Below are 221,789 nucleotides of genomic sequence, written 5' to 3'. Positions count from 1 at the left end.
TGAGGTGGGTCACAAGATCACTGCTCACTACTCAGAAGCACAATTGTGTTGCAAGTAGATATTCATTTGTTTCGAGGTTCACAAGCTAAAAAGGTTGAGAACAATGTATATATCCGGTTACCTAGCATGAAGGCCACAGATGACCCCTACTGGTTAGAATTCATTATTGCAACACCGCCACCATCTCCTTCATTCTGTAATCTATAATGTCACTTCTTTCATTCTCCTCAAATGACCCCGACCCTCGGACTGTCTGAAATCATCATCATCATCATCATCATCATCATCATCAATAAAACCGTCTAGATGTTCACTGTGTGTGTCAGCTGTGAGTGCACTTCAACACTACGCATGAGTCATCATCCCCTTTTTTTAAATTACTGTATTTGTTTTGTAAATAAATGTCACTCATGCCGAAAGGCACGTCATATCTTTTTTTTTCACCAGGGTGCAAAGCATTTACAAATCCGAGGTGAACTCGGGAAATAACAAGTCACCACATATCACCTCTGCTTTGAATCAAATGACAACTTAGCAGTTAGTGGCATGAATGCAACGTGTGTGTGTGTGTTTTCCCATGTCATTCCCACAGTCCCATCCCCCCAACAGGAACCATAGTCTCCCCTTATCCCATTAAGACAATTGCCAAGACTGGCATTCAAACGTGCACGTGTGTGTGTGCGTGTCTTTGTGCGTGAGTGTGTGTATGTGTGTGTGTGTGTGTGTGTGTGTCCATGCGTGCAAGCGCACACATACAAACCCATCCTTTTCGGACAAATGCACACAAATATACCAACCCATATACACACTGGGCAGGGAAGGAGTAATTTCAAAATCAATCCTTTTGGAGGAAAAGAGTGAGAGAGAAAAAAAAGAAGAGACCCCCAGAAACCTCCACCAGTGTTGGCTGATTGTAAAGGACTGTCAGTTACCGCGGCCTTCTATTGGGCCAAAGGGAAGCAGCAGGATTCAACTTGGGGCCGAATAAAGGGCTATTCTTCCTGGAAATCGGCCCTCGCACATGGACTTGAATGCACTCGGGTGCTAATCTTCCGAGCGGTGGGAGCCCACACTATATTCACAGGCTGTGCCACCCCGGCAGGCACGGCCGCGCATGCATAACTAGTTTCAAGGGTCAGGTCTTACAAATTAGAAAGATGAAAACATGAAAAATAAAAGCCTCATTTGTCCATAATTTCCTCAGATCCAAATAATCAGTATTCAAATTAAAATGATTATTATTGTTATTATATGAAGATTGTTTTTGATTTTTTGGCATTAATACCATCTAACAGCACTTGCACCGGGGCATGTGACGAAGTTACAGGAAGAAAAAAAAGCTGGCAAGAAGTCCCCCCCCCCCCCCCCCCGAAAAAAAAAGTCCAATATTTGTTTGGTCAGGCAAAGCTTTCGCCTGGAGCCTAGTATCTTGATGGAAACCTGACGGAGACTAAATATACACCCTAACAACCATCACACGTGTTTTTAACATGTGCTGATGGAACCGACACAATAGTGATGAGAGGTGCAAAAAAAAAGGCCAATAGCCATTTTGCCATTTCAGCCTCGGCTATTTAGCCAATAGTTCAGCTTTTGGAACGGCAATATCAGTCGGTGGGTCCACCAAATATCGCAAATGTTAGAAAAAACCTTTGCATGCCATAATGCTAAATCAGGATGTTATGGCAACTTTTTTAATTGGGAAGGTTGTTATCAGTTAGGAAACTTTTTGCATCATTAGGACGATTTCCACCTATGAAAAGTTTTTATTCCAGAACTAGAGGTTGGATGGAAAGACGTGAGGCCAAGACATGATGTGGAAACAGAAAGACCAACAGCTGCGGAGATGCTACAATGGGCCTAACTACTGTGATGAGCTGTGACAGCCACAACATTTGTCTGATAATCATCCAATTTCCAAGTTTTCTTCAGTGTCAAAGTAATCTAGTGTTGGTTCATGGATACGCTGCAGACAGACACGTCAGAGGTAATCTCAGACCCAAGGACACCGGCACACACACAGCGACCTTCCGGTTTGTGGACGACCTCTCTACCTACTGAGCCACAGCCGCCCAACATCTGTTCACCATGAGCAAAAACTAATGTAACATTATCCAAAAGCAAAGCATTTACATCCCGATCCAGTACTGATGGTGCGGGTCCTTACGTCTGGTGAGTGATCGTCATGGCCATTTATGGACTTGCAGACAAACACCGTTCGTTGTCGTTGTCCTCTGAGCCCGTTTTGCTTCATTAGCGACGATCTGAGCCACAATCCATTTCCGCTCAATGTGTGTTTAACCAGGCGGCAGCCGATAAATCATCCACTTCTTACTTTACACCGATGGCACTGCAGATACAAAGCCTGCATCCCCCCCCCCCCTTAACTATGGCATTCAAGACCTTGATCAACGTTAATGAAGCATAACATAGCTTTCATTTAAAAAACTAACCTGTCTTTTTGATCAAAGACATGAATTATATAGCCTAGAGTCAATTGATTATGCACTGATCATGTTTTTTCACCATCGACTGTTCCCAGTCCACAGCGATAACTCACCTCCCTCTGCAACTCTGATTTTCAACCCAACTTTCCCCGTTTCGTTTTCAAATTCATCGCGCTCATCAACGCCATTCTCACCAGCCGCAGCAAAACACCCAGCAGCTAAACATCTGACAGACGGAGTTAGAAAGTACCTGGTGAACTTTGGGAGGTTCCATTCATCAGGTAACTCCCATTGCCTTCCCTGCTCCTCTGTGGAAGAATCTGGAGTTGTCTGGATCACAATGACCTTTGTCTTGTTATAACGCGACCTTGATGCTGAAGAGACTCTGGTGAAACACTGCCCTCCAGTGGACTTTCAAATATCCATCAAACTTCTTCTCTGACCTTTCTGTTATACAACAAGCCTCATAATCACCCACACCACCAAGTTACTGGTGTCTGACCGACGTGGTAACTATTCACTACTGCAGGAGGAGTGATTGATTAACATAACAAAATTACAAAGCATGCATTGATATCTTCGCCCCAGTGTGACACACAATGACCCTCGGTCCAACAGTCTGGGCTTGTTCTTATTTTTGGAACAATCCAGTCTGTCCACAGTGTGCAGTGCTTTTCCTTCTATGCTCGGGTCTGAATCGCATCAGTACCTTACTCATACCGGCAGGCGACGTCTCATTTTAAATTGAACGGGAAGATTAAGTCGATGCCGCCGTGCATGATGTTCTTACCGACGCCGTCTCCCCCATTCCCATCTTCGCTGGATGCGATCAGTCCAGTTCAAAGCTACTTCGCCAGTTCTGCAGGCATCACGTCATTGGAAGCGGACGCATTGGACTCAACCACAGCTCTCAGTAATGTCAGAGGAGCTCGCAGACACAGTCGACGACAAGCGCGGCTCAGCGCCAACAGCTCCGGGACGGTGATGCCGCGTCACCTCCAGAGTAATCGCGACTGTGGAGTGAGATGTGAGCACCATAACGGCAACATGCGAGAGAAAACGTTTCGGAGAGATCACGGAGACAAGTGCTCGCCCTTTCGTCACTACACCATGGCTGAGGTGCCCTCGAGCGAGGCCCTTCATCCACGACAGCTCCACGGAGCAGACTGGTGTTGTACTGGGGCAGCTTCTTTGCGTGGATGCGTGCCACTGAGCGAACGTGAAAAGGACGCTTCTAAAACAAAAAGGACGCACTGATCTGAGAAAAAATAATAAAGATAATTTGGCACATCTAAGGATTCGCAAAAGATAAAAGGATAGCAATCATAAGTCAACTTGTCTTTTTTTCTAAGGCTGTTAAATGGAGTGCTGTTTAAATTTGAGTGGTCCATTAGATGAAATCTGAATCTAATGACTTTGCTGATCTTCTGACATTTTCCCTAGCGCCACCTTGAGGTTGACATTGTGTGGTTTAAGAAATGTGTCCAAAAATATCGGACAGGTCGCCCCCGAAGCGTGGCACGGACATTTATGTCGCCCCTCAGGGTGAATTGTAAAAGAACAGTGGCGATCTCCCTTAACTTTCAATCTACAGTGCCGTCGTCTGCACAGGGCAAAACCATTAACACTCCCGTCACACCTCAGCTGTACTTCGCAGTTAGGTCGGAATAAGCAAATGCTGGCATGTTAACGTGTCACACTGAGACGGTGACCAGGGGAAACATTCGGCCTCATAGTCTTCCATTCTGTTTTTCCATTTACGCCACCTATTACGCCATCGGGCCTCCGGAAAAGGTACGGCTCTACGAATGTCAAATACACAAACGGCACAAAGAGACCTTTTGTCTTCCTCCTTGCAAGCATTTTTATGTCTGTGTCAACGAGCTGACAGACAAAGAGAAAGATGGAGGACGACATGCAAACAATGTCCTCACCCGGCTTTGAACCAGGGATGTTGTAATTACTGTACATGGTCTTCGGCTTGAATCCCTGAATTGGAGGGCGCCGCATATTACCTCATTCTAAAGGGGTTATGAGGTCGAACGCGTGGGACCATTCGGTTCGAGGTGTATGACGTCAAGAGCTTCTCGTCACAGTTAAAGTGAAAAATGAGTGGAAAAAATTCAAATAGAATTTTAGTCAGCGGTCGGTGAAGTACAATGAATCATGTCACACGGGGCCAGGACACACCATGCTGGGTCATGCTGCTCGGGGAGATTTATTTAGTGATTTTACTTTCTTTCTTTCTTTTTTTTCTTCCTTTTTTATTATGTCTTTCACTTGCGCTCCTGTCAGGAGTGGAATAAACGGGACAGTCAAGCAGCAAGAGTCACAGTTCATCATCATCATCAACATCATCATCATCACTGACACCACCGCTATTATTATCATCATCATCATCATCACCACCCTCATGATACCATAATAATAATAATAATAATAATCATGATAATTTCCATCATCATTTAACTTTTTCCTCGAGCTAGAAAATAATTTACATCACACTGTTTTTACTGACTTTTGAGACCATACACATTCCAGCAACACGCTCAGGAGTAAGGGTGGGTAACAATCAGAAAAGCATGACTTTTTGCATAGTATTAAATGAACAAAGACATTGAGTTCTTTATTTACAATTATTGTAGAGATAAAAAAAATGTCATAAAAACAAGATGAACACTTAAATCACCCATAAATGGTACGCCAAAGTGTTATCTGTTGGCATTTCTCTTTTGCTTTGTTCCACAAACTGCATGCTGCTAAATTACAGTACATCGAGGCAGGTGAGAGTATATTGCAAAAAGTATCATTGATATCATCGTCGGTGTCATTATGGACATGGTTGCCGGTTGTTACAACACGCGCTATCGTCTGGATGTATAGTCACGAGGTTCTGAACCGCTTTCTGACGGGACCACTGGTCGATTACAGCTGCGTCGGCCGTTTGACTCGTGATGGTGCGTGACGGTCGACGTGGTAACAGGAGGACTTCCGGTTTTCACACTTTCTGTCCGCAGTGGACTCATTGCTGTATTTACAAAGATTATGTTTAAAACTCCACGTAATTGCATCCTCTTAAAGCTGAATGTCCCCTTGGATGTAAAAATGGTTTGAGAATGTTGGTTGTTGGCTTAAGTCTGTTTTTTTTTTCCTTGAGAGTGAAAATGCTGCTGTGGCTGTAGTGATGTTTTTTGTTTGTTTTTGTTTTTGTTTATTGTTTTTTTTTTTTTTTTTTTTTTTTTTTTTTGTACAGACAAATAAACAAATAAATTGTCAAGTTAAAACATTGTAAAGGAAACAAAATAAATCATCAGCTTCTAAGCAGTATATCAGAATCCAGACCGTTATTTTTCCAACTTAAATAAGACAGGTTTTTTTGTTGTTTTTTTTACTTCAAATGGTCCATGTTGCTTTTTCACACGCGCCTGAGCTGACTGGTAAAGCTTGTGCACCCTCTCCAGATGGACTGATCGAATGGTAAATGACAGAGGAGGAGGAGGTTATAAAAAAAGGAAGAAACAAAAAAAAGGTAGAATTGCTCAGATAAATGATTGTACATACTGTAGTAGTATATAGGATACTTTTTTTCAAAGTAGAAAAATTGTCAATTTTTTTCAAGTTGCATAATGAGCCTATCACGTCATGCTTGCCAATGACTTCGGTCAGTACTAGAAATAAGGATAGTACAGGCTAGTTAAGTGGCCTTGTCCTTCTGAGTGCAATACGACTGGGTACATGTGCCTTCTGTATGTAACCTCTCTCTGGTAATGTCTGATTGGTCAAAGCACAATAAATAGTTCACAACTAGTGAGTACAGTTGAGATGCGAGAGTACTTGTATATTCTGTGACGGCAGGAAGACAAGCTCGGTTAAAACACACAAAAGCACATCTAGAATTACACCACAGAAGTTTTTCATTCATAACCAGATAGTGCAGAAAAGGAACGTCTTTTTTTGTATATAGAAAAAGAGTCAAAGCAACATTCCATTTTTGTTGTAATATATTATTTTTTTTTTGTCAGTTTCATAATTTTTTTTTTGAGATGTTAAAAACGCCAAGAGCTCTGTGGGGCTGCACGTGTCTCTCTGCTAGTGGAAAAAAACCCCAAACTGTTTTAAACCCAAATTTAAATAATAACAATAATAAACAGCATAATATATTCCAAATTTTAACAAAAACAAAAGAGAAAAAACGTCCGATTTCCGTGCGATAGAGAGAATCCAAATAGAACTTTGTGAATTTCTATTATGACTCGATTGCAGCCTTGTGATGGACACACATATTTGTAAAACATCAAGTCCTTCGAACAAACAGGTTTATCTAGAAGACATTTCACTGTGAGGGTCCTGATATCAGCCTTCGACTCGAGACCTGAGCCGGGCCAGCGCTGAAGCACAGAAGAAGAAAAAAAAAACACAATTAAAAAAAAGAGAAGAAGAAGAAGAAGTAGAGAAACAAAAGAATTAAATATCCCCCCTCTGTCACAAAGAGGAGGCCTCCGTTTAGAAAAACCGAAGGCAAGCCGCTCCAACTTGATCCCAACAATCATATAGAGTAATACTAAGATTCCACATTTACTACGTATCCCATTATATTTTGGTTTCTTTTTGTTTGTTAATCCTCTAAAAATATCTACAGTATTTGACAAGATAGCAGGCAAATTCCAGCACATGGTTTTTCAGTAATAACACACCAACACAGCTCTGGTCCGTCTGAGCTTCAGCTTCGCTCCCTCCTTCTAGAAACCAGGAAGTTTTATCTCTACGAGGTTGTAAACAAATTACATTCTCTTTAAGACATAAATAAGTCAAAGTATTTCGAGCCATCGAAGCAGGAACAAGGCAACATGCCGACAAACAAAGATAAACTCTCTCTAAATATATTTATATGTATTTATATTTATAGAATATATCCCATAAATGCTATCCTCATCATTATATTGTGTTCCTCTTTTCCAACAGGTGCAAAACTACTGTGCAAGTTGAGCCCCACCACCTGGTTACAGATATCCGTGTATGGATGAAATAAATCGTTACAGGCGGGTACATGTTCATGCCACACAGACGAGGGAGCTTTGCAGGCCGAGGAACTCTTGTCTCTAAAATAGTAGTTCGCCACAAGGCCCGAGCCCACCAGAAGGAACAGATCCCCAATAAAATTAAAAACCCTTTTAAATAAAACGTGGGTAATGTACATTCATGCAGGAGCAACAGTAATAATAACAATAATAATCAGAATCAGAATAATAACAATGCTTTTTCAATTTAATTTAAACTACTATCAGTATCGACAATGTTATTGTTGAGGAGAGGGAGTGTGAGCGGAGTTTCTAAGAGTCTGTCCCGTCTTGCGATGTTCACTCCTCAGCAGTCAGTCTCCTCCTCTCGGTGCCACTGAAGACACAGTTCATACACGCGTGCGGTCAGCGGCACGCTCACACAGAACATGCTCACACGCATATAGTCATACAAACCACCGCTGCTGCCACTGTACACACACAACCATGAAAGCAGGATGGCCGTGTAGGTTTTGTGGCTTTGCCGCGCTTCTTTTGATTGTATGCTAGATCGTTGTTTTGTTTTTTTTCCTTCACCTTACTGCATTACTTTAGATTTTCTCCATTTCGAGAGGAACAGAGAGCTTTAAGAGCTCAAGCTTAAGGGGGGGGGGGGATGTACACATTGCCACAGGGCCGCAGGGGTTTGAGGGGTTTGAGCATAAGAATTCAGCTGGACCAGGGGAAATTTTGGGGTGGACAAGGTGTTGAAAGGTTACAGTTAAGGTCCGGATGGAATCGGAAGAGGCACACCCAGACTTCAAGGACAAGGAGGTCAGAGGTTAGAGCTGAGGTCAGGATCCGGGTTAGAGGCTGGTCTCCAAGCTGTGCAGAGGGCTGGCGGGGCCGGAGGACGCGGCTGATTTACTGGTGTCGATGGTGAGATTAATGCCACTGTCGATGGCGTTGTTGTTCTTGTTGGGGGAGGCCGGCTGGCTGGAGTACATCTTCCTCCTCCGAGCAGAGTCGTCGTCTGTGTCGTCGATGAGGGGCAGGCTGGGCGTGGAGTCTTCTATCCTAAATTCGGGGTGTGTCATGAAGTTGTGGATGGATGTTCTGGAATCGGGTTTTTCCAGGCCTTCATAGAGGGAGCTGCGGAATGCATTCACAACGCGGATCTGTCGTGAAAAGAAACGGGAAGACAGGGAAGAAAAGCCATGAGAGATGCGGCCAGAGGTTGAACCGAAGGGCTGGAGGGACCCTCGCGATGAGAGAGAAGAGGGGAATGAAAGAGATTGGGGACAATGGGGAAGGAGGGGACCTCTCATGTGAGGTTAAAGAGGAGGAGAAGCAGGAGAAGGTGACGCGGGAGTAAAAAGGGACTGCGACTGCAGTCTGTGTTCTGCTTTCACAAGATAACTACAGTTCACAAGTCACTCAGGTTTAGCGTGCACTAAGGAATACCGCAGGGGAAACAATCTTTTTCAAAAGCACGACAAAATCATACATTTCAAGGAAAACAAATCACAAAGCAACACAAACGCTCGTTGTAAGTATACGCTTTAGTCCAATGTGCCGTATACCTAGAAACAAGCCACGTTAATAAATGGAATGAAAAAAAAATCAAAGAATCAAAGAATATCACATGCAAGTTTGAAGAAATCTGGTGGACGAGGTCAGCAAGAAGGAAGGAGGTTAGATCTGAGAGATCCAATCGGGTGCTTTAAAAAACGTCTTGAAGCACCAGAGCACTGTCTGGGACAATATCCACACATGGGACACACACAAACACACAAATAGCACACGGTGGGTAAAGCATGGTCCCGAACAGGGCGGATGGACGGAGTCGAGTCTGCATGGGGAGGGTGGTTCAACACAAGCATAGCAGTGTAAAACTCACAACAAAACAACACATCCCCCCCAAAATATGAATGGCATTAAGACAACAAGCGAATGCAGCAGGCTAAGATATTATGAACAAAGGAGGTAAACGAGAGATACGCACAAATATCATGCAACAAGACAACAGGACGGTGAGGAGGTGGACACCAGCACACGGACTGATGACACAAAACGCATGGCAGTGAATGAGGAAGACAATAGTTTTGGCGCAAGTGGTCTGACGGTCAAAGCATGTTCCAACTCCATGCACGTCTGAGTAAACACTCAAGTATAGGCCCCAAACAACTGGAATATGAATCTTTAGTGAGACTTAACAGTTCATCTTTGTGTCTTTAGGTTGGTAGATTACAGGAGGGTTGTTTTCATCATATCCTGTCTGTGTGAGTGATATCATCCACATGTTGAGGATGTATAGGTATCAAAATTATATTTATCAGAGGAGACTGAATCATCAACACTCTGAGGTAAATGTTGACCTCGATCCATATAAATCCATACAAACATTATGTCATTTATTATTTATTATAGCAACGTTACTAAAATACTTGTTTTAATGAAAACCAATATGCTAGTGGAAGTCATGAATTGCCAATCAAACAATAGTTATTATAGACTACTAATATGAAAATCTAGCAGCAGAAACATATTTTCAGGACTGCGGCATATTGTTATTTTCAATATTTTCACTTTTTTGTGAAAAAGTGCTGTTTATAGTCTCCAAATTCAGACGTCTTCATATTGCTTGTATTCCTCAGCCAGAATAATATTACTACAGTTCTCAGACGATAGACAACAGAATAGCTGCTTCGTCCCCCTATTGTATATAATCACTTAATAACAATATGTTCAACACCCCAGTGTACTGTGAAAATATGACATTATAACAGTACAAAAAAATATATAAAATTTTCGAATGTATGGTGAAACTGTATACGCTCTAGTCACTGCTGCAGAGCAGGTTATTTGGAGAAAAAACAGAACACAAAAATAATAAGAGGAGCCTATCTGGATGAGTTCATGTGACAGGATGTCTGACAAGTAACACTGATGGGATGTCAGAAAAAAGTGTGTGTGGGGAGGTTGTATCGACATTGCTGCTGCTGCTCTGGAGGATCTGTGTCCGTAACTATGGCAACATGACGGTGAACTACACTGACAGTATGAAGAAATGAGACGGGATGAATTATTGGTAGAATACAGTGCTGCTCTGTAGTATCTGTCAAGTCCCCTCAGTCCCTGTTCAACACACCCTCGGCATTGCTTTTTGTGAATTAGATAAATGTTAAATTGAAACAGGAAATGTGTGTGTGCGTGTGTGTGTGTGTGTGTGTGTGTGTGTGAGAAAGAGAGCGGCAGAGTGAGAGAGAAAGACAGAAGAAGATGTAAGTGGACACAAGCTTTAAACAGAGACAGTGTCCCCTTGTGAATATTTAGTAGCAACATTTGGGATCTTTCCATTTCATTTAAAACATTCTCTTGTTTGAAAGTTTGCAAGGTAGAAAACGTAAAGTTCTTTACAGCCTGTCAATTTGGCCCTCAAGACGAGTGACTTGTCACACGCTGAATAAGACAACAATGCAACTTATACTTGAATGTTTACCCGCTCCCTTGGTGAGTTGACTGTTATTAGTTCACGTTAATGTCCGTCAAGACATAGAAATGGGAGGATTGAAGGGTGGGATGGTGGATGAGCAGAGGGAGACAAACTCACAACCTGAAATGTCACGCCGTGGGTATCACCCTTAGTCCTGCGCTCCTAGCACTCTGGGGAAACAAACACACATCCACCGATGAGAGGACAGTACACCCAAGCATGGGAGGAGATATCAAGATGAATTTGAAATCCAGTATGAACAGCAAAAAGACAGAAGGGAGAGAGGAAATGAAAGAAAGCAGATAAAAGAAAGAAAAAAACAAAACAAAAACTCTTCAGAAGTGCCAACCTCAAATGGAGGCCGTTTGTTCTGAATTAATAATAAAAGCAGAACATGTTTAGAGGACAACAGGATGGCACCTCTGAAGCAGAGAGAACAGAGAAGCAGACTGACAGAGTTGTGACTCACGACCAGTAGTGGGAGGAGCAGTAGCAGCAGTAGTGCTTGTAGGAGAGGAAAGGGCATTGGACAAGGACACGTGACTAGGACTAGAAACATTGGTTACATCCTGGGTCTGGCTGGTGGTGGATGATTGGCGCCTCAGAGCCCCCGCCCCCTGAAAGGAGGTGCCACTCTTGAAGGTGTTGACTACGTCAATCTGTGGGAGGAGACCGGGACAGCAGAGGACAAATGGCTGCTCAGAGTGGCACAGACCAAATGGAAACACAGGTTCGACTGGCTGAGAGACTGCGGTGATAAAGGAATCGCCTGAGTCGGGACACGATCAGGGAGGTGAAGTGTCCCCTGAACAAAATGGCGATTTAACTTAACTTGGTCAGTTCGCCCAAATCACAAACAACGATAATTTTAAAAGAACAAGAAAAACATCTTCAACTCTAGTGGGGTTAAGTTTTGGATTTGGTCAATATTCAGGACAAATGTCCCGCTTACTCTGGATAATCAAAGGATGAGACTATGAGTAGTTTTCATGGGAACTACTTTCTAGTAAAGAAACAGTCCCAAGTTTAAATAAAATTTAGTTTTCCTTTCCTACTTAAAAAAAACCTTGTAATTCTCTTCTCTCTTAACCCTGATTGGCTGCTGCTGTAGGACGCTGGTCCACAATACCGTGTTGTGGGACAGCTTCACCCCTGGACCGTCAGTGAGATGAAATCATTGAACACCGAAATGCAACACGCTGGCAAAACTGTCCTGAATATCACAGTGATGTCGGTCGGTAGAGTTCTTAACGGGGACAACATACAGTATCAGTGACTATTTACAGCTGTGTTTCCCTCTGACGCTTTGCCCGTAGAACTTCCACAGGTCCACGCTGGTGTTCACATCGGGGCCAGCGAGAGAAGGCTGCGTCTTCACACACCTAAATCCGTCATCTTGAAATAAAAGTACTTCATGGCTGTTAATGACTAACATGTGCAACATAACGTAACAAGGCTTAGCCTAGGATTTCTTCTCGCAGGTAAGGTAATGTAAGAGGTGTTGCCTACTTGAAACAGTAGTGATTACAAAAGAATAAGGCATGTCAGAAAACATCAGCGGTAAAAATGTAAACTTGCTGGATAAAAAAAAATCACACATTTTATCATAATACGAGGGACCTGTTGTGTTTTTTTCCCTGGAAGAATCAAAACAGCCATACGCTTCTGTGAAGTTAAACAGACAGTCGTGAGATAGGGACCGAAGCTGTGTTCTCACCTGAGTCTGAATGCGATTAAGTCCTCTGAACCAAAGTATCTGTCCCCTCCTCAGCTCCCTCTCTGCGTGGTCAATCTCCTCGTTGTCTTCGTTCGGGTCCTCTTCCGGTGACTCGTCTTTTTTGGTTAACTGGCCGGCCCTCCGCAGGAAGCGCAACCTGCTGTTGGGCACGGAGGCTATGACCTAGCCCACAGAGAGAAGACAGGGCATTGGGTCAAATGGAATGGGCGACACACTTACAGCGGAGATGCACACACGGAGAAGGAAATATGGTGAACAATAAAGAAAACAAGAAAATAAGCACTGCCGAGAAATATGAAGATAGTGAAACAGATGTTTCCGTATGTCTACCTGCCCCCAGACGAGCTCTCCCAGACCGAGGAAAACACACCACATCCACTTTTCCAGGTCCAGAGGTTTACAGCTGAAGGGCTTCCCCCCAAACTGCACAATCAGGATCTACACAAAGCAATGCACAAGTCAGACTCAAACAACACGAGAGACAACGTCATTTGCGCCGTTACCACCAACATTTTCTCTCACTACGTCAGCTTACCTGCACACCAAAGGTGCCTAAAACAATCGAGCAGAAGATGGGGTTCCTGAGGATACCGTGAAACACGTTCCTCTCTCCGTGGATTTTCCGAGCGTTTATCTCATTAAAGAGCTGCATCATGACAAAGGCGTTGAAGATGATGGTGTAGTGCTCGGACGGAGGAGCGTGGAGAGGTGCGTTACGGCCGCTGTCGATGTCGAAGATTTTTTCACCTTCGGGGGGAGGGGGGGGGGGGGGGGGGGGGGGGGGAAAGGGGGAAATTAGATTGTTGTCCTTCCACCATGAGCGAGGTGCAGAAACTGTGATGTGCCACAGAGTAAAATCACGGCCCATACCAGCAAAGAGCAGAGTGAAGATGATGATGAGCTGAAAGATGGCATGTCCGAAGATGTTCTTCGTCATGGTGCTGGAGATGAGAGGCTTGTTGCGACCGTACGGCCTCCTCTTCAGCAAAGACTCTGTGGGAGGCTCTGTTGCCAGGGCCAGGGACGCAAAGGTGTCCATGATCAGGTTCACCCACAACATCTGCACTGCTTTCAGGGGAGAGTCCTGCGGAAATGCAAGAGAGGGTTTAATAAGACTCAACACGTCTTACTTTTGAATCACAGACCAGTTTGCAGCGACGCTGATGTGATCCAATCGAGAAGATATTTCATTTTCACGCCCTCTGTAGTGTCAACAATGGTGAAACTGTTCTGACAGGTAGGAAGTGTGCTTTGAGTTTATATCCACCATGCGGGGGAGTGAAGCACGATCGTTTGGGGTTAATGGTTCATTTTGAAGATAACACGATGCTAAACATATCACATGTCCTCGCTCCTCTCAAGATTCTGCTCCTGGGAAGGACTTCAAGAAATCGTCCGATCCATATTCTGTTATACTCTGGTCGTTTAAGTTACTTTCTGGTCGTCCCCTGTGCTTCCTGTTTTATTTTGTAATCACTTCCCTCGTATGGTTTCTTCCTGTCTTTACCCTGTTTCTCTCCCTTGTCCTGTCCCAAAGGTTTTTCACCTGTGTTCAAGAACCCCTGCCTCCCTTGTGTGTCTTTCATCTCCCTGCTCTCAGTCCTCTGTCAGTTTGCCTGTCCTGTTTCGCCTCTGGCTCCCCGTGTCCATGTCTCCTGTGTTTAAGTTCATCTTCCCCGTTTTCTGCTTATTTTTGCCTTTGGTTTTGGATCATGTTCTTCGTTTTGTGACTGTAACTTTTGGTTATTAAATTCACTTATTTCCTGAAACCTGTCTGTGAATCTGCTTCGGGTCCGGCTCTACAAATCGTGACAGTTCTGGGATTTTTGTGGTACTTTCAGAAACAACATGTTCAACACAACAGGCCACGACTAAATAACTGCAATATTGGATATTTGAATGGTCAAATGCTTAAACAACATTTCCAGGAATTACTTTGTTTGGAGACGAGACTAAGATTCTCATTGTAGAGAGCCTCTTTTCCCCCCTAGCAAAAATATTACCAAGGCAATGGTTTTCAAGGAGCTGGTAGGAGCTGTATATGTACTGACAGGAATGTGATGTTGCGTAACTGTAAATATTAAAGCTGTTCATGATACAGCCACACGCCTACATACACACACACACACACACACACACACACACACACACACACACACACACACACACACACACACACACACTCTCAATCTGACCTGTGTGACGCAGGCGCCAGTGAAGGCCACTATGACAGCCACAACGTTGACAGTGAGCTGGAACTGAAGGAACTTTGAGATGCTGTCGTAGACGTTGCGGCCCCACATCACCGCCTTGACGATGCTGCTGAAGTTGTCGTCAGTCAGGATGATATCTGACGCCTCCTTGGCCACATCTGTGCCGGCAATACCCTGGAAAAGAGCAGACATGGTGGCGTCAGGAGGACAACAGGCTTCTATTACACACCTACTGTGATTCTTAAATGTGCTGATCAGCTATTGCACCATCGTGTGTTATTTCTCAGTATACAATACACACAAATTTAAGAAATTTGTCTCTATGCAATTCGCAGCCACGAAAACTGGAGTCGTCAGCTCTGATGATGGATCATGATGATGCAGATAAATGAAGTCAAATTAATGACAGGATGCATGGGAGGAGCAAGACTTTCTTCCTGATATTCATGTTTTATGAGTCATAGGACGATTGGCAGTTGTATACAGTAAGTGATAAGAAAATTAGATAAGTGGTACATGTGAGGACAAGTTGTGGGCCTGACTCAGAATTGTGTTTATTTGTCGAGGAGGTAAAAACATATATAAAAATATGCGCAGAATGGAAATCAACCTGTGGAGGGGTCGACACAAAGAGATGTTCTCTCAACAAAGCTGATGTATACACACAAAACACAAATAAACTATTTTCACATGGATTACACTGGTGGTTTCACATGGTTGCCCTGGTAACTACTGCCAACTTAAACATTAGTGATTCCCAACCAGGAACCTGGGCTAGAGCTAACTTCTGCAGTTGCCTTTGGCTGTGTGGCAAGATGGATGAGTAGCTCATTGTGAATTATTATTTGTGTTTGTGAAGACAATAAACCCACAACTATAATCATAAACTGCTATGACTACACAGGAAAACGAGTGAAGGTGAAGTGAAAATACTGAGCTAAGAGCAAAAGTTACTAATATTTAAAACATCCAGTATCTGCCACTCCAAGTGGTCGTAGCACAAATGAAAAACAAAAATCAAGCGTAAACATCAACAATTTCAAGAAAAACATATTGAAACAATGTCCACATTAATCAGTTAGCAGTGGTAATGACATCCAGTGAAAAATCATTTCACATTAGTGTATATAGGAAATGATGTGTGGTGTTGATTAACGTCTACTTGAGCTAATGTGACAGGGCTTTGAAGCTCGACACAAACCACTAGAGAACCTCAGCCTAACGCTTTTGGGAGTGAGGAGAAAAATGGTGCTTTGCATGATCAAAGTTAATTAACTGTTGACAATAGTAGGGAAAGAAATCTCGAGCCAAAGAGCAAATACATAAAAAATGTGTGATGAACAGAAAGAACACAATCTGTATTTGGTTTATGGTTTTGGTTTCTTTCTTTTTTTTGATGTGTTGAGTAATCTGCTGCAGGGAAACTGAAGGGTTCAGAAATCCACTAGGGGGAGCTCGTAATCTACACAGCCCGAGGCAGAGTGCCTGGGAAGGAACCCTGAAATGCTGCAGAGGTGAGGAAGACGTCTGCGTATGTTGACTGAAGTCAGTCTCACAAGACAGCTAACAAGAAGAGAGAAAGACACACAAGGACAGGAATCAGAGCGGACGGGTTGCTTACCATGGCGAAGCCCACGTCGGCTTTCTTCAGAGCAGGTCCATCGTTGGTCCCATCTCCTGTCACAGCCACCACCTGCCTCTGCTCTCCAATGGTGCTGTCGATAATTCCTGTCAAGCACACATGCAGCAGAGCATGTACATTTAATACGGCACTGGAAATGACGCGAGGAGACACACTTTGTTTGCAAGACCGGAGTCAAGACAAGTTCAGGGAATCAGAATACGGAAGTGTGCGAACAGGTTACCTTTGACGAGTGTGTGTTTGTCGGTTGGGGAGGATCTGGCCAGGACTCGGAGTTTAGGCCAGACCTTGTCCATACGCTCCTGCTCCACCTGAAATAGGAGAAAAACCACTTGCAGTTTAGTTGTTTTTCTTTGTCAACTCTCTTGTCTCAGCCTCTGTCTTGCTCTCTGGCCCACGCTGACAGCAGTCACTGTACCTCTCCTTTCTCGTTGCGGATCCTCCTGTTGAACTCTTTGCCGTCGATACAGAGGAAGTCCTCTCCTGGGTGAATGATCCCACACTTGATGGCTATGGCCCTGGCCGTGTTTATGTTGTCTCCCGTCACCATGCGCACTGTGATGCCTGCACGCTGGCACTTCTGGATGGCATCGGGCACCTGACAAGTCACAATGAATACATGGCCCCAGAATTCAACTCAACTCTATCATCTTTTAAGTTTACATGAGGAACTTGTTTGCAAAAAGTCGCAGAGGAACAGCAATTTAGAGATGTGATTCCTTTCAGCTCCACATTCAGTTTTTGTTTGCCACCATCTATAGCTGCTAGTGTTTCTTAAAAACGGCTAACTGAAGCTGAAACCAAAATGAGAGTGACGAGACTGAAAGTTACAGGCCCAACAGTTAAATTCATTTTGTTAATATGAATGTATTTATTGTAGAACATACCCATACTGTAGCATCAATCCTCCTAGAGGTGCAAGTGTAGAAAACTAACTCCTTTATATTCTATTTGATCAGGACAGTATCCTTCTGTCTTTGGACCTTTTTGCATTAACCAGATGCATAATGAAGCTCTTATCTGTGCACTTCTCGCGCTAAACGGTAAATTTACTGGAAGATATCGCCGTGTGGAGATTGATCAGTGGTAGAACCAGTGAGCAAAGGCAGAGAGTGAATTCAGATTCTTCATCCTGACAAAGGTCAGCGTGGGCGAGCACTGCGCTCCAAACCCACACATAAACAAATGTGTGCACAACACAAACGGTAAGAGCAACTCACATCCATCCGCACACACACACACACACACACACACAGGCCTGCACTCTCTCTGACACACACACACACACGGAGGCAGGAATATACATATTTTCCAGTCCCCTCCACAGACACTTGGGCATATTACGCATACACATGGGAGCACGCTTGTACTCATAAACACACACCGACACCCAGTGTAAAGCTCAGTAGATTGGGGGGCGAGATGAGTCCACCACCACCACACACACACACACACACACACACACTGATTTGTACATTAAACTGTCAAATCAAGCTGCACATGCACGTGAACATGAGGGATTTATCTCCTTCAGAGGGGGAGGATTACATAGTAAATCTACACGATGTGCGAGGGCAGGTTAAACAAAAAGGATTTTTTAAATATTTCAGCTTTTCATTTTGTATATATAAACACCATGACTTTCTTAGCAGCAGCCTCATTTACCTGATGTTTGCTAAAATGTAATCACCATAAACCATTGGTTGAATCTAACTCTGGGTGTCATTTCCCTTTAAGCCTTTAAGAATCGGTAATGGTGCACGTGCTGAGGCTGAGGAATATGTGACAGTAATAGAAAACACTTACAGATGTAACAAAGAGGACACACCACATGAATCACGTAATGGCCAATTAAAAATAATATGGTCTGACATTGAAAATATAAATATTGTGGAAAGAGGAGCACGTCGTCACACGCTGCCTCCTCGGATCTCACTGAGTCACTTGAATCAAAATATCCTCTTCCCATTCTGCCTGCGTCCTCCTCCCCGCAGTGTGTTTTACTTCTGCTTTCCTTTTGGATTCCCAGCGCTCAAGTTGACTGGTTATCAGAAAAGGAGAGGCGGAGAGAAGAGGGGGAGAGGAGGGGAGTGGGACGCTTATTAAGAGTACAATCTGGTCAGACAGAGGAGGAGGGTGAGAGGCCGGAAGGTGAGACTGAAAAAACAGGCCTCTCCGGTCGCTCGTGTGGATCTGGTTACACTCTCGCTTTCCCTCCGTTCCTCTCCTTACCTGTCTTCCCGTGGTCTCGTCGTGGCCTCTGACATGAGTCTGACTTTGTTTATCTTTCTCAGTCTCTCTCTCTCTCTCTGTTGTCCCCCTTTCTCTCTGTCTTTCCCTACTCTCCTGTCTCTCTGGATGCAGCCCTACAGAGCAGCCGCTCATTAAAAGAAAATTGCGTTCTGGAGGAAGAAATTAGAGACTAATAAACAAACCAAAAACACGCTTGCCACAGTGTGTGACCTTTTAGCGGAGGGAGAAGTCCTCTCATTTCCAGTATTAGCCAGTCTTTTTCACGAACAGACCTGGAAAGACGTTGGTTAGTGGAGTGCAGCGGTGTTTGGTGCACTGCTTTTCCACATTGGTTATTGGAAATGTCAGTTAAGTGTCTCCTTTGGTGGAAGAAATTCTGCAAAGATGAATGTGCAATAGGTTTTTTTTATTCTTCCTGCAATTCTTGCTATTTGGTAGTTTGATTCTTTAGGACAACTCCGGAGTTGGATTAAAAATATGACAACCTTAGATAACAGCGTGATACAACACTGGTAGTTTTTTTTTTTGTTGATCTACCTCTGTTTAGATTGCTTAAATAACTCTGCTTCAGATGCAAAATAGAAGAGAGAAAGGCACAGGGAGAGGGAGAGAAATGAGGGTGCAGAGAAAGTCAAAAGAAAAAAGCGCAACCAGAGAAATGTGAAAGCCAAACCCTCAACACGGGGAGCGGTTGCGAGGAGGACAGATGATGGGGAGAGGGTGAATGAGAGACCTTGTTAGAGAATGAGGAGGGGGGATGGAGAAGAAAAAGATGAAAGGAGGAAGTTGAATAATGCAGTAGTCAGTTAGTTTCCCTGTACCTGCACAGGAGCTGTCAAGTGAGGTCAGTTTTCCTACTGTACGCAGCAGATAGTTTTTTCCACCACACATTCTTCCTCTCAATTATAGTCCTCTTTTATTTGAAGTGAAATTAAACATAAAAAAAACTGTGCGTTGCCAACGGGGGAAAAAAAGGTTGATGAATAACTTCTTCATCAGATTGTTTTTTTCCTTCAACTGTACTGAAGGAAGTACTTCAATTAAAAATAAGCAAAATATGAAGGGGGAAATAATTATTCAATATCTCCCCAAAAACTTAAATAAAAAAATGTACCACAAAATTTTATTTTTCCGCTGACATGGAGAGCTTGTCTGATACCACTATTTAGATAGTTTTATATATATAGTTATATATAATAGTTACTGTATTTCCCATATATGGCCTTTTTTCCCCCAAAAAATTGCTTTTAGTACTTTAGGTCCTCACCTTCCGGCCGAGTATCTCACTATCTGCTCAGTAATGTCGTAAAATTGTCTTAGAAATTATACATTTATACATTAATATATTAAAATGTTATTTACACAATAAAGTATATATATATATATATATATACTGTATTTACAAGTTAAACTGCATGTTATGTCTGAAAAATGAAGCTCATGTCCAGTTAAAGTGAGCTGGCCCAGTCTGAAGTGTGTATTTCAGGAATCAATAATCATTTAGTAGGGCACTCAACAGTGAAGCAATTGATCAAGCAAATACCCAGATGTCAAGCCTTTCAAATGACATTCAATCCCTCTCATTGTACAGGCTGCTGCTGCTTTCTTCACTCTCTGCCTTCACAGCACCACATTTTGATAATCATCTTCACAATCGATACAGAGATATCATGGGTCCTCAAGTCAACAAAAAAAAGAAGTAATGGTAAGAGCAGAAACATTAATAAATGTCCAACTGTAAATAAAAGATCATCCTTAGGGTTAGATTTCAATGTTTAAATTCCATTCAGAAACGTCTGGTGTATATTTAGGTGAGGGTTACTGTGAGTGTGCTTCTCTGATGTGACTACAATCCATGTGAATGTTGATGAATATGAGCTTTTTAAACAGAAATGGATTAACTTAATAAGTGACGGTTTATCAACAATCTCAACAATCAAATCCAGGACAATTCGAAACAAAGAGATGAAAACTGAGGGATGCTCCAGGTTTATGTGTAGAAAACTTCTTTTAACAGTGTAGTAGCTTAATCGCAGTGTAATCGCAGTAAGACACAAATAATCAGTTCATATAAGAACAGTTTACCAAAAGGGAATATAGTATATGTATATTTTGGGAAGTAAGTTTTAAAACATCTATTCTATTGTCATTTTCAAGAGTTTGAATTAATTAATTTTCTACATGCCTCCTCTTTATGAATATCTCCAATAAACTACATTAAAAAGCCATCTCTGAATCATACAACCATACTTATGTGAAATTTAATTATCTGCAGAAATCACTCTCTCAATACAGTTCATGAATTTGTTTGTGTGATTTGATATCAATCTTGTTGAACTTGTGTCTTTTACAGCAAAATAATGTCTATGCTGTCACATAAAACAAACACGCTGTTTTTAAACTGTGTACGTAGGCTGTCGAGTACGCCGCCGTGCTGTGGCTTCCACCGTCATTCATTTGCATCCTTGTCACTTTGATAAGACATACACCTACAGAATAGACTATGTTTGCACACAGCACAATCTCACCGTGTTTGAAACATCCCGGCACAGTGTTCACATACAGGATGTAATTGATTCGGCTGTCTATCATTTGTAGTTTATCTCCCGCTAAATGTTGCAGAACCGCGTGGACACGCGAGACTCATCAGGAAACATCTACTCTTCTCAGTCACACTCTCTTCCTACCTCTGGCCTGACGGGGTCCTCGATCCCGACCACACAGATGGCAGTGAGGTCATTAAGGATGTTGCCCTCGTCGTCCCAGTTTGGCTCAGGGTTGCCGGGGAAGTCCCGGTACGCCACACAGATGGTCCTCAGCCCCTCACATGCCATGGGCTCGATCACCTTCTTCACCATCTCGTCCTTGTCCCGTGGGCGGAAAATCCTGGACTCTCCCACCTCGTTCAGAATATAACTGCATCTGGGTTGAAGGATGGTGAGGAGGGGGTTATTTGAAACTGTTGATTTTGGTACTGTGAGTTTTTGTGCTATGGCAAAATGACTCAAAATGGACAACAGCAAAACGGACAAATGGTGGGCTCAATCATTGTGTTGTTTGCATTTTTAAAAATTGCATTTTGATTGTATGTCAGGATGTCAGTGAGTGAGAAGTAATTCTTTTCTTGTGAAGTAAGCACAAGACTTTTAACCAGATCATACAATGATGATCATATGAAAAGATCAAAAGCCACAGAACAGCTACAAAATGGATCTTGTAAAATTGTGACTGATTTGGATTTGGATGTAAAAAATAAATAAATAACTGAATTAAAAATGAAAATGTAATTTCTCTGGCCATTAAACGTGATAGAAAATAAATACATTGATTTCCTACAAATTGCAGTTAAACCTTTAATAAACCATAAAGATGTGATTATTATGAAAGGTTTTAATATATAATATCTGGGTGAAGGAAGCTTCATAATTGCCTCTCACATGTTTCTCAGAGTTGCTCATTCATTAGTGTTGTTGCTGTAATAAACTGTCAAATGTCACAATTATGTGACCTCGTGGAAACTCAGCCCACTCTCACTGCAATAGGCTGAGCTCTCAAATACATTGAGCTCTTCAAAAATGGATTTCCTACATGTGTCATAAAAGAACTTGATTATATTGTGCTGCTTTTATTATTCTCAGAATCATCTTTTTCTCATAACCACAGAGCAGGCTCACTTTTTCAGGACGATCTCAGAGGCTCCTTTGCTGTACATGCGGAAGTTCCCATCGGGCAATTTGATGACGGTGCTCATGGACTTCCTGACAGAGTTGAAGGTGTAGACTTTGTAGAGCTTCTCCTCTGGTATCTGGTTTCTTACTGTCTGATAATCCCGCTTCAGCTCCAAAACCAATCCCAGCAGGCTGCACTCCGTCTTGTTGCCCACCTGCTTCGGCAGACCGCCTTCCTTATCTGGGGACTGGAGACAGGCAGAGGAGGAGGTTTTCTCAGTGTTCACTTCTATTTTCGGACCAACATTTCCTGCAATGCAGATTAATTCACGCTTCTAATTGGTGTGTGGTTGTTCTTCACTTGAATCCTTTCTTTTTTAAATAACTTTAAAACGGTTTCAGCCTATACATTATTTCAACCCATGCCATCACTTGATTCACTCTAATTATTGAATTCTCTTTTGCATTTACATCAGTGTTTTTTCCTCCCCGTGGATTCTATAGTCGAGCAAAATCCAGGAACAAACATTGCTGTATATTCTGTGACCTCTTCTATTCAACTGGATATAATGTTCCTCTTTTCTTCAGAGCAGAGCGACCGATGTGAGGGTGGAAATAGCTGCCCGAGATAATTAACCAGCTAGCAGGTGAAGGGGCCGCTGTGTGTGGGAGGGTTTCGCGGATGAGATGGATGGAATCAGATTTGGATGTTCTTATTTCAGACTTGCAGCTCAACCCTGTGCAATCTGTAATTGTACATTTGGAGCTGTGATTTTCCACGGCTCAGCAAACATCTCAGTGTGGACGCGTCCACGCGGCTACATGGTGTCGTGAACGTCGCGCACCGCACAACATGTGTCTGGTACCAGGGTTCTGATGTGATCAGTAGTAGTTTGGTTTGTGCTTAAGAGATGCAACTAACATTTAAATTAATCTGCCGAATATTCTCTCCTTTAAGTGAATATTCACAGTATTTTGTCCATAACAGAGATATTTTTATTCAAAGAAAACAAAAACAGGCAGCAAATATTTGCTTTTGAAAAGCTGGAGCCAGAGAATAATTGTAATTTTGCTCGGGGGAAGAAAAACCACATGATTATCAAAATGAATCTGCTAATGACTAATGTGTTTACCATCGAGTAAGAATTAATTATGATGCAGTGTTTTATGACTCTCTGTGCTGAACTGGGTTTATCGCCCGTCAACAGCAGAGCCTTTTATTGTAGGTTATGTACGTGTGATATCTGTTGAAATCTGTGCAGTGTGTTCAGGTGCACACTTACTGTATGTGCAAGAGTGCGAGTGTGTGCATGTGGTCAGCCTGTGGAAGATTCAGTGTTGCCATCGTAACACTGGGCAAAGCACACGGAAGGAGAGGCTTGGGAAAGGAGAGGGTGCTCTCTCTCTCTCTCTCTCTCTCTCAGCCACTTGGGGATTCAGACTCTTTGGCTCTGATTCTCTCACAGGAGGCTCACTCATCTCACTTCACACATCCTTGAATCTGTCTGTCTCTCATTTCATCTTCTCCGGTCCATGTTTATTAGTATTTTCCCAAGCAGCAATCCATTTACCCACTCTTTTCCCCCAAATGTCACAGAAATACAAGCAATAAAGCATTCAACATGTTTGGTTTTGTATTTCAAACCAGTGTGACGATACAAATCTCAATATCCACACACACACACACACACACACACACACACACACACACACACTGACCATTGATACATATGCCTCCTCACATAATATCATTTTTTTCTCATTTCAATGTTCATCATTACTCTTAAGAAATGCTGATCAAGGAAATAGGGGCTACAACTAATAATTAGTTAATCTGCCAATTGATCTCTTGATTAATTGCTTGTCAGGAAGTAACAAAATATGCCCAGTTACGCAGCTCCAAATTCTCCGTTTAGTACAATTTATGCAGATAGAAGTTGGAAATCCTCACATTTGGGAGATCCCTTAAGAAGATGTTTGGCATTTTTGCTGTTTGCAAAATGACTGAAACAATTATCAAAAATAGTTCATTTCTATCCAATCGATTAACTTTGTCAATGTAAATGGGAATGATCACAATTCTTGGCAAAATAAGTTAACAATTTGTTGTGACACCCTGTGAACGACTGTGAGTGAGCGTTGCTGCAGTTGTATTAATGAGTTGAATAAAACTTTGTGCTGTTTTGGTTGAAAATGTTAAACTTGGTTAATTGGGATTCCTGTTAGCTGGGCCTGGGGTGACAGCTAGTCTCACTGTATAGTGCCTACACTACATCTGACACCTACACTCACAGCTTAAGAACAGCTTGTCAGGTACACTCACTTTATCTAACACACAAACACACACACACACACACACACACACACACACACACACACACACACACACACACACACACACACACTGAACATACTGCTGCTGACTTGCCACCAAACAGGCACCTTCAGTCTGTGCTATTTGCCCCCACAATAGACTGACTGCAGGCTTGTTGTTCTGCCTCTAAACAAGCCTCCAACCAAGATTGGATTTAAAAAGGACAGCTTGACATCTTTGACATTTCCAATTTTACTTTCTTGCCTTTTGCTCCTCACTCTGCACTTGCCGCATATGTGTCAGGAAAGCCGGCAGTGTAGTTAATCACATTAGTGGCTTGTGGAAATTGTTGAGCTCACATTCTTTCCCTAATTCTTGTCCAACGGATAACAAGGTTTTGATAATGGACAGCAAACTCTGTTATTGAGTTTTATATTGAAGTCATACTGCATGTGTGTCTGTCCTGGAGGACGGATCCTCTGTTGCTGTGGGCTAAAAGTGTTTTTCTTATCTGAAGGGAGGGAGTTATACTGTACAGACTCTGAGGCCTTTGGAGTAAAAACTAGTGGATTGTGATTCTAGGCTCAATCATTTGAAATTGACTTGACCTAATGCGGCTGTGTTCGTCAGTGCCGGGGTTAACTTTCCACTTCTCGGTTTGGTCGTTTTAGTTTCATAAGTTGAAGCAGGATACCATGGAATACATCCAAGCAATCTGGGAACATTTGGCTGGGCAGTCGAGCGAGCGATGCAGCTACACGATATTTGAACCACAATTTCTTAAAAAAAAAACAATAAATATTGATTTAACGGGCTCGGGCAAAGGGAAACATCTCCCTTCAGCTGCAGCTGCCGTGATCCGGGGGGTTCCGGGCGAGAGGGTTAAAGAGAAAGTCATCTAAAATCTCATTAATCATTAAAACCCAATCAGAGCGCTTGCACATGTTCACCTAGTAATTGGACGTATCTGGTTAATGTTCAGCTGTGTGTCTCACAGACACAGGGAGGAGTATAAATACTTTATACAGAGTTTGTGGTAAATAACAGAATTAATGCCTTTTCCTAATGACCAATGATTACATCAGGAAGACAATGCCTGTCATTGGCTAATGAGGGGATGGAACAAACGACCTCATCTGGATTGTCTGCAACGTGTTTGAGCGAATAGGCCCCCGGCAACGGAACAACAAGAAGATAACCTCACAACCACACAGGGTGTATTATAGTTCAAAATGCATATTTCTTCATAAATTGAAGTTATTAAATGTTTTTTAGTGGTGTTTGCTTGATATAACTTTATAAATGTGTTGCTTATCTTTTCATACTTTCATATTTTGTACGATTTGTCTTCCTACTAACTAGTTTCAATCTTAACAACTCATTTAGAGTTTAAAGAACAGATCATCATTTGTTCGGTTGGTATCAATTATTCCACTTATTCCCATGTACTCAGTTTCTCTTGTTTCATCCAGTTCATACAAATGAGTGTGACGTGTGTGTTTGTTCTGTTTCGATTTTGAGTTGTGTGTCCGACTCAATTTGCTGAGATCGACGTGTCTTTGCTGGTTTTAGACCAGCGCAGGTGTCGGCGCCTGTATTGTTCAAAAAGCAAATTTGCCCCAATGTGAACAGCAGGTTTATTGAATGTTGCATCCAAAACACACCAAGGATACATTAAAAGACTACTGCCACCCTTTGAGCCGTGCCTGACTCATGGCGGACAGCAGCACCACTGCCTCTTAGTGTTTGAGATTCCGCAGAGGTTCCGCTTGACGTGGGTTTCTACGCACAACGACAGTTGCTGGCATTGGATGTGCAGCGTTGGCATGACTCCCCGCTGTTGGCATGTCCTTGCCTGGACGTGGCGAAGGACCAGATGCCCTCTCACTGGTCCTTTGGTGCTCCCACAGGCAAGGACATATGCCAGAGGGAGAGCTGGCAACTTTACTTCCTATTCTGCCCGGGGCTCTCCTTAATCCATCCCTCCTGTTCCTTCCCTTTCTCTTCTCCATCTCTGTTTTCTTCCTTGTCGTTCTTCACACTCCACCCCACCTTTTCCACCACACCACTTACTGTCGCTCATTTTTACATTTTTCTCCCGTCTTACCCTCACTCATTATCCTTCTATTCCTATCTTGAGTTGCTTCCCTCCTTCCTCACTCCAGATGTCTTCCTCCTCTTCCTCAGAATCAGGTTCCCCAGTTACTAACAAGCCCCCTCTGCCTTCCACTTCCCTTCCATTCCCTCGCTGTATGTAGGAGTGGATGATATTCTAGCTCTGCACATGACTGTACCAGCCAACTGGGCTAGGAACTGGAGGCGTGCTGGAGGGCAGTACTACAGTCGTACAGTCCATGATGAGGACACTCGTCACGCGAGTGGGGTTTCTAGCTCCTCTTCTCGTATACTTTTCCCATCTTCTTTCATCATTTTTTGCACTTATCCTTGCTTTGCTTCCCACTCCCTCTCCCGTTTGCTTTCAGCTTCCATCGCAGACTGTTAATTCCCTTTATTTATTTCCTTTTGACTCTTAATGTCCTTTATTTGTCCTTATTTTATTTCTCTCTGACTGTGTCATTTTCCTCTACACAGAGTTTCCTATCAGAGTGAATGGATAATGAAAATAAATCTACAAGATCCAGCATCAAGAATTTATACCTAAATCGGTGGTAACACAAACTGCTTCCCTGTTGCTTTACTTAGTTCAGTTTGATTATCTTGATTTCTTGCTTTTTGTAAATTGTTTTCGTCACAGATGAGCAAAGCTCCAAATATGAAATATTACTTTACCCTGTGGGCATTGCCTTTAGTGCGTGACTGGCAGGATTATATTAGCGTTTAGGCACAGAGAGAATGACTTTAGATTGACTTGATGTCTCATACGTGTTGGTATCCCATCACTATTCAGCATAGATTCACCTTATATTACATTATATGCTGGTACGTTGGGTTGAAGGTGTTTAGGTCAGGTACTTAAAAGCTCATCTGGCAAAAAACATACAGTCCCTTGCTGTGTAATTTCCATATCTTATAAATATATAACTTACAACATGGCTCAAGTATTATATTAAATTGTAAGATTATTAACATATTACATGTACTAATAATACTTTGCTTCTTGATTTCAATCAAGACCCACTGTGCATCATTTCATAAATATTATTTTTATTAATCGATCTACTTTGTTTTTAAATAAGAGTGACTCGAGACTTACTCAAAATATACTCTAATCAAAACATCTTGTTCAAGGCGATGAGACAAATGAGTCAAAATCATGGCCGTAAACAAACAGGAAATCTGTTTAACACTACAAAATGTATTACAAATCAGCAACAAGATGTCCGTCACGTGTGTCGCCGGCTCACTGTATTGATCGATGACATAATCTTGAATGTGATCAGCTCCTCAACCATCCCCTAAACCAACTAAACCACACGGCCCGTGAAAGCATGAAATCGATCGTGTCGCGTGTGAAGAAAATGCCTCGAAAACATCAAAGCACAAAGTCATTCTAATGTGAAGAGGAGAGAAGAGAAGAGAAGTGCCCAAAATATTTCCAAACACGGGGACACTGGGTGCTTCAAGCTAAAGTCATCCAAGACTCATCTCTCCTCCATGTGCGAGCAAGCACACGATGTCCAGATGACAGAAGCCCTCTGAGCCGAAGCCAATTACAACGCAACCCTCACTGCTCGCCAGAGAACAGAAATGAGGCAGTTTGTTTTAATTACAAACCATAAGTTGCTCATTGAAGATCAAAACATGGGATTGTTTTTCCCAACAGAATTTAGTTTTTTCTATAATCAATATTTCAACATCAGACACACCCACAGCATGCACGTAAACTACACAACTGAAGCCTCCAGTGTGTGTGTGTGTGTGTGTGTGTGTGTGTGTGTGTATGGGCGTGTTTGTTATCCGCCTCTCTAACCGGAATAATGACCTGAGCAGGTGGTTGAAGCAACACGAGACTGAGCTCCCGGGACCCTCGCACAGCCATGCTAAACACACACCACTGTGCCGCGAGAACACGCACCTGTGATCTCGAAGCCCCCCTACAGGGTCAGGATGCCAGATATGACAGAAGTGTGTTTGACTGACATTTGTGTGTGAAGTGCAAAGCGCAGACGCAAACACAACACAACCCAATGGACGACATCAATGTGATGACTAAACTAAGAACGAAAGTGAACGCCGACAGAAAAAAGGAAGAAAGAAGAAGCTAATTCTATGGGGCGAGCGTTTGCCGCGGGGCTCTTGCCACTGGCGATGACGCATGTTCCTTTGAAATGACGTCACAGGACGACATGCACATGCTGCTCTGTGGCAATGCGTAATTTGTCTGCGAGAGACATCTAAAGTATCTGCTTGAGTGCTTGTGTGTATGCACGTGTGTGCATATCCTTTACAGGATATATGAATATGTGAATAAGTGGTCACCGTTTAAAGAAAATGTAATCCCTTTACAAACAGCTAGCTTTGACCACGTTATAAACAAGAACATTTGAAAAACTTCCAAAGCCTGACAAACAAAAAAAATGCTCTATGAAATAAGTGCAAATAAATTACAGTATTTGTGTCTAGGCACCCGTGCATGCAAAATACATGTGGGTGTGCACATGCTGTATGTGTGTAGGGTTTGGTAAATGTGTGTGAATTTGTGTGAATTTGTCCCTGGAGCAGGAGGATTCTCCACTGTAGAGTCTGTATGTGCTGCAGAAGAAGCAGGGCTATACCAGTGGCTATATCATGAAGCCAGAGAGGCGGTAGGGGACTGATATAGGTATCAAAGCCTGCCTCTTTGCCTTTGTGCCTTTGTGTGCTGGCCATCAAAGCCTTGCATAGCCGTCTGGGCATCCCACAGGATTGGCCTCTTATATAAAAACACACCAGCCAGCATTACTGCATGAGTGGCACTGAGGGAGGCAGGAAGAGATGTACCAAATATTCTTCAGACATTTTCCCTTTTGCATCTTACTTTTCAAGTTCATTTCATTCCTCAATTATATCTGCCCGTCTCCTTCTTGCTTTTACTTTCTTCCTTTCCTTCATACTGTACTCATAAGAGTCATCTGTAAATGAATAAATCCATGCCAACATGTAACGCGCTATCGACAATGTATGTACATGATGGTATACTTGTATGCATATATGTATGTATATGTATGTAGTCAATTTGGAAGCAAGGTGGTCAGCACAGTACATGCTGTAGATCATTACTGTAGAGTAAGATTATATAATTTCAAGTTTCCCCTAAGTTTAACTTGCACTTTGGTGCACGAGGTAACCGTGCACCAAATGAAGAGATTAAAGCAGACTAAAAGTGCCATTTAATCCACCAAGTGTAAGCTGCACTCTGCAGGTGCTTTAATTCCGTTGAGCTAAGCAGCTACGGAGTTACAATAGTCTGATGTAACGCTGTAAAGCATTCTTCCAGGTTTTCTAAAGATAACATCTTGTTAATGTCTGGGTAGAGGTGTGCTGTGGCAAGGGGGAAAACTGAGGCAACTTCAAAGTAACTGCACTGCCTCAGAGTATCTACTGTGTGTCAAACAAACCCGAGCTAGAATCTGTGGCTCTCCATCTTAAAGAGAGCCAGTGACTAACACTGTCTTCACCAAGATTCTAACACTGCGATTGTGCCTTGAGGGGTAGGCAGTGAAATCCGTGTGATCCCTCTATCGCAGATGTCCCGCCTGCCCGGCTTATTCCCCATGCAAGTACCAAAAGGGCGTCTGTCAGTTGGTCAGCCTTCAATGAGCAGACACCAAAGGGGTTTACAAGGGTAGTGGCACGCAGACAAGCACAAATGTTGTGTGCATGTGCGCACGTGAGTACACGTGGCCATGCCAGGAAAAATAACGACATCTTTATCTTGACAATCTTTGCTTTTCAGGACATGCTTGCAAAATGCTTTATTATGGAAGATACTACTTCCGATCTGTGACCTGAAGAAATAGCCATGAAAACAGATTTTTCAGATTCTGTGATTACAAGACACAACAGTGTGTCCATGTACACACACACAACCTATCTATTTCTTACTACATGCAGGTTTTTTTGGCTCGGGGAAAGCGTCTCTTTGATGCATTCACTGTGAACAAGGGACCATCTTAAGACAGACTGGATTCAATTCCTGTGTGCTACACTCCGAATATGCGCTAAGAAAAAAATTACATAACCGTCTTCAAGGTGACAAGTTGAGTGAATGCTTGGTGAATCTAAAGCAGCAGCCAAGGACATCGACTTGCTGCTTAGCCAAGAAGAAAGCTCTGCAGATCTCACCACACAAACATGCACGTACACACGCACGCACACACACACACACACACACACACACACACACAGACACACACGCACGTGCCCACAGTCTTACCTACATAGGCTTTAGTATAATAACTTCAATATAGTTACATTGGTTCATAGAGAGTGCCACATATGAAATCATAATCACAATGGAATGACTTATTGCGTGTGGTTTTTCAAATTACACATGAAAAACCATAACACTAGATTACCATTTTATATGTGATAAATAAGTGAACATATTTCACGCAACAATATTTTGTCATCTTATTTGCGTTACTTGGCGAAAGGCCTCCACTAGGGGAGAGTTCAACATTGCAGGTATCTTACCAGTATCTTAGTGGTGTAGGCGCTGTTGAGGGAGATGGAATTGACCAGTAAGTCCAGTGATTTGGGCGGCAGAACCCCAGGCTCTGGGACCACTTTATGGTGCACATCTGCGACGTAACACTGCACAACTGTCATGCGGTTGGTAGTTAGCGTGCCTGTCTTGTCGGAGCAGATAGCGGTAGCGTTGCCCATTGTTTCGCACGCATCCAGGTGACGCACCAGGTTGTTGTCTTTCATCATTTTCTGTCAGTAGGAAACAAAATGGTCGACTGTGACACATAACTATGCACGTTCGAACAAAATGCTTATGGAAAAATCCATAACTAATAAATGGATGCACAATATAGTCAAGCATGGACTTGCACTGGTGGAACTTCAGTTGCTATAAAGGCTACCAGTACAAAAAGAGGGAGGTCTGTGCTAACATGTGAAACTGCTTATGTAATATAAATCACAGCAACAGTCAAAGAAACAAAATGCTTCCCACACATTTTCTGCTTATGTCTATATCGATAGATAGATAGATATATAACTATTAAAAAATTCATACACGCCTGCAGTACCTCATTGTATGTACAGTATTTGGCATTGCTCACCTTGACAGAGTATGCCAGGGAAATGGTGACAGCCAGCGGCAGCCCCTCTGGCACGGCCACCACCAACACAGTTACACCGATGATGAAGAACTTGACGAAGAACTGGATGTAAATGGGAGTGCACTCTGGCATCCAGGGTAGCTTCTGCAGCACAAAGTTGTCGATGGCGAAATACAGGACCAGGATGATGACTGTGATGGCCGACATGAGCAAACCTGAAAGAAGAAAGACGTAATACAACAGGCATCAGCTGAGGAGAGGATGAAAAGAAAAAAAACAAAATTTCATTGGAAATTGCCAGTGATCAACAGGCTGAGGGGAGTTTCACTTTATTTTACGCGTAGCATCCAGGGACCAACTCCAGACAACTGGACAAAAGTAAACTGATTTATTGCCGTCTATACAGGGAACGTCCAAGTCTAAACGGACCAGGCTTGCCAAACCTCATTCCAAAAGAATGCAACATCATACAATGAACCGATCTGCTATTCCAAAGGTGCTTCATTTTGGAAGTTGATATCTCGTTATGAAAAACATAAGGCAGATTTACCCTGCCCGGTTTGAGTAGTAGGGACCTTTAGGAGAATTTTCTGCGATGGCCGAGTATTGTTGCTACTGGGACAAAGAATCAACAGACTAGATGAGTAGTGCGGTACTTTGTCCTAATATTTTTTTAGCAATAAAAACTGTAAGAACGGAAATAGAAACCTAACTTCGGTCTACTCATTGCAGGGCTGTTGTATTGGACTGCCTTACTTCCTTAGCGAGGTCTATTTTATTAGCTGGCATGCTAAAGAATACCTGCTTGTGGGTCTTGGTCAAAAAGCCTGGACACACCATAACCAGGTTTTGCTCTTTCCTCCATCGTCAAACGCCCCTGATTCCAGTTTGTGGGATTAACTGTACGTAACTTTGTGCAAATGATAGTTTGTACTTTGCTTTCTGATAGACATTTCCTACATACGTATATTTAGGGTATTTTACTGTATTCCATATCTGATTGCTAATCAGCTCCTGGTGTCAGGTATATGGAGAACAGGTTTGGCTGATTACATCCGATAAGCCACAGTAAAGTGCAGCACATGCAGACCAACAGAGATGCCAGAAGGTCAGGTGTTAGAAGTCCCAATATTTTCTACCAGACCGACAGGAGCTCCGTATGATCAAACGGTGCTGCTTGTACACTAATCCATCCACGGTATTTTATTGTTCTGACACCGCGTCCTCATTCCATCACTCAGGCCAACGGCGCTGATACAACAGCACACTGTAAAAATGAGGACGTCTTTAAAGGGACGCTCTGAAAACGTTTCAAGTTGAAGTGAGCGAAATAAGAATATAGCCGCTTAGAATAATGCCTTGGCGGTCCGGGCTCTTTTAACCCCCTTGACCGCTATCAATGAATATTGTGAGGATTTGTGGGGATTCAGACTTGAAATGATCTTTAATTCTCCCGACTGGTCAGGAAACATTTGCATCGTATTACTTCTATCTGTTCAGCAGTAATCCAACTGTGTTGCTGCCACAGGACACCCACAATGTGGGCACATGTGGCATGTGGGCATGTTACTAAAACTGCTTGCTAGTACAGATCTATTGCAAGTGTGGTCGAACTCAGGGGAACCATGAAATGCTTTAAATTAAATCGAATTATCAACTCGATTTTAAAGTTGCAGAAAGGGAACGAGCAGCATAATAAAGTCTCTCTTGTTCCCACTACAACGATTCAGCGGTTCCCTGGAAGACAGGTCATTTAGAAACAGGCTCTTTACTGTTCCATAATTCTGACGCTTACTCCCTAACTGCTCTAAATGCTATGAGGGACCAAGAAGTGAGTCTCGTCTTTGTGAAATATCTCGCTTTGATGGACAGAACGATGGTTCATTGCCTTTTTGTCCCTGATTTAAATGCCCCGGTGAGCGATGAGCAATTTGCTGTACCTGCTTTGCCGATCTGGACGGCCAGTTTGGTCAACTTCCCTTGCAGCACAGACTTCTCCTTCTTGGAAACGGACGGTTTCTTCCTCTCTTTTTCCTCGGTCTCTCCGCCTTCAGCACTCTTCAGAGGTTGCATCTCCATGGCAGCTGCTCCATCCTGCTTCTTTACTGTAAACACCACAAAAAAACAACAACAAAAAAACAGACAGCAGCAGTGTTAGAAATAGAGATTAAACCAAAGAAATGAGGAAGATCCATGCTAGAGCCGGGCTATAACACCCAGATTTAAAACAAGATGTCCCTTGACAAGATGAGACTTATTGGTACATATAATATTTTATGTATGGAAATTAGGATTGTTTATTTTTGTCCCAGAATTGGCTTTTGGCAAAACCAAATGGACTTTGAACCATTAAGCATTTAAAATCACGGAACTGTAGGTCTTATATGCTGCAGTTAGGGGAAGAGTGTATTTCTTATCAGTCTTCCTATCTTTTTATCACAAACACATTTAAAGTGATGAATAATTCAATGGTCCTACATCCCAGGTGCATGTCATGTGCAGCAGGTAAGACAAAGGAAACGTTATATACAACGAGTGTAGCACATTTCACAAGTTCTTTTTCAATCAATTGAATCAAAAGAGAGAATAAATCAGTTTTTTAGTAATAAAGTAGTCCCAAGACTTCTAGAGGCCAATGTGTAGCATAATAACAACATTAATACAACATTGTTCTGTAGTTAATCTCAGTTGCTGGGTAAGTTATCTGACCTTATATACTTTATCATGTTATAGCTGGACCGCATGAAAAGTTGCACTTCTATTTCAATAATAATGATAAAATGATAATTACTGGAAAGCCCCAAAGAGAGAAAGCACATACATGAATTGTACCTGATCTTATATTTTACTGAGACAGACTATTTAACCAGGATGTAGGCTCAAACTCACAAAACACAATTTCTCTGTAGACAGTTACCTATATTTGTAAATCAAATTGAATCAGACTTCTTCCACTTGTAGAACAGTCCAAATCAAAAGGTCTGCTAAAGATAATTTTGTGAAGCACATATTGATCCATGTTCAAATTAAATAAATGATCAGTCTCCATGTCACTGAGAGAGTAATGGATATTTTTTCTGCTTTACGGTGTAGAAACAAAAGCTTTTGAAAAAATAATAATAATACTGTTCAGGCAGTAATCTCAGGTATCTCACTCTGTCTCCATCCCCCTCCATCTTTTTCCCTCTCTCGATCCCTCTCACACGCACACGCCCAGGCACACGCACAGTGCTGTGCTTCTTTGTAAACGTAGCCCATTACCAAGAATCCTTCCAGTTTCCCAATCACAATGAGCCTCGTGTTTGATGCTTATGAAAAAACTTTTAATGTTGAACATTTGTCACACTCTCTAGCTGTTGCGTTTTGTTTTTTCCTCCTCCGCAACACCAGGCAGACAACATTGTGTGTATCCAGCTGTTTGCAGCAGAAGAGCAAAATCAAAGCGCTCGAATTTAAAGACAAATGTTCATCTTCGGAAAACTGCACTTTGTTCTTCATTGACCCTTTCACTCCTTTTGCTTCTGGGGGAACTGTTTCATCTTTTATCCTATTTAATATTATTGTTTGGGTTTGTCAGACACAATAGGCTATGTTAAGGCATCATTTTGGGAGAACTCGCATTTTGTTTCACTTTTCATAGATTCAACATGATACATTAACAGTGAGAAAAATAAGCATGAGGTGCACCATCGTCTATCGTCTGGGGCAAATTTCATGAGCAAAGGGGGAAAACCAGGTTGTGGTACATAACTTGGGAAAAGTACTAAAAGGACAGTTTGGGGTTTGTTTGTTTGTTGGAGAAGGGTAGCCTGGGTGAGGGGGATACACTAGTACAGGACCAGGCTGCTGTTCTCTTCTAGAGAACAAGACAAGTCAACAACACAACAACAACAACAACAACAACAGAACAACAGACCAGGGACAACACTTCGGTGACAGACAGGGTGGAGAGCAGGGATTTTCTAACCTAACGTGACTGGTGGTAAAACCTGGGTCGAATAAAAGGTGCAAGTCCTTCTGACACTTTGTCGTTTTTGCGATTGTTGGTGGTTGAATGACAGGGGACCGTCAGAGTCCCTTGGAATCCAATCGGAATTAGCACTGCAACAATCCATTTAGACCTCGGTGTTTAGAACACTGTAGGCTGGAATAAATAAAGTAACGGAGGATTTTCCACCTGCATTTGACCCAGAGCTTACATCACACACCATAGAAGGGAAAAGATGATGAGAAGAAGAGCGAGGAGGAGGAGGAGGAGGAGGAGGAGGAGGTAGGAGAGGAGAGGAGAGGAGAGGAGAGGGTGGACGATGTGGTTTGATTACCTTTTATCTGGTTGTTCTCCATATTGCCATCTTGCATTTTACCTATGATGGAGACATACAAGACAGTAACAACAAAAATAACCAAGGCAGACACGTCAACAAATTATCACCACAGAGACAACGAACACAGCGAGGACCAAAAACCACAGACAAGGAGACAGGAGAATGACTTTTAATACAACGTCTCTGCGACAGTCACATAGAAAGGCTTGTGAAATGTAAGTGATGCGATGTAACTAGCAGCTACAATAAAATGTAAGTGCGAGTCAAACCAATAAAGGACAAATACTGTAGTGTGCAGATTTTCTTGTTGTGAAGTGTGAGAAATTTTTTATTTAATAGACTTTATTTTATTCCAAAAGCAAATAATCAGGCAATTAAAACATTTGATGGGTCCTTTCAGAATTAAAAATGTTTGACATCAAGGTGTAGAGAGTGTGATATATTATTATTCTGAATGATGACAAAAAACACTTTTTCCTGATTTTTCCCCCGTCTTTAAACACTGTTACTGTGTTAAAGACGTACTTCACGAGCACAGGTAATTCCCAACACGTTGTCAAATATATACGTGTCAAATTGTCAGGGTATAAAAATGAGATATCAACACATAGATCCAGCATTTACACTGAACACTGACGGTGAGGGAGAGTACACCACGACACAAGAGACAGCATGCATTAGAGAAAAACAGCACATGCAAGATCACACACTCAGAGGGAAGCAGACTGGAGATGTGAACAATAAAGAGACCAGAGACAGAGACAGAGAGAGAGAGAGAGAGAGAGAGAGAGAGAGAGAGAGAGAGAGAGAGAGAGAGAGAGAGAGAGAGAGAGAGAGAGAGAGAGCCTCCCACATGGTGAAGTTATATAAGAACAACTGGAGGCAAGTTGAAAACTGGAGTTTGGGGACAGTGAATATATTATACTGTTGGATTCTGCTCATACAAGGAGTGGACTTAAATCATATTTGCATTTTCAGTCAAACAATATTGTTATGAGTACACATGTAGACGTACACATGCTGCGCACATCCTTTTAAAATCCTAGTCCTATCCTTTCAAAAACAAATGTACACATAACCTTTACAAAATAAGACAGCATTATTAAGAGAGCGTTTATGATATACTGCAGCGTTGATCCCATCATCGTCCCAGGCTCTAATTACAGGGATTTGCACTTTGTCTCAGTGGTAGGCATGAACTGCACAAAATCTGTCTTTCTGTGCTTTATACTTAAATGCCAGTTAGAAAAAATAAGTCAATGAGAGCCAGAAGACTACTTTCACAGAATCGTCTGCATGTGTATGGAGAACAAATTGCTTGTTTCACCCTAACGTCCACATTAGCCAAATTCCCCTAAGTCATAAAAAAAAGAGGAAGCTGGAGATGAAAAAAATCTCCCTGATGCAGCCCAGGACAGCTCAAAGTCACCACTACAGTGCAGATGACGCCCATCCCGCCTTGGGTACAAACACTTTGGGGCTAATCTCCAAGGAGACGAGGATAAGAAAGAACCCATTGCAACAATGAATGAAATTTGTCTTTTTGCATCCCATCCAGCTAACACAGAAATAGAGGATCTGCACAAAGTGATCTCAGGAGACTACCAACTAAAGGGGAGGGCCCTTCAGCAGGACTATTCCATTCTAGTGGCATCTTGTTTACTCTAAGAAATCTAAACCTATACGGCACATTTCACAGTTTTATATTTTTTAAGAAACACCCATATGGATTTTTATATCAGGAGTTAAATGAGAGGGTTGAAACCATTATCACGTCTGTTCAGTCAGTACGAAGCTACAGCCAGCAGCCAGTTAGCTTATCTTTGCACAAAGATTGGAAACGGGAAAACAGTCTGCAGGACGATGTCCAATGAAAACAAAAGCTGCCTACTAGCACGCCTAAAGCTCAGTAATTAAAATGTTATATCTTGTTTGTTCTTAATAAAAACCTGTACACAACCCAACATGTCGGCGTCATACGACAGACGTTTTCTTCTTCCTCTTTTCTAATGCTCAGCAAGAAAGAAAAGTTAATGTATTTCACAAACTGTTTCTTTAAAAGTGACATCATGTTTTCCTTATTCTTTTTTTCATGAACGTATAGAGAAAGGCTTCAATGTTTTCCACAACTTCTATTACTTTCACCAAATAAAGGGATTTATTAATTTAATTTTACTTTGCATTTAAAGATGGAGCAAAACATTTTTTTTTTACGCAACATGATCATAGATTTTGACATCAGTAATAGGATAAAGAGAGGAACACGTTTCCCACGTAAAGATGAAATGTATGGACAGCGAGGACATAAGGGGGTTCCGACACAACTGAGGCGGGAGGTGGAGCAGAGGGTGAGCAGCCATGGTAGGAGGCAACTGGAGAGAGGTGAAGGTACAGAAGGAGTCACCAGGTCACGACAGAAAGACATCAAAGATCAGATGGTTTGTCAACCTACCATTAATTAGGCTGGCACTGCCAATGGCATTAATACCTGCAGCCCCATCCGTGGCTATAGTTGCGATAGGGTGGATAGAGGGATGGGAGCAGTCTAGCCATGATGGTCGAACACGAATGAACAAAACAAACACACGCGCACACACACACACACACACACACACATGTGCACACACAGGACAATGAACAGAAATAACATGGTTATAGCACATTTATTAGATTCAGCATGTGAAGACTGTGTGTGACGGCTAAAATGGAATCAGTGTGAATTATAAATGCATTTATTTGTACATGTACTTATCTTTATGTGAACCTCAGAAGTAAGAGCTTTAGGAAAATGTTAATTAACAAACGTTGGACAGACATGAAACATGAAATCTGAACATATGTGTAAAACAATATAACAAAAGGTGAAACCAGAGCTTCAAAAAAACAAACAAACTACTCTAAGTTGATTTAACAAGACACCTGTTTGTTTCAATGCACCGCATATAATCCTGTATGTGAAGTAATCGGTAGTGCTAATATTGTATTTAACCTCTTTCATATTGTGTCTTGATTGCATACATTGTCATTTCAGCTTTGATTATTGGCAGTGTGAAGTTAATTTAAACCATGTTATTTGTGTCACAGCTTTAAGCATCAAAAAAACACAATTTCAGCAAAAATCCGAAACATATGAGCTAAAAGATGTTATGTAACCAATTTGAAGCTAAACATCTCCAATGTAAAAGTAAATAAAATGTAAAAGGCCTCACATATTAACCAGGGATGTGAAGATTCTCAGATATCCAGGTCAAGTGCTTTGCCTATGAAACTGTACTTGCTTTAGGTTCTCGAAGATATTTCAACATAAAATGACTTTGTTGTACATTAGTTTAGTTATATTAATGCTTTATATATATATTTATTTATATTTAAGTATTGTCAATGCAACTTTAAGTAAAATGAACTTATTTACATTTTACTAACAAATCAAATATTGAGCACAATACGTGGTATTTTTTTGTAAATTGAAAAAAATCAGCTATTTTAAATCGATGATTAAAGATGATTACAGGAGTATTAATGTAAATGACCTGATGTCATTGTTCAATGATAAATTCCCTGGACCCACGTTGCGTGTTACATCAAACTGATCGGATTAATCCATTTTACGCTATGATATGATAGAGTCATATCACAATCATATTGTTGACCAGTAACAGAACAAGTCCAGACGAGAAAACACACCGTGTCAATTTTTGTTTGTGTTAAGATCAGATGAAGGAAGTATCGCCACAGAGGATGACATGTTCACAGTTACCATGTACAGTGAGACAGTACTGGAGCAAAATGCTCAATGTGCTTCATGTAACAGGTAACAGGTAACACTGGCAACAAATTCCTTCTGAGGATAAATGTGCGTAGTGTAAAATGTATTATACGAAAGCTTTTACTTTCTACTTTACTCTCTGCTGCTGGTACATGTGCTGTACATCTGCAAGGCTGTCGCTCTCATGTCATCGTTCTGTTATGAAGCACATAAGACGAGTCTGACAGCCTTGCTCTATTCATGGCATTCAACGCGTCTATGAAGCGGGCCTCGATGTTGAATGCGGGTTAGTTGGTTTGATGAAAGCAGAGCCTGTTATAGGAGGAGAGGATTATGCATTGTGAAATGTGTCATTGAATCTGTCAGCACTTAAAAAGATGCAGTGTTGCGGTGATGAGGCTTCTCTTTTTAAGTGAGGAATTAAGACTGAGGGGAAAAGGTGCTTGGATGCTGGACAGGGGTGAAGAGAGTAACGGTGGTTTATCGGGGAATGTCAGGAGGGGTTACAGATTGAAAGGATCACTCCCAGAGGTCGGAGCAAGGAAATACACTACCTGTGTTCCGGTGTCCGTCTTCCACTGCACGTCGATCACGGCGAATTTTGAAACGAAAAGAGAGAAAGGACAATAATGTGGCTAAATCTGGATACTGCAGCTCACAACTGTTCCACCAACACTCGTTTCACACAAATATATACACATTCGGGTTTGTCAGGTAATGTACAACGAATACCTACAAAAAGGTTGATACAGTTCATGAGAGTTTAAACAAGGTGTCATCTGTTCATTGGAGTTTATCATTTATAACCTTTAACACTTACATTATGAATATACACACATATAGAAAATATCCTCAGTATTACTGAGGCAACTGCAGAAAAAAAACCTCTTACTGGACATGTTTATAAAATGATAAATTCAAGAAAATAATCATCTTACCTTTCTTTTCTTTCTTCTCTTCTTCTTCGGTGTTGGCCCCCAGCAGGGTGAAGATGATTCCAGTCTGAGAGTTGACACCGACGGCGGTCACCACCATGCGCCCTGACCCCTCCATCACATGGGTCCCTGGAGAACAGCAGCAGAGTGTTATAATTATAATAATAATAATAATATGTTACAGCTGGATTATAAATATTTTCTGCATTTGCTTTAAAATTACATTCTTTGTTCATCTGTAATGAACATTTTTGTAAACAAACATTATTGAAGCCAAAATTCTGCACTTTCACCCCATTCACTGTTTTAGTTGAAAATTAATGGGCAGGAGTTGACAGCCACAATCCGTGTGCAAATACTTGCAGGCTGCACTACACTTGAGTGTATGTGAATATGTACAGTTCAGATGGAAAATGATTAACCTTTGCCAGAGTCAGTCGATGAGCGTGAATAAGAGACTAATTAAAGGAGGTGGCAAAAAGGCACAAAGCTAATTATCCACACGAAAGAAAATAGCAAGATTTGAGAACAGATTAACCCACGTTTCTGTTATCAGGGAAGTTCTTCATTTCTAAGCATCATACAGCTGCAAATGCTGGTGTTTCTGCTGCAGCAAAAACTAAACCAATAAAGAGGGAAAACCGGATTAAAAAACTGACCTTTTTGTCCTCCGTCTGAGACACTGCCAGGACTGTGGCTTAATTTGATTTTGTTTAAGATAGATTGTTTAAAAGGAGCTAGACAAACCAAACCTTACAATTAAAAACAACTAAAATTTCTCAGAGGCTTTCAAGGTGACTGTCAACTGAAATTATTATAAAAAAAAAAATTCTGTACAAGGGGAAAAGGTAGAATTTTCTATTTCTGTAATTTATTTAGAGGTGGTGAATGGATAATAAGAGGTTGTGCCGTTCAGCTAGTAGGTATAATAAACCAAACTTTTTTTCTCTGGCTCAGTTCCGATGCAGGGTGACACGTATTTTCTTTTTGCATAAAAAACTTAAAAACAATTATATATCTCTCCATTTATTTTGGTGAAGTGCTGTTATTTCGCGACATCTATTGCACTTCTGTCCGTTCTGGGAGAGGGATGCCTCACTTGTGTCCCTCCTTGAGGATTCTGTGTTTGTTTTCCCCCCTGTTAAAAGGTTTTTCTTTTTTAGCTTTTCCTCAATACAGTCGAGGGTTAAACACAGAGGATGTTGCGCATTGTACAGGCAAATTTTGATTTGTGTTAATGAGAAATACAAATACAATTTGATTGATTGATTTAAGAAATGCAGGTCAGTACAATATAACTGTCTAGTTGAAGGGATAAAAAAATCAAGTCCAAACTCAGTAATGTGATTCACTTTCACAAGGGAGACATTTGAATAAGGGGAAAAGTTTAGAGAGCTAAGTATCAACGTCTAGTCACCAACTCTGCGTTTCACAACATTGCGCGCCGGAAAAGTGTGCATCAACTGGCGTCCTACCAGACAACAGCATGGGGTCCCTGTCTGCCGCCTTCTTGACGTGGTCGGACTCGCCGGTCAGTGATGACTCATCAATCTTCAGGTCATTGCCCTGGATCAACACTCCATCCGCTGGAAGCAGATCGCCTGCAACAACGGAGATGCAAAAGAGTCGCTATCCGCAGTGGATTGACTTACAGTTATGCGTGTGACAGATCCAAAATTTGATGAGAAAATTCATCAGAGAATAACATTCAGGCAAGAGCGTTGTTCAATGCGGTATATGTCTTTTACATGATAGTATTGTGACAGGGTGTGTGTGTTGCTCATTATATGTGTCCGTCTGCAGCTTATTAAATTGCGAAATTTGTCTCCAGCCGCTTCTTTGCATTGACTCTGTATGTGGTCTACTCACTTAAAAATAATTTGAGTTGCTTCCAGTGTCAACGCACCATAATATTGAGGTCGAAATATTCAATGGATTCTGTTTCAAAGCTCTTTGAGCAATGAATTTACACCAAGACAATATTTGCATTTTGAGTTTACTGCCCTTCACTGTGTGGAATAAAGTGAGTAAGCTAACACATCTCCTCACACCTACCGTATTTGATCTGTGCGATATCTCCGACCATGATGTCGGCCACGGGCAGCTGTATCACCTGGCTACCGCGGACCACCTGGAATTTCTGCTCCTGCTCGATGCGGTTCTGCAGCCCACGGAACTGCTTCTCCTTCGACCAGTCGTTGAAGGCCGTGACGAGCACCACACACACCACAGACAACAGGATGGCCACGCCCTCGATCCAGCCGGCTTCCGCCTCGCCATCGTCCTCTACCCCGCCCGCCGCTGCGCCACAGGCTGCGGTTTTCGTGAAAGTTGGGGAGGTGTCATAAATTTACAAGCATTAACTTGTTTTTCATACATGCTTAAACAGTGTACTGAGGTATTCTGGCACAGGTGTAATCAAAGCTCACGCTCAATGAACGGCTGTGACTATGTGGGCAGAGTGTGTGTGAATGTAGGGGGAAAGAAATGTGGATGTGCAATTTCTTTACAAATGTGCAATGAGAGCAATATCAAAGACAGCTCTGTAAAAAAAAAAATGAACTCATGGAATGAGCCTTTTTTTGATTCATTTACTCTACTTCAAATGGAGGCACTGTCGTCCCCTGGCTGTGCACCGACAGACTGGAGCACATTTGAGAATGAAAAAAGGCCTATTCCCAGTCCTCCTCGCCTTGCCTCTTGTAATATCGTGGGAGCAATTGTGCTCTATACTCCTGGCAGGCTGTCCCCAGTGGGGCGATTTACTTTGAACACACACACACACACACACACAAAATGAACAGCTCACAAGAGAGTCCATATTATAAACATAAGATTTTTCTGGGGTCTCATGGAACCAACAACTAGACTGTAGAAGCAATTTGGACTAACTGGTGCACTACAGAGGGGCTCCAATCAATATGCTACACTGCACGCAGTAACAAAATTATTCTCCTTCATCTGTGAGACCACCAGGAACATGCACACATACTGTATGTATTTGAAGTTAATGATTTATCTATTTAAATGTACTGAATATTTTTCCTTTTGTACGCTCGTTCTTTTCACATCCTCTGATGAAAAAAAGGGTCATGTTGTCTGTGGAGATTCTCATTCATCCAGGTCATAGTTATCCAAAAGGGTGTTGAATCAGGAGCAACTGTTCAAGAATGTACAACCAAGTCCAGTTGCTCCTGATTCAACACCCTTGTGGAAAAGTCATGCTACTCCACAGTACGTTTTCTACAGTTCATCTTGGTCTGGGGAAAATGAGCTCCTGGTATTGACACGTAACATGTTAGTATTTTGAAATTCAGAACTATTCTACCTCCTTAAAGATTATTTATCATTCAGACTAACGTGTGTGTGTGTGTGTGTTACTTCATTTGTGTGTGGGAATTTAGAAACAAAGGGCGAGTGTGATCATAGTGTGGTTTTTTTGCTGCGAGACAAAGGTTAAATGTTACCGCCCACATCCCCACACGATAAGTTATGTAAGGATGTATAAGTGAGTAATATATTAAACAGGGCCTTATAATGTAATATATCCCTAGATTCATATAGGATTGCTATTGACTTTAATTTTGTTAATCAATGATCAATCTAGGGATTGTGTCGAAAAACTCTTTCAATTTTAACATCACAGATTTGTAATGCAATATCCATAACAATTTATTTTCAAAGTCTTATTAATGTTAAAACATATATATTTATAGTGAATTGTGGCTCTTATAGTCTTGTTGTCAAATATTAATATAATATATATTGCTGTCATTTATTAAAACAATTTAGATGGATGAGTTCCGTCCGTCACTGCAGCACAGTGTCACAGTATGATAAGTACAATGAGGATAGTAGCTGTCCGTGGTGCTGAAGTGCCAACAAAACACCCAAACACACAAAATAATTTCACATTTGCAGGTGACTGAGAAACTTATGACTGGGTGGAATGTGAATGAATGAATTAAAGTCTGTGAGCTTCAAAGACAGTTTAAATAATTTGTTTGGATTCTTTACCGAACCATGTTGATTTCAGTGTCTCCTGTGTTTTTCACATGTTGCATGTTTTATATTTGATACAGAGCCAATTAAGGACCCGACTCATTTATCTGCAGCCAGGCTTTTTTCAAATGTAAATGAAATTCAAGCCCTCCCACCAACATCTATTTCTGGACCACAGAGCTTCTTTTTTTTTTGAACCTATGAATAGACAAAACGGTAAAAAAAAAGAAAAAAAAAGGCAGTGAGAAATGTGTGCTTGTGTTCGTGGATGTGTGTGGATGGTGTGTGGGCGTCTGGTTGGTCCAAGTTATCTTGGTGTCAACTTTTCCCTGCGTTGGATAAGCCAGACCATCAGAAATCAGTATTATAAGCCAATATTAGTATAGAATCAATATTTTACAAAGATCTGCACATACTGTATATTTTTTATAGGTTCCATCCTTTTTTTTTTTTTTTTTTGCGGATTTTGATTATGATTGTATTATTCTGGTCACCTTTATAGGATTTATCATCACTTTTAGTATATTATAACTGATGATTTCATAGTGATATTTATTCATGGTTCGATTTATTACATCTATTGAAATTTTTATGAGCAGTTTTTCTGTCATTGGGTCAAATTCATAGTATCAGGACATCATCTGATTTTCAAGACAGTCTGCTGCAGATGTTGTTCATCGCTCCTCTGTAACTCACACCTACATTCATTTGATGTTTTTGTGAATACGGTGATGCTAATCTTGCTGAATCACTCTGCTATTCACATCTATTCATATCCCCAGGACATTATGTGCTGATTTAGATTCATATGTATTCATGTATTTCAAATATGAGAAGAGACTTGCATATTGGCACCCTTTTTTTTTTCTTCTTTTTTATTGCCACCAGTTAAAGGGAAGCTTGATTATGTGTCTGCACTGGACGCAGTTATTAGCATAATGATTCCTTTGGTAGTTCTCTGCTTTATTTGGATTCGGTGATGCAAAGAGCTCAATGAAAGAGCAAAGCGGCTAAAAATGGCACACACAAAACAGGAATCTACAAAGAACAAGCACTTTTCTCGATTGACACAATTACAGTCGATCAATAATAACAACTACAAAATCAATTAAAAAGAGAAACAATGATTTGATTGACTAGCCTTGTGCTTCCGCCGCCGCCGTGTTTAAGCCCCGTAAAAATGATGACTGGCCCCTTTGTCTGGGTAACTGAATTCCATTACTGTGATAATGTTGGGAGCAATGACTGATGTCGCTGACTCAGCACCTCATTATGGTCTCTGTCTTCATTTCCTGTTTCACAGCTCACAGGGCTGATGTATGGGCTCAGGGAGCTCAAGGTTATTTTTCTACTCAACACTTCATTAACCTTCCCGGTGCTTTTCATACGCACATTTAACACATTCATAATGTGCACGCGCGCACACACACACACACACACACACACACACACACAAATTAGCCCTATAATCGATGAGTCACTTGACCTCTTCAGGCAGGTCATCAACAAAGTGCGACCTGCCTCACCAATTAAAAAGTGTGTGTGCACAAATGTAGGTGTAAGTGTGTCAGCGAGTGCCGGTAATGTCAGAGGAAGTGATGTCAGCCAGTCAACGCAACTATAGTCGTTTGCTGCTCTGCGCAATAGTGGAGATACCAGAGATTACACAGCGTGTGTGTGTGTGTGTGTGTGTGTGTGTGTGTGTGTGTCTGTGTCTGTCTCAAGACCTCCAAACGAGTGACAGAGAGACATTTTTATTGGAAGTGATACTGCTGGAGCTGCTTCATACTCACACTCTCCGGAGCTGTCTCCGGGTGGGTGGTAGAAGGAGAGGCCCAGGGAGACCAGTGCAGCGACCTCCAGGATGATGAGGGTGACATCCTGCAGGGCCTCCCACACCAGCTGCAGGAAGGTTTTTGGCTTCTTTGGAGGTATCAGGTTTGCCCCAAATATTTCTTTTCTCTTGTCCAGGTCGGCTTGGTCACCTGTGAGGCCTGGGAGAGGAAGAGGGGAGGGGGGGGGGGGAATGAGCGATTCATTGATAGGACGGTACATCACTGCACAATGATTGTAGTTGTTTGTTACTTTTGTGTTGCAGTAGTTTTACACTGCATATATATAGATATATATATATATATATCTATATATAGATATATAAAGACACAGATTTCTGCTTTCTTTTTTATTTGATCCAAGAAAATCGCCATTTTCATCCTCACCACAGTTTAAAACTGCAAATGAAACTGCTGAGTTTTAAAAAAAAAAACTATTTTTAAAATGTTCTTTTCTTTTAAGTGAATAGTTCTGATCTAGAGCCAGTTTTGCGTTTTATTGTTCTTTCTCAGTTTCACAGCACACACACAAGCCGTCTCTAATTACCAGCTTGAGTCATGGTTCCTTATATAATTCTGCTCTCAGAGATGAGGGCCTCATCCACCTCCTCATATACACCATGAACCACTGTACATAAATATCTTTTGTGCTTTTATCTGAAGAAGAAAAAAACCTTCACACTGGCTTGAGGCACAATTTACTTTTAGACTTCTGTTCAGAAATGTATTTGTGTACAGCAGCTCTCAAGTAATGTGGCAAAAGCACATGCAGTACTTTGGCTAGAGGTCATTTGAACTTCATAATCCAAACAGCATCACTACAAATGCTTAGCCTTTTGGGTGCCAGTTTACTTTTTCTTCAAACTTTCCTTTAAAGATGCATTATACAAGTTTAAAATGTGGTTGATTCAGAATCACAGCACACTGAGTGTTTTGTATGTGGTGAATTATCTTTTGTAACGGACCTTAAAAGCAAAGAGCTAAGATCTTCTGACCAACACTCACTAGTAGATCCTAAGTCAAGGCTGGTAACTAAGGGCCAGTTGAAATTATTCATAAAGGATTTCTACTCAGCCACATTGCTGGTTTGCGCCTGGCTGCTTTTTCATTGCAGCTCCGTTCTCCGCATGCTGAGAACAGACACACAGTGCTCGTAGATGGTCTGTCTCTGTGTCTCGCTCTCTCTCTCCCTCAACAACCGCAGACATTACCACAGCATTATGTCATGCGCGGTACGTCACTGGGTCTCCCAGGAGTGGCCCTGGATGGCACCTGATAACATCACCGCCGCATGACACCGCTTCGCATGTGACCACATGTGACTGCGAGATGGCTTATTAACGCCTGCAAAGCGGAACGTGACGATCCGTCTCCGACCGGCGGACGAAGACAGAGGGACAAACGGAGAGGACGACTGAGCTATTGTGTGAAAATTCAGTTTTAAATACGGCAGAAAAAAAAAATGCAAAACAGCAAAAGTAGATCTGTTTCACTTGAAAAAGACAGAAGGAGTTGCAGGAAAAGGGAGGAGAAGGGGAAAGAAGGAGGGCAGGCAGAAAAGAGAACAATTGCCAGCTCCTACATGGGAGAATGCCCTGGTTACAAATAGATCAGTCTTTAAATAGCCTCATTATCTATTCTCTTTTAAATGTCTCAGTGAGAGGACCTAGCATGTTCCTCCATTGATCTCCACAGAACCCTGCTTCACATCACACACAAACATGTCTGTGTGTGTGTGTGTGTGTGTGAGGGAGATAAGGTTCGCCAAGCTTGTCTGCAGTTGCTAGCACTATCGCATTGTAAAACTAGGGCTCACATCAACAGGCTTTAGCCAGTTCCAATTGGTCGCACACACACACACACACACACACACGAGCGGAGACGAACATATTGATACATTCTACATTCAGCGTGTGTATAGACCCCTCCATCTTTTTTAGCTAGGCCAGGTGCACACTGAATACAACATTCATTCATATTTGTATTGAATGCTGCTTTGACCATTTTTTTTTGTCCTGGTGGTAAAAATAACAAATACATATACTAATACACCTAGTCCACATTTCATTCCGTAGGCAGGGGAGCTAGGTGCACTCTGCATAAGGGAAACAATCATTTCATATTAAAACGCAGCGTACTCCTCCATGCGCGACCTCTGCACTGTATGAGATGATGCATTGGTTCAGAATGACATTTAACGTTGTTAGAAACTTTTAACGGTCTTTTCCTTAAATGTCTTTGAGTTTGGGAGCTATGCTGTAATCAATCTCCTCAATCATTCAACACTTTTTGCTTCCTGGAAAATCTTCTTGCTACGTTATCGTTCATTCCTGGGTGGCCGATTGCAGTGTCGCTCACAGCTAAAAGTTGACTGCTGCCAGATTTTGAAATATTCTAGGCTAAATACCATCAGCCCACCTTACTGCTCTAACAGTGGGTTTTAAACGGTGGCGTTACACGGATGAGTCACGACATCCTCAGAAAGGATTAAGAATGATTACAAACAAAACTTGGTGCTATAGTTTACCAGCTACTGAAGTCTGAAAAGATGATAATATACTGGCAAACGACTGTGTACTAAATGTATATGATCAATCGATGGGAATAGATATGAAACTCCAAGTATAATGGGTGATTTATGTTAGTAAAGAGCTATTATTTCTTTTATGAAGGTTTGTATGGTGAATGCCTTTGTGAATCCACATTCAGTATGAAAAATGAAAAACGAGATGGGAGATGATGTTATTAGAATAAGATGCAGTTCCTATTCAGATCATCAGATGATGGATTTAAAACAAACAGTGAGCAACCTGGTGACTCAGCAGATTTAGGCAAAAGTCCATGCATCCTGCCTTTTAATCTTATTTATGAATTTGACTACATGTCCTAAAGTCTTTCTAAAGCCATTTCCAGTTACTTTCCAGAGAATAGTTTTCTAATAAATCATTTTTATACTATAAAAAAACTGCCCATACTTGATTGTGTATGATTACAATTTGTAATTACAATGAGAAATGATATTAATCAAGAAAAATTACAACGCCATAAATTATCGGCACAGGCTTCTCTGGTTCTCTGAGTTCAGGGCCAAGAGAAGCTGAAGCTGCTTCTGTAATGAAAAGACAAATTGGCTCTGAAAGGAGCTTCTGTAGATCATTTAACAAACCCCACCGTGCAGTTTGGCATGGTGACAACACTAATGTAATCATAATAACATACTATGCCATTAAAAATATGATGATGAGACTTGGGCGGCTACTTATAATTGTTTTTTCCATTAAGTTGTAAATTACCTTACCGATTTATCACATATTGTTTAGTCAATGAAACATAAAAAATTGATTGCCAGTTTATAACATTAAGTTTTAAAAAAAATGTATGGTGACATAAAACAGAGAAAGGCATCAAATGTTCACATTGAGAGAAGTAGGAAACGTATATAATTGGCGTTTTTTTTCTTCATATCTGACTTAAATTATCAAAATTACTTTCTGAAACTTTGAAACCATTCTCATTTTATGGCTTTTAATGTACTGATCTGTCAACCGCAGCTGGACCTGTGATTCAAATCCAATTGGACCAAACGCACTATACCTAACATCCTGTTTCCAAATGGAGGGGACAGGGACAAAAAAAAAAAGGAAAAAGAAAAAAGAAACTTTATGCTATCCACTGCATGAGAGGAAGTGGGATTTTTTTTCAGTCAGAGGGAACATTATGGCATATTTTAACAGTTGGCCCTTTTTTGTCAGTGGCTAAAAATAGATCTCCATGGAAACGCTATGCATCCCACTCGTTCAGTGGAAATACCCGCGACTCTGAACCTTGGAGAATGTATGAATTCTGAAGTGCTCCTGAGTGTGTGTGTTTGTCTTTTTTTTTCTGTGACGCATACATACTGTATACATGCACAGTTATGTTAAGACAAAAAAAATGAAGAATGAAAAGGTGCGATGACCTCCAAATGTCCTTGTAAAATAAGCATATCATAGTGCAGCAGCAAAGATACAATTATATAAAAAAATGTTTTTATGCATCATGTCAAACAATTTTTCCCCCTGCATGCCTTCTCTTTCACGTTTTCCTGCCTCTCTGTATCAACTCCCCCCCCCCCCCACGTTCACAATACTCAGAGCCACATTGTCCAATACAAGTCACCATGGCAACAGGGTTGTACGATGATGATGATCACCATCATAACGACGCAAAAATATTGATGCTTTTTTTTTTCCCTGCAGCAAATCAATAGCTTCAACATGTGTTCTCAGCTCTCACCATTTTAAAAAGAGAGGGGGGGGGGGGGGGTGGCAGAGACGGTTGAAGTGTGACTCACACAGCACAAGAGGGTGAGGAAATAAAGAAGAAGAGGGAGACAGGGACCAAAGCACAGAACAAGAGTAGGCTGGATGTAGAGTAACTCTATGAATAATAACCCATCATCGGTAAAAATGTGGATAATTATCATGCTCTTATTAGAAAATGGGAGTGATGGAGAAATGTGTCACAGTGTCCTTGAGAATGACCTCTATAACAATGACACCATTTTATACCATAAAAGAGGAGAGGGACACAAAAGGCACACTACATTAGGAATAGCTGCGAAGGGTGTGAGTTTCTTGAGGACGACATTAAAAAGACGGTGTTGTGTTATGGATCAGTAAATGGCATGGGGGGGGCTGAAAGGAAGGCGGAATGACTCAGAAAACAGGAAGTCGAAACAAAGGTTAGCGAAGACAACAAAATGCAAAAAGAAATATCCTTACTCTCGCTGAGAAGGTGGTGGGCTTATGTACGACAATATGAAAGATATTACATACTGTACTTAATTATTATGTTATGGTGCTGTAGCTCAAGTGATCAATGCACCGGATTGCTTTTACATTTGCCTTCTACTTGTTTTCCGTGTTTGAGCTGCATGTTTCTTCCTTTACATTTGTTCTTAACTCCGTATGTACGTGCACGGATACTTACTGAAAAACCAGAGTCAACTTCCTTGTGTCCTTGGCCAGTCAAGCTGACTGCGATATGATTTTTGTCATTTTTCATGTGTGCAAACAAATGGATCATAGTTTACAGTTTCCAAGGTGATACATTTTCCAAACTATATGACTATACTGTGTTTATATACACACACATATATATATATATATATATATGCATGTAATTTCAAGGCTTTTTAAAAAATTTATATTAAAACCAATTACGAGAGTCGAGAGTATAGCAACAATAATATGTGGGGATAAGTCACACCTGAGAGACAGATGTACTGTAAGCAGGTAAAAACTCAGTGTACAGTATGCACGTTCTTGTAAACTGCATAGGTTAACACTGTGATTAGAACATACAAATGTATCATACACACGTGGAAGCACACTTTATACATGTTTGTGACATTTTCGGTCATTCATTTGGGGCAGAGTCTGAAATTTAAAATAAAAAAAAAGATTGAATCCAAATCACTGAAACCGTCGTGAGGAATGTAAGTGAATTAAACGAATTGTTCTTGTGAGGGCGGCCACGCCCTGCAGCACAGCAGGTCCACCCACTGTTAAATGAAGACGCAATTAAAGAGGAAGACTTTTTTTTTTTTCTTCTTCACTTACAGACAGTGGGGCTGGATGTTTTGGGGGAAACATCAGGGGACCTGTATTAGTGAAGCATTTAAAAACAGCAGCAGCACGCTGTGTTTTTCCGTGTTCACGGAAGGTTTCTCCAGTTTATAGACCTGCTCCGCCTCGGCTTCATCTCGTCTTCGTTGCTCAGATTACAATGTGGTTTTGTGTGCACTGATTTTTTTTGCTGTTCGCTCAACGCCCTGTTGCAATTGCGAGCACAGGGGGGCACAGCGGGAGGCTCGCAAGCTCTCTCTCTTTGCGAGGATGAGAGGATGTGACATGTCAGTGCAGCAACACACATGCAGTCTTGCTCTTTTCTGTACAGACCATTGAACAACTCACATTCTCGCAGGCCAAACACGCAGGCAGACACACTGTACTGTGTGTAAACAAACAACTGAGGGAACACACTCTCTTCTCATTTGATGTGGAGTCACAGGCTGGGTGCACACACACACACACACACACACACACACACACACAAACACACACACACACACACACACACACACACAGATCTATCGTTCATTCCCCTATAGACAGTCCCATCTGAGAGGTAATGGACTGGAAAGTGACACTGAGCAATTTCTGATACCGTGGCTTTCCCATCATGAGTGCACTGTATGCATGTGTGTGTGTTTGTTTTCATACGAGTGTCTAATGACACCACAGTGCGACCTGTTATGGTGGTTTTCTGCATGTGTTGACAAAATAATGTTCATTGCGCAGTAGAGAGCTCAGATGAGGTCTCGTCATGGCGGCTGCTTTTACAGGCAAAAATGCTTTCAAGTTTGCATTTTGGGGGATATGCACTTAATGTATTTGCTTTTTTTTTTCTTTCCTCGCGGAGAGTTGGATGAAAGGATTGAGCCCACTCCCACATCTGCACGGTAAGTACGCAGCTGGGGCCGGCAGCTGTTTAGCCTAGCTTAGCACGAAGACACTAATTCAACACTAATTAACACGTTATATGTTGTTTGTTTAATCCGTGCAAAAAACCACAGAGGGGGATGGGGGGCGCCACGAATTTAAACAGGCATGTAATCCCCAGCGAATTGTTTTCTCTGTTTGAGATATAGAGGGTAATTAGTGAGGTTTGGTGGGCAATTTTTTTTTTGGGAACGTTGTACATATGGGATAGCAGTTTCCACCATTTTCTAAAGGGCTGGCTTCCAGTTATATACACATTTTTTATATTTTATACTAGTTTGAGAGATTGGGGGGAATAAACATAGGAACGAAAATTTGAATGTGGTTAATTACATAGTTTTCATACTATATATTAAATGAAACTTTACAGTATTGAGGCAGTGAACGTCAGACGGACATATGCAGCATACATGTATGGACATAAACACACACACACACCCACACACACACACACACACACACACTAACCCATTAATCCCTAATCATAGGAACCTTGCCCACCTCATGGACCTGGGCATCCCAACCCCCCGGAACTACGAAGAAGAAACTGAATATATTGTTGGACACGACATAGGACAGTGTGGTTTGTAAGGTTCACCCAACAACCAAATTAAATGAATGTTGAAATGCAGAAAATGGAACATTCAATGCGGTGTGTGTGTGTGTGTGTGTGAGTCTGTGGGGGCAGCTGTTAAAGTGGGTGAGTTCTGCTGTCAGGCACTGTGCTCTATGAGTCTGACTCATGCAAGAGATGGTACAATGGAGTGAGAGAACACAGATCACAGATCACAGCTCTCTCTCTCTCTCTCTCTCTCGCTCTCTGTCACAAACATGTATACACACCACTCACTCCACAAGATAACTAATTATTACTCAGGAATCAGATTTTGCTGAATATATCTACATGAGTGTAAGGATGAAGCTGAATGACCAAAGGTGGCACAAAGACCGAATATTGCCTCTTACATTCATTTTAATGCCCCAAAATAAACGGGTTCTCTTGTTTCTATAGCAATAGCTTTTGCACCCCTTTGTTGCTGTTTTAACTTAAAATGTTATGTAAATGTTATTATTATGTAATGTGTGCAAGCAAAACAGGCCTGTGCGACTACAAAACATTAATAGAAAAGACGGTAGCTGTATCTTGGGTGTAATGCTGCTCATATCATAGAATTTGAATCCCCAAAGGTTTAATTTACACCTCTTAGAACGTCTTCTTTGGAGGCCTGGCAAGAAGCACATCATGAGCAGCACGGGGGGGGGACAGAAACAAGCTGACGGTGACTCATGTGGGATGAAGGAATCAGTGCATATGGTCCTTTTCAATTCATGAAACGTATATTATTGTGTGGAAATTTCGGTGCATGCATGGGCGACTCCCAGTTTATATCCTAGATCTGTGGGTCTGTGCATGTGGAAGGAATGATTAATCGTATTAACATTACGCCTATGTTCGATCTCATTCTCGTGCGGTGACGTTTCTGCCATGTTGGCATTGGTGGCGGGTTCCTCTGTGTCACCTGATTTCTCCTAAAGCCGTTTCAACAAATGACACGTCTGTGGGAAGCAGGACAGCCGCGTAAACTAGAATTACCGCCTCGCAGTCGTGTGCCTCCGCCAACCAGATCAGATAAAACATTAACCGGGTTCCCTACATTCTGCTTGTCAATTGTTCTTCCTCTGAGTCGAGGGTCTGAGGATGGAGGATGTCGTCAGATATTGTGAAGCGCCTCCAGGCACAATTTTTCATTTGTGATATGGAGATATATAAAATAGAATTTATTTGACTTGACTTTGTTAAGCTTTGTGCTCTTGCTCTGCTGTGTCTACTCTATTAGTGGGTACGTTCATTGAGAGAAACAAGAGACGGACTCAAATTCCTCGTTTGTGTTCAAATGCTTGGCCCAGTATATCTGATTCAGATCAGGTGGCAACACACCGTGACGTCACCCGTTGGTTTCTCTTTTTGACCAGTGCCGACTTGGTACTACGATGCGTTATCGTCTATTTTACTCTAAAATGAATGTTCTTTTTCGGAAAAAGTTATGATGTCTATGATGTCAATATGGTGAGTTTAGCACATGATAACATATCACAGATGTTGTCACATTATCCTTTTATCTTATTAGACTGAATTTTCTTCATATTTAGCCTTAGAAATCATTACGAGGGGAAAACAAAGTTCTGAGGTCAGAGTGACCTTGATCGTTCACCTTGAGATAGACTGAGGTATCCCTTTCACAAGAATCGGGCCGGACGGATACATGCAGTAATGCCCCCGGCAACAGCCGACGCTGGTGCGAAAGCGTAAAAATGTTGTTCAGGGAATCTTCTGAAAAATATATCTTTTGACCAATTAATGTCTTCATTCAACCTTTTTCAGAGGCTCATAATTGAAAAACAATGGAAATAATACGAGTCTCTTAGTGATTTTATTAGTCATTATGTGTATCTGTTCCACCGTCTGAGCCTCAAACACCGTAATGATAGCTGGACCGACTGCCCTAGATGTGGACACAACATTAATGAGACGTCTGTTTACACCCTCTGTGTGTGTGTGTGTGTGTGTGTGTGTGTGTGAGAAGAGAGAGGAAGAGAGACCTGGAGAGAAAAAGGGATAGTGAGATTGTGGGGGCATTAGAAACAGAAACAGAAACATTAGATGGTTTTTAAAAGCTTTAATGTTGTAGAAGATTTAGAGCTGATTAATTAATTTAAATTCCAATTCACAAACAATAGAGTTCCTAGAGTTAACTAGGAAGATGGTCATGGTCTTCTAATGTATGATTTTGGAGAAATCTAAATGTCTAGGAATGCTTAAGCAAGAGTTTACAGAGTGGGACTGACTCTGTAATTCAGTTTCTGCAGTTTTAGCCAAACATGTTAATTGGGAGCTGTTCTATTTTCCCTCTTGTGCGCACACGCACACACACACGCACACACACACACACACACACACACACAGGAGTGAAAAGGGAGAGCGAGAGGCTGAAAGGGAGAGTGACAGTGGTCTATCTGCCGTCTCCCATCTGGGTGTCAGTCTCTGGTTTCGCCCCGAGGCTCAGATAAGCTCCGGACACAATAGGGACAGCTATTAAAATTCAAACTACCAGAGAGAGTCATGAAATAGTCATGACAGGTAAGCGAAGTCTACATGCTCCTAATGTGCCACCCTTATTGTCAGTTTGCAAGGAACCGCAAGAGAAATACAGAAATGCTGATTGAGTCGAATAAAAAAATATATATACATTTATCAAGATGTTTTAATGGATTACAGCATAAAATAATATATCTTTCAACCAGTGAAGACTCTTGCAATACGAGTTTACACTAACTCTATATGGAAATAACAGTGAAGACTTGAAAGAGTATTAATCCCTGCCCTTGTTATGCAGCTAAAGATTCATTGAATTGTTGCTGTGTTGAGTCTAAAGACCAAACAGGCTCAGTTTCTGTTTCCTCTATGCCAATGGGCAAGGCATACTGAAATCATAAAGGCTCAGGGAAGGTTAAAGTCTAACTCAGGCCAAGAAGGCATCAGAGTTCCGGTTCCTCTTTTAAGCTTGATGGATGGTATTGTATTCTTCTCTACAATGTGTGTAAAAGTTGAGAGATAGCTGCTCTGTGCCCGTCAACAAGGCAGAGCTGGTTCAGGACCAAGACTGTATCTGTCCGTGTGCCCTTGAGAAGGAAACGCCGTCTGTCCGCATTGGCAGCAGGGGTACCACCCTTGTTCTGGCCCACAGCAGGAGAAGAGGGAGGAGAGAGGTCAACTCAGAGAAAGAGCTGACATGGAGAGAAAGAAGCCGTTCATGGCGCTGCATATCGCAGCCAAAAGCCTTGCCACGTCTGTCAGCTCGCTATCCAAACCCCGTACTCCCAGGCCTGCAGCAGTTCAGATTCAGAGTCAGAACCTTTGCGGCGGACGAGAACTGGATGCATATATTGTTTATGACCAACGATATGTCACCTGTTACTTGCAAGACAGGGAAAAAAGACTGTCGACCACAGGGTGTAGTTCATATTCTAAGCATTAAAAGCAATGCAAGAATCAAACATAGTTAGGAGATTTAATTCCCAGCCTTGATAAGGATTCTTACTCCATCATTGTACTGAAGGCAAAAAATAACAAGAACTTTAAATATCATGGGTGAAAGATGAAGACGACAAAAGAAAATTGGGTGACAATAAAATTAGCTTTGATTTGTGGCTGATGCCGTGTATAAGAATTACAATAGGTGATGTGAGATGTAAGCTGGACTATCTGGAACAACTGCTCTAGAGATTTGTACACAGTTCAAAACCTTAGTGTCCACTTTGGGGAAGATGTTTGTTTTACATTAGCTTCTCAAGGGGAATATGCTGTTCTTCCCAGCACTGAGTTGCTTTTAGAGTGAGTCAGTTTTCAAATCTGGAATTTACAATGTCAGCCACGATCAGTCACGTCTACTGTCTACAATCTGTACACTATGGTATACAATCACCCAGACAGTTATACTGTATAGTCCACTGCTGTGAGTCAGCGCCCGGCTCCATGGGAACAGGCCAGTAGTCTGGTTTTTGGCATCTGTCCTCTTAATTCAGTCAGGCATCTCTTGGGACAGCTGACTTCACTGCCAGCCATGTGTATAGTGTTATTGATATTAAGTATATAAGATGTATAAGCACATTAAAATTATTGTTCCTTTGGTTAATTTCACCAATGTCTTTAAAACCAACATAATCCAAAAATATATTATCAAGCCTTTTTTTTATGCAAACCGTGTCACACATGAAATTGCTTTTTAGTTCAGTGGGTCAACCTTCCATTGTAACTGGTGAAATTACTACATTAACCAACACCAGACGCTTTGTCACCTTTGGACCGGCAGAAAGCTGTGGTTTAAAGCTGAAATTCATCTTTTACATTTGAGTGTGCATTATGGAAACCATAAATGTGATTAAAATGTTAGTGATCCACTACAAAGTACAAAAGTAATACGTTTAACACCTAACCGTATTAGCTGACCTGCTCCTGACGGCTGCAGCACATTCCTTTCTCCCAGTAAATCTTCTTAATATTGCACATTGAGAGTGCTAATGCAGAGTGGCTGACCACAGCGCCACGACGCTTACTGCTTCAGTCTACCTCAAGGTCACAGCTACTACACTTGCAGAGCACCTGTGTGAGTAGCGGTGTGTATTTGTGTGAATGTGTGTGTGTGTGTGTGTGTGTGTCTGCCCACGATGTGGTTTTGCTCCCTTACAGAGCAAAATGGCTGTGAATCATTTATAATCTGTCCTCTGAGAGCCGTCTCTCTCTCTCCCTTTCTTCACTGCCTCCTATTTCATTCTCTCTCTCTCTCTTTTTATACCTTTTCTATCCTTTTTACAGAGTCACCAGGGGAGCGGAGGAGAAGGGAGGGCAGAGAGGAGAGGAGCCGAGTGAAGGAGGAGGAGAAGGAGCAGGAGAAACTGTCCTTATTAAAGAGACGGCGGATCCATGTGAGAGATCCCTTGTGGGACAGAGATTAAATAGACTGCGTCAGAGGGGAACGTGCTCGTGGTGCTGCGACTGGAGGACGCGATTAGTATGATCATCAGGGGGGGGGGGGGGTGGATGGATAGAGGGATGGATGGAGGGGAGGTGGCAAAGTAAGACAGCAAAGGAGGAGAGGTGGGATGTGGTTGAAGAAAGGAGGAGAAGGGTTAAGAATAGAAGAGGACAATGTGAGATGCTGAGATGCAGCAGCACCCAGGCTGAACGGTCGGTGGACGTCATTTCAAGGGAGGGATGAATAAAGATTAGTGGGAAAACATGGGAGAAGATGTGTGTGAGAGATGGAAAATGGCCAACTCAGAGAGGAAAGAGGGAGAGTGAGAGAAAAGATAGAGAGACGGGGAGAAGAGGCGGATGACAGATGAGTGGGGAGAAAAGCTTCCTGAGTTATGTATAGAAGTCACAAAGAGCTCATCATGGGAACGGAACGTAGCAAGTGTGATATGTAGGAGGAATAAAAAAGAGCAATAGTAGCACAGCACTCTCTCAATGTTACAGTAAACTATGATGCTAAATATGATGCTACATGGACAACTGTACCTGTCGGAGGAAACGGTATCAGGTAACTGCACATTAGAGGAGAAGAAAAGATGAGAGTTCTTTTTTACACTTCTGACTGTTGTCTCTTCCGCATGGACACAGAGAAATAACCCAGGTTAGAGATCAGCATCAAGACCAATAATGGTGTTGAGTTAATCAGGCTTAAAAAATTAAGAGTTCACCTCAGTGAGTGGACTAGTTACACACGAACCAGGAACAACCTCCTGCCATGAGAAATACAGGCACCATGTATAATGTATCATCTGGCCAACAGCAAGCAATGCAGGGATCTGCTATAAAAACAACTGTCCTCAATCAACTCATAGACACCTGCATTCGCAGCCTTTTTTTTCCTACTTATTAAAACCTACAATGATCTGTAATACGAAAGGTTTTCCACTGACAAGTGCAAACAACAATTTAAATGCCGTAGAAACCGTGGACTACTTTTTTCCCCGGCGCTGTGACGTTGTTACTAACTTAGTTAAAGAGGTGAGAGCAGGATAGAGAGATGATGAAGGTTACAGATGTAGAGCAAAGTCTATTTAGGCTACGCTGTACACCGGCCCACTGGGATATGAGCGACCGACCATGCAGGACACCGAAATAGAAATGGGAGCAGAGAGGAGAGAGAGAAGGGAGGAGGTGGTGAGGTGCGGTGAGAGAGAGAGAGAGAGAGAGAGAGAGAGAGAGAGAGAGAGAGAGAGAGAGAGAGAGAGAGAGAGAGAAAAAATGGGACTAAGAGTGGAAGGGTTGATAATGATGATGAGGAGGTCTGGAGGGTGCAGGGAAGGAGAAAGGTTGGTAGGTAGGAAGATGTAAGAATTAAGATTTACATCAGACGTCACCGATGGAGTTGCGGATTTGGGAGAACATATTTGCATTCTTGCCAAATGATGCCACTTTTATATCTGTACAGCAGCCAGTCAGCTAACCTGGCAAACAGAAACCATTCACCGGCCGCCTCTGAAACTCACTAATGAACACGTCATATATCTCATTTGGTTAATCCCTACCACAAACAAGCTGACTAAACAATAATTTGCCATCCTACAGTGGCTCATGTGCCGGACTGTTTCTTGGGCAGGGGGCAGTTGCCAGGCAACCAGTGGATACTCCAGGAAGTCACTGATCCGGGCCAAGAAGCAGACCTGAAGTGGTTTTGAAGCCTCTCCTCAAACTCTTGGCTCTTAATAAATGCTGAATGATCGCGTTTGATTCAGCGTAGCGTCTTTGCACAAATTATACTTTAATATTATACAACAACAAAAAATCACAGCTACCGGTAATCATCATTAGATTCCACACTGTGAAAGAGATGAGGACGAGAGAAGCAGGAGGCTTGAGGTTCACCATCTTAGTCAGGATATAAATGATTAAAAGGAAGGTATTTTTCATTTGAGGTTAGAGATCATTACATCATAGATGTGGAGTTGGTGTGTTTTCAAGATATTTGATATGGTCTTCATCATAAACCAATTGTGTCTCTGGAGGAAGAGAAAAGATGATCCGAAGGGAGATTTATAGATGGTGGAGGAAGAACATGTGAAACAGGGAACTGGGGGCCAATAAGAGATGGAGAGGAGAAGGTGGTATTAAGGAGACTGAAAGGAAGTGTGGTGATAGAGGGCAAAAAAAACGGAGACCATTTTGCAATAGGATCACACGCTGCAACGACAACCATCAACATGTTGACATTGCGACCTGCGAGTACTCAGTCGTCATCACTACATTATTACATGAGTATTGCTGATCACATATATACACACACACACACAAGATGAAAAATATACCAGCCGCCCTCTCATGGATGGAAAATATTAAAAAGGAAGAGAGGTGATGGTGAGGATATGAATTTAAAGGAATTTGGATGGTTGGATATATAATAAAAAGTCTTATTTCCCGGCTGGGTATAATATAAGTTATTGAAAAAGAAAAAGTGCTGAATTTTATTGTGGGTAAATTGAATTCCGTCCAGCTGTATTAATTAGCATTTAGCACTTATCTCCCCCCGGCGTGACAACACTTCGTCCCATCACTTTGGTGTGAAGTCACAGTGATGTGCAATTCTTCAGCGACTATGGCAGTTACAAACTGTATTTTTTTTTTAAATTCCCAGGACTAATATCCCTCAAAGAAAGAGAAAAAAGACAATAACATAAAGCAATAATATTTAATCCGAAACTGTAGCGATGCACTTTTTAATCATTCACTGCCTCATATCATCTATATCTACGGGCACGTCAACACTGCCTGAAATCAGACTCCTTGCATTTAGCGTTGTTTCCACACGGAACTAGATTTATTTCTCCTTTCCCGCAAGGTTTGGCCGAGTACCCTCCTATCCCCTCCCTTTTCCACAACATCAAAGACTACCAGTGCCCTGAGCACCTCTTCATCCTCCCGACCTCTCGAAGAATGGCTATGCCCCGAGCACTCGAACAGTTCCCTGCTCCCCTGCGCAGGAGGACCTACCGGCTCTTCACCGGTCTCTTGAGGAAAATGGTAGAGTATCGTGAGCACCCACCAACTGTCTTTTATCTCTGTCTCGCGAGAAACAGGCCGCGTCCCGGGCGCCTTCCTGCCATCCCTTCTCGAAAACCGAGCTGTATAGTCTGACATCCCATCTGGCCCCGTAATGACTCATGCCCTTCACTCACTGCCTGCCTCAGGGAAACGCTAGCTTCTTCACCCCACATTCACCTACAAGGCAACAAATAGGTAACTCCATCCTGTGTGCAGGTATGAAAGCGACTGGGAAAACTGAAAGTACATCCATGGTTATGGAGTTACATGTGCCGTCAGCATATATGATAAATATCATAATCACGAACAAAGGTATTTCATGCAATTTTGATTTTAAAAACCAGACAACTGCTTTATATTTCTTTAACTGGAAATGTTGAATTGGTTAGAATCATTTAAAACTTTATGAAAGCAATACCTTCAGGAAGATTCTTTAAGTGTCTGTAAGGTGTAGTGTTAATAACAGAGATATGTTTCCTCAAACTATGGCTAATGTGTATCCTGTGTGAGAGTTACTGTGACAGTCCCTGTAGTCGTTCATATATGCAACTATGCAGTGATCCCCATGTTCTCTAATCCCAAAGCAAAGATAATGTAGATGAATAAATCAACAGGCTCTCAAATGACAGTTGGATCATTATTATTTGTGTCTTTTCCTCTAGATTGTATAGTTTCACGTGCCGAAGAAAACACTGCTGCAGTATCTTAGCGCCAAGTGCATGTGAAGGCAAGTGCACAACCACTTCACTGGTTGCATTTGTATATTCAGAAAGCCATTATGTATTTGCGCTGTATAACGGAGCATGGCCATTCATGAACTGTTAGTATCATGTGAGAGCGCTGGTATAGGCAACAGTACGCGGGGCTAATAGGTCAACCGTGCTCAGGGCCTCTAACCATCAAACGCAGGCCCCCTGGGACACATACACATTACACACACCACACATGACGACAGCGAGCAATACAGAATGCCTTCAAGGATAATTGCCACGATCATATTTCTGAGGTAACATATGTTCCGCGGAGCAACCACACAGCATAAACATGGAAACACCTGGGATCACTAAGGCAAATAGATACAGCAGATACCATTACTCAGTTTCCACTAAGTGGATGCTCGAGCGAGAGTTACAATTATTCATTATTCGCAATTAATAATTATAAGCACTTATGAGCGAAGAGGGGGGCGTCCTGCTTGTTAGTACCGGGCTAAGATTTGAACCAAAACACGTGGATTTGATAAATGGATTTACTGACAAATAAAAACAAGCTCGAGCACAAGCTACACAACATATTCTTCTTAATTTCACAAATGCCACAATTCTGAGAAATAATGAACGGCACATGCACATTGTGATGTTTTAAACAATCCAGACGACATGGCATGACCTCCCCATTTCCTAATGGACAACGAGGGGAAACTAACATTTTTCACTGTAGGCTTGGGAGTTCATATGAAACTGCACTAGCAAATGGCAATGTCTTAAATGAACTATATCACTAGGACTTGGCCATTAACAAAAATTATAAGTATATGTGTGTGTATATACTTATATACATATATATATATATATATATATATATATATATATATATATATATTATCACGTTTACTTTTCTGTAATGCTGTAAGATAATCAAGTGAAAAATGTACTTTCCCCACAGTGCCATTTACTGCTGTAGACGACAGAAGAAATGAAATGCTAGATTGAACAAATCAGATTACCAGTGACAGAAAGCATGTTAATAATCACACTATTCCAATTTCTATTTGAGAATTGTAATTACTTTAATTTTCAGCTTTATTGCAAGTCTGCGGGGCCGTGATTCTGGGTTAGTGTTTAGGGCCCTGACATAATGCAATAGTCAGAATGCTTATGAGAATGGGAAATATTAAATTAGAATTTGATGTCTGTTATGATAATTGTATTGCTAGTTCAAATTCAGTTTAAACTCAGTGTTTCCTGCAGCACTGCGGGCATCGTTTCACTGTGATGGTGCAAATAGGGAGATCAGCAACAGACACTGCCTCCTGTATCTGACTCAGTACTGATCAGAGCTTCTGTTTTACTGTTTGTTCAACTCAGTGACAGGAACGTTTCTCCCAAACCGATCTCATTTACTCTGCTGTTGTCTTGCCGCAGGTATTATCACCCGCTGACCTAGAAGTGGTGCTGTTGGACGAGGAGACCAGGAAACCCAATCTTCTTGGACTATCTGCCTCTAAGGTTACAGGTTACTTCTGATATCACACACGTGACGCTACATGAATACTGATCAATGATCCCGACGTCAAGGGGAGGCGGATGAATTCAACAGAGTTATAAATCTTCACAGCACAGATGGAGCCATGAGAGTGGTTCATCTGTATATGCTCTGAGTATAAATTTAGGGATTAAATAGTGCATGAGTGAATGCAGCTATGTGCTACGTGATCCTCTTTGTAATGAATACAAATACAGAATTTTTACGTAACAATCGCAAACTAGTCTGGATTTTATTTTTTACACTGAAAAAGTAAAGGTAGAAAGGTGATATTTGTACTGCAAAAATGAATTATTTACCATGTTTTCCAAATTATTAAACGGAATACAAATACCTAGGAAACAGGTGTAGTTTTTTTTTGCTTTCTCATTCCACTCACAACATCCCACGTGGCCCAAACCTCTACTGTGTTGCGCGGGTGGGAGAATGACAAGGGAGGGTGGGGGGCTTGTGTGGGAGAGGGGGAGTGACAGGAGCTAAACTGTCCATAGAGATTTCTATGCATACTAAACAGGCTGGCTGAGAAGGATTGTCATTAGTCCCCTCAAACGGGACTCCCTCCCCTGCCTGCTGTTCTGATGCTGTGCTTACGCATTTCTCCAGGTGCTTGACAAGGTTCCTGCATGTCTGTGCCTTTAGTAGTGTCTTTAATATCAAATAAAGAAGGTGTAACAAGTAAATATTGATCCATATCCAAACCAACAGTGAATCTACCATCAATCTTATTATAGGCTCAATATACAGTAGAACACATTCCTCAAGATGAGGTCCTTCGTACAATACACACCAGCGTGCATATTGATATACACACCCACGCGCACACACATACACACACACAGACACACACACACACACACACACACACACACACACACACAAACACAAACACGGGCACTCACCTTCTGTGGGTGAGGTTTGCAGTCGTGAGCACATTCCCTCCACACCCCCGTAGTCCTCCTGGAGCTTGACCACTGCCTCCGTGCCACGCAGCTCCATCAGCGAGCGCAGCTCCATGAGCGAGCAGCCGAAGCCCGCCACCCGGTCGCTCTCATTTATTTGGTTCTTGGCATAAAAATCGCTGTTCGACATGTCCCCCATGATGTCGGCTAGTCAAGTCAGTTAGATAAGTGTTTCTTTATTGCTTATAGATCAATCAAAAAATCTTGCACAGTAGAGAGAGGAGCTCAGGCTCAACCAAAAAAATCCAAAATAGGTATTAAGCAGGCGACAACAACCAAAAAAGGGGGGGAAGGAATGCCACGTGTAATGTAGGCAGACAGAGAGATTAAAAAAGAGGCCGAAAAATCCAAAGGAGATAAATTGATGAGCAGCTTCTCCGTTTCAGGAGAGGCTGTCGGATATCAGCGGACCAAAAACCATCAAAGAGAAGAAACGAGAAGAGGAGAAAGAGCAGCAGAGTGCGAGGAGAGGAGAGGAGGGGACGATGAGACACGAGTGGGGAGCATCCAGGTGAGCGTTGGACAGCCCCGGTGGTCAGGTCCTGAGAAGGGCAGTGATGATGGCCGCAAGTCCCGTCGCTCTCAGGCTCACCACGGCTGCAGTCCAGACCGGCTCCATGTGTGGCTTCCCATTGCTGATATTCTGCTGTTGCCTCCGCCGCCTCTCTGTCTCTACATGGTGGTCTTCCCCATCACTGTTACAGGGAGGGAGAGAGAGAGAGAGAGAGAGAGAGAGCGCACAAGGATGAGCGTGGCGTTCTCAGGGCAGTGCTGAATGCAGCGGTAGGTGGTGCACAGCTGAAGAACAGTCTCTCCTGGCTGCTGCAGTAACTGTGGTTCTACTGTCTCTATCTACTACTGCTGCTGCTGCTGCTGCTACTGGTGCTGCTAACCTCATTGTGAGGACAGAGAGAGAGAGAGAGAGCGGGAGAGAGAGAGGATATGAAAGAGAGGGAGGGCGGAGAGAAGAGGATGCTCCTCTCTGGTGCAGAGTGGAGAGGAGTTGTGCGCGGGTGGGAGGGCTGCCGCTGCTCTGACGACAGAGCAGCGGCAGCACGTAACGATGCACCGTCACAGGGAGGACGGGCTGAGCGGCGGAGCTGCTATCTCACCACCAGTTTCTACACTGAGTGACCTCTTCTATGCCACATCTCCACCATGAGACATTCCTCTCTGCCTCTGTCGCTTTGTAACACGCCTCGTGTTAAAGATTCCACTCCCTTTTTTCTCCCGCCCTCTCAGCATCGTGGAACTGCACTCAGCCAGGGAGAGGAGACTTGTGCGGTGTTTAAGCGGCAGGGGGCAATTTAATCGACTGAAGGTGATTCAAAGTTTGCGACCGACAGCAGAAATTTTGCACAATGCCGTTTTTCAAGAGGTCAATGGCACGGTGGGATCAGCAGCACTTGTAAATGCAATCAGATTTAGTTTTTAGTCTTGATATTTGTTGTCAGGGGAAACAGAATATTGTAGATCTTATCATTTCAATGACTTTAAGATGAGTTTCACACAAACACATTATGTCACAATACAAAGCACAAAACATCGGTGATCCGTCACCAGTGATTGACGAACATGTTTGCGTCCAATGACGCCAGTGACGCGGCATGTCACAAATAATCTAAATAGGCTTTATTATTAATATTGTTTTGAAAATTATTATCCAATGTAAACCTCTGGCTCTGAGCTGCCCTTTATCTCCACCCACCCACTCAGAGGGAGACCTGGAGTCATGGATGCTACAGATCTGTTATTGAGCAGCAGGCCTCTCTGAAGGGACAAAGTAAGACAGCACAGTTGGCATTGACAGGTGTGACCCACTGAGCCTGCTAAACATTTCTGTAAAATCAGATTAAGGAGAGAATTTCTTCCGCTACACATTAATATAATAATTGAACAATGCATATTTCATCTTAGTTGGGTTCTGGGTAGTGTCCATTTCTTGAACAAACAAACAGAAAAGAAGAACAGCACGGGGCAGCACTTCATCTTTCTCTCTGCTTCTTCTCCAACATTTTAAAGCTTCCCCCCTCCTTCGCCTGCCGACCAGGTCCAATCAATGTTGGCGGTACTCTCTGCGTGCGGGAAGACATCTGTGCCTGCCAGATCCTCCAAACCCGTCAAATGAGAGCAAACAAATGCTCTCCGAGGAAATATGTGTTTGTGTGTTTATTCGCGTGCCCGAATCTGTTAATCAAGTGGCTGGCGGAGGAGAGAAAACTAACACCACACAGGTAATTGTCTTTTGCACCAGATGGACCACCTGCAAAAGAGACACACACTGCCACCATCACCACTTGTCCCTGTGTACCTTCACGGTGCTTCCACACCAAGTGTAATGATGTTTGTTTTTTTGTTTTTTTATCCTAGCCTGTCTTTTGCTGCTTATCAGTCAATAAAGGCATGATTCTGGTTCCTATAAATACTAAACTGGCCTTACTGAGCATTAATTCACATTAATTAAAAAGTGGGAGAAAAATAAAATTATATATATATATATATATATATATATATATAAACAGAAACATAAACCTTGTAATTCATACTCAACCATAGACCATATATAAAGGTCCGGAAAGTGAAGCTAATGCAGTGCCTGGAACCCGTATTCTCTCAAATGACCAGTAGAGGCAGCATTGATGTTCAGGTTGTACATGATGGTATCATTTAGAGAACAATGGACGGTTAGAGAACAATGGACGGTTATGCATTGGGGGACGGCTACAGCGTGATTGACAGCTAGTACTGGCCAACGGGTACTGGCCAACAGTTCTCGATTCAAAAGAAAAATCCTGAAAATTAATAGTGGATAGCAATGCAGTAAAACATGACTAATGTCACGCAGGATGTCAGTGCAGCTATCTCCACAACATCTCCATTATCACCGACCACGTAAGGCTGTGTATTTTCAGCTCCATATTATCGCGTCGTTGATGTAAGTGACTGGTGGTGGTGTTAGATTCTGCTGCCACGCAGCTGCCTGTCGTTCAGTTAGGACGGCATGCACAGGAGTGGGAGAGGTGGAGACGTGGGAGGGAGGGACAAGAGGGGAAAGGAGAGAGAGAGAGAGAGAGAGAGAGAGAGAGAGAGAATGCAGAGAGCAAAATATACAGAATTACAGAAATAAGAGGTTAACGCATAGTCGATCGCAGGGTGGAGGGCAAGATAGAGGTGAGGTGCACTGCCGACACCCGAGTAACTTTAGAACAGTTGATGTCCTTCCTTTTCGCCGAATGTTAACACACACACGGACACAGTTACACCACCATGCATACACTTTGTGCACGGATAATTGATTTCCTCTTTCTTAGGAAAAGGAGGGCAGCTGTGAGGGAGAGCTATTGTTGACGTCCACAGATGATGAGGGGAGTGTGTCAAAATGGTTCCTCTTCACTGTTTTTCATATTTTCAACATCAAAGGAGAAAGTGTCTCTTCCCTAAATACTGAGGACATGGAGCTTTTCACGAGTTTTGTCTGAACCTTGCAAAATCCTGCCAACAATTTTTCCTTTTGCCACCATCAATCCGCTCGTCATTCCTGTCCCTTCATATACTGTCCCCTGAATCTTTAAATTGTCCGTCTCTCCGTACAGTACCTGACTCAACACCTCCCTGCTGTGCGGTTCTTCCGTCTACCTCCCTGCCCACTTGCCTGTCTGTCGCCATAATTGTTGGGCAAGCTCACCACCGCTTGACAGTGAATAATGAGCGACATACGATCAAACGCTCAAGAAGAGAGCGCAGCTTTTCTTTTCTTCTTTTTTTTGGTGCAAGAACATCTGATTGGACTTTATGAACCTGAACACCATATGGGATCCGCATTAAAACACAAGGCTCCGTGGCCAGATGCTGAGACCATCTGACCGACATACATGTACAATGTTTGCCTTATGACAATCCACAGACGCATCTATTACCACAAGCCAAACGTCACCAAACAGATATTGTCTATGCAGTCAATAATTATTGTTTGGCTCAAGGTATTAAGCCATTTATTTCCCTTTCTGTCTTTTAAATTATTGCTTTTTTTTCATTTAGATTGCTCATTTTTAGTTAGTGCACATAAAGTAGAGAACACTGTAATTTCACTAAGCATCACTACCTATTCTATTATTGTTGTTGCAAGGCCACTTTATTTCTTTAAGTGCCTTGTAGTCTGCCAGCCTGAATCAATTATTCCATAACATTTTAAGTATATACACTCAAATGGATTACTAAAAGATGGCTTCCTATCTTATCAATATTTTTCCGTTGGTATGGCTATGTAGGATTGAATATGTGATTTTAGGGCATTCAACTAATACTATGAGCATCACTTTGTGGAGCTGTTTTCTACTTTAGTGTTGATTTCCCCTTAATTATGGATTTCTCTCTGTGTCGTGCCCAGCGATTTGTCTGCTCGCTCTGTCATCATAAAGAACAAGTGTTAGCGATGAAACGTTGCTTTTTCGTTGATGAAAAAGTTCCTGGTGTGACGAGCAGCGGGTCATTCGTTGTCCTCCACAGAGGAGCCGTTTGCATTCTCTGTGCGTCTGTCTCAAAATGTCCTTGAGCACAGTGAGGCAGAGCAGAGGTATGAGCTGTGCCCACTGCACCACCACCACTACCAGAAGCCCTGGCACACAACGCCCCCTGCCTGTGACAACAAGTAGTGCAGGGGATGTCACAACGACGAGGATGCTGCTCTGCACACCTACACGTTCAAAAGCATCTCATTGTAATTACACACTGACAGGTTCACAAAAGCTTGTAGGTTTGTGTCATGGCGGGAAGAGATTCCATTCAAAAGCACTGATCAGAAGTGTTTTATTTTTGAATTGAATCAAGGTGACCAGAAGGTACGAAACAACATCGACACCTTACAATGTGAAACAACCGTGACGTGACCAGCTTCAGAGAGGACATGAACACCCCATCTTAACAAAGATAAATATTTAAAATATGAATATAACATGAACACCCCATCTTAACAAAGATAAATACTTGTTGTTCATGATAGTGTTTCCACTTCCTGCACATTTCAACGAATACAGGGACAGGGAGTAGCTGATTAAACACGAGAGTTATCTCATTGGGTCTAGCTTTCTCTGTTCGATTAGATTTAATTTAGTCATGACAACGTGACTATGCAAGCACCCATAACAGTGTTGTCAATGAAACAGAAAAAGCAAATTTACTCTATGCCTCGGTTTTGTACGAGCCACGCTACCACTGTGAGTTTGTGCGGTAAATCAATTGTGAAATTGTCTGAAGTGGGAATCCCCCAACACACGTACATGCGCATGTTACGTAACAGCTGCACTGCAATACTGCACTGCAATATCCAAACACACACACACACAAACAATCAGAGACAACAAAAAGACACGTTAACGGACACCGTCTCAGAGGCGAACTGTTATATAAGAGCCACGCGGCGAGCCTCACTTCAGGCACCATCAGTGCTCTGTAATTGGACTGAAAGCAGCTGCCATGCTAACTAGGCGCAGCAGACGGACGAAGTCTGACGAAGGAAAAGGGCTTATTTTGAGTAACCGGTGCAGGAGATTGCGAGGGAACTGGGGCAGCCTCGACTAACATCATGGTCGGAGAGAAGATGAAGAGGGGGACAGAACGGAGAGGAATGCGAGAGAGGAAGGCGGAGAGGGAGACACACATCTTCCCATGTGCATGTGTGCTACGGCGGATCACAATTCGTGAGGGGGCTTCTGAAGAAAAAAACAGTTGGCCAGGCAACCCCCCCCCCCTCTCAGATAGATAGCTGCAGGGGTTTCTGTGTCACTGCAGAGGCAGAGTGAGAAGCTACAAACTGGTGATGAGATGCTCTAGCTGCGAGAAGACTGGGTTAGAGGACCGAGGACGACACATCGAGTGGTTCGAGCCCTTTGGTCCAAACAGAAGAAGCTCATAGTCGACCATATCATCCACATCTATGACAAACACCTCCCTCCCTCCGCCTCCTCTTCCTCTCAATAATAGGTGAGGTTGTGCCACTGTAGGTTACTGCATCACCCTCACTCTCCTCCTGACTTCCACCTGTCTCTTTTTTTCCCCTTCCCTGGCTCTGCAGCACACGCACTCCCATTTTTGTCTGTTGCACAGATGTCACCTTCCCTCTAGCCTCGGTCCATTCGCCATATTCGACCGCCTGCTCACCCTCTCCCCTTCTCTTCTTTGTGTGCAACATCTTTTCATTAGGATTAACGTTGATTTAAGTTATCGTTTCAAATTGCCTCAGTCTTTGAGCATTCGCGACAAATAACTGCATCTTTTTTTTTTGTCCTGTTCTTCCTTCTGTTCTGCAACTTGAACACTCCTGAAAAAAATACACTGTGGTGCAAACTACTGAAAAACCAGCAAGCCCAAATGTTGTCTGTACATAATTATCTTATGATAAATAGTGGTATATTGTGAGCTTAAAAGTGGAGAGAGTCGCTGTTGTTTTAACAGGCTGTGGTTTTGCCTCTGCAGGAGATCATCCTGTAGAATAGGAGCATGTCGGCTCTCTTCTGATGAATTCTCCAATTAAATGAGACTCCCGGCCCGATTCCTCCAGAGCACGGCGTCTCGCTGTCAATCACTTTGGACAGGAACTCGGGGGAGTGAAACCCTGGTAAATTATAAGGTAGTGGGGAGTGAAGTGGGGAGTGAAGTGTAACGCCGTTTTGCGGTATTTAATGTTTTTTTCTCTGAAGAGAAACCGGTGGTGGTGATAGAATGGCATTAAGAATTAACAGCAATGAGTTGAATTGCAAACGATCTCACAAAACTACAGGCTTCAGAATGTCTTTACTTTCACTCTAGAAATATAATCTTGAACATGCGTTTCTTGACTGAAAAGAAAACAGCTCAGGTGAGTAGTCACCAATCTGAGCCAAGCACATCACATTAACATTATAGTCAAACAAGCGGGATGTTTAACTCCTGTTCAAAGCCTGACAGATCGGAATCTGTGCTGCTTCTTCTAACAGAATGCAAAGTGATCAAATATATATGAAGATGTATTATTAAACGTGGACAAGCCACAGCTACTGCATGTTTTAACAGCCACTCCAGCGGCATTGGCTTTACAAATGGCAACGTCAACTAGTTGGTCCACCGCTTACGTTCTGTCTTACTTCACAACTCTTTGATGGATCGCCATTAACTGTGGTGCAAACGTTCAACTGAGTTTCCCCTGATCCAGTGAAGTAAGTTTCTCAACACCTACTTAGCGGAGTGGTGCACAATTTTGTGTGTTGCGTTGACATTCATGATTACTATCCAATGATATCCTGACTTCTCAATGAGGTCACATTTTTCATTTGTTGGGATACGTTTGTGTCTGGCCATCAAATAACACAGCAAAACTAATTATATTCCATCAGCCACAAAGTGTACTTGTTAATTGACGGTAAATAGCAAAGGCTTGCACGCTAACATGGTTCACATCACCTGCTAATCACAATGACATGGTGATATTAATGTTCTGCTCAAAGCCCTGCTTAAATTAAACTGCCTGATCCGTTCGCGCAGTACGTTACTATGATTTTAAACTGCATTACTAAGAAAAATGTCAACAACCCAATGCATTGAAAACGTAACTTCCCGAACAAACTACGTAGGGAAACTGTACCAGGTTCAACCTTTTCTCGTGTGTACAAATTTCACAGCCGTCTGTATCATAACCTTATCCACTTGAACCTACTCGAACCTAAAAATGAGTCCGTTTATAACCTGTTACTACCATCAGAGAATAATGCATCAAACAAGTGGATGACAAATGGGCTTTTGGGGATTTGACAAATCCTTACACAGTATGACACATGGTGCAGACCACACGTTATACACGATCGCAATGGCCGACACTTGGGCAAGAGGGTAACTAATCAAGAAAGACCCTGCGGAACACACTGAGTCATCATCATTTCCATGGATGAATTTTTAAACTTGTGTATAATGAGAAAAGTTCAGGTTTTGGGTTAAATCCCTAACATACTGTTTTATCTGCCTCTGATTATTCATGTGAGCATGTGCATCGACAGACAGAATCAAAAATGGCGTATTTTTTTTAATCGCTAATGCCACCAAGGCTCGGACAAATAGTCACGTTTGGTTTGTGTCAGAAGTCAATTTTGTTTCAGTCCTATAATTGCTGCCACTGGTTCGTTGTTCAGCTACAGCATGTGCCAGTGAAAGGATCTAATCTCTACATGTCACAGAAAAAGAAATCTCATTCATACATGTCAGCACATTTGCGTACATGTGTGCTTTTTGCGCCCACTTTCAGAAAGGACTATGATGTCAGTTGTCTGAGATTCAATTTTCATTATTATGATATTTGTCGTGTTGTGAGCATTTCTACTCTGACAAATAAGTATAACAGGATTGCTCATACTGTTTCTACCGAAAATTAATTGGAAGAGCAATTATCTGTGTCAACAAAAACCCAGCTGTTAAAAAACTAAAACCTCCATTTGTTCTGTGTGCCCAGGTTTCTGACCTCATATTACTCATCTGTTCCTAGATTTGAGTCTCGTCTTTTCAGATGCACTCCGCTGCTTTTCAGCACAACAAGCTGCTTAATTTGAGTCCACAAAACATCCGGGAATCAAAAAGCATGATACAGCTTCTAACACGAGACCTACACGTGCAGCTGCTGGGCAAGCACTGTGAAATGGCAACTGAGGTAACCATTCATGGCACTTGACTGCTTTGTCATTTCAAGGGTTCTAGGAATAAAATAGTGTGTATTTATTACTATTTTTATAGCTTTAACATACCAGACCACCCAAATACAATTGACGGAAAAGGCTGGATGACAGATATACACAAAGTCTGAATAACACTAAGCTCTCCTTGACTATTATCAGCTATTTGTATGAACTACTGTATGTATAATTGCATCATATGGAGACTTTTTCAGATTAAAGTTGAAAAGATCAAATGTTTGATGTAACGTTGATGGTCTCACATCAATTAGAAAGCAAGTTAATTTAACTGTCCGCCACCATTGAAATCCAAAGTAGGCAATTTCATGTACATTATCTCCAGTCTGATGTTCAGTCCACTCCTATCATCTGTTTACGATTGATATCAGTGTCGGATTATTGTGGTCTCAACCCACTGCCAGACCCATTTAGTATCTTACTTCACAGTACAAGAGGTTTATTTTACTATCCTGAAACAGAAGTGCATGGATCTAGTGAAATGAAGGTTGTGATGGAAACTATCTTGTGAATAATTTGGTGCGCCAACACATTTTACACAAAGTAATCTGACTGTTTCAATAAATAAACCACCTGCTTCCCCTTTGCCCGTTTACCTCCCGTGTGCCTCGTTGCCTATTTCCCCCCTAGCAGTTGATTAAATACATATATATTCTTGCCAGAGTCTTCCTACAGGGGGGACATTTGGAGTCTGTTAGGAACCTATGCTTGGTTAGGAGTGTGCACATGAGGAAATGTTATCTGTAAAACAATCTGTCTGATGGTGCCACCGAGCGTGTAGGACTAAAATCTACAACAATAGCTGGCAAAACATCTGGCCCCGGTGATGCGCTCGTGCCATTGTTTCGGCAGATCGAGCATTGGTGCCGGCACAGGAAGAAAAGGACTGATAACGGCGTTTCAGGTTTCACTGAAAAAATAGGACAACAAGCGTGAGGCCTAGAAAGATAGACTAGAAATCGAAAGAGACGTGGGGATGTTATTGTGGCTTTGAATTGCGCTCTCTACAGCAAGATAAAGAGGAATTGAAATGCACGCAGCAGAGCATGTCTATCTATCTGTTAATAGAACAAAAGAGGGGGCTTGCAGAAGATTCACCGGTAGCCATTTTAGTCCAACAAATCCCATTCATCAAATTTTTTTCTATTGAATGATTAGTAGCAGAACTTAACCAAAACTTTAAAAGGATATTACAGTGCGACACAGTCTGTACATAGTGATTCATGGCTCACTAGATTTACGTCTACGTATTCTGAAGACTGAAAGACAGACGTGATGTAGTTTGTTTGTTTCTGTGATGAACGTGGTATATGCTTAAAGCATATAAATTATTCAAAACATTTCAACCATACATACAATCGTGCATCTATATTTGTTGTTTTCAGAAAGTGAGTTCACAAGTTTTTCAATGCATACAGAATGTGCTACGGGCCGTGTGCACACTCCTATGCATGCACTAACACACATTAGCTTCCTGCTGCAATGGCCCTCTCTTTGCTCCAGATGAGTCTGTAGAAATCATGAGGGAGTTAATGGTCTAATTAAATTCAACACATGCAGGATAAGTGTGCTAGAAGGGGACTAAAAACAGAAGGAGGAGAGGAGAGGAGGGGAGGAAACATACAAAAAAGAATAATTAAAAAGGTGAATTAGCAACAGTAGTCTTGTAGTCCTCCTTACACATAACATTTGTGAAATTGTGGACAGATGAATAGGTTCTTGTCAAAATATTGTTATTTATTCCCCGCTTCATTGAATTGACATAATAAATTGTAACACCAGTCAGACCAAGATTATTGCATGATTTTTTTCCATTGTAACTGTAATTTTTTTTTGTCCAAAATGCCAAATTTTCCTCAGTTTAGTATAAACTGTATGAAATACCGTACAACCACCCTCGGACTGAATTATGAGTAAGAATTAAAACATGTCCTCGGATAGCATGACAGCTCTCCCTCTCTCTCCTCACATCTTTTCTCTCCTCTGTTCTATAAGAATCCTTCCACAGGCTTACAAACACAAAAATGAACTATTTATAAATATAATCTCTAATCTTCTGTCATTTGTTATTACAGAACAGACAATATAAAAGAACACTTGGTAGCACAACGGTGCTTTTTTTTTTGTGGAAAAATTGACTCTTCCTCAGCACCGTGTTTGTCACTGTGCAACGCAGAGGTGATGATGACACAGCAACCTTTAATGCGCTGCGACGCTAACGGATTGAGATATGGCAGAGCAGGTGTGGAGTTTGTTTTTCTTTTAAACATCTGTTGTTCTTCTAAATGGTTGTCAAATCAATATTAAAATAGCATGAAAACTACAAACATGCATATTTCCGTGTAAATGCATAAAGAACCTTTGCATGTTATTTTTTTATGTGAAGGACGTGGTAAATTTCATTATGCAGTATTTATACGAGTTTACTCCTGTACTGATGTGGAATTGGAAATGTAACATCTTTTTAGGCCCTAGTATTTTTCCTTAAGAAAAAAAATGAAGTGGACTATGTCACTGCTTGTTTGCTGTGCAACCATTATTCCACTAACTTCATCAAATGTAAGATACGATTTCACGTCACATGTGGAATGGATGCTTTATGAAGGGAGTTAATAAAGAGAGAGTGTGGGGAAAAGAAAGAGAGAAAGGGACAGACCGAGGAAGGACACTCTGCTCCTGAGCTGTCTGGCTGTCTTGGTGCAGTGGAGCTGATGGTTGAGGTCACACAGTCGACCCAGTCCCGAGTGAGGTACAATCAATTTCCTATGACAGTCTGTGCAACAATGTAGCTGGTTGATTGAATGACTGTCTGAACAACTAACTTGATTACCGAACGACTTGGTGGCTAGACTGGTTGTGACAATTTACTTTCTTTTTCTTCTTTTTGTGCAAACACTTTCTAACTGACCTGACTGACACGTCGAGGAATGAGACAAGAAGACAAGCGAGAAAACAACTAACCAGCTATTGACGTTTCTTATTCATCGACCTGTGACAGGAGTTGGCCACGGAGTCAGAGAGACAGCCGGTCAGGAAAGCAGAAAGCCAACGGATCAAGGAGGAGAGGTGATAATGTTCCCAATTAATTCAGTCACCGTGCCAAAACAGTCAGTTAGCTATTGCAGGGAAGACACGGGCCAGCAAACACACACGAGCAGTTACGGCAGCGAAGCCGGCTGCTGGGACAGAACCAGTCAGTGCGTGTGACAGAGAAGAGAGACTTCATGCTGCTGACAAATGACGAGGTGAGAAATTCAACATTTTCATCCAAGGAAATGACAAGTCAAGAGGATTTTATATACACCCACAAATGTAGATATAATGCACATAGAGGTAGACGAACACTGATTATTAAGGAATTACATTGCCAAATGGGACTTATTTCTACCAGAGTATCCTTCATCTTCATCTCTCCTCTCCATCTGTTACAAATCACCCTCTCCTGGCAAACCACAGACACACTCTTATTCACACATTGCTGCCTCAAAAACATGCAGATGATTTACAGCAACGGCATAAAAAGCGATGAATGAAACCGGCAGACACGAATAAGCGTCCAGACACATTTTAAAGGAGCACATATACTTACATGGCAGCAAGGTTATCACCACCACCATCATCATCATGACGTGAATATCCTACCACCTAAAAAGTGATATTGCGACGGCACATGCAGGAGCGGACCCACCACCACAGTGGCTTTCAGTATGTGTGCGTGTGTGTGTGTGTGTGTGTGTGTGTGTGTGTGTGTATATATGTGTGTGTGTGAGGTGAGTGTAGGTGTGCGTGTGAGTGTGGAGAGTCGCTAAGCTGCACTCTCACTGCTACTGCCTCAGCTGGGGCTGTCTCAATGCACAGCCTGTACCATGTCGGCAGGCAGCAGGGGTGGGCGTGTGTGAGCGCGTGCATGTGTGTGTGTGTGTGTGTGTGTGTGTGTGTGTGTGTGTGAGAGCAGTGCTGCACAGCAGAGAGGCTGTTCTTCACTTGACAAGACTTTTTCTTGACTGATTAGAGGGATCAAGATAGATAACTGGGATGATAAATTGATGAAAATAGAGGGGGGTGGAAGAAGAAGGGAACAGATGTGGCAGTCAGTCCTTGTCTACATGCCTCTGCTTCCCATGCTCCCTCTTACTCCCTGTCTTTGACATTTTGCAGAGGGTCCACTGGAGACACACTTGCGACCTCATTTCAGAAATGACTGAGGGACTGAGAAAAAAAGGGCGGTAGAAAGACAGAGGGAGACAGAGGGAATAGATATACACGACACACAAAAACTTACATACAGCTCACCCCAGTGGACATAGTTGCTTCAGGACATAATGCTTTGTATACCCAAAGAAGGTGAGTGCCCGTGTGTGTGTGTGTGTGTGTGTGTGTGTGTGTGTGTGGCTCATCCACTATCACACACACCTACACACAAACACACCTGTTCTGCCCCAGACATTCATCTGGCTATCCACCAAGCCAGCCACGACAGGAGAGGATAACAGCTTTGTCATGTTGCCGTCACGTCGCTATCCCACATTTCATCTCGTCACAGTTTGTAGGGGGAGAGTGAGGGAGACGGGGGGAAAGCAAGACCTTGCCATGTCTAACTGTTACCCCTCTCTCTCTCTTTCTCTCTTTCTTATTTGTAAAGGTCTGATTTTTTGCCTCTCTCTTTTGTCGGTGTATTTGTCTCACAGTGTAACACAGACTGGTGTATTATTATGATGTTGGACAGCATCAGCATCACTAGTAGCATTCCCAAACTATAGGTTATTGCCATTAGGATGAATACATGTTAAGACAGAGCTGAGCCCCGCACATCCAGGCTAGACTGTGTTGCGCCTCACCATACAGACTCTGACCAGAGAAAGCCCCTTCTCTGAGAAAGCACAGAACATTGTCCGAAATCAGAGGCAAAGACTGCATTACCCATAATGCCCGGGATAGCCGGACTATTCACGTACATATCTACCTCCACAGACCCACTGGAAGCGGATTGTTGTTGTTTGTGTTGATTGTTTGCGTAGTACTAGTATATAATAGAGGTTTATTATCATAAGTGTTGTTGGTTGTAAATTGATTTCACTGTTGTTAATAAATTCTGTTATACTTTAAAGAGAAGTTTCCTTGTGTTATTTACATGTATTTTGTGACGAAGGCTTGTTGACAGAGTCAGTGCTTGAATTCACCGACCTTCCCTCTTCAATCTGGAATATCGATATCATAAATGTTGCTATTTCAGGTGAACACCCTTTTGAGACTGAGATCACAGGTTTGGATAATTAGTCCCTGTTCACAGGGTGGTGCCCCGATTACTGATTTCAGTAATAATTCATTCATCACAGAGTTATTGATAACTTGCTAATTGCCAAAACTGCTCCTATCAATGCACAACAACTGAAACAACTGATACGATTCACAGCATGTGCTGACATACAGTATTGTGTAGCACAACTGCTGCACAATTGTTCCACTTGAGAGGGAGTGTGCCCTCTGTTATCTGACAAGTTCATAAAATGTAGCATTGGGCAACAAAGAGGAAAAAAAGGGGCTATTTTGTGGTATAGTTTCAAAGAAAGAGGATTCTCTCATGGTTACAGTAGCGGGCCTCAACTACTGCTCGCATTGATGTGAGACACCATGTAATGCACTGGACTTTTACTGGAGATAAACTTGCAAACTTTGAGGAAACTTGCAACTTACTGACCCGAGTTGTTAACTGATTATTGTTACAAGTTGACATAGAATTGATTTTCCGTTTTTTGATTTTTGAAGATGTAAGACCTCGAGAACAACTTTATGACCTTGACGAAGGCCACAAGCCAAAATATATTGGTCAGACAACAAAGTTGTTCTACAAGTGTCGCTGCAGTTTTTAGCTCTTCAGACTTCTTGTTGTTCTTTTGTCAAAGAGTTAAATACTGTACATATTGTGTTGTATACAGCATATGATGTGCAGGGGAATTTATCCCATTAAGGACACTGTGCGCATGCCTGGTCTAATCTCATTAGTTGAAAACTCTCATCAGGATCAAATATAGGGGGGCGAGACAAAACAGAGAATTCATCAAAGCAACAGCTTGACGCCAACATGACCAGAGAGCTACTGCAACAGGAGCTGCAGCAATGCAGGTGAAGGAAGGTGGAACAGAATCGAACATAATAAAACAGAACAGAATAGAGTCGGAAATACACCCACATTACTGTGTTGACTGGAAAACTCTATGCAAACTTTCGGTATATTAGTTTAGTTTTCTGAAGGAGAGAGAGAGAGGTGTGAGGGGGAGCGGTGATGGGGATCCGAAACAGGCCCTGAATATCAATGCAGCACGTTTGAGAAAATTCAGGGCTGCAGTGCACCAAAACCTGGGCGTAGGAGCGAGAGAGGACAATGGCATCACAGGCAGCCAGAGCTGCAACATACAAGACCACCCACAGAGAGCTGCTGCCGTCCTGCTCCACCTTCATGAGAGTCCCCCATAGACAGTATATAAACATGGACGTAGCGTCCGTGACGTCACGCATTGGTTTCTGCAGGCCGGTTTTGAAGCCCAAAGTGGGCGGTTCCACAGCGGCTCAGCCGTCGCCATCTTGGCAGGGCCCGACTCCTCCCTTAGCCGGCTAATCCATATATGGTCAAAGAGGTGGGTCTAATGCAGACCGCTGAAACACGCCCACCTACGTCGAAGCTTCCCAGTTAGCTGAGGCTAAGGAGCTAAGCTAATAAGCTAGGCTAAGTGCGAGGCGGCTGGTGCCGCGGCCCCGAGGCTGCACCGGGTCGGTAATGACTGCGGTAACGCGAGCTCTGGTACCGGTCGTTCCAGCCAACGTTACATGTGGTAAGTAATACTGTAACTATAAAACAAGATTTGAAATAAATATTTGTTACTGATATATATTTTGATTCTAATAAATTAAATCAAATAAACGTTAACTAAACAGAAGTTACATTTGATAGAGCCAGGTACCGAGCGCAGACACTGACCCCCGCTAATTACTGCAAACACAGAACAATGCTATCATTTTACTTACCGAAACAACAGGAGCACAAGCTTCTTGGACTTCTGTGTTGGGACAACTGACCGCAGAGCAGGCGTATTATTCATCCGGTAGTAGCTTGAAATGTTCTCCGCAAGGCTCCGACACCGCAGTCGAGAAGTCACGTTCACTGAGCGGGGATTAGCTCAGGTGACACCTAGCGCTGCCAGAGGCTAGCCACCACCGAGCGGCTAACAGACAGCGGCGTCACCTGTCACTCAAGTATCCACGCCCCTAATTATGCCTGCCTTATAGTCTCAGAAATCCCTTAATGAGGGAGAGGGAGTGGATGGTTTCCAGCCCCATTTCAGAGGGGTTTTTTAACTTTTGGGGGGCAAACAATGTTAAACAAAATATTAGGCATAGCTGATTATTTTTGATATCCTTTAAAACATAACTGGAGGGGTTCTTTAAAAGAAATGAATGCCATCCATCTAGATTAAATGACAGTCACTCAAGGAACCTAGTAGACACATTAGTGTAATGGTCCCCATCCTCTTTGACCCACTCTTTATAAATTCCCTCTTCTCTCCTTCCCATAAAAACCTCAGTTTCCATCCAGAAGGGATCCTTTAACCCATAAAGTGCCACGTCTACCTCAGGTCAATCACAGACACAACTCATATCCTGGTTACTAGCCACCAGCCAATAACCATTAGCCTTATTAATTGCGGAAGCTGTGGATGATCTCCTGAGTGCTGTGGTACAGAGACTGTTTGACTGAAAGTCAAACAGTCTCTGTGTTTGTGCAGGCGCACTAGCATGTGCTTAATGAGATGACTCCCAAAGGTCTTTAACCTTTCTCTATGAGAGGTCACCACCACACACACACTTCCTGAAATCTAATATTTTACTCACACGCCGCATGTCTGCACTTTCTTGGTGCAATAGCCTCTGACAGTTGTGAAGAGTGAAAGTAGACCAGTGCCTGTTTAACCAAATCTTCACCATGCAAGCTATAATGGACAACATTAGGTCATTTCTAACTCGATGCGTTTCAATAAACAGGACAAATGGTAAAATAATTAGTACCATATACGAGTGGGCAAGATTGCTAAATGAACTATTACACTAGAATTTTAAAATGCTGAAAGTCAAACAGGCTTTATAAAGGTTAAATGTGTTAGTGTATTAGTCTAAAATATTCAAAAATTAATATAATAAGTCTAACATCTGTAAATGGACTGTATTGATATAGCGCATTTCTACTCATATAGACCACTCAAAGCGCTTAAGAGGAAAGTCACATTCACACACATTCGCACAGCGCTGCTATTTACCGCGCATTTTTCTGTCACATTCATACACATTCATACACTGTCGGAAGAGCCGTCAGAGTGAAGTTAGGACACGACTGCATGTGGACTGGAAGCTGGGATCAAACTGCCAACCTTTGGGTTGGAGGACGAACGACTCTACGTCCTGAGCCACAGCCGCCCTATGTCGTGGATTGGAAACCTTTTTCCTATCAAGGTTAAGTTAAATTTTTACTAAACACATACGATCACACTAACCTGCGTCTCTCTATCGAGGTGTCTGACGTCAAATTGTAGACAATGCCGCTCACAGCTGGTTCTCCAAGTTTGGTTCAGTTGGTCCTCAGTGAAGCCGAGTCTTGTGCTCACAGCAGTACGTTGTCCCAAACAGAGATGACAAATTCAGAGTACCTCTCTTAAGAATGGGAAAATCCGTAAAAGCAATATTCAGAACTTCAGAGCAGAGGGAGGTTGCCGTACCTAGCCTTGAGCCTGTCGTCGCTCTGGCGCTCAATGTTCGTGTGTTGCAGGTTGACTGCGAATCAACCGGTTCCAAACAGCTTAACAAATATGTTCAGTTCCTTTTGTTTGCTTTTCATGTATTGAAACCTTGCAGCAAATGCCTAAAGGAGTTTGGAAAGATTCATCAGCATAATCAGATGTCATAGCAGTCTTTTGTTCTTGCAGTTAGAAAATATGTTAACCCTTTTCCTGCCACAGCGTGCAGCATTTTTAAAAACAGTAATCCCTCCGTCATATCAAACTGGGACAGTAATTCAACACACAAACATTTCTATAGTTGTTTACTCACAGAGGCTCCTTCACAAATTTTGCTTCTGAATTAGTTTTCAGCTACTTAACTGTTGGCTACATAACATTGTCTGTCAGAAAGTGGTTTGCTCGAGACGCTTATTCCTCAAACTAGACTTGTCTTCAACAATAAAAAATACTTTTTTGTCCATTTCTCTTGGAAAGTGCAACATTATACATCTACTTTTCTTTTCAATGATGTACGTATGTCAGTGAAAACATGTGACTGCAACATTCACTTTAACACAGACAGGTAAACAGGGGATCAAACTATTCAAATATTCTATCCCAGGAAAATAAATATTTTTCCAGTAATGAGAATTTTACAAATTTTTGCATTGCTTTTTTGCATTTATCATGTCCAATGGGCCACATAAGCGGGGTAGAGAGGGTCGTGGTTCAATTTTAGGCTCGTCCACTCCACATGTCTTTGGGCGAGACACTGACCAGTGAACGTCAACTGTGCTGTAAGGCGCTTTGAGTGGTCAGTAAGAATAGAAAAGAGCGATATAAATGCAGTCCATTCACCGTATGTCCCAGAGGTCAGATGTCCTTCATCCAGGCCTCTGTAGTGCGTTGAAGAGATATGTACTTAAGAGGTTGGGCCTAACCAGCTAGCCCCAGCTTGCCCCGTCTTGTTATACCACTTGCCAAAAGTGTGTCACTATAAAACATGAGAGGATGGAGAAACAACACCACTCTTTCCTTTTCTTTAACCTCCCCTGTTAATGCTGATCAAGCTGCTCTCCCACTCCCTTGCGTGCCTCGACCTCTTTTGACTGGCCCTCTGTTCCTGCTACAACTACATCTCCCTCGTCTCTGTGGCCGGGCAGACTGGTTGTGAAACTGTTGCCATCAGTCTGACAGTAATTGAAAAAAAAACCTAGCAGTGACATAATCTGATTGCAAGATAAACCTGTGCCGACATTATTCCACCAATCCATGCAGGTTTGGCACCATGTCAACAGCTGCCCTACAGTATGCTGAGGTTAGATTTATTCAAGCTAAGCTCAATGTGAGAAGGGAGTTTGCTTGTGAGGGGCCAGTGAGTACTCGAGTACACACCCTAAATGACAGGAGAGAGAGAGCAAGTATTACCTTCATGGATTTTTTTGATGGTCCACCCACCAAAGTTGGCCCTGGGTAACCGAAGGCCAGTCCAACTGTGACATAGAGGTAGGGGAGGGGGTAGGAAAAAGACCAAAGAGTGCATTTTGTTTATTATAACCATGGTGGACACCTCCAACACTCTCGCAATATGCTTCCCCCAAGCTTAATATTATTTTCAAGAAATTGCCTGTACGTAAACTATACGTACTGAATAACATAATAGAAAGTCTAGTAATCTTACAGTACGCTCCCTCAAATCATAAAGCTGTTCCTGATAATCTTCCTCAACAAGAACCTCCACTACCCAAGGAACAGGAAGCAAACTGTAGTGTGATCCACTAATCCAACCAAATTTTTAACTACCGTTGTCAAATCTGCGAGAGGACCTCATAGTCTGATTTATGTTACACAATCAATGTGTGCCTCCTGTTCTGCTATATTATGCATAAAATAAATGAAAACATAAATATTCCTTACTTATTTACTGTTCAGCAAGACCATATTTAATGTACTTGTCATTATTCTGCCCCTGTGAACTCTTTGGACTCTTGAGAACTTTGTAAAGACTCTTGTGAACTCCTTTGTTTCTTGTGGACTATTTATTCATTGATTTCCTTGTGTGTCTTTGCTTCCTTTACCTTTTGTTATCCCTTGTGTTTATTGAATCTTTAAAGTGTTGTTCTATTTTGACAGTCATTTTCAGTTCTCCTGTCTCTTGTTTTCTGTTGTTTACTTTTCTTGTGTCTCCTAATGTGTCACCTGCTTCTGTCTTTCAACTGTGTTCAATTAGCCATGCCTCCCTTTTGTATATATAGTCTCTGTGATTCCCTTTGTCTTGGTCAGTTCATCTGTTCAGTTATGTCTCCTGTTCTGTCTGCTCTGCGTTGCAAACCGCGTGATTTCACCTGCTCCGCTTTGTGTCCATGTGATGCTCTTTTGTTCAGTTCAGATTTTGCTCCTTGTGTATCCCCATTTGGATTACCTGAGTTGGATTTCGCTTTTGTTTCGCTTCAAGGATTATAAATTTGTTTTTTGTTTGCACTCTGCATTCGGGTCCTGCTTCCTCAAACCTGACAGTTCTACACAAGGCTCTCCCTATTGTGCTGCACCATCATATCACCACCAATCCACCTCCAGATTAGGGCTTTACCTTAATGATTATTTCATTACAGATTTTGGCTTGAATTTAAAAAAAATGAATAATCCAATTTCTGTTGACTTACAAATTAAACAAAAAACTGAATAGACTAAATAGACCAATCATTTCAGCTTAACCCCAAATCAGCATGTTTTAGCAGAAAATATGCAAAATATTTTAGGTAAATATTGGAGACTTCTGTGTCTTCTCACTGTGTTTAAACAGAGAAAATAAAACAAAACATCTGGATATTTAATATGTGGGTTGTTATACTGTCACTCATAAAATGACAACCAATCACAACTGGCAGTGCACTACGAGAGCCTCATCATCCCGTCCTATCTTATACTAATACCTCTCTACACTGCAATGCCCCTTTTCTCTCCTCTCAGTCCTTGTTCTGAGAGTGATGGAGAGCTCCATCTATTTCCCCAAGGACAGTCATAAGCTATAAGACTAATGGACACACGCACACACACACACACACACACAGTCACAGACAATCTAAGACACCTACATCCACGTACACACACCAACAAACTGAGCTAGCCGACAGGGAGACATTGTCCAACAGTTAGTGTGAACTCAAATTCTCTTTAGCGAAGCTTCCTGCATACCACATCTAGGGGGAAGAAGAGGCAGAGGAGAGCAGGGCATTACCCAATGACAGATAGTACAGGCAGTACATAAATGCTTTTACCATTGCTGTCAAATATAGGGAGTTTTGCAGAATGATAAAGTTCGAAATTGTCTGTTTATGTGGGCCAGTAGTCTGCAACTTGTTGTGTAAGCACAAAATCCCTGGTTTGGGGTCCCATGGGACTATTGTCACATCACCCCTCTCCCTCTTCATCGTGTTTGTGTTTGCTCGTCCCTGTGACAGTATCCAATAAAGTCCAACAAAAACAGGTTAATTCATTAGTTTCCTCAAATCGGACTGGCGCATTACTGTATTTCAACATACACAGATAAATTGATTCATTAAGCATCCTAAAGCATTAATGCGTCAATATTTCAATGGCAATACAAACAACATAAAGATTGTCACAGTAGAGCACATTAATTAAAATTACAATGCCAATTCACGAAGACAGATGCTTTGAATGCGCATCCAAATACGCATAAAAAATAAGGATACTTTACAATACGTAAGACCATTGAGCTAAAAGAGCTTCAAGTCTACCATGGAAAACTGAAATCTGTCAGCAAAAAAACATTTGCTAAAGAAACAAGAATGCGATGTACCCAATATATAATTATTTGTATGTACTGTAATGCCTGATCTTATCTCTCCAGCACGGCATTAATCAGGGTGAATACATTAATTGCATTCCACAAAGCTTTGATGGCAATATTGTTAAAAAAAAATTTCATACAAAATCATGAAATGTGGTTTTTCTTTTACACCCGTTTTGAATAAAGATGCGTTTTATATTACTAATGCTATAAGCATGATATACAGTGTATTAAATTTCCAAGTATCATTTACAACCAAACTTCAACCACCACAAGGCCAATTTAGGTATATAAGCACAATAATGCCTTAATCCTTAGATGATACCTTGTTTTATCTTGTTCGCAGCACAGAAACTGTGCCAAAAGTTTGGTGGCTCAAAACTTGTAGCAGCAGGTCCCATGGCTGCATTAACTGCATGTCACCCAACATCTCCTGTCGGTTCAATGTCTAATATTTAGGCGGAAAAAAAATCCTGACTAAGGCCAATGGTTTCACAAAGAAATACTCACATGCTCTGACATAGACACAGGGACGGGTTATCAGAAATAAAGGATAGAAATGTTTGGATTACAACACACACAAATAGTGCTGATATAGTTATGTTAAAATTTTGAAACTGTGATGTATGGCCATATGGTTACATTACGTTACGTAACATTCATTTAGCTGAGACTTCTGTCCAAAGCGACTAACAATCATACATTTTTGACTGGTATTAGAAGTAGACAGGTGAGCAATAAGTGCGGACTACCCCAGCTATACCAGTTGTATGGTCCATTCTCAAAAATGCAGAACATATGATCAAACATGGAGGTGGAGTAATTGTGTGTGGGTCAGTAATTGACTTTCTCCAAAAAAGAGAGCAGTTATGTTTGCACAAAAAAGTAGTAACAGATTAGCCAGCTCTCTACTACAGCTTTTTACAATTTGAATGTTTTCCTAATTTTTGACTGGTCTTGTCATTTGAAAGTAACTGAAGAATAATAATCTACTTTCAATGTACAGTTATTGCAAAATAAAGTAAATATAGTTCCTAATCCAGGCATGGATGAGTCTAATTACAGGCCTGCAATTCTTGCAGAGGAAAGCCCATCACCTTGCTGACCGCGTGGAGCGGAGCTGCATATTGTTGTGCTGATAATCTTACAAAACCGCTTGCTTCTGAAATCTATTGAGCTGGCAAGCGAATCGGTGAGGTACAGATGAGAAAAGATAGGTGTCGAATGCCATTAATACACTCTAGCTCTCCTCTCTCTCTCTCTCTCTGTCTTGACACATACACTCCCTTCTAAACAGCTATATAATCAGTTCTTATTCCCCCATTTCCAGGGGAAATAAATGTCAGGTCGACGTCAGGTGTGAGGATTAAACTGTGGCAGAGGATTAATCAGTCTTGCATGCCTGAACATTCATAAGGATACATATAGTCAATTGCGATTGAATATAGTTCATTCTCAGCTGAATACAATAATCTTCCCAGCAAGATGTACAAGGATTTTTGTTTCATTGCTATTGTAAATTATTTTAGACAAAATTAGTAATCCCACAATTCCATTGTTAATGGATATCAGAACAGGATGTCAGACAAGGAGATCACACCTCACAAAACATTATGACAGGATACAGTATGACTAACAGCCAATATTGTTTCAACGTGCTGTCAGTTTAGCTGGAGGCAAGGAACATTCACTGAGCAAATATGAGGCAGAATAAATTCCAAAAAGCCCTCATAGGAAGATAAAACCAATGCAAAGACAATAAGTAAATACTTGTTTGAGTGCGAAATTTAAACTATCCATTTTTTAAATAATATATAGAGCTATAAGGTGGTAGAACATCCTTTAACTGTCAGACAGTGTTCAATCCCCACATCCATCAAAATGAAGCACACATTTAAACAAAATGTTGATAGATATGCCCATTAAGTACAATTATGAAGAAATTGTGAATTTCTTTAAGTTTCTGTCCACTACTGTTAAGAATATTCGGAGATGGTTCATCAAGAGCTGGAGGCACTAATTCTCATGAAGCCATCGCATATTAAGAGGCGCTTGTTGAGAATTTCAAGATGTTTTTGTTTAATTTACTTTTTTCAAATTACAGCACTTCCAATCTGACCACCTTTATTGCAGGGAAAGAATATGTTGAAATTGACTAGATACATATATCAGCACATATCTGTGTTTCCCAAACAGTGTATAGTACTGACTTTGGTGCTCCTCTGAGAAGGCTTTCCAATGCATTGTCATGAAATTTGGTAAAGATGCTCAAGCACCTTGTTTAATGAATTGTTCACTTAATTTCTTTATGTGCCACCATCGGTCCATTTGGTAATCTGTGCAGTACTTGGGTAATGAAAGATAAAAGCTTAATTAATGACACCACCGTCCACCTCAGCTGTGTTCAGTGCAATTAGCAAACATGAGCAGGCTAAGCTAAGACAATGTACAATGTAAAGCTCAAAGCATCACATCACAAAGTAAACCCGCAGAGCCACCTTCGCTGGGCCTTAAACAATAGGCTTTGACCATTGAACTGCACTGAGTCTACTTTTCAGCGCTTGATAGTCTCAACTATTGACATAAACTTTAGCCTAACTTCGTCATCCGTAAAACAACAACCCTATTCCCCCTGTGCTGGGATCAAGGACAATGGCAGACAACTGTTTGGATGCTTTATTTACATGGTGATGTATCTTGAATACAATGCTGAATGCATTCAAGTTAGCAGCCATTGTTTAATTGACAACAGTGTAGTTGGGGTTTGTTTAAATAGGAGCAGCATTTATTTTCAAACCCATCTTTAGAGTGTTCTAATGGTGCACATATGTGAAAGCAGGAAGGTTTGAAAGAGTGTGCATCAGTACAGAGTACAACACTCGTACTCCTGCACTCTGCCTCAGCACACTGAGCTCACTGTGCCGCAAAACAAAAATGCACTTTCACTCTTCAAACTCCTTCTAAAATTAGTAGCTTTAAAGTGAGGGGAACTTTTCAAGGACCATGTTTTTTTTTTTGTTTTTTGTTATTTTAAAGCAGGCACTTAATTAGAGCAAAGTCGTTATAATGAATTGCCAACAAATGGATGGAACAGCAGAAACAAGAGGAAGAGGGGAAGAAGAGAAAACCAGAGATGAGTGCTGACAGAGAGGCAACACTGTCTTCTCCGTCTCTGACCTTGAACGAGAAGGAAGCTGGAGATGGATTATCTGACTGCCTGAAGAAGTCCAACACACCCAGCGCCTGTCTATGATGCCTACTGTATTGTCTATGATTCGACTGGTTGATGTCCATTGCTGTGCCTGAGCCAAATGACCTCACTCTCAGAAACCATCAAATATTTTTTGCCATCAATTGAAGTTTCATTAAATTTAAAGAATAAATCAAAAAGGAAATCAAAGTCAAGACAAATTCTATCATAATGTCCCATTCTGGAATAATGGATTTACCCCTCAGCTCATGATGCACAGTGGTAAACATTTTTTCCCCAGAAATGATGCAGATGTTTAGTGGGAGAGAAAGAGTTGCAATCTGATGTTTCTCAATTAGCATGGTCAGGACAGGGGATGAAGAGATCCGGTTCACTGGTTTCCTACTTGGGATGTACTGTAATGATGTTGATGATAATAATAACCTTGAGCGTGATTTTGAAATTTACACATTCAATTTTGGATCTGATCAGTAGCATCCAACATATTGAATACAATATATAGACAATTAAAATAAAATTGCAGTGTCCCCTTAGACCAGGGGTCTGCAACCTTTACTATCAAAAGAGCCATTTTTGGCCATTCTCCCACCATATGGAATTCATCTGGAGCCGCAAAATCTATTTGACCCTTAAAAATGAAGATCACACAGCTTATAAGGTTTTATATATAGAGTGAGGACATTACATATCCATACATTTCATTTTATTTGAAATCAACTTTCATGACTCAGGGTTTCAAGCAACAGCTCTTGTACAGAAGTAGCAGAATAATGACAAGATAGCCCTATTTAAGCTGCTGTGCCGCATCAAGCAGCTGACCAAAGAGACGTGCTGCTGACAGTGAAAGTATGTCCTATACCCCAGAACTCTTTCTCCCCGTTTTCCTGAACGTTTAAATTCAAATTAAACATCTGAGTAACGTAGACGAACATTACAAAATCAACATGAAATCCTGGTGCAAGGGGCAACCGCAGTAGAATAGTGAATATGTCAAAGAATTAACGTCGTTGTGACAAGTTTCCATGGACAAAGGAAGAGTGAATTGGGGTAGGGAAAGGTTGTGAGACAGACAAAAAAGATATTTCACTTTTTTTTTTTAAATTAAAATCAGCAACACCAACTCACAACTAATGTCAGCAACCTTTTGAGCAACACAAAAAAAGTCATTTCTGAAAAGGACAAGATAGAAAGAGAAACAGGGAAAGTGCTTTCATGACTGACTTAACTTACAGGCATAATTAAGTAAATACTGGGCTAGTGATCTAATCCTACCAGTTTAATGGTTCTCAAACCACACACTGCTGGCAACACCCATTTTGATCCCCCCCAATGGCATGATGGAAATTAGCCTCCAGTCGTGTTTGATGTATTTACAGTAGATATGTAAAGCAGGTTTTCTTCCACATCCTACTAAAGGCCCTGAACAATGCAAATGAAAGACAGGAGAAAGTGGCAAGCTCTCCAGTGTCATTTAGCATCACTAGTTACAACTGGTCAATCTCACTAATGAACAGTAAAGGGAGTGAGAATTAGAGGAGGGAGGTCATCTCCTGCAAAGGAGCAAGCTTGTTTTACTAGACCCCTGGCACCATAAAAAAAACAAACCCATACACGCATGCACACCATTCACACACAACACGAGTCCTGCTGATAAGCACTCTACAGTCATTAATTCCACTTCTCACGACCATCACTTCTGAAGCCGAGCAGCACAGAACATCACAAGTCTTGTTTGTATACCTGGCATTAACATTTGGTGATCCGATCACAAGTGAACAGCTGTCAGTACATGGGTTCACACCTGGCAATAAATTGTGTCTCAACTGTGATCAAGTTCATGTATGCCGATTTATGCTTATTTAACGTGAACATGGTTATTTGGGTGTGTGCACAGTACAATGTGTCTTTCTGTTCTTGTGCTCGACACATTCCACTAGTGAAAGATTTCCTGACCTCAAAAAGTTCTTGTTGCTATGCAACAAATCTGCCTGGCACTGAGAATAATGCTAGCTTACATGGGCGCACACGCACACCCACACACCCACACACACACACACCAAACAGCTCTTGGCCTGCATCATGTACTTGTCAAAATGATTGTGCTGTTAATCTAGCATGAACACAACATCTTTAATCTGTGTTGTTTTTAACTAAATGAGCTTTTTGCATCACAGCTACTTTCACTCTCTCCTGCTGTAACATTTAGACGAGGGGGGCGCATAATCTTGAATGACACCTTCAAGGAAGTAATCAGACAAGAGCCCCAATCCTTTTAAGTAATTAAACGTCTCCTGTCATTAGCCATTTCTATTCTAATTGAAGTCCACGGAATGAGAGACTGCACCTAAAGAGGACTGTCCTTGATACAACACCTCGATATAGGTGAAATCTGTCTTCCTATTTCTATTCCTTACATCCGGCAATTTTAATACTACTATTACTACAAGTCAAAAATGGCCTTAAATTATTTGCAGTTGACATTGGCTCAAGGAAGTGATTGCAAATGAATCAAGATTCAGCCTCAAACTCCCTCCGAGGGCGGAGAAGAGTGTCCGATTAGATGACCAGGGAGTGTGTCATGAAGAGTGATGGAGGAAAGACAAGAGACAAGGCTGGTTAGGGACTGTTGGGCTTCAGAGCACAGACAGTCTGGGCGGAATGTTAACCAGAGCTGCCTGGTTTGACTGAGTGGCATTATGCAAATAACACAAACTGGCGCTACCCAGGACACACACACACACACACAAACACACACGCGCATAAACACAGTAGAGAGGACTTGCTCACTCACTGACTGGCTTGCAACTGCAGCTTCAGCCTATCATGCTCATGGTCACACCAAGGGCATCCCCTCCCTCGAAACAGTACAGCACAGAGGGGAGGAGAGGAGAGGAGAGGATAGGAAGAGGAAGAGGAGGAGGTCCCATTTACTGACAATGATCAAATGCTTAAGGAGAATACCATAAAATGACAGATGGATTAAATGGCAGAAAACTGGGCGAGCAATGAAAACTGGACATGCTATAAGGATTGGAGTAAGGAGGGAAAGGTGCAGGCAGAGGAAGGCGGGAAAAGAGGGAAAGGAAGGTGGTAAAAAGCAGAGACTCTCTCAGGATGATGGGTAATGGAGATGAGATGTTAATGTGCCTGTTCGTGATGCACTGCAGTAAACTGAAGGAAGAGGAGAAAAAGAAAAACAAGGAAGAGGAGGTGGTAGAGGACTGTTATATAATTTCCATAATCATTTGAAACTCAAATACACATACATAATGAATGTATGAGTTACGCCTCACACCCCATGTATTATGTCATCAGCATGACTCCAGACAGTACACGGTTCCTTTTTCCATCATTCCTGTCCAATGTCTAATTATACAAACAATCTTTAGACAGGCCTTCTAAATAAGCACATATCTGATGTTACAATTTACTGCTGTACCTGCAGAGCAGCAAATTATCAACTTGGTCTAAAGATTGATGAAAAAAGAAAGATAAATAAAAGACAGACCAATTTTATTAAAAGATGGAACTAACAAAAAAAGCACATGAGAGGGAAAATGAAAAATATAACCATAGCCATGGGGCAAAACACCTCTAAAGAATCTGCCATGTGACAGCAGAATTCACACAAAGAGACAAAAAGACAAACAATATGACAACCCCTGTTTCTCACCGGGGAATATGAAAGATCCCCAAAAAGCAATCCAGTTTCATTAATTGTTTCATCTCTTTCATGAAAAGTCAGCATGGAGCCCAGTCTGTTGGGCTCAGTGTGTTACCCTATGTATTACAAGTATTTTGAAGTATCTGAAGAAGAAGAGAAGAAAGAGCTACAACTGGAAAAACAAAAATCACTACAAACATCAGAGGTAAACCGTCTAATTTGTTAGGGCAAGACAGTCTTGACCAATACTTCTGTAGAGATTGTTTTAACGGTTGTCAAATGCAGCTTCCTTCTGTTTTATCTCTGCCAAATTTACGGGAGTCCGTGGCCACCAGCCCTGAGCCTTCACTGGGGAATTGGATAGATGTGTCAGTGAGTGGGTGTTTTTTCAGCAACACCCACTGACATTTCCTTCAGACCAAATCAAGGGTTACATTACGTCGTGGGTTTGTTGAGAGAGACAACTTTGGCCTGGGCAGAGGTGGTGTCTGAACCTCTAGATTCTGTGTCCTATGAAGGAAGACGTTGTCTCTAATATGAAATAAGTTTTTGATAATTCTGATTACTGAGGCACTGCCTCCAAATGACTGTAGAAGCTGAAGGGTGGCAAATTATTCAAAAGAGTTTTGGACATTGGCTGCGGACGCAAGATGGAATGAGGAAACCTGACAAGGAATGTTTGTGACCGGTTTGAATGAACTATCAAAGATGAACTAGCCTCTCAAGATGAACTAGCTAATCTAAGTTCTCTCTAGCTGTTTGATTGGACAATTACCTGCATTAAAAAAAACACTGCAAAGATCTGCATGTTCACAACAGGCAGACAATTTTAACCCCCACCAACAACTCTCACATGAGTTAGTACCCAACATGTCTCCAATTCCTTCCCCAAGGCCAACAAAGAATCTTTGGAGGATGAACTTGTGTTATTAGGCCGAGCTCGGCTGCCTCCTGTGGAACATCCATACAGGATCCTGGCTGGTGAGGGTTAGGTTGTTTTCTTCCCTATCCTTGGGATGTCATGGTGCATACGTACAATAATAAGTTTTATTTCAATTTTTGTTTAAAGAATTTAATCATTGTTTTCTTTTTTTCTTAGAATTGGCATTGTTTGCACTCTCATTTTATCCTTACTTAAACTCTGGGTGTAGTTTTTCCAGTCTTTAAGGCAAAGTAAGTTAAACACCTCCAAGCTCCAGCTCTGTACAAATAGAAACTGGACTGATGTCATTGCTTCGTATTTGACTGTGGGTATGTACATATATATTTCATAAGTATTCCTTCATGTTCCTTGTATTCACAAGCTTCATACTACTGTAGAACGAAGGCATTACATGATAAGAAACATATAGAGGACATTGATGAGAGAATGGATTGATGTATGAAAGACCACAGATGTAAAATAAGCAATATAAGAAAGGCCAGATGAAGAAATATTGAGCAGGAATAGATATCAGATGAATGGATGAAAGGAAGTGCAGAGGGAAGGCATTTCTGTTTCTAGTCTCTTTTTTATATATAATAATGAGAATAATAATGGAGAACACATTTGAAATGTGTGTGTTAATTAAGAATCCTGTTGACATTGAGATACTAATCACAGGCACAATCCTTTGTTAACATTGGTGTACAGTAACAGTGGATCATTCATGAAAACTAATTGATCCCAAATTTCTAATTTATTCACCAAACAAAGGCTCAGAAAGAAAACCAGTATTTTTAACTTCTTGAAGATTGGATTAGCAGCGAGTAGGTATGTGTGAAAGTCATAGCCCCTGCACAACAGAGGTGCAACACTGGTGCATGAAGAAACTGGGCAGGGATCCAGTACTACCTCTGCAGCAGAATCGGTGAAACATAACTCTCTCTTTCTCTTTCACAAACACACAGGCGTCAAAAACAAGCAATTTCTTACTATTAACAGTCCAGGCTTCGAAGAAAAATTTGCATGGCCCAAGTTCATATTACATGGCCATTTTATGGCCACAGGTGCACAGCACAGTTAGAAACAAGGTCAGACTAGGAGGATTACATCAGTATGTGATTGGATTTTTTTTCTTCTCTTTTTCCTTCAAAATGAGAGTGCATTTCACTGTGGTGCGGTGGCAAATTGATTATAGAAGAGAACAGTACACGGGAAAAGAAAACAACTCTTAAAGGAATAAACTGTCTGAATCACCACCACAGTCAGATGCTGAGCGACATGATGATCACCTTGCTTGCTAAGAAAATGCACATTGAATAAATGTGTTACTATGCAAGATCAGGTTTGGTTAAATATTCGGCTATAACTGAATAAATAAATGAATAGAAGTAACAAAGCTCACTATTGTATTTATGAACATGTATACTAGTTTAGTTTCACATTATTGACTTTATTTAATGCCACTTGTTTATGTTATGTTTGTTTAGCAGAAATTTCCTCAGGGACCTGATCCACTTCATTCACACTTTATATTCAAATGATGTTACAGGTCCAAATTAATTGCAGGGTTCATTTGGGAATATGATCCTGCAGTATCTCTAATACCCTCTTTACTACATCTGTACAGAAGGATTTCACTGCTGCTGCTGCTGCTATAGACAGTGCAACACTTGTCACCACGTCAACACAATGAACCCCATACTGAAACAATGTCTTTTCCACTTAAATGAAGTTGTAAGGCAGAGACAAGAATAATACTGTCATGACAAATATACATACAGTATGTTACAGGTCATAATGTTAACAATTATCAAGTAATCTCTATTTACATCATCTTACAATTAATTACTACCCAAAATAACTGACCAGTGATTTACACCATGGCTCAAACAGAAGGCCTCCCAGCCGAGCTATCCAAATGACAAATCTAAGATAATTAAAAATTCAAGGTTTAAATGGGAAAATATGCATTAATCATTGTTTGGGGTTCATCTATGTTTGTAATTACATGACATTGTACAACAATTAAAATAAATAATTGTCAGCTCCCCATTAACAGTAGTTACTGTTCAGTATAATTGTATAGAACAATAACATCTTAAGTGGTGTCAAGATTAATGAAGTGCAAGTACATTTTTCATGTATCTGTACTTTACTTACTAGATTTAGTTGTGTGTACTTTTGACTTTGAGTCCACTACATTTAGAGCAAACTTAGAGTAAATATCTATACTTTCTACTCCACTACATTTCTACACTGGGTTGCGTTACACGTAACAGTCAGATTGCTGTTTTTTTCCCGAATGAAACTTAATCAATAGTGGGAGAGGAATCAGAACCAGTCAAAGCAGGCAGTTGCAGGTGGCGTCCCTTCTTCATCGAGCGGAGCGCGCCTGCACTCGCCGATGAACACACCCAAAATATTATATATTGGATATTGGAGAGGTTACCACTGAGGCTGAGCCAGACATTCGCCAACCCATGGCCCTATTTAAAAGAGTTATTTTGAGATAACTGGGTCTAAACATTATTCATGGAGATTGCGGTGCCTTCATTGTGTTCCTCAAAAACACGAGATACTGGCTATTAAAAATTTGCCGTCAAAGAGACATACTGAGGTATTATAGACAGTTGCATTAAGGAATACACAGACAAGTGCTTTTACTTTTAATACTCTAAGTATATTTTAAAGCAAGTACTTTCTCACTTTTACTCAAGTAGAAATGTTAATGTGGTACTTCAACTCAAGTACATTTTTGTTTGTGTATTTGTACTTTTACTTAAGTACAGTGTTTGAGTACTTCCTCCACCACTGACGTCATTTGCTGTCAATCTTAACTTGGTCACCGACCCGTCGATCGTGATCGACTGGCCACGCTTTAAGACTTTCCCTGGAACTTTCCGAAATAACTGGAAAAATACTGTAGCTCTGACGTAGAGGATATACTCTTTTTGAGCCTCAGGCTGTTGTCAAAGGGAAGAGTTATTTTTGCATTCAAATGCAACTAAATGCACATAACTTAAGGCATTTTTTTTCATTTTTTAATGGAGCGAGTGTATATTATAACTAGACTTGCTTATCTGAAATGTGTGAGGTTTGGCAAAGCAGGGCCCACATGCCAAGTGCAGAAAAAAAGTATTTCAATTAAGGGAGAACAAAATAAATAATACAAATAATAAAACAAACACAGGGGATAACAAAAATAACTTAACTTAAACAAACGCACAAGGAAGGGTAATGAAGGAAATCAAAGAATAAATAAACCTAAGTCCACAGAGTCCACAAGACTTTCTTAGAGGTCCTTCACAGGGGCAGAATCATGACAGTTCCAAATCAATAATTCATTTTGTACCATTTGTGAATGCAGCACACACAAACATAAACACACAGAAAACTTAAAAGTAGGGATGAAAATGTCAACCACTAGCTAGACTGAGAGAAATGTTTTCCATCACAAGTACAGTATAAGCTATTGGCAGTTGGCTATGATTAAATTCTGTCCGTTGAGATGGATTTACATCATCAAGTGAAGGGGTAAACAAGTCCACGTCAGGAAGGTTAGACACAATACAGGACTGTTTGAACAGGACTGTTTATGCAAAGTTAGTTGTCATTGAGTAACAGTTTGGGCCTCAGGCTGTTTTCTAAGACGGAAAGTTAAAAAGCCCTTTGGTAAAGGGAGCTCCTCTCCCGGAAACACTGTTCCTGAAACACCTCGTCAGTAGTCCAGCGGATGCTCCCTAATATCGTGAGTCACGACGGTATGGAAGCGCAGAAGGCAGCCCTAGTGGCTAGTCTTATACGCCCCCAACAAAGCCAGGTACAGCGAGAGCGAAGGCCTACAATTTCTACAAGGTGTCAACCCACTGTGACATCACCTGCTGGTTTGCGAACTGCCGTTTTGAATCCTTGATTTTTGCATTTTGACCAAAGTGGAGCTGCAGGAATGGACAGGAAACTGATGTGTTTTCTAAACATTAGCGCATGTTAACCTCCTCAAATAATAACCCAACTTAAAATGATGAACCTGAATAGAAGCATTATATGTCTCCTTTAAGAAATTAATTTAAACCCCAGCTTGAAAAGGAGGGGTCTCTCTCTCACACATGCACACGCACACAAACACACACACACAAACACACACACACACACACACACACGCACACGCACACACACGCACACAGACACACATGCACACACACACGCACGCACACAAACACACACACACACAAACACACACACACACACACGCACACACACACACGCACACACACGCACACAGACACACGCACACACACACACGCACACACACACGCACACACACGCACACACACACAGACAAAGTTATGTCTCCATGACGTCAGAGGACATTACATTGACTCACATTCACTTCCTACAGACTAAGCCTAACCATAACCATAACTATCACTTGCCCACAATATTTGCACACACACAAAGATGGAATTCCAGTTTTCTATACATGGACATGCATTTTAAAAAGCTCCCCCCTTCTCTTCCTGGGCTCCTCTAGCCTCCTCCCTCAGTCTCCACCAGGCCTTCATACCATTCTTTCTACATGTACCCGCTTTGTTCTTCAAGCTGCAATCATTACGAGAAGCTAATTAAGAGCAATGGCTGAACTGAGTAACCCTGCAAGCGGACTGGGGCAGCAGCTATTTTAAGAGAAGTGGGCTTCTGAGGCAGTATAGAGATATTCTGTCTAGAAAGAGCCCAACCACCGCAACCCCATCAGAAACACACTGGGCAGGCAGAGGGTTATCTGTGTCCTTGTATTTCTGTGGAGCAGAAACTCAGTGTGAGTACAGGCATGCAGGTAGCTCCTCACTGTGCCCCGTCCTGCACTGTTCTTTGGTGCACTGAGTGCGTGGGTTCATTGATTGTATCTCTCTCCTGGCACTTTAATGGTCGTGGTACACTCGTCTCTGGGCCAAGCATTAGCATGGTCAAGTTATTTCCTCTCAGGGGCTATTTCCACTGAGCGAACAGGATTTTTCCGTTCACTCCTTCAAACTTGTGTAAGAAAACAGCAAGCTCTGTTTTTCCATTATTTCCTATACACTGCCTGGTGCCACAGGGAGCAAGAAATTATTGGATGATGATTGATTTACTGGTTACAGACAGTTGCACTTGGATTCTGAAAAATATATATTTTTTAGCATTCAGGCAGTAAAGCCTCTGCTTAGTTCCAGCTGACTCCCCTTATCCCAGGCAGGCTTTTTGACCCCCCGACCTACACACATACAAGTAGACACACACTCACACATTCTGTCTGCATTGTAGCTAACATACAGTAAATGTTCCTGGGAGTGAAACTAGTAAAAATAAGTAAATACAGATGCAATGGTCTCTTTTATTCCTTAAATATAAACCAGTCTTCTGTGTTTGAATGCACATTGAAATATACTTATTATGCACTGAGCATAATATACTTCCTTAAAGGTAGTGGGGGGGACACTAACACGAATTCAAACAACTCACATCCACAAAGACCGCCTGCTGTGTTTGCTCTCGTCACACACATCTGGCCGTGGCAGGCAAATACAATTGTACCCAGAACACACGGCCAAGACTAAATCCAACGGACAACTAGCTCGTACGTTCAGCGTTCTCCATGCCAGGAGGGGGCGGAGTAGTTGGTACACGTCATTCAGAAAGGGAAACCTGAATATCCGAAACAATGACCTTAAGTGGACCAAACACCATTCTCACAGCACTCCAGGTACAAAGCCGCGTCAACCCAGATTGACACAGAGGAAGATGAACTGGCTGCGAGCCAACCTCATTAACAGTCGTCTTGGTGTGTACACCATTTACCTCCTCGTTCGTAATTCTCGTTATTTTCTTCCACACTGCACCCTTACCCCATCCACTACCCTGCCCTCATCCCCATGTTATTGCTTACACGTTGCTTTTAATTGCTGATATAATAATATTAGGGGGAAAAATACATTTAAAACAGATGGAATTGATAACATTTTGATTTTACAAGGTAATTCCTGTTGCCATTCGACATCCCCTGAAGGATACTACGGGATTACAGTACAGAACTACAACAAATTATTGGATTACAAAAACTGTGTCCCAATTTAGGGGCTACCTCCTTCAGAGGCTACATCTGAAGACTGATTGCAAGTCACAGCGGATTCGTTGCGCTGCGGTTACTGTGCGCAACTTCAATTCCGTTTTGCAATGCGATAGCGTTATGGGCGGGACACAGGTGACACAAATGGGAAATCTGCCGTAGACCACACTATGCGCAGTCTAGACCATGTCCTCCGAGGTACACTGCCCCTGAATTGGAACACAGCTAAAGTCTTTAGAAGGAACATACAGCCAAATTATTTCCAGTTTAATTCCATAGAAAAGCACAGCAGGTGAGCTGTGTAGAAGATTGTTCTGGCACAGGCACCAAACAGTGAGTCACATTTAACGCCTTGAATACTGATAACACATAAATGAAAGCCCTAATCAGTGAAAACAAAGTCCATTAGCCAGTGTATTCATGCCAGAACATTAAGACGTGTAGTATGCACGTTTGTGAGTCTGTGTGGGAGTGTGTGTCCATGCCCCTCTCAGGAGACTTTCGAGTGCCTTCATGTTGACACAGGGTTTGGCTCTGGTCTCGTCTCCACATATGTTCCCACAATCCTGCCTCTCTCATGTTTCTTCTTTTTTCTTTTCTTTTTTTTTTTTTTACATCTGCCTACTCTGCGTTTCAGGGATGAAAACTAATTTTTAAAACCTTCCACATCTTGCTGTCTGCTTTCTCTGTCAACTGCAAACATAACTGTCGCCCAAATCCCACCGTGTCACTTGCCTCTGTAAGGCCAATATGAATACTCCTTTGAGGACGCGCTCACAGACAGCTGACGACAGCTAGGGACACCACGGACGTGTAGTTCTTTTGATTTATTATACCACTTTCTTGTCCACTTGAAGTCTGCTTGGTGTGGACCATGCACATTTGGTTTGCCAGTCGCTTTGGCAAACCAAATAATGTCTCTGAGAGGATCCACCCTCAGGCCGCCACAGAAGGTCGCTGATTGTGATGGCAACTGCTTTGGTTCTGGCCAAGAGAAACTTCAAAACATTGGAAAATTAAGTGGACAAAGCCATACTTTTACATGCTCATGACTGTGTTGATGTCACTGTAAAATCGCAAGTCGTAAATTTGATGTTACCGATGCAACAAATTGGATGGAAGACAGACAACTGCACAGAGCCTTGCGTACATCCTCTGATGACGAAATTTATTGTCACTCGGACTCTAGTGGACTTTCGTATGATTGCAGTTGGCAGGAAGTAAGGATAGCCTAACAAATGAGTAAGAGAGATTATTCCCTGCAGAGAAATATCAATCAATAAAAATGTAAATATGTTAGATTGCCAAGAATAAAGATTAAAAAGACAGGGGCAATAAATAAAACATGCCATAAGGATTTTCTTTTCTTCACATTCTCAACGCTCAAAGTATGCTGGTAATACACAGATGTGCCTTAAACAAAGGCAACCAAGGTCTTTGTCGACGCTTAAGCTCGACTCATACATAGAGCATTACATACACAGAGGCAAGAGTTCATCTCGGGGACATTCGATTTGTTTATGGAGAAAGGGATTCCCTTTCCCTCTCTCCCACAATTAAACTATCACACTCGATATGGAAGATACAAAACCGATCCACTTGCAGGAAAGACTAGCATTTAAAATGTCAGACAAATTTACGACAAGGGCACTGGTGAGATTAAAACAGGACCAACTGGAAAGGCAAATGTGAGCAAACACGTGAAATGTCCAAAGAATGGAAATTTGATGACAATAAGGACTCATCTCTGATTAAACACACACACTTCCTTCTCAGTTGACAGGTTCCGAACAGGCAAGACCATAACTCATGCCACTTACCAACTGTGACTTGAAAACTACTATTTCTCCTTTTTAGCACATGGTGGAATTAAAAGTGAGCTAGTTGTTTGGTCCTTCTTCAATCAGGGTTTTAACAACCAGCCAATATATTTCCTTAAGAGTAAAGCAGGCCTCATCTCTCTGCTACACACAAATCCTGGGTTATGACAGCACGGTATGGTGTATTTCCACCATGGAGTCATACTACCATCTATTGACAATGTATAATTCAGCATCAGCCATTTGAGTAATCTTAAATGCTGATATAAAACTATTTTTTTGGTTTGTTTATTGTATAGTCTCTATTGTATTGTATACAATATATAGTATTAGTATTGTTTAAAATGACTAACTCTTTTTATTGGGCAAATTAATAATTTGTAATATGTTAAAGGTTTTTGAATCAAGTACTGATGTGAATACATATTTGTATTGATCTTTTTTTGACATTTATAGCACCATAAGTTTTATATATTGTTTGTTTAATGTTAAATGGGTCATGGTGGAAGGCAGATATGTGATTTTTGCATGTAAACGGCAGATTAAACAATTCAAAAGTTTTGTACAGGAATCTTTGGTTGAAACGAGGGGAGGAGATTAGGACTGCCCCTCAGATGTGCACCAGGTCTCTCGGGAATAAAAGCAGTGAGATTTATTTCCGCTTTTGCTTCTGCCACTTTTGGCTATTCTGCTGATTTGCACTTGTTGTTCTGCCTTTCTGTTCATGAGTCATTTTTTGTTTGTTGGTATTTTTTTCGTTGCATGTTTTCCAAGTTTCCCTTTTGTTAACACATGCTAGTTATTTCCTCTATTAACAGGACAAGTCAACAACAAACTAATTCAGAGGAGCAGAAGTACTTTTAAATACTTTTATACCTTAATTATCACCATGCTTTTAAACTTTTTGAAGGCTTTTGGTGTTCTTTGGCCAATCCTTTCCAAAGTTATCTAGCCAAAGCTAAGAATGCCTACTCAAGACATCCGAAAGAATGCTCTAGTGCCACAGAAGATCCCACCCTGTCACTTCTCTCTATAAAGCCACAATGAATACCTCTTTGAGGACGCGCACAAAGACAGCTGATGACAGCTAGCGACGTGTAGTTGTTTTTATTTATTATACCACAGTCCGCCATAGAAGACTACTGGTTCCAATATCAACCGCTTTGGTTCTGGCCAAGCAAGACTTCAAGTCCGCAAAGTCATCCTTTTTACCTGCTCATGACTGGGTTGGTGCCGCAATGTGATCATTAGTCTTATATTTTTGCATCTTAGTGTCAGTTTGTAGCACAGCCCTTAAATGCAGAGCCTAAACATTCTGTCTCCCTCCATTGCCCAATTTATCCGATTGCCAATTTTACCAACAACTAATTAACATAGTTCCTTTGACAACTTGGCATCGTGGTGATTATCAGTCACTGCATGTATCCTGTGTTAGTAGTTTATAAATGTGACACTTGTGGGTGTGTTTTTGTTTTTTGTTAGTGCTTATTGAAAAAACTTGCATCAACACTACCATAAATTGGCACACAGTCCCACAAGTCACTCTCTTCTTATTGCTTGGAACAACAAATATAGAGATAATACCCTGCTCAACAACATATTTCTTTCCACAGCATGGTCTAGAGCAGTGTTCATTATTGAGCCTTTTTCCAAAGCAGTCTGATGCAGTCTGAGACCTCTGGTGAAGTTGACTATTACCTTCTCAGTTACAGGAATATCATGTAGCATAACACTAAAGAATCATAAAAACTGAAGTAGTTCACTTCATGTCAAGTATAGTTTTACATTTCCCAACTAATACATTTGTACTTTCCATCTAGGCAAATCCAATCTCTCAAATTCAACAAAAATGTCATTGTTTTAAAAGGATTTACTTACGGTGAAACTGCAGCGAGAGGGAAATGGTGGTGGCGGTGACAGATACAGTTTCCCCGGATATCCCTTTTGGTCCTGATGATAGTTGTAGTAGCAGGGTGTCCTGTCCAAGACTAAATCTATATATAACCTAGAGAGCTTGTGGCAGGAGCAGACAGCAAGCCAAATCGGTCTTTTCCATGTCGCATTGACAGTTTTGCCGTAAGCAAACTCATTCTGAACGGCTGAAAAGCTGCTTGGCTCAGGGAAGTACAGGAACACGAAGCTTCACACTAGGGCTCTGTCCCTAGTACAAATGAAGGGAAGGAGGGGGACATCAAGGGAGAGATGGAGGAAACAAGAGAGGGAGGCAAGGAGGGAGAGAGTTGGTATCCTGTATACACTTGACAGGACCTGCTAGCATGAACTCTTGTAATAATCCGTATAGCCAAAGCCTTCAATCTACATAAAAAACTTTTATTTCCTTTTTTTAACTGCAAACTAAATATAAAATGCACATGTAAATCAGCTTTAATGGCATTAAGATACCTACATTATGAATTTGATTTCTCATAATTAAGAGTACAGTTACGCCTGCTTAAAAAACATATTAGAACCATGTGCAGACAATATAAGAGTACAATCGTCAATATAATAATAATCCAACCATCACATTTGAGAGATTAGTGTCATATGTGTTCATTAATTTAGTATGGCCTGCAAAGGATGTTATAAAAAAAATGATCTTGGTGAGAAAAAGGTTTCCCGACCCTGGTTAAACGGAATGAAAATTTGGTTTCCTGCCGAGCCCTACTGAACATAACCTGTCCCTGAGTCGTGGCTTAGCCCCTGATGTCACCTGAGATCCTCGCCACACACACCAACAAGACGTTGACCGGGAGCCCCAACACAGTAAAAGACAGGATGCTCAGGGCCGCTGGGCAGTGGCTGCAGCCTCGTAAGTTGGATGCTAGCAGGCCAAATGCTAGGCGACTGGGATGCTGATTGGAAGCTACAGTAGCCGACCCATCAGCAGGCTTCAGGCCGGCACATTGTCCGTATCTTATCAGTGTTTCCACTGGTACATCTTTTCCGTGGTAGCTTACATTGAAAAAAAGATGATTAAATTAAATCCAACCAGTCAATCATCTAATACAACTAATCCGTGGGCAGACATTTTGTTTGGTGTGCGGCGACAACGCATTTCTCTCCACACTTTCTTGGTCCAAGCTGGGTAAGATTAGCTCTTATCCCTGCTCTCCTCCCTTTTGGTAACAGCTAGAGTGAAACACTGGGTGAACTGTTAAGGACATAATTTAGCTCTATTTCACTCAAGTGTAACTGAAATATAATTATCCTGCGTCAATATCAAGCCATTTTTGACACCTGAGCACTGAGAACTACATCCTCTGATGAAGTCTGTGGAAGCAGTGGATGAGGAAAAAACAAGGTCAAAAATATAACTGAGGGGGTCTTAAAATTTTTAATTTTTCTCAAAAGTTTCTCTATTTCTCTAACTCTCTCTCCCTCCCTCTCTGAAAATAATGAATCACTATCAGTTGAAGAGAAAGTATTTGTCCTTATAAACAACCAGCTTTGGGATGAGAAACAAGGAAAATTCTAATCTTGTTAGACAATTCCCCCTGAACAATCGTGTGTGTATGGGCATGCAGGAGTGTCATCGTGTTTTACTTAGGCACTACACTATTTTCAGCAACCTTGACATCAACCCACTGTGCACACCCAACCCCCACCCCACACAGACACAGACACACACACACACACACACACATGCTTTAAGTATTAACAGAAAAAGATGACACATGAGGAAGAGTGGAGGTCTTCCCATGCCCCCCTGCCCTTTCTGCTGGACTTTGAGATCTCCCACAAGCTGAGCTGTAAATAGAAAGTATCCCCCAAAAACACACACACACACACACACACACACACTCGTGTTTCCATGACTTCAGAGGACATCACATTGACTTTCATTTATTTCCTGGAGACTCACTCTATAGCCTTCATCAAACTACTGCTATCCTAACCCGAACCTCCTAACTTTATCCTAACCATAACCTTAACCTAACCTTATTCTAACTTTAAAACATGCCTTGCTTTTTCTCTCTGCCCATTCATAAAACAGCTGACGTCCCCACAACGTAGCTGTTTAAACATTTTTAAGTCCCTACAAAATTAGTAATACTTGGATCACACACACCCACACACACAGAACTATACTTAGATGCCGCCATGTTCTCAAACTGCCTCTCTCCACAGCGAGACTGGGCACAACAGCTTGATCTTTAAACCAAGACAAATCTTCTTGTGAAACATTTAAAGTGAAACAGTTTGAAAGTATAACTTGAGAAAGTTCAGCTCACACTGGCCTGCTTGATTTGATAAAGAATAGTAGCACAACAAGGTTTCAACACATGCACCACAACTTTGAGCCTCTCTGGCAAACTCATGGAACATTTATAATAGAGATTGGACGATACTACAGGAAGAATACAATAGATCGATGGCTACACAATGACTACTTTGTGTGTGTGCACTCCAGAACATTTTGGTTTGAATAAAGGAGATGACAAGGAATACAACACACGGCCATGACTATGCCATGAACTGACAAATGACTGTGACTATCTGAATGACCTTACTGTGAACATCACAGAGTATAGTGTTGTTTCAATCTGGACTCCTACGGCTGATATCTTTGCAGGGGATCAAGGTTCTTCACATCTCCAGTTCTTATATATTATCTTAATATGGTAACCCCCATGACCTGCAGCGTCACACTGACCCACAGCCATTTCATATATGTCTTTATTACCAACGTGTATCAGTCAATGCCACATGGAATCCTATATCCCCCATTGCAGGTATAACTGCCCTCAGTGTCTGGTTACCAATAACAGTGTGAACAGCAGTTGATGATACATGAACCTGAGGTGAAGACCAATTTCTTCTATCTATAAGGTACTGGACAGCATACACTAAATCCTTCAACCTTGCTGTTAACACATCTTAAAGATTAAAAATACCACTTGAAACACCAGTGTGAACACCAGTGTCAACAACTGGTGTCATTCTTTGTTTCTGGGTTTCTAGGCATTTATCAATTAGATATCCCTTTCAAAACATGACGTTCACTCCCAGAAATGGAACTCCCACTCGTCTCTAATGCCACACGACCGTGCACAGTGAATTTTGTTTCAGGGGGAGAACAACAAGTCAGCAGGAAAGAACTTAGGTGACCACACAGGAGGTACTGTACCCGCTGTGCCTCATATGTGGCAGGAATTTTAAGCCTCGGAGGAGTAGGAAAGAAAATCCTAAAAACAATGCATGTGTAAGGTATATATAATAAAACATTCAATATTTAAAGTGTTTTAAAGTATGATATTAAGTCATTTCAAGTCAAGTATGTACAAGTTTGCCACTTACATTGTTGTAATGCATAATTCCTCAAAAATGTAAGTTCCTCTCATCTCACTGAAGGCTTTGTTAAGCAAAAGGTTTGACCCGAATGTTCCCAACACAAACAGCCCACCGAGAGCCCCTTAATGTGCTGTTTACCCTGGAGTCTGGATTATTTAACTGCAAGTGCTGAAAGTCCACGTTTGCCAAGACTCTAGAAATCAGGCGAGTTGACAGAGCGTGGCTTACAACAGGATAATATAACATTCCTTACAAAATAGGGTGAACATGAAGGTAGACAGTAGCACAAAGCTGAACCGGGCGATATAAACTAATGAAAATGTGGCTGCTTATTTAAGGGAACAGTCATTTGTGAGCTACAATTACACACAGAGTACACTGCAAGCAAGGCCACCACTGTTTCAAGATTGCTATTGCATAACCACAGCTGGACTGCCGGTGCTTTAGGCAGCAGTACTGCTAAAATCAAAATGAAGAAACGAACACATAACGGTTGTTCGCTTTAGGTGTGTTGTTGTTAATTTCAAAAAATGTGTTCTTCACAGGAGAAAAACGCTGCATTCATCAAGTGAACACAGCGCCTCACTGATGAAGACTGCGAGCTGAAACACGTAGGCGCTAAGTCCATTTATTAAGCGCCTTCCTTTTTTTTTTGAAAAGCAGTGTGCCTTTGTAGTTTTTTTGGTTATGACTTATTGATTACAAAGCAAAGTATAACATTTCTCCTTTTTTACTTTCACTGTGCCTGATTCTCTTAGAATAAAATTCTGGCCACATTTTTCATACAATTCTAGAGAAGAAGTAGAAGTTAATGTCAAATCTAACTATAAAGCAAGGAATCTCTCTCTGTTGGTCTGTTTGGTGAGATTTGGAAAAGCATTATATTTAATATTAATAAACTTTGAATGAACAGGCGAACAGCATTCAGTCATCTGTGCAGTTATTGTGCGTGCAAGCTCTTTGTGTTGCTGCTGAGGTAAATGTTATTGAAAATTTGAAGACATTGTGCCTTTAAAAAAAATACTAAGGAATCATTATTTTCTAACATTTAATAGACCAAACCAGTAATCGATTAAGACGAGAACAGATGTTATGTCAACAAACATATATGTACACACAATGACTATTATTGAGGTCAATACAAATGATTGAGTTCATATTCATGTATCGGACAATAAGTCGATAAAGTAATTACCGTGACAGGTCTAAATATAATATTACAAACGTTTACGGACTACAACCAAACTTGTTTCGCTGCGTAATGTTCCACTCTATAAACGCGGTGGTTATGTCGGATTAGTTTATTTGTCATCTCTAGCATTGCTCAATGATGCAACCATCTCATTGCAGGTGTATTGCCCGAAGAAAGTACAGGGTCAAGTATGAAGTTGTTTGTATGAAAAAGCTGCAAACGACCCTACAAGTAGCAATACCACAAGCCAAGCTACGGCACTACTTTAGCAGACAAGGTCTAAACGGTATAAGCAGCTTAGATGGTGTCTAGACATCAATGCTATAAAGAATATTTCTTTAAAAGAAAATATAACCTGACATGATATGCACACACATTACTAGTGTAAAATCAAACACTTACAAGGATTACAAACAAATAAGAAGCAACTCTGAGCTCACATTTTGATTGGCACATTTGGACATCCACAACAGCCACATCACATTCATCACTGTGAGATCACACCACGGGGGACGAGCATTCGATCAGGCTACTGAGCGAGATGGAGAGAGAGGGGAGGTAGGAGAGAAACACACAAGAAACATATTCGGCGACTGATTTTTCATCCATCTCTCCGGGGGATCCTGTGAGGACCATGGTGCCTACAATAGTGTTTCTGATAGGTGCGGTGAGAATTGGCCGTGGTTAAATTAAATCTAATGCTGTGCCCGCGATATGCAAATGACAGAGGAACACTGAATCTGCAGCAGTAATTAACAGTCCTCAGTATTAGAATTCATTAATTTCATTTTATATGCGGATGCTTGTTTAAACATAATGAAATGGGTTTTCTATTTTTATTTATTTTTTCATTTGCCTAAATGCTGAATTCATTTCAGTTTCTACTGCCGTTAAGTTCACACCGTTTTCTACCACTGGTTCAAAAACTCAACGATCATTTGTGAACTAAACTGCCTTTTAAATATTCATCACTGTTGCCAGTGTGTTTGTCCACTCAGCGATGTCCAGCATACCCCGATCTCCAAAGCCTCTGAGATTTCACACACACTTAGACAAGATGTCAGCTTTTACTACATTGCACAAGATGTAATTATCTTTTGCATTATTCATCGTCATAGGAACGGAACCACAAGAGCTACTGTTTGTGAGGAAGACTGATGGTGATGACTGTATGCCTTTCAAACTCAGAAAAAAATGGCAAAACAACAAAGATACAGGAAGAGGCAGGCTGTTAAAAAAACATGCTAATATTCCTTTTAAAGGAGAAATATTATGCTTTATCAGCCTCTCCATTTCCTCTAGTGTGTCTGCAAAGTAAAAAAAAAGCCCAAGGTCGGAGGTAAAGGGAGCTCCTCTCCCCGACAACAACGAAAACACTGTTCCTGAAGCTCGTCAGTTCGTCCGATTCTTCCGCAATATGGTGATATCACCATTTTTACAGAAATGAATAAGGCATGTCTAGTGATGAGTCTGGCACGCCCCCATCAAAGTCGGGTAAAGCAAGAGCGAGAATACTTTTCATTTAAAATCCTTTAAATTGAATGTTACCATGAGCACATTTCTTCTTTGCGCGCAGGCACATTTTTCTATCATTGACGTGGAGTGTGTCATCTTAGTTTGCAACTGGTTCACCTCGAACAGTGTGACTGCAACTGTTACAGTTAACCTATAGCACATATCAAAAAAAATCCAAATAATGAACCACGACTGCAAGTGTTACATAACTATGATCACAGCAGAGGCTTTACAGTAACTAACAGTGGAGCTGGGTATCTGCAGAAAGCCTCCAAGAATCATAAGCATAAAAACATGGGTTATACAAACACAATTTATACAGCTTATTACTTAGGATTTAAAGTAAACGCCTCCTCTACATCCCTGAATAAATCTGGAGTTGGGCTGCCGGTAAGTTCAGCCCCAGTTTGTGCCTCTCGTGTATTATCATTACATTCAAGTCACACGACAACTATGAATCGAATGTTCTAAAGACAAAAGAAAAGAACCTGGCCTCTACACTTACTGCCGCTCTGAACGTACTTCCAGAATGATTCTAGACCGAGTGAATTAAATAGTCTTCCTGTTGGACAAAAGAACAAGTTTTAACCAATTTCTTTCATTATGTGTGTGAATTCTAACAGAGGAAGATGGAAATGACACAAGTTCTTGTTCACAAGCAAAATATCGACAGAGTTTCTTTTATACTGTGTGTGTGTGTGTATATATATATATATATATAGATATAGATATATAGATATATATAGATATAGATATAGATATATAGATATATAGATATAGATATATATAGATATATATATATATATATATCATGTCATACACAGGGCTGCACGGTGGTGTAGTGGTTAGCACCTTCGCCTCACAGCAAGAAGGCCCTGGGTTCGAATCCCGGTTCAACCAGCGCCTTTCTGGGCCCCCGTGTATGCGTGGGTTCTCTCCAGGTTCTCCGGCTTCCTCCCACACTCCAAAGACATGCAGGTTAGGTTAATTGGAAACTCTAAATTGACCATAGGTGTGAATGTGAGAGTGAATGAGTGTCCGTATCTGTATGTGGCCCTGCGATAGGCTGGTGTACCCCGCCTTTCGCCCAATGTTAGCTCCAGCGACCCCCCGCGACCCTTAAATGGATAAAGCGGTAGATGATGAATGAATGTATGTCATACACAGATTAAGGTGATAACACAAGTTTACATTTTGGTTCACATTTTACGGAGTGTACATGGACATATGTAATTTCCTGCTGCAATCTCTGTTTGACTAAAAAGAGGTGCAACAATTACAATAAATTAGGGGTTAGGGGAGGATTCTGGGGAAAACCCTTAAAACAGCATAGAGTGTTGTTCAACAATCAGACGCTCGGCTCTGTGACTCCACACGACGGACAAGCTGTGTAAAAAAAAGAAAGAAAAGTAAGAGGCATGTAGGTCGCTCGCCCCGATTATATCATCAACCAGCCAACGTGTGTCTGCGAACTGTAATATGAAGAATGTGCAGCACACTTCCTGGAGAGGAAATGAGAAAGGAGCCGGCCGACATCCGTCCACCTCACATCCACTGCATACCTGACAACGACAGCAGACCTGAATGGGGGTAGCAACAGTGTGTGATCCATGCCGACACATCTCAGCCACTGTAGGGATGCCAGGGCATCTCCCATCCCCCCCCCCCCCCCAACACACACACACACACCTGACAGACGTCTCTCCCTAGCAACCACGACGAGGACAAACTCAAAGAAAGGGGGAAATGGCACAAACCAGAATGTGAGAAGCACCATCTCCCACCTCCACCCACGCCCCCTGGGGAATGTGTGTCGGATGCTTGTCCTACCTGTCCCTGCTGGTCCAAGAGAGGAGAGGATGAGGAGGAGGATGAGGATGAGGAGGAGGAGGAGGAGGAGGCGGAGGCAGGCGCATCCGGATGAAGATCGACGCTGGTACTCTGAGGATCGGGAGATAACGGGAATCTCGCTGCGCTGTGGCAGGAGTGTGCTGCTGCTCCCCCTCGCTCCGTCACGACGCGACCCCGCGTTGCGCTGCGCTGCGCTGCGCAGCGACCGAGGAGCGCAGCTGCTGCGTGATATCACCCGAATCAACTGTGACTGCTTACTGGAGGGCGATTCTATTCGTTTGTTTGGGCAGATGATGCAGTTAAAGCATGAAGTCAGACTTCGTGGGAGCGAGCTGCAGTGTCCCCTGCGTCCCGGCGACGTCGTTCACGTTCACTTCGCACATGGTTGCCAAGGTAACCGTTTGTCAACGACTAATCCATCGATCAAACAAGGAGTGAAGCATGTCTGTGGTAACTTCCCTACGGACCAAGGAGGCCTCTTTATATTTGGCCGATAGTTCAAATCCAAAGACAACCTTTTAACTATCATGTCTGACTCGAAGAAGAAGAAAATCCCAAAATAATCATATTTGAGAAGCTAAGAGTTGACACTTTATCTTACAAACGACCAGACAGATCAATCAACTGTCAGTTTGGAGTTATTTAATTATTTCCCCCAATGTCGCAGCTGCTAAGAGGCTCTCTCGTCCACCGCATCTTCCGTTTCGTCTCAACTTTAAAATATCAAAATGCATCGTTTTCTAAATTCACCGCGCCGCCGCAGAGCGAGCTAGCATCGAAGCTAGGTGCTAAGCGTCGTTATGAGTCACCGTCGCGGGGCTGAACCGAGGTGTCGAGAGACACGTTTTGCCAGAAAGCTCAACCCTCAAGCTCAAGAACTTAAAAGGCAAAAACATCCCCCACCCACTCCTCTTTCGAACGTGACACTACTTTCCGCAGTCGTTTGCCCCAAAATAAACTTCATTTCCGCATTTGTTTGCATGTCTGCTAGCTACATCTTAATGCCGCGTTCAGGCCACCCCGGCTTTCAACGGTCACATGTCTTCCCTAATCCTGTGATCACCGGTCGCACATGTCGGGGGAGTTTCTGACCCCGCGACCAGAAAGCGATCTCCCCAGAACGAAGTGCAGACACGTCAACAAACTGATCAGAGGTGAGCACCAGTGCTACGAACACTGGACGTGTGTAAACATCACCGTGTCGACATGTGCTCGAAATATTGGGTATTGTTGTGAGTCTTCCCATTCTGTGTACACTGCGTGAATGCAGCACGGTTGTTAGCGTTAGCTTGTTTAGAGCATCGTGTCAATCAAAAGTCCAAAGACCCAACTTTAAAAACTTTTTTCTTTCTTTTTTATCTTTAATTTCTGTGGCTGACTTTAATTTTTTAATTTTAAATCATTTTTATCTTAAAGATATGCAATACGCTAGTATTAGCCTGACATATAATGGCGGTGCAAACATTATTTAAAAAAAAATATGGTATGTAGTGTTAGTTTTTTTTGTAGTTGCATCAAACAATAATCACCTGGGTTGTATTTTTGAAAACATGGTGACATAATGTCACAAGGCAAAGCCCTGAGCTAACATCAACGTGGCCAAAACAAGCAGCTTAAAGCACTCTATATGTCAAGATATAAGATAGAAGGACAGGGTGAACTGTAGTTTGGTATTATCCAAGAGTTTTATTTTAAATTCAAATTTGTGTTGATTTAATGAGAATCAGGGGAGTAAACTGGAAAACGGGAGTAATAGAGAACCGACAGAATACATCCGCTGAACTTCACGTTGACCAATAGTTTCAGGTTTTCAGGCCAGCCTTAATAAACTGGGGCTATTCTGGCACAAAATCCATGCTTTGATTTACATATCTTTTTTATTTATTTATTTATTTTTTACATTTAATATTCTGCAATATTTTTGCTAAGCACTGGGCCACACATCCTCCACTGCCAAAATAACAATCACGCCTGCTTTCATTCATCCTCGGGACCCATTGTGCTCCCTAGTTTGAATTCGCTGCCGGTCATTCTGCAGCGGGGCTACATGCAGGGTGCTGAAGATTGATTTACTGGCAGAGATTTAGATTTTTCCATTAAGCAGGGCACTTGTTTTTGCCAGGGCGGGCAGGTTGGAAGCAGCTCTCATTGGTTTATAACTTGTAACACCTACCGTTATCCGGGCAAAACTTTTTTTCACAGAGATGACTGTCACTGTAGCACACTGTAATGAGTATTTGTTGTCCCATCATTAGAGTAAGATGACAGGGTTCATGTTCACTTGGCTTCACCCGAGCTGCTTACTGTATTTCTGTGATGTCTGTCAGCAGATGGGTAACTGACCTGCTCCCTTGCGCGGGCCGGGGTGTTGCAGAGGCACAAATGGAGCAGCGGGAGCAGATGGGAGCGAGACGGATGAAAGGAGGATGAGACAGAGCTGTGTGCTTAATATTTAACCAGCGAAGCAGCACGCTGCTCCGCCCCAGGAGGGGCGAGTATGAAATCCTTGCATTGAAATGACACAATGATTGTAGAGATGCTGTAATTCACAGGTGGAGAGGACCTCGGTGCCAAGTACCAGATTTGAGGTGGTACTTTCACTTTCACACCACATTGGTACAGTGGGAAGTACTGCACTTAGGTCAAATAATATTCCCCCAAAATTTTCAAAAGCGTAAAAACAAATAATTGGAGCTCAGTGACAGTGCATTCCAGAGTTGAAGAGTTTTAGAGAATTAGCCCCTGATATCCTTGTTTACCATGTGTTTCAAAGTACAGAGGGCACCAGCCATACGTTTTATGTATATGGGCCATTGAAAACGACATGGATGAGCTGATACTCATCATGGTTGATTGTTGCGCTTTGCGGTATTTGAGGGGAGAAGCAGTTCAGTATAGTGTGCTGGCGCCAGTAGTGCAGCAGTCTGCAGTGAGCAAACTTTTGTGTATATATAAATGTATTTATGAGCTATATGCGCATACAAAATTATAATTTGGTGCCATAAAAGGTCACAAGGAAAAGCGAGGTTCGGCAGCAGCGCCCCCAACTGAGGGTTACCTCAACTGCCAGTGAGCAGTTCTCCTTCCTGGGCCATCCGTTAATCAATATGCACTGATCTCTCGATATTGGCTCCGGACCAGTGGGAACCCGTTTTCACAGACACAGATTAACACCATGCCTGTTGACGTCATTGGCCTGTAATCATCCCCTGGGAAGCCCAGTAGGCCAAACACTAAGTTTAATTATCAACAGTCAAACCAGACCTCGGTGTCACCACACCGTTATTAGGAAATACTGTAGGGTTCAACTCTGAGACTTTAGTGACCATGTTAACTTTCTGCTTCAAAGTCTCCAACAGGACTACAGTGTCTGTTTTCCTGTTTCGTGGAAACTTTTTTGGCTTTTAATTCTCATTTAGAACTATGTCTACATTTAACTAGGCTTACTGTTACTGTTGTATGCATCCGTCAACCAGTCAGGTTGCAGTTCACATCCACGTCAGTCCATATTCATATGTAATGGAGACTTAGGAATTTACTAAAACAATGTTTTATATGAAGTTGTCAAAAATTTGCGTATGAATTCTTATGTTGTTATGCCTAAAATGTATATTGAGAGGTAAGTGACCTTGACTATTGACCACCAAATTCTAATCAGTTCATCCTTGAGTCCATGTGAATGTTTGTGCCAAATTTGAGGAAATTCCCCAAAGGTGTTCCTGAGATATCACGTTCAGAAGAATGGGACGGATGGACAGACAAAACATTTGCTTTCACTACATCATCGATTTTCTGATTTTGGTTTTATTGGGCAAACAGTATTTTCAGCAGCATTTGTCTGCAGCAAGATATCCTGGGCATAGCGTTTAAATGAGAACAAAGAAAGAAAAAAACATGTTAATTTGTTGTCACCTTTGATTTATTCCATTTGTCACTTAAAATAGTACATTATCCATTTGTTGCTTTTTTTTCATTACAGAACCCCTTTGTCCCTTAGGTGAAGCAGCCAGAAAATCAATTTCACCATTTAAATGCCTTTTCAATTGTCAAAGAATCCCCAATACAATGAACAGAATAGGTTTATCTGTTAAATTCAAAATGGTGTTGAAGCACAATAGACCAAATTGGTTTCCCATTTATGAGCCACAGCAATAATTGCTCTAGACTAAGCTCACCTCAAATCAGCCTTGAAGGGCTGCAGCTTGCATAATTTTTATAATTAGCTTAATAAAGAAGAACAGCCATTGGTAATGTTGAAAAGCTAGGGAGTTCCATGGAATCTTAATTTCCAAGTTACTCACTGAAAGAAATTGATTAAAATTGACATAAAGAAACATCGGTTTTCCTTTTGCAGTGGTTAAAAGTCATGATCACACATCTGTTCAGCTGCTGTGAATAAACGAGCCTTGTATTCTTGAAGTGCATTTACTTTTTAGTCAAATGTCTAAATCTCTTCTCTGTCCAGAATAAATAAAGCCCAACAACACAATGTGCTTTCTTAGAAAACTGTTACATGAAACTCGTGACAAATTGAAGAGTATGAGAGAAAGAAACTGCATCAGGGAAGAGAACAGTAATCATGTCTCAAAATGTTTTTAAACACATTAAACTCATCTTCAGCCATGATCATTTTGTGTCTTCTCGAGAAACTTCAAGACATAATGTGAATCTATGGAGACAGTTGTGAATTTGACAGACACACCTGCTTCACATCAGAAATTCCCCCCCAAAAAATACATGGCACGCATTATGTTGTCATAAATCCAGTGGACATCAGGAGCAACTGGGATTAAAGCAGATTAGGAAAAAAACTTTCTGGGAACTTGTGATATATAGCTGAGACAAATGTTGATGGTAAGATCCTCGGATGGCTTCTTTGGATTTATGTTTCGGCAGTTGTTGGAAGAACTCTCACAAACAGAGTTTTGGTGTCTAGAGATTTTACAGATGAATCCGCCGGCAGCTCTAAAAAAAAAAGAGAAACAAGGAGTTGCATAATGTGCCTGATTAATATAGAGCAATTATAATATTTTTTTTCTAATAATCTGAAAGATGCTACTGGTTGGTGCACTTACGGATTAGAACACACTGATTATGTCTCGCATTTTATTGATTTTAAAAGTTATATATGTTTCAGGTCACAGAGATATGAAGTAATATGCATGATGGGTAAATAAAGAAAGTTCAGCTATTGTATCCAACAACATAATGCAGCTAAAAAAGTAACCGTCACTTGCAATTTCTGTGTGTGTACCATTTTGTGATGTGGATCATTGTCTGTGCACTGACAGATGTACATCTCTGTTTCATATTATAACCTAAGCAGCGCTTAAATGCCTGATAGTTTATCAAGTATCATCTTAAATGTTTATTTGTAATGGAGTATTGACTGTGTAGTATTATTCATTGTACTTCAGTGAAAGATCTGAATGCAAGTGAGGACTGGTAAACCTGAGTTAGCCTCTCCTGGCTTTGCTCCTGGCTTTCTTCTTTTTTTTTTGCTTCAACTAATTGAAGCAAAGAAATAAACTAATGAATAAATCACTCTCTCTCTCTCATACGAAAACGTCAGAACGTCTAAAACAAAATCCCTAAATACCCTGGCTAATTTATGACATTTTAAAACAGAATTCCTTTCATTCTTAACCGTTTCTGGTAACAACTTTTCCTTATCAGTGACGTTAGCTGATGAAGTCAAAAGCCATCAATCTAATTTCCCTGTCACTTTGATTCAGCCCAGCATTTCTGGCCTTAAGTCCGTTTAACCCCCAAGTTGGGCGGGACTTGCTTCTCTGCGGGAGTTGGGGTGATTTTATTATTCACTGGTCAGTGATTTTAATCCAGTCCAGTGCATGGATGTATGTAACCTTTAATTACAGTTGAAATTACCTACCATTTTAAAGCAAACTCGCGGTTCTTCCAGTAATTCAAATCCTATCAAAAAAACTTTTTGCCAGCACTAATATAATCCTAATATATAGTCTTATTTGTGAACCAATATGATGACAGAAAATATAAGCAATTAAGAGAGGCTACACCCTGTCTCCGCATTAATGGTCTGTTGAAATTTTAGGAAGAGAGAAGAGAACTGTTATTCTCTTAAAACCCCTCTTTATACATTACATTATACATTTACATTTTTGTTAAATTGGTGCCCAATAACTATCAGCACTTTTTGTTTGTAATGTACCCATGCATGTACGCTCAACTATAACTGGATTACTTTGACAGTGAAGGAAACTTAAAAAGGTGATGAATCTCAGGCATGATCTGAATTATAATTTTTCTCCAATTTCTAACATAAATTGTGGACATGTATTTGTGTCTATTGGCTTTGTCCTCCTAAATGTCCATCTCTATTATGGACCATATCCCGTCATTTTGTCAAGTCCGCAGGGAGAATAATATGATATTTCATCCCCCACCTCCCACCTCAATGTCATTCACATCCAAATGGGGCACACGTGTCTTCTTCATGATGGATAAAGTTGATGTGATATCCACCAGTTTGTTTCATCTTACCCTGGGTGAGGTCCTGGTCCAGGTAGAGCTTGAGCCATCTGCTGCGAAGGCCGAAAACCTTGGCAGTCTCAGACAGGAGGCCCGAGTAGTCCAGCCCATTCTGTCCCATTGGATTCATCAGCAGGAGGGTGCCCACCTCTCCTGTCTGGCATTCTAGGGGAGAGAAGAGGGCAAGACGCAAACAAAACAGATTTTACTTCCGTATTGGCTTTTGAAATTGTTCACAAGTGCCAAGAGAGAATGTGATCAAGCCTTAAATTGACCTGACAAGATTTATGTTAGGTTTGGTACTTGTCTTTATCTAATTTACTGCCTAATGTGTGAATAGGAAAGGGTCAGATCTGTTGCAGCCATAATGCTATAGAAATCAAATCAACTAAAACTTTGATTATACAGACTTGGTCTGTGTTTTGGTCTCTTCAGGGGATTAGTTGATAATAATTCCCAGATACATTTATGTCAGCCAAATCATTCAAACGTTAAAAGGACAGACTTATTATTAGAGTTGAATTATTGATTACACGTGTGTGTTTCTCACCAGCCGGCTGTGCGTTGCAGAGCAGCAGGTTCACGTATGGACACAGGAGGGCGTCGGTGGTGGGGACGGGGCCGGGGGACAAGGGGCCCGAGGTCGCTGACAAAGTTTTACCACTCAGAGCGTGAAGGTCAGTTTTGCTGGTCAACTCTGTGACGAACACACAAGGGCAGGTACATTTCCTCTGAGTGACCATGGAACTGAGCTAACAAAAAAATCCTCAGAGAAGTCAAAGATATACCTGAATACATTAATAAATAATCTTGGAAGAAATACTCCTTCCTTCAACCTCTAATCACTTTATACTATACAGAAAATTATACTATCTTCCTTTTTCTTCACACATTGTCAAAGAAAGGCACACTAGAAGAATGGAAATGCGGTGAGAAGAAAAGAGGAAATAGATACAATATATAGTTAAAAGCTTGTGACAAGACCAACAAAAAGAAAAGAAAAACTTAAAATAATAAAAAAATAAAATGTGCTAATTAAAGATAAATAGAAAATGGTGTCTCCCCATATACAGCTTCATATTCCTCTGGCTATTCACTTTAATTTACTATTATATTTGTATTCCATTATATTTTCAAACAAAATGTTTCAGTTCCAGGGCTTCTACACAGGTTAGAATGACGAAGGTGGCGACGGGATAACAAACAGCCAGCCTGTAATAGTGATCTGTTGTTGTCACACAATAGATGAGAAGGAGTCTTTTTTTAATCTTTCTTTCGGAGTCAGATCAGTTCTCACCAGCCCCGCCATTGAAGAATCTGAGCTTGGTGTTGTTTGTTCCAAAGACGCTGGTGCAGACTTTCTTCAGCTTGTCCACGTCTACTCTGTTGTCTCCTCTGGGGTTCTCCAGCAGCACCACCCCCTCTGATCGAGACACCAGTCATAGAGAATTAACTGAGCTTATCCTTTACATTTACAATACATATATACATTGAAGTCGACAGATGTTCAGTTTTCTCTAAAATGAAAAATAACCTAAAAGAAACTTCTTTTGACAGTTGTATTAGTTTCACATCCATGTAACAAGTTTTTTTTTTCTGGTTGAAAAACAGGCTTTTTAGGGGGCCTCCACATGTCATACCTTGTTCTTTGTTGTTGACCTTCACCCTCAGATTCACAAAGGTGCAAGCAGGTCCATTCAGAGAGACACGAGGGGCTGAAGATCTCTTTACAATGGTTAACTCCAAGTCTGAACCCTTCAACTGCAACACAGAGAAACAAATGACTATGAAAGAGGGAATGAAAGACAGGGACACACACACAATGATCTTTTTCTAATCTTTACTCTAGGGTTTAATCATATAATCAGATTGAGACCTGCGAAAAATACTGCGAAAACACACTAGGCAGTACTTGATATATTTCATAAACCTTACAAAGTGCCGTGTCCCTTACCTCAGCCTTACTTGATATACAATACACCAAATGATCATCAACACTAAATAAAACACTTGAACACTTTAATTCAACTTGTATCACGGTAGAGCAAACAATAACCCTGCTCGCCTTCAGGTTTCTGTTCATACCTGAGTCTTCTCCGCTATGATGACACTGGCAGTGTTGGGAACAGGGAAAGGCAGAAGTGGAGCTTTGGTGGTCGCCAGGATGAAGTCAGTGTGAGCCTTGATCACAGAGTCCAAGTACTCCCCCTCTGGCTGGCAGCGGTAGTACACGGTTATCTCATCTGACGGCACCAAATGACCCTGAGGGCAGAGATGAGAGAGGTGGGTAGAATGATTCATGTAAACATCTTTTTTCCAGAAACAAAGTGAAGAAGCCCTTTTTTCGTTTTTGCCATTCCTAGGTAGATAAAAAAGACAGCAAGGTTTGACTGGCTAAAACTGAGTAAATATGCTAAAAGTATAGCTTGAATGACTTCAACAATAACACAAAATGATTTGCCATTTGGTTTAGGGAACAAGCTATTTCAATAAGACGAATGATTGCCAAGGACAAAACAAATCACACTTTACTAGTTGTCTTCAAAGCTTCTTTTTTTTTCCTCTTTAATAAGAAAATGAATAATGGAAGAAATAGATCCTGGGAAGAAGGAAGAAAAGGTAGTATTGGATGTACAAAGAGGGTTAGGGACTAAAAAGCTGAAAAAAGACAGCATACGAACATTTAACGGAAGAATGGAACAAGGAGATTTTTTTATTGGATGAAACCCCCTCTGCTTTGGTATTGTGTACTGCCAGCTTCCTCTAACCTTGACACATTCAAACGCATTGATCTCATCCTAATCTGCAGTGTGCACGCACACGCACACATACACACATACACACACCAATTGCAGTAGCAGTGGCTCAAGGGCAGAGGAATAAAGTTAGCTAGATACAGAGGAGCAGTCAATCAATGAGGGAAGGTTTATAGGCTTTTCCTGCCAAGTCAAGGTACTGACCCTCCCCTGAAGGGGCTAGTACCGTGTGTTTGTGTGTACACACCTCAAATAGAACTACAGAGAACTCCAGATCATTTGCAGTCCAATAAAAAAAGAAAGAAAAAAAGAAAAGGAAATGCTGACCTCAGTTTCTCAACCCTGCACTTGCTCTGACAAACATAAACACCAACACCTACGCAAATGTGGATAAAAACACATATGCACACCCACAAACTACTACCAAAAGCGTCGAAGAAAAATTAATTCCCATCCCCGGGTTGGAAAATTCTTCATAGTTTCTCAGTTTGAAATAACTGGAGGAATTTAGCTTGGCCGGGAGCCAGTGCACACCACTGCTATAGGGGGACGGAAAAAACTGTTTGTTGCTTGTGAAAACAAGAGGCTGTTGTATAATCCGTCTTTACTCCCCAGACCACTTCAAAGCTCCAACATTAGAATCTGAAAGGGGGCAGACTGTAATTAAGCTTCCATTAAGCCTGCCTTATGATGGAGAAACTTCTCACTGTGACGTTGCAGTGGAAAGATTAAAAAAAAACCAGCCCTGACAAAATTAGCGTGGGACGTAAAGAGGACGGGAGCTGGGGAGGGTTAATAAAAGGGAAATGTATATATTTTTTTAAGTAACTTAAAACTAACTTAACTTACGATCACATCTGAGAAGCCGTAAAATAGGTTTGGCATTTTGTCTCGCCAAATTTTTTGAATTGATCTGTTCCTCGACCAATTGATAGAGCACTTTTCAGCACCACCGTCTTTTTTTAAGGAATATATTAAGGTAGAGCATCTGGCAAGTAAACTGTACTGGCAGGATGAGGACGTTTAAGGTTTACGGCGACATAAATAGTTGTTTACAGCTGCCAAACAAGGGAAACCTTAAAAACATGAAGCGCTCTCTACAGGAAAGACTGTATTTTGTCGTTTCATTTCTTATTTTAGAAACATGCAGTGTCACACAAATGTGCAAGGAAGGATGTGAAGGTTGCCATCAATTTTTTAAATACCACTGAGAGATCAGCAAAGATTGATTTCTTGTGTTTTATGCCGCTGATGTGTTTCTTCTCTTTCACAGTCATACATTACTCACTGTACAAGCAACAGCCTTGGAAATTATTTCATCTTCGACCACAACTCAAGTTTCCTTCATCGGTGGCGTGTTTTGCTCACCGTGGCACCGCACTGATTACATGCATTGGCAAACTCAATTCAATCACGTCAGATTCTATTCATTAGACACTGGATTGTAAAATTCAGTAGTGATGTGTTATCTGTCACTCTTGTCCAGAGCTAATAGCGCTCCTGGAATATTTGCCCCACCTTCTTGCGTAGTTTCTGAATGCGGTTGATGACTTCTCGGGCGACGCCTTCATCCACCATGGACTGGTCTGGGGAGACGTCCAACAGCACCAGAACCTAGACATAAAAGATGAAAATGGTCAGACAATTTGCCACCGAACAGTTGTTTACAAAGGCTCATGGCTGTACACGCCAAAGTGAATTGTTCCCCCCAAAGATGGTTTCTAGCGTTTTCGGTAGTTCTTATCACACTGATACGTTTTCATGTTTTTTTAAAAGTTTGGTTTTGAATTAGTAATTTGATGTTACAAAAAGGGGGTGAAAGGTCTTCGTTGACAGCTGAAATTGACTCGCGATTAGTTGGGCAGGTGCATCGGTGGGACCTCCTTGCTGTAATTCCAGTCACTATTACACAGATTGTGGCGCCAATGACATTATAAATTGCAAGATGGCAGCGTTCATGTCCAGGATATTTTGGCTCCAGCAGCTTTTGTACAGCAGGAGGAGGTGAAGACACACTGTCCATCTTTATGAACAGTCAGTGGTATCAGGGTGAAATGATTCAGCTTGTTTTTGAGTAAAAACATCTTCTTTTTTTCCCCATAGGTCTTTAATTTGCAGGTTTTTAGATTTTTTGTACTAAAAAAATTTTTCGATGTGCAAAGCTGCCCAGTTTGACCATGGAAGGAGGAGGGAATGAGATGACAGGTTTAAGGAGAATAGTACAAAAGCAACAGAGAAAAAGAATGAGGAGAGACAGAGCCAGACAGACGTGAGCTAGAGAGTCAGCGCGAGCGAGCGAGCGCGAGTGACAGAGAATTAAAAAGCCAGCTCAGTAAACTGGTATTGAGGTGCAGCCGTGTGTTGTGTATACGGTTGGAAGAGCACTGATTAGAGAGGGCCTGTGGGAAACGCACACACGCTGGATTCCACTTAGCCGTGAAATTATTTCATACATCACACTCACAGTAAAGACACATAAATGCATTTAAAGTACATGGCAGCTCGACGCTTTGGCTGTGGCAGAGCGGCGTTTACTTCTACAGATCCTGTTACATTTCACTTTGTAGCTCATTTTACACAACAACAGTAGGTGATGTTGCAATAAAGAGAGAGAGGTTGGTACTGTAGCAGAGGAGGGCATGGATATGTGTGTGGTTCTGTAGCTATGTATTCTAATATTTTTTGAAAAAAATGTATGCATGTCATTCAAAGCCCTTTGTGAAATGAAAAGTACATGAACATTCTGTCTAATTTCAAAAGAATGAAAGAAAAAAAATGTTCCGGAGATACCATATTCACGAGAATGGATTTGACGGACCGATGACCTAAAAACGGCGACGGTTGTCGCCAACGTAGAGGTATGAAGAAAAAAATGTATAATGGAGTAGGATTAGTTAAGCCAGGTTAAATCATTTGGGATATTCTTTATTTCTGAAAGTGTACCGTATATATGATATTATTCTTTAGATGAAAGAATAATATCATCCTCTTTCCTCACCCTTACTAAATATGAAGCTACAGCCAGGAGATTGCCATCTTATCTCTGCATAAGGACCAAAGTATTTATGGGCTGCGCACAGAGCAGTGCCGTTTTTAGACTTTGTTAATTTGTGAGCTTTGTGGCACATGTTTGTTACCACTGGACAGAGGTAGCCTCACTGTTTCTCCCTGCTTCCGGTCTTCATACCAAGCTAAGCTATCTGGCTACAGGTATGGTATGAGATTCAACTTTTGGAAAGAAAAAAAGAATTTTTCCAAAATGTTGAATCATTGGTTTAATAAAAATGGTGTTTTCATAGACTCTTAAAAAGTTGCCATTTAGATATTGTATTAAATCCATATTTATAACCGACCAAAAGCCGATTACTTTTGATTCTTAGTTTCATGAAGGGGGCGTTTTTGTTAATCGTGGTGTTGACTTTGCATGCACAGTTAATCCATTTCATTACTGTGTCTAATAGAAAACACAACTGTGTTTAAATTGAGAGCGGATTGTACCTGCGCGTCCGAGTGTGCTTCATACTGGGCAGCAGAGTCTGAGTTCTGGTTGAAGGTGTACATCAGCCTCAGGTCCTCCTCGTGAAGCTCGTGGCCGTCCACCGTGATGGATCCTTAAAGCATGCGCAACAATAAGTCCACATTGAAAACAACAGATATTGCCATTAACATTGTTCACTTTATAGTAGTAAAAAAAGAAAAGAAGCATTTATCAATATAAAAAATAGAAAAACATTCAACATTATGCTTCAACCGTCATCGTCCAACATTACTAAACTACCACAATTAACACAGTTTATACAAACTGCACCAGGACTAATACACCCTATTAAAGACTATTTATTATTTTCACAAATACAATGACTTTCCTTTTGGTTTAGGAAATTATTGGTAGTCACGAACCAGTCACAAATTGATCTACAGATCTGATCGCGAGATCTCTCAGTCAGTTGGATGTTGAAAGGTCAAAACAGTTGTACAATTATGAACAAGTTTGGGCCAATTAAGGAAACAAACAACATGCTTTAAAAACATTATAATTACTTTTTTTATGAAATAATGTATATATAATAGTATTTGTGTTTTGAGTTATGTAAGTGATTTTAGTTTTAGACAAAAGGAAAAGTGTCGACTAAGGAAACGTTTTCACATAAATTCCTGGGAAAACGATTCTTGCAAAATAGAGATATGTAGAAACTTTGGGACCATAGATCTAATAAAAGGAAAAATGGATAATTTAAGACATGGCATCATGCTTACTGTTGCCCATTACAATTAAATAAATGATGATAAAACAATTATTAGCTCCTCACCATCCTCCTAATTTGATTTGAATAATTGTCAACTAATTGTGTGAAATGAGCCTAAATGGCAGGGGGTCGTCTCGTGAGAAGGATTCTGAAAAAGGTTTCATTACACCCAGCCCAGTGCGATCGAGTGAAGTGCTCTTTCACTTGGATGCAGACTGAGGCTTTGATTTCAATTATCTGTGGTCTGGACTGGTGTTTACTGGCATTTCAAGATTCCTTCCATCGCAGTCTTCTCAGCCACACCCACAGAGATCTGAGCTTTTAGACAATACAGTCGACTCAATCTAGTCAGGTTTCCATTTCCATTTTGCCATTGGCAGCAATTACACAAGTCTGTGTTCTGACTAAAGACCATGACCGTGTCTTGCCCCCCCCCCCTCTTTTTCACTTCGCTTCACCACACCCAGGGGCTGGGTGAAAGTCACTCCCATCTCCTCTAATCCCAGATTTCCACACTTTGATTTCCTGTGTCGCTCCCTGCTTCTCTGCTCTTTTCCACCCTCTCTCTCGGAACCGATTTTCCTTTACCCCATCAATATGATGGGATCAAAGGTACAGGTATGGAGTAATGAGTAATAAAGGCAATGGTCATGAACTCAGCATCAGCTTCCAGCCAACTTGCTTCCCTTCTAGTCTAAATTGGAACAAGGTTTTTGGACTGCAGAGAGAAATTCGCTCTTCCATGGAGGCAATATTTCAGTTACCAGATGTTTATTTTGTCCACGTTTCTGTCCTTTCCCAATATCCTCGGTGTTGTGAACTAAAAACAAAGATGGATGCTGAATTTTTACAGTTCACATTTTCATTGGAGTTCCACCTCTCCATCCCTTTTCGTCCATCCTCTAGCACATCTACTACACCCCCCCCTCCATCAGCCAACCTTCATTCCCCCCCCTTCCAATTGGCTACACTTCAAACATACAAGTGATTGGAAAATGTTAAGTTCCCACAGCCCAGCTGACCTCCACTGCTTCCTTCCCCGGAGACTCTGGGAGCTCTCCTCGTCTTTCTATAATTGGAGAGACAAGATACCTTGCACTGCTTTGATCCGTACTCAAGCTCTGATTATTGTTTCGAAAGAGTTAGGGTTTGAATTCCGAGGATAGAAAAGGCTGTACGTGTGTAGTGGGTTTCATTACTAGGATTGATAGTTGATTTAATATTCAATAATGTATTGCCTTGTCACAACACACTAAAGTACAAATGCATCCTACACTAACCAACTGCTTACTAGTGAGGTACATTAGACTTTGTGCTTGTTTTGCACACACAGCCGTACCTGACTTCTGGAAGGCCTCTAGTTGTTCGCTGGTGAGCTCCTTGATAGAAGCAGTGATGGCTTTGAAGGCCCCCTTTAGTCTCTTGCCCAACACCATGTGGTCTGGCTCGGCTCTCAGGTGGATACCGTACTTGTCCTTGTCTGTTGACAGTGTTAACTGACGCACATTGAGCTCCTGGAGGATGGAAAAATAGACAAGTTAAAGGCACTGTGTTGTAGTTTCCTGTAAATAGTGTTAAAAATTGTAAAAACTGGAACAAAAAAACAAAAACTATAATGGACAAAGATAAAACAAAAATTAAACTAGAAATAAAGCTGCTTTTATTTTGACATTCAATCTCAAGGAGATCCTGTGTTTTCATGTTATTTAGATAAACTATTACATATCCAAAAGACTAAGTAATGAAATTCATCCTGTTCTCCAGGGCAGGCATTAAGTGTAATGACTGCTTTTGATCAATGACAACTTCAAAAGTCCATCCGTGACAGAGCGCAGATGCTGAAAAAAAAAAATTTGTCGTCAGTCATCTTTTCAAAAGCGTAATCCACCAATTTAGCACTGCAGTCCTGTAATATTGTTGTTAATAAAATTCAAGTAAAACAGAAAAAAAAACAAGATGGAAAATTAAATTCCAATTTAAAAAAATTGTAAAACCCTGCACAATTTTATTGCCTCAGGCAAGTGCTGTAAAGGGCAAATCAAAAAATGTGATCACATAGCCAAACCCTCAAAGAGCAAGTCAGCCATGAAATCAACAGTCAGTAAGCCGGTAAGTCTTTAAATCTCCAATGATCCATTCATCTTATTCAGTCACTATTGTCGTGCCTCTCAATACAAAGAGTTTCATTTTTCAGTCTAAATGGAGAGAGAAATCTGTGATCCAGTCAAATCTGGTGAAGCAGCAAAGAGGCTTCACACTGAAAAATTGAGGCTTGCGATTGAGACTGAGCTCCAACGTAGTGGACTGACAGAGAGCACCGATAAGCTACTGTTGTAAAAAAGAAAAGGGCAGTGTGGGGTTGAAAATAGAAGCTCAAATTCTGTTTTAAGATGATCTTGGTTATTCTTAGTGCCCAGATGAATGGCACTTTTTGGGGTTGTATCTTTCCTTTAATGTCATAAAGTTGTTTTTGTGCATGTAAAGAAAAAACAGGGCTCCTCAAGTGCCTGAAACGCCTCGTTTGCATCCCACCCCCCCACCCCCCAAAGTGTCTACGTCACCAATTAATATGTAACATGTAACATACCCGCCTACGGCTAGCTCAGCTCGACTTGATATGGCTGAAACAACAGCGTTGTTACCACGGAAACAGTGGTGTTCATAGCTAATCAGGAGGCCTCTCGGTAAGGGGGCATCACAGATCTAACAGACGCTTTCAGAGGTTGAACAGCAAATCAAGGTCATGATTGCTTAAAATGCTTTGTTACATTCAAACTAAAAATGTAATTACTTCAGAAATGTGTAAAAGCCGTATCAAAAGTTTAAAGTTGTAAAAAGAAAGTTAGCCATAGAATCAGGATAGAATCAAACCAACTGTTCTTGTTGTTGTTGACATTTACAGTGAATAGTAAATATTTTACAATAATACATCACAGAACAGGGGTTACTGATGTTATTTATTATTGTTATTGTTGAATTCAACCAATGTCCAATTGGTGCATTTTTAAGTAGCGGTAGATGGAATTTTAATAAATTAAAATGAATAACAAGTTAGAAACAGAAATAGTTACAGAATAAAAAAAAGGAAATGTAAGTGAACCTAATGGTAAAAAGGTGAATCCAAACCTTATCAACTAAAATCACATCATTGTAAAGAGCCTGAAGGTTCTTCTTTGGGCTGCAGGACCTTAACTGCTCTCAATTCTGATCAAATAAACCTTGTTTACTGGAGGGAAGCTTGAAGCCAACAAGGTTAAACGTTTCTCCCACCGGGAATGAAACGGAGTGAGAGATAAGAAGTGGCTTGAACCAAGATAAAGCTGGCAGGATCCAACAGACGTCCATTCTCCCACACGAACCTTGATCTGTAAGTGTCCAGTCAATTTTCCTGGTTGGCATCATGTGGGAATAGCGGATGGAATTAATTTTCCATCTAATACATAAGTATTTTCTCAGCTTGGGACCTTGTGAGATTTCAGGGAAAAGGGGTCAATGAAACACTCGTACTAAGGTGTGAATGTTCTTACTCAAAGCCTCTGCACATGTTGAGTCCACACACACACACACACACACACACACTGGTGTTTTCTGATTGGATCGCTTCTCAGTACAAACCCTCTGCGGGTGTGGAGGAATACTTTTTGAGTGTTTGACTTAATTTTGTAACCCACGTTTGGGCAGGGTTCACTTGTTGACCTCTTATCATTGTGACTGGTACTTAAGAGTGTTGTTATTAATTCCCAACACAGTTCCACTCACTTCTTTCAACATGACCGGGTCTAATCAGTCAGAGTTATTAAAAACACACTGTAAAGGATTTAGGACAGGAGCAGGAGCAGAGTCTGTCATGGAACAGCACTGACATCTTGAGATTTGTTATCAGAAGCTCAAACCCACAGGTCAAGGGAATAAAATAAAAAGCAGCTGCACAAGTCCACATCTTCCTCAGCTTTCGTCTTTGGCGTTCCAGTTGTCGCAGATGGCTTCATCCTCAGTTTTTAAAAAGTAAGCAAGCGAAATACGCAGCTTTACGGATGGCTACCAATCTTCTTCTATCGTTTGTTTGTTTGTTTGTTTTGGACCCGCACAAATGAGAGGAGGATGTTGGCTGGAGAGAGTGATTGAATCTCAATCAGATGTCAATGTGGACATAAGAAACAAATATAAATAGCAGGCAAAAATGTAATTAGGTTAAAACCACATTTTCAATCTGGTAATTGAACCCAGTAATTTTGCAATCTGCATGTGTGAAAGCAGCAAGAAGATAATGAACTTTAACGACGTATAAGTAACTATATTACTGAATGCAAACAGATTAACAGTTATAATATATGTCCAATGATAAGAGGGCAAAAAATATGATGCTCATGTTTGCACTTTGTATTTGATGAATGCGTTTGTCTTCAATTCCAGTGCAGTAGAACAAATGTGATTTTTTTCCAAGGCATCGGCCCCACCCCCTTTTTAAGTCAACCAGGCACAGAAATTTTAATTACTGCTGTAGATACAAACACTGTGTGAAGATGTTCCTTCCTTCTGATGTTTATCTCTTCAACCGAAGCAACTAACAGTAATGGCTTTGTAGTGTCAACAAGGAACCAGGAGATATTTCTCTTTAACTTATAAATTTCATATCAATGATCAAAGCATAGTGGGGGAAAAAAACTGATTTTGAGGAAACATTTCATGGGAAAGACAGGGAAAAGATCCTTCTCTTGCCTTGAAACATGATAAATGACACTTTACCAAGACAACTTCAAGACTGAACACCATTTACAATCATCATACAACAAAGTAGAGAGTATCTTTTGGTTTAAAAATATATAAAAACTTACTTCGAGGATGAATTTCTGAAGGGACTGGATGTCTCTCAGAGCCTCTGGATCCTGGTGAATAACTACCACCTCCTTCAAAGGGTACTGAGATACACAAAGCACAATAAAGGGCCGTTATACTCAACATGAAAACCACAATTAGACCAAACTAGACCTGGAGCACTTATATTACATTACAAAACCAGAAACATTGAGTGCTGAAAAAGCCAATTTGGAATTTGAAATTGCTGATGTAGTTTAATGGAATTTGAGACTTTAATAGATCTGCAACTTCTAAAAACACAGTAAATTAAATTGGATTAATTAAAATTATAGAATCCAAGAACTTGTTTCCTACAGTTTCAATTCTCTGAACCTCGAACATTGCATTGTATGCGTGAATGGAGTAAAGTTGATGATTTACCTTGACGGGCAGGGTCTTCCTGTCACGGATCACTCTGCCCAGCTCGATCACAGACTGCATCTGACAGACGGCACTCTCAATGCGCTTATCAATCACACTCTCCCTGCAAAACGGACACAAAAGTAAAGGAAAATCTGAGTATCACCGCATCGTGAGTTGTTACCATATCGACCAAATCACAGCACCAGCAACAAGTGACTGAAAGAGCAAAAATTAAAGGTCATGAGTAACCCTGCCCCCTTCTTAAAACAACGACTCACCCCGGTTATAACTGTTCTTTGTTCTTTGAAATTTTTGCACAATGTCAGGGCACAGTAAAGAGGACGCAGGTGCATGATACAGTAACTCAGATCTCACCCTTCTAGTAAATGGCGATTTAGAAAATTCTAATGCGCCTTCTTTTGAGGAAAAATGAATAACGGTATGTGACAAGGTGAGTAGCACAAATCTAAATGAAAGCAGAGTTCAGAACTTCCAGCGCGGTAAGGTAGACCGAGACTTCGACCTTGGAATTTGAATTAGAACTGCACAGCCACAGATAATCATGCAAAGCGATATTAACCCTAAATGTCTGCAGGAACATAAACTGCATGTGTGTGTGTGTGTGTGTGTGTGTATATGTGTGTGTGTTTGTGCATCTGCGTGCAATGCTTGTTCATTTACTCCTGCAGAGTTCGTCCCTGTGTGCATACAAAATTGGAGTAAAGTGACAGAGGAGAGGACGCTGGGGACAGCCAATCATTTAATGAGCTGATTGAGGAGCAGCTGTTCCCGCAGCCTGATTGGTGGCCGACCTTTGGAAGGAGAGGGAAGTTGTCCCATTTGACAACAGAGGGGACAATCGGCTAATAACGCAGCAGCAGCAGCAGCACCGAGTGCTGCCCGAGTGACAGAGCAGATTACGTGAATCATTACACAAACCGTTTTCCTTCTGCTAAATCAAACGGGTATTTAATCATGTCAGAACTTTTATTTTTTTAAGCATTAAAGATGATGCAATTAAGTTTGGGTAATTAAAACATCCTCCCAGGCATCAACAAAACTGATCAGCCACCAAGGCACACATTTCACTGAAGTAATTGAAGTGGAGGGGATGAAATGATCATGTTTTCTGAGCATCCATTTGCACGGCTGACAATCAGGGCAAGCCCTAAGCAACTATGTGTGGGTATTTCTAGGTTTCTGCTACAAGTGGAAACCCTCTTGAAGTTGATGTCAAATGTTAATACACTCGAAATTCTAACGGAGCTTGGCTACTGAGTTTTTATGAGACGATATCACTGAAGTTGAAGGAGGCTGTGCACAAAGATTTCTATCTCTTTCTCCATTTTAGACAAACTGGTAGTTGGTTGGAACAGACTTCATCATTTCTGATCCACTTTTATTATAAACTTTAGGACTTCTTTCCAACCTGACTTGTGGCAGCATGAGATAGTGAATGCTTCCGGAGTCCTTGTCTTCGACAGAGGCGGGGTCGATGAGGTGACGCAGATTTTGGTACATCATCTCTGTAATGAAGGGTGTGAGTGGAGCCTTAGGTACCGGAGAGAAGAAAGCAAGTGAGAGAAAATAGAAGGAAAAAATTATTAGAAGCTTTGCAGTGTAGTTAATTTACATATTCTGAGATAAGCTGCCTATTCTGAGGCAGCTAAAAAAATCAGTTTACAAAAACACATTTCCACTGTAGATTTTTTTTTCTTTCTCTCAGATGGATGGAAAGTTCAAAGTAAAGTATGCAAGAGTGAGGTTACTTCTAATGCAATTCTCCTCCATTTCATCCGCAGCTAATTCATTTGTGTAGCTCACAGCTGATCTGCAGTGATCTGGGTTACGCTAACTGCCTCTTAGCGTGCCTCTCGCCTCACATGCAAACATCTTCAATGTGTTATAAATAAAACCTCCTACTGCTCATGCAATATTCATAACCATGACAGCGTGCACACACTCTCGCACGCACACACACACACACACCTCTTCCATACCAGCATCATTCCTTTGTCTTGCACACACAAAAGCAAAATTTCACCATAAGAAATTCCCCCCCCATACAATCTCTTTTCTCTCTCAGTCACTCACACACAGGGTCTCACACACAGAAACAGTGTGACTCACCATCAGCCTGCACATGGAGAACAGAACACTGAAGAGGGTTTCCAGCGCCCACAGGCAGTCCTCAGTGCCACTCTCTCCCTAAAAAGTTCACACACGCACACCAAATATTACATCCTCGTCGAACAGTGAGAAGATAAAAGTGATCTGGTGGCGCATGAATCCCCAATTCAAGTCAGACAAATGTTGACGAAAAGGGCCACAAACTGGGTACAATCACATGTCCACCTGTTCCTTTAAACTAATAAATACTGTATTATTTTGATGAACAAAACCTAAAAAGCTGTAGAGAATACACTGTAAATCAAGTATAAAGCTATACTTTCAACTCATCAGATATGACTACTACTCCTCCTGGTGATTTCCATATTTCTCACCTTCAGACGGCGTCTGTTGGTCCTGACGTACCAGTTGGTTAGCATGTCCACAAACTTTACCAGGCGAGGCACGACAGTGTAGAGGCGGTAAGCTGTAAAAACGAATTACTGTCAGTGTATTTTTATAACCTTTATTCAACAAGTAATCACATTGACATTGAGATCCCCTTGTGCAAGAGAGACCTGACTTCAGCAGATCAAAAAAAACGTCTGTGTGTCTGCGTGCACTTGTCTCACCATCCATCTCTGCCTTGAAGAACTGGATGAGGGACTGTGTGAAGGACTGAATCCATTTGTCCATGATATTGTCACTCTGCTTCGCCGTGTTCTCATTGTACAGAAACCGCATCTCATCCTCCTGATACAGAAATAAAAGCACACAATTTATTTATCATTTCAATTCTAATGTAATAATAAACATAATTGTAATTCAAATTTAATACTTTTCATATATATTATCTGTGGACAGTTCCGCTTTGACAAAAACATAACTCCTTTTTGTGCAGGAGTAGCTCAGTAACATTGTAGGACTAAAAATTAACGAGTTTGGGCTATTATATTTCCAAATGTACCTTCTGTAACCTTTGAACGTTCTGCACCAGAAAGCGATAGGCATTATACCACGGCAGGAAGACGTCTTTCAACACATCCCGCACGCCCTCCTCTTTGAAGCGCAGGTTCTCTGCTCTCACGACAGGAGAGTTGATGAGGTACAGTCTACGGAGAGAGACAGTGGATGAGTTGGTAAGTATACGAGTGAGAGCAAACAGTGTGCACACAGGTAAAAATGTATTGGATAGAGGAAACTTTGAATTTGGTAGTATGTGAGTGAGGTTGCATGCGCTGCGTGTGAGTCGCCCCTAGAAAAAGTGAAATACATATGTGCATGATGAGGGAACATAGAAAGTAGTCAGAACAGACTGCTGTCTCAAACTGAGCAGTGTTGTCCCAGTTAAACATTCACATCTTTCTTCCATATTTAACAGTTTGGATGAACTGGTCTATGCACCATAACTTGATAAGTTATATACTGCAAAGTTATCAGTTAGCATGGAACCTTGTTATTTTGTGCATGTACATCATGACAGTTTCAAGCCAAGGGAGGCGTATGGGAGATAGATGGTTGCACACTACATGCAAGAGATTCAGGCATTGGTTTCATAAATTGTAATCTGGTGAAAGTGATTGAACCATCTAATTGGACCACCTGACTGAACCACTACACAAAATCAATATGTGAGCAGATGAAGTATATTTCAGTGAATTAGAATGTGCTATATAGACCCTGATTCAATTAAACCTTTTACACTGTAACCCAATTGTTGTATAGGTACAAAATAAGCCCAATTGTGCCCGTTCAAAATGTAAATCAATCGTAACAAACAGGGTAGCACGCAGGCAAATCCATGCAGAGTGCATGAACCACATCATTATGCAGCTAGCTGAACAAAGCAAGGAGAGCTGCTTTGGGTTTAAAAACTCTTTGTGTTCATCTGTTTGACATATTGTTGATGACGCATGCTTCTTGATTGTCACTGTTGGCAAAAAAATGCATTTAAATTTCAGTAATTGCAGAGAAATATTGAAACTTCTGTTTAAGAATAAATTCTCTATGGCAACTAAGAAAACACTACAGGACAATATTAAACGAATACTGTTGGACAGGCTTCACGTCTTTGATGCAAAGCCATTCAGCTGTCAAACATATCTGAGTTTGATTAGCTTTACCACTTATGCTAAATTGTTCTGCACAAAATGTGGGCCAAAGCCTAATTTTTACCAACAGCAATCAAGCATCATCGGGAAAATGTATCTCTTCCCTCCATTACAGCCAAATAGAGACACTTTTGACAAATAATAAGCAAAAAAAAATTCATATCACTATAACATTAAGTGGCAGGCATCAGCACACTGAGTTGGACCGGTTAGAAAAGGTTTTATGATAATTCTGGATGGGAGCTGACATGATGCAACTTCATGTAATAGGCCATGAGTGATTTTTAATAGAAGGAATTTCGAGAGGGATTTACAATAAAATGCAGAATAGATGGAACCATCAACTGGTAAAAAATACGTCTGAGCACCTGAAAATGAGCAAATATGAAGAGACGGGTGTCTCTTCACCAAGATTGACTGAAAATGCATTAACAAAACAAACCCCTCACAGTCTGTACTTAAATCTGCCACTTGCTTATTTTCCATCTTAGTTTTTTGCTGTGGAAAATAAAAGCACATGATACCATGATGGCTACACAGTGAGTAAAGATTTCAAGCCAGAAAAGAGAAAATGGGAGTAGAAACAGACTGTCGCCTTTCTCTCTTTATCGCTGCAGCTCACTCTTCTTCAGTGTATATGTGAGCATATGGTGCAACTGCATAGTGCTTTATTTATTAGGCCATATGGCAAAGGCACCCTTTCTGCTCAGGGCAGAGAAGACAATGTGTATGTACAGTATGTATGAGCGTGTTTTTTTTAACTTTATGTAGGACTGGGACAATTCCTAGCTAAGTGTAGATGGTGATTAAAACCTTTAAAACCATGCCGGCTATAAACATAAGGTAGGTTAACACACCGGACCCTGCCACTGGCACACAGCTTCAAAAACACACACACACAGGCACACAGCCGACCTGAGGGCATCGGCTCCATAGCTCTGCACTATCAGTCCCGGATCCGGATAGTTCTTCTTGCGCTTGCTCATCTTCTGTCCATCGCTGCAGGAATGAGACAAGCAAAGGCATTAATGCACAGACACACGCATGCATGCACAACCGTGCATGTTAGAAAACCATGCACTTGGCATTCAAATTAATCAAGTCCTTCCAGGTCAGCAGGCCTGTGAGCACAGTGCTGCGTTCAGAGCCCGGGGCAGATGACAAGCAGCCCTATTGTGGAGCAGCGCTGAGGGCTCAATGTTACGGCACACATACCACACTGATCATGTGAAAGAGCAGAGAGACTAAGGGGAGATGAATGGGCAGGTGAATAAAGAGAAAGAAGGACTTTATAAATGGTGGTTGAAAGAAGGGGAATAGAGTGGATTAGTGGAGGCAGACAAGGAAACACGATAGGGGAAACATCAAAAAGTAAAATGTTGTCTGCAGAAGAACTTTTGGAAATATGTTGATAGTTGACAGTAAGGCCAAACCCAATAGTGACTTGGTCCTACTAATGTATAACTTGAACCTATGTAGCAAACACTGATATTTCTCTTTGAAAAAAGATCAAAAGCCAAATCCAGAGCAGAAAATGGTTCCAAACAAATGTAACATTCACTCTAAAACTTAAATACATACACATTGCACTGTTTTTCGTTATTGTATATAGCATTTATAGTTTAACTTAGATTCTGTTTTCTATTCTTATTTTATTTCTTACAAAATTGTGCCCTTGTGCTGCTACACTTCTGTGCTGTGGTGTCAAATTTGAATTTCCCCCAGAGGACCAATAAATGTATGATCTGATCTGATCTGTGAGCCACTAAGATGTCTATAATGGGCATGGGGCTGTGAGTCTGCAATTGAATAGGAAAGTTGGGAAATATTGAGAGAGGGACTAATGCTTTGTGGATTTTGGTTGTTTTTTTTAAAAGACAAAACATTTTTGCAATTGAAAAAAATCCATTAACTGACCTAGCCAGTACCAAGCCATTAACAATGACATTCTTGAAGGGCGGTTTGCCGAACAGGGCTGTGGAGAGAACCAACAGGGTGTAGAACCTGCAGGATACAAAAGACAGGAAACAAGGTTTTAATTTCTGATACTAATCCATTACATTCAAAACTTTCAGGAAAAGACTCGTCGCCATTTTTATCCACGCATTCACGCTCTGTTGTCATCAATTCCCTCAATGAACTCTGCAGGGAAGTGTCACCTCATCCGTCACCTTCTTTCCATCTACCCCCTCCATTAATTCCCTCCATGCAACTATCCATTCACCCGCAGCTTACCATCCCCTTGTCTGGTCGATGCCTTCAGCGATGAAATCTGCAGGGAAAGTGTCCTCAAACTCCTTCCTGTTTTCGAAGGGGTAGTGGACCTGTGCGTATGGCATGCTGCCGCTCTCAAACCAGCAGTCAAACACCTCTGTGATCCTCCGCAGTGTTCCCTTACCACACCGCGACGGGATTGTTAGACCGTCAATGCTGGGGAAAAGGAAGGAAAGAAAGAAAAGGGAAGAGCAATTGTTGAGACAGATGGAGGCAATAACAATTTGACAAGTACTGTTTTATTTCAGGTCTTACGAATGCCATGGGGAACTATCTACACATTTGTACACAGTATAGATCCATGAAGCTATAGGCTTGCTGGCCGCAGTCCAGAGCAATGATTTTATAATCTTTCACCACTGGGAACGAGGTTGAGGAACAGCGGTGCTCATGTTGTGCTGAAAGCGCAGCACAATAAGGTCGGTTATTGCTTTGGGTCATACATTTCAGACGCAAGGATATGGATTAATTTACTGTAAAATACAGACTCGCCGAGATTCGCCGATGGACAAGTCAGTGTTTCTGCAGAAAAGTTACCTAAGCTGAGGAAAACGGACGAATCTGGCTTTTGAAGTAGATACAAAATGTCAGTCTGTGTGAAATGACCAACACCCAGATCGAAAGCCCGATTCTGAGCAAACAAAAAACACAACAAAACATTATAACTGTGGACATTTAGGCCTATAAACTTCAGCTAACACCTTTGGTAATCTATTAGCCACTAAAGATGTTTGATTGCAGTACTCTGCTGCTGTTAAGAGCTCTGCTACGGGACCTATACAGTAGATGGAATATAGTGTTCCACAACACTTTAGAGGGACACTTAGACAAACATCAGGTCACATATCCACCCCAGTGCTCACACAGAGCATGTGGATCTGATTGCATTGCACCGTCACAGTGGACAGAAACAGAACACGGCTGATAAGAGACTCACCTCTCCCGATGCAGATCAGTTACTTTGACTCCGCTCAGTTCCTCCAGTTCAGCCATGGACCCCACACACACCACCTGATGAGCAAGCACACACACATGTAACAAATACAGGAATCGCAGTGACAAATTCCTAAATAGAAAATAAACCATTACAACACTACGTTGAATGAACAATAAGACCATTGACAGAAAAAACAATTGATTTAGCTGAAATATTGAAAATTTTCTGGTTGCCACTTTGATAATTTGACAGTCTCATCTCTGTTTCTTTATCAGTGAAAATGTAATATTTTTGGTTTTTGGACACTTGGTCGAACAAAAGAGAAAAATAAAGCCTTTGGACAGAGTTAGTCAAGCCTAGACTACCCAGCTTTGATTTACTGTACAGACATCAGAGTGATATCAACTTTCTGGTCTTCCTCTCGACAAATAAGCAAAGGAGCACATTTCCAATAATGCCAAAACTAATTCTTTAAACCCACAGGAATGGAAGCCAGTTATTATTTATCCTAATTTGCATTATTTATTTAAAGTTGGCAAAGGACAATCAGTGCTAAACCACCAAATCCGATGAATTTGTCTACCCCGTTTTTATATATGAGATTATTACAAGAAACACCTCATAAAAGTGGGCCTACTTCTACAAACTTCCTTAGCAACTTTGCCTCGGAAATTGTGTTTAAGTGTGTTATCTGGTCTCCTCAGAGAATTAACCTGTAGACTCTGCTCTAGTTTTAACATAGCAGCAGGTAACATGGCCCAGATAGAGCCTGACACACCACCGCCACCAGACAAAAGAAGACGGGAGTAGAAGAAACTCAAAAAGACAAGGACAGAGAGCGAGAGAACAAAAAGACACAGAGACAGCGCTCATATTGACACACAGACAAATGCGCACTTGAAGCTTTAGTTTCCAGGTGTGTGATGATATTCCGCTGAGGTGTGTGTGTGTGTGTGTGTGTGTGTGTGTGTGTGTGTGTGTGTGTGTGTGTGTGTGTGTGTGTGTGTGTGTGTGTGTGTGTGTGTGTGTGTGTGTGTGTAAGGGAGACAACCAGCGAGCGCGAGTGTCCTGGAAACAGTCACAATGCTATTTCCAGCAAGCAGGTCGCTAGCCGTCCCTCTTGCACCCAGGGGACCGACACTCCGACAACCCAATTCTGACCTCGCTTATTCAGTTCAGTCTGCTTCACACCAGTACAAACATTTACAGTCAAGCTCTCCTCTACACTGCCTCTCCCCTTCCCTGTGTTTATCTCTCATTTCAACCCCTTCTCATGTAATTCTCTAACTCATTTTATTCACCAGCTAACTAATTCTGCCTGCCCCCCCCCTCCCCTTTTCTTTCCCCACCGCTTGCTGTTTGTGTTGAGGACCTTTGAAGGCACCCATAACTGGCATGAAGAGAAACGAAACACATTTTGATTCGTGTTTATTTGCTGTTTACATTAATGAATCATTCATGCGCTGAGTTTAAGGAAGCACTCGGTAAAGGCGCCTGAGGCGAGCTGACTGACTGCGGTACGGAGTCACGCTACACATTCTGGTTTGACACCATGGTCACCTCACTCAACCATGCCAGAAACTCTCCTACACACACACACACACACACACACACACAAAAAGAACCAGAAATACAAAATTATGCAAGAGTCAAAAAAAGATCAGCGAGAAAAAGTCTTTTCCCCCTGCCACTTTGAGAAGAGCTGAATTTCTGAACACTGACAGCAGACAAATCTTACTTTGGAGACACACAAGGCACACCCCCCCCCAAACTAATTTCTACGGTAAATAAAAGTGAGGGGTTACAGACAGTTCAACTTTTCAATTATGCCATCTCATGCTTAGCACAGATTAATTTGTGAGTCCTGCCAACGCTGTGATTAGCTCCCTTAGAAGAGAGTAACCGTCTTGGTATTTGGTCATGACGCAGACAAATTGTGTGATTTCTGAAGAGAACAAAGACGCATTAAATGTGTTAATAAAGCGTAAAAGGGCGCCAGTTTTGTGTTTTCCTGACCTCTTCGAAGTCATCGCTGACCCAAATCGGGATCGGTGTTCCCCAGTAACGGTTCCTTGAAATAGCCCAGTCACGAGCGTCTCTCAGCCAGTTCCCGAAACGCTTCTCACCAACAAACTCTGGAACCCTGAAGACAAAGGGACAGTTAATAATGGATTAAATATTTTTATAAAACATGATTACAACCACAGGAACAATAAAGTCTGCATGGAGGATTCTTCATGAAAAGACATAAAGCAGGTATGCCGTTGTGTGAATGTATAAAACAAATCTAAATTAAATAAAATTGACAGAAAGATTGAACAAATAATTGATCCACTGTTAAAACAATCCCACTTTTGGTCCCGTTCACATCTTCCGACAGCTTGCAATCTGATACACAAACATTGTATGAAATGAAAAAAACTAGACTTTTGTAAATTAAATCTTTAAGACTTTATAACATTTTAAGGCCCATTTTTTAAATTAAATAAAAATTCTTCCCTTTCTAAGACTTTTGAAGACTTGCAGACACATGCAGTGATTCATTTAATGTGAAACACATCTTCCACACCGAAAGCAAGCATTATTATAATGTCCATTGTTATTTCTTTATCGAGCGGGCTTCTTTTCCTCTTCTTCATATTAAGCCCTAAAAATAAACTGCACTGCTCTCTTTAAGAAGCTCAACTGCAAAGGTTACCATTCCCTTCAAGGCATCATCCCTCTCTGCACCACTTTCCTGCTTTTTTTCCCCCCTCTATTTTTCCCCAACCGATTTCTTGCTTTAATCCACTATCTCACAATCGCTTCTTCTTTCTCTAATTTTTTTTCTTTCCTCCTCTCTTGCTGTGCCAGGCCATGTTGCTCAGGAGAACAGAGAGGGGGAATAAATCGTTGTCAGGATCCACGCGCTAAGCAACAAGTTCATCAATTCCCATTTGTAGGGGGCATTTCTATTTAGGTCCCTAATATATCAATTTAATGATTTTTCTTTTTCTTTTGCTGCTTCTGCTCTCCACCAGCACCACCCAACCAACCACTCCTCCACCCCTCACCCTCCCTCCCACAGTTCAGGCTAAATGTAGAATTTAAAGTGTTCTGTCTTGTGCAGGAGACGCACAGAAGAGCCATTTAACACGGACCAGCTTCTACCGCATGTCAGAGGGACAGATGTTGTGATCAGACAGGAGAAGGATAGAGCGTGTGCATGATAGGGAAAAAAGGATGGAAAAGGAGGAAAAATGGACAAGGAGCAAATTGGGCAACAGACTTTTCTCTAAAAGCAACCGTAACTTGACAATGGAAGGTCTACTGAGCTTCCATTGTGTTAAAGAGGGGAGCACTGAGCTTTAGCAAGGGCAGAGGGTGGTGTGTGAGGAACTGATTCAACAGTTCGTCTGCCTGCTATAACGAAAGCTGACGATGTTAGCATGTGCAGCTTACTAGCTTACTACCTACGGTGGAAACCAATTTAGGATTTCGCGCATCAAAAACTTCCCCGGATTAACTCATTACCAATGTCCATAAAGACGACTTGCCTAGTCCACATCTCTTCTTACCTTACAAAAACACGCTTGAATGAAGCAGAAATCTGACCTCTGTCTTGCTTGTCTAAGTATATGAGCCAAGAAGCTGAACAGGACAATGTTAGAACAAAATAAGTCTGATCTTAAATTTTTCCTAACACTCAGAACACTAAAACAAACTGGCTTTACAATGCAAAACAAGAACAAGACTGTTTCTGTTCCCATAACTCCTACACATAGAATCCATAGGCGGGGGTGCTGACTTTTTTTTCCAATACAATATCATTGTGTGTAGCCATCAAGTGTATTTTAAGTGCATATTACAGGGCTCTCGTTTTAAATGACCTCAGCTTAAAGCATTAAGCTAGAGATGGCATTTCCAACCAACACATGGAACTGACGTTGGATCAGTTGCAGCTGATAAAATCTGCAAGCAGATATTTTAGCAGACAAAATCAAAAGTCACTGTCTCAATATAAGAAGCCTGCGTTTGTTTGCTTAAAGTTTTGAGTGATAAAAATACCACTGTTGTTAATGTAAACTGCATATGCACCCTAGAAGAATGATGGCATAGAAATAGAAACTAAGCGAAATGGACTTAGTGAACAGTCAACTGGGTTTTAAAGGGAAAAATGGAAACAATAAAAGGGGCAACCTGGGTTAATGACCTCTGCATTTCTTCTCTCTTATGGCCAAAGAAACTATATGCTGAACTCACTCAACCGTGGCCAACCTTCCTGCATCATAAGCCTCTAAAGGGACAAGCTCCCCTTCCATTAATCCGGTCATTAATTTATTCAGAGAGAGAAACAGACATCTGGAAAAAAAATCAGTCTGAACTCTCTCAGTAGATACTCAACTCGAGTGTGCCCACTGCACCAACTGAGTAAAGAGAGATAAAATGAAGGAAAAAAAATTCTCTGAGAATATGAATGCTTACTGAGGCGGCTTTTCCTAAGTTTCTCATCAGCTAAACTGAACTTCATGCAGAGGTAGTGAACTCTGCAAGGACTTTACTTTTATTATGATGCTGATGAGTTGGCAACTCTCACCAATAGACAATTTTCTTGTGACTAGAGTATAAATGTAGAGTATAAATGTAGAATCTTTTTTTTTGTAATTGTTATTTAGAATTTTAACAAAATCTAAGCCAAATAAAAAAGCTGCATCACACATCGGACGATGATGCTTTGCTGTGTGTGATGCTCTGATGCAGGAAGACGATGTGTACATTTTTTTTTATTTTGTAGGCACCTCAAGTTTAATGGATACAAAAAATTACGAGGAATTTACATTGACTCTTTAGACACATATAGTCAACAGATTTAAGGATTTTTATAATTTTCTCTGATAGCAACCCTTGTGAGGTAATGAAGATACTTTCACAGAGACATGGATACAGGAAAGACTCCAGGTCGCATCGCTATCATCAGCAGCTCGGGGCATATAGGAATAAATCTGGGAGCTGAAATTGGAACGTTTCTGCATCCCAGACATTGAAATGTTAGCCGTGGGGCTATGTGGCTTTATCCATACCAAGGGACTTCACACATGCCATCTTAGTTCTTATTGGCCCCCAGGCACAAACATACATATGGACACGGTTGTCCTACATTATAGATTCAGTTGCCAGTTTATTAGATACCCCTTGCAAAAGCTGAGATTCAACTATCATTTTTGAGGATGTGGTCTGATTTGCTTTTCCACTGTTCGCAAACTAGATCCTCTTAAAATGACCATACCGTTGAATAATAATAAAACTCAACATTATAACCTCAAAGTGGCTTTTAGAGCAGGACTGCATTAGCTTGAGCTGAGTGCACTGAATACACTGGCAACAAATTGAATATAACACTGCTACCCCTTCAATAAGGAATTTAGCCTCATAAAGTATTGTGTGTGTGTGTGTGTGTGTGTGTGTGTGTGTGTGTGTGTGTGTGTGTGTGCACGTCTTCACCTTCCTAGTGGCTAGTCATTCATCTCAGGTTGACAGTCCCATTACCAGAGGCAGCTACTGTGGCTCAGAAAAGAGCACTGGGAGCACCAGGGGTAAAACCACTTACCAGAGCCATCATACTGACGCTTACTTTCACTCCTTTCTGCCATTACAATTAGCATCATGCTAATGTTTTGTATTAAACACCAGTCCCATGTGCATTATAACAATGCCAAGCTTAATGAAAAATAAAAAACGAGTCATTGCAACAACTTTTGTATTTCAAATCTAATATCTTCCCAGTTAAGTGATTATACCCTGAACTGAATGCCCTGCAGAGACAGGCCTAAGACTGAGATAAACAACTTGGTGGAGTAGCACAAAGTCGGGACTATAATTATTTTGGGACTGTGATTTCTGTCCGTCTTCACTTGAAGTGTTTTTATGCCACTTGTTGTTTAGCATCTACCTCATGCCTGCTACTTCACCGTCACTAAGTACCGAGCTAGTTACCACGTCTTACAGAAAACAGCTTACCAGTAGCATTTTCCATTGTTGTCTAGTAATTTGTCGACCATGTGCTCCACTCGGATAAACCAGCTGGGGACGGCTTTGTAGATCAGGGGCGTGTCAGACCTGGAAATAAATAAACATCAACTGCATTTATAATAGAAATTCCAATTTATAAAAGTAGCAATTCATGTTTTGCACAGTAAGGAATGTTTAAGCAGTGAAAATAATTGTGATGGGTGAATCTCAGTTTTAATTATGTTCATTATCTACCAGTTACATTTTAAACTAGCTTTTTCCCTCTCAACCATGAACTGTGTTGTTAAAAGTCCTTAAAAAACTATTTTGTGAATCTGCTTTTTACTATGAACAACAGGGTCCTTCATCAACACATGCGGCTCTACCAGCACTTGTTCCCCATTTATGCCAGCAGCGGAGAAAGTCACAGTCAAAAAAATGTAAATGTTGCAGGATCTCTGTATAAAAAGGGCTGTTGACATTCAAATATAATGAAACCACACCCACATGATCCTGATGGGGAACATTTGCTGCATTTCCAAGTGTTAAACTCAATTGCATTTCCGAGTGTTAAACTCAATGACTTTCAACGATTTTAGCATTAGGCCGCAGCATAACAAAATGTGACAAGTGAAGCAATGGGGTCTGAATAATTTCTGAAGGCACTATAGGTCTCCTAATGGCTCAGAGAGCATATCTCTGCATATTTACTGAGGTTAATTAATCCTTCTCAGGTCAGGCGACAGCTGCTCCAAGTGAGAGAGTGACTTAGTCTACTAAAAAAGTAAGTTTGTGTGCGAGTGTGACTGCATGTCGCTGATAGTTGCGATGTGGTTATGTCGGACCTTGAGAAGCGGAACAAGTGTGTATTTGTAAGGTTGAAATTGGTTGTGAAATCTAAAAACACGGATAAATACAACCAACAATAACATAAAGGTCATCGATAGTCGGCATATATTTTTTTTGACCAGGTCTGGAAAACTGAATTCGAGTAGGATGGTAAGAATAGATGAATGTGAAAGACTGGAACTAAACCAGACATGTAGGCCAAACGTCCTCTGAACAGGTTTCATATTTTTAGAGTAATGGTTTCAAATTAATTCTCAGCAACTTGATTCATTAAAAAAAGCAATGAGGAGCAAACCACCCAAAAAGTACGATACACAGAGAGGACAACTGGGGGTGTGTATCCGCTGTCAAGTTGATGATCCAAATAAGACGTTTGTTGATGTTCAAAACCGAGTAGTATCGGCGAAAATTTGTTGATGCAATTATGACTGGATATTACATAAGAGGAAGTCATTTATCAGGTGATGTAATAAAGAAAAATATATTTTACTGAATATTAGAATATGATTGAGGGAAGGCGGTAGCATCGTCATTTTTACGCCCAAAAGAAATCCAATTTATAGTGATGCAATAGTTTAGCATATAGTTCTGATTTAGCCTCCTAAAAGGAACAAAAGCATGAGGAAGCTTTTCAGCAAAGGGATAAATGGGGACATATTTGCTTCTAATTTTATAACCAGAAAAGCTTCCTCCTGTAAGTTGTTCTATGGTTAAGATTAAGATCTGTGACCTTTAACACTCACAAGTGAGATTATTCTATGGTTGTGATCCACTTTACAGTTTGAATTGTACTCTTCTCACCTCCAGCAGAAGGGGTAATTATGTTTGAAACTGCTGGCATTGATGAGGCGGCCCTTCTCCTTCAGCCACTTGATGATGTTCTTGTCAGCATCCTAAACAGAAAAAAGAAACAGCAAATGATATAGATATGATTTATAAAATTACAGTTTTTAAGATTAACGGGCAGAAAAGATGTTTTCCTCGGTAGTTGAAGTTTCAAGTGTGTTTCACTTATTGACAGTATCCAGTCGCATTAATGGCCGTGGTTTGGTATAGCCCAAACTAAGTGTATCATGCTGCACCTGTAGCCACACTCAAATGTGATGTCACAGTGTGCTGAGTGCGCCTCTACATCACTGCGGAACGGTGAGCTGTTAAAACCAGCTGAAAATCTTGTTTTTGCTGAATTCCAGTGGCCTAAGTTTCTCTTTAGAGGTTTTCATTTATCAAGAAACGTTTATCTATTTATTAAAAACATGAAAAAAATGGAGAAAATATCCAGATGGAAAATGGATGATGAAACTGATCTGATCTTTCGTGTCACAATATTTTTTCTTTTTCAGCATATTCATTTCTATCTTTTTGTTCTCCCTTTTAGGAGGTGCAAAATTAAACCATTACATGGTAAACACTCATTATTTGTCCCACCAAACCTAAAAAAAATTGTTCCTTGGAGATGAAGCCTATGCATCATTGAAAAAATGATGGCTATGTGCAGCTCCCTCAAGAAAATTCAAGGTCATGCTCTGCCCCCAAAGGAATGATAAATATCGCTATGCAGTTTATGGCAAACAATCTAAAATGCAATCAGTCCAGTGAATTATCACATCCCTCTAACCAAGCTCAAAATGTCATTCAAAGAAGCTCATAAATATGACTTTTCCGCTGCAGTGCTCGACTATTGGTTGTGACACCTTTGTAGAGAGGTTTTAAACTTCCTCAGCCACAAATACATTTTGTTTATGCCCTGAGCCGAGCTCATTAAAACATGAAAGTGCACTTATGATCTGGACACTCATTGGAAATTCACCTGCAACCCACTGAGAGAAGAACCCTATTTCGCCATCTGGCCAATTGAGGGATACTCGATAAGGCCCTAAATTACTCACACATATTATATGAATATTTTAGAATCTCTTTGCCATGACTTGTGTTCAAATCCAGCTTGCATGATGATATAAAACGAATCAACATATAGAAATATAAGGCTGGATTCACACAGCTATTTTGTATCTTAGTGGTAAATTCAGTAGCTTCAACTTGCAAGATAAAGCAAAAAGCAAACTACTATAAAAAAATTGTTATCTAATTGGGCTGACTCAGTAAGAACTGCTTATCTGCAGTCCTGTTCTACAGCTTCAAATGTTTATGACGCTCAAGATGTTTCAGACACAGATAGAAAAATAAAGTTATCACAGATCAAGATCAAGTCAACTAGTGAGGGAAGAGACATCGAGAAAGAGGACAAGTCACAAAGGAAGAAGAAAAACCACTGCATTATTTTGTATGCACTCACTTCAATCTTTATTAGGAACCAGTTGGTCAACATTAGTGGAAATCGTCAATTGTTTTGTCTTTTGAAAAAACATAGGGGAAAAAACTAGGGGGGCAGAGAAGACCACTAAGACTATTTGTTCTGCTTTGTTTGGGCTGGCGTTGTGACACATCAAGGCAAAACAGAAGTATTTAGTTGTGAAGGTGGTGGGATCCAGAACTTTGATCAACAGAAGCGGTGATGGCGAAAAGTGAACAACTTCAGCAAAGGGAAGTGTCATAAGAGTGGTGTGATGGGGGGCAAGGAGGTAACTCTCAGAGCAAGAGTAAAGAAAAGGGTAGGAGTAAAGAGCGATGCAAAAAAAAAGGGAGAGGCAATGAAAATGAAGTGATTTAAAAATTTGCAGTAGGACAGGAAAGCAAGCACAAAGGGGTCGGCTGAGTATTTGCTATTATTGATTTATTGGGTCAAAGTTTAGACTATTCTAAAATGTGTTAAGATGATATTAACATCTGATATAATTGAACTTATGTTTTGAATTGTAGAAGAAGAAGAAAAAAATCAAGAAATCATACTGAAATATAGGTGTCATATCAGCAATGGTAGAGAAAACTTTTGAATAATACCCAGCCATCCTCAGCAGGAGAGGGAGATAGGGAAAGAGTGGCTAAGATGGGTAAGAATCTAAAATCTTTAACTAGACTGAGATCATCTCTTCACTCCATGGTGCTCAGCTGCTGCGTTGGACCTCTTGCTCCTTTCACGCTGGACTTTTAGACATCTTTGGCAATTCCAAGCCTCATCTCCTCTCCCTCGAGCAGCTTCCTGTACGTGGCGATCTCCGCATCCAGCTTGAGTTTAATGTGCAGCAGTTCCTGATAGTCTTGGAGATATTTGGTCATCTCTAGTTTGGTTTCGCAGAGCTGGGCCTCCAACTGAGCGATGATACCCTCTAGGCCTCCCACCTTATCGGCGTGAGACATCTCCATGTCCTCCAACTGCTGCTCCAGGGCAGCGTTGCGAGCCCTCAGCCCATCAATCTGGTTCTGCAGGTCTGTCACCTGGTTGTGGAAACTTGTGATCTCATCTTTCATGGTCTTCATCTGTTCTTCGTGTTTGCCGGCATGTTCCTTGAGGGTGTCAAACTTGGTTTTGTACCATTTCTCAGCTTCCTGGACATTGCGGGCAGCAACGGCCTCTATCTCTGCGCGCATGTTGCGCAGGTAGGCGGCCAGGTCAGGGCGATCTCCATCAAGTTCGGCAGTAATCTTTGAGTCCTTGATCTGCTTCATGAGGTCGGCCACCTCTTCATCATGCAGCTTCTTGAGAAACTCTATCTCGGCCACCAGTTGTTCGATGCGCTTCTCAAGCTCAGCCTTCTGCAGTGTTGCGTTGTCAACGTCCTGGCGAAACTCCCTCAGAATGATTTCTGCCTCTTCTTTGAGTGCCAGCTCCTCCTCCAGCTTAAGTCTCCACACTTCAACCTCTTCTTCGATGTAGCCCCTTTCAATATCAGCAGCTCCCTTCTCATTAGTCAGGGCCTCAATCAGCTCCCGCACCTCTTTAAACTTGAGCTCATATTCTTCTCCGATGCCCGTGGGACCTCCCTTGTAGCGGCTCTGCAGGGAAGCCAGCTCAGCTTGGAGAGAAGCATTTCTCTGCTCTAGTGCCTGGACCTTCTCAATGTATCCTGCAAACTTGACATTGAGTTCCTGCATCTCCTCTTTTTCATTGGCATGGTGCTGGTGTATCTCTGTACCCAACTCAATGGCGGTGCCGCGGTATCCTGTGCGTCCACGACTGTCGTATGAGGATCCGCGGCACCGGGATGGCGACGGGCTCTGAACCCTCACTCTGCTGCCAGAGCCGCTGACTTGCAGGCTCTTCTGGGTGTAAGATGAGGCTCTCATGTTGCGTAAATATTGTTTCAGTTAACAGAAGAACAAATGCTCTCTCAGCTTCTCTTCGTGTGGCCCACGTCGCGACTGACGCTCCCTCAGATCACCACTGAGTTTTTATGCGGCAATTAGGAATGTCTCAGACAGCCTTGAAATTCACGCTTGGTTTTCACATATTTCAAAAGTGGATTATGACAGACTTTCAGCGAACTGCGGCTGCAAACGCTTTATTAGCTAACGCTGTACTGTTAGTGGCCAGGCGGGTTGAGTCCACTCCCTGGCCTTTGTACCAGGACGTGAAATAGTAATCAGATCATGTATGGCTGCTATATTTCACTCACCATCTACTGAGGATGGTAATGAATTTGGGTGTGACAAGGAGGGAGACAGCTGTGTCCAGTAAACAGTGACTTGTGCTTTGGAAGAAGGTTTTTCTGCACAACGTTGTGAAACGCGTGACGTGGTTTTCCCTCAACTTCCTTCATATCACCAAGTCATGTAGCTAAAGAATAATTTTAGATTACACTTGGAAAACTTTATAAATATTTAATATTCTCATTTCAGTTAGTGCGTAGCATAATCCTCAAATTCATAAAGAAAAGGGGGAACATTTACATGCAGAATGAAAGAGAATATTTTTAAAAGATGCACTTTCCAGATATAAATAGAGGAAATGGAGAGGAATAGAACAGTGACTACCAAGAAATGCAGAAAATTAAATGCTGAATTAAACCAGCCATCAATAGTGGTGAGGGATTTATCCCACATATCGTACCAGTGGCTCTCCTACCAGGGGTAGAAAGTCTGAGATGTCTGCTAACCTAATCTACATGTAAACGTCTTACGTGTCACTCACTTTGACATACTGTCCCGCAAAGTCGGTGACCTCTGACGTGAAGCAGCCCGAGGCGTCCACAGGGCAGATTGGAGCCTGGTCCCTCTGGATGATCTTGTATTCAGTGCACACCCTGTAATCATCCTACAAACACAATAATACACAGTTTAGATACAGGCTTATCTAACATAATATAATTCACTGCATACCTCATCATCACATGCTATACTCGGAGGCTTACTATTGCATCCTTAGAATCTTTTTTCTAATTTTGCTCTTTTTTCTGTCCAAAATATATAATATTGATACGAATACTATTTCAGGGTAATTCCATTTATTTCAATAACATTCTCCAGATGATATCATAAACAGAAGATAAGTAATTATCAAAAGCATTGGCAGACGCTAGTTTAAAGATATTTTATGACTCCATTTTGAATTCCTTTTTGAGCTGGACACATTTTGCAGAGTTGAAACAAGTACTACTGGTATGTGACAGCTATGCATGAAAGATCTGAGTACTGTCCAGTTGTACATGCATTTTGTTTTCAAACACCCTGTCAAGATCCAAGATGGATTGCTCACCGGGTCATCTTACATCTATTCATAACGACAAGCAGTTCAAAAGTGTATATCTTCTGCCTAGAGATTTTAACAGCACATGCAAATGCATTTGTGTTTCAGATTTTTTTCCCCAGTAATCAATGTGAATGTGATCACTATATATCAGAAAGTGTAGTTGTATATCAAATTAAACAAGTAAGTGAGATATTGATGTGAGGAGTTTACATTTTATACCCATTAGGGACTGAGCTGCAGAGACATAAAGAGAGTGTGCAGAAGAGAAAACTAAGACAGAGACAAAGGCTAAGTGTCCACAGCTGGCTACAGCCACAGGGGCATCCATCTGCCCTTGACAAGGGCATCTAACCTATTAGCAATGACCCGATACCTCTGATAGCACCACTGCATTGGCCTCTAGACTCTAGGAATATATCGGTATGGTACCATTCCATACAAATATTTCATAAAATAGTCAATGAGCATACACATGAATGGGAGTCATTACACAAAGAACCAGAGGAGCCATAAGACTTTTAAAGAATTATAAATTCTCAGACATGAGACACATGATTCTACAATTTAAAAAATACAAAAACAACTAATGAGGTTTGAATGTGATACTAAAACTGGGTTGCATTTCTCAAGACATTTGTCTCAACGTCGACCCCCAGTTCTGAATCAATTTATAAAAGTGATGTTGACGTCATTGAGACTACCATGACCAAATCTTGCTCAGCGTTTATGCGTCTTGTTCTTGTTTCGAAGTCCTGACTACCAGGCTGATGCCCCAAATTCTGACAAACTGTCAAATTACATCAATTATTCATTAGCATCTAAGTGAGTTGGAAATGGATCAGCACAACAACAACAAATACTTGGAAAAGGACTTGTTAGTATGTGCTAATTCACTGGATCAGTTACCATTATTCCCATCATACACTTCTGCAATGTACAGTTATTGTGGTGATTAATGTTTGAAGTGATTAATAAAGACAAAGACATTTTCTGGGTCGTGCTCTCAGTTGTGAGACTTAACTGTAGTTTTCAGTTTAATAATTGTAACTTGAATGTCTTTAGTTTTTATTGGGCAACCTAGAAAACTGCAATGTGCATATTTATAATTCAGACATTTTATAGCCCAAAATCAGATTAATGTAACCATCAAAAAGATATAGCAGTGAAGTAGTAACCGATACTGCATCAGTTTATGTAACAAAGTATTTTCTGTGGTTAAAAAAATTAAAAAATAGACTTACAGCTCCAAAGTAAGGTGCCTGGTGGACGACTCCTGTGCCCTCCTCCTCTTTGACGTAGTTATCCATCACCACCTGGAACGCTCCTTTCTCCCCACACTGAAAGTGAGACATGGATGGGGAAAAATTAGATGCAAGGGGAGAGTGATGAAGAAGCAAAAGGGGAACAGGTTGTACAGAATGATTAAGAAACAGAATTTTTTTAAATAAATATTTTTTGGGCATTATAGACTTTATTTAACAGACAGACTAATGTGAAAGGGGGAGAGAGAGTGGAGCAGAGACAGATTTAAGAAAAGGTAAAGTAAAATGAGAATCTGTGGTCAGATGGGTAATTAAAGAAAGATATAGAACTGGCTATTCATAAATGTGGACAGATATGTGACAAACAACATTGAAGAAGAACACAGACTATACAAACCTCGGAAAAGTACTCAAAGAGAGGCTTGTATTTTTTCCCTTTCAGCATCTTGCCAGGAAATCTAAAAAAACAACAACACAAAACACAATGACAATCCTGCTTTCAATATTCATACATTTTCCCACCTTCCACGCACTGTCAAGCTCGGAAACTGACACCAACCAACAGGGATTTTAAACATGTTTGACAGATTCTGTACCATGTCATATAATCTAAAATTTAAATGTTATTGCACATTTACAAAGTGGATTTAAGTACTTCAAATGTTTATAGTATTTGGTCTACCTCCCATAATGTTGCTCAAAATTCTTTGACAAAGCAGGTATAAATTATTCCACTGTGTTGTTACACTGGTCTAAACAGCTGCTCAGCAAAGCACTGTTGCAAGATATTTTTCATTTTCCCTTTTGATTGACTTTTGATTTTTTTGAAGTAGCTTCAGGGTCTTGTCAACTCACTTGTCCAGCAGCGTGTACTCGCCCTCTGACTTAAACAGAGCTCCAAGCCTGGCCTCCATCATAATATAGGTCTTGCCTGCGGTGTTATCTGTGAGAAGAACAGAAACAATATTTGAATAATACGCGCTTTCCAAAACAAATGTGAAATGTGCATCATAATCAATAGGCATCAAACCGTACAAACCATTAAACACATATAACAGTAAAAGTGCTTTTATATTACATAAATAATATAAATTATATTTAAACAGATTGATATAAAATGCCAAAACGTCAGTTTAGAAAAGTGAGGGAATATGATAGGTCTTGAGTAGTCTTTAAAAATACTAATTGGATGGGATGATTCAATAGTGAAATGTAAATTATAAAAATTTTCTGTTAAGATATGTAAGATCGGAGAAATAAAGTAGAACCAGATGGGACATGCCATCCCTTCATCTGACATTAAGGATTTCCTGATCTACCGTATCCAAAGCTTAGCTAAGATCCAACAGAATTAATATTGAAATTTCTTCAGTGTGAGCTTACATAAGAATTTCATTTGGCATCTATCAAGAGGAGTGAAAACAAAACCCTGCTCCAGGCGATGCCGGCGTGGGTTATGAACAGCAACTCATCAAACCCAGATACTCGACATGCAATTCTACTGAACCTGGATGTCTTCCTTCCATAATACCCAATTTCCCCCGTGGATCAATAAGGTAGTTCTGTTTCTGATACAACCAGTCAAGGTCAGGTAAGTAGCCCATGATGCAGCTACAACCACACGACTCAACCTGAGCTGAATAAATCCAGTGCTGTTAAAAACATGCCACCTCATGTAGGATAACTGTCATACTGAACCCTCCTGGAAACCCTGACACCCTGATTTTAGGAAAATAACAAACACCGGAGAGGTTGAGAAGAATTGTGAAGAGGGCAAATAAACAAATGGCCTGAGTCAGTAAGACACAAAGAGAGAGAGAGAAGGAGGCTGTTTCAATAAAAGATGTTTCTTCCCCTCCGTGGTGTAAGAAACGACTGCACAGCTTAGACCTGCCACTGCTGACAGGGGAAAAGACAGGGAGAGAGACACACACACACACACAGGGAGGGAAAATAAGTAGAGCGAAGGACAAAGTCAGGTGAATGTGGAGGAAAAGAGAGTGATTAGAAAATGAGTGAAAAATTAGGATGAAGACGGAGCAGGAGAGGGACAGCAGATAAAAAGAGACTGAGAGGATATAAAAAAAAATATTCATTGGTATTCCAAGGCGGTCTCCCATGCAGCACAGAGGAGGCGGTGCACTTAGAATGGCCAACTGTGCTTCAACAGTGCCCCCTGCAGGATCAAAGAGGCTATGACAAGCATGTATGAATCTAGGTCATCCTTTTAAAAACCCACCAGCTCCTCTCGAAGGGAACCGAAACCTACAACAGGAGGGTTCACAGGAAAACAGTACCCAACTTTCTGGATAATTTTTTTAGCTATATTTGAGCAAGGATAACAATATCTTAGTGACCTCATTTGATTTTCATCCGCATTCCTCAAGTCTGAACAAAACACAAATGCACATCATGCGAATAAACTATCAGTTTTAAGTCACAACAAGAGTCACAGTAAGGAAAATAGGTTTAAATGATAAAAGTAATGATGGATGAATTTCATTAGCTGTTTATTTTCCAAGACCATGGCAGTGTTCATGCTCGCTCACTGTCATGGCTTATCACTTAGAATAGAACAGAGCCACTGATAATGTTAGTTATAAAATCTGTGCTTTTACTACAATCACAACTCAAACGTTCCACTCACAGAGAGTTGGTTTTTGTACGACAAAAAATATCTTATTCTATCAGCAAACACAGCCAAAGGCGTAAAAGTCCACCAACACATGGTAGAGAAATCCTTTCCTCTGGGCACAATTTGCCAAGGCAGCATTCCTCCTCTGCTAATTTGTTATTGTTTGTTCTTCCTGAATAAAAACGCCCTTCCGCTGCTACTGAGGTTCACAACACTAAACCCACAAGGAAACAAGATTTCTAGTCAAAAAACTTTGTCCTCGGGCTACAGCATTTAAGCAACATCGTTCAACAAAACAGCCAATCCCCGCTAATTCAAGTAATCCTCAACACAAACATGTTTGTCAGCAGGACGTGTGAGCAGTTATTGCCTTTTTTTCCAACAATGACTTGAAGACAGAGCAGATGACAGCGACAAAACATTGTTATAGTTTTTTTCTCTTTTCAGCACATCAGTGGTTGATTATAACGGGTGTGACATATTTTACATGACACTCATGTAAAGTGATGTAGCTCACCTTTGACTTTAACATATATGAACTCCGGGTTGACACACAGGGCCAGGTTGCTAGGCAGTGTCCAGGGTGTTGTCGTCCAGGCGATCAAAGAGACATCCGGATCCTCAACCAGTGGGAAGTTGACGATGACAGATGGATCCTGAACATCCTGCAGAAAAAAAATTTAACACAAACAAGGTCAATTCATTTTTTTCTTTTCTTTCTCAACTACGATATACATAATGGACGTTTGTTTTTTTTTACAGCCAGATTATCTGCTCTCTCTGATCTTATCACCCTCCCACAAGGAAAATAATGAATTCTGCAGTGCTATATTAGACCAGCAATGCAGTGAGGGGATTATAATTTCTACCAACCTTGTAGTTCTGGTGGGACTCAAAGTTGGAGAGAGGGGTGTTGCAGGCAGTGGAGAAAGGCATGACTTTGACACCTCGGTAGACCAGACCCTTGTCATACAACTGTTTGAACACCCACCTGTACGTGTAAAAAGAAAAAAAACAATTAAAAGAAGGCAAAGACGGAGCAACTGCACCGAAGGGTTTATTGGCTGAATGCAAAAGTAATTTCCTTCTGATTGCTAATCATGTTGAAGAATTGACAAAATCTATGGTTCCAAAAGAAAAGACATGTGCTTTCCTGACTACGCTCCTAACGTGAAGGAGAATTCATTAGGAAAAGACGCTAAGAGAATGTCCGAAAAAGAATTGAACCCTTGAAAAAAGGAGGTTTTACATTTATACACAGGGTACAATTGAACGTCTATTACGGCAAGAAACAACAAAATAGATATTGTTGAAAATTAACCTTGATGTTTAAATAACATATAATGACAGGAACATTCAAGTAGACTAATTGGAGCCATTAAAATAATAATCGAATAAAAATAAAGAGTTGAGCAAAGGGGCCAGAGTTAATGATATTCAGACAGAGTTTTCTGGCTTGGCCGCATTTGACTTTATTAATATAAAAAAATGTACAGTGCATTCACTGAAATTATATTTATGTATATAGTATTTTGTTGTGATGTGGACTAGTAATTCAATATACTTCAACATCACTCCAAACTGGACAGATTTGAAAAGAAGAAATGTATATTTACAGAATTGGAGATCAGCTCAACACATGGTGATTTCCAGACGTTTTGGATCACGTCCCCAGCATAAGTTTTTGTGCTCTGTTGTTTCTACATTTTTGTGGTTCAGCTGTGGTAAAACTAAGTGGATGTGTCGCTTTGAATGCTGCTGACACAAGGAATAGTAGGACAGGATTATCTCAATTTCTTTCATAAAGGATAGTCTAGTTCATCCTTTATTAAAGGAAATAAGAAAGGAAGCATTGAAGCACCTTTCCTTAGCATTTAGAGAATTTGATCAGCTATAATTGTAGCTGCCACAGATAATTCAGGTTCATTTCACGAAGCTGGGAACCTTTTGGAAAAAAAACAGCAACCACAGTTCTGTAGATACTTAACTTTATATCAACATCCAATCTCAGATGAAAATTACTTTTATTGGTTTTAGTGACACAAATAGCCTCTAAATGCAATACCTTAAAATAAAGTAGAATGTAAATGATGTATCATTAAGACAAAAAAGAGGGGCATTTTTCTGACATCCATACCAGACAGTCTCCATGAACCATGGGTAGAGGGTCTTGTAGTCATTGTCGAAGTCAATCCACCTGCCCATTCGCTTCACTGAATTCTTAGAACAAAAAGAAACAAAAACATCAAATCAAAACAGTATTATGGTGTGTATATGTCACAGCTCTACTGGACAACTCATTACACACGACTATGTGGGACCGTATAAAGGCTGAGGAATGCCACACTCACTATAGTTTGACAAGATTTTCACCTAACATGAAAAAAAGTCCCTTTAAACACTATTATAAGAATATGGCCAACTCTTTTGTTTTTGTTGTACGCTGAAGACATTTGGGTTTGAGATAAAAAGCTAAATATGGGGCAATAGCTCAGAATTTCAGCTTTTATTCTGTTAGTTTTTGAGGGCACCTGTATATTGCAGATATGCCTATAGTTTAGCCTCACTATGTTTTAGAACAGGTTCAGTATCTAATTTTAAGTTTATGACATGTTGTAATTTGACTGGCACAAGGCAACAAAGCTGGTCTCACAAGTACGGTTAGAAAGTTCTCTCACATGAACAAAGTATTCTGTGTGCTTACCTCCCACTCGTTGGAGTATCTCATGACAATGTTCCTGCACTGCTTGTTGTACTCAGCAATGCCCATCTTGGCCACATCTTCAGGCCCTTTGATCCCCAATGTCTTATCAATCTCATACTCCTAAAAAAAAAAACCCACGCACACAAACAGGACATGAGACACAGAACTTTTGGTAAAATAAGGTTTTAACAATATTTCAGAAAAAGACAAACTCTTACCACAGGCAGCCCATGACAATCCCAGCCAAAGCGCCGGTCAACATGGAAGCCGCTCTGGTGGGCAAAGCGGGTAACAATGTCCTTGATGGTCCCGGCTAGGATGTGACCATAGTGGGGTAGACCCGTGGCAAAGGGAGGCCCGTCGTAGAAGGTGTACCTGTTTGGCGGATTGGCGAGAGAAAAAAAGTTGAAGGAAATCTGGTCATCTAGCTCTAGGTCTATTATTTGGTAATATCAGGGAGATTTTTACGCGTTATCAAGCAAATATCCTGTTGTATTTCTTAAAAGAATTGATGAGGGTCCTGTGTCATCATGACATTTTGTTATGTTTTTTTTGTTTAACTAATTTTCTTGTTATTCATCATTTAATGTTAGTGCTGACTGACATTTAACATATGAAAACATTGCTTGTTAATTCATTAAACTAATTTTAATAGTCCATTGTTTCTTACTAAATGTTTTCTTAAGAAGGAAAAGCAATGACACTTACTATGATTACATACAGAGATTATGAAAAGGAATCTAAGAACAACGGGTTAGAGAGGAAATGCAAGTACCTTACAGCTGAAATGACATTCACATATTCATAAACAAGATTCAAGAAGATAGCCATTTTGCTTTCTAAACCACTTTTAATAATTTCTGAATAAAATCAAAAAAATTCATAATTGTAAACCAAAACAGCTGGATTTACTTGGGCCTGTTCTTGGACTGTTTGAGGCATTCCTGGAAGCAGTCCTTGTCTTGCCAAAACTTCAGGATCTTCTCCTCCTCAGAGGGAAAGTTGATGGATTCAGGGACTGGCTCCACCATGGTGTCGTCTGAACAAAAGAGAACAGAAGTAAATAAAACCGACTTGTGAAGAAAGAAGACAGGGGAATAAATCCAACTGCACGTGTCATGGCGATGAAGCAATGAATATTTAGTTTTTCCTTATTGAAGGATATGACATCAAGGATGTAATAATGGCCATCCATTAAAATGGTGAGTATTAGCCATATAGGCCTTTTTCACAGTAAGAAAAGAACAGGTGTAAACTAATTGCGGTGTGAATGCTGGCTGCTGAAAGGCTGACGCGAAACTGGATTGCTGGTTTGAATTTGGATTAAGAAGCTGAAGGAGTATGAAGAGTAAGAAAAGTGGAGCTGAACGTTTTTTTACGGTAGAAGTGGGCCAAAAAAACGGGCTGAACATTTTTTGCAGAATAAAATATGTTGGAAGCATTCACCCCAATGAATGCTTCCAGCATTCACATAATGATCAAATAAATGATGGCTGGATTCAATTTAGCTCCTTCAGTTTCAGGGTCCCAGTATTCTGTATGTCTTACTGGGACACCTGAACTGAACAGAGCCTTTGTCAATGACAGTAACACTGTGATAAAGAACACATGAATAATATAAGTGGGATTCAGCGATTTGCCCGATCATAACTAGTTCTAGTTCTCATCACCATGTGAGCCATTGGGGATTTATTAATTGAATTAATATTTTTTAATTGGTTGATAGCCAACCACTTTATGCTGCTCCAGTTACAATTACTTACAATATTTTAAATAATAATAAATTGATTCAAATGAAATACTGCCGTATCCTCCATACTAGTTTTCGCTCATATTATTTTTTTGAGCTACTGTGACTGAGAACCAGGTATTAAATCAGAATCACATCAGCATGTGTAAACATACAAGGAATGTGACTCCATATCTATATCTGAGAGCAATATGTTGAAGGAAGACACTAGTGCAATGGTGCTGAGTGCAATAGGGCTGAAAGGGAAATTGTATGGGATGGGTGGGAATGTATTTGTCTTTTATCCTGAATGACTTGCCACAACTTCTCAGCACTCAGTAGTTTGACAACACAACATCCCGTTGTCTTCCACATGTTATGTCCTGAAGTCGAGCCTATCTAATGAACTATTTCCACGTCGAACTTGCAACTGCAGCACAACTTTGCCCAAACGACTAAGTCGAGTCCAATTAAGTCACTTTTCCACAGTTCACAGTTGGATGACGCCTCCCTGTTGTTAGCTAGCAGGCTACACTAGCCGGTGAACGCTTCTCACTCAGTTAGCTCGAAGCTAAACCGGGCAGCAAAGTTTGCTAACGGCCGCTTTTACATGCCCACGTAAGCGAACGGACGCGCAGTGAAGTGCAGCTGTAATCAGAGGTCCATGTTGTGGTCGTCCAGCGTGAGTGGAGATACTCACATGCTGCCTGCTGCCACCGCCGGGGATGCCGAGAGAGACTGGAAATGATGCAAGCTGGAGTCAGCGCTGGAGCGGAAGTGACGACATGAATGCAAACTGATACGTTCCTAAAAAAAAAAAAAGAAATGGCAAAAAATGATAGAAATCTATTTTCTAAAAATTGTACGACTTCAGTTCTCCATTTAAACTACGTACGGAACCGTAAAAATAAAATGACAATACATTATAAAAATGTATAAATAAAAATTGTGCGACTTCAGTTCTCCATTTAAACTACCTGTGAAACCTCTTAGTTATCACCGAGGAGCTCTGTTGGCAAAAAAGTTAGGTTATTTAATACCAACATTACATTTTGGAATTACGTATTTCTTCTGCTACAAAACAAAATCAGATTCTTCAGAAATGGGCGCTGTCATAAATGTATAATTGCGACAAATTCACGATGATTTAATAATTTGCGTGTCGCAAATGGAGAGTTTGCTGTGAACTATTCCAGATGATCTGCTAGTCAAAGAAAAGCCATATTGACTAAATAAAATATTTATTTCGTTTTAATTTTATTTATTTTTTCTGACAAATTTTACAGTATTTGGGTTGTATACATTTTTTAAATCAAGTGCTCTTCCTGATGTTTTTTTATTAATCAGGACAGTCACACTTCATTTGGTATACAGCTGTAGTCTTAAACAGTACAACAACTTTAACTTGAGATTATATTGTAATTAAATACCCACATTTTCAACAATCTCACCTAAGTGGTTTGTAAATATTAAAATAAGTATTGGAATGCATTACATGGTGAACATTGTGGCTGTATTGAAGCTGTCACAGGTGTTTGATTTTGACATATCAAATTAATTTTTCACATAAAGCATTTGTTAATGTTATCTTCATTATGTTGCTTATAGGTGGAACTAAGCTTGAATCCAACTTCCTCACATTAAGGTCCCATCTGTATTTTTGCTTGACATTTTTACTTTTGAATTAATGTTTCTATTGCAATATATTGTTTGTGTACATCATAAGTGGTTTACCTTTAACTACAAGCACATCTCAGGCATATGCATATTTTGAGGAATATCAGAATTACTGCTTTTAAATAATATATGGTGGTTTGCAAATGCTGCTCTCCTGTTCTACAGCCACACTTTGGTCTTAATGCGTTTTGCATTCTTTCAGGCAGTTCAGTGTGTATTTTTAGTACATTTGTACTGAATAAATTGCAAATCAGTGGATTTTGAAGCATCATTCACCTCCACTGCTTTTTATTTTCCTTCGTCAGCCAGGAAGGTATGTCAGTCAACGACTTCATATTCCTAGTGACAGCTGAGCAAGTTTGTGAAACATCAAAATGAAAAAAGTGACAATCTGCTTTAAAAGATTAATTTGTTTCCCTCCAATAAACATCATAATGGTCAAATTAAAAAGAGTGGGTTTTCTTTACCACTGGGCCCTTAGGATTTACATCTAAGTAACTAAGGAAACATCACATTGCTAATGAAAATGAAAGTTAGTCTACTAAAATGACATTACTTAATCTGATTTAACCTTTATTTTTTTTTTTTTTTATATCTTTTTCAACTCAGTCTTCGGTTTCAGTTTACTTGACTTGGTCTTCATGCAGGAACAACTCAAAGTTCATATTAAACAAAGCCTACACACTTTATTCCATTTGGTCAAACAGAGGCAGGAGCAGCTACAACAGACACAAAAGTACATCCGATGTTTGTTTGTTAACAAAGCATAACTTTATTGTGATGGTGGAAACATAACAGCCTATTTCGCCGCAGCTGCCTTCTGTGCCGCCTTCATGCCGCTCTTGTTGTGCTTCTTAGCAAAGCGCATGTTCCTCAGGAATTTAGGGTCCACCTGGAACAAAGAAGAAAAATATATATATAAATGAGTGAGCTGGAGGGTCACAGATACGAAAGAGGTGTACAATTCCAAGGATCTTTTTATATTACAAATAAATCTATCAACTAGAAATCGGGCAATAACAGTGAAAAGTTTGACTGCAATAGTGATATGAATTCCCAGCCACTCGTGAGATTGTAGGATGTAATATTGTTCAGATGATAAAGTAAACTCAGTTTCCTGTTGCTGACAGCAGTGTTTTCATAGAGAATCTTAAGGCTGTGTACTTTGTTTAATCTTTGTGGAAACACTGCTACAGTGTCAGCAAAGAAAAAAATGCATTTCATTAAGTTCTGCCGACCAGCTGGCACTTCTGAACTGCTAACCTGTTACATTAAGAGCAACTGGAGGACCACTGATACTTTCAGCATTTTAAATTCAGGCTGTTCTTGTACCATGATAACGTCTGGCCTTTAGAAAAACACAAATCATGCAACTCTGAAAGACAAGATTTATTTGAAGAACTCAGAATTACTAAATGACATCTTAAAACACTGCTAACAACTAAAAGAGAAATCCAAGGTAAGGCATAACATTCAGAGTTCTCCTTGGACACAAATGTGCTCTTGCACTTTTTGTTTTGACGGAAGGATGTAAGGAAAGATCACTGCTCATATAACTGCATCACTATCGTCATATTAATTTCATTCAGACTAATGAAAAGGGAAAGTGGTTATATAGGCACTTTAAAGCTTCATAAGCCGGGTTTCCAACCTCAGCTAAATTTGGACAAATTGGTGTTGTATGAAAAAAATGTCACCCTGCCAAGCCTGTTTCATCACTGCACATCCATCCCAATGCTCCTAAAAACAAAAATTCAGCATGCAGGCATCTTGTATAATTATGAACTACACGTGGGTCATGGTTTCAAAATAAACGTGTGATCGAGAGAGAGCTTCGGTCGTATTGGAGTTATTGTATGTTTGTAATTTCAGAAGACATCGGGGGTTTGAAGACATCGAATCCATAAAATACATACCCCCTTCAGTGACTCATATCGCTGGGATCTGGGCTTCTTGATGCCATTCCTGTGGGCTTTACGGGCTGTGCAGACAAGAGGGGAAAAAAATATTCAGCAACCCGATTGATCCATTACTTTACCAATAACAGCCGCCGACACGCAAAGGTACTTGAAATGAATAATAGGAGGACACATTACGCAGAAATCATGACACGTGGGCACAAACTTTTAATACCTAAAGTTAATGCTAAGATCCATTACACACCGGAACTCGGATCTCCGAACCCGGAAGTCGGGGTGGTGATTTATTTCCCCACCCGATCACTGGTTCCAGTATATAACTCGTACACTTTACGTCTTTGAATCTTAAAAAGTGAAAACCGCTCCTGAGTAAATTTCGCTTAAATTATACTTACACTGGTTGTGGGTTGTGTGGTTCTTCGACTTGGCCATTTCGACTCTAGTTTATCTACGACAAGAGAAAAACAAACGTCCACGTGAACTTAGCATCACTGTTATTTACACATTAGCTTACATTAGCTTGGTTTGAATTGAGAGCCGGCAAGTGATAAAATTGTATTACAATAAACACGCAGCTTATGTCCGTCAGCAGAAAATAAATTCAAATGTGCAGCAGTCAAGGGACGATGTAGCATCTCAGACCATCTGCATTATGGAACTACAGCCTGGTCGCCAGCTACCGTGAAGCTGCTGCTATGCTAACCGAGGCGTTAGCACTGTTAAAACACTCCTTTTAATCTTTTAATAAAGAGCCAATCTAAACCATACTGTGGCGGACACTTAGCCAGAAAACTGCTTTGACGACACCAGCAGATATTTCTGCGCGGACATGTCAAAAAACAAGAGGATTGGTTCAGATTTTAAGACGCAAAAATAACTACCTGTCACACGAACAGAAGGCAACCGGAAGAGAAAGAAAGTCGGAGCCGGAGGTGAAGAAGAAGAGGACTCGAGTCAAGAAGAGCAGTCAGCGAGACGTGTTCAATGACACCGCCTCCTGTCGGTGGTTTCTGAAATGACAGCTGAGGGTCCACGACTGGCCACTGGATGTCTCTCTCTGCTCATATGACAAAAGGTCTTGTAATACAGATCCACGAGAGCAAAACAGTTCAACGGCTCCTCAGAGCATTTGTTGCACGATGTTGAATGAGTTTAGACTTCCTCTATATTAAAATGACGTGGTGTGGAACCAAGTGAGTACAGTTTGAGGAACTAAGTAGTTCTTTCATGTTTGCTTGTTTGTTTGTATTTTTGTATTTTTTTTACAGGGAATTTACGAAAAGGTCAAAGAAAAAGGGGATATAGGTTGACCTTTGTGTGTGTACGTGTGTGTGTGTGTGTGTGTGTGTGTGTTTGTGTGTGTGTACATATCACACACTATTCTGAGTCCATCTCATGGAGTGAGAACATTTCAGGTTAGGTCAGGTTATGTGTTAAGGTCAAAGTTTGGCTTCGGCTGTCTAATGTGATTCCCCAACTTTTTGGCTCAGGACCCATAACAAGGAGGGATGTTTTATTTGGAGCATTCCTGTCACTGTTCCATCAAACTCCGATGGAACCACAACGGAGATATTTCAGCTCAGACTTTAGCACAAAAATGTCCTCAATTGCCCCAGAAAGTGAGTGAAGTGTGGTGAAAATGACACGCAACGACGTGTCTCGCTGCTGTATTCCGTGCACATACAAATTCAACAGCGAATGCGCGCCGTGGCGATGTGGGGATTGCCTGTCAAAGATTACGATTAAAGAGTCATTCATGAGGCTTTTATGGACGGACTGCCTCCCTAAGTCACCTCCCGCCAAGGCAACAACACTGCAAACCACCACGGCGAGATGATGGACAGATTGTAAAGCCGGCCAGCGTTCATAGACAGATCCACAGAGATTACAGCGCTGCTGTTACTCCCCTATGTTGTGATGGATGGGAAAGGATGCAGGGGCCATGTGACCGAGCTTACACCTCTCTCTCTCTCACAAGCACACACTCTTGATCATACACAGAAAGAACTGAGGGATTTTTTCTAAATATGGCCGTAACCTCTGGCCTCATCTCTCTGCTCTCTCCTCTCCCCCCCTCTCTAACTCTCTCTAACTCTCTCTCTCTTGCTCTCCTTTCATTCTCAGCTGAGGTTGGGTGAATCCCTGCTCAAGCAGAAGAAATCATGCAGCAGCATCCTATATTTAGACCGTGTTTGATCATATGAGCCTCTCCGCTCCACTCTGCAGCACTAGCCTCTGCTCGCTCAATTACAGGGTGCATGTGTTATTTCATATTTTTTCTCCTTGATCTGATAGTGGTCAAAGAGAGGACCGGCTTCCTCTTTCCTGTCACGTCTCTTCCGATGTTGGTGGTTTTTCGGGCAGCGTGGGAGCGTGAACGTCCACTGTGAAATGAACACGTCTTGATGAATATTCTCTCTCCGTTATATGCAAGAAATCTTTATTAATGAGGTGAGATGCTTTGAGTCGATTCACGGAAACACACACACAATTATCATAAGCATCTTATGAACGTCAGATAACTTCTCAGAAAAGCTTAATTAAAGAGAGTTTGTAAGAAATGTAATTCTCATGAAATATAATATTTTGCACTTTTTTGGGGGGTGCATTTTTGCAGGGCTATGTCTGCAGAGCATCTATCTATCTTTCTATCTATCCATCAATTTAAACACTCACACACACACACACACACACACATTGCTGGCTAACCTGATTTCTGGAGATTGGGTTTGATCCGAGAGTCTGTAACTGATTTTCTCTGTCAGGGAAAAAAACATAATTGTTTGTGTTTATTAAACACTGTGCTGTATTTCTCCCCTGATATTGCATCGCCCATTTCATATGGCATACAAATTCAATTACTTTTCAGGTCGTGATCAGTTCGTCGCAATTACCTTTATTTCTCAGGGTACAGTAGTAAATAAAGGCCATCTAAAATGTGATCTAATGTCAGGATGTGTCATTACACATTTAACATCACGTTTAATGATGGTTTTGCAGAATGAGCAGCCTCTCCAGAGATGCCGCACATTCATCCTCACTAATAATAAGCCTGTAGGGAACCACCAGCTCTGCTCGGTTACTTAATCGTTTCCCTGTGAGAGAACAGAGGACATCACATGCTAATGTCGCTGCGTCTGCTGCTGCTGCACTCGCTGTGTCTTTGTCTCCGTCATCCCGGTCGTTCTTGTTGTGCCTCGTGCTGCTGTTCTTTCTTTCTTTCATATTTCGCTCTGCATTTCTGAGGTGCCAGTGTTCGTAGCTCCGTTGAAGGAGTCATTCATAAGAATGTGTATCGTACCATGCCAATCTATCCAGTAATTATTGAGACATTTTTACTCCAAACCACAAATATCAGCCTCCTGGTAACGTCTGACAAAACGTTAAGGGAATCGCCAAGTAGTCAAAACACATGGTCTTTGTTTAAACTGTTGTATTGTCACTTATTCTAACAAACCACTTCACCAACCACCCACTTTTTTTCCCCTTTTTGCTCTTTTCTCTTTCTGCATCTCTATCTCTTGCCCCTGAACTCCCTCTCCTGCTCTCCTGCATTCTTCATTTGAACAGCTCCCCACCCACCTTCATTTCCTTTTCATCTGTGAGAAGAAATCTTGCATCTGAGCAGCACAGAGTCAGTCCCCCCAGGGGCCCCCTTCACCTCCACACACGAAAAAAGTCTACTTATTATGTCCCAGTGTTTTGGAGCGATTGTATGTGGGCCCACACAAACTGGAATGTGGAAGTGGAAGATCCACGGTGTGTCATGAACATCAATGCAAATGAATAAAATGAGGAAAAATAAACACTGGGATATTTACCATTCACATAGTTGTGAATATATAATGTTTTCTGTAGAATTGGGTATGTTACCAACCCATAAACCAATGGTTAGTCCTAGTTAGGATGAGATCGTTTACTGTGTGTTCTTCTTTACTGCTTGGTAAAACCTTCTGCTATGTTATTAAGCATTTGCTTAATGTTGGATCTGCTCAGCTACAGTAAATGTTCAGACAGGAAAAACATCAGACCAAACGGATTTTAAATCACTTCTTCTCTTTCCTCGTAGCTCTGTGTTTGGTCTCCACCATCTCCTGAGAAAAATATCTTGATCTTTATCTGTGGGTTTTTTTTGTATTCCTCTTCGCCCACTCACTGGATTCCATAGTATCTAGTTTACAGTGTCCACGTGGCCAAATCAAAACAAAAAAATTGGGGCAAAATTCACGATTATCTTATTATCGGAATTGAAGTTTTTTTTCTTTGTTCACAGTTCATGATTATTTTATTTAACTCCATCTCATTGAACATTGGTTATACACTGCTTTTTATTAGCGTGAAATTGATCTCACAAGACATCTCACAAAATGGTGAATGCTAAAAAAATATTTGGAGACGAGCTGTATTTTTGCTGTCTTTTTTTGGGTCTTTTTTCGGTGCTTCGTTGGTAGCATACAGTGGCTAGTGTTTTGCTGGAAGCAATCAGCATTACTTCAAGCATTTAATATTTATTAATGGAGGGAATTTCAGTGCCATTCTTACCGGACACAGAGTATTTAGGCATGTAATCGATATATGTTGATGAAGAAACATCGGAATGCAAGTAAACAGATAGATGCAGTGGATCTTGATAGTGGAATATCTTGTTTACATGGATCTCCTCTGCAGTAGTGCTTTTGAGCAACACAGTGAATCAGTGGTTGCTCAAATGGAGCTGCTCAGCATGACGAATCTGCAGCAGTTGCGGTGTGTGTGTGTGTATATATACATACAGTATATCCTCCCTCACCAGATGCTGCACATATGATGAATGTCTGCCTGCCAGGTTAAAATGAACAACGACGACTATTCTAATGCCCCTTTGTGTTGGTTTGCGGGTTGAGACTCAGACTGACTGTGCTTCATCAGAGAAAATCACATCTCTTTGTTGTTCAGTGAGTGATTATCTCGTTCTTGTGTTAGTGTGTGTGTGTGTGTGTGTGTGTGTGTGTGTGTGTGTGTGTGTGTGTGTGTGTGTGTGTGTGTGTGCGCGCACCAGACGTACATCATGTTCTGAATGATCAAATGCAAATGTAGTGTTTGAGGTTTCTGTACGCCCGATATTCAGTTTGAGAAATTATAAACTGAACCTAATTTCTTTCTATCCAGCTTTTTTGCTGCTACCTCCTTGTGTGCGTTGACTTCATTCATTGTGGTTGAAGGACAGTTTAGTAGAATGAAAGGCAGAATGAATGAATGAATGACTGAGAGTAGTAGAATAGAAAAAGCAATGTATGCGTATGCGTGTGTATGTGTGTGAGGTGCAAGGAGAAGACGAGTGGGCGGTCTCTGCTAAGATTGAGCTTTCTTATTGGTTAACGGGCAGGGGGATGAATGAAGGGATGCTGATTTGAAGGAAGGCCGGGTGTCACTGAGCATCAGAGCATGAAGTACCACTGGGAACGATGGGAGAGAGGGAGGCGGTAGAGCTATGAGTCATACTCTTCGTCCCACCATCTATCTGTCCATCCATTTGTCTCTTCTCCCTCCATCCTTCACATCGCTGTGGCGATTGTAACAGATTATTAAAGATATGTCAAGAAGCAAAATCCAATGAATTAAAAAAAACCCTGAGGAGCTTGGGAATCAAACCACCAACCCACTCCCGAGAGAGAGACAGAGACCACGTGGTGAAGAGGAGGGTGTTTTTGATGGATGGGAGTTTCTCACAGGAGGCTGCTGTCTGTTTTCCATTCGAAACTGATAGTCAGCGTTTTCTTTTTCCTTTTATCCACGAATGTTCCACAACCTTAACTGTGTGTGTTATTAATGTAACCATGACAACGAAGGTCTGTTATGCCCGCCGCCGCATGGTGCACTCCTGTGGGTCAACGACACTGAGCCGTTGAGTTCATCTTGTCTATATTTTATTTTATTTTCGGGCTATGTACAGTAAGAGTTTGCTCTCCCCCCCCCCCCCAATCATTTCAGCGTCTTTACATTTGTTTTTGAATCGTTTAAAATCTAAATTAAGGTGGTGGTCCACTGTAGAGACCTGTGGCTTCCTGGCTGCCTCTGTCACATCTGTTTCACAAATATTGTGAAAAAGACGAAAAATATTATTAGATCATCCCAAACTGTAATCACCTGTTACCGTGCCCGAGACCTATCTTTGATAAAAATGTCCGTGTAAATCCGCCAATAACTTTTAAAGTAATTATGCTAACATACAAAACAAACAACCCATCACATGCGCTCCTCGGTGGAGGAAAAAATACTGTTGAGAAACTGTAAAGCTAGGTTCTCATTTGTCTGACGTTTAAAATCTCAAAAATGAAATCCAACACATACAATTCAGTATTCTTAGAACTGTAGCCAGGACAAATCTTTTCCCGTGCGAAAATGACCTAGAAAAACGGAGACACGCTGTTACTTCTTCCAGTATTAATTACAGTAATGTACTCGTCTCGGGCGTACTCGCCCTGCTCTCAATCAAACTGATTCAAAACTCAGCCTCCAGAAAAATGAATGTGAGCCAGTAAATGTGATTACATTAAAATGAGCTCATTGTGAATGCACATTTTGATTTTGAATTTCTGTTTCTCACTGCCAAAGTACTGACTTTGAATTTATTCAAGAGCATGGTCTTTCATTTTGAGAGCATTATCTTTTAATTTCAGGTTCAGACTTGTTCAATGCATTCAATGAACCCCCCCCCCCCCCCCCACCCCCCCCTTCCACTGACCTTTGCTCACATGCAAATTTGCTCTGCTCCTGCTTAAAACTGTTTGTCTGCACTCTGCTGTTCTGTTGCCGTACAAATGGCCTGCACATCAGTTTGGCTCCGTCACTTGTACGATGTGATGCTGCTCTGGTTCTGGTTTGGCTTGTTCTGGGCACAAAAAGACGACTCTGTTATATTTAGGGAAAGATCACTGGAGCTAAAATAAATGCTGTGAACTGTCAGTTGAACTTAAACATACAGTGTGTTGTATGGAGGTTTCCTCGTGATAGATAACACACTGTAAATATAAAATATAAGAATATAAAGCAATCACCTATTTAATAACACAAATAACCCTTAGACCAAGAAATAAAAACTGTATTAATCATTTTGTGATGACTCACTCACATTACTGCCAAACTTGTACGCATTCACACAGTGCACACACATTTTTTTCACAACACACACACACACACACACACACACACGCGCACACACTAGGACACAATGCAGCTCAGCGTTGGGTATTTTTGAACACAGTGTTGTTGGGTAGCAGGTTATACAATATGTGTCTCAGGGACAGTCAGTCTTTCTCTGACCTGTTTTCTTTCTGTGGGAAGGTGAGAAGAGACTCGCCTGACAAACAGGCACGACTCAACATTGTCCTCACGAAGAGAGAGAAAGAGAGAGGGAGAGAGAGAGAGAGAGAGAGGGAGAGGGAGAGAGAGAGAGGGCGAGAGACAGAGAGATTTTTGATTTTTTAAAAACAACTTTTATTAAAATTTACCAGAGAACATCACGGTCCTCTACAAATTAATTGAAAAACAAAAAACAAAAATTAGATAAATGAATGTCCTGAATAGAGAGAGAGAGAGAGAGAGAGAGAGAGAGAGAGAGAGAGAGAAAGTTGTTGCCCTATATTGTTTTTTCTGAAAGCAGACATAGGAGCGGGGGGTGGGTCTGACTGAGAGCTTGTCCACTACACGAAACCTACACCTGCAACCATTCACCGATTGGAAGGTACTAACTGTCCATCACGCTATGTCCATGCCCCAATGCCTTATCGTCTATTTTACACAATTTACTAAATGAACATCATGCTGTATTGAAGAAGACTGAGACCATAAACATTATACATCAAGTGAGAGGATCATTTTCTCAAAGGCATCTAAAGAGACTGATTTCTTAGTGCACAGTCTTTGGCGCTTGGACCCCAGCAAGAAGTAGGACACGACGGAAGCGGCCCTCTGAATTAGGCGCATCGGATATGCAGAGGAACTTTCCCTGGAGCCTAAACACTGGTGGCGGTGATGAGGAGTGGAGCTGGAAGTGGGGCAACTCGAAAAAAAAGTATTCCTGGTTGAATGATATACGGGGGATAACAGGCGCATCCAGGGTTGAGGTGGTGCCGGGTCGGAGGTGGGCAACTCAGTCAGCTGACAGCTGAATGACAGCTCACAGGTGATTGGCTCAGGGCAAGCGTGACAGATTGTGATTGGATGAGGAGGGAGGAGGAGCCCGGTGCAGTGTTTTTTCCGCTGTTAAAGCTGATTTGGACGCGGCCTGTGCCATGTGCTTTAGACCATGTACTCAGATCGTTACAATAGAGTCTTAAAAGGAATTATTGAAACACTGAGGGGACGATATGATGTGAGCGGCATTTGATATGACAAAGTCATTTTGAAGTGTTGGTCTAGTTTTAAGCAAGTTACTATTGACATAAGGACGCTGACGAGCTGCGACGAGACCTTTATAGCCACCGCGGTGCCAGTATTTTATAGTTCCACATAACCTACAGCGGGTGTTGTCTTGAAAGAACAAATCATGGCACTGTGCGATTCTAGTCAGAGTAGAAAGAAAGACATAGTGGGGATTTTTGAGGGCGGCACAGAGCGCATACATTTCATTACCAGAAGTCATAAAATACTGTGATTGCGTTCACAATCCCTTCTGGCTCTCTATAGAAAGTTATGGAACTGGCGTCTTCTCCACGCTGTGCATGTGAAAAGTGGCTGAAATAGTTGTGTGGAGAACTCAGAAGGCGCTTTAGAGGAAGAATCGTCCTTTCTTACCTCTGCTGAGCTGATCAATGACGGCATAATGGGAATTGAATGTCGGACACATCCTCCCTCAATCCACCGCTGGAAAGGTTGGAAGGGGCTGTCGGAACCTAGTTGACCGACTGACAGGACGATGCACTGTACAGCATAATCAATGTGGATTGTTTCATTTTGCCGAAACTGATTTTCACAAAGTAGTCTGTAGGAAAAGCAGCATTACAGTACAGTAAGAGTACGGACAATCTCCAACAACTTCTGAGGCAATGATTTGTATCTGTCACTCATTTGTGAGGCTAGAATGTCAGAAAAAAATGAACATGAGACAAACTTTTGTTTTGAGATGAGCCTGATTATCTCTGCAGACTGTCTTGTGCGTACATAATAGAAAACGGAATATAACACGAAAGCACCGTTATGTGAACATGTTATCCAAAAGTCCATTGACGGGTGCGATTTTGACCTTCGATATTCTTTGTTAAACCATCTGTGAAGTGATACAGTAATAAAAATTTAAAAAATCCACGTTGTCTCTGACACGACCAGGCTTCTCGGAGAGTTGAGTCATGTCTATTGAAGGGGTTGTTTGGCTCCGGGTTCGTGCGGATTATTCTTTTCTTCAGGTTTGGACAAAAATATGCCAATCTCATGCAGTGGCCTTCTGTATCTTTTTCATCTTCAGAAGATACCGTTTTGATTTATATTTGTTCAAACCATTTTGTAGATGTATCATCATTACCTTAGCTTTTAAACCAAAAAATGTTCCTTAAGGCATGTTTGTTCATATCATTTATTAGTTGCCCATAAATATAATTTATGGAGGGAAAAGACATCATCGTTCACCAGAGGAAACAAAAATATATTTTGCTAGCTTTCTTCAGAAATAAATGGATGTCATAGTTCTCAGAACACATGTTATTTGTAATCTTTTATCTGTGGACAGCATGAACAGCCGCCTAGAGAAGTGAAGATCAGATTAAAGAGCGAGTTTCCACTAGTTTGTGTTTCTCCTTAACTTTGTCATCGTGTTCGTCAAAAAGAATGCACAAGGAACCAGACATTTTGATCACTTGGCGACAACAATGGCTACAAGTCTTGACTTCATCATCAATACATTTCAACATATCAATGTTGTGAACCAGCAGTGTGATTTTTACTGGCTAATTCCTTCTTTAAATATCACCTTTTTCCTGTTAAATTTTGCTCACTTTTTCATCGCAGCAATTAATCTGCTGTCAGTGTGGTGGGTGTGTGTGTGTGTGTGTGTGTGTGTGTGTGTGTGTGTGTGTGATTACAGTGGAAGTGTCTACTACATGTCGACACACACACACACACACACACACACTCGATGCAGAGCGACTGTAAGCGGTGCTTACAGCTGGAACCCCACTGCTGTCTTGTGTGATGGGGAAAAAGTAGGTCTCTCATCTTGTTAATCACACATCCAGTTCACTGCGAGATGAAGGTGTTGATTAAACGCGCTGGTTAAAGAAAACGAGAGATGCAGGTCTGCCTGAGGATTTTTATGCGAGGTGATTCTCAGGTCAGCCCCAAAAAATCGTCTGCGCTGATTAGATGTGGAGCTCTCCTGCAGTTTTTTCATTTTTATTATTTTGTAGAGGCGAGCACTCTCCCACTTGGGACTCATAATACTTGAAAATTCTGCTGGATAACATGAAACATAATAGTGTTTTGAATGCAATGTAAAACTAGCACAAACGCAGAAAACAATTCCAATATTTTGTTTCAGCTGAACGCCCTTAATTTGACGAATTGTATTTATCTCTAATTTATTTATTTCTATAATGAAACCGTGTTTTCCAGAATTCCTGGACCTTCATATGTGTATTTCAATTAAATCAAATAAAAAAAACAGCAGTCGGATGATCAAATTTGTCAATTTATTATGATCAAACTACTTAATGTAGAACTATTAAAATAAGACTGAAGCTGTAATTAACAACATTATCCTTTAATATTGAGATCATTTTAATAAATATAATATACAATCGCCAGCTTCCTGTCAGATGCATTTCACATCTTAAGGCACTGCAGCGACATCCAACACATGTTGCAGGCCCCATATACATTATTTACTCTAAAGTGGTTGATTAACATCACCACTGTAGGATGAAATTAAATATAAATACATTATGCTGGACGTACTGTAAAGTTCCAAGTAAGTTTGTTCTTCACTGTCCCTCTCTTCCGCTCCATAGCAGATACAGTTAACTCACTAAATATCACAAACCAACATTTTTTTTTCTCTTTTTTTTTCTACCATCCATCTCTCATCCAAAACCGTAAACGGCAACACAGTCTCTGCTTCTCAGAATTCAGACATTCCAGCATCTGGTTTGAATCTGCTGCTACGGGAAACAGCACAAACGATCAGAGAAACAGGGACTCAATCCATAACATTTTTATCCAATTATAGGTCCCGCGGTTTCAAGTTTTATCCATAAGGCCTGCATGTGTCTTATTTTCTTGCAGAGTGAAGTGCACACATTTCCAGTATAAAACATCGAGGCAGGTGGAAGTGATCAGGATCTCCGTGGGAGTGGGTGGGAGTGGGATGTTGCATCTGTGGGAGTTAGGGCTGCAATAATTCCTGCAGCAACTCGCGGGCGAAGAAAAGAAAAAGAAAAAAGATAATAACAATTTTTGTTACTATTTCCACTTCCACTATTTTTGCAGATATTCACATTTTGGCCAAAGACAATTTGTAACAGAACTGGAGAATTTGAGCTCCCTACTCCCCCGTGAAATGTTTTCCCACGTACAGGTGGAGAAGTTTAGAAAAATCCCGACAGTGTGAGATGTGACACTTCCCTCTGCACTGTCGCTGCTCTGCCTCGTGTTTTCCTGAGCAGGGGCCATGTGACGGCAGATCCAGGCGAGCAGCCACTGGAGAGCAACTGCAAAGACAACAATGCAAAAGGGAACGTGCACGAGCAATCACACGTGCATTCATGTCGCACGCCAACTGTAGCCCTCCGTGCATGAGAGCAAACATGCTTCAGTCACACGTACTGCAGCCACACGAACGCACAGTTTTTTTCTGTGTGTGTGCAGACAAAATCACGTGCACGTGCCAAGAAAAACAACATATTGAGAGAGTGTACGCAGCAATGCATGCAACACAAGGCAGCTCACTCCCTCCGTCCGACTCAGCCCTCTATCTTTCACTAACTCAAGGCCAGTGAAGTGTGAAACTCAGATGTGCAGCATGTGACTCCATTAATGAATGAATAGCTCTCAGCATAGTGTGTGTGTGTGTGTGTGTGTGTGTGTGAGTGAGAGTGTGTGAGAGTGCACTTGGATCTGAGTGTGTGTGTCTTGAGTAGAGTGGCATTAATATTCCCGTTGATCCCCTCTTGTAGATCACGCAGTACTGTAGATGACTGTGTGTGTGTGTATGTGTGTGTGTGTGTGTGTGTCTGTGTGTGTGTGTGCGTGTGCGTGCTTGTGTGTGTGCGTGTATGTGTGTGTTAGAGAGATGGAGTGTAGAGGAGGGGCTCTTAGCAAATCTCTCTCATTCAGCAGCCAGCTACTGTTATATATATATATATATATATATATATATATATATATATATATATATATATATCATTCAACTAAACTTTGGTGAAAGGAAGGGAGGGGTGAGGATAAGAACAACGGGGATCGAGGCAGAAAATCCGAGCCGACAGAGATGAAGCGAGGCGGTATGAGACAAAATCGGAAAGGAAAAGAAAAAAAAGATGAAAGAGCCAGAGAATGGAGAGAAGAGGCAGAGAGTTGAGAGAGAGAGAGAGAGGAGATAGAGGGATGAGGCAGAATTGAGAGAAACAGGAGAGTTAAGACAGGAAAGAGGCCACTGCAAAAGACGATTAGAATCTATGATTTACATTTTTTTCTCCATTGAATAACTATGAATGAAGCTGGCAGTACGATTCGGTAAACTGATGCAGAGCTCTCTCTCTCTCTCTCTCTCTCTCTCTCTCTCTCTCTGTCTTACTCAATGTTTCTTTTTTTTATATATGAATCATACCACCATTAAATTCTCTCCTGGCCCTTATCTCAGACCTCTGCTGGAAAATAACAGGCCCAAAATGAAGTAGAGTATATCTCTGCAACTACAAGGTCTATATGAATAATGCTATCAATCTCTATATATGTAACAAAGACCTCAAGAAATCCACAACATCTGAACACAACCTGTGCCAAATTCCATGCTAATAAAGTGAGGCAGAGCACAGTCAAACGGTTTAGATGAGACATGGTCAGACGGAATCACCAAATCAGAACTATCCTGTGTGATTGAAGAGGTTTCACGGTAAAACTCATTTAGCTTCACTTATTCGTCATGATAAGTAGTAGTAGTTTTAACAAAGAAACCGGTGATCATCTCTCTCTACAAACACTCTTTGTTGTGCTGCATGATGACGTCAGAGCTGCCAGTGACACAACGCACATTAGAGAATGTAAAGCTTTTCAAGTCATAATCCAAATGCAGTGTTAGACCAAACTTACAGCTACAGTGCGTAGTATTTACAAGAACGTATTCACAGAAATTGAATATATTGTCTAATTGTGTGTTCATATATGTATAATCACCTGCAACAAAGAACCAATGTTTTTTCGTCAACTTTGAAAGAGTTAGATATAGTTACACGAGTTGGACCCGACCTCGGTGTAAGTCGCCATGTTTGCCACGTCGTGTTGTGCTGCGTTCCGGTTCAACTCCGATTCGGGAGGTCGGAAAAAAAAATCACCACCCCGACCTCCGGGGTCCGAGTTCCATGTATAATGGAACGCACCATTAAGTTGCAGAAAAAGAATATGTCGCATTCAAGTTGGATTAGCGGGTCGCCACCTTAAAGTGTCCCCTGACGGGTGCTCAGTTGGTTGCGGTTTGCAACTTTACCACCAGATGCCGCAAGAAAAGTACAAAAATTACAGACAGGGGCATTAAAAACATCATTGCGGTGGCAAACTTTGAGTTGTGACGATCTAAAAAAAAAAAAAAATTCAGAAAATAACAGAGTTTATTTCTTTATCTCACCAGAAACCCAAACTGATTTAAGTTTAATAACTGAAAGGGACCTAAAGAAGCGATGACATCCATTCATCCATTATCTATACTGCTTATCTTCTAGGGCCGCGGGCGTGGCGGGAGCCAATCCCACGGTTGGTGCTGTTAAGCGAGAGGCGGGGTATTGTAGGATCAAAATAAATACAGTGACAACCATTGAAACTCACATTCACACCTATGGGCAATTTTTGTCTCCAAATTAACCTAAGCTGCGTGTCTCTGGACTGTGGGAGGAGGCTGGCATACCCGGAGAAAAAATCCACACAGACACAGGGAGAACATGTAAACCACCACACAGTAAGGAATTCTTCCTGGAATCCGAGGACATCCAGACGTCTTGTGAAGTAGAGGGATCAATGATCCCCATCCTCATGTGTCTCATCGAAGACACCAAGAAGAGTTTTAGTCTTGTTTGACCCATAAGAACAAAACAAAAACAAAAAGATTCAAAATAATATTTTTCATATGTAACAAAGTCAGCAAGACCTTCACCCGGGGCTGTATGATTAAAAGCGACCTTATATATTGCCTCAGTAGTGGTGGCAGCTGACGTTGCCTACTGCTCTAGAAGAGGCTTTGAGAGGCAGAGGGTTGTGTGTGTTTCTTTTGGGGGTTAAATCGTGAGGGAGGCTGCACCACAAGATCCTCCCGAGGCCATGGTCCATCTGGGAGAAAACACAACCAGCGTGATGCTTTTTTTCCCCTTTCTGTTCGACTCATGGTCACCGCTGCTGTTACACAAGGTTCTGCCTCACATCGTCTTCATTTGTCGTGCTTGATCTTTGAATCCGAAATGAATTCTTCCTTCATCACATCAGTGTGTGGTTGTTACATCAGCGCTTCATAGAGTTTAATAAACTTTATTACAGAGGTAAAACACAACATTGTGATCTTTGATAATGATAAACTATGAACATTTTAAACCATAGTTCACCATAGGGTGTATCACAAATTACAAAAAAAATATGCCAATGATTTTGGACAATAGGTTAACATGATAATTTATTCACTGTCTCCTAAATTGTATGATATATATTTCAGCATTGCAGGTAGAATAGTACATTTATTTAACACCAGTACATGTGTTGGTTGCTAGTTACTTTGCTGATTCATATTGATAAAAAGTATAATAATAATAATAATTAAAAATTTGATTAACAAAGAGATTATTTTATCTGATGACACAAAAATCTTCCACAAGCTACTCAGGTGTATATAATGTAAGACATAATAAATACAAAGTAAATAAGAGAGTAAGAGAGACTTTTTAAAGTAAAAGACAAATGAAACCATCATATTTTTTTGCAGGTGCATTTGTTTCAAAAAAAAAATGATGCTGTACTGAAAGTGAAACACCAGCTATTATTTATTCGTCAGGGATGTGTTGTCGGGCATGCCTGTGTGCTTCTGATCCCGTGAGAGGACCGGCCCATAACCCTGACCGGGTGCCAAAGCCTCCACAAACTATCGATTCTCTGGTGCACTCTAGATGTAACCCAACTCCCGGTCCCCATCAGTCCTCCGCATCCCGCTGCAGCATCCAAATCTGCCTTCCAGGGCACCGTGTCTGACTGGAAACTATTGATCCTGGCACGGACCATCTGATTATGGTGTGTTTTATGACTCTCTGGATGGGAGCTTTAGTGTTTTAGTGGCCGCATCTGGTTTCTGATGATGGACTTGATGAGGTCAGTGTAGCGGGAGGGGAGAGGGAGGAGTGAAGAGAAAAAACGGGCCGGACAATAGAGAAAGAGAGAGACAGAGTGATGCGTTAGAATTAGAGTTTGATCGATACTCTCAAACATGACATCATCGTTTAGCCCGGCCTGGAGGGACGTCAGGCACTCTGCCAGTAACCAACAACAACCATGAATCATTGATGTCATCCGCTCATCCATCCCTCCGTGTTGGTTCGGTCCGGTCTGAGGTTACAGGACGGGGCACCTTCAAACCGAGAGGCATGTTTGTCAACAACAGTAGGAACTGATTTCAAACGCTGCTGTTGTTGTGTTGAACTAATGCAGAGAAATGAAGCGTGACGCCAGACACCGCACAACCACTTCTACCACTACTACTGGACCGTCTGTCGGACGGTTGTTTTGTTTTAATGAGTAATTCTGACGATCAACGCTGCAAAATGTATTTGACCAGTTGTGTCTTTTCAAACCATCCTCCCCAGTGTCATTGAGGTGGTTCGATCAAGTTGGTGAGTGGATGGAATTATTATAAAATTTCACTTTTATCCTTAGGATGTTTTGAGAATGTGGCCCCCGAGGCAAAAGTCATAAAATGTTAACAACTTGAACAAAAACCCCGAGCGAGGCATCTTTTTATCATCACGGTCCTCGTCTCCCTGACGACCTGAGGGCTGAGGATGTTGATTTTCTTAAAAGCAGCCTCAAGGCCTAACTTTATATTCCAGCTTTTAATTATCTGTCTATTTATTTATTTATTCATCTAAGACTGTTTACTGGTATATCATTTTATTTCTTTATTTCTTCATCTATGTATTTATTATTTATTTTCTCAGGATTGTTTTTCTTTTAGTACGCTACTTTTTTTTAATCTCCGGTTTAATTACTTCAAAACATCTCATCTCTTTTAGCATTTATTATCTTCACCATATCGTATCAGTTTTGTCGTTTGCGCTTTCTCATCCCTTCAAGAATTTTATTATTTAATCTTTAGCATTTTATCTTTATCTTTGTTTACCTGCCTTTGTTGCTTCCTTAAATGCAAAATCGGTGAGATTTCCGATAGCAGTTCTTCAAATGCAATGTATAAATTTTTTTGTGAGTGTTGACTAAAAGGTTTTTGAAATTTAAGCCTATGTAAACAAGTTTTTTCATATGATCCTGCCTTTTAGAAAGAATGTTTTCTTTAATATCGGGGAAATCCATACAACACCACCCACAGGCTATATTTAGCAGACCTATTAGATGGCAAACAGTAGACATCCTCCACCTCAACCAGCTGACCTCTAGACAGGATGTCTCGTCTGGAGGTCATTTATATATATATATAGATATAGATATACACTAATACACACACAGAAGGATACAAGAGACGGACCACATACACCCAACGATATGTGAGATGGACACACGAACAGGCAGAGACAGAGAAAGGGAGAGTCTGTGAATAGGGAGATGAAGATGGGTGAGTTTAGTCAGTATTCCCTCTGGCTGGAGTTGAATTGTTCTGCTGTAGATTATTAATGAGAGCCCACTGAAACCCAGCTCTCTCACCCATTTTAACTTTAATGATCCAGGCCCAGCTGGACGGCCGTATATCCTCACTGTTACAATAAAGACAAAGAGATGCCGCATGTCATATGATCTAAAGTCTTTCTCTGTCGGACAGATTTCTCAATGAGTCTATTTATGGCGAGGTTTATTAATAATACACTCTCGCTGGAGCAGCAAGAACCACGTGAAATTCATAAACTTGACAGGCAAAAAACTAACATGCACAACAGAATACATCCAGAAAATGGACACACTTTACAATGGGGAGTCTGAAACATGTTGTTCCTCTTGTTGTCCACTTGTTGCTCTCTAAATTTAGCTTTTCCTTCCATTTTCCTACATCAGAACACCACATCTCGTCGTACTCTGTCGGAGTTTGACGTTCTCTAACTGGATAAAAAACAGGAGCCAGTCAAGCATGTCATGCTGGTCAAAAGTCTTGGCCATGGTTAAATGTGAAGCCCAAGTTAGGAGGAGCCTGTTCAACCTACGGGAGCAGCCCGTCAGGGGCGGGAACATCATCCGCCAGGAAAAGATGTTGTCAGATGTGGTGGTCTCCCATCTTTCTGCACGTGGGCTCAAAGGATTTCCACACCATCTAATGAAAAACCCCCCTCAACGATCTCCTTCACGGGCGTGAAGGGAGGTGTGATGTCGGTGTGCATCCACAAAGGGTAAACCTAAACCATTTCTGCATGCACACATACACACATACACACGAGCGCATGTAAACGTACACAAACAAAATGGGTAAACATGCGCTGAGACACAAATAAACACGCTCACACTTCGCCACGTTGGTTAGTGCTGTGGCTTAGTTGCCATAGTGACAATTGTGACAGAATATTAAGCTTCATATAGGTGTGTGTGTGTGTCTGTGTGTGTGTATGTGCGTGTGTACGTGTGTGTGTGTGTGAGTGTTTGTCACACTTCACCCTTGAGTGTTGATTTACAAGGATTTCATCAGTGCTGCGGCGCAGCACTGGTGTGTGTGTGTGTGTGTGTGTGTGTGCGTGCGTGCGTGTGTGTGTGTGTGTGTGTGTGTGAGGAACTGAGGAAACACTTGAGCTTGTCTGTCGGCACTCCGACCAGAAATAGGTCTGATGAACACCTACTGACAGATAAGAGCCTCTTTTCCATTGAGCCCCAGACGGAGAATGACTGTGACTCAAAAGTTACTCATTCTCTGCCCCTGACTCAAGCAGCTGAGAGCTGGGACTTTGACAAACTACTGTATGTCTCACTTTTATTTGAAGAACACACTTAACTAGGCTACTGATTGAAATGTAGAGCCAGGCATTTGTTTAACACCGCATTACACATTAAGCTCAACAAGACACTTTGGATCAGATTGAGCCTCTAAGACGAAGAGTGAGTGTTTTAAAACAGTGGTAAGACACTGATGTACTGAAACCTGATTGCAGATGATGTGTTTGATGTCGTGTGTTCTTTCAAAAAAGATGTGACATTTGGATTTTAGAAATTAATTATCCAAAATCTTAAATCTTACTCTGGAATTTTAAAAGAAGTCCTACAGTTTGACGTTTTGACATTTTATTCACAAGGCCCGCCGTCACCAGTGGCTCAGTAAAGTTCAGAGAGGACAGGTGAGGGATGTGTTGGCTGCTGCCTCATTAGCTTCACACAGCTTTCGATCTCATTGAAGTCCGACACACAAAAATCACAAGCCTTCTCCAATGTCCAAATAATCTGAGGGAGGGATTGACCTCTCATTCAGGGGAATAATGATTGTCTATGTAACTACATGGAAAAAAAATTGAATCGGCAGAGGAGGAGGAGGCTGCGAGTCTGCAGTGCGGACGGACAGATGGATGGATGGATGTACAGACAGACAGATGGATGGATGGAGGTACAGACAGATGGATGGATGGATGGAGGTACAGACAGATGGATGGATGGATGGAGGTACAGACAGATGGATGGATGGATGGAGGTACAGACAGATGGATGGATGGATGGAGGTACAGACAGATGGATGGATGGAGGTACAGACAGATGGATGGATGGAGGTACAGACAGATGGATGGATGGATGGATGTACAGATAGATGGATGGATGGATGTACAGACAGACAGATGGATGGATGGATGTACAGACAGATGGATGGATGGATGTACAGACAGATGGATGGATGGATGTACAGACAGACAGATGGATGGATGGATGTACAGACAGATGGATGGATGGATGTACAGACAGATGGATGGATGGATGTACAGACAGACAGATGGATGGATGGAGGTACAGACAGATGGATGGATGGATGTACAGACAGACAGATGGATGGATGGAGGTACAGACAGATGGATGGATGGAGGTACAGACAGACAGATGGATGGATGGAGGTACAGACAGATGGATGGATGGAGGTACAGACAGATGGATGGATGGATGTACAGACAGATGGATGGATGGATGTACAGACAGACAGATGGATGGATGGAGGTACAGACAGATGGATGGATGGAGGTACAGACAGACAGATGGATGGATGGAGGTACAGACAGATGGATGGATGGAGGTACAGACAGATGGATGGATGGATGTACAGACAGATGGATGGAGGTACAGACAGATGGATGGATGGATGTACAGACAGACAGATGGATGGATGGATGTACATGAAGGTTGAACTGCAAATAAACAACCTGCCCAGACTAACTGGCTCTGTATCAAGCGCATACCTCCAACAGTCCGCTTATTTTCAATCAAGCCCAAAAAAATTGTAGAGACTCACATGTATGCCTGATTTTTCTTCCCATCCAGATCGAGGCATACTTATCCCACAATGTCAGAATCAGAATCAGAATGTCAGTGGGGGTCCCGGGTCTTGTTGATGAGCCTGACGGCAGAAGGGAAGACACTGTCTTTGTGACGGGAGGTTTTTGGTCTTGACAGACCTCAACCTCTTGCCGTTGCCATCATTAGTGAATGATAAACTGAAAGATGAGCGAATTCCCTTTATAGCTGCTGTGGCTGGGTCCTGTTACTGTGCCAATGCCCATGGCTCACTGTCACCATCATTCACGTGGACACGGCAATAAAACTGAACAATGTTTAACAATATTAACTACACACTGCATTTTTTTTCTTGCTGTAAAAACAACAACAACAACCCTATACAAGTTATTTTGTTGGCAGAGAATTATGAACCGGGTGTCAGCATAAAGAATTTGAGAAAGAAGAGTTTTCTTTCAATTAATCCTCTCACTTTCTATTATGTGAAGCCTTTTCTCAGCTGTTCACGGGAAGAGAACCTCATTGCTCATAAACCAGCATCTTCTTGGAGACAAAACGACGTGTTTATTGTTTAGGCACACAGAAGAATAAGGGTGAAATGCATTTTAAAGCAAATCTGCTCCTTTGAAAGAAAAATCTCCGCGAGTGACAGTCTGTTACGTGAGCATTTTCCTTTCTTTTCTTTTCATAGGCCGCACAAAATAGTTCCTGTGATCTCTCTGTGACCCCACACGCCCATCATCGCTTTAACAGGAAGCTGGGTGGTTAGCAGGTTTGGTGGTTAATAGTCACAGCATCTATTTTCAGGATGAGTGCTGCAACCCGAGACGGCGGGCAGCTGTGCGGACCTGGACTGGGCCACTAGTGCTGTGCACAGGGACGACAGGAAGGCAGACTGGACACTGAGGTTTAGGTGTCAGTATGTGTGTGTATGTGTGTGTGTGTGTGTGTGTGTGTTGTGGTTGTGTCCGGGAGGGCAGGAAGCGGACGTGGACACACGAGTCGTCTGACATGTGGGGAATCTGTTGCCTCTGATCACATGCTGGAATCCATCGCACCGGGCCAAGGACAGGCCAAGACTTTCCCACAGCAGAGCATCCAGAGAGAGAGAAACAGACGGAGTCACTTGTGACGGTTCTGCCAAAAAACATGAGGTAGAGACTGAGCAACACTTCCTTCCTGTTACACTGCAGCCACATCAAAACCAACATGTTGACGCAGAGGTTTCAGCATACTCTGAGACCAAAAGCAGAACAATGTGACAGAGCACGTCTCAGCCTTGCAACATGAATAACAACAACACATGAAACTGTACTGAGCCCCCTCAAAATCTCCCTCAATCTCCCCCCTTTACTTTCTCTAGTGCATAGAATATTCTCTTGTGGTTATTTCATTGTTAAACTGCAACCCATCTACAGTATTACCTCTGCCAAGGGGATTACTTTTTCACCCGTGTCTGTTTGTTAGTCAATTTGTTAGCAGGATTAAGCAAAACCTGCCAAACTGATTTCTGCCAAACCTGGCAAAGATGAGGCCTGGGAAGAACACAGATTACATTTTGGTGCAGATGCCGATTCATTGAGATTACCAGGCCACTTCCTTTAAGATTTGTATATTTCTTCTATAAGAACCAGACAATCATGTGTCGGATTGTAATGCCACTCTTATATTATTCGTGAAACAGCAGTTACAAAAAAACAATCTCAACACAGGGTACAAATGCAGCTCTGCAGAACTTAAAATATAGATTTTTCAATTTCTCATTAACTTAAACGATATAAAGGGGGGGGGGGGGCGTCAATTTCTGAGGAAGATTGTATTATGTGATTGGAATCTTCAGAGCAGATACCAGTGGACTATGTGGTGAGTTTGTCAACTTGCAAAGTGTTGTGAAGTGTTTTGATGTGTGTGTTATATGTTTAATATGATAATTTAACAGGACTTTTGCTGCGTTCAATTATACCTCGGAACTTGGAATTACCAAGTCTAAAGTTGCAAGTGGAATGCCCCCTGGTATTTCGCCAAAGGAACCTCATCAACCTCATCAACCTCATCAACCTCATCAGCCTCATCAACCTCATCAGCCTCATCAACCCCGGCTTCCAAGCTTTGAGCTTTTAAGGGTAGCTGCTACGATGGAAAAAAAACCCAAACTCCACCAGGATGTCTTCCAATAATGGTCTATTTTCCGCACAACATGTGTCAGTGTCAGAGGTGTGCGGCTTGTTAGCAGACAGATTGAGACTTGACCCCGTCACATTGGAAGGCAGAGACGCTATCGTGACCCGCGACCCCCAGAGAGAGAGAGAAACTCGGATTCATGTAATTTTCAAAGCACCACACGCCATTCAACATGTATCATTAAATGTAAAATGTGCGGTTGTCAACTGGGAGAAAACAACGGGTCTCATCAGCTATGACAAGACATTGCATTTCAAAGATTTATTTGGGGTACCCCTTTTAAAATGTGACCATGTCGACCCGTGACCCCCTCATCACAGGTTCCTTGGGGGTTTCCGGGCCTCGGTTCAGGAACCACAAGGTGAGGATGTTGTTTTAGCCATGACCTAACAATGAAGAAGATGTGCCGAAAGTGCCAGCTGACCTGCCAGGTCAACTGAGGCGAAAACAAATCTATTCACTGCTCAGATGGCATTCCTTTACACTGCACTTTTTTAAATGTCGGCCTGTTTCTAGATTAATCTCGTTCGTGTAATTAGACAAGACAAATAACGATGAAGAGTCTTATTCCTGTTATCTGCCTTTCGAGACACTGTGGTCATTAAACATATTTCTCCCAGGCTTTAGTTGGCAGGTGTGACTTATTGAGCTTTAGTGGAGGAATCCCTCTTCTACTTGAAGGGATTTCACTTCGTGTGATGATAGAAACTAATCCGTGTGCGTGTGTGTGTGTGTGTGTGTGTGTGTGTGTGTGTATGTGTGTGAACGCACACAGTAACCCACTCACTGTGCTATAAATCCCAGATTCATGTTCGCCGATAACTAGCAGCCTGGGCAGCAACATAACCAGGGGATTTGTAGCTCATTAGTAGCCCTGACACACACACACACACACACACACACTGACTGTGACTTGCTGACATTCTGATTCTGAGCGCTGCATCTTTGGCTCTCCCCACAGATAATGGACACTAATGAAGTGAGTTGGAGAGGATCAAAGAGGGAGGCGAGTAAAGACAGGGACAGATGAGATGGAAAAAGAAGGAGGAAGAGACAAACAAAAGTGTTCGGCGGTTCGGAGAAAAACGGGACACGGTATGAATTAGCTACAGAGCCAATTAAGCTTGTTTGAATGAAACGAGAACACCCTGTGAGCACATAATGAGATTACAATGTGGAAAGAACATTCATGATTATTTTGAATCCACCAGAGAGCTCTCGTCCTCGTCGATCTCCAACACGCATGTGCGCCTCAATAATAAAGCACTTGGCGTGCACGCTGCTCGGCATCAGCCACAAAGACAGGGACGGAGTCTGAAGTGACACCGACTCGTCAGTCGACTCGTTTTTGACTCTCGTTTGTCATTAAACTGAAAAATGAAACGATGCTTTCATCGTTTGTCAACTGACGTCATATATGTACTGTGGTGTTCCGGCGATTTCATTTTGCTCCCGGACCCCCATGTCTGCTCGCACATGTTTGATATTTGGCCACCTCGGTACCTTGCTGGATGACAAGACTGAACACTTTGTCGCGTCGACACCCCTGCAGCAGTGGTGAACAGGGGCTCAGCAGCACATTTATGACCCAGGGCACATTTATGACAGACTTATCCGGCTATGGACTTGGGCGAGACAGGATCAAAATTAAATGAATAAATAAATAAAGTCAAGATTAACTGGAGTTTTATTGGTTCAGGCGGTCATAAAAAGCGCTGGATCCAACACGTCGTACACCGTAACTCCTCCGTCATCTCTCAGACTCTGCACCTTTAGAAAACACGGGCTTGGCTGTTGGAGGTCAAATTGATGCGCTGTCCCTTTAAATTCAACTCACTTGTCCCTCACTGAAACAAGCTGGTCATACTGACACTTTCATGTCCTCCACACCAGAGCCTAAGAGAGAGTGGCTCCACTTAAAGAATCCTCTCCCCCTAATAATGAAACTTTATCTATTTCAAACAAATCAAATGCAATTCAAAGTGCTTTACAGGTGACTGAAAAATATCACAACATGTTAAAAGGGACGACTGACAGACTAATGCGTACCGTGCCAGTGGCCGCTGAGTGGAGAGACTGGCTCGGACTCGGGACAACCGTGATCCACACGCTGCTGCTCGTGGACCCCAGAATATCGCTGGTTCTGTTTTTTTGTCAAACAGCCAAATCTGTGTGTTGTTTGACTTGTTCAGCAGGTGGAGCTGAGAGGGCGATGGTGACACGATGCCACGTTTCTTTCCTTCCAGCCGAGGTGGTATTTTAAAGCAGCTCTATGAATTAAAGGCCTTCGGCGCGTCCACGTGGCTCCGGGTCAGCGCTTCTGTCAGTGTTGTTGTTAAACGCCGTCTTAAGATGAAAAATATCTGTATTGTCGTGTAATGTGGACAGAAAAGCAGCTTCTGCTCAATTTTGCAGCAGGGCTTTACACCCAACTAGAGATTTCAGTGTTTTCTACGCTCGGACAGATAATGTGCTCGGGGAAATGCATTTATTCAACGAGCACGAATCCCGAACCTCCTGTATTTGAATCCATTTGCATCCAGAGAGGAACAGAAGACGCACGTGAAATGTAAAATCTGAATAATCAGTGCAAGCTGTGCAAACTGATATGCATTCATTTTATTTTATTTCACGTAGTTCAAGCCTTCGTACAAAGGAGAGAACATGGAGTTTAGACTTTAGACTTTGGGCCACGAGAGAGCTCCTTCCTCGGCTTCCGCACTCGAGGGAGAAGCTCTTACTGGAGGATTAGAGAGACGTTTCTTAAATCTTTATTCACTCAGGTAGCAGTTCACACACACACACACACACACACACCGTGAGCTCTGTTCCACCCAGACAAATGGAGCTGCCCGGGCCAAATCCACTCTGTCGCTGAGTGACTCCCCTGCAGAGGCTGGGTGTTGAGTGGGTGTGTTGCTCAAGAGCACCACAGCAGAGAGTCAGACAGGTACACAAAATGGGGAAATGCACCTATTCACTTCTCTGCAACTTCACGTGTCCGCCAGCTAAAATGGCTGATCCAAAGTCAGCTGGAATCTTCCGTGGTTCGACATTTAGGGCGATGTGTTTTTTTTGTTTTTTTTCATTCCTTAGTTTGTGAGATTGATGACAAGATTCATAACTGATGATGACAAACGGAGCTGGAGCCACGGAACGATCGCTGAACCCTCAGCTGATGTGGACTGGCCAAAGAGATGTACTGCTGTCAGCTGATGTACTGGATGGTGGCTGAGCTTTTCCCTCAGCTTTTGACCTGATATTAAGATTTGAACCAATTGAGAAAAACATTTGCTCTTAAAAATTGTCCTTCATTGTGATCTACATACGAGTACAGCTCTCCTGTGGTCAAACGTTGAGGATTCTCTTCTGCCCATCTTTCTCTGTGGGCAGACGGATGCGGTATCAATGCGCTCAGCTCCCCTTGACATCATCTACAGACACATTCTTGAAATCCCCTATAATTCACGGAGATCAAGCCTTCAAAGGCAAAGTGTTGGGGCTCGTGAAAGCCTCACATCTGTCAGAGATATGGTTTGGAAGTCACACTTCCTACATTATATGAACTTGATTCTTCCTCCTGAAATTGCTGCTATTGGAGAGCTAATATTTAATTTTTTAAAATTTGTTATTTACTCTGTTTGCCATTCAATTCAATTCCATTTGATTTCCATTATAAAATCACAACATACATTAGCTCAAGTCACTTTACATCGTGAAGTAGAGAACTCACAATATTACAGAGAAACCTATACAATGAGCAAGTACTTGGAGGCCGACGGGAAGAAAACCTGCCTTCCTGCAAAGTGAATTCCTCAATCTGTAGTGGATTTGCTTCTCCTGGGTTCCTTCTACTCAGTAAATACTGTACAAAAGGATGTGTTATGCTCCAAGACTGATTGCTGAAAGAGAAACTCAACCTCGAGTCCCGTCCACCGTGAGATCAAAGTGCGACTTCTGACACAGAAGTGCACCACTCGAGGGAAGAGAGATTTGTTTTGTTGCTCGAGAAGATTGTCGGCGGGGTGCGTTTCAACAGTGGATCACTGTGCCACCCTGCTGACCACTTCCATAATCAGGACACGGGCTGGCGTGCACGGCCTCCGCTCAGCTGGTTTGGGTTCAGTACAGTGCAGTTTAGGTCAGCGGGAGTTTGCAGAGGCTGATTATGCAAGCTGAAAGATAATCTAATGGGGTCAGATAAGACTCTGGCTAGAGTCCAGGGCGCAATGATAAGAGCTCACCACCGCTCCTACCACATCCTACTACACTAATGAGAAGGATCCAGTAATAGTTGTGCAGTGTGTTTTTAATTGACCACAAACACACAGGATGCTCTACATTACAGCCTGTCATCACTTGTTCAAGTGTCTGTCAGTCGGTCCCGCTGAGCTCTGCAACAAATCCACTTCCGTCCTGTTCCCGGTTACCGTGGTAACAGTAAAGGAGAACTCTTATCATCGGATGGATCGGGCCGCGCAAATTATTTTTATCTCCACTTCCCCATCTCCTCGGCCTCATATAGCCGGGGGACTGAGTGTCCTCACAGGTTTCACACTGCAGCTGGAGTGAGCAGCCGTTTCAGAGAATGAGGAGAGGAGTTGAAATGAGAGGACAACAGGAAGTGTGTACATAGAACACACACGGCATGTAAACATTTCAATATGGAGTGTTTTATAAAGCTTTTAATAAGCGCAAATTAAATAAACAAAGGCATTCAAATTAAAATGTTATCCTTAACAGATATGTGTGCAGATATTCTGGTTTTGTGTTGTCGTCGTCAACAAATTCCACAAGAAGTTCAAACCAACACCGAATTGATCATCGTCACGGTTATTGCCTCTGTGACCTCCATTGTCGTCCAAAAGCTGTTAAAACTCAGTGGCTCTGTCACAATGAATACAATGAACATATGGCACTGAGATTTACTGTTACTCAAGCCCACATGCACTGCCCTGCTTTTGTAAACACCCACTAGCAAACCACATGTGTATTGGCAAGTCACCGTGATGTCACCCATCAGTTTTTTCTGAGCTGCCATTTCGAAGCCTTGCGTTAAGAATTTTGCCCGGCGCCATCTTGGTTTTTCTTTGAAACCAGAAAAATAACCATTTTTAGAAGAGCAGTGGGTGGGTCTGACTGACAGCTCGAGGATAAGGACACCCACGGACACCTGTGACCTAGGACCCATTGGACAATACTTTGCTGTCAATCGTACGGTATCCACGCCAGAGTGCACGTGGTGCTTTATCTTTTATCTGACTCTAAATGGGACCATAGTCCTTCTGTACTGAAGAAGACTTGAAAGTAGAGATTGAGACCATAAACTCTGTAGAAAGTTGACTTTATAAATCGAGTGAGAAGTAGTATTATTCTCTCATAGACTTCAACAGACTTCTTTTTTACAACCACTGGAGTCGCCCTCTGCTGGTCAAATACAGACATTTTGGGGAGTTACGCATTGGCTTCTCTTCCCTGACCTGTGGCTACGTCCATTTTTAGATGCAGTCTGTTATTAACTCGCTGCTGATAACAGTGTCCTACAAATGCCCTCTTTAGTCCTGTTTGACCTCTGCTAAAAAGAAACTACAGTGCCCAGCTGTGTAAGCTGTGCTAAGTAACTCTGGACCTATACAGTAAACATAGTGGGTTAATGTAAGGCAGGGAAATACATAATGCTACCCAGACTTAAAGACTCAAGTCGTAGTGGATTTGGAGACAACTGTAGTTACTGGTGGATTTTCAAAATACGGATCCCGGATCGTGTCAAAATAACACATGGGGGAAGACAACTCTGTCGATAATGTGACAGAAGAGGAGTAACGTGTGTACCTGTTTGCAGCAAAGCCACATACAGAAAACTGCATGCGTTGTGCTGTTTCAGTAAAGGAGAAACACAAATCTCATTTCCCGCAAATCTTTTGAGCGTTTATATGAGCAATTTAAATCTTGTTAAGGATAAAACAAAGAACTCCTATGATAAATAAAGGCCATTACAGAATGCAAAAACTGCACATTAAGCGGCTGTTGCTAAAAAAAACATGCACTAAATCAAGTGAAAACAATGGTGTGATGAAAACTGTACTTCTTTGAAACACTGACGGGAAATCACAGTCTGATATTTGAGCGGCACACAGATGCTGCTGTTGCACCAGTTGCGAAGACCATGCTGATGCGGAGATCCGTCCCCGTGAGTCTCTGACGCCTGCCTCACATCCGGCGATCATTTTCCAATCTGAACGTTTGTCTCGGAGGAGCATCGCTGAGCGAGACGGTCTCAGGCCAGTGAGGTGCCCCTGAGATGATCGGGGCAATTTGAAGCAGTCGACGTGCTAATGGCCTGCTCATCCGACTCTGGGGAGCTCACCGCCGCGTTTCACTCATCGTTCATGAATACCAGTGCAGAGAGCAGGTTCAATCACTGAGTATTTCCTTGGGTTCATATCACCTGATGGCGGGAAAATGACTATATCTGGCTACATCTTGCGACTACACGAGTGAACAGATGTGAATGAAGGATGTGACACACATTTAAAGGAGAGTTTCACCATAAAAAATTAAGTACGAACGGGCTGGGGCCACAAAAAAAAAAAAGCATAAGTACATCAGCATAAAATATAAGCTGTGTACAAGTCAGACTCCCCTTTCCACAACAGCAATCAGTCAAAGCTAAAACTCACGTCAAACCCAAACCAACTTAATAGACATTGTTAATAAATTCTCTGCCTGACATATGAAGTTGACTAAAGTTCGGGAGCAGGGCCGCGCCTCGACCACACCTCTCATCACCTGCCAAGCCGACATACGCCTGATCAATCCACGATGCTCTTGTCTCAGACATTCCCTTCCTTCATCCATTCACCCTTTCTCCCCCATCCCCTCTGCTCGTCCCTGCCCCCATCGCTTCGCCCCCTTCATGCCTCTTTACGCAGTTCGGTGCACACCTCTTGCATGTGTCATTCTTTGGTACTGTCACATTGGGTCTCTGTCCTTTTCCCAGACCAACAGGAAAGCTGCACCTCAACCCTTCCCTCAACATCCTCTCATCCTTTCTGCCAGATGTTAAGCAGTAACATGGGGAAATGGAAAGACCTGTGTGGACCTGTGTTCATTTCATGTCTTAATATTTTTGCTTTTATTCTAAATTTTTATGTCTTTGTCTCAATGTATTTCTCTGCCTCTGTAAAGCACTTTGAGTTGCCCTGTGTATGAATGGTGCTACACAAATAAACTTGCCTTGCACAAAATGGTCACTGCAATCCTGCCTGCATCCTTCAACCCAATTCTGAACACGGCACCATTACTAAGTGAGGGCTTGAAGAAAGGAATGAGAAATTACTGTACGTTATCAAAACTTGCGGAGACCAATGAGTAACTTCCCAACACTGCATTTTACAATACAATGCAACTTGATAAAATATTTAATTGTGGATGACTGTGACCTGGATGAATGAGAATCTCAACAGACAATCAGATAAAACAATTGTGGTTTGAGTACACGTCTTCACACACACACACAGACACACACACACACACACACACACACACACAGACTGTCCATGCAGACGATCATGTGGTCACTGACTGTTGAGTGGTAATCACCTGTTGTCTTTTGTTACTTACACTGCAGGGCGACGCTGGAGAGACGTTGCACTGAGACGAACCAGAAAAGACACCACAACCAGAAATTACATTCCACAGCATAGTGAATTAAACAAACACGACAGCGGCCTCTCGGGTCATGTCAATAGAGGGCAAAGGGATGAGGACAGACTGAATGTGTTTGCTCTCCACAGACAGGATCAAAGTCAAACATCCACATAGGCACATGCGCACCCACAGGCGTCCGATGCCCCCGCGGCCAGATTGGTTTTCGACTCTCCGGGTACCGAAGACGGGGCAGGATTTGAAACCAGACCCCGCGCCCTTACAGAAGCAGACAAACCCACCACACCACCAACTGCACTCACACCGGACCGACTGAACAACACAACCAGCCCGATCGTGCCGCATGCGACAGAAAATGCGTCATGTTATAAAAGTCCTCGTTACATCATATCAGTTGATGCCAGCAACTTACGGTTTGTTTTGACGGGACACTTCACCTGCTCCGTTGCAGTCAGGGCTTCCCTGCGATCGCGGCCCTTTCAGAAGATTTGTAGTGCGGCCTGGAACTTCAGTGTCTTTCCCTGATGATAAATCCAACATTGAATAACTCTGATGATCATTTTTATTCCGTTTTTCATGACGTAAAAGGCTACTGCTATTGTTAGCGGACTTCTAGCCATTCATTTTAGATCCACTTGACCAATCAGAGGCTTGGTTACAGACTTGTACCAATCAGACGCTGTGTTGACGACTAGTTGAAAAACTCAAAGATTTTACACTGAAAACAGGACCTCTCACTCCTCCTGTTTACTTCTGCTACTACCACTGACACGCCCCTGGGTCGCTGCAGACAGGAGCTGCTATGCAGAATGGCGCAAGTGACTTTTTGGGTTGAAAAATCAAAGGACTTGTTCGTAGAAAAATGTACATAACTTTTGATTTAAATTAGTAGGAATGTTTTTTCATTGTTTTGCTGTGCATTTGGTGTGAATACTCCATTAGAGCTGTCAAGTCGTTGGCTGTGAGGTCTTCAAATTCTGTGATTCAAACAGACAGATCTCGCAAACTTGCTTTTCAAAACTTTCAAGCAGACAGGCGAAGCGGTTTGTTGCGCTCAGAGAGAAGACTCTTTCCCTCGCACACAGTTTGGCGTTTAACTTACTAAACCCGAGGCCGAGACCATTTCAGTGTTGGAGGCACCAGCCAGGAAACACACCTGGCAGCACTTTGTTTTCACCTGCAGAGACGTAGTGAGACTGTTCCCCTGAGAAACGCTTCAGGCTTTTCAGCAAATGCCAAAAAACTTTCAAGTGACAAAAAAAGGAACCATTTTTTTAATACGTTCAGGAACCAAAATGATGTTGTTTTTCGCTTTTATGCCCGTTGCCTCTTTGATTTGCATTCCCTTTTCCCTCTCCCTCCATGATTTCATTCTTTTGCTTACTATCAACTCCATGGCTTTTATTTGTGTTTCATGAGGATAGACGAGCGTAAATACACATGACATGTGAACCAACAAAAGTCTTGTAATGCATGTGGTAGATAATGTTGTTTTGTTTGACAGGTGCACCATAGATTCTGTCACATTATTGTCTGATCTGTGTCGGCCCTGATCGACACAGCGGAGAGGCCACATACGCTACTGTACGTTACAGCAACGGAGAACACGTGGAGCATATTTGCTGATGAGAGTTGCCGCTTCAAAACCCTCTGACGAAGACCTGAAGGTGCTTCAACATGAGAAAGGGAGGGCAGCGCCGATGAATCTAACAATAAACAGACAAAAACCAAACACGGCAATGGCCGTAATGCAAGATGATGGTGAAGACGTGACGATCACAACACGGCACGTCGATCAGAGAAACGAGGGAAACATCCGTCTGCTTCCTCGTCACCTTCTCTTTTCCAGTTTCCATTCCCCAGGTATGTGGATCTCAACGTGACAGGACATGAAGTATCTCCGTCATTTTTTTCCCTCCCGCCCTCGCCCGCTGCTCCCCCCCGTCCTCCCTCCCCCCCCCCCCCCCCCCCCCCCCCACTACCCGCTCCCAGGTCGCCTCTTATCGTGCTCTTGAAGTGGAGCATTGCTGGAGAGAGAGTGCTGCACTGGCTCTTTATGTAACTGTGAGCGGAGGGAGAGAGAGAGAGAGAGAGTCCAGTGTATCAGTACAGTATCGCTCGCCGTGGGAGAACAGTGTTGGCCTGAGTGCTGCAGCGGCAGCAGCGGCAGCAGCAGCAGCCGCCGCCATGGCAGCGTTTCACTGCCACTACTTCAACCAATGAAGGCAAGACAGCAACAGCAGAGCTTTTCATGAAAATTCGGCAGGCCCGGGCCCCTCTGTCTGTCGATGTCGTGACGGCAGGTGGCAGGGGTCAAAAATCGGCGAGAATGTCATGTCTGATCAAACAGACAGAGATCACAAGGAAAAAATGTCATTACAAAGAAGACGGAGGCATATGGAGCCTTTGCGGAAATATGCCGGCGCTGCATTCAGGGGAATAGAGCGGCAGCCGGCACTCATGTATTATACCTACATGCAGACACAGGGCGTGTTGGCACCTGCAGTTTTCTCTTCCTGACGTGACCCTTCATTCACCCCCCGCCCCCATGGATTCTGTCTGCGACAACTGGTGGAAGTGAAACACATTCCTGAACGGACGGCGTTTGGTTGATGCGGTTTCACTCACTCACCAGCGTCAGTTGTATCGTGTCTCTTTTTTTTTTTTAAATCCTGTGTGGTGACTCCGGGACATTGTCACTGCAGTTACCCGTTTTGTGTAATGTCATCATCGTCTCAGCTCTGGATAAACTCTCGGCTTTGATCACTTCAAGTTCGAGCGGGAAACATTTCCCCGATACCTGTGCTATCACGATTATGGTTTGCGCGTGAGAAGCCTTTCGCTTTCCTGGAACCCAGAAAAGGGTGGGGCCAAAAACAGGATGGAGAGCCAATGGGGAAGGAGGGATGAGAAGCTAGAACAATACCGGAGGAGACGGGGAGATATTTATAGCCGGCTCGGCTCAGCTCAGCTCACGGTGCTGTTTTTCTTTCCTTCTCATATCAACCCCTTCGTCTCGCTCCTTCACTTCACCGATTCCCACTCTCTCTCCCTCACCGTTGCCTCTCATTTGCACGCGTGTCATTATTAACCACCCGTTGAGAAGATGGAAGTGACAGGAGAGGTTATGTAGGAGCGCACTTGATGGACACACAGGTGTCAGGCGGAGGACCAGCGTTTGTCGGAGAGGGGTGACTTATTGAAAGTGCTTCTCCGCAGTGGAACTTGAATTCCACTGTCGGGGTATAGACATGGACACGTCACGCCCCGATGACAATAGAAATGTTCCCTTTTCACTCTCTTTCCAAGAGCTAAAAGAGAAGACGGTGCTGCGCGCTTAACATGTAGCCGGATGTTGAAGCCTTACGGCTTAACTACCGGGAACAGCTCATCTGATTCTGTGTCAAGGTTCGTACCGGTACCTGCAAAGCTCTTGTTTGATTATTTCATACTGAATAATGAAACAATAAATCAGGTTGAGAAGTAGGGTCATTTTCTCATAGACTTCTACAGACTTCTTCCGCATTGGCTTCATTTTTCCGGAGCCGGTGTCTACGTGCGGTCTATGGCTGTAGCTTCATATTTAAAGTACAAACATGAGCTAAATCAATCTTCTCTTCTAACTGTGTACCATAAAGAGCGTTAGATTGAGATCAAAGTGGTTTAGGGGGGATTTTCTTTCATGGCAACACACACACACACACACACACACACACACACACACACACACACACACACACACACACACACACACACACACACACACACACACACACACACACACACACACACACACACACACACACACACACACACACACACACACACACACACACACACACACACGTGAAGGGAAGTGGCTGGGTTTCAGTTTAAGCAATACAATATGTTGCTGTCAGAAACCTTTGTAACCACAGCAAAGACGCAACCAGACAAAGAAGACTCTTCATGCGTGTGTGCGCGCGTGTGATTGTGGAAGAAAACAAGGGGAAGTCTCAGGCAAAGCAAAACGGAAAATATAAGGTTTCGTTTCCGTCATGTCTAAAACAGATAATGCTATCACTTTACCTTTTCCATTATTATAACATTACAAACTGCATATTATCACTTCTAATATACTATAATGTATTTATAATTTACTAACCAATGCTAGACATTGATACCAGTTGAATACGTATGTATTTGTCATATTTATGTCAAAACAATTTCCCAGCAATCGACCGGAATAAGGTCAGTGTCAGATCCAGATATGCAAAGTTTTGTGTAGCAAAAGTGTTTTTCATTGACTGAAATTGGCTGAAAACAGGTGTTAAAGAAAAAAATATTTCAATATTTATTTGCGGTATAAACATGTCTTGTGTTGTTTCCATATACTGTACAATACATAGGGTCAGTTGTATTTCCTTCAGAAGACAGAAAGGTGACACTGCCGCGGTGAACGCGGCCCTTGTTTAATACACAGACAGATTGCATCTTTTTTTTGTAAATTGCTTACAGCACAATACAAAACAGCTATTCAACATGTGTCTGAAGCTGTAACACGATGCAAGATGCATTGTCAAAAAAATCCCTGAAAAATTCCTCACTGAGGTAACATTTTTAAATCATTCACTTTTTCTTTCACTTTATGTTTTTACGCCGCTCCCCTGCTCTTTGCTCGGTCACGTCTTTCTCTCCCGAGCACATTCTTACCAAGGTGTAGCTACAAGTTTAAGGACACAGAAACTGCCGTTCCCGTGATCTGGCAAATTTACAAACAGAGAAGAAAAAAAAAGAAAGACTTGATTTCTCTTTCAATGTTACAAAGACACAAAAAACTCAAGAAAGCAGCTTGAAATCAACCATGTTCGTTTTTCAATCCTAGGGTGCAAGTGATCAAGTCCTCAGCGGGGTTTTTTTCTTTTCTTATTGTGAGTGGGATTTGACTCCAGATGAGGGAAGTCCATTCAAGCATGGTAGTATTATTTTCATCTCTGATGCAATAATAAGAGAGGAACTTTTGCATATAAATTCATAACATATATATAACTTATTATTATATATTGAAAGGCCACAGGAATAGCATAGAGCACATTATATCAAAACAAGACAGAAAAAGACCTTGTAATTATTTAAGCCAGGTGGTGTAATTGTCTATTGTGAAAGATAACGGGCATGCTGAACCACAGCTCTGGCTGTGTGTGTGTGTGTGTGTGTGTGTGTGTGTGTGTGTGTGTGTGTGTGTGTGTGTGTGTGTGTGTGTGTGTGTGTGTGTGTGTGTGTGTGTGTGTGTGTGTGTGTGTGTGTGTGTGTGTGTGTGTGTGTGTGCGTGTCAATGAGGGTCTCTTTCAGGTTGGTACTGGGCACACCGGCCCTACGTTTTTGGACACCCCAGGTAAAATGTTACTTCAGTCCACAAGCCATATTCAAGCTGGAGCTTGTATAATCATACAGGAGATATATATTTATATATATAGTACAAAAGAAGAGAAGAAGAATTTAAAAAATTTTGAGGTCTTGGATCTACAAAATACTGCAAAAAAGTTTTTTTTTGATATATTGCAGAGTAACAAAGACGACATTTTGTGACCCGTCACCGGTAAAAATAAAAATAAAAAAAAAGACAGCTTGCTGTCAATTATTACCATGTTCTGATTCAAATAACAGAAAACAGACAATTTATTTCACACAATGGTTTTTTTCTTTTCTTCTAAAGTGAGATACAAAGAGTATTGAACAGTCAGCATTAGAAAGAAGTTAGAAAGATTATATAAGGCCAGCTCAAACCAACCCTGTTCAGATTCAACTGCTGTTCCCTCTCAAACCCCCTTCTGTGTTTCTGCTCCGACCCCGTCCACATTTCCACTTTGAGACTCAATTTCCGTAGTTTGCAATTAAACACTGGGCCTCATGCAAAAAACCACGAGTACAATCACATCTGTAAGTAACGTGTGAGTAATTTTAGAGAGAAGAGTTGGATTTAGAAGCAACGACAGGCCTGAAGACCACCTGTAATTAATGAAAACATCAGTAATAATCAATACAAGGAGCTGAAAATCCAGTGTTTACGCCTTGTGTTGCAAATTTTCTTCAGGTTTTTTTTTTGTTTTTAATCCAGCACCTGTCCCACTGAGGTTTTATGGAAATGCACACGGCTAATCTAACTTTTCACATTCACCACTGTTTTCAATACAAACGGAATTCACAAGCGGAGTCACCTACAGTCCGTCTTTCTCCACAGACAGAGAAACATTTTTGACTTATATTTCTTTATGAATTCAAGGATTATATATGTTCCAGACTGACTTTAACACTTGACTACAGGATTTTTTTTGTTGTTTTTTTTGCTTTGACTGGCATGAGTGTGATAGCTGCCTCAGCATCTTAATGCTGTAAATCCACTGTTCCACGTGGCAGTGAACATCACCTGTAGCCTCGTGGTTGTCCTCCGCCCCCCAATCAGGAGCCACTTTGCTTTAGTGAGATGTTATTTTTTGGCATCTAACTTCATATCACATCGACGTTGAAAGTGTAGACAAACGTAGTAGTACCCTACTTCTTATTTTTGGTTTCCTTTGGTTGCCCTTAGCAACTGATATGTTTCGGTCTGACAGCAAGGTCCTCAGCGTGACCTTCTGCCCTGTTTTTTTTTAATCACAATGACATTTTTGTGAATGACACTTGCCAATAAATGGAGCGAGACAGGTAGTCTTATATGGTTATTTGCTTCTTTTTTTGATTCTGCTAATTCACAATCACAACGTCCAAAAGGGAACCTCGTCGTGAGCGGCTGGAGGTTTCGTACGTTTTTGCACTTGTACGAGCAAACCTCGTGGGAAAAAGTAAAGATTTAGGAAAAGGATATGAAAATGTTTTTGCATGAGTCCAGGTGTACCTACAGACATCGTCATAAAGCCATGAGCTGCAGTGTCGGTCCACCCAAAAGAGGAAATCTACATTCAAAAAGCCAATTAATGCAGCAGATGGATTTCTTTTTTATTTTAAATCACCGCAGCCATATTTCAAAAATATCTGATACATTGTTTAAGTGCTACTAATTTGGACGGGGGCCCAGAAAACTCCTTGACCACATGCTGTGTGCCGAACATGTTCAGCAGCAGCAGCAGTTAAAAAAACCAGTCCTCCGCATTCCTCTTACAACCTGGCCAAGCATCGTCCATCCTTTATGATCTTGTGTGTATTTCATAGAAAATATACGCAAGGCTTAAGGGTGAATCAACTCTGATGGAATTTCCTCTGATGCAATAGGTGATCCCCTTGCAGAAGCGTCTCCCCTTCCATTTCCTCCGATACAGTGAAGGGACGTGAAGCTATTGAGTAGATAAGTGCAGTCTGTAGCTGAGGCCTGTCCGAGTCCACGACACCGCAATCGCGTCACAGAAACCGAGTTACAATCACGTCCCTTGTCCTACGATCCCTGTTTTGGCATCTATCTGGGGCCTAAAAGGAACCTAAGACACGACAACAAAACAAACAAGTCCCTCTCGGGCAAGAAGATGTTTGCAATGTAGGTCATACAAGAGCGTTGAGGCACTTCTTTGCCCCAGAGTTGCTAAAATAAGCTGCCCAAAGTTTTGCTCGGAAAAAAGGTTAAGACGACCTCGGAATCTCCAACGAACAACTGTCGCCTCTCGTTCAAGTCCCTGCCTCAAAGTACAAGAGTCGCGGCTGTTTAGAAACCAGTTTGGCAAAACACATACGAGTGAGACAACGCGCCGTGACGAAATGAGCGAGGAAGTTGACAGTTCAGTTGCTGACGAATCAACAAATGACTGAAATGATCAAAACAACTTAGGCAACTGGATTAACAGTCATGTGGGGAAGGAAGTAGGGACTGGGAACTTGCACTTGAAAAAAAAGAAGCTTACCAACGTCAAATCTTTTCCCCTACGCAGCCACAACGAAACTGGCAATTCCTGACCCGTGTGTCTGGTCTGACCCACTGTCTGTCCCAGCCCGACACTCCTCTCTGAACCCTGAACCCCGTCCTCGTCCTCGTCCTCGTCCCAGGGCCCAGCTCCTGCTCCTGCTCCTGCTCCCTCCCCACTGCACGGTGCAGCTGCCTGGACTTGTCGCAGCCTGGGACTGGCCTCTCCTCTCTCTCTCCCCACCTCTCCTCTGAATGTCTCTTTATCTGCCTGCTTCCAGCACTGGCTCCAAGTGCCAACAAGTCAATGGCTACACCACTGTGCAAACTGCATTAGGTCATAACAAACCTAAAAGCAAAAAAAAAAACCCCAGAAGAAGACAACTAGGAATATCAAACGTTTCTTTGTTGGCCTCGCCGCAGCCACTCTCCTTTCTTTAGTTTTACAATCTCTTAAGCCAATTTTTGGATTGGATGACTTTGTTTTTGGGACAAAGATAAAAATTTCTATGCGTAAATATTTATATATCGTATAGATTTGTGCATAAATGTACACAAAAATATACAAAAATGCATATAGACATACTTGTTAAGGACCACCCATACAATTTCTGCAATGTACGTGATAACATACATACAGTACATACAGTACAAACATACATACTTGTGTTTATGTGTGCATGTGTGTATGTTAATTCCTTGGTTTTTTAAAAACTCTACATTCAGTAGAGCGAGATTTCCTATGAGTAAATCCCATACTCTCCACTTGGCACCAGTCAGCTCAGCTCGAGGGCCGAGACAGAAAAAACAGGGAGGACGCTGTCGTCTCACAAATTGAGCGCTGTGGATGGTTCCGTGCTCCCGTCTTTGTATGAAGCTGTCGACCTTCGCTCAATTTCTCAGTCAGTTAAGTCTCCGAATCTCCTCTTTGTTGCAAGAGGAAGTCGATCAGAGCTCTTCCTCAAAATTCAGTCAACTCTGAGGAGGACACCGCTGTAAACCCGCGTGTCAGTTCCTCACTCTGGGTTCAAAAGCAAACAGACACTCCCTTCCCCTTTAAGGTGGAGCCTGTGACCTGGTCTGTCCCTCCGCTGCTGCTCCGTGGCCAAGCTCTCGGACAACGAGCCTCGGGAGGCTCAAACATTCATTAAAACTGGACTGCGTAAAGCTGGCTCCAGTGCAGCCGCTTTGTTACCACGGTAACAACAACATCTTGACCCGCCCCCTCCCCCCCCCCTCAAGAACCAGGGGGGCAGTCCGCCGTCTGATTTTTTTCATGTGGACTCCAGCGTGTCCAGTTGAAACACATTGTGATTGGTCGGGGTGGTGAAGAAGAGCTGGTCGTGCGTCGGCGAGGACGAGTGGTTGTCGCAGGGGCTGTTGAGGCCCAGCGTCCGCTCAAAGTCCAGGAGCTGGCCCATGAAGTTGAAGTTGGGGGAAATGTTCGACTTCTTCCGCTTGACGAAGTCGTAGGCGTCGTTGAGCGACAGGTTGAGCTTCTGCATCAGGTAGGCCACCGTGACGGTGACGGAGCGGCTGATCCCGGCCAGGCAGTGGACCAGGATGCCGCACTTTTTCGAGCGCGCCTCGTCTGAGGACGAGACGGAGGAACGGACGGGACGGGACGAGAATAGAAGAAAAGGAAAGCATGTTAAAAAACATGTTTCTTTATTATATAAGTCTTTAAACTACTAATGAGACAGACGCAACCAGATTTTCTGATCCAAATCTTAACTGACATCATTAATAACTCCTAATTGCCATCGTCATCCATGTTAACATGTATAAAACAAATCATTTAAAGTACGGTTCATAATAAGACTAATTTATCTGCCCTGGTTGAAATTTCAAGCCTCCCTTTCAGAGGTTAAGCTTTTCCATAGTATAATCATTAGTAACACACGCTTACATATTATTATTCGGACATCAGTAGAAATCACAAGTTGGAAAATATGTCAACTCAGTAAAGCTGTGAACTGTGTTCTGTGATCGTCCACAATGAAACCAAACTCAAACAAGTCGACAAAAAATGAACAAATTGTCTTTTAGACATTTTGCCGTTGAGTCAGCGGTGAACATAATAATCTTTAGTTTTAGTTGAAGTAATTTGATCGCGGGACAGTTCCACAGACAGTCAATGAAGAAGAAAACTATTATCGCCCTACCATCAATTCAACATGATCTATTATATAACACACACATGCTCCAACGCGTACAAAAACCCTAACCCTTTCTTTAAAAAAAACCCCACCAAAACATAATATTACGAGTACAATCCAGGGTACGGTTTCTCAATGACAGCAGAACGTCGTACATCATTCTGCTCTCTAGCTCTCATTGTGTATAAAAACCTGAATAAAAAGAAAAACATCTTACATTATTAAGAGGCTACATCCATCCACCTTTTCGAGCCCTTGCACTTGCATCACTAAAGGCCATTAGGGCGAGAGTTAAGTGCTCCTTTCCTTTCTTCCTTCCTCCTCTCGCTCTCTTTCATCCTCTCCTTTATCTCCCTCTGCCTCTCCTCACTCTCTCGGCCTGCATCTCTTGTTGCAGGATTGGGGTCAGATGGCTCACGAGCTCAGGCTGCCAAGCGGAAGCCAAATTAAATTTATATGTGATGTCTTCTCGCTTTCCGCAATAAAAAAAAAAAAAAAGAGGCCAAAAAAGAAAGAAATCCTCGTCGGGAGACTCCGACCGAACTACACGGGGCCCAGAAGTCGAATAAGTAACCAGTGGTTAATTTGCAATTGACAGTGTTTAAGCTTTACAGCACCTCACTTGTGCTTTAAATACATAGTCATACAAGATCGTTCCATTTGTGAGGCTGCTAAATCACCAGACCATGTCAAATCTCCTCCCTCTGCATATTCTTACCACATTACAAACATGCTCTGACAATAATTTCAGATATTTAAGGAATCCGTAGTTTACAGCAGTGCGACGTAAGGTCACATCTGGGTCTCTTTTTTGAGCCCGAGCTTCTCTGCGTTACCCATAATTACCCTGGCTGCTAAGATCTGATGTAATTCCTGCACATTACGGCCAGTCAGGCAGCTCCGTTTAACAGCGGCATGACCCCAATCTGCCACGACCTCTGGCTCTGGCATATGTCACACTTCCTCGCACCTAAGCAGAAACATTACTCCCCCACCCCCGCAAAAAAAGGTCAGGGGTCTGGACAATCTAAGACAAACATAAAAGCTTTGGCATTGACTCATCAGAGAGGGAATTCACTCACTCCCGGGGAGTTAAGTCAGAGGGAATGATGGGAAATGGGACGAGATGCTGCAGAGGACGGGAAGGCAACTTTAACGGGGATGAAACTCACGTGGCGTCAGTGTGGCCTCATTCTCCAAAAATCCATTTGCATGTCTTATTCAAGACTTTGCTTTGTATTTTGCGATTTTAGATTCACATGTTTTATCAGTGACAACAGAATAAAGGCAGCGGACTGTCAAAGTGCAGCTTAGCAGAACTTTAATAACTTTCTATGTAAATAAGAAATGTGCTTGATTTAAAATAGGCAGAGTAAACGAGGGAGGTAGACACGACCTCACATAACTTGCGCCCAAATGACCAACAGAAAATGAAGACTATTTTTGATACTTGTTTATGTCATTTTTACAAAAAAAATCACTCGTTTCTACTTCTCACATGTGAATATTTGTTGGGTTTCTTGGTTCTCTCTGAAATAAAGTGAAATGTCTTTGCCTTCTGGATGACAAATTACGCAATTGTAAGACGTGAGCGAAGCCTTTGCACGAGTGTGATGTGCATGTTTCATTAATTTTTTTTAAATTTTTTGACCAAATGGTAAATCAATATAAAATAATCATTAACTGCCCCTCTAAAGTCACAGCGAATTTTTTTTTTTATCAATTTGACATTTAAATCATTTATCAAGGCAAAAACAAATTCCGACATATTCACTGGTTTCAGCTTCTGAAATGTGAAGATTTGCTTCAGAGTCTTGAGATGTTTAAAAGAAGCAGAAAGCAGTTTTGTGTTTTTAGACTTCCCTACATACCTTGCGTTTGTCTTGTAAATTACTAGATAGAACTCTTTGGTTAAACCGGTAAAGAAGTAATGATGACGGATCTCAAGTACAACATATTTTGTTTTAAGGTTGGGAACCAGTGAAATAAACAATGAATTGATTAACTATAAAAAGGAAAGTAATTGTAGTTTAACCCTGAACCAAAGCTGAACTATCAGCAGGTTGATCGTTAATGAAAATACGGCTGTTGACAGACGGATGTGATGTAACTCTAAAGGTAACCGAGCACCCTCCATCTTCACTCACCTATGAAGGAAATGGCCTCTGGGAAAAACTGCGAGAGGTTCTGGCTCCAGTGATCGGAGATCGGGATCTGCTTGTACTTGAAGTCGCCCTCGTGCTCGAACATGTTGGGCAGGTTGGGCGTCACGTTGAGAATGTACTTGATATTGTACTTGCTGAGCACATCCAGGTTGGCGGAGTCTTTGGCACAGCCCAGGTAAAGGTACGGCAGGATCTGGACGGGGAACGCCGGCTGGTTGCTGGGGAGGGGGCTGCCCTCCGACTCGGTGGCGCTGCCCGGCTCGCGGTCCGACTCCCCGTCGGAGCAGTCGGAGCTGATGCGAAGTCCTCCCAGGCCCAGGACGGAGGCCGGCGGGGAGCTGCTGGGACAGGAGCAGTCCAGGTTGGTTTCACAGTGCTCCGGATACTCGGACTGGAACTTGTTGAAGCCCCCTGGAGGAAGAGGGAAAAGAACAATCATATCAGTGGGTGGTCTAAAAAAAAGGAGTCCAGTGCATAGATACAAACATGAATGTTACTTTGTGTGCATGTGGTCAAATGTTCAAGCCTGAATGATACAAGTGGTCGACCGCGAACCCCCACAAACAAGAAATTAAACTTGTGGATGGAGACCACAACAAAGAAAAGAAGAGCAATAATGGACTTCATAATGACGTCAACATCACATTCTTTTTATATCATCGACCACATAAATAGGTGATGTCATGGTAATTTAAAAAAAAACACAATAGCCCATGAATACCGTCGTACGAAATAAGAGTGTGGATGAAACCGATTTTAACATCTTCACTTCTATACCTGCCTATTTAATAGCATATGTCATTAGAAAATTAATTTATCGTGGTAAAATGTGTTGTATAACTTCTATTTCAAAGAAAAGATATATATATACATTTTCTAACGACATATGCTAAACAGGCAGGCAGAAGTGAAGATGAGAGCAAATTAAATCTGTGTTTTTCCACACTTAGAATTAACTCGTACCTTCTGTCCCAGGCAGCCATGTATTTTTTTTTTTTTTTTTTTTTTAAACATACCTTGACATCACACGTTGATGCGACGGATTATATGAACATAACGCGAGGCTGACGTCATTGCGAATAGGCACACGGGCTGGACAGATGTGCTCCATTGAGAAAAACCAGCCGAGCCCCCGGGAGGATCAGGACAGACAGTCCACTCTGCCGCGGCTCTCAGCGGCTCGGCGGACTTTTTGTGAATGGCAGCCGAGATGACTGTGACACCAGCGAGTGAAACATCCCTGTGATATGATATTCAATAATCGATCACAGCCACGACGACCACCACCACCGCCTCTGCCGCGCGCGCGCGTGTGTGTGTGTGTTAGTGTATAAACACCGTGTATTCACAGTCCTGGAGAATTGCGAGGAGTGAGACGTCGTTTCCCTGTTCATTCATGAAAAAAAGAAGCAGCCTGCCTCTTACACAACATGGCGGGGGCTTCTTTTTTCTTTCTTTCTTTTTTTTTTTTCTTTCGCAGCGTTTAATTGAGAACATATTCGACCTGGGCTCCAGGCGACGAGACGCTGCTCAACGTGTCTTGCAGCTCATAATAAATCAGAATCTGAGCGCCGCGTCGACACGAGACTGTCGCCGAGTGTTTCTGTCCGACGGCGAAGTTCACGACGACGTCCCTCTCCACACAGGCGCGTCGCCACGCGTGTCCCGTGACAACGGCGAGGCTTCATTCGAACACACGCGACACGTACAGTCCAATGATCAACTTTGGTCTGCAGATAAAACGCTTGGATTCATCATTTGACCATCAAATAGCCGTACACACACACACACACACACACACATACACACACACACGTTTCTGCAATGAGATGATACGATGCTTTTACGCGTACAGGCAACATTCTACTATTCAACAACGAGCTGAATGCAAAGTGTGTTTGTCCCAGACCCGGGTGTGAAATAAGAATGTGATGAGCCCAGATGTGCTGCGAGGTGCGAGCGACACCGTCGTGCGGATGTTTACCCTCCAGAAGTGGGACACTCTCAGTTCTTCAGATCAGTGAGGGGGGGGGGGGGAACACACGAGTTGTCAGAGAATAAAAAGTGTGAGGAAGCAGCCGGGAGGAGCGCGGGTCTCTCACCCTCCAGGTAGAACGCCTTGCACCCGTCGTCCCGCAGCTTCTGCAGCAGCAGCCCCAGCACGGAGCTGCCCAGCGCGGACTCCTGGCGCTCCGAGGTCGCCTCGTCGTACAGCACCACCACGTCCGTCTTGCAGCGCCGGACGAACTTCTCCTTGTCCTCGTTGTTGGGGATGATGGAGCGGATGGGCAGGTTGCCCTTCTTCAGCCGGCGCAGCATGAGGCCCGGGATGGCCAGGTTGATGGCGGACTCGACGTGCGACGACTCGTACAGCTCGTGCGCCCTGCAGTCCAGCAGCAGCAGCGCGCCGGCCGCGGACTCCAGCTCCTCCTGCAGCCACTCCGCGCTCTTACTCGACATCGTCGTCGTCGTGGTCGTGGTCGTGGTGGTGGTGGTGGTGGTCGCCGCCGTCGCCGTCGCGGTCACGATCGCAGCGCCTCTCCGCAGGTGGTTGATTCTCATCAGGGAAACGTTAATCCGCCGGTCCCCTGCCGCGACATGGAGGACGACCCCGCGCGGAGGACGGAGAGGAGACAAATCACGCCGCTATAAACTTCCTCTCCCCGCGGACACCGCCGCCGCCGAACTCTCCTGCTGCTCCGAGGGCGCGCACACACGCGCGCACACACGCGCGCGCACCCGACACACACTTCCACACGCATCCAACGCGCACGCACCGATGCCCCTGCGGTTGGAGCAGGACTCTTGAACACGCAGGGGTTCCTTCCTTCCCTCCCTCCCTCCCGTCGGTCCGACACCAGAAGTGGCGCGTTCAGTCCAGTCCATCGACGTCCGTCCGGGCGAGTCGCGCGCTCCGGCTCCGGCTCCGGCTCCGGCTCCGGCTCCGAGGCCGCCCGCGGACCAACACGGTGGCCCGGCGCGGACTCCCTCGCTCGGCGCCTCAGGACGAGCGAGCTGCCGCCGCCGAGAGCTCCATGGTTCCTGTTGTCGTGTCGCACGCTGGCCCCGTGCTGCGCCTCGGCTCTGTCGCGTCCACTGGCCGCGCTCAGGAGGCTCTGCGGGCTGTTCACCGCGGAGGGAGGAGCGGAGATTTAAAGGCGCAGGGCTTCTAGAGAGAAAGAGCCGCGCAGCGACTTCTTCGGTGTCCATGGCATGACTGCTGTCCATTCATTAATAATCCATACTGCCCACTATGGCTGTGAATAATAAATCCGACTTGAGATGGTTAAATCTGGAAATTAAAGTCAGACTTTCCTCGCTCCTGCAGAGCCGGCGCTAGCCTACATGGGGCCCCTATCAGAATTTGATTTGGCCCCCCTCCCCACCTTCTGTACATCTAACACACCCATTATCAATTTAATTAGTTGTAGCCGTGTTGCTAAAAATTACACCAAGGCCAGCCTTTATGATTTCTATGGTTTTAAATCTTAAAAAGTATCCAACTCACAACAGTGGTCCAGTGTTAATTTGCACTTTAATATTCAAAGTGACAGTTCTGAGTGGAATCTTGCCGTCGTTATATTTCTCAGCTAATGGTTAGCTGGCTAGCGTTAGCTGGAGATACCTCGACTGAACCGAAGGCTTGTTTGGCGACTATACATAGCCGGTGAATGTTTATGGTAAAACATTGAAATTAGTCATGCATGTCCTTTTTTTGTGACCTTGTCTTTATCTTGAACTTTATATACTACGGCCTTTTCCATCAACTGTCTGACTGACTGTGGTTGTATCGTGCCTATAGTTACATTGGGCCCCTGGTGGCCAGGCGGCCCTAAGCAGCCGCTTGGTTCGCTTATGCCTGGTGGCCGGCCCTGGCCTCCTGTTTCAGAACGTATTGGCTTATAAGTACTTTTACCCAATCAGCTAATTTCAGCTAGGCTACTTGTGTTTTACTCAAGTATTTTCTTACAATACAGCGTATAAGTATATAAATCACTATCAAGACTTGACAAACAAATGAAAAGTGTATAAATATGGGTTTTGTTTCTTGCAAACCAAAGTAAAACAATTAAACCAGACCAATTCATTGAGAAACTAATCCGTGGAGCGTACTTTTACAGTGCGATATTGGTATTTTTATTTTTGTCTGTGGGCATCTGGTGGTAAGGTTGTAAACTGCAACCAATTGAGCACCTGGCAGGGGACACTTTATGGAGACGCACCGCTGATTCAATTTCCGGTGTCCGGCAGCGCCGAAAATTCAACGCGAATGCGACGTATTCTGGACCGTTTTCTGCAACTGTATTCAACATGACGTAGCAAAACGGGACTCACACGGAGGTCGGGCCCACATCATGTAACTATATCTAAGTCATCAAAGTTGACGAAAAAACATTGGTTCTTTGTTGCAGGCGATTATACATATATGAACACATAGTAATAGACAATATATTCAATTTACAGAATAATTTCTTCTAAATATTACACACTGTAGCTTTAAAGGTTCAGTGTGTAGGATTTTGTGACATCTAGCGGTGAAGTAGCACATTGCAACAAACCGAATTACCCTCTCCCTCAATCTCCCCTTCGCAAGTGTGAAGATTGAAATGTGATTTTTGATATTTGGATGTTAAACAAAATGGACTTAACGAAACAACACACAGTATTTTTTGGAAACTTCCAACCTGTGTATCCGTACTTCATCCACCACTGAAGTATAGTTTATCAGGTTCTGTTCATCTAATACTGTCATTTAATGTATTTCTGTTTTACCATAATACTGTTTTAGTGGTGTAAGATTATTAGGCCTTATACACCAGGAGTGCAAAGTTAATATTCCTTTGTTCTCCACACGACCTTAGCTCACCTCCACACGTTCACTCACAAATCAATTACTGGCCACATTCCCAACAGAAAATTGCTTTTTTTGCAACTAACCAAGGATAAATAATCCAGTGACAAATACCGAGGCACATTTCCAAAGTGTCTCTTCAGAGACTGTAATGTTGTTATCACACAGCAAAAACCTGAGCCAAACCCCCCCCCCCCCCCCACCCCAGTTTGTCTCACAATGAGACATCAGCTGCTGTATCAAATTTTAAGATGTTTTTGCTGGAATTTTGATAAATCTTAGGAAAACTGTTTCCAAATCAGAGCTGCTTGAAATGAAAACATTAAGTGTTAAGAAACACATTAAGTGGAAAATGCAAAATGCAGTTCAGGGTATCCTAGTGAAAGAGGAGAAGTGTCTGCAGTGGATAAAGATAGGAAACGCGTTTCTTCCTCAAGCAGTGTTCAGCTCTCACTGGGCCCTTTCGTTGATTTGTGCATCAGAACGACATCCACCGCTACAGCGGTCGAGTGTGGAGCTGGTAAGCAACTCACGTTTCTTTTTTTCCATTGACCCTGTAGCAAGACATGATGTTTCTTCGATAACACAATATCATCCAGATAGATCCAGTTCAGGGTCAGGGTGCTGACAATACAGATGCAACTACTGATTCTGTTTCAAGTATTTTCTTTTTGATGAATTGATTAAAATCATAAATGTCCCAATGTGAATGATGCACATTTAAAATGATTTAAAAACAGTGAATTGATTATCAAAACTCTCTGTCCGTCAAAGTTATTTTTTCCCTGCATTATTTATTTTGTTGCATTTATCCAGTGATCCAATAATAAATACTGGAAAAACTGTTTGTGTAAACTCTATTCTCCACATTTGAAAAGCTGTCAGGCATTTCTACTTGATGAGGTATTTTCAAGGATTCATAAATGATTGCCAATTATTTTTCTGTCAATCACGTAATCTACAAAATAGCTGTACTTTCCCCAAACCTGACAAATGACACGATGACCACAAATACTCTTCAACGATAGCTGTCTTACATTCTTCTCATCTAGACATTAGTGCTGGGGGCTGTCGTGGTGATGTTGTGAGTGAATTTCTTCTCTGGCAGCTTCAGTGGTGGCTGTGTACCTGCCGCACAACCCGATCCATCGGCGGGTCATCACTACGTCTCACCAGGAATGACCTAATGGGACATCAGCAGGTTGTGACAGAGGCAGAGAGGGGGGGGGAGAGGAAAAGAGGAGTGTTTGATTTCCTCACAGCTGCAGAGAGGAGGAGTGGGGGATGCACCAGCTGCAGACAATGGCTCTTTATCCCCCCAGTGACTTACACACGCACACACACACACACACACACACACATACACACAGGTACACAAACAGACACACACACGGACACACACGCACACAAACTTTAGGCCTCTTGTGTTTCAGTTCCCTTCCTGGACAACAACAGGCTCTCTGAGCGGCGAGAGTGTGTAGCCGCTGTGTGCGTGTCTGTGTTTACCGTCTGCACACTGCTTCCCAGTAGTAGACAAAACCCTCATTACTTATTCCAAAAGTTTCACGACCGAGGACTGCGACTTTAACTCACGACGGCGCTCCACCAGAGTCGGTCGGAGGAATTCTAGAATTGATAAGGAGAAGATTGCCTGTTGCTTCAAAAGGCTCCAGTAGACGGAGTGATAGGAATGTCTCGGCCGCACTCCGTGTCAGACTGCACAGTGTATATTTCAGGTTGTCTCAGATTGTGAGATGAATTGCAGGTGAATCTCGGTGCTTAGGTATGCCGGGAAAAAACGGATACAACAGTTGCCCTAATTCGCCAGCACTACTCGTGTTTCATAAAACGCAGCCAAACAATGAACAAGCTTCAACGCTGGCAGAGCTGTAGACCAAAAAAAATCTGTGAGAGGAGGACGAGATTGTGAAGCTAGATCACGAACCGGGGAAAAGACGGCAACATGACACGCTGATTCTGAAAAGTGAGTCTGACATGAGCGTGTTTTTTGAGAATTAGCATTACACTCTCTCATACCTGTGTGTTCTGTTGTCATTTAATCTCATATTCTGATACGTTGGTTTGTAAACGTGGGTTGTAGCGGCAGTCAAACATCAGATTTTGTTATGGATGCATCTGATGAGCTGGGTTCGACACAGACGCTCACCTTTGTTGCCGAATTGCCCCCAGTGGCCAACTGCAGTACTACAACAACAAAGTCAAATGGCACTCAGTAGTAGAGCGTATACCTCCACCAAGGCCGAACAATCATTATCGTCTAGTTTTCATAGTAGAAACATGAAAGTAAAAGCTCAGTGGTCTGATAACCATAGTATATTTAAATGAAGTTTAAAAATATTTACCCGATCCAACCCTTCATTTGCATGCGCAACAAAATGTACTGTGTTCTTCCCGGGACCACGTCTCTCCCGATCCGTTCAGTTTTTTTGCATAAACATGCTAAACAAACAAACAGACAGACAGACGGACAGACAGACAAGTGAAAATGTATCTTCTTTGGCTGAGGTAAAAAAAACAACAACGCCCTGTCGCCAAAAAGCACTTTCCCTACATTAGGCCTCTTGCAAAACCTTTGACAACCAATCTTAAACCATCGTTTTCGATTGACAACCAAAGATATCATATGGGTTGGATTGTCGACTGTTTTTTTAACTTGTTTCTTATTTGTAACTTGTTTTTTTGTAATAACTTATTTCTGTATTGAATGATCAACAATCTACATTAAAGTAAAATTACAATAATAGGCCTTTTGATATTAATCATAAACTCAACAAAACTGTTTAGTTGGGCGTGGTTTGGATCAGATTAGCTTAACAAAGGCCTGGAAATGAATACGAAATGAATAATCCTCTTCACATTTTGATTAAAAAATTGCAAAATGGTGATTGGTACTTAGAAGTATGAGATGCCCCCCCCCCCCCCCCCCCCCCCCAACCGGGCCCCATTTACATGTGACAGGTTGACTGAGAAAATACATTTTTAGTGTATTGAGGTCATATTTCTTCATAAACCTTGGTGGTACCAAGCAGGATGAGTTACATAATGAAGGCAGACTAAGACAAATAAGCTCAAGTGAAGACTAGAATATATTCAGCACTATCTGAATGACTAAACACATGGACCCGTTGCCAGCCGTGCCCAGCATTGTGAGTCTTCTGGCTCATGCATGAATCAAAAGCCTTTAATCTGCCATTATGGAAAGCACAGAGCCTTCCGGATTGCTCTCTGCGAATGCATTTCCTGTCTCACAATACCTCTACTCTGTGTTTTGAAACTGTCAAGTTTCCAGGGAACCGGCCTCCCCCGTACACCACTGCTCTGAAGGGGTTTAATCAGTGTTATTGTTCTCATATTGAAATGAAATATGAGGAACAGCCACACAAAGGAATAGGACTACATTAATCTGTTCTCTGTTGACACACACAGCCAATCTTTCAGCGTTGGAAAAAAACTTCTGCCAAATGCGAGAGCCCTTGATTCCATCTTTAATCTTTACGGTGATGTAATTGAATGAATCATGGCGTCGAGATGAGTTCCCGTTTGTAAATCCAGACCTGAAACTGAACTGCCCCGCCTGCTTGACGTGTTGCTTCTCAGAATGAAAAGCCACAAAGCCGACCAAAAAAATATTACACAACTTCTTGCAGAACCTAAATCACAAGGACAAATACTTTGTATGACCGTAAGTGAAGATTTTTTTTTTGTTGAAGGTCACAAAAAAAAAAAGGAAAACAGAAACATTTTTCTGTCCTTCAGGATGTAAAGACTTTACAATTGTACATCTGTAGAATTGAATGTATGTGGAGGCAAAATCAAATGTATTTTTTTCAGGACGTCATACCCTCATTGCTTTTTAACTTATACTTATTGGTCAAAGTTGTAGTCCGGAAAAATAAGTGACAGTTCTACTTATGCTTTCTGCCGTGACAGCGCCCCCTGTATTCTCCAAGGGGCCATTACATTTAGAAACAGTGACAATACTGCCGTTGGTAATCCGAGATCTGTGTGGGCGGGGAGTAAAAATAGTTTGTCGTATTATTTTTGTCCCAACAACTGACGAGCAGTGTAACAGCTGGACGTTGCTCCGTGTTCTGATTTGAACTCATGGAGAGCTGAGGGTTACGGGGACTACTTGTTGTCGCTTGCCACATCTGAGCCAGACGGACAGCTACTGCTAACTACATACCTCCTCCTTTGGTAAAGCCGCCAAAGTCCTGATGTCTGGGCTGCAGCCTCCGTTACGTGAGCTCTGATAACTCCACGCATTCTCTCATTTAGCATCGTTTTATTGGCTTGGGTGGAAAAACATAAAAAGCCCCTCAAGACTTTCTTTTCCATTTTCTAAAAAACAAATCATCGACCGCTACAGGACGGGCCGATAGAAGATCAGCCCATTACTTTTTTTAGTATCTTAAAAACTACAGCGAAAAACAACTACATGCATTGAAGTGCAGGAGCTTCACTGATTGTTCCGGAGCGGCCGACGACTCAGCAGGGGTTGAAATAACATGGACAGTAAGGTGGGAACCAGTGACAGACGTACTTAATCACTCACTTTTCTATAGTGCCATGCTTTAACTGTATCTTCAACTATTAAAAAATTTGCTATTTTACTCGAGTGGCCAAATTCTCAGTGGGAAATGTATGCTTCACACAGTGGAGTCCAAAAATGTAATTAGATTAGACTAGATTTAAAGAAGTTGTGTGGTTCTGCTAAAATCACATAAAGCTCTGCAAAACCGATGTGTAACAGGTCAAATATATATTTATATTAATTGGCAGGTAATGGGGGCTGCACGGTAGTGTAGTGGTTAGCACTTTCGCCTCACAGCAAGAAGGTTTTGGGTTCGGATCCCGGTTCAAACCAACCAGGGCCTTTCTGTGTGGAGTTTGCATGTTCTCCCCGTGTATGCGTGGGTTCTCTCCGGGTTCTCCGGCTTCCTCCCACAGTCCAAAGACAAGCAGAATGGGGTTAGGTTCATTGGAGATTGACCGTAGGTGTGAATGTGAGAGTCAATGATTGTCCGTCTCTGTATGTGGCCCTGCGATAGGCTGGCGACCTGTCCAGGGTGAACCCCGCCTATCGGCCAATGTTGGCTGGGATTGGCTCCAGCGACCCCCCGCGACCCTTCAATGGATAAAGCGGTAGACGATGGATGGATGGCAGGTAATGGTAAAAATCAACTACATGTTGGCGGGGAGCAGGTGAAAGAAAAAAGAGGAAGAAAATGAAGACGTGTAAACCAGCACCATTTCATCAAGCAAATAATGTTATTTGTACTTAAAGGTGGAGAAGTTCCGTCAGAAAGGTTTTCGAACGTATGGTTAAGGCTGTGAAATCGGTCTACTTTGACCCAAGGCACAAGTTTTTCCTAAATGAAATGTAGAAAGTTTCCTGGTCTAAATATCAATATCAACCTTTAATCTCGCCTGAGTGTCAAACATCAGCCTCCTACAGGTGAAGGTCCTGTGCTTGACCCATTTATTCCACCACAGCCTCTTCCTCATTGAGACGTTGTCGCTCTTTACACAAGCTCACCTGACTTCCCGAAGCCTTTCTGCCCGAAGGCAGGGTTTAAACAGCACCTGATGGTGGCACACGTTCAGCACCACCCGGCATATGGCGCTTATTAAACAGTGCATTGCAACAATTTGCTTCGTCCTGTTTGCCCTTTTTTTAAGGCCAAAAGGAAAAAAAAGGGCGCTTGTGTAGCCACTGCATGTTCACATACGAGTATAAATACCTGAATATCTGTCATATGACTTTTTTCAACCGGTTGCAGATAGACCCCCCTTTTTGTTTTTTGGGAATCATGTGATGCGCTCCAGGCAGTCGCACGCCCGGAGTGTGCGTGCTAGCTGCAATATTTTAATAATTAACATTTCCGCACACAAAAAAAAGTGAGGAGAATTAAAATTTCAGTTCAGCTTTTGATGCATATTTATGGACCTAGAGTGCACTTCTGAAAGCCAATGGGAGAATTACCTGATCGTTTGCGGACTCGTCTGGGCCTTTTCTTTTCCTATGAAAAGCATTAAATTGATGATTTCTGAACCAGAAGATTTGCCCATATCCCTGGAAAATCACCCTGGGTTGTATCCAGTACTCCGAAAAAGTCTCCCATTCATTGTGAGTGGAACAGCTCCAAAACCGTCTTCTTTTTTTCCCTTCTTCTTCAGAGATTAAAATGTTCTCGTTTCAGACATCTGCAGAGATTTAAACTTTGTGTTCACAAGAATGAACTGTACTTGTTCAGGCAGACATTTGGAGCTCATTTGATTAAGGCAGGATATGTGGTGCTTTATCCTGATCAAACAGTGTTATTAATTAAATAACTCTAGCCCTGTCTGCTATCCAAATAGGTTACACGTACAGCATGATGACGGTGTAACCACCTCCCTTTTTTCCTAAAGAAAACTAGGAAAATACCAACTTGGCATTAGGCTCCTTTCCTTGTTTCTGTGTTTCTGTCTGAGGTCTCTTTAAGGCAGACTGTGGTTTAAACCCACTCACCTCAGGGATGGAGTGAGGTGGCCTCCCCTCTCCCACACTAACGCTGGCATTTCCTCTGCCGTTTCCTTTGCCCCCAAACACGCAGGTTCGACAAGACATGAAAAGAACAGGCCTGGAAAATGTATCAGGCAAATCTGCCTGTCTCCGTTCAGCCGCTCTGTGATTCGCATCTGTTCAATAATACGCCAGACATGCAGGCACTGGGACTGATAGTGATAATGCTTACTGGTAGAATGAATAAATGAAAGATACAGGCCGGGCTTGTGCGGTTCCGGAGATGACTGAAGAAAGCCCATGTCTTCTCTGGTTTTTAACCTCAGCCTGGGGATTATTAATAAAGTCCGACCGGATGATCTCAGGCGACACTAGAGCCAGTTAGTTTAGGTTCAAACTGAATAAAGTTCTAACGTGAGGATTCGCTGATTTCCTCTTTTGCATTGTTGTACTTCGAAAATCTGTTGGTCGGACAACGCACGCAATCACACAGGCTTTACCTTGGCTCCTCTGAACTTGTGATGGGTACTTTTCATAATCATGTCCTGGATATATGACACAAAACAAATGCACAAAAATCTTATCATCTCTCCAGGTAAGTTTTAGACAAAGAAACATAAAGTAATTTGACTAAGAATTTGGCATGAGCGTATTTGCCGTGATCAACCAGGCGGCAGCTTACACGCTGGGCCGGTGCTTCATTTTGGACAAAATGTAATAAAGTAACAGAGTGCTCTCGGAGACAGCTGCTGAAACAGACTAAAACATCTGGGATGAGATCATCGGGTGAAGTGGTGGAGCGCTCCGTGTTTCACACATGTGAAAAGAAAGCCAGTGTAAATGTCCTCAGCTCTGGGTGCCATGAATTTTTCAGGTATCATTTACAGAGTGTGTGTGTGTGTGTGTGTGTGTGTGTGTGCGTGTGCGTGTGCGTGTGCGCATGTCTATTGTAGAGCAGTGAACACGTGCTTACACTGTGAATCCTGAGCCGCAGAGAAGTCACTCAATTGAATCCATTATTTAAAACTAAACTAGAAAGATAGAAAGAGATGGAGAGACAAACACAACACACAGGAATGAGAGAGAGAGAGAGAGAGAGAGAGAGAGAGAGAGAGATGTAGACAACAATCCTAAGAGACAGATGATGAAGAACGAACTTAAAGAGGAGCTGACTGACAGACAATGATGGAAATGTTTTTAAACTAATGTACATCTGAATGAAATGGAAGAAGAAAAAACAATGACATGTGAAACATTAATGGTTGTGAATGTTACCAAGCCTTTTTTCATCAGTCACAAGTGTAGCTTTGTAAAGCTTTGTAGAAATTGTGTGAAGGGCGTTTCACACACGCTGACGACACTTTTTTGAGCAGGTGAGTAACCAAGTGGCCATGATGAGAACCCATACTATGTCTTTTAGCGCTACGGTGAAATCGAAAATTTCATTGCCTGAAATATTTTGACATTTTGTGCCACAATTCAGTGTCACACTGTGAAAGCCCTCCAGAAGTCACTGTCTATAACGGAACAATCAAAAAAATGAAAATGGAAAAACTATGAACACTCAATTTCCAATATGGTTGAAAGAAAGAGTTGAATACATTTGCTTATATGAAATAGTTGTGGGCTATCGTAAAATTCCTGAAACCAAGTTGCCCAACATGTCACTTCCAGTCTGGAGCAGCTCCAGAAAAAAAACAACATTTGACTGGTTTTGTTCTCAGTCCAAGTGATTATTTAATAAATCACTGAACCAACAAGACAAAAGCGACATTGATTCTGACCTGTAATCATCACCACACCTACTGTAATAACCTGCAGAGCAAACACTGTACCTACGTAGGGCAAGATTGTAAAAGCACCAAGGTGAGTCACCGTGTGACACACACACACACACGCACGCACACACACACACACACACCATTATATCAGTATGACAGTTAAGAGGCAGGGCCATAAAGACAGATGGTCAAAGGTGGCCAAATGACACCAACTCTCCTGAAGAGTTTCACTTTCCTGCCAGGGCTCCGGAGTGCAACCATTTTTGGTGCAGTGCGACTAAAAAAAAAAAAGTCCCTTGGTGGCACCTTGGTGCGCCTGACATTTAGGTTGTTCTGTCAGTGTCAGTGAAGAAGAATACCACAGTCTGAGCCAATCAGAGGCAGAGAAGGGGCGGGCCTTCGTCTCTAATTCGCTCTGACCATGGTGTTCTTCTTCGCGGAATGTTGGTGGGAAAAAGAAATCAGGCACCAGAATCAGTTATTAAACGTCCCCGGTGGCTAAATTATGAACGACCGTAGTATTGATAACCTTTGGACATTATCATTAGCAGCTCTCACTGCCTGCGGTTGTGCTTCATTAAAATCCACGGGGACAACGCTCGTTGTCACAAGTCTGATAAATTAAAATGTTTAAATTAAAAGGTAGGTAACACGTGGAAATCTGTTGAAACCTTTGGTGAAAGTATAGAAAGTCATAGACGAGACCAAAGCCCCTTTCATAGCTGCAGCCAATGGGAGGACACCTCGCTGTGACCAGGTTCAACCCTTTACGACAGTCTGACTGTACAAACTGAGTTGTGTTGACGGGCTTCCTGTTAGTCCCATCACGCAACACGCAGCATCATGAACTTTACACTAGTTATTTGTTCACAATAGCGCTGTTCAGTGTTCTCTCACTGCTTCGAGTGAGTAATGATAATACAGTTCAACACTGCTAACAATAGAGCCAAAGAGGAGCTACCATTTACAAAATGTAGGTCCCAAATCATCCTCATGAAAAAGCACCTTTGGTCCCGTTTACAGCCATTTACACAATGTGTTGAGAAATTACCAATGTATACGGGAGCTGTCAAGAATAAGCTCTCCTCCGTTTCAGGTCACCCTGTTCCAGACTTGTCGACTCGCAGAACATTAATCCACTAACGTGAAATACACATTGACCACATTACTACTGCTGTTACAGAATTACAGTGAAACACCAGACCGCCAAGGTGTGATTTATCAGTACTGTGTGTGAATGGGAGTCCAACAAACTCATCAAAATCAAAATTAAAATATTCAATTTATTATCACCACAGGACAAAAAAAGCAAATCCTCACACCCGAGAAGCTGGACCAGTGAATATATGACGTGGAGTATTTGCTTGAAAATGATGAATCGATCACTTCTTCTGTTGATTGACTCATCCATTGATTTAATCCGTTTGAGCTTCGGTTACTTTCAATGCAACGCGGTCGCTGCTCGAGAGCGGCAGAAGATATTTGGATTCATGACTTCAGTATTTCCACAAATCCAGGCCACAGCCCCTTAACACGCAGCCATGCATACATGACACGTATTCCTCTTCTCTCTTTTTTTATGTTTTCATGACATAGCTGTGACATGGTTGTGCAATAAAAGGTTTAAACCCGGAAATTAGAAATAAACGGAGCAAAGGGAGTATCTTGCGTTCAGCCACCAGCTCGTACTTCGGGTTGCAGGCCACCTTAAATCGCGGGCGCGTGCCGGAGCGGTTCCACCTTTAGGGAGGACAGGTGAGAGACGAGGTCAGGAGCAGGGCGCAGGCGTTCTCGACTTATCACCGCCGTTTGTTTTATGGGTTGGCCGGTTGTAAAGTAGGTCACTGATTTCAAACCACCGGCACACATTTACACACCTTGAAGTGTGTATGAGCCGGTTTTTATTTGCGTTGCCTGAGCAGTGGCACCGCAGTCACGTGTGATTGTGACTTGACCGTAGAGCAATGACAGTCAAGTTTCCTGCTCGAAATATGTATTCAGTAAAGAATAGGATGAAAATCTTTACTGAGACTGAAATATTTGACTCTTTGTCCACTGCAATGAATCCAGATATGATCTGCTGATAAAAGATGAACCGCAGCTTCTTTTTCAGATTGCCATGACTTGGTCAACAGGATTAAAAAAACCTTTTTTTGTTGTATCATCTTACATGCGGGGGTTAGCGGGTGGTGGAAACCTCCCTCCCTCCCTCCCTCCCTCCCTCCGCCCATCCACTCCCATTGGGATTGAATGGAAAAGATGGTTTTGGAGCAGGAGCCGAGGCGTGGGTTGGAGGAGGAGCGCGCCAAACCTCAGCCACTGCCGAACAAGCGTGGTTCACTCTTGGAGGGGGGAGGCGATGAGTAGATAGAAAGGCGGGGGGACGAGGGGCGAAGCAGGAAAGGAGGCACGGGGGGGGGGGGGGGGGGGGGGGGGTCCAGCAGTGGCCAAAGAAGACATGGCGGGACAGAGGGCTCGAACACGCGTCTCATCTTTTAAACTTGTTCACGTGACTGTGAACTCGGAAAAGCATGTGTTTTTATTTTGATCACTCCACAATATTTTCATCAATTAGACACAAACAGGTAGTACACAAAACAATGGAAACACTAGATCTGGGTTTCTCCCAGAAAATGGTTTAGCAGATGGGGTCGGCCAAGGAAACCGTGTCAAATGGCAAAAATCCTAAAGTATTTAACTTTAAAGGCTACTTTTGACTTACCGTTGAACCTCGGGCTCTGTCTTTTCCAAATCATTACAACCGTCCCACCTCCAGCAACATCGCACGAAATCATGTGTGAGGTCACGGAACGAGTGTTGCTCAGATCTGAAAGGTTGATCGAGTGAAATACAGAACCAATAAAGAGTCGGGGAACCTCTGGTCTAAACGATAGCCCCAATCACTGAAAAGACTGAATTTGGTTTTTGAAGTAGCATCTGCTGCTTTCTTCTTGGCCAAATTATATTCATTCATGTTTTATAGTTAGTGGAGGTTGTCGTTCTGGCTTGGTGTCCCGCCACCACCATGAAACACAACCCCCCCCGCCCCACCCCCAAAAAAAGACTTGATGTTAAAAAAGGATTGAACGTCGTTGGAAACGCTGCTTCAAAATTGAGACATATTTAGGTTCCAGGAAAATCGCCAGTGTTTGTCAGTGAGTACATGTTGCCGTTTTGATTTTTGCAACCAACAGATGGACGTTTGTTACTTATTGTTTAATAATGCACCTGCAGGTTGAACAAAAGTGATGTGGTTTCTCTGGATGTGTGTAAATGGGCTCAAGTTGCTTTGAGAACTCGCATAAAAAAATGCACATCTATGCAACCGTGTCTGACTCTGCAGTGACTCACTGGAAACTCTTGCACATTCCCACCCTATAGTTTTCCGAAACGTCGGGTTATTCAATGTTGTTTTACTCTTGTTCCTCAAAATGGTTCCGTGTAAGTTGTGATGTAACAACCGCCTCTCATTAACTTCCAAAGAAAACTGCAAAAAGTACCCAAAAATACTACCACCGCACTGATGAAATGATCATTTCAGTGTTTTGGTCAGCAAAGACAATTTATAACACAGGCTAGTACAACTTGTACTTCTAAGAATACACACTGGCAGTAGATGTTTTGGGGAAAGCTCGTTTCTCAGCCACAGTGAAACTATGTGTGGCGGCGTCGCCTCCACCTGCTGCAGCAGGGCACCGCAGCTTTGCCGTTACAGCGGCTGGTGTATCAGGTCAATCCCATAAATCTGACAGATTAAAACGTAATGTTTGAGGAAACCCCCCCCCCCCCAAAAAAAAAGCCAAGAAGAGCAAGAGAGTACAAAGGCCTGACACACTGAACTAGTAAAATACTAAAACACACACACACAGGCAGCAACCACAGCACACCAGGAAAAACATATCCAGATGTTCTCCGCATAGGATTACTAACCCCTTCCACACACTCCCCCCTCTCACTCACTCACACACACACACACACACACACACACACACACACACACACACACACACACACACACACACACACACACACACACACACACACACACACACACACACACACACACACACACACACACACACACACACACACACACACACACACACACACACACACACACACACACACACA

General features: G+C 41.9%; 5 protein-coding genes and 1 long non-coding RNA gene across 14 annotated transcripts; all 6 read right to left on the bottom strand.

Moving 5' to 3' along the window:
- Positions 1-4,634: 4,634 nt before the first annotated feature.
- Positions 4,635-112,213, bottom strand: atp2b2 (ATPase plasma membrane Ca2+ transporting 2). 9 transcript variants are annotated; one of them, XM_035631819.2, is made up of 28 exons: positions 112,077-112,213; positions 104,123-104,405; positions 84,136-84,200; positions 82,486-82,850; positions 65,175-65,929; positions 46,822-47,022; positions 43,082-43,339; positions 42,502-42,627; positions 41,030-41,155; positions 40,646-40,669; positions 38,778-38,870; positions 36,323-36,364; positions 33,941-34,105; positions 32,001-32,215; positions 31,405-31,647; positions 22,461-22,702; positions 21,474-21,708; positions 16,952-17,131; positions 16,757-16,844; positions 16,513-16,619; positions 14,874-15,065; positions 13,549-13,762; positions 13,214-13,425; positions 13,009-13,116; positions 12,658-12,840; positions 11,507-11,599; positions 11,058-11,110; positions 8,488-8,622 (listed from the first exon to the last, which is right to left on the bottom strand). In XM_035631819.2, the coding sequence occupies exons 5-27, from the start codon at positions 65,371-65,373 to the stop codon at positions 11,069-11,071; spliced, it is 3,588 nt and encodes a 1,195-aa protein (XP_035487712.2). In that variant the 5' UTR covers positions 65,374-65,929; positions 82,486-82,850; positions 84,136-84,200; positions 104,123-104,405; positions 112,077-112,213; the 3' UTR covers positions 8,488-8,622; positions 11,058-11,068. The 9 variants fall into 9 exon arrangements, with proteins under 9 accessions (XP_035487713.2, XP_035487702.2, XP_047188430.1 ...); XM_035631818.2 differs by having other exon boundaries at positions 11,061-11,110; XM_035631820.2 differs by lacking the exon at positions 11,058-11,110 and having other exon boundaries at positions 4,635-8,622.
- A 3,781-nt stretch (positions 112,214-115,994) lies between these two features.
- Positions 115,995-159,831, bottom strand: iars1 (isoleucyl-tRNA synthetase 1). The gene is made up of 34 exons (XM_035631806.2): positions 159,716-159,831; positions 158,199-158,325; positions 157,505-157,661; positions 157,287-157,406; positions 156,720-156,802; positions 155,456-155,573; positions 155,100-155,247; positions 152,803-152,890; positions 152,345-152,405; positions 151,927-152,022; positions 150,128-150,250; positions 145,900-145,991; positions 144,259-144,357; positions 140,278-140,404; positions 138,262-138,335; positions 137,286-137,480; positions 136,968-137,054; positions 135,966-136,049; positions 133,907-134,051; positions 133,572-133,692; positions 133,335-133,426; positions 132,961-133,038; positions 132,260-132,381; positions 130,849-130,951; positions 130,446-130,529; positions 126,950-127,124; positions 124,862-124,974; positions 122,882-122,977; positions 120,693-120,869; positions 120,248-120,368; positions 119,905-120,030; positions 119,158-119,304; positions 118,620-118,772; positions 115,995-117,062 (listed from the first exon to the last, which is right to left on the bottom strand). The coding sequence occupies exons 2-34, from the start codon at positions 158,315-158,317 to the stop codon at positions 116,980-116,982; spliced, it is 3,807 nt and encodes a 1,268-aa protein (XP_035487699.2). The 5' UTR covers positions 158,318-158,325; positions 159,716-159,831; the 3' UTR covers positions 115,995-116,979.
- On the bottom strand, positions 147,376-150,121 carry LOC118309553 (desmin-like). The gene has a single exon (XM_035631821.2). It carries the CDS (start codon positions 149,281-149,283, stop codon positions 148,147-148,149), a length of 1,137 nt encoding a protein of 378 aa, XP_035487714.2. The 5' UTR covers positions 149,284-150,121; the 3' UTR covers positions 147,376-148,146.
- Positions 159,832-161,352: 1,521 nt separating the features above from the next.
- rpl29 (ribosomal protein L29) lies at positions 161,353-163,621 on the bottom strand. Its single transcript, XM_035631822.2, has 4 exons — positions 163,493-163,621; positions 163,007-163,059; positions 162,609-162,673; positions 161,353-161,584 (listed from the first exon to the last, which is right to left on the bottom strand). Exons 2-4 carry the CDS (start codon positions 163,041-163,043, stop codon positions 161,492-161,494), a joined length of 195 nt encoding a protein of 64 aa, XP_035487715.1. The 5' UTR covers positions 163,044-163,059; positions 163,493-163,621; the 3' UTR covers positions 161,353-161,491.
- A 13,647-nt stretch (positions 163,622-177,268) lies between these two features.
- Positions 177,269-183,222, bottom strand: LOC124850053. The gene is made up of 2 exons (XR_007030837.1): positions 182,455-183,222; positions 177,269-178,127 (listed from the first exon to the last, which is right to left on the bottom strand). It is a non-coding gene; the product is annotated as an uncharacterized LOC124850053 (long non-coding RNA).
- Positions 183,223-196,614: 13,392 nt separating this feature from the next.
- dusp7 (dual specificity phosphatase 7) lies at positions 196,615-207,325 on the bottom strand. The gene is made up of 3 exons (XM_035631808.2): positions 206,599-207,325; positions 204,479-204,907; positions 196,615-201,763 (listed from the first exon to the last, which is right to left on the bottom strand). The coding sequence occupies exons 1-3, from the start codon at positions 207,056-207,058 to the stop codon at positions 201,447-201,449; spliced, it is 1,206 nt and encodes a 401-aa protein (XP_035487701.2). The 5' UTR covers positions 207,059-207,325; the 3' UTR covers positions 196,615-201,446.
- Between the last annotated feature and the right edge of the window lie 14,464 nt (positions 207,326-221,789).

The sequence above is a fragment of the Scophthalmus maximus genome, chromosome 6, assembly GCF_022379125.1.
Source record: "Scophthalmus maximus strain ysfricsl-2021 chromosome 6, ASM2237912v1, whole genome shotgun sequence".
In the NCBI taxonomy this organism is placed as follows: domain Eukaryota; kingdom Metazoa; phylum Chordata; class Actinopteri; order Pleuronectiformes; family Scophthalmidae; genus Scophthalmus; species Scophthalmus maximus.
This window is presented reverse-complemented; position numbering and strand designations above follow the sequence as displayed.

Bases quoted from the DNA above. Each gene is read 5' to 3' on its own strand.
- iars1 (XM_035631806.2), bottom strand. From the start codon at position 158,317: ATGGTGGAGCCAGTCCCTGAATCCATCAACTTTCCCTCTGAGGAGGAG. The intron at 157,407-157,504 runs GTAAGAGTTTGT...TTTTTTTTTTAG, and splicing joins ATTGTCATGGGCTGCCTGTG to GAGTATGAGATTGATAAGAC. The intron at 120,369-120,692 runs GTATGAACAGAA...TCTGTGTTGCAG, and splicing joins TCATAGCGGAGAAGACTCAG to TTGAAGGGTTCAGACTTGGA.
- rpl29 (XM_035631822.2), bottom strand. From the start codon at position 163,043: ATGGCCAAGTCGAAGAACCACACAACCCACAACCAGT. The intron at 162,674-163,006 runs GTAAGTATAATT...TTGTCTGCACAG, and splicing joins CCACACAACCCACAACCAGT to CCCGTAAAGCCCACAGGAAT. The intron at 161,585-162,608 runs GTATGTATTTTA...TCTTTGTTCCAG, and splicing joins GATATGAGTCACTGAAGGGG to GTGGACCCTAAATTCCTGAG.
- dusp7 (XM_035631808.2), bottom strand. From the start codon at position 207,058: ATGAGAATCAACCACCTGCGGAGAGGCGCTGCGATCGTGACCGCGACG. The intron at 204,908-206,598 runs GTGAGAGACCCG...CTCTTCCTCCAG, and splicing joins CAAGGCGTTCTACCTGGAGG to GGGGCTTCAACAAGTTCCAG. The intron at 201,764-204,478 runs GTGAGTGAAGAT...TCTCGTCCTCAG, and splicing joins AGAGGCCATTTCCTTCATAG to ACGAGGCGCGCTCGAAAAAG.
- LOC118309553 (XM_035631821.2), bottom strand. From the start codon at position 149,283: ATGAGAGCCTCATCTTACACCCAGAAGAGCCTGCAAGTCAGCGGCTCT.
- atp2b2 (XM_035631820.2), bottom strand. From the start codon at position 65,373: ATGGGGGACATGTCGAACAGCGATTTTTATGCCAAGAACCAAATAAAT. The intron at 38,871-40,645 runs GTAGTGTATTTC...CATCATGGCTAG, and splicing joins AGACGGACACCGGAACACAG to ACTGCTCCCATCCCTCTATC. The intron at 11,600-12,657 runs GTGAGAACACAG...CTCCTCCCACAG, and splicing joins TTAATCGCATTCAGACTCAG to ATTGACGTAGTCAACACCTT.